At 39.9% G+C, this 249,710-nt stretch overlaps 3 protein-coding genes across 11 annotated transcripts; all 3 read right to left on the bottom strand.

Moving 5' to 3' along the window:
* Positions 1-2,937: 2,937 nt before the first annotated feature.
* On the bottom strand, positions 2,938-63,774 carry EPB41L5 (erythrocyte membrane protein band 4.1 like 5). Of its 3 annotated transcripts, none has more exons than XM_082763629.1 (25): positions 54,998-55,212; positions 54,670-54,774; positions 51,078-51,120; positions 49,846-49,924; positions 47,004-47,048; positions 46,645-46,697; positions 43,814-43,934; positions 43,318-43,405; positions 42,597-42,685; positions 41,692-41,761; positions 40,813-40,982; positions 39,506-39,612; positions 38,791-38,818; positions 36,348-36,390; positions 35,291-35,409; positions 26,009-26,175; positions 25,089-25,183; positions 12,933-13,061; positions 12,214-12,275; positions 11,442-11,552; positions 10,936-11,029; positions 9,866-9,943; positions 8,916-8,957; positions 8,366-8,499; positions 2,938-7,979 (listed from the first exon to the last, which is right to left on the bottom strand). In XM_082763629.1, the coding sequence occupies exons 2-25, from the start codon at positions 54,736-54,738 to the stop codon at positions 7,922-7,924; spliced, it is 2,094 nt and encodes a 697-aa protein (XP_082619755.1). In that variant the 5' UTR covers positions 54,739-54,774; positions 54,998-55,212; the 3' UTR covers positions 2,938-7,921. The 3 variants fall into 3 exon arrangements, with proteins under 3 accessions (XP_082619755.1, XP_082619753.1, XP_082619754.1); XM_082763627.1 differs by lacking the exon at positions 54,998-55,212 and adding an exon at positions 63,313-63,774 and having other exon boundaries at positions 2,939-7,979; XM_082763628.1 differs by lacking the exons at positions 9,866-9,943; positions 54,998-55,212 and adding an exon at positions 63,313-63,774 and having other exon boundaries at positions 2,939-7,979.
* Positions 63,775-64,486: 712 nt separating this feature from the next.
* On the bottom strand, positions 64,487-177,438 carry PTPN4 (protein tyrosine phosphatase non-receptor type 4). 4 transcript variants are annotated; one of them, XM_082763458.1, is made up of 28 exons: positions 177,302-177,438; positions 137,840-137,994; positions 131,198-131,305; positions 126,460-126,502; positions 126,285-126,363; positions 122,684-122,728; positions 122,388-122,440; positions 120,032-120,152; positions 118,893-118,980; positions 117,877-117,918; positions 117,404-117,492; positions 112,821-112,884; positions 106,626-106,798; positions 102,524-102,592; positions 95,011-95,145; positions 93,592-93,750; positions 88,288-88,447; positions 85,227-85,310; positions 85,088-85,144; positions 83,610-83,766; positions 82,025-82,191; positions 80,200-80,290; positions 80,056-80,117; positions 79,482-79,628; positions 77,413-77,541; positions 75,799-75,947; positions 72,948-73,083; positions 64,487-71,269 (listed from the first exon to the last, which is right to left on the bottom strand). In XM_082763458.1, exons 2-28 carry the CDS (start codon positions 137,975-137,977, stop codon positions 71,183-71,185), a joined length of 2,832 nt encoding a protein of 943 aa, XP_082619584.1. In that variant the 5' UTR covers positions 137,978-137,994; positions 177,302-177,438; the 3' UTR covers positions 64,487-71,182. The 4 variants fall into 4 exon arrangements, 3 of the variants coding, with proteins under 3 accessions (XP_082619584.1, XP_082619583.1, XP_082619585.1); XM_082763457.1 differs by lacking the exon at positions 177,302-177,438 and adding an exon at positions 147,455-147,624; XM_082763459.1 differs by lacking the exon at positions 117,877-117,918 and having other exon boundaries at positions 64,488-71,269.
* A 33,797-nt stretch (positions 177,439-211,235) lies between these two features.
* Positions 211,236-215,947, bottom strand: TMEM177 (transmembrane protein 177). Of its 4 annotated transcripts, none has more exons than XM_082763936.1 (4): positions 215,934-215,947; positions 213,385-213,531; positions 212,999-213,049; positions 211,236-212,524 (listed from the first exon to the last, which is right to left on the bottom strand). In XM_082763936.1, exon 4 carries the CDS (start codon positions 212,508-212,510, stop codon positions 211,575-211,577), a length of 936 nt encoding a protein of 311 aa, XP_082620062.1. In that variant the 5' UTR covers positions 212,511-212,524; positions 212,999-213,049; positions 213,385-213,531; positions 215,934-215,947; the 3' UTR covers positions 211,236-211,574. The 4 variants fall into 4 exon arrangements, with proteins under 4 accessions (XP_082620062.1, XP_082620060.1, XP_082620063.1 ...); XM_082763934.1 differs by having other exon boundaries at positions 212,999-213,105; XM_082763937.1 differs by lacking the exon at positions 212,999-213,049.
* Positions 215,948-249,710: the final 33,763 nt, after the last annotated feature.

Here is a 249,710-nt window from a genome sequence, read left to right on the forward strand (position 1 = left end):
CAGGAAAATGCCATCCAGCCTCTGCCATTCCTTTCGTCCTCCCCCCGACTCCCTTCTCTTTGGCAGCCCCACAAAGGGTTTAACATTTACTTGGATCCGATGCAGGCAGGACACGAGCCAGCCCTAAGGCGAAGGCTTGGCACAGGGCGCAAAAAGCAGCTTGCAGAACATGCCCATCTCCCCCGCATCCTCCCCTCGCCGCTGCTGGCGAGCCAAGTCAGGTGGCTGCACCAGCACCTTCGGCTCAGCTCCAGTTCCTTCCAAGAATGGCTGAACCTCTCCAACCACCCCACTGCCCAGCCTGCCAGCCCCCAGCCCCTGTAGGCGCACAGGAGCTCAGGGAGGGGCTGAAGCCACCGGAGGCTCTTTTGTCCCCAAGGGGGCCCATTCCCAGGGCTTTACCAACAAGGGTGAGCTCTGCCCAGAGAGGAAAGGGTCTGAGATGGAGAGCAATTGCATCCCACAGCCACACAGCAGCAGGAGTGTTCTCCCTTTGTGCACACACAACCTGTACTTCAGGTCCTGTCCCAAAAACCTGCAAACAGCATCGGAGACCGACACGAGCAATCCTTGCTCGTAGCACTGTTATTCCCTGGGACTCCTTGTTTCAGAACTCAGTGTTGGCAGCTACACCCCGCGTCCACCCAGCACCTCAAGCGGTTTCACTCCCCGTTTGCTGGTGCCCAGTTCCACTTAGGTCTGGCACCGTCACCTTTTTGCAGTGGAGTCTTTGTGGATGTGCCCGTGCCATTTCTCCACGGCTGCAGCAGTTCAGGAGAATTCATCCCAGACCCGAGCCACTGACTAAACACTGCTGCCAACTGAAAGCCCTGCGGTGGCTTGCAGGGAGTAATGAATGGAATCAGTCCAGCTGACAGCAACTACTGAGAAAGGAAACAGCACACATCACTTTTGGCTGGACACAGAGCGGAGAGGCTGGGGGCTGAAGCTTGCTGTTTTAAAATCTCTCTGAAAAAAGAGAGACACAGGGTCGTTCACTTCCACGCGCAGGCCCTGTGCCACTCTGTGCATTTCCCTTCATGAGTCCGACGCTGCCATCTGCTCGATGGCCATGTCTGGGTCCCACACCGCGTTGGGCGCTATGGTCACGCCTGTGCTCCTTGTGGCTGGCTGGGTGATGGTCCTGCCTTTGCCTCGCGCCGCTGTTGTGACTAGGAGAAGGCCCAGCTCCCCTCTCGCTGCGTGCTTGAGGGGCCGGCCTGTTCCCCGTGTCACTGCGGTGCCGATGGTACCGCTTATGGGTGTCTGCGGGCTGTGAGCTGGAGCTGCCATGGGCACTGCTGTCTGCTGTGCCGCCAGTGCTCTGCTTTCTGCCTTCGCCCATGACGCTTCTTCGCATCATCTGCCTTCCTTCTTGGTGCCTCCTGGGACGGCATCGCTGTCCTCTCGCACCAGACAGGATGATGTCTTAAATGAATTTCAAACATTTTACTATTATATATAGGATACATGAACATGAAGGCAGGTATCATCAGTCTTAAAGACTTATTTTGAAGAATTAATTTACAAAGTCTTAAAGAATTTGATGTACAGAAGTACAAAATATTCTCACCTCCAAAAACGTTAAGAAGGCCAGCTAACTCCTTGCTAGGTAAGGCTAGGGCTAGCTTTGTGGCTCAAGGTCACACAGACTATGTACATTCGGAAGCCCTGTGGCATAATAGGAACGTATCTACAGAGTGAAAAAGTTCATGCAGATGATCCACTGTTCATACTACTTGCATTCTGGAGGATTTTCCTTCCGACAAGGTCAAGTCCCACAGATCCCATGCCCACTAGTGGCTGGAGAAAAACTGATGTAATCTTAAAACGCATCTTTCAGCTCAGATTCATCTCATCTGAGATGTGAGAGGTACTGTTTTATCATAAATCATGTATCACATGAAATCAAATCTATCAGCTCTAAATATCTCAAACTATTCGTCTTTAATTAGTATTTGGTTGCTGAACATCAAAATGCATGAACAGCAGAAGGATTTTCTTTTAATATACAGACATTCATACAGACATTCAATAAAGAGTGTGGGTATAGTTGTTTTTTTTAAAAAAATTTAATTTAATTAAAAAAATAGGCCAATTTTTTTTATTATTATTATTTTTTCTGCGTTATAAATGGGTTTGAAGTACAATTCAGTCACATATTGGTAGGATTGTAGTTTGACCTACAGAAAAAATGATGCCATGGGGAAATAACTTTCTATGAGCTTAGCTATTGAGGTGGAATTATTTCACTTTCTTGTGATACTTTCCTAAGTGTCTTCATCACTGAGAAATGAAGATAACCAGATGGCTTGATTGCCCTTTGCTGCCTTCTTCAGCTTTCCATCAAAGTCAGGCTTTGGAAACAGTTTTCTTTAAACAATCATTAGCACCACTGTACTTCAAAGCATAAAACGTTCCCCTGAACGCTGAAAATAAAAGCAAAGCAAGGTCCCCCAGCTAACTGGCACCCATTTCTGTCCACATGGAGGACACACCTGCTATCATTTTAAAAAATGCTGACCACCTGACAGCCTTCCTGGAAGATCTCAGCTCACCTGAGAATACAGCATGCAAGTCTTTAACGTCTCTAAGTGTAGATGGTGTTTATGTTACTAGTTGACAGCAGGTTAATTTCATGTGGCCTGCAGTTCTGACATCCCAAGTAAGCTGCCAAGTTCCTCTCCGGCCCAGGTGCCCGTCTCTTCCATCAGAAGCCGCCGAGTGCCCACAGGGTGCAGACCGACAAACACATTCCTGCAGAGAGCCACACGCTGCCCCAGCACCCCGCGTGCCCCTGGCTTTGACTTCCCGCTGGCCCCCAATGCCCAGCTCCTGTCCCAGGTCTCATGTCCCCAATGCCCCGGGTCTCACGTCCCACCCGTCCCCCACCAGCATAGCACAGAGCTGCTAAAAGATGACTTTGCAAGACTTTTGCACTGATGTGGTGTATTTCAGACACAACTACAGCATAAACATTTCAAGATTGGGTTCGAGTGGACTACAGATCACAGCTTCTTGTTCCCATGTACAGTTTCAATACAGATCTCAGTGCAGTGCCTAAAACAGTTCATACATCACTATCCTCGTGACACAGAAGCGAGAGGGTGCACTTTGTTTTATAAAAAAAATAAATTATACATTGTGACCTACCACCGAGCTTTACATATAAAAAGGTAAAAATACAGTAGTTAGTGTGGCTTTAACAAAAAAAAAATCTAGCTAAAAAAATACTCTTACAGACTTTAAAAATAGGTTTGTCCAGTTATAGGTAAGGGCGTGTGTGTGTTTAGGAAGCAAAGTGCTCAGGCCAAGCAGGACAAAGGAGGAGAATCTGGAGGATCCCTGCTCCCCACAGGCTGTGCCAACTGCCCAGACCTCCCTCCTCAGTGCCGTACGACAGCAGACTTCACGAAATCACACAAACTCTACGTCCACTGGAGCGCAGTGGAGGGGCCCTGGACTCATTTCTGTGGTGCTAAACTCTGACCAAACACACGCAGATTAGACCTACACCACTGAAAGGCCATTAGCAAGGATTTTTATTTTTTTGGTATAAAAGTTACGATTGTCCAGCTGCATTTGAAAGCTGTGACACTACCACATCTAACAGCTACACAATTTTACTACCGCTTTCTAACTAACAAACTCTCTGTGCCCAGACAGCAGAGCTTTAAATGCTAGCTGGCTGTGAGATAGAGCTGCTAACACTTCACCTGCACAAGACTTGGGCTGTACCAGAACATGTTCACAACGTGAAAAACAAATCCAGTGCTGTCTGTGGCAGACCTTAACAGTACAGCTGTGCTTCAAGAAACAGAGTAAGTGGCAAAGACAGGGTGCAAAAGGACAACAAGCAAGGGCTGGAAAGAGCTTGTGGAAAGAGACCCAAATGTAACTGGACTGGTCACCTGAGCTCCTCATCCAGTGCAGCACATTTTCTTGCCAAGTTGTGGCCAAAAAGCCCAAGACACACCATTTATATGGCTGTCTTTGACAAAGCATACCTGGAATTTCAGTTTAAAATTGAATTCGTTCAAGCTAACCCATTAACCATGGCTGAGTACCAGGTATCGCATTATTTTATACCATGAGACTTCCCTACCACTGAACTAAAGAAAACTAAAGAAGACATCCCCTTAGTTCCAGTGCTAAGAGGGCCTGAAGTCCCACACCTTAATTCCTGTTTCAAAAGCTTGTAGTTACAGGACCATTACCACCTACTCACACATGCAGGCCCTCTGGTCGCTTCCTGTTAGACTAGATGGGTGAGATTGAAATGCGGTTCTGCTGTCCACAGTTCCTTAAGATTAATCACTTTGAAATGTAGTGTTGTGTGTTTTTTCCCCTCTTTTTTTTTTTTTTTTTTAAAACGTTAAAATTTCTGCAAAATCTTTTATGGTGTACAATCATTTTTCATTTTTTTCATGTAAGTTTTCACTCTTTGACTACAGAGTGAAAAAGCATCTATCCCTGATCAGCACTGCATGCACACAGCAAAAGGGTACAAAGACAGTAAGCAGAGGCTGGAATATGCATTAGTAAGTCAGTTGGGGATAACTTTCTTCAGTTAAAAACAAACAAACAAACAAACAAAAAACACACACTTTTTTGTTAAATATATTGTATAAAAAAATCAAGGAGCTGGCTTTTTCTAAATGGCTGCACCACACATGTGGCTGTATCCCTTCATTCTTTCAACTCTCAAAGCCTCTAAGTGGTTGGCAGACCCGCCAACAGCCCAATGTCAGATTAACACAGAAGTTTTGTTTATAAAACTCTTTAAACAAATACCAAAAAATAACCTTTTAGAGCGCGGCTGGACTTATAGCCAATCAATAGAGTAGCAACGTTCAGATATCTTTTTTTCTCAATAGCATGCTGGCATTAATCAATATTTTATAACATCAGCTGCAGGTACTACTGCATCTATTTGTGTTTGATAATATCTAAGTGATGAGTAAAGCTGCATTACCTGGTAGCCAGTCATGGTACCACACAACACCTACAGTTTTAAAGCAAAACAGTGATGCAAAACTACAGGACGCTCAGACTCCAAACTATGTGCCTGTTTAGATCACATCACTGTGGTGTCTAAGTCTCCTCAGGCTCCCTGTATAAACAATTGGAATAGCTAAATAAGCTATGTTGAGTTAAATGGAGTATTTTCCCAGATGTCACTGGGAAGAATCGGGTTTGCAGTCTCAAATCTACTAGAAATTGCAAATCCCCAATGTAACAGTAGAAATTCTTGAATTTTTAAGTATTAGGCCATTGGAAATTGAGGGAAACCTTGCCTCTTTGAAATTTTCCTATGTGTGTTTAAATACAACACCCCCCCTAGACCACCACCACCCCAGCCATGCTGACAGTAAAGAGTTGGCTACTTGGAACCACTTAGATTTTAGGGGGACACATTCACCACATGTGTTATTTACTTGTTATTCGCTGTATGTGATTGCTTGGGAGGAATCTAAGGATGGTATTTAGCACACAACGCTGTGAAACTGTAAACTTCTGTTATTTTACTTTAGGGAGAAATTCAAGCTAACAGTTCACAGAGCTCCTGAACCCAATGGGAAGAGTCAAATATCAAACATGCCTTAAAGAGAATGCTACTGCATTCTGTCTATTTACAAAACCAACACATGTAGCTGGCGAATGCCAGCTCAGCTGCTGAGCAAACAGATCAATAGCAAGTGCCAAGTTTCCCCACACAGTCCTGGCTTTGTGCAGGAAGCAGACTGTTGCAGCCATAGCTTCCCTTTTCCTGCAGGAACTTTTCTGGCAACTCTATTAATCCACACTCAGACATTTGATATTTGAATCAGGAATCTTTTACGTTTTAATACACAATAAGGCTAAGACTTAAAATATAAAAGCTAACACTCAACTGGAAGCAACAATGACAGGTGGACACCGGGGATCAGAAACATGCTGCCCGGTCCCAAACAGCAGCTCTGCTCTGGCTGGCAGCGCTGAGTGCAGAGCATGCCTGGAGCACCTGCCATCAATTTCAGCTCTGGGTTCTCCAGGAAGTGGCTGCAAATCATTGTCTGCAGAGTGTCACTCTGCTGTGTCAGTCCAAATTGCTCCCAATGGTTTCTGTGTTTCTCTATTAAGGCCTCTGGGGCTTTGAGGAGTGGCAGTTGGCCATGTAAATGCTAAGCGGTTTCTTCCTTAACACTCTCAGTCAGCATCTTACAAACAAGTACAAAAACAGCAGTAAGAACTTCCAGGACATACCTTAGTCTGAAAGAAGCAGCCTAGTAGGACACCAGCTTACCTGCACAACCCACAGTGGTTTGGTCCAAATCTCTGTCCACACTGAGAGACGTGCACGCAGCAGGTGCGCAGAAAGGAAGTTGTACGTACAAGTTTCAAACTAACTTTCACATTTAAAATTGTTTCTAAGAACCACATGTATATAAATATTTATAAACAGCAGCACTACGCAGAAAACAACCTCCAACCCCAGTCATACATACAAACCTCTTCCTGAGAAGGAAGGATCCCAGTAGTTTCACCTGTGCTTCCCTGTTTGGAGGTGTGGAATTCGTCATTAGGCTTCTACACTTCTCCTTCCTCTAACTCTGCATTGATATTTTTACAGGATACACTTCCAGTGTCCATGTGCCCTCACCTCTACACCTTCATGTGGGGATCCTGCTGCCTGGGACTCAAATGATCTCTTCAAACTGTGAATATTGTATCCTGTACTTCACCTGAGCACTGAAAGGTCTTCACCAGCACTGTGGAGCATGCTCTTGCAAGAACCCTGCTTTCCTACTAGAGGAAGCAGGTGAACTACTTTTGGGAATGTTTCGACTTTTTCTCCTATTTTCACCTTATTCTTTCTATTCTTTGTTCCACATACAACTGGAACAGGACTCAAGGTGGTAAGAACTGACCTGGTTGTACTGTCAGGCCATAACATGCCTGGTAAGCATCTCACAGCATCTGGAAACAACATCTAGGAACAGTATGAATACAAATAGGAAAAGTCTTTTCCTTCCTAGTCCTGAATGGCAACAGAACTAACCTCAAAGCAGTTTCTGAAGTAAGCTGTACTCATACCTTCACTGCTTCAGCATTTAAAACAAACAAACAACCCCCCATATCTATAGCCTAAATACATGTACTTGGGTCACACAGAAAATAAAGTAACCAGTGTCAAAAACCGTGGGACCTCTGCTGTAATCTGCTAATGCTAGAAGTTGTTTGGCAGGTTAATTTTCCTTTTCCTGCTTGCAATGAGCAGCTCAAATCCAGTCAAAGTAGTTGGTCACTGATGGACTAGATTTTCATTCCTTCCAGGTACTGTAACAAGAGGTGCAAAGATTATTAAGGTCTTTAAGGCCAAAAAGGAGCATATGTGTTGTTAAAACAAAGGAAAACCAGTGGGATTAATCACACAGAAGAAAATTACCTTGGCTGTATCAAATAGTTATCACTACCGTGAACTACCATATAAAGTATGGCCACAAGATGGCCCTACAAGTTCTCCTAATCTTCCCAATAATACTCTACAAAGGTCAGGGATGTGGTGTTCAAACACTATATAGCTAACATCACAGTGATCACTTGCCATTAACACTTCAGAGGCAGCACAGGGTAAGAAAGACTAAATCTAGTGTGAGTGGAACACAAGTAGATTTTGTTCCACATGTTCAGAACTAGCTCCAGTGTGGCATTCACTTCTAAGGAGAACATCAGATTTTCATGTGGTTTTATATTCCGGTTCAAATTATAATTCCAGTTAGATTGCAATAAATGTGGAAGTCTCTTCCTGGATCCTAGCAAACCAGCTGGCTGCTTCTGTCCCATTCAGCAAGAGTTTGATCCCAAGCAAGTTTTTCAAAACGGCTGCTTGTAGAAGACTGGAGTTTTTACAAGATGGGAAGTGCAGAAACTCCTTCTTCTAGAGTTCAGTGGTGAGTAAACATTTCGTCCTTATTGTAGAATCCTCAGTGACGGGGCTAAAAGAGAAAAATGAGGCTCTGTGGATACATTCCTACAAAAATCCCTTCCATAAGGGATTTAAAAAGCAAAAGATATTGCTGGGAGCAAAACTAAGAGATGAGTATAATTCATAAGAGTATTAATACCTGTTCCTTCATAATCTAACAAAACCAATGTATAAACCTTTCCAATGGACAACCAGAAGGGCAAACCAAACCAAGTTCCAGTAGTGCAGTAAGTAGCATCATTGCCATCCACATCCTGCCCACTGAAGCTTTCCCTTTCTTCAGGGATTCACTGAAAGACCTGGTCATCACTGCTAACTACAGCTATTGAAATGGAAGTAGCAAGAGCACATACATTCTCCACATGCATACTTCTGATGTGAATGCTGGGAACTTACCTTCCAAGGACTTCAGGTGTCTGCTGGGATGGTGGTTGTCCAGCTGATGGCAACAGAGCCTCTGTGCTGCCTTCCATTGCTTTCAGAGCTAAGGCAACATCATTTCCTAAAGGCCCATTGGAAATCAGTCCAGTCTGAATTGGGGAGAAAGAAACAGGAAACCATAATAAAAACCTGCTAGCACAAGACATAATAATTATTCAGTATGGTTATTTACAACAGAAAACTAAGATTCATCAAGTTCTAGGGTGGGCATCACTAAATGCAAGTGCTTCAAGAAACTTCACGACATTTACCTGTAATGTAAACAAAGCAAAAGCGGAGTTTAAGTATTAACAGGATATCTGAGTATCAACCTGGATTGGTTTGCTTCAGCTTTGGGCTGCTGCGTTTGATGAAAAAAGAAAGCATGGGCTTTCAAATTAACACAAATTATTGTATTTTATTCAAGGTCCCATTTTTTAATCATGACAAAAACTTTCTCTCTCTTTTTAAATTTGCCACTTAAATGCTTCATATCAAATTGTTAAGGAATGGTTCAATAACTCACTGGCACTATCCACTTCGGTGTTATCGTGGGCTGGGGAGACACCTACAGAAAACAAACAAAAGCTCATTAGAACAGGATGGAAGTAACAGAGAACATTCCTGAAATAATAATGCCCGCCTAAAACAATATCAGATATTTGTAAATCACCAGTCAGAATCTGCTACCCTATAGAAGAGATCTTTGAACCATGCTAGTGATTAGCTATAGGTGAAGTGACTTCATACAAAAAGGTAATTCACATCCACGCAGCATATGGCTAACACCTGCTCACTCACAGAAACTCACTGAAAACAGTTTCAGCATAGAGCTCTCTTCAAAAAGGCAACTGAACCCATTATTATTTTCTGCTTGGAGGACACAGTTAACTGAAAGTACACTTCTGTGAACAGTTTATGGTCCTACTCCTTCCCTTTTTCTTCAGTGCCCACAGTATAGCTCATTTTTCCCCAGTGCATTTTTTTTTTAATTTATTTCAATATAGAAGCATTTATTTGTATTAAAAGCTTTGTATTAAAAAGTTATTTGCATTAAAATATTTGTCAATTTTTTATATATATGCACATCTAAATATATAGTGTGTGTATGTATATAACGTGTGCATATATAGCTGCACAGCCATATACATATAAGGTACTCTATATATCTAGAAGTCTGATAAAGCAGGCTGGCACTTGCATCATACGAAAATAAGACTAAAGGCTGTTGTAACACAGATACAAGGTAACTCTTGAAAACAATTCAGGTTGCTTCACTTCCCTTACGAACTTATACAGCCTTATACCATCCACCCTAAAAGGCAGGTGACACGTGCAGTGACCCAGGTGAACCACCACTTCACTCCACTGCAGCAGGTCCAAGCCTGGTGGACAGATACTAAAGCCAGAACAGAGTTTATGAGTAAAAACCATTTTATGTGGGAGGGAAGAAGTTTGGTTTTGAAATACATTTACCCGAGGTGTGGCTTCTGTAAAGTCAATTAGATTCTCTGTCAGTGATGTTAAGGAAACGTCCTGGTCATCTGGAGTGCTCTATGGAATAAATCAGTTTTGAATTGAATTCCCAATAGTAAATAGATAGGTTTGCTGAATACTCTAGTGGCTTCCTGCATTATGCACTGGTGTCCTTATTGAACACTGCCATTCACCAGGCCTGTTTTCTCCAATCTTGTCGTGTGATTTTTTTTTTTTTTTAAATGATCTTTTATTTCACTTTTCCTCCATAATATGCTGAAAGTAATGTCATTGCCATGTAAGCTGTTAAACTGCCCTTTTTTCCTGTGCAAAGATGAAGTATTGCACCATTTGACCAAAAAGGTCAGTGAGGTCTGCAAGGTGAGTATCTGAACTCAGAAGATGAAGGTGATTAATTATTCAGTGGAATAAATTACATAATACTGGTTTAAAGAGATGACAGATAAAGGGTGTGTTGCTTTAGTTTTCCAGATTAACCCTTCCGCCTGCTGAAATAATAGCCAAGTCCAATTTGGGCTCACCTTTTGTTTTGGAAAGGGACAAACAAAAGTTGATCCCTTAGCGCTGCACAGATTGTTATGTGTGTTTCACAGAGTCCGTTTATAGAAAAAAAAAAAAAGACTACCTTACCCTTAAGGCAACCAAAATACAGCAACTGAACATTTCAATTTAAACCTTTCCCTCCATGTTTTTTTTTTGACAGAAACTGCGTATGTCAGAATTTCATCCCTGCAGTCTCTTCCCCAGAGCACCAAATTATTGGGATATACATGGCTCCCCGAAAGAAAAAATGAGAAGTGAGAAACACGTCCAACCAGCTTAGAAAAACAAGTGCCAGGCAAAGAACCTGACAGGAGTCATACATCCTTCAGAGCAATGTATACAGTGTCTGTCTCTGCTCCAGAAAGCAGTCTTTGGTATTCACCAGTGACTGGTATTCACTGTGTTATGACAGGCATGCAGTAAGGTCTGTTGTGGCTGCCTGAGGGCATCAGTAGCTCAGAACGCAACACACAGAAACCTTCCAGGCTGACAGGTGGTGGTGATACCTTTGAAACAGCAGCCTCCTCATCTGGAGCCAGACTAGCCGGAATCAACAACTCTTCGTGGCTAGAGGCAGCACTATCCTCATTTGATGTGTTACTGGAAGGAGAAAACAATTCTCATCAGTAGATGTAGCCAGTGTCCTATAGACCTGACAGTATCAGTACCTTCAATCTTCAGCAGCTTTTTCAGCGCTTCTTCTAATTTGTCTACACAGGACTGAAGTCTTCCCTGCTATCCTCTTATCTCCCCACTTGGAGCCAGGGGATGTCAGGTATTTCAGTCATTTCAAAAGATGAGAGAGACGAGCTTACTGCTTGATAGCATGCTCACCCTGAGGCCTGGCCTACACTGATTAACTGTTGCAACACTACTTAAAGATGTATCTATAAACCTGTTTAGTTAGATATACCCTAACTGCTCAGCACTTTTCCTCATCTTTTCAAGCCTGTTTCATAATAAATTCTACATGGTACTCATCCCAGCAAGATTTTTCTCATGAATCACTTACAGAATGAAGGTGTTTGAGGCAGGGGTTATTTTCAGGAGCTCTTTTGGTTCTTGAAATATTGGACTGGTTGCTGGGGAGCTACTCGGTGTTTTGCCTGAGGGGAGAATGTTCCTGGTGCAATAAGAAACAAAAACAAACAGAAAGGTACTTTTTCACTGAAAGCTCTTCACTTGCTACAGCACAGTTTTGAAATTGCTAGATGCACATTTTATTCGATATATTGCCTTGTGTTCTTTGAAGTCTGATACATGCTTATGTTCATAAAAGGTCAAGATATTACATAGTTACGATAAGCAACACTTATTTTTTCATTGCCTGAAATTTAGCTAAAATAATGATCATATGAGATTCAGTAATTCACAGGAATCAGCTGTGACAGATTTCTGTACACAGATTTTTATCTCCATTGAAAAACAGCTACCGTAAATAGATACTTCCCCACTCCTCACACTGAAGTTGTTTGTGTCAGAAATAACTGCAGTGGTCAAGGCTGCCGGTGGAACAATGTTTATCAAACTGAAGTATGGGAGAAAAAAGTAAGATTATTTGGTTTACCTTGTACATGTCAAAGCTTTGCAAATGTAGTTTTTGCTGGCTTTCATTTTAGAAACACTTCATGCTTACCAGGTTAAACTACACTATGACAAGGTAAAATGCAATGATCACTGAGTTACTGCAAAATCACATGGAACACTGAGACTCCAGAACTCCAGGTTCTCAGTGCTGTACTTGGATAACTGGATTGCACTTTTCTTCCAAATCTATACAGTACCTGGCAGCAGCATCCTGAATAATGGAATTCTTGGTACCTGCCAGGTTGTCTTCTCTCACAGCCTAAGAGAAAAAAACAACAAAAATACGCATTTCTAATACCTGTTCCCATTTCTTATACCAGTTCAGAGATTCAGAAAAAAGCCAAGAGTCTCCCTCCCAGCATGAAACTGTGATGTTTACTTACTGCTCAAAGACTTAAAACATCAATTCAGTGTGAAAACTTCAGTGTAGATAATTCATTAATGTAACCAAAAAAAAAAAAAAAAGCCATTATTTGCTACAAAATTTACTAGAACATGCTAGAAGCATAGCCTTATTCACTGAATTGTAGAATATTTTTTGATTGGAAGGGATCCTTTGGATGTTATCTGGTTCAATCGCCACTCAAATTGAGGCCAAATGTAAAGGTCGATTAGTTTGTTCAAGGCCTTACCCAGCTACATTTTAAGTGTTAACAGGGACTGCAATTCCTCCCTGGGCAAGCCATTCCAGCACTGGACCACTGTGAAGAAAGGCTCTCTTACTCTGCCACTCTTTGGTCCTCAGCTCCTGGAGCACCCTTATTTGCAAAGCACCTTCTTCAATACCAGGCAATTGCAGAGTCAAACAGTGAAAAAGGGCATCTTCTGAACATTATTAATGGTACCCCCCTCACAACCAGTTCTAAAAAGAAAAAATATTTGAGAACATTGTAGTCCTTATCACTAGAGTATTTACCTTGTGACCTGCTTCTGCCTGGGCCTTCAGGATATTGCTTTTCATATCTGCTGGAAGCCATGCTGCTGCTGCTACTGGGCTCTCAATTGCATTGTTAAGACATTTATCTGTCAGCTTTACCACTTCATCCTGGACATGAAAAAGCCTTTGTTAGAAGCAGTTCCCACATGAAGATCCTGGACTGGAATTTATTAATAACAACAAGGCTCCACGTGAGAGGACAAGCAATGGTTATACTGAAATGAAAAATAATCTCCTCATTTCAAAACTTAGTTGGAAAATCAGAGCAAAACAAAGCAGGAAAAAGCACAATGCTTAAAAGGAGAGATGCCAAAAGCTGTGCTAAAAATACAGTGTGGAAGAACTGAGCAGCAGTGGACCCTCAAAACGTAGCAGCTTACTGATCTGAGATCAATACAGCAGCCATCGTATTATATTGTTATAGCCTAACTGTAAATTGATAATTCATTTTCAAAACCAAGTTGGGAAGATTTTTACCTTAAAATCTGCTTATAAATTAGGACAACGCTTTAATGTGCTATTAGCTCCCTCTCCCATCGCTAATTATATCAGAATAAATTGGCAGGCAGATACTTTAGGAGGACAATTAAAAACGAGATACCTTTTCAATAGAGAATATTGCATTATGTGAATTGCATTTCTTAATTATAAAATGTTAATTAAGCATTCAATCTACTAATTGCTATTTGATTAGTGACAGAAGTTAATTAACTGAGTGGAAACTAAACCTTATGACCTTTCTTCTCAGGGTATGACTCAGCAGGGGGAGACAGAGCCCTGCTCTCCTCACCATATGCCACTCGCTGGCTGAGGCTGCTCCACCAGCAGCTCCTGCAGCATGCACTGCAGCAGGCACCAGCCTGCTACTTGCATGAAATGCAGCGTGTCCAGAAGGAATGAGTCCCATTGCATAGAGTGCAGGGCAGAAGTTAAAAATAGAAGGTGAAGAATACCTGTTCCTCACACAGATCTCTATCCACTTTTCACTTTTTTTTTTTTTTTAATTAAGTGGAAATAGGAAATAGAATGTCTAGATTCCAGTATTTAGGGAGGAGAAAAACATTTCCCCTTCTTGTCTCCCTCTAAACTACCTTTTACTCATTTTACAGAAACTGCTGGAATTGCCAAAAGCCTGGAATAATTAAAATTGAATTATTAGGATCCATACGGTCAAGGTACCCAACTGTGATGAATCCTTACACTGGACAGAATTTCTAAGGCACTGTTCCAGTACCAATGAAATAGTAAATTTGATTGTTTTAACTGAGAACACATCAGCATACGGATGCTTTAAGCACCATTTTGTGGTTCCTCTCACTTTCCTCCATCTGAACAACCAATTTAATTGGGCCATGCTAGTCTATTAGCAATTACATTCCCAACTTTTGAAAAGGTTAGTATTATTAAGAGCTATTTTAATGTATTCAAAAATATAAGTTCCATATCACCACAGCAATATCTCCATCAATAATAAAGATACATTTTTTTCAGTCATTTCAATTTTGTGCTTAAAAAAGGCAATGGTGTTTTGCCATTTTACAGAAAGAGCTTGAAGTTAGAAGGAAAAGCAATTGACACATGATAAGATGGCCTCAAGAGGTCTGATTTACAAGACATTGAGTTATCCACGTAGAACAGTAAAGCTGCTAGAGCTTGTCAATATCCTAGCTCATTATGAATTTCTATTGTTTCCATGTACTAGGCAAACTATATTTGTACTTTAGCTTCATGTTTTGACTGCAGGATAAGTCCACTTCAGAAACTGATGAAAGCAGAGAGCTCAGTGTATTTAAGAACTTTGTGTTCCCTTTTGTCAGATCTGGTCACTGTACTAGGGAAAGCTTGGAAACAACAAAGTTGTATTCTTCCATCCAGCAGATTTTGGCAGAGAGCAGCTGTGAAGAATGAAGCCATTCATTCCACACTTCCCAGTTCTCATTCTAGAAAGATTTCTCCCTCTCTAAAAGGGCACAGATACAGTGTAAATATTTCCTTATCAAATAAATCAGTCAGGAGTGTCTGCATGTATAGAATTATGTAAAGATGATGCTGGCAAGCCATCTTTGACCCCTGACAAAAAAGTTCAAGATTTTTAATGAACAGAGCTGGAGTGAGCAGTTCATTGGCATTTGATTGCGTCACGAAATTCAAGATGCAGCTCTGCTTTCAGAAGCAGAAAACTAATGCTTTCCCTTCGATGCACTTCACCAACCCTTTTGTGCACTGCAACTGTTTCTACATAGGTCGGTATCTTATGCACTGGTAAAACTTAAGGGAGATGAACAATGCTGAAATTTGTAATTATGCACTGCCAGAGAGAACACTTAACACTGCATTCATCTGAAGTAACAGCAAACTCCAGGATCTAAGCACACTGCAAGGTTTTAGTTGGTGCATTCCAGCCAACTGTGATGCATTGTCCCATTTTTTCCAGGCAGAAGATGCCATAAACACCTCTTTTTATGAGTAGGTTAACAGTGGAACTAGGTGCAGGACAGCCAATACACACATTATGTAAAAAATAAAGAAAGAATAATAATAAAAACACAACAAACAAAACCCAACCATGTACAGAAATTAAAAAATACATATATAAATTAAGCAGACTTCAAAGTCAGGGAAATAAGGCATTTTCAATAGTTGTTCTTAGGTCACTCTTTCAGGACACACTTCCAAATCATTAGCCTTTACCTCTAGTCGCAGCTGGGAGATGCTCATTTGGCACTACCATAACCTACTTGCCTTTGCAGTTTGAAGCACACAGAGACAGTCTCTAATCTGCCTACCTTTTTAAACAAACACTCTCGAGTCACCTCTTGATAAATTACATCATAGGGGCTGAAAAGTTGTTAAATCTTTTCTACCTGAAGAAAATCACTTATGATATGCCCTTTTAAATTTTCATAAAACAATTTAAACTTCCTTCCTGAAAGCTGCTAAGTCTTTGTTTTCCAAAGAAAGAATCAAATTGCATTCTGTTCATCCATACACCTCCTATTTCTCACAGTTAAGCAAATGTTCTTGCTCTCTCATCAGGGTCTTATCACCCCAGCATCTGTAACCTTTATTATCCAAAGTTATTCGGCACCTCACATGGCAGCTGGATAACTGTGAATGTGCTGGATTGGCATCTGCTTGTTAGATTAGCTTGTTACAGGAATCTTATCTCGCTTACTATATTGCAGCTATGATTTAAAAAGCACTAATACAATTTTGCTCCATTCTCTCCGTTTAACCTCCTAGATGTTGTTGTTTTTTCTTTTTCTCTCAGTTTGAACTCAAATGGAGCTCAACAGGAGAAAATATTCTGCAATAAGCGGTATTCTTTGCTGTAGTTTATGCAGAGGCAGTGTTTTGGCATAACAGGACCTACGGGCTGCTGACTAATCTTCTTAGAGACTCTGTAATCTTTGTAATGCAGTCACCAAGCAGAAAGGTACACAAGGCACCCCTGACATCAGTCCTTAAAGGGGACTTGAGCACAACAGCCTGCAGCAAAAAGTACACCAAAACACCAGCCTTTTCTCACATCAGGGGGGCAAGCAAGTGCCTAGGAACAGGCTTACCCCAGCACACACTGCTAGAAAACCCTCTCAGAACCTGTTTTATTTTATCATTGCTGGAATAAGTCATACCAACTTCACCAAAAGGCAGATGAATCCTCAGGCCTCCCCCAAACAGTAGGGTATTGCAAACAGACTTAGTATTGCAGATTGCTTTACTCTCTCTGCTTGTTCAAAATGCAATAAAGCATCTAAAGTTTTAATGTAGGAGAAGCAGATTAAGTTGTCCTTTTTTTTTCTTTTTTAACACATGATTTATTCACAGTCAAGCCTGGAGGGAAAACTAAATCCCAGTTTTTTTAAATCCAGAATCTGATCTGTTCAATTTAAGTACTTTTTAATATGCTAGAGTTTTAGAAACCATAGTCGCATGCCCTGGCTATACTGCAAAGCAAAGCATGTCCTGTATGGGTCCAGTTGTCTGACAATCAGCGAATTTATCAAAATTCTCTGCTGCTATAAGGGAGGACCCTGTGTTCTCCGACCCTTCTGGTTAACATTACTCATTTTCATTACAGCTCTTGCATTTCTTTGACACCCCCTCCTTCATGAGTCTATTTCATTCACAACTTTAGAAGAAAAAGTGAGGAGAAGGTACTAACAAAATAGTTCAAAACCAAAAAAATGTTAAAAAATAGTTTATACATTGTCACTTCATAGATTACATTGGTTCATTAAAACATCCAACAATTACTGTAGGCGACATAGGAATGAGGGTAGCCAGGGAAGGAAAATCAAAGAGAAGTAAGGTTAGAAGCCCCTCTCCCTGGGCACCGAGCCATCAGTGGTTCAGATGGTTCAGGGCACTGAACCATCACTCCTCTCTGTGTAAACACACATCACAACCTCCACTAACACCTCCTGAGAGCTGGTAAGAACCAGCTACTTAACAGAAAGGACCGACCAGCAGCCAACTTGCCTCAAAACAAAACATCAAAACAAAGTTCTGGAAAGGTTATGGAATGCAACTGAAAAACATTACAAAAAACGCTCACCCCTTTAAAACAAGAGGATGAATGATACAACATTGTACAGTTAGCAACCTACAAGAAAAGAAAAAAAAAAAAAAAACACAACACAAAACAACAGAGAAACATTTCAAGTGTTCACACTTTTTGCTCACACAGATTTTAAAAAATTCCACCAGGCTGCAGTCTGCATATGTGTGTGTTCAGTTCTGCCTCATCGTCTTTATCTCACTGCCCTATCATGCAGAGTTTTATATACAACAAAATATTGCTTTATTCCCCAATATTACTCACGTTCTTAAAAATCTTGCAAAAAGACCAATTTAAGCACAAGACTTTTCAGAATTATCTGGAAAAAAATAAGTGACCCTGCCACGAAGGGTGCCCAATGTGGGAATAGAAATGTTGTTTTTGCAGAGTTACATTGTTTAGAAGGAGGGAATGTGGTACTGAGATATGCTTACAGTGATAAGAAAGTTTAGCAGGCGACCTTGTAAAATGCAGACAATCAGACTCCTTAGGACAATTAGGTGAAAATCACGGTGTCAAGTCAAGTCAGATAAGTGAAGAAACATTACCACTTCAAGCAGTAAAAATGTCAAAAGAAATTTGAAATTTAACAGGCCGGCAACTGAAGGCCATGCATTGTTTGTGAAGCATCAGATAGATTGTGAATCTGGATTACCCACTCAGTGGGGAAACAGGGGAGGGTCCTGCCATCAAAAGGTATATAAACTGTGTTTTGGAACTAGTAGATGCGCTCTCTCCTGCTTGTGGGGCGCCCGCCATTGCAATCGCGAATAAATTACTACTTCACTGAGATCCTCGCCTGAGCCTAAGTTATTGGCTACGGAGTGTTTCTCACAATTTGGGGGCTCGTCCGGGATCCAGTCACCTACTGGGGAGCCCCACCGCCGCAGCAGCAGGAAGGCATGCCCCGCTGATTTTAGCGGTCCTGTGCATCGACGGTGGCGGTTCTGCGGAAAGCTGACAGAGGGCCTGAGACTGGTTAAAGAGGCAGGATCCGTGAAGTAGTGGGGAAAGGAAGAAGGTAGGCACTCCGGGTTTTTAAGAATCGATCCGGTAACTCTGTGCACAGACCAAGGTAAGAAATATTAAGTATTGCCTTGGGGGTCGGGTGATCTGGTGTATGGTAAGCCCTTGCACGGGGAAGTGCTGGCACTACACCAGGGGAATCTGGTGTACGGTAATCCTTGCACGGGGAAGTGCTTGGAAGTACACCAGGGAATCTGGTAAACTCAGGTGTGCGGTAACGCTGGCACGGGGAAGTGCTTGGCGGTACACCCCCATCTTTCAGTACGTTGGTGTGTGGTACACTGCAGAAGGGAAAATTCTGTAGCACATACTGGCGAGGGTTAGGAAAGATGGGAAGTACGAGTTCCAGGGAATCTGGTAAACTCATAGGTGTGCGGTAACGCTGGCACGGGGAAGTGCTTGGCGGTACACCCCCATTTTTCAGTACGTTGGTGTGTGGTACACTGCAGAAGGGAAATTTCTGTAGCACATACTGGTGAGGGTTAGGAAAAATGGGAAAATATGAGTTCCAGGGGACAGGGAGATATCCCTGGGGGAGTGCCTACTAATAGTTCTTCCTGAAAAATGATAAGAAATTGGAAACATAATCCCAAAATTAGAGGGATTGTAAAAGAAAAGTAATTAAAAAAAAAAAAAAAAAGGTTAAACATTGCGTATCAGTCTGGACAAAAGAATCAATTAAGGAAACAGCAGTATTTTGGCCAAAATATGGGTCTGATGAAAATTCAGGCTTTAAATTTATGTGTAAACAATAAGATTCCTTTTTCAGAGAAGGAGTCAAGTTATGCTCCCTATAATCTTAATATTGAACTGGTGGCAGCAGCAGTCACTCCAGGAAGGGAGACAGGGACTGTAATTAACACTGTCCCTAAAGAAGGATCGTACTCTAGGCTCTGGCAAGAATTAGAACAAGGTAGAAGATATGTTGAGAATTTTGCCTTCCCTGATACTAACAGTACTAACACTAACTGTGTATCCTCTTAGGTGAACTACCCCCTCCTCCTTACCAGCAGAGAGGTTAGGACTTTTAAGAAGGAGAGGAATTCTTTATTCGAGGACCCCAATAGCCTAGTTGAACAATTAGACCAGTTCCTACGACCTTATTTATACTCTTGGGGGAGGGAATTATGTCTATAAGTATGTTGTTTACAGGGAAAGAAATGTGAATGATCAGGAGGAGAGCTGCTATACAAGAATGGGAAAGAGCTCATCCTCCAGGACCAGGGGTAATACCGGCAGGGCAGAAATACCCACTTGCCAATCCTGGCTGGAATAATAATAGTGTGCAACACAGAAATTATATGAGAGACTTAGTGTCAGAATGAGAAAGTACTTGGGGATGAGACCTGAGGACCCAGTATCCCAAGGGCTCTTGAAAGTTCATTGTGTGATTAAAGCCTTGCAAAATACGCAGAAAATGCTTCAGAAGGTGGGGGAATGTAGTGAACAGTCACTGGGGGACCCTCCTGTGGGAGGCCCTGGAGGTGTGTGTCTGGAGGGGAGATATGAAGGGAAAAAAAAAAAAAAAAAAAAAAAAAAAAAAAAGGATCGAAACTAATGGTATTGACAGTGCAGCGGGTAGTGAGGCAGAGGGTTGGAGAAAGATGAAGAAAATCTTCAGGGGGAGTCAGGGCCAGGATGGAAAGGAGAGGAAGAGAGATGAAGGAATGGCAGGCAAAGAAGGCTGCCTGTGTTGTGGCCCGAGTCCTAGCAGAGACAGGCTTTGATAAGATGTTTTAAGCGTGGCCAGGCTGGCCACTTCGAATGGGAATATCTGGAGTGGAAGAAGGAGGAAAGAAGGAATATGGGATGAAATATGCTATATTGATATGTTGTTTCAGTATCTTGGAGGGAAAAGGTATGGAATTAAGTTGGACCCTGACTGAGCCTTTGGTGCTGGTATTAGAAAAGTACAGGCTGGAAAAAGATAAAGGAAGTGTTAAAAGAGTTGCTGAAGGTGTTAAAGGTGTGGCATGTAATATTTAACAGAGCTGTTTGAAGTTGAATGAGCAGGGAAAGAGGATGTAGGCATTATCTAAGTAACAGTCTAGAAGTTATGGTATATTTGCATATTTGCTGTGGTGTTTGGTCAGTTTCCCAAGCATCGGGGAGGGGGGAACAGCCTGCTCCACCAGGGGCCTCTCCAGCGGCCGCAGGGGGGTTTCGGCTCCAGCGCCTGGAGCGCCTGCACTGACTTTGGTGTCTGCGGGGGGGTTTCTCGCTCTCTCAACTGCTGTTGAGCAGCAGGCTTTTGTTTGTTTCTTTGTTTGTTTGTTTTCGTGGATGTGTTCTCACAGAGGCACGGACTGTGTTGCTCATGGCTTGGCTCTGGGCAGCAGTGGGCCCCTTAGGGCCAGATGAAATTGTCCCTTATCTGCTACGGGGAGGCTTCCGGGTTTTTTTTCTCACGGGGGCTGCCACTGCAGTTTCCCACCCCCCTGCTCACAGCCCCCGAACCTTGCCATCAAACCCAATACACTGGGGAACAGCTAGGTCATTACTGACCTGTAAAGTATCAGGGATTAAATTAACTAATGAAACCCTAAAAAGTGGGGCTGGGATAACAGTGCCACTTTGGGGGGGATACCAAGCTGAGACTAGGGGATAAAATGATCACTGGGTAATTATTGTATGTACCCAAGGCAAGGACTAATCTGTTGGGAAGGGATTTGATGATTAAATTGGGCATTCAAATAGTAAATTGTTAGACTGGAATAACAGTGTTATTAATGGAGTGCTCTCTGGCCTGAGAGCAAACATACATGTATATTCACCTCTGACTGGAAAGACCCTTAAATGGGGGTGGAAGCAACAATATAGGTGGACAATTTTACCTCAGGGGTTTACAGGGCCACCTATCTATTTGGGTCAGTTTAAATAACAAAAGATTTTGGAGCAATTACAACCTACCAAGGAGGTATTAATGTTAACAAATATGTGGATCGTTTTCTGTTGTCAGGACAGGAGAAAAGAGTTGTGAAGAAAGCTACTAACAAGCTATTCAACTTTCTGGGAAAGCAGGGCTTGAGAGTATTAAAAAAAAAAAAAAAAAAAAAAAAAAAAAAGTTACAATATGGCGAAAGAGAAGTCAGGTATTTAAGGCATCTAATGTCTGAGGGAAAATGAAGAATAAATCCAGAGAGGATTCAGGGAATTGTTGAAAATTAAGAAAGAACTAAAAAGTTTTAAAAGAATGATTTTTTTAAGGAATCAGGAGCCATGAAGTCTGAAGGAAAACGGATACTCCCTGATGGGAGAGAAATGCTGAATAAAGTGATAATGAGGCAAATATTAACTGTTTTACATCAAAAGAGTCATTGGGAGGTGCAAGCAATGTGTGATATTGTGCTAAGAAAGTATGTCTGTGTAGGAATATAGACTTTAGGGAAGCACATATGTAGAGGATGTACCATATGTCAAAAGGTAAATAAAAAGGTGTTCTGTAACCCATCTAGAGGGGGACGGGAGCCAGGGGTTTGACCTTTCCAAAGTATACAGGTAAACTTTACTGAGTTACTTGTTTGTCCTAATTGACCACGTGACTAGATGGGTGTAAGCTTTACTGCAAGGGTTAAAGCAGGCCTTAGAGATTGAGTGGGATTTTCACAGCCCCTGGCACCCCTCCTCTTCTGGGAAGGTGGAGCGAATGAATCAGACATTAAAGAAGCAATTAACTAAACTAGTGTTAGAAACCCAACTTCCTTGGGTAAAATGCTTACTCCTACAGGTTTAAACAGCACCAAGAAAGGATATAGGAATTTCACCATATGAGATGCTGTTCAGATTGCCCTATCTGGGCAGAAGGGATGAGATACCACAATTCAAAATAAGAGTTTCCTTAAGAACTGTATTCTGGGGTTGTCTTCTTCTTTGTCATCTCTCAGGACCTGTGCGTTGTTGGCTCAAACCCCACCTTTGGAATTCCCCATTCACCACCATCACCCAGGAAACTGGGTCCTGATTCGGACCTGGAAAGAGTCAACTCCGGCCTGAATGGGAAGGACAATTACTGACCACTGAAACAGCCGTAAGAATTGCGGAAAAAGGTTGGACTCACTATACTCGAGTGAAGGCATCCATCGACGCTAAGTACCTGGGAAGCTGTTCCTACAAAAGACTTGTTGGAAGTTGAAATTGAAGAGAAAAATCTCGTAGTGGACTCTGAGCAGGATAAGAGCTTACAATTGTAAACTAACCTTTTATTTTCACAGGTAACTAACGAGTGTGACTTGTGATTGAGAGAAAGGACAGACCTATAGCGAATTGCAGTGCTCCCAAGGGGGGGTTGTTATAGTAGTAGTGTACATCTTATTTTTGTATCGATAATTATTTGGAAACCTAAGGTTTAAAAATAATGACGGGAAAATTGATTATTAATTTTGTTTTTAGTGATTCTAGGCCTCAGAGAAGGCCTCGGTCAATTGGTAACTTGGAAAAGGCATGACCAGATAATAGCAAAAACGGGATACCCCATCAAAATATGGGTGACTGTGACAGAGGGTTATGTACCACAAGCCGTCACGTTTGATGCTTGTGAGGTGTTAGCTTGTGGAGATTTAAATGCCCAATGACAATTGAGCAGAAAGAACAAATAACTGGCAGAGACACAACAGCCAGATTGAGAATAGCTGTATGGAAACAATCCTCTATTGCCAACAGAGAAAGGGAAAAACTCAAGGAGAAAACAGGAGAGTAAACAGGAGGCCCTCTGAAATGTGGCAGTTCAAACATTTGAGATTCAAACAGGGTATGGGGACGTGAATGCCTGGATAGAATGGGTCAAATATACTGTCCAGAGTCTCAATCGTAGCTACTGCTATGCTTGTGCCTCGGGATGACCGATTGCCCAGATAGTGCCCTTCCCATGGGGGTGGACCAAAGACTCCCAAGGGATGCGATGTATGATTGCATTGTACCAAGAAAAGACTGCCTGGGGAAATGAGGCCTGTAAGTCTCTCTTTGCTGTTTCTTGCATGATAACAATATCACAGTTCCCCCTGCATTCTCTACAGCTATAGGTAACCATACAGCTTGCCTCTCACGGCAGGGTGTGAGTGCTACCTGGCATCTGGGAGAATTTGCCTTGTGCTACCAAGGACTTGATGGGAAACTGCTCAAGACTAGAGATCCCCAGGGCAGATCTCTGGTGGTACAGTGGAGGGAAGATCTTACGGTCCACCCTACCATCTAATTGGGAAGGCACTTGTGCACTTGTTCAATCAGCTATACCCTTCACCCTGGCATTTGAAAGAGAAACATCACAAATACCCAGAAGAAGTAAAGGAGGCTTAGGAATATCATTTGATGATAGAGTATACATAGATTCTGTTGGGGTACCTAGAGGAATTCGGGATGAATATAAAGCCAGAAATTAAATTGCTGCAGGGTTTGAGTTACTGTTCTGGTGGGTAACAATCAATAAAAATGTGGATTGGATTAATTATTTCTATTATAATCAGCAGAGATTCATCAATTATACTAAGGATGCGATGAGAGGCATCGCTGAACAACTAGATGCCATCAGCAAAATGGCTTGGGAAAACAGGATAGCATTAGATATGATGCTTGTGGAGAAGGGTGGTGTATGCGTGATGCTGGGCAACCATTGTACTTTTATCCCTAACAATACTGCCCCGGATGGCACAGTAACAAGAGCATTGCAAGGGCTTACCACCCTTGCCAATGAATTGGCAGAAAATTCGGGAGCAGACGCTTCCATCACAGGATGGTTGAAATCTTGGTTTGGTAAATGGAAAGGGATGGTAATGTCCATATTTACATCCTTGATTATAGTAGCAGGAGTTTTGACAGCTATTGGCTGTTGCGTTATCCCCTGTGTAAGGGGACTTGTCCAGCGGTTAATTGAAACCACATTATTGAAACAAATGACCATAGATCCACCACCCTACTCAGATAAAATGATATTAGAGGAAACGGAGAGCAAAGAAAGTGAAGAAGAGGAAGATATTTACCAAATTACACTTAAAATAAATAAATAAATAAAAATAAAAAGAGTTTTTGCAAAAATCAACAGTTTATAAAAAAAAAAGAAAAGGGGGGAATTGTGGGAATAGAAATGTTGTTTTTGCAGAGTTACATTGTTTAGAAGGAGGGAATGTGGTACTGAGATATGCTTACAGTGATAAGAAAGTTTAGCAGGCGACCTTGTAAAATGCAGACAATCAGACTCCTTAGGACAATTAGGTGAAAATCACGGTGTCAAGTCAAGTCAGATAAGTGAAGAAACATTACCACTTCAAGCAGTAAAAATGTCAAAAGAAATTTGAAATTTAACAGGCCGGCAACTGAAGGCCATGCATTGTTTGTGAAGCATCAGATAGATTGTGAATCTGGATTACCCACTCAGTGGGGAAACAGGGGAGGGTCCTGCCATCAAAAGGTATATAAACTGTGTTTTGGAACTAGTAGATGCGCTCTCTCCTGCTTGTGGGGCGCCCGCCATTGCAATCGCGAATAAATTACTACTTCACTGAGATCCTCGCCTGAGCCTAAGTTATTGGCTACGGAGTGTTTCTCACACCAAGTACCTGCAAGTTTATGTTTATGTTGGGCCGGTCAGCTGGCACAGGGCTGCTGCACTCTGCCTCCAGTTGTTTCAGTTTTAGCAATGCATCTTCAAATGCTGAAAAAGACAGAAATGTTAACAACTTACTAATAAGATATCACTTTGTAGTTAAGCTTGCTTCTTGCGTTATTCCTGAATGCTAATCCTAAGGTTTCTGAATTTGGGGTGAAAAAAATAATTAAAAAAAAGCAAACTGCTTGCTCAATCTTCAATTTAATTTTCATTTCTACGGTCTATATGTATTCAACTAGAACACTACTCTCCTGCATGTTCATTTATCCAGCCATCTTTACAGTGAATGAGCAAGCAGCAAGAGGTAATTGCTCAGATGGCAGCACATTACTGTATTTGTGGCTACTCAGACCCCACAGAGAACCGTGACTTTTCCCTTGTACCTCTGTTCTTGGAAATAAGATGCTTCCAACTGAAACAGGCCACAGCTGACTAACTTTGTCATCCCAACCTACGTAACCTAACATTATGTCTTAAAGATGTCTTACGCAATCCTTGAAAAGTTTGTGGCAAAAAAACTGTAATTTAGTAAAATCAAAACAAGGCAGCTCTTGAAAGCAGTGTTAAGGACAGTTCAGCAAATACAATGGCAGCAACATTAGAAAGCTCAGAGGAAAGTCTGATTCTGAAACAGGCTCTCCTTGCAAACAAGTCATTAGCATTTTGTTACAGAACTCCTGCATGCACTGCTTCATACACTAGAGAAGCTGCATTCCACTGGCAAGCAAATTTGTCCCTGTGCATGCATCTAAGGGACCTCTCTAAAACAGTTTTGGATTTTTGTATGGAAACAGCCTCATAACCATACAATCAGGTAACTTTGACCCCACACACCACAATAACAGGAAAAAAATCTGTAAGGTTGCTTACGATCAGAGTCTGTTTTTTCATTTGAAGTTTCCTTCATCCCAGGATGAGGGCTACTAACAAATTCTTCTGACTCTCTTGTTGCCAAGCCAACAACGGGATGGCCTACAGCATCATCAACACAAGTTTCTGGCAGCTCCGTGCTGTCTAGTAAATCAACAAGAGGTACACTGCAAAGGCAGAAAGATGGGCAGATATAGGCAGAATTCTGTTACCATTCTTTCTGTAACATGAAAAAGCTTTAACCACATGCAATCTTTTTTCAAGTTGTTTTCTGGTTACCAGAAACATTCTGGAAAAACTCTTCCAGGAAACTGTTCCAAGCTTTCGGTGAGCTTACAAGAAAAACAAACAAACAAACAAACAAAAAACAACGAACACTTTACATCTCTAGAAGAACTGACCTCACAGCAGAACAGGTGTACTTTGTCTGTTGCTCACATAGCAATGGAAGAAGTGAAGAAAAAGGGAGGGGAGTTTCTGTGGAAACCTCTCCGGGATTTATAAACACAGCAATTAGATTGTGAGAAAGGAAATCTTCAGGCAGTCTTGCTGAGTCCTACAGTGTGTACTTGAGCTCTTTCTGAAGGCAAAGATGCACTGTGGCACGTTATTTCTAATTCTCATACTGCAAGCTGACTCCAATTGTTTCAAGAAACAAGATAGTTATCAGCTAGTAAATGTGCTTTTTGGAACAAATACTTGAAGTGTTTTGTTGTTGTTGTGTGTTTTTTTTTTGTTTTGTTTTTTAGCAGACTCAAGGTACATTTCTGCATTTTTACTTGAGAAAAAAAGGCATGCAGGAGGGAAGCTGATACTCTTCATAAAAAGTTATTAATTTGTGCAGCACTTCGTGCAACCGTTGGACAAAGGATAGAAGGGTCCATGGCAGAGCGCTGCATCGATGCCATGTTATGGTTACACATATCTATAACTAGTTTCAGTTTTGCTAACTTGGGCAGAGATGTGAATGAAAACTTAGCAGTCACAGTATTTTGGGCGAACCAAAGCATGCACTCCATACTCTCTTAGGATCACTTGCCTTCACCTCCTTTGCTTTCTAATGGGAATGTCTCCTTTTGTCTTACCATCTGTATTTACAATAAAAATAGCAAACCCAAACCAAACCAAAAAAAAAAAAAAAAAAGAAAAGAAACAAAAGTTGCATTATGATGCTTTTGTTGTGCAAACAGCCGGGAATCTCATCCATCTCTTGGAAGCTGAGGAAAGCTATGTTAACAGCAAACTATCAAATACAGACACAAGAGCTGCTGCAGAATATAATGGTTAACCAGACAACCTGTGTATACAACCGCAGTTTGATTGCCACCCCTTTCAACCAAGGATCACGTTTACATACAACGTGGTTGAAATACTGACTTAAGAAAAAAATTGCTCTTGTATTGCTTTTGACAGTTCTGTCCCAAAGATGGGAACAATGAAACCAAGCAAGTACCCACCCCAGCAGAACTTACCCTTTATATGGACAGAGACACCTCCTACTTTAGTGTTTAGAGCAGCTTCTCACTAATGGGTTAATGCCCCTTTTCTCCCTCCAGCCCCTGGAATTTGGAAACAGTCCAATGTTGTCACTAGAGGCTCCAGGAAGAAAACCTCCCTTCAGCTCATGCACCCAAAAGAATCCTAGTTAAATCCAATGTTAAATATATACCTTGCAACCACGCGATGCCACTGTTTAAGTGCTAATAATGTGCGAATCGTCTTAAGACAATTAATTGTTGTGAGGTAAACTGAGGTCACTTGCTCAATTCTCTAGGCATTGGAATGAGAAGCTGCTAGCAAAGCAAATAATAGGAAAATTTCAATCTACTGTATAGCCTCTGTGTGCACCGCTAATGGGAAGTAGCAAGCAGCAGCCTTGCAAGGGATACAGAGAATTTCAATTATCAGAATTGAGTAATGGGCAGGAATAGACGCTCTTCCAATTAAGGCAGCAAAGGGAGACGGAATTCTGCATCTTACCATAAGAGAGGGTAACTACTATGCATGGAAGGGAAAATGTTTTCTAACCTTCACAAGGCCAACATTTTTCTTCCCGTTTTCTGACAGATTTCTGTAAATAGTCACCCGAATGTTCAGTATGACAACCATCATCACCAGATGTTCCGAGTTTGCCTGCAGCACACTTGCAGGTACTGAGGCCATGACGTGCTGAAAGAACTATGTACATATAAGCCCCTATAAACTCCATCTAAGGGAGCTGATGTAGCATCAGTATCATTCTTCATACTGTAATCTTCTTGTGCTTTCCTGAGTATTGCAGCACAATGGAGAGAAACTGAGTAAAAAATTAAATTTATCTTCATTAGAAAATAGCTAGAATAATTATACTATCTTTTTTTTTTTTCACCCTAATGACAACTGCAGTAAAATTTACTACAGATATGAGAATTGATTCAAAAACTTGCCTACTAGAGATACAGGCAGTCTTGAAAACTGATGACATATTCAAATGGAAAATTCAGTAAGTTCAGAGCTGCTCCAAAAGTAGAATATTTGTATTTAGGCAACAGAAATTTGTAGAGAAACTTACTGCCATTTGTGCTGTGGGATGGAGGACTGGCTGAGGTAGCAAGGGCAGGACGTGGGAGAGCCACTGCAGCTTCATCGCTGCATCACAGTGAGGCCTCAGGGAAACTGAATGAACTTTAGGCAGACTAGAGAGAAGCCTTCCAAAGCCAAGATTCAGACAGGAGCCAGTCCCGTTTTACCTGCTGAAATAGCTACTCGGCCACCCTGAGATAGGCAATCACAAAAGGCAAGTCATACCATGGACACCCTCAGCCACTGGAATTTGCAGGCACAAAGGACGAGTTCAAAGAGCAATAAACTGTTTGAGGCCCCCCAGATTCTTCATCCTCTTCAGAGGATCAGCAGGAAATGGCAGTCTATGTAAGCACAAGATACTATTTTTATCACTTCACAGAATTTCTGACTTGTCTTACAAAATACTAATAAAACAGTCATGCCAGTTATGAGGGAAATAGTAAAAGGCTTACCACATAAAGTACAACTTCTACAGCAGTAAGTATGCAGTACTCAAGAGTGAAACGGGCAATAGTTTTCAACGTATTCCTATTTACTCACACACTAAAGGATATTTGAACTTTGCATAGTAACAAGTGCCAGGCATGATTGTCTTCAGAATCCATGTCTACCAGGTATTTCAGGAAACACTCAATGGGAAAAACTGATAAAAGATACCAGCAGTTCAAGCCATACAAACAATTATGAACACAGGAATTTTCTTTCCCTAAGCAAAAATGCAGAATATTCGGGGAGGGGGGAAAAATAATTTACTTTTGTAGTGAGGAAAACAGAAGGAAAAATCCCGGGGATGTGTGATTCTGATTTCAGTCAAGCAGGGTTATAAACTCTAAGAGTTTTATGTTCTCCCATTTGTTTGAAGAATGACAAGATCAGGAGTCCTCTTAAATAATAAAAGAACAAGAAGAGCCCTATCTGTTCTTGTATCATTCTGTGGGATTTTGGAATATATAGATATCATAATATATGCAGGCCAACAACTACAGGAAATAGGAAAAAACACCCTTACAAAGACTTGCTGGCTGCAGAAGCCTTATAGGTACTAAGCAGAGATGTCATCACTACACTGTTTAGAAATACACCTGTACACTTCCTGAATGCTATTCCTAGTGCACATGACCTGTCCTTTTAAAAAGGCAGCTAAATATTGTAGGCATCAATATGTGCTAGTTTGGTACAACTTCTCATTTTGCTGCTGAGAGCTGTCACTGTAGCAGAAACCAGGGTAGTTCTTCCAAAGTCAATGAAGTTACCCTAAAACAAGTCCAGCAAAGAGCAAAATTGATTCTCACAGTGTATGGAAGATTCAAAGGCAGATGGGAAAAGCATGCAACTTATATCTATAATAAGTTGGATATGAAGGATATATGCTATCCGTGGTAGCTACACTCTAATTCACCGATTCTTCTCTGATAGCTGAGGAGTCGTCCAGGACCTGCAGTGGCCTCACCATCATGTTCACATTAAGCACATCTGAACACAGAACTCTGCAGTAGAACAGCAACCCGATTTTTTTTGCACATTTGATTATTGCAAATTAAAAGTAGCTAATTCCAGAAGACATATGAAAACACAGTGTTCAATGGTAAAGACAGTCCTTCATGTTATTAAAGGCCTACAAGTGTACTGATGAGCCACCAAGCTGGAGTCTTCACCTTTGACTTAACAATTAACCTCATGAATCATATGGCAGGACTGGTGTGTGTCATGAAATAGTTCTGTTTCATTTTGTCTGGAGCACAGCAGCAAGAATGAAAGAAAAATTTCTGGAGAGCAAATAAGACGTTCCCTAGGAGGGGGACCCTCCTCCAAAATATCACTCTTTGCCTTTTCAGGAGTTCTGATAATTTTATTCTTAAAAAAATTAAAATATTCTATCCCATTCCATTACTAAACAATATTTTTTTAGATAAGGACTTGTTTAAAAAATTATTTTTCAGATCAACCGCCTACCTTAGATATTTTTAAATAATCATGGTACAAAAGGAGGGGCAGTTACATCCTCTATTCTTTTAAGATTTTTGAAACCACATTAAGATTCACTGGTTGCACATGCAGTTTTGTTACCAACGTGACTTCCTGCATGGCTCCCAGAGATAAAAGCAGCTAAAAACCTTACAATCATTCAGAAAAATCTTAGCACAATTAAAAAGTAATATATACTCTATTTAAAGTAATTGTGACGGGTAGCTTGTCTATATGTTATTTTGTCTTTAAAGACTAAATACCAACAGCATAATATGCAGAGCCTTTGTAACACAAGCTTTTTTCCCCCCTAGTCATCTCTGGGTCCGTTGTCCTTATCTTTTGAGACAGCTCAAAATGCAATTTTCCAGCCTCTGCTACAAAGCAGCCTCAAGCTCCCGAGAGGCCCGCGTGTCTCACAGGCTGGTCATGGTGGTTTGGACAGCATAGGTGACAGCACTGCTACGAACTCCTGCATTCTTCACATTGCGCTCATGAACAAAAGCAGAGTACTGTCCGTCTGCAGCGGGGGTCCTCGGCGGGGCCCGTGCCTTCCACAGGCTTCCACCACGTTGGCAGGGGTCGGCAGCATCAAGGGGCCTGGATTATTGGGGAGCGGGAGGGGGCACAATTAGTAATTAGGTGGGGATGAGAGGGTGGGGGAACAGCAAAGCAAAAGTAAAGACAGCATGAGCGGTGGGAGAAGACAAAGAAAAATGACATTGCTGGCAGGTAAATATCTGAGGACAGAGGCATGCGAATATATATGTACAGTAAGGCAGTGTCAAATAAACCCCTTTACTGCTCTGTATCATGCATATTCTTCTGAAATTAGAAGTTAAGCTATCTCACACTTACACTGTCTACACTTACAGAAATGAAAAGCATTCCGTATTGCAAAGCACTTTGCAAAACTGAGCAAGACCCATGCGTTGCAGATGGAAGAAAACCGCGAGGTGGAGGAACAGACCTCCCAGGCATACAGTGCACTGCAGTTTCAGGATGCTGAAAGGGTTTTTATCTAAGTGCACAATTGGAACAAGCATCTATAAGCAACGCTAATTTTTCAAAGTCATTTGAAAACATAGATTTTAATGCAAGTTGTTTGTTTTTTTTAAGAATGAAATAGAAATTGAGAGAAATGAGTGTTACTGTGCAGGAGCAAACAGTGCAGCGTACATAAGTCATTCACCATTTAGTTTGCTAAGGGACTAACTCTTAGGCACTTAGTCAGGGACTAACTAAGGGACTAACGAAGTAGCTGACTGCAGTTATGCTTAACTAACAAACTTAGTTGGAAGACCACCATTTTAGAAAAGGTTACAACACAAAGACCTTGCTTTCTAATTTTGCATGTGGTTCGTAAATGCTACATTTCAAATTCATAAAATCAAAATCCTGTGCTATGCACAGGTACGGTTAAATTCTTCAACAGTTGGAACAAAGCTCTTCAAAAGCTAGAAAAAGGAGCAGGAGAGAACACTCATCACTTTAAATAGTGTTTTGAAAAATATTTATAGCTTCCTATTTAATGGCTCCTTGCACAAAAGGCATTAGGCACAAGTATCTCCAAAGCAGCAGGGATAAACATTTTACTAAAACTGTTGAATTCTAGAAGGCTTAAAAAAAATGGACAAATATTTGCTAAGTGTTGACTGTGTTATCCTAGGATTCTTCACTGTAATGCTTTGAGACAGGCTGCTGCAAGTTACAGTCAGGTATCAAAAAAGTGCTTGAAAAAAGGGTGCTCTCAACCTACTCAGAAATTCCTAAAACAAACGTTTTCCTTCAGTTCAATGTAAAATTCTCTATTCAGTAATCCAGTAATATAAAATTCTCTATTCAGTAATCCAATAATAATTCTCTATTCAGTAATCTGTTGTTCAGAGGGCATCCTGAATAGTTCCTGAGTTCAAATTCCATCTTCCTGTGCTGCAAAAAGCCCAGTTTACCACTCCCAGCCCTGCCAGCCCAGCCAAGCAGGCAGCGCATAAATTGGAAGATCACATGTGCAGAGGCAGGGAAGCAGAAAAGCATGCAGGATTCACAACAGTGTTAAATGATTAATGTTCTGCGATAGTCCTCCTTTAGAAAAGAGAGGGGATTTATGTAAAGCTCACCCATGGGGAAACTCAGAGTTTTGGGTTTTGTGAAACCCTCTGAGGAAATGACCCGTGAATGCTGAAGGCTCCAATCCTCAACAGTTTGTTAAATTATTTTCCAGTTTCTCTAGCTTAAACAGTTAAATGAAAACTATAGCCACTACGAAGCAAAAACAATCCCTTCTGTATTTGCAATAAGCAAACAACTATCAATCATTTGTCTCCTGCCGTATCTTAGCACAGACAGCTTCTCGAGAAAAGGCAATTCTAGAAAGACACCAATTGGGTTTTAGGCTTTCCAGCCTTGCAGTTAATATTCCAGACCATCCAGAGCAGCATCATTTTCCTGTATTAACATTTTATAGGAATGGAGCAAAGAAAGGAAATAAAAACACTAGAACCATTCCTGTCTGGCAAAGTGCTTTCTATGACTTGGCACTGATGCTGTTGGCAGCTGCAGCATTCACATCTTAAATTAAAGGAAACATTGACATTAGGAAGGGATCTGATCTGCAACACAGCCAGTACAGGCATCTGCCAAGAAAAGTACAGAAATGCACAAGGTCGGGACCTTACTTCTAAACCCCTTCAATCTAACCATCAACAAAATCCCCAGTCCAAATATTCTGGTGTTCTTAGCAATCCTTGGCAAGCTCTCTCTAAAAGAAGACTATTTTTCTGACAGGAAGCAAAGATAAATCATGCAGAAACAGGCCAATTAAAGACAGCAGCGGCTGAAAAGAGATCTTGTTAGCAGCACCGAGACCCCAAGGCTCGAAGGCACAACAGCCCAGCTGCAGCCCCCGCGCTAAGTAGGCATGTTCAGGCCCTGCATTAACCTAACCCCTCTCCCCAGCTATGCAACCAGCATGTGGCTCCTCTGCCGACTCAGCTCCAAACTGCTGCCTTCTTCCTGCAGCTGGATTTGTCCATTATCACAGGCAGGACAACTCCCAGCGAACGCATTAAAACCATTCTGCCAGAAGACAACTGTCTTCAGTAATAATTATATGGCTATAAGAGATATAGCATTTACACAGTACCACCACTGCTCTTTTGATTAAAACACATTAATTGCAAGGAAATACATTTTCTTTATGGCATGCTGGTTTGGGTTACACACAGGTATAGGTTATATTTGTTCCCACTCTTCAATAGAAAGGCTACTGACTGCAGCAGCTGGGACCTAAGCTCAGATCCCCTGACAATGTTAAGAAGGACAGGCTCAGGTTCTAAATCCTAAAAAACGAATACCAAGACCAAAATTGAAAGAGATTGGCTACAGAGTCCTCTCTGCTTCTGAACAAAAGCAGTGTGATCTCAAGGAGCAACAGAAGCCTTGGGAATACCAGAACGAATGCCCACCTGAATCAGATACCAAGGAAGAGCTGTTTGGAGCAGGAGTCAAACATTTCGACCAAAAGAAATAATGGCTTTAGCACGCATCTTGCAGTTAGACAAAAATATCAACCCAACATTTCATGAAGGCTGAAGAATAAAGAAACCACCACCTTTCACCCACCACCATGGAAGGAATCGAGCGATCAACAGGATCTCACCACAGACAACCACAGATTTCAGATACTAGACAAATCAAGGGCAAAAGAAAGAAAAAGAGCATTGATCATGTATTCTGATTGAAACTTCAATATAACGCAACAGATAAAGCAGAACTATTCTCCCACTTATAATTCAAAATCAATAGTATCAAAAGTTTTTATAATCAATATTATTTACAGAATTTAAGCACATTCGTCATTATACTGTCAGAAGCAGAGATCATGTATTTTTAAGAGATACTGAAACAAATTAGGTTCATATGCCAGACAATGGGAGAAGGATCTTTTCTCTTGAGGGCTGAAATGGCTTATGATAAGAGCTTTACTGTCCCTCCATTCCACCACAACTGCTCCTCTACAGTCTCACGGAAATCAGAGTTGCCCTTCTAGGATTAGCCATACTGCCACTAAGCGAACAAGAAGCTGAAAAAATGTCAGTAGTGTACACAAGCACTGGGCTGATATATGTCAATTTTGGTTCTGAAATATGTTTGCAATATAAAATTACTTTTAAAAAGATTAATGAGATATAAGTTCATCTTCAGATCAGCCTGATTTTGAGATGCATACAATCCATATAAAGCAAATCTTCTCTATTACATAAAAGCAAAGCTCTTATCTTCAGCTTGTGTTATTTCCCTCAAGCTACCATTCTCTCCAAGACAACAGAAAGATCAGCTTGCCAATTGCAAAAGATTTTTCTAAGATATTCACAAGGATACTGATTTACAAGGTTGTGCATTTTGTTAGGGTTTGAAGTAAGTCCTTGGGCTCCATGATACCAAAGGGCCACAAGGAATATTATGGCAAAACAGAAGGACCCAGCTCTCTCCAAGACTTGAAAATGCTGCTATGGATCTAATGTTGGCATCAATGGAGAAATTTTCCTTTGGTTGACAGTGACTACGCATGTTGTTCTCACCTCCCCAGACTGTATTCACAGCAACAAATCAGCTGCATCACCACTAACTTGTCTTTCAATTTACACTGAAGGTGCGAAGTAGGAAGTTCATTTAAGCATAGGTAAAGAAACAGTCACTTGGATCATGCAAAAGCAAGCAGAATTCATTTCCCAGCAAAGCAGAACATACCACTTCTTGTCTTGCTGGCTGGCTCCTGGGCTCCTTGGGAGGTTTTCTATTTCCACCAGGACTGGGGCAGAAGGAACTGCTGCTGTTAGGACAGGTACATTTGGCTTTGCATTCCAACTCTTTGGAGACAGAAGAGAAACAAGTAAGTTACCATAAACTCTTCAGTTAAGCAATGACCTTATACATAAAATATATCACCACTTTTTCTTACACACAGTGATAAAGCAAGGCTGTTTTCTTCCATTACTTCCACAGCACTGGATACCTATGACCATTTTTTTCCAGTACTATACACAACACCAGGATTGCAATGAATCCAAAGCAGCTCAAACAACTCATTTTGCAGAGAACGCAAAAGGCTGAGCAGAGCACCCATGTCTCTTTGCTTCCAGCTGAGACTGAGTGTTTAATGTTAAAATATAATGTTAAAATAAACTCTATTTCCCATTTCCACCAATCTGTGACCCTTTCTGCAGCTGCAATACTACAGAAAGAAAGACAGGGTCTTTCCAAACACCAAGTCCTATTTTTTGATACTCAGAATGGTATCAAACCATTACCTTACTGTTTTCAGTGAAACGTGGCATTTTGTGCACAAGTACTGAGAAGACTGGTGTCTCAGATTTCCCTCAAGCTCAGAAAACAATGAGTTTTTGCTAACATTTTCTCTAATTTGCAGATGCACACCCCTCTTTCAGAGTACTAGAGAAAAGTACTAGTACTAAAAAGTCTAGAGTACTTTTTTCTCTAGTACTTTTAGAGTATGCCCTTTGGTGTTAATTAGCACATACAATTAACGTACTTTGGATACTACTAACTCGCACACAAAGGTACTTTCTGTACCTATGAAAACCTGCATCTATAAATAGTATAATTTTTATTGCATAGAGGTATGGTGTATCTTCCTCGCTCCAGGTAGTCACTTCTTCGCATGCAATTTAGTTAACTGTGCATAACTTTTCAATACAACTGGCCAGTATGAAGGGAATAATGAAATTCTCAAATCTGTTGAAACATCAAAATTGTCTTTAAAAAGAATGAAAGAGATAGGCCTTACTTGTGATCCATTAGTTTGGGTAATAACAGCGTTGTTTGGAAAACTGAAAGGTAAGAAGAATTTATATCAGAATCAGATCAACCAAATATTTCTGAAGGATGGCAGAATTAAGGATTTAAGTAAGGATTTTCAGAAAGAAACAGAAATCTAATAAAGATGTTTTCAAATTACGTAAACATTCTCAAAAGAAAATTTGAAAACATGTTTTAGGTCAGCTGCCTCATTTTAGGTATGTAAGGGTATCCAGTTATTTTTTATTTTCACACGGTAGTTTATCTATCATTCCTGTTTTTTTTTTTTTCCTTTCCTAAACCAGTTAAAGCTTAGAAAGACTTTCTGATTCAGCTGTAAGGCAGGGTGTTTTATGAGCAAAAACTGTATGACTTTTTAGTTGAATACTCAACAAAATGTGACATTGTCAAAACTTTACTTACATAATATAAATAGTTTGCTCTGTAACTTGAACTCTTCAGATTTGAAGTTTCACATCATGAAATCATGAGTTTCTTCTGTGTAGAAGCTCTAATGGACTGAATTACCGCTTCAGTAATTTCAGTCTTAAAAGCAGCCACTCAAATTTATGTGCACAGCAGTTCAGCATAGCATTAATAATTTTATGAAGATTTTTTATTCTACAAGACACACTTCAAATTTGCTTGTTTTTGAGAGATTTAAAAGTATTAACATCCTGTGCAATAATTATGTATTATAAATCTTACACAAAGTTAGGTATTCAAGAAAAGATTCAAAACAAACATTTTTTTCCAGACTTCTAATCTTTTTAAAAACAGTTCCAGGATCCTACCGTTAATTATTCTTTTGATTTATGGCCTCTGCAATAGCTAACCAACCTGGCAAGCTGACAATTTAAATAGATTTCTGTATCTACTTCAGTCATTCTTTAGAATTATTTTACTTAGATACCATACTACCAAGACCAAACAACTTCTTCCTTGTCTGCTTTCTAACATCACACCTTCTGCATTAAGAGCACGTGGAGGTTACCACAGAACAGCACACATTTAACAGAAACGTTAAAGAATGACTTCTTGGCAGCACATAACCTTGTGCTGAGTTCATACCAAAGAGCAGAACAACATACATCTTTCATGATGCATTTCAATTAGCAATGCTCGAGTGTAGAGTTTCAGAAATGGCATTGATTGCTCTGGAGACTAACAAAACAATGCCACACCTATGTGGAAATCAGAAGACCATCATCTTATCAGAAGGCAAAACTGCACCTTAAGTTTCTCTTCCCACTCTCAGAATGACCTAAGCAGCATGAAACTCAAACAAGGTCATAACAACACAGCATGACGAGAGTACTAATTAAACAGGCAGTCACAGTTTGCATGCAGAGGATCTTCAAGCACTTTAATGACACCCAGTGTTGAAGACAACTTTCTCATTTTATAAAAAGAAAAGCTAGCACTGAAGATACTTGCCCCTAAGGTTGCAAAGACAAAGAGACCTCCTCCACTAACATGTTGAACTGCTGCATTAGCCTCACTTTTCCTAGACTTCTACCCTTATGCAAGAATCAGCCTTGCTTGCTAGTAACAAGATGTATGTCTCTAATAAGCCTGCCGTTTTTAAATGTTATTCTGACATTCCTTACACAACTCCTGACTGCCAGGATGCTTAATATGTAACAGTACCTACAGTTTCTTAAACAAACAAACAAAAAAAACACAGCTTAAAACAAAACAGAAAGGAAAAAAAAAAAACTGGACTGAAAGCAAAACTGAGTGACTTTGTTCCTCTGCTAATAGATACATTCTTTCTAGACTGCTTCCCTTTCTTTCAGGAACAGTGTGAATATAGTATGATACAGTTTCACAGAAGCATTTTACACTACAACTGTAAGCGTGAATCTCCACATCCAGAAAGACTCTAAGTACAGAAATCATAAAGCTTCTCTCAATGTCAGTCATAAGTAATTCATAATTACCAATATATAAAAACAAATACTTTTAATAAAAAATAAATGTAAGTGTAATACAGAATACAAAAACATCGAAATACTTTAAATATTTTACAGTATTTTCCCCTCCTCTGAACTTCACTTAATTATGTACTTCACTTGCATAGCCCAAGTAGGCAGATCTCAGCAACAACCTCATGCTTTTACTTGATCTCCTTACATGGCAGCATAGGGAACTACGGCTCATAATCAGCAAGAATCATAACTAGTCATAAACAAACATCATTGCTTTCCAGTAAGCTCCTCTGGCAAAATCTTCAATGTGACAGCAACACAGCAGCTTTACCTCAAACAGTAGGGTTTATTTAAAGCAAAGAAACACAACAACCACATCAAAACCACAGTTAAGAGGTTAACACTATCTGCATTTAACCAATATTATAACCTCCTGCAGACATGTGCTCAAACATAACTTACAAACATCAAAAGGAAAGGAAGTATTAGAATGCATCTTACCTTGTTTCTTCAAGTTTAGCAACATGTGCTGCAAAAGTATACATAAAGTTTTAATTAAATTTTAATTTTTAATTAGGTTGTCAGTCAAATATTAAAGCATATTAAATAAAAGTAGTAAAGCACTACCTAAAAGTATGCAACTAAAAGACCAAGTGTTGCATGTAACCCCTGTATAACGTGTATAAAATTTAAATTGGAAAAATAAAAATAAAAAATCTCAAGAGCGAACCAACGAGTTGTATTTAATCAAGGATCTGAAAGCGTGCCTGTAGGTCACTTTTGACCTATGAAAGAAGGGAAACAAGAGACAAGGTATCACATGCTGCCAGGCTGTGGTAACGGACAGAATGCAGCTTCTAAGATCAAGAAAATATCCTTGACAAAAATTTCCAACCTGATTCAGAAATTTCAAATATTACCATTATCACGTTTCTGTTTTTTGTACACAAGTTTTACATCTTCATACAGAAACATACTGCACAATATTCATAGGTGTTTTTGCTGCCAGGAAATCTAGAATGACATGCTTTGGACACAAGCTTTTTCTGACAAATATAGATTACCCCCCAGCTAAGTCAAAGGAAACCTAATTTTCAAAATTCAAGAGAAAAGAAAGCAGATATAGGAAAAACTCCTATAAAGAAACTTTAAAGGATGTGATTAATAGATTGTCACAGTGGATTGTACATCTCAAAATGGAAGGTCAATAGCTTACCTTTTGTTTGTAGTGTTCGTCTAGAATATCTTTTGCTGGGCCTCCTTTCAAAGGATGCTGATCTCCTGGCTTTGTTGGTCTTGGTGGTTTGATATTCTGTTTTCCCACTAAGGATGCCAAGTACAAAACCGTAAGATTAATCACTTGCTTTTTATGACAGCACAGACTCTGCTCAGGAAAACATCACATTTCTATTATAAATTCATAGCTTAATAATCTGATCCCATTTCTAGTAAAAACATTTGCCTTTGCATATTTCTTTGTCAAAATACATACAGATTGAGATCACAAATCCTAGGAGAGAATAAAGCTAGTCTGAGAGAAGGGTGAAAAACTTTCCCCAAAGCAGCATCAAAGTTTTCAGTGACAGGAAACATGATGAAATGTTCCCATTTGTCTAGAACTTCCTTCTTTCTGACACTCGTCTTTTTTCCTCACCTTTACTACTTTTCAAGCTCCTTCAACTCAACCGATGAAGAGGATAATAATAACTTGCAAGTTGCCTGCTGGGCCTAACCAACAAATGATGGTTCTGAAAATACAGCACATCTCCTTTTGGGTGGAGTCTGGCTGGGCTCTGCCTCCAAAGCCATAGCAGAGCCATGTTCTGCCACTGGTACTTCTGGTCTGTCTCCTTGGTACCACTGGTCCTTGGTTCTGACACACATACACACACACACACACGATAGTATTGCTAAAGTAACTGGAAATGGAAGCAAGGGCTATATACACTGTATGGGGTCACCCTTCCACCACCTGGTGTATGTTCTTACCAACCCTAGTGGGACTTTTAACAGCATCTAGTAGACCAGTCTGGGACTAGAGGCTACTGGGAAGTCATACTGGGAAGAATATACATAGGTACTGCCTGACGTGATGATTGGCATTATCTTAGGCTGCAGAAGCACTACTATGATTCAAAATCAGGAGTCAAAAGTCACACACTGTCCCCAGCTGTGCAAGTCAACCATACTTCCTCAGCAGTTCATTTAAAAAGGAGTGGCTTTTCAAGATGAAGGGGTCTATAAAGTCAACATACTACACGTGCTATGTAATGAACATGAACCTCAAAACACCTTTGATTTCCTTGCATGTTTTACACACTGATGACAATCAACTAAAGATAAATCAGACAGTGTATGTGTTCAGAAAACATGATTCAACAAAAACAATAATTCAACTCACTCATCTTGCAAATTTCACTCACTCTAGGTGAATGAATAGTAAATTCTCTCCTATTTCCACTCATAATCCAAGAAAAGCAAGAAATGAAAGAGGATATGTGCCAAATAGTAGATGACACTGACCTGTATCGAAACCGGGAACCTAGCCGAATGAAGCCTGATCTACTTGAGCTTTTTTGGACAGGACCTCGGAGCCGGAAGAAGGCGTGATGCTCCACTGCACATTTCCATAAATGTTTGCAGGCTTTGGGATGATCCAGTCTAAAGACAAAAGTGTGCTCCTGCTCCTTTCCCTTAAAGCACACAAAGTGCAATAAAGATTTATAAGAGGCATGAACAAGTCCAAGATACAATTAAGTGAAAGCCAAATAAAATGTTTTTATGAATACCTAAATGTATGATAAAAGAGAAATATTTATGGCAGAAAAATGAATCTTTTCAGAAGCTTTAATGCTTTAGTACTCCAATGTCTGAAGTTAGAAAGGGCTAGCACCTATATATTTAACAAGTCAATTATCTGAATAACTACAAATGAGAGACATTATTATTATAGAAAGGTACTTCTCAATGAGGCTAACTTGGTTTCACTTCCTAATCTGATCTCTTCAAATTTCCAACGCTCACATTTTCATCTCAGCTCTGAGCAATTTCTTCCCACGGGAATAACTCTGGCATCTGTGTAAGGAATTCATTCCACTAAATGTGCTACCTGGTCTTTTTTAAAACTGTCTTGCACAATGCACTGAAATAAGCACGTGGTTTCCAAATTATCTAGCCTACATTAGTTTAATGAGGTATTCCCTTTTTAAAAACAGGGTAGGAAAAAAAGCAATTGAACCTATTTATTTTATATTTAACTCCCTTTATTCCCCACTAGAAATCACAACCAAAAATCTTGGAAGGCAGCCACACCAATTCTCAAAACTTAAAGAAAGATCAGGAGCATGTAAACTAGCACTGTATAATCAAGACTGAGATGTAACTAAACCGATTGTTATCTACCTGTTCATCATCTTCAACAACAACAAGAGTGAGTTTATTCTTCTTGAAGTCAAGTCTTGTTATCTTTGGCCTGCAAGATGAACAGAAAAAGCAGGTTAGGCTTAGCTCTCTCAGTAACACACTGAGAGCTAGGTTAGACGTGCTGGTTCAAGCCTTTCTTTTTTTCCCCCTTTTTTGTGTGTGTTTTTAATTCATGCAGTAGGGCTTGATGATAATGGGGATACCAATGTATCACTTCCAATTTCAACACTTCATTAGAAACTTAAAAGTAAGAAGTCAGCAACTTCCAAACAGTTGAATATATTAGAAATTAGAATAACAACTACTTGAGCAGAAATCAAAGTTCCCCTAAATACCTTTGCTTGCCTAGTCTTCACAAGCACAGAAGACTGAGTTCATAAGGGCATAAAGGCAGGCCAAAATAATTCTGTTTTATTAAAGAAGTGCAAAACCCCTGTACAGTATATCACAGATCAAGTCCTATGATGGCTCTGTTTCAGAAAATTCCAGCCACAGAAAACATTAACATGACGTGACACAGAAATGCAACCACTTTCCTTCCCACCCATCAAAAAAACCCACAACAATTCAGAGTTTACGATGGAGGTACTCCCTATATTCTCGACTTTATAAGACACAAAAAACATTTCTGCCACTACACAAATGTTTCTCTGTGAATTTTATAAAATTGGACTGGACTAAGCCAAAGTAACTACTTATGTCTTCTTATGATGAAAGATTTTTTTGGACACCATGAAGATACTCACAGGCTAAAGAATACTTTTGCAGGTACATAGTGCTCCCAGTGCTCTCACATTTTAAAAATTAAAATTAAAAAATGGGGTAGTGCAAAAGAAACGGAGGAGTAAAAATATAAATTGTATCTTAACATACAGAGAGCTTACCAGAAAAACAAACCAATCTTTGTGTCTCCTTCAAAGACAAGAACTCCGGTAGGGGTTAATCCCAGGCTGTAATCATTGCCATCTCTTGCCTAAGTGCAGCAAAATAAAGATTATGCTTTTTTTTTCAGTGTTTGACCCTCTGTCCAAATTATTCTAGCGATTAATATAGCTTATTTGTCCAGTGTTACAATTCAACACATATATGCTTATTCAGTGCAACAAAGGTGTCCTAAGTGTTTCTGCGTTCAATGACTTATGCAATGGAGTTTCCAGTTTGCAATCCTTCAATAAGACTAAGTGGAAAAATTAAAGTTTCCTCATTTGCCTATGTAATAAGCACCTTGTGCAGTTCACTACACTTCCTTTGCCACAGGAGATCTATTTTTACCTGCAGTTTTTCGTATGATAACTGACTGAACCCCTGCCAATTTTAATTTAATTACTGTAATTTTCACATAGCTCTAGTCTAAATACAAACAGTAGTGCATACTGATGTGCACCAATCACACATTTAATATAGAGCGGATATGTTTGGACTTGTACCTTGTAGAAACATATAAAATAGAGTGGAATATTGATGTAAAGTCACATCACTTGTTACATAGTTTAGATGAGCACAATATTCCTATTTTTTCCCCCTCAAAGCTAAGTCTCCCTTGAAATGCTAGACAAAGCTAACATTACCATTTCCAAAGGTCACCATGCTGTGTTTTAAACATACCTTGACTATGTGCATGTCTACACCATACATTTCCAGCCACTTAGCTTTGTTTAAGTAGTTAGTTTCAGCCTGTGCTGGTGTTTGCCCCCTGAAATAAATTTTTTGCCATTAGGAAGATGCCTGGAAAAGCACAGAAAGGAAAAACTGGCACATGAGAAAGAAGAAAATAAATGCCTAAAAGGATGTGAAAAACCTAAATGCTGTTGACTCTCGTTCACTTAAGTGAACATCAAAGTCACTTTTGTAGGTTTTAACCTGAAACCAATGCAGCAAAAAATTGCTGCATTTTGAGATTTTGCAACCTCATCATTTTACTCAGACTTCTGGAAAGCTTCATTTTCACATTATATCCTCTAACAAAATATGACAGAACCATATTAGAATTATGTTCTTCTAGAAGACCACAGGAGAAGCATCAGCAGTATTTTTTAAATACATTCTCTTTATAGAAAAATCAACACAAGACTTGGTTAGCATGCACTGGAAGATCTAATACCTGCATTCCTTCCACTTCTCAAAAATGGCTAGTTCCATCTCCTCTGTCTGAGTAGGCACAAACCTGAACTCAGACACCAGCTCAGGGACATGTTCAGCGGGATCATAGTCTCCAAGTTCCGCTATAAAAGAACAGCATTGTCAAGCAAATTTCACCATGAAGACAGAAAATATTAACAGGAACTTCTGTGTACTTTTCTAGTTAATCTAAAATACTAAATTTCTTTATTGATCTCCCCCTCCCCTCCTCAGTACTCCCACTAATTGCAGCATCACCTTTTTTGACAAAGGCACCAAAAAAATAATCCTATAGTATACACAAAACTTTTGCATTAATTTTTTTACAACGTGCTGTTGATAAATCAGTTTAAAAACATCTTATGAAGTTATCAATATCATTGAAATTCATTATTTTTCTTGCACAGCTTTCAATATTTTTGTCACTGAAGTCTCTACTGAAACAACAGGTGACTAAAGCTGTAATGGAATTTTACCTTATTAAAATATCTTGAGATTTGTAAAAAACAAAACCAGTTCTGATAGTTTTATATAAAGTAACTGTCCATTCTAACAATCACTTTTTTGGTTTTATAACCATAAAACCCTCCTGCTAAATTTACTCTTGTGTGAGGGTATGATCACACAGCTGTTATTTTTCTCATTCCTTTTCATTTAGGAACATAATAAATGCCCTACTGGGTCAGTCAAATGGTTCATCTAGTCCACGGCTGCATGCTCAACAAGGGCAACAAGAGATGCTATTTAGAGAGCATACTGGAACATGCTAGTCAATGGGTGTGCCACATCAGAAGCGCAACCTTCTTTTTTCCACTGATGCTAATGAGTCCAGCTTTAAAGACCAATGTATGCCTAAAAAGCTGAAACTCAGAAACCTTTACAAAAAAGGTCCTGATTTTCAGAGTCACTAGCATTTGCTCCTCCCACTGATTTCAAGATGTTTCTTGACATTCACCTTGTATCCAAAAAATCAAAAATAACTCAAAACTTGTGTGTCCAATAAATGCCAATAATAATTCTGACTGAAAAAAAATGCAAACTACGTATGTAATATAGGGGGAAAAAAAGTAATGTATTTGAAAAGTTCTTGAAAACTCAAATAAATACACGGAGTATTCCACTTGTACAAAAATTACATCCAAAAAGCTGTTTCTTGGTTCTTGGTTTTTGGAATTCAGTGAATATATTAATAGCCTTTTCACCCCTCTACTTTTTTTTTTTTTTTTTTTTTTTTTTAAATGCTGACAGAGGAAGTCTGTAGTTCTATAATAATTTACTCCCACTAAAACGCCTGCCTCTGTTGAAAGGAATGCTGTCAAAGCCAGCTTAGGTTCCAGCTGATTTAAATAAAAGTACACAGCTGTCAGACAGTAAGATTAAAGCCCTGCTACAGGCCTCATTGTGCAGAGAGGAAAGAAAAGACTACCACAGAAAGCAATGTATATATGGCCTAATTAGATCACTTTGTTTTTGCAAAAAGTTATCCACGTAACATCTTAAGGCTCTAACAATACCAGTATTTCTAACTACAGAATGTATTCTAACTGTTTTTCTTCCATGCCAAAGAGCAGGGGTAAAAAACAGGTTTCCTGAGAGTTTAATGCCAACTCTCCATACCTACACTTGATCAAGGCTATTATTAGCTCCTGCCTTAAGAACAAAATGTGTTTTGGAAAACATCTGTAAGAGGAAGAATTTTGGTGACTTAGTCCTGTTACCTAACTCCTGCTAAGTTAGTGCAACAGTACACTGGTTTGTAAGATGAATGTTGTATAGAAAATTTGTGTACCACAAGCACATGGCACATCTTCAGTTTCCCTCTTCTGTACAACAGCTTTACGGCACAGGTTTTGAGATTTTTTTTGTAGACTTGCAAACTGGTTTGAACGAGGCCACACTGCGACAGACTCCAAAAAGGACCCAAAAGCCTACTCTAGCAGATGCATCTAAAAACTTCAAGCCTCCCTGCTTTCGTGGGTCCCCCTGCTTGAAACTACAAACTTCGCATTTGTTAAGATGACACCCTCATCCAAACAACACAAGGCATTGGCCATGAAGATCAATGATGTACAACTTACACAAGTAACCAAAGGCCACACCACAGCTCTTGGAAAAGCCATGGATTTGGGAGTCTCAGCTGGAATCAGAAGTCAAAGATAATTCATTAAGAGTCTCAGAACATTCAAACATAGTACTATAGAGCTGAGAAAAAAATATACTAGGTCACCTCTCTTGGTTGAAGAAGGATCTGAAATAGCAACAAGTGCAGTTCACCCGTAAATGCTCATGTACAAGCATGAGACATGGGGTGTTAACATGTTTCTACAAACATACAAAAGTCAAAAGCCGGGTAGTTTTTATACATATGAGTTTTCAGTTGAGCTCAGACCCACAAAAAATTGTATCTGATTTGCACAATGAGGAAAACACACAGTAGAAACTGCATCATGGAAAAAAAAAAAAAAAAAAAAAAAAAAAAGTGGCTTGTTTTCCTGTATCACAGCAATTTGGAAAGATAGCAAACCTTGTAGCTTGTGTAAAGGTGGACAGGTTTGCATACACACACATGAAAAAACAAATTTAGGACAAAGCTGTTTATGTTCAGAACCCCCTTGTACTGTTTCCTGAGGACTCAATTTTCTGTACACACTATCAGCAAAATTACAAACACAAAGAGCTGTGTTTGACGTTGGATTACTGACATTTGGACAGAACCTGTTTTCTGGATACCACAAGAACAGACTAAAAGAAGCAGTAATAGTCTACCCAAAGCTGTTCACACAACTTCTTCCTTCCCCACTCACACCTACTCACCTTGCATATTATAAGCTGCCAACTGGACGGCTGTGTCAAAAGGACATTCCAATCTGCCATAAAAGAAACGGCTTGTTAAAACCTCATCTGAAACTAGCAGGCAACTCATATACCTGACAGTGACAAATGGTCCAAACATTTGGGGTAAGGAAGTGAAAAAGGAGTAGCAGATTTTCACCAAAGTAACAAGAAATAAGTAAGCATTCCTCTGCTGCTACTCATGCACACAAAAGTAGTATTTTAGAGAAAAAGTTACATTACTTAGTAAGTCTTACTAGCTGTCCAAATGTAACAGTTTAATAAATCCTATGGTAAATACACTGTAGTTGTCTAGAAGACTATTTAGTGGGAATACTTACTTTCCACTAAGAATATCCAGTTTTAGCTGCAGAACAAATAAATACCTGCAGGGTTAAATGAGAAACAAAAGTCATTGATTAACAGTTCTAATGTATCACTCAGCCAAGAGACAGCAGTTGGAGCCTGAAAAACTAAAGTCACATACTCTTTACATGGGTTTTCATGACTGAAGAAACTACAAAGGCTTTATCAGTTGGGTTAGCATGGCACACGTGTCAAATGAAGTAAACACAAAACTAGAAGTTACCAGAAGCTGAACTACAGTGCTGCATGGAAAAAGAAACAGAATACCTAAATAAGTCTCATTTATAACCCCAGGATCCTACATGGGCAGACCTACAGAAAGAGATCTGGGAGTGCTGGCTCAGCATGAGCCATGGGAGGTTCAGACTGGATACTGGGTAAAATTTGTTCTCTGTCAGGGTGGTCAGACATTGGAACAGGCTTCTGAGTGAGGTGGTTGATGCCCTGGTCTTGTCAGTGTTCAAGAGATGTTTGGGCAATGCCCTCAATGACACGCTTTTACTTTTGGTTAGCCCTGAAGTGCTCAGGCAGTGGAACGAGGTGATCTGTGTAGAACAGTTTAGTTGCTTATTGACCTTAGGTCCCTTCCAAAGAACAACTTGCATCTTCTACATTTTCTTCATTACCCATAGACATTGATCTCATTAGAGAATGAATACTTAAAGTCTCTCAAAAATAAACATTCATGATACAGATTGGCTGGTTAAAAATCCTACCCAGAAAGCTGGCTGCAAAGTGACAAAAAAATAACCAGTAGGCTGCAGCCTTCTCAGACAATTGATTCTTCAGAGCCAGATTTCCATCACTGCCTTGTTTATTTAGAATTCCTCTTCTTGCTTAGAAATTTGCAGGCATTAAACAAAAAGCACGTATCCCCCACTGGTGTGCAGCACCTAGCCTTCTGATCCAGTACCCACAAAGCGCATCCCTCCTGCTCTGTTGTGGCACACAGCTTTCCCTTCACAACAGAGGTCGCCTTATCAGCTATAGGGCTGACTTCAGCCATGGCACCTGATTTGAATTGCACTGCAGATGAAGAGGAGCCTCACACACAGCCAAAGATGGTTCTCTTTCAACTCTGATGCTCACCAAGACCACATGTGCCTATGTCTCTTTGTAGTAACATACACGGGCATGAAATGCATACAGGCATTTTTCCTACAGGTCCCTTGGAAATCCATGAATGCTTTGTCAAAGCATTCATCACCCAAAGCTGGCCTCTAGATGCGGAATGCATTTGTTCAGTACTGACCATGGATATGAAAAGAATGAGCACAGGCTTCCTGTATGGAGTGGGTGCGACCAACCTGTGCTTATCAGCCACACACCACCTGCAAACTGTTCGAGCATACTTCCCATGCTCGGGCTGTGCTGCATGACCTCTGGCTGGTGGCATCTGACGGATGGGAAACTGGCAGAAAACATGAGAGATCTGCACCTGTGGAAGCTGACAAAGGCCTCCAGCTGGGTGTCCTGCCACACAAAGGAAAGGCAGAACCCTTGGAAAACCACTGCGACATCTGTAACCTGTAACAGAGCTCCCTTTCCCACCGCTTCTTTGTAAAATAGTCTCGAGACAGAGGAAAGACTTGCTGCACTCCTAGTCTGGAGGATTAGCTAAGCAGACAGACAGGGTTTAGAAGCCCTCAGGTTTCAATTCTGCCATGCTAAAACCTGCACAGCAAGGTCTGACTGGCAGAGCTCAGTCAAGGTGGATGAAAACGTTTCACGCTGGTAGGCAGACAGAGGTCTGAACTTTTTCTATTACTATGATTTTCAAAGACAGTCAGCTGTTGATTCAGGAACATGTATCATGGGTAAAATATTCTTCCCAGGTTGCCAAGAAAGAATTAAAACAGTTATAGCACTGTTATCACTTGCAAGCATGAAGCTGCTCAGAGTACATATGGCTGCACAGGGTAATGCTACTATAATCCTCCTGGTAGCACTCCTAGGGATTTGGCTAAAGTGCAGATCGAAGATTCACACAGATAAACCTAAAAAAAACAAAAACAAACAAATGCACTTCACACTCTTACAAATGGCTGAGGGTATGAAGTGTCTACATCTGACAAGAAAACATAAATTTGTTTTCTCTCCAAAATGGATCATCAGCAGTGGTGACAACAATGCAAAGAAATGTTGTCTTTTACAACAGATTTATACAGCTGACAGATGGTAAATTGTGTTCTCTTTCAAAGCACCCCAAATATGTCTCAGTCCAACATGACATGCAGCATTATGAACGGTATGCAAAACACTTTTAACAAGAGAAACTGCTGCTTACCTGATAATACAATCCTACGCAAACAGTACTGTCAACCCACATCAAAACATAGTGGTAAAATAGTTTTTCTCTTCGCATAACCCTTAGCAAAATATCACAGATGTAATGAAACTTAACTAAACTTATTTTTTGCCAAAGAAAAGCCCTAAATTGCAATTCAATGCTTTTCTGCTTAGAAAGACAGGATGACTGCATAGAGCTTAAACTAAATACATTGAAAGCAGAATAAAGAAAGAAAAATTATGGCAGTTCAGTAAAAATTCTGTCCATTGTATACATACAGATCAGTTGCCAGAGCTGCATAATGAAAAACAGCGCATCAACTAATACAGTAAATATTTGCATCTTTTTAAAATACATCTCATTTATTTCATAAGAGCTACATTAGATACATGTATAAACAGTCAGGTAAGCAACCAGCTTTAAGGAATTCTCCAAAATGCTTCAAAACTGTTTAAATAAATAGTACAGAAACATTTTCCTGGCCTTATTTGAGCACATGACTGTCTCTATCACAAAATTCCTCTTACCTTGTTAGCTCTTCACGCAGATTGTTGGGCTCTGATGAGTAAAACTTTACACGAAAATGCAGACAATACGGTGGGCCAACTGCAAAGAAGAATTCATTTGAGACAGCAGCAACAGCTACTGGACCAGACTTATTTTATTACACAGAATCACATCACAAACATTGACTGAAATTGGCCCTATCCTACCACAAGGTCTTAGGCAGGAATCAATTTGTAGCAGGAAAATGCATGAAAAACATCAGGATGAACATACACTTAAACAGATGCACAAAATAGTTTTATATTTATTTTACAAGTCAACCCAACAGATGTATCACATGAAGTTGATCTGTCTTGCCAAGAGCACGCAAATCTAGGTTAATCCTCATATTTAAGGACTCCATCCATCACCAAGAGAGCTGTGGATCTTGGCTCTGCAGTCATTCAAATCCCTAGGTACTCTGTTGGTGTCTGTAATGCCTTTCCAGAGCTCTGGGAAAAGCCCACTGTTGCCAACTTTGGCCTGCATATTCCACTGAATTTTAGACATATTTTAGGGGTATATAATAGACCCTTTTGGGCAAGAATCTTTTTTTTTTTTTTTTTTTTTTTCCAGAAACCAGAGAGTTAACCCAGCAAAAGGATGGTTTAACAGTTCTTAAAAATGTGCAGCTCTCTCTGTTGATTCTTGCATTTGACAGGAGGAATTTTCTCTGACTGTGCTTCCAAAATTTTTGTTTTGCTAATAAAGCACCACAAATCCCCGAAGACTTCCCACATCAGATAGCAAGGAAGCTTCTGAGCAAAATCAGTTGATGTCACAGATTACCCAAGCACGGACCACTGAACCAAACAGGCCACAATGAATGCTTGCGTAGCGAGTAATGACTTGAGGGACAAACACAAAAATATCAGGGCATTCTGAACCACTTCAAGGGATGGAGGCTCCACGACAACTTTTCCTATAGGCAGAATAAAGATCTGTGATGCTAAAGCATCTTCAGCTGCCTTGTCTCTATTTAAACTATAATTAATGAGCCTCTAACATGGCTCATTAAGGACATTAGATGAAAGTAATACGAACTGCAGAGGAAAGAGGTCATTAAGCAATCAGCAGCAGCATGCTGGGTTGGGGTTTCAGTGCCTACGTTACCCCTCACAGAGCACACAGTCCCTTCCTCCCCACCACTTCAGCTCTGTGCCTCCTCTATGCTCAATGTGAGATCCAAAGAGAAAATGGAAAAGACACTTACTTTTCACTTGCTTTTTAATGCTTTTTGTGTTGTCCAACCAATGCTGAAAAACAAATTACTCTCATTGAATCATCAATAACAAAATCTCACAAAAACCCCACAACATATTCATTTGTGAAGATGAACTATTTGCTATTGCAACATGCTCAAAACAATATAATCTAATCCAGTCCAGATATTTCACGATTCATAGTTCTTAGGGCTTGTTGAAGATACTGTTTGTAATGTAAAAACTTTGTAATGCAAAAAGTTAGCACCAGAAATATCCTGAAGTACCTTATCTAAAGCCAATCTTCCAGAAAGTATTATCTACTTGGAGGAAAAAAAAATAAAAATAAAAAATAAAAAAATAAGTATTGACAAACTACTCAAATCACTAAAATTGTCACCCTGTCCAAACAAACAAAACTGTTGGCACATTAGTAGTTGGCCAGTGACTGTGTGCCAGAGAGGCATAAATTGTAACTCAGCTTTCTGACTCTGCTGCTTGTGATCACTCCGGTGTGGCGAGGAGAGACAAAATAAATACTGCTGTCTTTCAGTCATTTCTTTAGGTCACTCAAGCATAGTAAATAACAGCAACGCTGTCTGTGTCTGAACATAGGGTCAGCTCCACCCAACTGTCCAAAACCTATTCACAGCTGACATTTATTTAGCAATTGCTGCACGGGAGGACAGAAGTCACTGCCTCACCTACTAATACTAATGATAAGCTATATACTAGATGTGGAGGCTAACTCTCTGAAGACAAAGTAGTGGCTTCACTTACACTGCTTATAACAGCATGTGAAAAATAAGCTAGAGGTGGCAGGTTGAGAGAAACACCTACCTGTAGATGCCATACTTCCTAACATCATATATTCTCACTGCTGAAGTGTTCATACCAGGAAATACAGCTGGGAAACTGACATCCAGCTAGTGGTAGGGACCTGCTTTGCAGTGCTGTGAATACACAAACAGCTCCCTCCTCTGAAGGAGACGACTTGGTTCACAGGGAACACAGCACCCTGTTCAACACCACAGCGCTGGCTGAGCAGCCAGAACAAACCACCTTGCACACCGTGTCCCAGGTGCTTCACACTGCCCAGGTAACACCACCTCATTAGGCCGATCCCAAATGTCACCTTGAAACTAATGCAGATGAATTATACAATTAGCAACACACCTTTCGTTCAACTACGTGCCATGAAGTTTACAGCGGGCCCCAAGTAGGACAGAAAAGCAACAGGGGTATGAGAAAGAACCGGTATTTTCAGGTTGCAATGCCAAGTGCAAACACGTTCCTGTCCTCGGAGCAGCCCTGCCTGCTGCAGGGAGTGCATAAAGCCGACCTGTAACGCAGCCAGGGCACGCAGTGGCTGATACATTAGGTGCAGACCAGAACAACTGAACCATCGAGTGCTGTGGTGCGTGCACCTGGAAATGCTCTTAATAGTTACTGAAACAGAGCTGCTACAGACAGCTATTTGAAATGTTATCTAATGTATTTTTTAAATAAAGCAGGAACCTCAGGAGGAATGAAGCAAATATTTGTCTACTTTGCTTACAATGCCAGTGAAATGGAGTTCAACATTTTTTTGTTTCTTTAAGAAAATGATACCACCTCTCTTCCTACTCCACAAACTCACTTGCTCTCAGAGACAAGTGACTTGCTCCTTCCTCCACCCTAAAAATATATGATCTCTCCACCTGAGACTTGCAGGTGATTTAGACACAGGAACAGCAGAGAGAGCCTTTTGTAGGCTGCAGGACTGCCTGTGCACGCCTGCCTCATCCCTTCTGTTTTCTCTCATCTCCTCCACATTCCAGCGCAAGGCAGCTGAGAGGCCCGAGACAGGCACTGACAGCAATTTACTCTGCTCAGCTCTTTACCAGCACTGCCTACAGGAGCCTGGTTTGGATGGCATGGGTGTGCTGGAAGAAGGGAGACAACTGCTTTCGAATGGAGGGGAAGGAAGGGAAAAAAACAACACGCGCATGGACACACACAGACAACAGGAAACTTAAGATTGATTCCAAGTGATTAAAAAGGAATTCAAGTGGACCTGGCAAAAAGATCCTTTAAGTTTACATTTTGACAAGAGTTTGTTCAACACAGCCTACTCCTGAAATCCAGAGATAAAGTTCACTAAAACAAGAAGCAATACAGACAACACACCGGACAGAGCACTGGAAATCACTACTAAAACAGTTTGCTTCTTCAGAAATTAAAAATAAATAAATAAAAATAAAAAATAAAAAATAAAACGGAAGAGTAAACAAGTTTTTGTTGATGTTGCTTTTAATTACAATAATGAGGCTAAATCTGTGTCTCATGTCAATTAATGGCTGCATACTCAGTGGCAATGCTGTATGACCATTTTCAGTATTAAGCACTGCAGTACACAAAGTAACTGCTAGAGTAACAAAATTATGCTCTACAACTTCAGTAGGAATAGCAAGTATTTGATGCTTGCAATCTGAACTTTTGACTTCGGAATCTGCCACCTGTTAAACAATCCATGTCTCCTTATGAGAAACGTGCAGTATGGCTAAAGGGAAAGCCAAAAGCCCAACAAGTTATCAGCTACCTTCACATTTCCCATCACTGGCCATGCTGTGCTGTTCAATGTCAGTCTGAATCAGAGCCACTCAAATTAACATTTTTTTGTTCCCTTAGCTTAACCAGGATTCAGATCACACCTGGTACACTGTGAACAACCTTGAAAATACCTCCTTCTGCCACCTCTGGCCTCCTAGTGCAGGGAAAAGTAGCTCCTCCTAACCATCAGACTAGCAATGAACATAGAAATCACATGAAAATGACAATTGTTTCCCTTCACAACTTGTTTCAAGAACATGTTTAAAGAACCCAGTATCCAAATCCTAAGAAGTAAAATGTGTTTTCCTCCTCTGTTCTGCAAAAGGTTTAAGACCATTTTCACTACTAGAACTGCAACCCAGCAGCAGCTGAAGTCCTGCTAGTCATGAAGTGTGTGTCAGATTCTGAACAGTTAAATTATTTCCTCAAAAGAGAAACGTGCTCTACAATTACATGCTAAACACTAAACCCATCCCAGAAATTCTGAAAAGAAGCCATGAGGCTTACAAATATGCATAGATACACAAAGACTTTCTAGCATTCCACCTGAACACAAAAGAAGAAAAAAACAGGAAGTAAACATGCAGCTAACCTTCTAGGCAGGACTAAGTGCTCAGCCAGAAGCATCACCCACATGAAACTACAACTGCAAGTGAAAGAACTGTGGATACTCCTGACAAACACTGCCCTGCTGCTGTTTTCAAAAGTGTTTGCTCTCAAAGCAAACTGTCTGGTACTCGCAAACACAACCATATCCCTCTCAAAAACTCCTCATCGCGGAGCTGACTCACAACCAATTTGAGCAAATCAAGTAGGTACCCTGCTCGCTAAGACTATTTCCCAAGCAGACGTGAACAAGATGACTTTTGCTCAAAAGAATGTTGAGTTAAACTTAGGGTCACTTTAATAAAACAGATAGCTTCTGCACAGACCATAAATCAAGAAAAAGAAAGCCTTCTTTTAGCATTTTGTCAATATTAAGATTTAACATTTAGACTGACTGCTACTCACCGCCACTTGTGCGGAATCCATGAACCTTAATCCAAAGTAGTCGCTTTCTATAAGGTCCAGATGATACATGATCTGCTCAAACAGGAGCTGGCCTTTGGCTTTTTTCTGAAAATACAAAAGGATTTAATACTTAGCAGGTGTATCTACTGTAGCATCTACCTTCTTTTCTATTCATTGCAATTCCAGAAGTAAGAGGACTCCAAAATTAAGTTTTTGACAATACAACCTGTAAATGATTTTTTCTTGTATTTCTTGTTTTTGTGAATGACAAATGTACACCCCACAAGGAGCATACAGAATAACCTTTTTTGAAAAACATCCACATTACCTTGCACAAGGCTGAAAGTGTCAGAACATCACTTCATTATTGTCCCTTTTAGGCTTTCCTTATCCACAAAGTTCAACAGGACTGGAATCATAGCTAGCATAATTGACAGTAACTAATACAGTGGAAAATTTTCAGGGTGAATTGCCCCAGAAATGGCTACTGTTTGCTAACTAGGCAATTCACCAGTGCTGAAGTGGGTAGGAAAGCACACAGCATCGGGCTGCAGCATTCCATTAGCAGGTGCTTTTAGCGACTGCCAGGAAACTGTCTGGGGCAAGGAACTTTAACAAACAGCCCTTAGATAAGGCATTTACATAAAGCTCAGCTTGTAGGTGCAAAAAGCCACCGCATTTGTTCATACATAATTTATGAAAAAAACTTAGCTCTGGTCCCAAGCAAACATAATTTTTACAGTGGTGATGTAAAAAATTAATCTGATGTTTTCGAAGAGAAAGCATGTAAATAACACCGAGCAGCTTCTATACAACATACATTTTTCATGCTATGAACTCCTTCACAATAATACACTGAAAGAAAAGCTTAACTCTAACACTTGAAATGCCTGAAAGTAATACAAATACATGAATAAATTAAGGACTCAGAGTACAAGCCCCGGTGCAGAAAATAATTATTTTTACATCTAAAGAAATGCAGAGTAAGCATAAATCCTTTCTGCAAGGAGTTAAACAATTTTTGTATTTCCATAGCATCCTTCAGTCTTTTATCTAATATTTATACATTCACAACTTCAGAAATGGGCTTTCTAAGCATATTCTATAGTATGCCATTAATGGGCAGATTTCATCCACCCCTCAAGATTCTTGGCCATATGGGAAGAACTTCCGAAGTGAACTGAACAGAATGCTTTACCCTAGTGTCTGAACACCAACACAGACAATGCTCCAAGATGCCCATAGTTTACAAAAGGATTTTCAAGAATAAGCCAGAATTCTTATTCTCAGAAATAATCGAGTTCAATCACTGAATTATAATGATGTAAGAAAAGAGGAATACATAATTTGCTTCCTTCCTCTGCTCTGATCTTCACGTGTTTTATATTTAATCTGGTAATCACAGTCACTGCTTTACCCTGTGCTTCACTTAAATCCAGAATGACATTTCATAGCCCTAAGAAAAATTGCAGAAAAGTCTGCAAACCCAATCTGCCTAAACAAGTTCTCTTGCAGTTATTTATTTCCAAGTCTTGGAGAAGGCGGGGGAAGAGGAAAGCAATGAGATCAGCTGCCAACTTCACACGCAGTTTCTTCAAAACACCGTACAACGAGAATGCTGGGATGCAGACCTCACCAGACTCATTCAGGGCAAGTTTTTCTGTTGGCTTCAAGGAAAAAGCACTTTTTAGGCAGCAGCATTTCCATTAGACAGCAGCAAGACTCTCCCAGCAGCAGCCTTAAGGCAAATCACCTACATATAAAATGCATTTCTTCCACTATTTGAGACAGTGACAGATTTCTGCAAAGAGCAAGGCAGTGAGCTGTTGATACTTTCTCTCAGCATGGGATGTTTTCTTCCTGAGCAAATAACATGTAAATAGAAGTGGAATTGATTCAGCATTTGCAAGAGCAAAACTAGGAAAAGGCTTTATTTTGCACCTGATTTAAAGGTAGAAGAAAACCTCCACCTTGTTGCACAAAACATTTTAGATTCTTCCCAATTCTTCAGTAAGTCTTTTCTTAAAACTGTAATTAACCCATTAGCTCAGCTAAATCCCAAGATTTATATATAACCCTCTCAGGGACGAACAATGAAGCAGCTGGGCTCGGACTGGGATTTCTGCACGTGCCATCTCGGGCTGCCAACACCAAAACACGCCCGCGTGCACCCACCCGTGGGTGGCTTCCCCTGCCGGAGGAGATCGCCCTTCTGGCAACCTCAGCAAAGGACTCAGGGGCCACCAAAAGCGGACCCAGGATGACTGATGTAGCACAAAGTCCCTGAAGCACAGCACTGGAGCAGCAGCGGAAAGGTTTCCAGGGCTGCTGGCTGTTCCATGCCGTAAATCAGCGGGGCTGTCAGCACAGAACTCATTACGTGGTGCTTTGCATACGACCTGGAGCCGCGGTTGCTGTATTCGGTGGAAGTCAGCACAAGTTTCACACACTCTTTAACGTTAAGTTCAAGTTCTTAAAGGCACACCGAAGTCCTCCTCCTTTATATTTAAGCAACCAGCAGACAGGAATGGCACTGCTTTGGTCAGCTTTTACGATTGAAGATTAGCCGATTTGCATGTAATAAACCTGCAATCTCCAATGTTTTCAAAGCTACACTCCTACTACATCCTCTGGTGAGAAGTTCCCCTACCTCCCCAGTGGCACCATTCAATTTAAATTACATTTTTATCCTGCTGCTACCCTCCACTCTTTCCTTTCCCCGCTCTTGCAGCAGGGCTCAGGTTACTCTCCCAGGACAAATATTTTCAAGCTGCTCAGTGGTGACAACGAACTATTAACTACTCGCTCACAGGCAGTCCAGCAGCGGCTGGTTCTGCCTCCAGGGGACAAATTAAGCTCCCCATGGGTTTGTAATGCTCTAAGACCTGACTACTTGATTTATACAGTTTGCTGTACTCCATAGGAAGCAACAGCAAACATCGAACAGCAGGAGAATCGACAACCGAGCTGGGAAACTTAAATAAAACATATCACTTCTGGAGGGCAGAGCGTCTAGGGGTTTTGCTATGGAATGAGATCAAAACATCTCCTGAGCACCTTGGGGTAAACCCTGCCCTCCGCCAAATGGGAAGGATGCTCCCAAACATACCCCAGTGACATCTCATGCTGCCCCCTGCCTTCTTCTCGGGTCTGGAAGGTGAAGGTTACCTGATAAAGAAGTGGTCTCAGCGCCAGCCCCAGCCGGTGTAGGCCAGTGTGGATGAAGTGACGCTGACTTCCAGCAGCTGTGGGTCTGCCCCTTGTGCTTGCTTCTCAAGGCTTTTATCAGGTTTTTATCATGGCAAAGCACTTCCAACGTGCAATACTTGGGGAAAAACAAAAAAGAAAGAAGCCCACCTAATGAATTTACTAAAACGTTTAACTGAGAAGGATTTTTCTCCTCTGTTTCTTTCATTAAGGAGACCCCCGTACGGGATGAACTCTGAAAACACGACAAATAAATAGGCTCCATCGCTGGGGGACTTTGCCCTCACGTCTCTGCTGCTGTACTTCCAATCTGTCACAAGATTTCTTGAAATAATTGTGTTAATACTGCTTGTTAACAGCGATTAGGAGAAGCTGTTGCCTTCAGCAGCCACTAAAGAACAAAACCCTTCTTGGCTTTTGCCAACTTATAAAAAGGGTTGCTGTTCATGTTCCTACCAGTTTCCTCTCAAAAACACCGTTTGCCACCCGGAGAGGCTGGGGGCGCCCACTGAGGACTTTCAGTCACTAGGGATCCTGGATGCCACCCATGCACATGTGCAGATCACAGCAGTGTGGGAGCATCAGATGAGCCTCTCCATTTCTTATGAAGCTAAATCCCCTTTCTCCCAAACTACATGCTTCCAAAAATGAGCCAAGAGAAAGCTCTAACAGTAAGCTTTAAGCAAATAAATAAATAAATAAAAATAAAAAATAAAAAAAAATCACTCCAATCATGAAAACAGCCCCAATAGTTAACACCTTTAGCCATCAGGGCTTGCTGGAGAACTGGAGGGTTAAGACCCAAGGGCAGTGTTCGAAGTACAGAGCTGATTTCAACACCCATCATAACTGCAGGGTTATTCGAATACTACACAGAAGGATTTTAATGTACTGTGGCCAGGCTTGCTGAACCTACAGATAAAATGATAAAGATTCAAAACACTCCCACCTGTCAGCTTGTTTTGCCAGAACTCTCTTATTTATCCCCTCCCAGAAACCCATTTACATCCTGTGAGGTGGGGTTTGGGCTCTTCTCCCAAGCACCACGTGATAAGACAAGGGGAAATGGCATCAAGTTGTGCCAGGGGAGGTTTAGGCTGGATATTAGGAGACATTTCCTTACTGAAAGAGGTGTGTGGCACTGGAACAGGCTGCCCAGGGAGGTGGTTGAGGCACCATCCCTGGAGGTCTTCAAGAAATGTGCAGATCTGGAACTTAGTGGCATGGTTTGTGGTGGACTTCAGTACTAGGCTAAAGGTTGGACTGGATGGTCTCAGAGGTCTTTGGAGAATGATTCGATGATTCTGTGATTTCTGGTTACACATTTGATTGCATAGCACTAAGGCTTAGCAATTAAATCCCTGCCCCAACAGACTCTCAAACACCTCAGTTTGGTGTTGCACCGTGTATTTCCAACATTTTTACCATTTCTCGATTTTCTTTTTAACCAGTATCTGTCCTGTAGAAAGCACTCTACATTTTGCATTTACAGTTACAAACATTAAGCAAGCAGCCACATATCACAGGGTACAACTATCACAGCACACCCCTGATCCTGCAGTCAGACCAACGCAGATCGCCTCCCTCCACACAAAAAGCCATCGGCACTCCTAACAGCTTGCTGGCAACTTTCGTTGGCAGTCCAGAGAGATTTCTTAATATTTTTTCAATAATCACCACTAATACACTCCTCTCAGTCTTATTTTGTAAGCATTACTCCAAAATTGTAAACAGCTTAGCTAATTCCTGCTACTCCACAGAGCTCTTCAACTGGTTTATGTAAGACCTTGTTTTAATGACACTTGATTATAACAAGGACAAAACCATCTCATTTTGTAATCTTCATACTAAATTTCATGCATGTATAAGTAAGGCGGATGCTAAGGTGAAAAGCTGCTACGATTCAGACGGCTCCATCCTTGCAATTTGGGTCTTGCACCTTAAAGAGCTTCTGTCAGGTAACTTCTGCCTGAAACTTAGGCTGTGTGTACAGAAACTGGAATATAATTAATATAATTCTATTATCCATGAGAAGATTATGTAAATTATGGGTTATGTGGGGTCAGCTTTGTTGTTTTTATTTTTTTTTTTAACCCAAACCCCTGGTTCCACAAAGTATGGCTTCCCACGCTATCTCTTGCTGTCGTGGGGCTGCCCTGGTTTCTCCCCAGAAATCCATCCACACATTTGTTAGAAGGTGCATGTTTCAAATGTATTCCTTTAATTTCATTTATGAGATTTATTTCACAATTTTATTCCCTTTATCCAGGCTACCTTTTCCCTCTCCCTCCTATTACTTGACTAGCATAACGATCAACTGTTGCTACAATAAATATTCCAAGTTTTAGACCGTTTGATTGAAAAATCCTCCCTGGCTTTTGAGCTTTGGGAGTTCTGGAAGTACGGTGGGGGAAAGACATATTTTAGTATTATTGCATGGCAACAGCACTGCAAGTAAAATAGCGGATGGAGGCAGAACAGAATCCTCACCTCCCTGCAATCACACTGTTAAAACACTACCCATGGGCTTTGAAAACTTAGAAGACAATGCACAACCTGACTTTTTTGCTGTCCAAGTTGAACCCAAGATAACAGAAAAAGGCATGAATGATGAACAGTGTCAAAAGCAACACAGTTAACTGGCACCATATGTATTTTTAAGAATTTTCTGTGGACAAAAATAAGCTTCTCAGTGTTTTGTTACACATGACTGCAAGTCTGGCAAAAATCACTGAATGCGTTTGGACAAACACAGAGCTTCAAAAAAAGTGGTAGTAGACAAGGAAATCTACCAGGACAGAACACAACGTTAGAATCTGAAATGACAGCGGGGGAAAAAAACCTTTTTGATCTGCCCCAAAGGAACACTGATAACTCGCATGAAGTTCATGCTTCCCATTTTGAACATACCAAAGTGACAGTAAATAGCGCACATAACGCTGATATTCTTTAATCGTTGACATGGCTGAGAAATAAGTAGATTCTCAGAAAGAATTCAGCCTATGTACTGCATAGGACTGTAGCTTTGATGAATGGTTCAAGTTAGGCAATTTTTGTAATTAAAAAGAACATAAGAAATAGAAACTCAGACAGATTAAGTGGCCTGACAGACACCATAGATAAGATCAGTGGACAAAAAGCAGGGTTACTGCTCGAGCCCTGGCTCTGTGTTTAATACATTCATCGCAACTGCATCATTTACAACATCCCTTCTGTTTCATTGTCAATATTTGCAAAAACTTCAGCCTTAGCTCCTTTAAAAGGCTCTGAAACATGCTTAGTTTACACGGTTTAAAAAAGGCCACAATAGGGATCAAAGGGAACGTTATTTAAGCAGAACTTCAGCAATCCCAAGCCCAGTCAATCACAGGAACGACCACAATTCCGGAATACTCTCAGTAACAAATTCACTCTAAGGCTTTAGCTCCACAAGCCCTGAACACCAGCATAAATCTTACGCTGCCTCTGAGTGCTTCTGCCCCACGCTCAGGGAGGCACATGGGGAGCCAGATTGGAGAATCACTCCAGCTGGAAACCAACAGAACAAACTTACACTGATTATTTTCAGCCCAGATTTTCCTTGACTTTACTTACTGCCTGGCTGCCAAAAAACGTTTTTCTTGCCAAGGGGGATGAGAAAACAAGGAGAAACGCAGTAAGAAAAGCAACATCTTTTTTCCCCCATAGGAGCAACAAGTTAATGCCAGTGTAAAGTATTGACACAGCCGTGTACTAGGTAAGGTAAGGTGCTCGCTCCTGTCCTCTCCCTTGTGCCAAGGCAGCTCTTTTGCTGGCTGGAAATTAACCTGTTTGCTGAATGATTCAGTCTTAGGAAACACTTTCTGCTATTTACTTTTTTTTTTTTTTTTTTTTTTTTTTGGTTAGATGGTTTCAGAGAGCTTAGGTAGACAATAGCACCATACAGCACTGTGTCGGCAGACCTGAGGGAGCCTCTCTGGGAACACAAGAGTTCATTTAAACCAGACCTGCATAGATGCCAGCGTAACAGGACCAGTCCCAGAAAACATCTTAGCTCAAAGGGGCCGATTATTCTCAAGGACAGATTTTGTAAAAGAAAAAAAAATAAATCTCTATGTGCAGACAGGTATATTTTTAATTCAGCTTTACATTTTAGAAATTAATGTTTTTCCAAGATTTTGTACCTTTCGTTTCATCTTCCTTCCACTCCGACACTTTTTTGTGTGTCCCAAATATGATTAATGTCAGACACGCGAACAAACATGCCAGAGTTTGAAATGAAACATTTCATTTACTTTTAATTTATTGTATTTTAATCACCAAAGGAACTAGTCCATGTCAGCCCCTGACAACATGCTGTAATTATTGCACTCAACCATGTATATTTAGCTTATTTGTTTGCTGTTACTCATAACTTAGATGTTCATGGACAAGGCTTTCTGCTGGCTTATAAAGAAAAAAGAAGAGTGCAAAAAAGTGACTGTTTCCTGCAGAAATAAAATAGTCTCTGCTACGCCCTGATCCAAGTTTTATAGTCCAGATGGGAGGTCACGACACCTCTTCAGGTTCAATTTATGCTCCTCAAAGCCTCAGAAATGTTGTTACAGGCGCCAGGAATTTGCCTACAGAGCCAACTCCAGCTCCAGCGATTGCTCCTCTGGTTATGTGGAGACACCAATTTACACTCGAGTACCTTTTTGAGTGTAACGCTTGCTACGAAGTGTTTGCGGGCATTCCTGGCCTCAAATCAAACATCCCAGGCACTAAGCAGCACTGGACGCGTTCATTACATTGTTTCGGAGACGTACAAATTAGTCTTACTGCCCTCCATAAATGCCTGTTTGGAGGAGAGAGATGCCAAACCGTTCCCTAAAGCCCAGGTCCGTTGGGTTTCTGGATGTTGCAGGCACTACACCCCGCTCATGGTGCGAACAAGGCTGCTCAGCACACCGCCGAGCCGGGCTTTCCTTGGGAAGACACTGAAGAACGGTGTGTAAAGTATCAAAGAGGAAAGAAAAAAATCATTTAAGGAGCTGCAATTAAAGCCAAAACCCCACAGAAGTGGCCAGGGGACCTCGCAGCGCCACAGCCTCCTGACCGAGCTCCCAACAAGCGCCAGGCGCCTCCGACGCGTGCAGGCAGAAAGGCAAGGCAGGAGGCTCCCGTCGCTACTGTTTGTCCTGCTGCCTGCACACAGGTGTGTAATTAAGCGCAGGCATATAATTAACCACCGACACGTGCATATTAAGGCAGTTTTGGAAACGCAAAGCAGCGGCTCACACCTCGCTCCCAACAAAGCCCCCGTCCCCAAGCACCACGTCCTTATCCCCACGCCTCCCCGGGCAGCCCATCCGAGCAGCTCTGTTCCCAGCACCTTTTTTTGCCTTTTTATGATTATTTTTGGCGGCAGCCCGGCTCGCAGGTGCCTCCTTTCCCCCCCCCCGTGTCGGGACCCACCGGCAGCTCCACGCTGACGTCGGTGCCGTCGAGCAGCGCCACCCTGCAGGTGAGCACGGCCCTGGCCTCGCCGGCGGCGGGGATGTGTGTGGCTGCGCGCTGCGCCTCCCGCAGCCGCTCCCGCTCGGCGTGCCGGCGGGCCGAGCGCCGGCCCAGGGTCCGCCGGAAGAAGCTCAGCATCGCTGCGGGAGCCTTCACTCCATGGGAAGGAAAAACAAAAAAAAAAATGGGGGAAAATGGGAGCGAGACGCGCCGCCCGGCCGGCGGAGCAGCGCCCCGCGTCCCCCCTGAGCCGGCCCCCGGGGGAGTCGGGGCGGGCCTGAGAAAATGGCGGAGCGCCGCGGGAGGGGCTGGAAGGAGCGAGGAGCCCGCCCCGCTCCGCCGCACGGCCGCGCTCACGGCTCGGCTCGGCCCGGCTCGGGGGTCCCGGAGCTGCCGGAGGAGGCAGGAAGGGAAACAGGGGAGCTGCTGCCGGGAGGGGAAGGGAGGAGAAAGGGGAGGCGCACGCCCCTTTAAGGAGGCGGAGGCGGAGACGGGAGGGTCCCCCCCGCCCCCAAGCCAGGTGGTTGCGCCCGGCGGCGGGCGGCGGGGCGCGGCGCGGCCCATGTGGGGCCGGGCGGGGGGCGGCCAAAGGGGGCCGGGGGAAGGGGAGGCGGGGGCGGCCCCCAGGCCTCGGTGCCCACAGCCCACAAGGAAGGGTGTGGGGGAGCTCCCTGAGGAAACCTGCCTCACCCTGGTCTAATTAGTGAGGAAAACGTGCGGTTAGCACGGAGGGTGTCAGATAGGTGTCCTCGCTCTGAAAGATGACCACCCCACCCCAATGAAGGACAGGGCGGTGTCTCTCTTCTCCTGAACTCATCCCTCATGAGATGTTTGCCTTGCCCCCTAAATCCTCTCATCTTCTTTTTCTACTTCTGCTTTGAACATTCCCGCACTTTTTTGGCAGCAAATGTTCATCACAATCTTCCATCTGGCATTTTTGTTCACACCGCTAGCCCCCACTTTTGGCACCAGGCTCTAAACCCTACTGAGCACTGCCTGAAATCCTCCCTTAAAAGTTACATACATGGCCCTGCAAAAGATGACGAGAGTTACTCTTCCATTACAGCAAAAATTACAGTATATATTTTCAGGTAAAAACCATGGACTGACACTGTCATGCATTTTCTATGATCAAGCAATTTCACTTCTGTTAATTTCACATCCTCCACTAGTGCTCAGTGCATACATACAAATCCTCTCTAAAGGAAAGCAAGACTGCATTTATGGAATACAATGACAAAAAAATAAAATAAGATGAACGTTATCTGGTATCAGAACTGTATAAAAGCAGCAGAGTAAAACCATGTGTACAGCAGCAAGAAAATCGAAAAAAAATAATTAAACTTTAAATTACTAAAGCACATCTTTATTTTGCAATTAAACAATTAAGATCCACAAGTAAACTATATATATATTTTCAAGTCTGTACCTAGACAACTATTTGTCAACTGAAATTAAATATATCCACAAAATATGCATAACAGCATTTTTTCACATAATAGAATGAAATTTTACTTAAGACTAAAACAAGACTTGTTAAATGTTAATTAGCATATTTATTCTGGGAACTGCTGGTTTTCGGTAGAATGTTAGTGTATCGTTTTAATGGCAAGAAATTTCATTTTATCAAAATGAGGACAAATACATAAGGCCCTTTAAAGCATACAGTAGCTGCAGTGACAAAAGCTGAATTCATTTTCACATTGTCCAGTGTTGACCAATTTCAAGTTTCCATCGTTTTCAATCAGCTACCCTGGCGATTTAAGCCAAGATGTTGTGTTTTAAAGTGTCCCCCCACCCCGCCATGTGCTTTTAAACAAATTTATAGGCAAAAGTCTGCTTATGGGAAGAAGCTTCCCACCCTCCCAACATTAATAAAGATACACAAGAGTTAGTCTAAACAACAAAAGCTATTCAACTCTGAGATGATTTACTTCACACTTGTCAATCATTGAGCAGTACGAAATGGAGATGAAATTTGACAACTGAAAGCCACAGCTGGAAATGCAAATTAATTACCAGAAGTAACTAGCAAAAAATATTGCCACCTCCTGATTGTTAATAATGATCTAGATAATATTCTTCCCTTTGTATTTACAGATAGTATAGCACCTGTTACAGAAAATAAAACCCCAAACCTTACACAAACAGCCCTGCCAAATTGACTGGTTAAAATGGGATCACTGGTAAACGAACCAAACCAAATAGAATAAAATCTGAGTAAATAGGGTAAAACAAAAACCTTAGTTTTCTTACCTTAATTTTCCTGTAATATTATTATGGGTTGTTACTGTGGTGCCCCAATGTACTGAGATAATTGCACTGGGTAGTTTATAGCCTAGTCTTTGTGGATACATCCTAGTTAAAGAAAACAACAGCTTAATGTAAACTGTTTACCCCTTTCACTCATGTCTTAGGCCCCTGGCCTAGGAGTAAAAGCATGACAACTTCTTTAAGCTCTGTTGTGCATTATCTTTAGTTATCAAAATTCAAATAAGTTAAGTAAAAAAAAAAAAAAATACTGATTTCCAAGTAATTGATCTAATGTTAAAAATAATGCTTAGCAGAACCACTTACAGTAAACTTAGCTAATCTGCAGCTAGCTGAGAGAGATCACAGAGATAAATTTATGAGTACCCTGTAGTTTCCATTCGCTTTTTTTTTTTTTTTTAAATACAAGCTCTATATTGTTATGACAGGAAAATTGAGGTGACATATTATTAATATCTGTTTTACGAAAGTCCCTCAAATACATGAGCAATAAACCAGAAATGGTTGGAACAACAGAAATCATTCGTACCAGGGTGTAATCCAAATCATCTCTGTACAGAAACCCATTAAGCATCTCTCTCCAAACCCAATTTATTTTGTCCAATAGTTCAGTCAGTAGTAAGCATGAGATAAAGTGCTACCATTCAAACATCAAAACACTTTGTAAAAAATCACCCTTTAAAACACGTAAGCTTGCTAAATATGAAATAACACAACCAGCAAACTGTCAGCCAGTCTGCGAAACCAAAGTTCATCCTACAGCATACTAGAACAACCCAAAAACTACATACTTTTTACCAAAAATGCCATTTTTTTAAAAAAGTAATTTCTCCCAAAGTTTTGCCAAATGAGCTCTCAATGAGCAAAACATGCCAAAGTAAGCAGCTGGAGCTTGCAGCATGCGCACTAGTTAAACTTGCAGCTGGAGAAGCCCAATGAACTGTGAAGATGCACAACTGTGCTAGCAACTAGGACAGAGGTAAAGTCCAGTGATGACAAACCAGCCTCCTTTGCAGATTGCTAAACTAAAAAAAAAAAAAAAAAATCTATTTTTTTTTGTCTTATAACTGCTGTGAGTTAAATGAGATTGGACAAAATGGTTGTATTAAATCAAATCAATCCTTTTCCCCCTGTTACAGCTTCCCAATCACCACTAACCAATCTCCGCAATTTCATGCAAGATCCACATTTAATCAATGACTATATAAATATTTACCAGATTTTTGTATTTGATCCCAGCACTAGAAGTGGCAATGGAAAAGAGTTTTTCCAGTCTCAAGACAAAAGATGGGTATTTAAGAAAATACTCCCAACCACCTGGGGACATATGTGCTATAAAAAGACTTACATAAGTGACATTAGAGGGCACCATTCCAGTACTTTGTGCTAATCCAAATATGCAGAATTTGAATATGGACCATATTGCAATTCCTCCCTTTCCCCTCAGGGCTGAGGGTCTTTCAGATTGCCTGAGTATTGGCTCTACAGTCACAACTACACAACTACACAACTAAGCGTGTGTATTGGACAACCTGGTTTCGCTTGGAGATTTGCGGATGGTGGATCTGTAGTTTTTCATGCTCATGCTAATTCCCTGAGCCATCAATCACCCACACACCTACACAAGCATAAAAATATCACGTAATTCAGCTCCACAACACACCTGGAGCTCCAGCCTCCCTATGCATGACCTCCTCTTCTTCCCATCTCTCTGGGCAGTGCAACTGCAGCAGCAATGCTGCACGCTGGCCCTTCCACAGGTACCACAAAGCTTTTGGGAAGCTCTCTATGGAAAGTTGCCGGGTTCCATATCAAACACCTCATGTTCCTTAGTCTCCCAACTGCCTTCTCACCTTCTCTCTCATAGATGGTATGCCAGAGTGTAATCAGCTATACTAGATGAAGCGCTGTTGTTTTATCTGTAAGCTTCCAAATTGAACAGAAAAAATGCAGAAATAAACTTCAGTTAGCATTACACGTAGTCTGATACAATCAAGCTCTTTTTCATAACTAGGAGAGAATATATAAAAATTAAATGCATAAAAGCAATGGGTTACTGCTTAAGACAAGCACATTATTTAAAATACCAAATGCTTCTAAGTTTAGGACAAATTAAGTCTGCAGCTCTCAGTTGTCTGTTACACCTAATGCAGTACTTCTCAGAATGGATTGGCTGACAATCTGCAGGTGATTTATAAAACGATACCTGCATCTTATTTCATATTTAGCAAAAATAAAAAATGCCCCCAAAACCACACAAAGCCTTCTCTAGAGCCCCATGTTTTTATACTAAAAAAAAAAAAAAAAAACCTTCAAATCCACTTTAAACGAGATGGTAGTGGACGTTTTCAATTTAAACCCAAAAGGAAAACAAAAACCTTGACATTATACATTGGCAGAAAACTGTCATAATATTGCTCTTATTTACAATGAAAACTTCATTTCTTTTTAAAACTGGATTTGTATCATGGAAGTGTTACAAACATACTCTTTCTCCCACCCACCCAGCATTTTTCCTAATCAAATGGTATGAAAATAATTATTCATAAAATCCAACAGTCATAACACCAATCACGTATAGGTCATTTGTCTGAAAGATACATTCATGTTTTGTACAGCATGAAACATACAAAAACTTCTTTAAAAAGTTTGAAGGATGATACAGATCTTCATAACCCAAAGTAAAATCTTTAGCAGTTTAGATTTTTTTTTTTTGGCCATATAAAAATATTTGAAAGGCCATTTATACCACAACCAGTAGAAACATTTGAATGAATGATGTATGGTGCAGGAAGGCTTCAGTGCAACTTCTCTTTCCAAATAGGTTTTTGGTTACCACTCTGCTTTCCAGAAGCCCAAACGCCCCTGATCAGCTGATGAGCAGTTATCAAAGAAGAGTTGCTTTGCTCCAACTTCTTTCCCAGTGCAACCAGTTAATGCACACCAACCCATCAGCTTAAGTCAATGCAGAGGAAGATTCTGAAGAGACCTGTTATACTTGCCTGTATTTGTAATCAAAACAATAATGACAGACGACCAATAAATATCCCACACAATTGTGGTATAAATGGGTCTTTTGAACTCAAACTGCTTTGGCAACTTCACATTTTAAATATGTGACATCTCAACACTATGCAATGTTGCTATAAACTTAATTTCTTGTTCCCCTCAGAGAAAAAAGGGCAAATGCTATTTTCATTTACAATTTGACTACGAAGGAAATTTACTTCAGTATATGAATGAATTATTTTAATTTGTAGACATTAAGTGCTGAGTTCAAAATAACCTTCCAGCTAGCTGGCATCTCAGCTAATATCATTGTATGCAAGTTAAAGCTTAAACTTTACTAAAGAAGACTTTTGTTGTTGTTGTTGCAAATGGCTTAAAATAAAACTGAGATTAAAGCTACTTTATCACTCTTTTTCAATTTGTCAGATCCAGAGATTCTTGTAAGATTCATTTTTCACTGAGGAATAATATTGATTTAGGCATCAAATCTAGAAATATAAGTAACAAGGCCACAGGCCATCTAATATTATATTGTTTTCTAAAAATATTTAAAACTATATTTTCCATTTGGCATTGTGGTTCATGTTTATTACTAAGTCGTAAGCCAGGATTTCACTTTGCCTGAATCCCTTTTCACTTAATATTTCATAGCTGATCTCTTTCAATGTCCATAGAACACGGTATATTATATAATATAATTCTTCAATAGTTAAAAACTTATTTAGTGTAGAACTTTCCATTTTAATTCTATGCTCTATATAGCTTATAACAAAATTTACTGGATAAACATTTTCAGGAAACCAATACAATAAATTATTATTTTTTTTTTAAATAGAGGGCACAAAGTTATGTTGTTGCAGGGCAGTCAAAGAAGTGACTGATTATTTTTTTTTTTTCTTACAGTATATTACAACGGACACCTTGCTTCTGACTTGGTTTCTCCTATACTGGAAAAACATATATATATATAAAATGTCCCAATTTTTAATATCCTTAGAGTGAGCTCAGATACTGTATCAGACAGATATTCATTACAAATCTTCTACCTACTTAAATAAGAAGCAACCCATATCAACTGGAACAACTTTGCACAAGCGTAACAGAGGGCGACTGGGGTCATTATGGAATTAAAGTTTTGGGACAGCATTATAGTGTTCTCTTTCCTCACCCCCCACCCCCCAAACAATTAGAAAAATAAAAGGCAGACCTGTACGAACATGGCTTGAAATCAACTATGAGGACTTAAAGTATAACTGGTTAGCAGATAATGGAATTAAATCACATCTGATCGTAAGTTCAACTTAATTATCAGTGCTATTAAAGAGTTATGTTCTAATTGAGCAAGACAGCTATTCTCAATAAAAGGATAAAACAAAGTATCAGCTTCTAATGACCTACTAGCATTTCATAGTAAGCTGCTAGTAAGTTACTAGTTGAAAGGAATGTGTCAGATTTTTCACATAATTACAACACAGCAGCAAACGATGCTCATTCATTAAGTTGGCAGAGGTGCTTTTGCTACTGAGTGTAGCACACAGGTACATGTATAAGGAAAGAGGGAACGGTATTTCCATGACCCCTTGCAGTAACATATTCCAAGCACCAAGGGCTGTTTTTAAAATCTGAACCCATTAAGATAAATATGACAGGACAAGACCACCCCCCACAGAATCATGAGTGCCTTTCACTGGATGTACGCTGTAAGTCTCAAGGCACTTAAGGGGTTAAGACAATGCATGCACTAGTTCCCATCACGTAATCTTAAGTCACATGAATCAGAATACACCAGTGTATGACACACAAGCTGTGTCAAAGAAATGCTGTTTATTTTTTTTTTTAATTTTTATTATTATTGTTTTTTTTTCTGTTTTCTTTTTTTTTTCCTTTTTTTTTTTTTTTTTTTTTTTTTTTTTTACAAGATGCTGGTAAGTGGGCATTATGCAGCTACTGCTGGGTTAACACAGATGCCAGCTTTCCTCTAACAACCAGCTGGTCTCTAATTAGGGTGTAGGACAGTGTGCTGCATCAGTAGGCAGTGTGTATCTATCTAGTATCGGCAATATTGCTAATGTTGTAAAAAAAAACAAAACAGTGAGAGTCTGTACATAGTAAATAAACCTAGCACTGGAGAAAGACCATGGCTTAGTGTATTTTTTCATTTGTTTTCCATTTTTAAGAGACATGGGTGTAAAACAAAGTGAAATAATTCCAAGCCTTGTTTGTAGCAATTCAACCAGAAGCGCAGTATATGGCACTACAATGAAATATCGTAGATTACCCTGAACACAATTAGTTCTTTCAGTTTGTGGTTTGTTCGGAGCAAAGCACGAAAATAAAGTCTTCAAACAGATGAAGGTTAGAAGAGTTTCAGAGACTGATTTTGTTTCAACATAAAGTGCAACAGTGCTGAAGTTTTCAAAGTCCTTTGTCAATTCTTTGCCGTACTTCACTATCATTTCCTGCAAGCAGTATTATGGCACAAAGAATGCTGCCAGTTCATTATATAGAGGACAGGATTCCTCAATTGATATCCTAGGGTTTTTGCTCTTTATTTATGTGGTGATGCTTGTAAAGGTTTAATAAATCCTTCTTCGTACACCTTCAAAATAGCTTCACATACAAATCTGTATTGACTCTGAAAAGGAAAGCAGATTCAATTAATTGAAAAGAAACAGACTTGAGACATGTCCTTTGGAAGCAGGAAAGGCCTCTAGTATTTCCAACCTTATTTCCTTGATGGTCTGAGAACTGTGCTTCAAAGTTAGTTTAGAAAACACAAAACAATAGAGACAGTGTATTAGAACTTGAGAAACTTCTTTCTCGACAGAAGAGTGAAATGAATAGCACTTTGAAATATGTAACTGAAGTCACACCCACAACACCAGTCCTGTTCTTATAACACCACTTCTTCAGTAATTTTCTGCCCTTCATTTCATTACTGAAGTTTCACTGACCTAGCCTTTCCGTGCACTTAGCATTTAGAAGCCATAGCAGCATCTGTAGCTAGCACTATCAACTACTAAAGCATTTCTTCATACTTACATTAATTCTGCCATGTTACTGGCATCTCTCAGAATTTGATTAAAAAAGTGTTTCATGTTGAAAAAAACAAAACCCAATTTCTTAATATTATGTAATGTCTAACTCCACACACATTCAAGTTGAGCACCAGCATACGCAGAGGCCACTGATACCTTGTTTTAAACATATAAATAATACAAATAATAGTTTAAAAAAAACAACAGCAACCAAATTCAAATAGGATAAAAATAAAAGAAAATAAAAATCACTGTTTTGTAAAGCACCACAACTAGTGGTCAACAAGTAATTGTTGACATCTAGTCTTAAATGGGCACAGTAACAGATTTAGTAATAGAATTACTATATTTTATTGTTGCATATGTATTAATATATTTGAATTCATACTTATTTGTGGAGCATATGCATTCTGCCTCCAGTGCTCCCTAAAGGAGCCTTTCCAAATTCTCTTCCTATAGTAAGCATACAGGGGATTCATGCATGGGGCCATCTTGCGGACATTAAGTGAATCTTTCAGGATATACAAAATCGGGAAGAGACATCAAAAGGAGAAATTATGATAGATATTGTTTATTATACCCCCCCCCCCCATTCTGATGTAGTGTAACACACTGCAGATAGAACATGCTCTTTTTTTTTGAGTAGAAAAACAAAACAAAAAGATATTTAGCACCTTCGGGGGTGGAGGGAGGGGGGGAATTGTAGTTAGAACCCTGTACCTCCCCCCTTTACTAATAAAAGTCTTTTCCTCTCTATGTATGCTATAGAGATGTACAAACTCATTAATTTTTTTTATTATTATTTCCCCCTTACTCAAGTCATTACTGGATGGTGTGAAGTTTTGTTTTCATTATTACTAGGGTAATAAAATCACCAAATTGCACCAATGAAGGTTTTTTCTTGCATGTCTTAGGTCTTTCTGCGTTAGACTTTTATATTATTTCCACTTCTAACTTTCAGAATTATGCTCCTGCTTTCTCTATGGAACAATTTGAAAACTACTGAAAATTGGCCCTTTTTGACATTAACTGACAGATAACCCTGAAAAAGCCACTGCTTTTTCCCAAGTTGTTTTTGTAGAAATTTTAAGACTTGCTCTTTTCCAATAACTAGAGCAATTTATTTCCAGATAAGCCACAGCTGCAGCTACACTGGGTAAAGACGCCTTCTTTGAGAAATGATAAACAACAAGTATATTAAAATATGTTTAATGATACAACTAAATAATATGAAATTATTCTTCTACAACACAGAAAAACAAGTATGATACTCACAGGTGTTTGGATCATCATGGCCCTTTGATCTCTCATAGTTCTTACAATATCTAATGGATAAACAGGCTGATTGCACTCAATGAGACACATTGCTGTCTCCATAGTGATGAGAACTCCTGTCCGTCCAATCCCAGCACTGTAAAAACAACAAAAAATAAACTATTGGAAAGACGGTTCACATTTAAAGGCCACGTTTTCCTAATTGTTGTATAAACTACCCCACTGAACTTAAGACCTTCCTTCTCAAGGATTCTCATGACTGAGCTTTACAATAACAGGGGTTAGACAGACTGGGTGTCACTGGAAGCTTCCATCCTGCCTGAAAAGAACAAAAGGCAGTGCAGAACTGTCAATCCTCTTCAGAGAATTAACAGTTCTTAACCTAGCCTTTAACTAACAGAATCTACAAATTTATTTATTCATTCAAAATATTGTTTTGCAGTTTTAAAATAGAAACCTAATGTTCCTGCATACTTGAATATAAAACCAAATCTGTTTTTTCAGACATCACCATTATCTCAAGTCATACAATTATTATTTGTCAGTAAATGAAAGTTTGCTTCTAAATTAATTAGTTAATATAAACATTGTATTTGAAACTTAATTGTTCCAATTTTGAAGCATAATTTCAGATTAAATCCAGCCAAACTACTACTTTAAGTTTTTGTCCAGAAGGTGGCATCAAAGCTACTGCATATTTCAGTGATGTCATGAAAATTTCACGACAAGATGTAAATGTACTGGTTATATAAAATTACTCCACAACATTTTACACTTCTAGAATTTACACATACAGAATTTGTATGCAGAATACACCATGAAATGCAAGCAGGAACGGTATTTGTCAAAGAATCTTTAACAATTCATTTTGCAATGTCAAAAGATCCAGATAAGGGCAAGAATAAGGATGGAAAGTATGATACAGTTTCCATATGATAAATATCAGGTAAGCTAAGACTCTTCAGCTTAGGAAAAGAAACCAATGCTTGATGGAGTGGAACACTGAAATTTAACAGAAGACAAGAAAATCATGAATGGCAGGAACAGGGTGGGTGGCCCACCATCTCTTACAGAACAAGAATTAGAAACTGTTCAGCTAAACTGTTAGAAGCCTTGTTAAAGTAAAAACAAAACAAAAATAAAAGCTTAGATGCAACTTTGCAGAACTTGCCAAAGGACAGGAATGCAGGAATTCAAGAGCTCAGAAACAAGAACACAAATGTCTTTGGAAAAGAAAGGCACTGGAGCTGCTATGCAGACAAACGTAACAGGTTCAGTAACTTCTTTAACTTGAAACGTGCTGGAATCTGGGCAAGTTACATGGCACAAGCACCATAAAACCTTGTTAGGTTCTTAATTTTCCTGAAGCATCTATTTATGATCAGTGATCCAAACAGAACGGAGTACATTCAGCCTTAGTTTGAACAACGTTTCTTTCTTGAAGTACATTCTGTGCTACACTTTTTTTCCCTTTAAAGTCTACTGAGAAAGGTGCCATAGAAACATATTTTTGTTTAAAATATAATGCTTACAGTTAAGATTCACTCACTTCCAAAGTTTCTCATCTCAGTACTCTTCTACAATGGCAAATCTCAAAAAAAAAAAACACCCCACTAATTTAGAAGGAAGTCACCAATTTGTACAGGGAATAAGGATTGTTACACCAGAGCATCCTTTCATCAGCACTGTGTTCAGGCTATATGGATTATAAATTGTTTAACCACTCTCAGTTCAGTCAGAAAACTTGTTAGTAGAACCGAGAACTCAATGTAATCAGAGAAGCAATAGCGATGAACACAACTTGAAAACGAGTGTTTTAAAGTATCTCAACGTAAAAAAACCTTCCCTATTCTTCAGATTTTTGTTGCTTTACAATCTTTTTTTTTTTTTTTCTTCACTCCATTTTAAACTACTCTTGTATGATAGAGGAGTCTTCTCTATTAGGTACTTGGATTCCCCATACTAAAACTGATGCCTCAGGTCTAAAACCAAACTTGACCATTTTGGTGCTGTAATGTCTAGTCCCCTTATACTGAGCAGCACAAGCTAGTAAAAATAGAATGCAAACACCATGCGGAAGAAAAAAACCCTGGGCTCCTTCAGCTTGACCTTACTAGTGAAATTCAGTTATATTTCCCAAGAGCCATCAAGTTAGGTCAATTAAGTAAATTATGCCAAACTGTGGTATTCTCTCCTTTGTTTCCTGAGAGACATGAAATTGTTTTAAATGTTGGTACTGAAATTATCAGAGTGGAGCCAAGTTTATACCTCACTGAGAGGAATGAAATTGTTCCTAAACTCCAGTGTCTCTGTAGACTTGCACACTTCGTACCGTGTTAATGAAACTATTTGTTCAGAACCATATCAACCAAAATACAGCAATAATGAAATTGAAGAAAAATATCATTTTGAGACACTGGAATTCTAGCAGTGCCGATCGGTTTTCCCTAACTCAGAAGATTTACCCTGACAAACACAAAGCAGAAAAGATAGCCAAACCAATTAAATACAATTTCTGATAGACAAAGTCATAAAAAAGTAGTCATCTTAAGCAAGCTTCATAGGTATCTTTCACCATCTCCTTGAATTACATAAACCACTAGCACAATAATTTAACTTAAACAAATCAATCCCCACCTAGATTCATGGATGTAGATACCCGAAATTCTGCTTATTGAAAGTGATTACAACTTTAAGAAAAAGGAACTGTTTAATTCAAAGGTTGAGTCCTCCTGTAATCTGTGGATACAGTTAAATGTTTATTTGAACAACAAAGCACAGAAATACTCTTTGATAACAAATAAGGTCAGTTTTGTGATTTAGCAAAATTGGAGGGGAAAAAAAGGGATACCTGCAATGAACAACAACAGGTTCTTCTCTGCCAGCCCGCTTCTTTCGCACAAGACACACAAAATCTAGGAAATCACTGGAGTCATCAGGAACCCCATGATCAGGCCATGCTATGTACTGAATTTGGGTCAGTTGGCGGCTTTCCTCTTTCTAATCAGAAACATAAGATTTATTGAAGGGTAACTCAAGTTCCATGGCGCGGAAAACAAACAAATAAATAAAAAGCAATGATACATTTACATCAACTTGTGCCTATAATAGATGTAGCTTCTGGAAACTTTCAGTTAATTTTTGCTCATTGTTGATATTACAATTACATTTTTTTGTTAAAAACAAAAAAAGCAGGTTAGATACAAACAGTCTATCTAAACACCAGATGTTCGTGTTTAAAAAAAGGTAGCCAAATCTTTAACAAAAGAAATTTAGCAGACAGAGGTACCGTCTTGCTAGATCAAATGGCAGCACAGGAGTAGAGAGAGGACTGGACAGGACTTCCAGGCATGAAAGCCTTCCTTCGGATTTTGTGTGAACACCAGTATTGTGTTGGACTTATCTGCACCTCTAATTTTATCCAGCTTACTTCACGAGATGCAGAATGACTTGGTTTTCCACTCCCACCCCCTCGCTCAAATGTCACAAACGTATCACATGCCTCTGGTGAGCAGAGGGGGCAGGCCGTACAATCAGAGTAAAAGCAGCATTTCAAAGAACAGAAGAAGTTACAGTACGTTAAATAACCCTTTGGCATGGAATCGTTTACAGAGCTTCCACTACTGATAATAAATGAGCAATTGTCTCAACAGCACACAGGAAAGGAATTTTAACTGCAAATTGACTAAAAGGAAGTTCTATAAAACTGGCATCTCATCTGGAAATCCATGCAGTGAGAGACAAGTACATGAACTGAACTCCAGATAACCATTTCCAAACATTTCTGAAACTGAAATGCTGACTGGCAAAGCTCCAGAAACTACACATTCCCTCAAACTCCATGCTACGCATGTTCAGTCTGGAAGGTCCTGGTTTACATCTCATTGCTGATCCCAATTCATGCTTCTCTCAGCAGGATTTATCTTCCATCTACTTGCACACTATCTCCAAGATGGAATTATTAAGAACCGTTTGCCACCAAAAAGGAGGTTTTTCAGTAGCAATACTCAAACACTGCTTCTGTTTGATGTTTCATTAAAAGCATTAAGGGAAGAACAAGTTTCTCAACTTTTTAATTACTCTTTTCCAGGACTTGAAAGACACCAATAAAAGTCTTTAAGACAAATAATATATCTTTTATATGATTCTAAACCAATTAATATTATTATTGAAACCAAATCCTTGTGATTTGGTTACTTTGCTTACAAATGGTTATCATACTAACAGCAGAATTTATAAAAAGTAAAAACATTGCAGTAAGACTGGTTTTCTAAAGGTTTCTAGAAACAAGCAGTTCTATTCACACGGATATGTCATCAAGATTTAAAAAAGACTGATTAGGTAGTTTCAGCTAGTCTGTGAGGATCCCACAGATTAATACTTTATATGCATATGTATATGTGTGTGTGTGTGTGTGTGTGTGTATATATATATGTAAAAAATGATATATAAAAAATGATTTTACCTCCAGATTAGTCAATGTCATTTCTCGAAACACATAGGCAGGATTTCCTTCTTCTGAATGGCAGGTGATCTGGAAATTTCCATATGATGAGCTTCCTGATGGCTCCGGCCAGTATTGATGGCATTTAACCTGAAGTCAACACATTTTTGAAGACGTTTGTGTTTCAATTCAGAATATTATTTTTTTTATATTATTATCTCTCTAGTTGCTTATTCCTTTGTTCAGTAAAGAATATTTTGATCACTTTGTAATTACTATTAGTTTACTTACCAAATAGACTGTGCTACTTAATCAACTGCATATCATATAATGTACCACAGAGCACCAACTCAGTGTTAGCGTAAATTGAGGATGGATGCCTTTATCTTTCGCTACAATTTGTTTTAAAATTGTATTTATAAAATATTTCATCTTTACACTTGAGTGACAAAAAATGCTGCTTTATAAATGTTTCTGACCTCTAAAAACTTAATGTAATCTTCTTAAAGCACATGTATATGGGAAAAGAACATATGAAAAAGAGAAAGGAGATAAGCAACAAAAAGGCTGCTGAACCAATTCAGAAATTAGAGGAATGCAGATGGTGGGCTTCAAAGACTCTTGATAAATGAAAACTCTAAAAACTAAGATTTTTAGATATATTGCTTAACGGCCTAATCATAGAGGTCATTTCAGCTCAAGTGTACTTTTGTTTTTCCAACCCACCTGGCGATTCTTTAAGAGCAGCCAGATTTGCAGACTTCCTGCTCCACTGAGACATCCCGGCATGCAGTGGGATAGTGATGTCAGTAGCCTCATGATCAGCTTTAGAGCAGGGAGTCTGCCTATGGGTATAAGACAGATAAGTCCTTTTACTTAATTATTTAGCAGCTCTCCAAAGAGCTCCACAAATATCATTATTGAGCAGGGTGGGGGAACCTCAGAACTGCTATTGCAAGTCTGTTTGTAGCAGATTTGTAAAGAAAATTCAAATTAAAAGGGCACTTGTACTGAAATTCCCTCTAATCATATTTATTTGGGAGCAGGCAGCATCATGCTAATGTTGAGTCACTGAAAAAAGGTTTAAAACACCGCAACTCCCCTTCAATTATTTTAATTACATTTAGAGGCCTGACCTCCCAACAAATACATGGTTATTACTAGGTTACAATAGATAGAGACAGCTGAAATATAGTCTGAGTTGATCAGAACACCCACAATGTTCCATAAATCCGTCTTCAAAAGAAATCCTGAATTATGAGAAATTCCACTGAACTATTATTCTACTATGTCATTTCGGTCCACACACTTGATCATCCGGTGCTACTGTGAATGCTCCAGACCTGATAACACTGGAATTAAACCATTCATATGACTAGATTTTATTGTTTTGCTTGTTTCAAAAGGACAACAAATGAAGCTAATAAACTATTGCTTTTTTTTTTTTTGAAAAAAAAAAAAAAAAAAAAAAAGCCTTTGATAGCACCATGAGCAGTTATTTTCAGCAATTCGTAAGTCTCTACTTCTGCAGGTTTTTGTACCAAAAAGGCTGAAAAACAACAATGATTTTTTCACAAATGTTCATAGCCTCAGAAGAACATTTTATGAAGAATTTTAGACTTCAAGTTTATCAATGATTCTCTTAAAGACAGCCACCCAGGCACGTTATCTCAACACTACAAAGCTACTTTAGGCTGCCTTAAAAATTCATCTCTACATATCAAAGAGCTAATTACAAAAACTGATTCCATTTTTTTTTGGAGTTTCTTCATTTGAAGATTAGAGAAAAGGAGTCTCATGAAAGTAAATTCTAGTTTGACAAGAGTCAAACCAGTAAGCCAAAATATTTTAAGAAAAACGTGAGGACTTAAAAGTATTTCAGCACTGAACCAAGTTTTAATATTAGCTACACTAAGAACATCAAAAGGTTTAAAATTTAGTACTGTTGTAGTGATGAATCTTAAGAATGCACTGCCCTTATGAAAACAGTTGCACTACCTGTCATAACAGTATCTTCCTCGGATCTTTTAAATGGCAATCATCAACAGATTTTTTTAAGTAAGTGATATTTAAGAGAATCTTGTACTTACTCTACCCCGTTCAACTTGAGTTGTTAACATTACAACCATAGATGAGCCTTGTTCCCAAGTCATCTGCCAAAAATCAGGACAAGTGTTTGGCAATGGACCTTGACAAGCAATGTACTGGTTTATTATAGAGGAAGAAGGGATTTCCATCTAAGAAAAGATAAAAATCATTATTTTAATTCTTGCATTCACCATGAGAATGAATTTCTGTAAGTTACACATCAGACAATGTTTAATGACTAACAGATTAAAAAGCATCATTACATGAATCCTATTTACTGTAACTTAGTCACTACTGCCACATTAGTAATCCAAGAAGAATAATGTGTTCCTTTGGTAAAGGGCTACCTTCTCCTTTTTATTTAAAAAATAAATAAATAAATAAAAATACCTGCCACAAACTATTAGCAATTAAGCAAACCTACGGTAAATTTCAAACCATCTGATTACAGGCTTACCCAGACATTCTAGCCTCGACTAAGTTCACATGAATTTATTTTTTTTTTCACTTGAGTTCTCTGTTGCAAAACTGCAAAAGTACTTAATGTCAGAAAGTATTTTTAAAAACAGTACTCACATTTATGTAATTTGCATTGATGTAATCTTCATTACTTTTTAAAATAACCCGTGTAGCATCATCTGAAAAAAATTTAGAAAGCTGTTACTTATTTACTAACCAGGGTAAAATACTTCTAGAACACAAACACACACACATACTTACAAGGCGAAATGTCTCTGTATCTATTTTTGGAAATGTTTTGAGGTAATCTGGCACAAGACATTGTCATTCCAGGTTTTTTCCTATACAATTGCTAAAGACAAAAAAGATGGTCAAGATATAAAATACCTGTTAGTATATGCATAGAGGTACTTTTTATAACATAAATTACTGAACAAAGATAGTTTCAACAAATATGGAAATACTTTTCATAAGAAAACCCTGTGAAATATTCTATGGGATCATTTAAAATAATTGAGACATCATCACAATTTGGTTGAAGACAAACTGACTGTTAAATTTCAGACTTCCATAAGAACACTAATGCAGTGAAGTCAGTATTATATAATGTTAAGGGAATTGGCAGATACTGACATTCCACATGGTGGTTTGGGGCAAGCAGATGGTGTTGTGTACAGCTCTCTACCTACAATGAAGTTATTTCAGAGCTTTTGTTTTGTTTTGTTTTGTCAGATATCTTCCTGCATTTCATTAGGTATACAGTGAATCCTGTGCTTTTCTTGCACAGTATCTCCTTTGAGAGGTCTCTGTCCTGTCATGCCTTAGTCATTCACCGCCGTAACTATTATGCTGCAAACAGTACCAGTGATATCATCCAGGTTCAATAAAAAGCACTTTAAAAACTTCAAATCTGAATCATTTAAATACTTTGTTTTAAATTGAACTCCTAAGTGAATTGACAGAAAAGAGGCCCTAAACCTGAGCAAGAGATGTGGCAAGTAGAGCTTTGAAATCACTTTTCAACCAGAGAACACAACCTTTCACTTTCCCTTCCAGCATAAAACATGGTGACTACACACATTCCATGCACAAGTTTGACATCCTGTGGTAATGGAACAGCTAAATGAAGACCTGGGAGTTGTGTGTCAGTACACCCACACATTTCTTGACCCAAACACACACACCAAAGCCATTTATGTAACATTAGGTGTTACAAAACAGTAACTTTCCCTGGAAGAGCTCCCAGTGTAAACCTGTGCAGTTTAACATACAAGGTACATATGCTGCAAAATGTGGGTACTATTCTATGTATAAAATAAGTACATTTTACCAGAAGTCTCAAATAGCATGTTTTATAAAAATACATTGTGATACATAACCTTAGGTCTCTGGTGAGGAATTCACTTTGCCGTGTTTTACAAATTACTGCTTCTTGCTTTAAGTCACTTGACCTCATGCATTAATGAAGATGGAGTATCACCAGAGCACAGGTTAGCGCTAAAGAAAGACTATAGCTATCAGCAGCTATGGATACCAAAAGAAATGCACTGTTCTTTTCAAATATGCCAAAAAATTAACTATTTATAAAGTAATTTGTTACACATTCTTAATAGGGCTGTATTTTCCATTGCTAATTTTATATTCCCTCATTGAAATTGTCCATAAAATGTCAACAGTTTAGCTGTCATTCAGCTCCTACATTAACTTTGATTAGTAATAAAGGTCTGAGTACAGAACACAAATCTTTGGTATGGATTTTTGTCATCACCACTATAAAAGTTTATTAAAATAGGCCCCTGATAACCATAAAAAGTTGCAAGCAATCAATAAGGCCATTTAAAACTGAAACAACATTTAGAAGTAGTATTTGGATTGGTTATTCTATGCCATAACTTTGGACATGTATTGTTTCTCTACAGGACCTTTTTATTTTTTAAAAAAAAAATCTTTCTTTTGAGTGTTGAGTCAATTGTTTTACTCAAAATTGCTGATGGTACTGAAATTTAAGTGAAGTTTTCTCTGTTTAAAATTATTACTATCCCAAAAGACTTGAAACTTGCACACAAATGCAGGTGACAGTACTCACATCAAACTGAGCCAGAACAGTTCCAGTGATAAGCCCCTCTGCTAGCTGAATCATGGATTCCCTCAGAGCATTATCATCTTGATGGACACCATCAAGTGGAGATTTCTCAGGGATGTACTGGAAGTCAGGCTCACTCTCCAGCTTCTCTTCCACAACATCATAGACAGCTACAGAAAAAATATGAGTATGAAGGCTCTAACCAGACATGCTGTTTGGCAAGTAAAGTTAACTTTAAGTCACTTATTTAAGTCAACTAAAAAGGCACTTCTCTCCTGTAGAAAAACCCACATTTATTAAAAACATTGATTTTAATCTCCATCATCAAGGAGAAGTAGCCTTTACTGATTACTAGCACCCATGACAAAGCTATTTTTGGCTTTAATAGTCATTTTAAGCAAAAGCACATCATTGACTGTTCACATTTTGATCAAACCTCATGTTAGACCCTACCTTGTCTGGTGTACTCCCTAATCTCAAATTCCCACATCATGCCTCTGAAGATACTACAGGTACATTTACACTTTTACTTTTATTTCATTTTGTATTGATTTGTTCTTTCAGGCTTTGGTGATTAGGGCAAGACATACAGCCCACCAGAGAATTTAGCACTAATATATGCCATTATTACACTATCAATGCTGTATGTGTGCCCTGCCTATAAACAAACTGAAAAATAATATGCATCATCTACTGTACATAACAAACATGCTGTTAGAAATCCTCTCTTTAGTTGAAATTGCATGATCATGAAGGAGGAAACTGGCAGCTCCTCACTTCTACAGCTCAAATGTTTTTATCCAGAACACAAAGATAATCAACACATAAGGGGACACCAATTTAGTAACTTATAAACAGTTTTATATGAAAAAGAAAGTAAACATAAAAACTGCAAGAAAGCTTGCACACAGACCGTGAGCACAAGCAGGAAGCATGAATACAGGAAATATTGTTTATGAGGTGTTAGACATTCTCCTGAAGTAATTTCAATTGTTCTGATTGAACATGATTTTTCGTTTTCCTTTCCTGTGCAACTGTATTATAATTGGGATGTAGAGCAGAATTAACTCCAGTGACCATCTGCTGGCAATACTTCAACAGTTTACGTCATGAGTATATAGAAAACACTGTTATTTCAACTGCATTTTTAGCACTTTCTGCATCAAGTAGAAATGTTACCAGTCATTCTGAATTGTTTTTAAAACATATAGGAGGATTTTGCATATATGGAACTCCAAAGGCTTCCAAACACTGGGTTCTTGTTTTGTGTTTTTCTTTTTCTTCAAGGGAATTACAGTAACCTCAGTTTACTTCTCTCTGTTAGAAATCTCTCTGTTAGAAATACGTGATCTCTGGCTTCGCTATTCATTCGTAATACCTAGAGTTCTGAACAGTTCCTGAGAGTATGGGATCAGTTAAGATTTATACAATAGGCTGTATTGGTGCAAGTCCTTTTCAAGGAAGGGAGTTACTTCTTAAAAGATAAGCATTCCATCAGAATACAAAAAATTAAGATTAGAAAATAAATCCAAGGTGTTTTTTGATTTATTTATATATATATTTTTTTCATTATGTACATATCACTCACCATTGGGTCGAACTAGGAGCACAAGTTCCCCTGAGTGTCTCTCACAGCTAGCTTTAATAAACATAACAACTTGATCATGGGTATGTTCTGCTATATCCCTGCCGTTGATCAGTACAACCTGGTCTCCTTCATTCAGACGAGGGACACAAAGATCAGCCTGCAACACACAAAAATAAAATCTGTAAAATGAGCCATTTCCAACTTGTCACCTTAAAATAGCAACTGAAAGTAACTACACTCTGGGACTTGAATCCTAACAGCCAAGTTGCTATGGTTGCTGCATTGTATTCAAATGATAAATCTGAGTGTTGCTCAATATATGAGACAGTGCCATTCATATGTACAGATCAATTTGTCACTGGGAGGTGACTGTCATTGTCATGTCTTTCAGTAGCTGTTACTCCACTCCTCTGGTTGAAGTAGAAAGCTTGGCTGAGCTTCTCTTTTTCAATCACATTTTACACAGGCAAGAAGAATGTTATCTTTGAAGAGATGGGAGTAATTGTCTAAATCAATTTCAGAGGCTTAAATACTTCAGGTATGAAACATTACAATTGTAACGACAAGAGTAAGACAATTACCAAAGACAATGCACAAGTCTAAGTAATCCCAAAAAGAAGAATAAAAATAATTATTATACCACAGTTCAACTATGGTTGCAAAAAAGGAAAGAGCACATTCCACCACCAATTATCTTTTCCTTGGAGACTGGCTATTTAAAGCTTTTACCCAAAATCATTTATATTATTAAATATTTTAGAGATAATAATTTACATGGGTAAGAACATTGTTCTTAGCACAGATTTCAACAGGAAAAAAAAATGGGGAAAAAATGTTGTATTTCTTAACTAACTGTTAGCAAATAAATGGTTCACTCTACTGTAAAAGGTGTAAACAGAGCTGACTTCAGTCAGCTGAATACCAGGTCAGTATTTCTGGCAATCAAGTGACAAAATATTGTGCCTGGTTTGAAGACACTATTGATAGTCACTACACACCATTAACAACAGACAATCAGACCTAATGAATGATTCATGATGTCTGATTTTAACCTAAGTCTTGGCTTTATTCAGCTACATCTGTCACTAAAGTAAGAGGTGTTTGCCGTTTTAGCTGTTTTTAAGAGAATAGAAGATGCCATATAAATTAGATTAAATTGTATGAATTCCTATATTAAAAAATAATCAAGTAAATGCATTGTTAAGATGATAGCTCAAGAAACAGTGCATACTGAACATCCACAGATCTGTAATTTTCAGGAACTAAATCTTGTTTCATTAGAAAAATATTTTTGAGGATTGAACTTTTCTTCCCCAGTGTTATATAGCCCCACAAAATCCGTTCTGCAAATCATTTGCTTTCTTAGGATAATGTCAGCACAGGCTTGTTTCATAGGCAGCTAAGAAATAGTTACTAGTTTTGAGCACATACTTAAAGCTACACAGATATTTCAAACAGTTTGATTTTTGATAACTTACAGGTGTTCCTGGAGCTACCCTGGACACTATTACGGGCATCTTCTGATCATATCCACCCTTTAAAAATAAATTACAGAAGTCATAAACCATAAACATCAGAAAAACAACTTAACAGACACAAAGGGAATAGTTTCTGTACCTTGACATTGAAGCCAAACCTTCCATTTTCATCTGGTTTCATTCTGATCATAACAAGATTGTCATGGGGGATACCACCATTGGGCTAGTAAAAAGAAAAAATAATATATTACTTGTTACTATAGCATTTGTGGATATTGTATGCAATAATTTTGAATTTTCCTCATTAAGAAACTGATACTGGACACTCATGAAAACATCAGTAAGGCAAATGTCTTATCTCATGAGTTTTACATAGAAGGAAAAACAATTATACACTTAAAGTCTTGGATGTAATTAAGTTAAAAGTGTGTTCTGTCAAAGGAAGCTCAGAGTAAGAAATGGCACTAATGGCTTCAAGCAGTCTTAAGAGAAACAAATTACCAAACTGAAATATTTTAAATTATTTTAGTTTAGACTGCAGCAAAGAGCCCACAGTAAGAATGTAACATGATAATAAATGAGGTAAATTAATACACACTTTTTCTCCCCTATTAACTGCAGTATGGTAGCAGTAAGCTGAGACAAGTTTGGCAACCAAACCTTGATTCCATATTCCATCCCATTTTGTGCTTAATGTAGTATGAGTTCTGTCAAGCTCTGACAATTCAAACATTTTATTTATTTATTATTATTCTGATCAGAACAACATTGTCACAGGAACCACCAACAAACTGGGGAATACTAGATACTTTTGTAATCTGGCAAAATCCACTTATTGCCACGGAAATGAATTTTAGTTTATTCTACATTAATGTCACAGGCTGAATATCACCTAGTACATACATGGTGACGATGTGAAGTACTATTAAAGAGATTTATTTCAACAATGTTTTTATTGTTACCAAATACAACCCAAAGCATAAGAGTCATATTCAGAAAAGAAGAAAAAAATCCACGTATTAAAGGAAATCAAATGTTCCTATTAGGTATGAAAGTTCAAAACCTGCAGGTTCAATTAGGTAAAAAGGTTGCTAAACTTGGCTCATAAGAACTGGAAAAAAAAATATTAAAAAGACAACTCAGTGTCACGTGTTTTAAGCTCCTGATTAAAGCCAAACCACCCCCACCCCATCCCAACCGCATTCATCGTAGTGAAAAGACGAAAACTTCGGGGAAGGAGAGAAGAGTAAACATAAGAGTAAGCATAAGAGATATTGATGAGAAGGAAGGGAGCATATAATTTTTTGCCAACGTTCACTGGCACAGGAGACCAGGCGAATGTTTCTGGGCAGGATGAACAATAAGCAATGGCTCACATGCAGAGTTTGGCAAGTTCTGTGCAATTCCTTTCCCCAGATAAAAAAAGAGGGGTAATTATTTCCTACTCTAACAAGCAATTTTGAATTGCCTGTTTATAATGAAAAACACGAAGAGAGCACTGTAGATCATCATTAACTTGTCCTGACTGCAAAAACTCCTGGCCACACCTGTTTTCAAATACTTCTGGACATTCTGACTGGATGCTTAAGGAAGGCTGCCATAAAAAGCTCTCATTTCCATACCTGTCCTACTACCATTCTAAATGAACTCTTCATACGTAAATAGACAAAGGAAATTTGACAGCTTAATGAAGGCAAAATGATCAGAGTTTTTCCTGGAAAAACTCTGCTCCTTGAGATGGAGCAACAGAAGAGACTTTAACAGTACAGAAACCTGAAGTGCATTATGATCAGAAAAGCAATCTTGAAAAATTACTTTCAAAATCCTAAATTTCTAATTTCACAAAATGTAGGAGTCATCCTGTGTTTCTTTTCTAGTACCCCAAATAAAAAGCAATCAGCAGACCAAATTACATCTTCAATTACAACAGTGTGCTGCCGTAAGTAGGGCTGAGTAAATGTAATTCATTGGACCAGAGCAAACAATCACACTGACAATGCACACAGGAAAAAGAATCTTATTCTGCAAAAAACAACACAGCTGTGTGAGAACTAAAAGGAGTTTTAAAAAAACAACTGAAAGTTATTTTTGTCAATTCGGTACAGATAACTGAATGCAGAAAGACTTGATGAGTTGGGTTATTTTTCAGAACAGAACTTCACTATGGCTTGAGTAAGCACCAGCAGAAGACCGAGTTGTTAAAAATACTGTTTCATGATTTAATTAAGGCAAACTTTTTCTGACATTCCCAAAATGCTCATAAATTTAAAAAGTTTCAATTTTGTGTTTTATTAAAACCCCAGCTATGAAATTAAATATGGGCTTTATGGGAATCTTAACTTTATAACAAGGCCTGAGAGAACACCCTAGGCTTAGGGTTCAGAAGGAAAATAAAAATAAACCATAGGCATTTCTAAAATATCAATTTTGGGAGCTGACTCATAATTTTGAATGTCTGAGGTTGGTGAAACTGTTTATACAGTATTTGTTACATCTGGATGTTAAGGAGTTTTCCCATTCTGAAAAACATTTCTTGTCCCACATCAGTATAAAACCAAAAACCATTTGAAAACTTTTCTAAGAACAAAAATCACAAAAATGGTCAGTGACTTCTCACCTCAGACAGAAAATAATCAACTGATTATATTACTCATCTAGCACATGCTCAAGAAAGCAAAAACTGGCTTGGATGTTTACGTTCCTTGTCACAAGTCTCTGGGTAGTGGCTCTTTCTTGGAAATTCTAATCAGAAATGTTACCACAGATTCAAAAATCCACTCCTGACAAAACTACTCCAGATGCTAGTAGGAATTTTTAGGTTCAGCTTTTTGACAAAAGCTAGGTTAAACACAATTTTTCATACCAGCAGTAGTTACCTACAATGTTGTCTTTTAAACCGACAGTGACTTCTGAAGAGGTTAAAAGTTTCTGCAAGTGATGAAAAGCTGAGTATTATAAAAAAGATCTAACATGTTTTGCATAGTTATTATATAGTGTAGTCATTTGGTGACAGCAGACAAAGGAGTACTCCAGCGGGTAGAAAAAGTAGTAGTAGTGAGGAAAGAGAAGGTATGTATAATGGAAATGCTGCAATGTAACATACAAGCGTGGCAATTCCCTGAAATGTATCAGAATTTAGCTAAACAAAAGTAGATCTTTCGGAAAAAAGCAAAATAATTGAACTAGACCTAAAAACTTACTGTGGACTTTTCAGGTGATGCAGGAACATCAAATGTTTCATTAATATGGTTATCCAGTTCCTGCTGTGAGTGTGAATGATGAATTTGGTTCCAACTGTTCTTTTTAAATTGTTTGGGTGGTAATGCAGGAGGCTGCCCATCTATAGGAGTTTCTTGAGATCTAAGTACCAAAAAAAAAAAGTAAAATCATTAGATATTGACAATACTTTAACAATTTCAGGTAAACTAAATAAACTGCTTGAAGAAACTCAGGGTTTAAGACCTGAACATATGCATATATTTTGAGAATCTCAAAGATTTACTGTGGTGGAATACATTGGAAGTATATGCTTAGCCATGTTACGGCCTTATTCTTGAAAAGCAATAGCACATAGAACAAGTGAGTTCAAGTTTTATACATTACTTTTTCCTTTTTTTTCCCCCAAAGGTTATAGCACTCTTAACCCATTCTGTGTTTACAAACTATAAAATTCACTGTATTTACACAGTTGTACTTCAGATATTCATTTTTAGCAAAAGTAATGTCACTTAAAATGTTTCCTGCAATAAGAAAACTAATTAGATCACAAGTCAATGCCTGAAATTAATCTTAAAAAAAAAAATATCTTAAAAACAGACAAAAGCATTCTAATGAAGTGCTCCCACGCTATTTTTTGCCTTTTGATCTAGAAATAGGAGTGCAAACTCAAGTCAATTCAGCTGTCCACCCACATTTATTTGAAAAGCTCAGTGGAGGTGATAGAGTTAAAATTTTCAATTTAAAAGTATATATATACACACACACACAAAGGCATATTTCAAAAGAACTTTGGTTTTATTCCCCTTTGAAATATGTGCAGCATTGAAACATTTGTAAAAATGGCATTCATAGCATGCATTTTTGAGTTGAGTTTTAACATCATTACAGAAGATAGAATAGCAGAAACTTCTCTTTCTGTTTTAGATCTTCAAGCACTGTACTGTAGATTAATAAAAATGCTCTCTGTGTTTATGTGCAATATAGATCATTTCCTTTATTAGTCCTTTTGGAATAAAAGCTTAACCATATAGCTTGTATTATATAGATGATTCATCTTTCATTATATGGCTTTATACTTAAGAATTAAGGAGAACATTTTTAGAGGCTCGAAAGGGCAGTTAGCATTAGTTCCTATTAGCTTAGTTTGAATGTCAGTTTCTAAATACCAGCAAGGATACATGCCTTCCTCCTCACAAACCACATTAAAAGGTATTATTAAGTAATTTAACTACTTATGGCAACAGCCCACTGATACTAGCAGCAAATCCCAAACCCGTGAAGAATGAAGTTACAGGTTACAGCTAAACCTGAAGAGAACACCACCACCAAAACCGGGTGCTGCCATTCTCTCACTCACACCCATGCCCCTGTCCTTGAATGACACCAGTGCTCCTCCCTTGGCCAGCCCAGCTTACCAAACCAGCGAAATACAGCGACTTTTGCACAAGCCTGGGTAGCTCTCTGCTGCTTCAACAAGATGAATCGTCTCATCCCTAGGTCGAGCACTGTGAGGGGAGGGAAGTACACTCCCAGAAGCCAGAAATAGGACAATGTCCCTTTCGTTATCAGCAAGCTGTAGCACTGACTCATACTATAACATCCCTCTAAAAAACACAGGTACTCGCGTGGCTAGCTGCAGTAAACTGTTAGCTGGGTAAGACTCTCGTTATGAGACAGAACAGCATTTCAGGTTGCTGCAAGTCTGAAAACCTAAAGGCAGCTGTACATCAAATTCCATCCCGCAGAATTTGGTTCTGTGTAACTAAAGGGGAACAGGGCCCAGGTGCACATTTTCAAAAAAAAAACAAAAATGAAAAAATAAGATCCGTATTGCCGGTGATCCGGTGATTTAAAACCAGGGATGAACATCTTTCAAAAAGTGAGATAATGGAGTAGAAAATGGAACATTTCACTAAAAAAAGTGCACATTTTCCACTTCAGTTTTTAAAAATGTAGCCATTTTTCTAGAACACAAATATTATTATTTTTTTTTTTTTGGTCAATTTAGGGAAACAGCACATTTGAAAAGATCGTAACAGTATTTTGAGAGATACTTTTGCTTAATGTCAACTTTTAGAAAATAATAGAAATAATATCTTGTGACACTTTTCAGTGCAACTAAAAGTAAAAAGCCTTTTTATTATTATTGATAAGTACCTTTTCAGAATAAAGTTTTGTGGAGAGGGAAAAATATGATGGTTGCCAACATTTGCTGAATGAATTTTCAAGGCAACTCTAAATTATTTAGACATTGACTTACGAAGGTCACACAGAGCTTTTTATGTACCTGTGTATTTATACATTCAGCTCTGACCAGCACAGGTTATTCATCCTTTCAAGTGAAGGGCAACACGGTTATATATTTTCCTGCAAACAATTACTCCTGAGAATTTTAAACTGAATAAAAAAGGAATGGGAAACCTTCATAAAGACACAAAAGGATTCCGATAGAAGTAAATGTTGGAACTTAGGTTTGACTAGATGTTGGTCCATACATGTCTACAAACACAAATTCCTACAGAACATACAAACGTATAGAAAAGATTGGAAAAGTTACTTAAATGAGCATTTTAGTCACAGCAAGGCAAGCACTGTAATACATTAGCATAACGAATTGTGAGAACTAACAATCAAGCCTTGGGCAAAAACTTTATTGCTTTATATTTGCCCAGTCAGCTTTGAATTTCCTTATGAATGCTTAGACAATGGCAGTGAAAGCAGCCTGTTTTGCAGGCAAAGCAGCTCTCTGTTTCTGCTTTCAGCAATTTACATCATAATAAAATAACACACAAAACCTCACACTGACTACCTTTGTGTATTTTTGTTACAGATATCCGGTCTGACCTTTCATAATATATTAAGCAAACATTTCATACACATACCCATAAGTTCATTAAACTAAATATATATCATGTGCTTTTGGAATTTAAGGTTATAATTACCTCCATAAACTACAAGCTGTTCTGAATAGCACATGCGGATGAAGACAAAAAAAAGCAGATTGAAAGACTGTGCTACCTAACCTATAATGCCCTTCTAAACTGCGCTGAAATTCTAATTTATTTTGCTATATTGACTCCAAACTTCAAGAGAGCACTATACAGACTGTCAGGTTAGCCCCTCTTACTGTCTTGCACACACAAATTTGATCCGTAACTAGGAATTTTCAATAAATTAGCAGATGGACTACTCTAATCTCCCAACTTGGAATAATCTAAATATTTAACATATAGCTTGGGGTTGTCTTGTTTTGTTTTGGTTTTTTTTTGAGTGTAAAACAGTACACTTTTTAATTATACGGTCAATGTAAACTTTGTGACTCTACTACTTTCATTCATAAATATCAAAGCTTGAATCAATAACATCACCTGAGCCTTTCAGAAGACTCTGAAACCCTCACGGTTCACATTTTTGACAGTAATATCCTTATCTTCACTCTTAAAAGTACCTTATACTAAGTGTCTATAGAGGGAGATTAAATTCCACTTCTGAACTTCCAACAAAGGAAAAAAAAAATAGTGATGGAAGAGCAATATTTTTCCTATTAGGGCATGAAAAGTGCAAAATCATGAAGAACACCCATAGTTGCATAAGTAACTTGCACAACCACTTCCTCTCTACTTTTAAGGTTCATTTCTATGGTAACTTACACAAATCAGATATTAAATAAACAAATCCAAAGAACCTTCAGGAACATATTTTACAACTTAAATTTAGACTAGAGGCATATGAATAAAAGAGCTTTTTAGAATTTTGCTTACTCCACTGTATCACTCTACCATTCAAGATGAGTTTCTCATAACTGACTTCATTTATCTTGGAACTGAAGGAACCCGAGTGCCCACAGTACAGTAAAACTTAAGTATGAAAAACAGATTCACAAGTGTTCCAGTTTTGAGATTCCCTTGCCACACAAATAGATTAAAAAGACCATCAAAAAAAGGGAACTTTCTATTATTAGGCTAAAGCACTGCTTTTTCATTTCTGAAATCTAAACAATTGACTGTAAAATTATAGCTAATAAAGTAACTTGTGTTATTTTACAAAAACCTTAACAGTTTTCTATTCTATTTCCCTCCCCAAAGTTATGCAAAGTTAGTGAAATACAGTCCAAGCGATGTTTTAAAACCTTAAATACATTCCCAGTGTATTTTTTTCCTGAGACATACCAGCTGTTTATAAAAATGTAATTATGCACATGTTGTTTTATAGTTCTCAAATGGTTTTGAAACCATTTGCATAATTTCCTTGCTTATAGAGATTACACAAAACTATGAGGGTAAATTTAGAATTATATGTGTATCTACATATAAAAAGATACAGCAGCAGTGTTAATATCATTTATATTGTGCACCATTTTTCCCCCAATTCATCCGTAGTCTGGCCTCCAGTTTATTCCAAGCATTTCAGATCTTTCAATAACTCAGGTTTTTTGTTTGTTTGAAAATAAATACTTTTCCCATAGAATTCCTTCAATTCACGTATAGAATCTTTACAAAGAAAAGCTTTAGTTTGCAACCTGCTATAATAATTTTGATTACAAATGAATATATAATCTTTTAGATGACAACTATGTCAAGCAAGAAAATCCTTGCATGAAAAAGGAGGATCTTTATAATTCATATCTACAAAGGCTATGTCATCCTTTTGAACTTAATATACAATACTACATTTTCATCACCATTGCATAGTACTCTTACAGCATCAATAATATTCAGATTGCTAGGAAAAACAAAACAGTGCAGTCTTAAACAAAATAAAAATATACTCTACAACAATGTACAAAGTATACTAAGAACCTCGGAATGCTGGGGTACTAACAAGGTATTTTGGCTGAGTAATTTGTATGTCTCACACTTCTGTGTTTTGACAAAAAGCAAAATTTCCAAAGTCATGGGATTTTAAAACTTAAAACAAACTTTACTTTTAAAACTTTAAAAGAAATCAATACACTCCAGTTCTACCAAAACCAACTTTTACATTCACATCCAGACACTGATGGTCACAATACAACAAACCCACATTTACATTGGGCAAGGGGAAAGGCATGGCAATCCTGTACTAGGAACACCTCAGATATACATGTAGGTCTTCACTCCTGTATAACTTAATTTTTACTAAGTCTTACACTAATAGCCCCTGAGCAATGGCTACCTTTTTATTAGATTTTCTAGCTCTCCCCAACCCAAACATTTAAAACTATATTCTCTGTGGCACAGATTTCTGACTTGTTATCCTCAGTAGCCCTGTATGCTACCACACAGTAACAAATCAACAAAACTTACGGTGATGATTCCAGTATTATGCTGTTAGCCTGGGTGGAAGATGGAGATCGGTGGTTCACAAATACTTCACTTGGCGAAGTGTGAACCACATGGTCCACTAAATGTCCAACTGATGAGGGTCGTAACCGGGCTCCTTCTTGAGTGAAGGCAGAGTTTCGACTAAAAGGGAAAGCATAGCAATGCAATGTGAAAAGAATTTCATTATTAACCTACGTTTCTTACACCACTACGAAAGAATGCTAGAAAAACACTTTTTCCTCTCAGTGAAAGCATATGTTCACATACATAGTTCTATGAAATAATTTCAGGTTTCAAAAAATCACTGAAACAATTGTCAGATAGACGTGCTATGTTTCATAACTTTCTTTACGAAAATATTTTTTGCACACTTCCAAAAACACTAAATGGCTATTTTTTGTATTTTTAGAGAAGCCTGAAAGATAATGCTTTCAATGAAAAGGCTACTAAACTGACAGTCCACTCAATGAGAAGTAAAATGAATCCCTGAGAATAAAAATCCTGTTTGTTCATGGAAGAACCTTAACGTCCATTAAGATGAACATTTTATCCCCAACATCTTCTCCTAGAAGAATCATAAGCATTATACTGAGAGTCATTTCCTTTATGTGACCCAACATTTTCCCATCTGAAAACTAGAATTGTGACATATGCATGTATTCTTAAAATGCCTTGAACCATGAATGATTAAGGTATGTTATACTATAAGCATCTTTATTATATAATTTTAAAAGTAATTTTAAAATTGCTGCAGATATTTGTAACAACCTTCTTTTGAATAATCTACTGCAATGCCAATGAATCTTAAAATCTTGCTTAAGTAATACAAAATTGGATAATGCAGATTCTTAAGCCAGTTTCAGCACACTGAAAGAGAAAGGTGGTTATTTTCCAAAAGAAATCAGAAATTGTTTTCCCCTAACTAGTATAACTAACATAAAACACAGCTCTAACACGTGAAAAGCAAGCTTTGAAGGGAATAAATGCAGAAACACTGAGGGAAATAAATCTGCAAGGATTTCTGATCAAGTAATTTTCCTCAAAGTTTTAATAAGCAAAAGTATCCAGAACTAATTATTTCTGAAATATCACACAGATATCATTATTTTTTCTTAGCCAATTGAATAATTTAATTTTAACCGTGTTTGAGAGAAATCAAGCTCAAATTTAGGGTAGCATGCTACATCTTTGAGTTGAAAAGAGGTTGAGTGAAAAGTATCTATAATTCACCCCTGAACAGGTTCTCATGTGGAGTTAAATGTTCCAGAGACCTAATCAGCACATAATTTTGTCAAGTTATTTGTATAATTTGTATATATAAACCACTAGTCCTTTTATTACACAAGTAGGTCCCTGTCATTAGAAGCAGTCACTTATAGGGAGAGATTCAATGCTACTTACTGATTTGGGGTTCCAGGTGGAGACCTTGATGGTAGGCTCTGGGTTTCTAACCTATCATCAGACAGTGAGTTCCTACTCACTACTTCCCAGTCCATCCCACTCATCAATTTCCGTGCTAAGGGTTTACTGGGGGATCTAGAAGAAGAAAGTAAAATAATTGACCAGAAAGTATAAGAGGTCAGAACAATATTACATAAAATTAACTACAACAAAACTCTAGATATTCTATCAAAGGAAACCAAATCATATGGAAACAGAAATGTAATAATGCAAAACTGTAGTGACGTGCTGTGTTGCATCTTCTCAATATACTGTACTCCATTTTCTGTACTTTGTATGAGAACATCAGTGAAATACAGTCGTGAAATACTGTTGGCTGGTACAAAGGCAGACACGGTAGAAAAAGAACCTATTAAAAACTTCACCAGGCATTTCTAATGCCTCAGAGAGAATCTGACTAAAACAGAATATTCAAGAGGTACAAACTAAAAAAAAAAAAAGAAAAAAACGCTAAGTAACAGAACTGTTCAGCCGTCTCAGGAAAATAAAACTGTGGGAACATCTGTCCAAAAAAACTCCCAAAGACTTTGAAGAACTGAAAGCAGGGCAATAAGGAACACGGCAACCAAACTGCTGGGCTTTGTCTGCTCATGAGGGTTTTTCCTTCAAGGTGACACACGCTTTCTTTCAGAACTTGTCTTGACACCAATAAACGAGATGCAATCATCTTATTTAATCTTCGTAGTGGGCTACTTTTGGGTTCCATTCAGTTTTGTGCCAGAAACATCCTTCAGGTTGAGGTCATTATCCCCATCGTTTCTTGTAAGAAAGGAATCACTTCTTATTTGTTGCCATTTCTTGATATTGAGGAAATTTTTTCTTTTCATCCTCCAGTCATACCAGGATACATACTCAACTCTTCTGCTGTTTCTTTCTCATATTTCTCAAGCACAGATGAAACCATCCTTTAAATATCTAATGAACTACTATTTTTCCCTCTAATAATGGACAGTGTCAAATGAATCATCCAAGGCTTGTGGTTGCCTTTCTCTAAGTGGCATCACATGGGCTTGTTCATCCATCCTGCACCTAAACATATCCAGACTTCAGCTTTTTATTGTTTTTAACCGAAGATTTTTCAGCCAACAACAAAAATTCTTTCTAATCACCCTTAAATACATGTCCTTGTATTTTGTGTTAATGAGTTTTTACTTCACCTCTACTACTCTGATGATGCTACATAGTTCAATTTCTCCCCTATTATTAGCCAACTCCAGTGATATTGGTGTCCCCCATGATACCTCAATTTCAGTCACAATCATTTAGTTCCCATTTGACATTATATTTTATCACTACACTCTTCTTTATTCTCCAACTTTGGAGAAAAAGGTGACAACATATTACTGTACCAGCATAATGCTCTCCTCCATTTCCTTCCCCAGCTCCATACAACCACATCACAAAACTTCTGCCTTTGCTGTGCCCTAAACACCTGGTAACTGTTCTTTATTTTCATCTTATCATTATCACCTTACAGATTTACTGAAAGTGCAAACCCAGAAAGAAGGAACTTTGAGAAAATAAGGAACTACTGACACACAAATTACATCCTTCTGAAAACGAGAACTTCAGCTACAAATACATTTTTGCTTCTCACAGAAATTCAATTAAATACAAGCCACCACCTTAAGTAGACCATCCTCAGTATTAGTTTTATTAGAAAACAAAAAGCAAACGTCATGTTGAGTAATCTATCTGCACATACAGGAACATGCATGTCTTATTGCTTGGTACTAAAGCAGTGGTGATCTGGGTGTGAGGGGTTTTTAACTTTTTTTGTTGTATTTATTCCCTCCCTATGTCCTGATGAAGTTCTGAACATGCGTTGCATGCTGTTTTGCTGTTCTAAAGATTTACTAAATAGCAGCTGAAAAAATTCAGAGAGTTGAGCAAGATGGGCTGTTCTAAATCCTATTCCTTCAGGTCTTAATCCACCTGAAAAAAATCTAGCAGTGTATCGATAACTGAAAGCAGACAATATAGCAGCTGTTTATTTCCTGAGAAATAAGACATCCAGCTTCTTTGAATGGATCACTGTATTTAAGTAGTATTAATTTGATTCAGAAATAATTAGCTTGATATCAAGTCAATTAAACCACTATTCTCATTTACATAATTTGCTTCAAATATGAGCAACTCAGACCTCTTTAGAGATTTTTATTCACGTAGCAAATTCAAACAGTTCTGAACGGGTACAATAAAAAGAAACCAGCAGAACTGAAATACATATCTAATGTTACCAGCTCATTATTCTTTTATTAACCAAAGGCAATCATTAGCTAGACTTTGCTGACACTAAGTTTGCAGCCAGCAGATCAGCACCAGAAGCCAGCTCTGCCATGAGGTAAATTCTACTGACTAGAAAACTAGCTGGGGGGGAAATGCAGATGAACACAGTATAACCAGGGGTAAATTAGGTGAACACGGGAGTGACGATACAGTACTGACAGACATGTAAAGACACCTACTGAACTATCTTCACCTTCAGTGAAAAATAATTAAATAAATCAACAGGTGGATACAGGAATATTTGTTTTGTTTTAAATGCACAGTAGCAGCAAAAGGGGAATTTTCTTGCCTGTATAAACAGAAAATAAATTATGAAGAGAGAGACAAAAATATGGGCACAGGGAAAAAAACATTTTTTTTTCTTCAAAAAATATCATTTATGAGTGCTTCAAAACCAACTCACCCCATCATATCTTGAATCAGTTTAACTACATTTTGAGAAACTTCCTCAAACTATGCAACAAATTAGTACAACCTTAAAAATAAGAAAAGCAGCACCTCCTTCCTTATTTAAATAATCCAATGTTAGGAAAACTCACCTTTTACTGTGGATATGGTCTGATCTTTCAGAAATTATACCACTACCATGATAAACAACTGCAGAGTTTATCAGCAAAGGTTCGTTTCAATTATTTTATTAACAGCTCTAACCTCAGAGTCCCACCCACTCATGTTTGTTGCCTCCATTTCCTGTCTTTGCAGAAATTTCAAAGAAAAAATAACCACACGCAGCGCTGAACTTCTCAGTGCTGTGGGTTTTTGATACTGGTTCTCTTTCCAACACATAGAAATCTAACAATAAGTTTTGATGTTTAATTAAAATTTAAGATGCATCGTGAAATATTCCTGCACACTTATTCTCTGCTATTAATTTCTTACAATACTCTTAACTTTCACGTGACGTATTTCAGATGGGAGGAGGAGAGTAAGCACAAAAAAAATTTGAAATGCTTTGGTAAACTTTGAAATTCTGAATTCTGCATTTGTCTGCTTGTTCTGGATACTTCTACTGCACCCCACCACACGGCACTGCTGAGTAAACTGTTTTCAAATTTAATGTTATTTTTGGCTTATCTGCAGAAACATTCCTAAAAAAAATTGGAAGAAATCACATCTGAGTAGGCCCAGAGACCAAAAACTTTACATGCTCCGAAAAAACAAGAACAGTCTTAGCAGCTGTGACGCCATACCAAATATAAAAAACTAGAAGCAGGGATAAAATTATATAACAACCAAAAAAAGCGTAACACCAGTGGTATTGACTCAGCTATAGTACATAAAAGGTTTCAAAGAATTTGTTTTGAGGTCCCACAGCTAAAATGCTAAATCCTCACAAGTTGGCAGAGACAAAATTGTTTGGGGATACAGGAGGAAATCTTTTAAATCGTTTCTGTCCCCAAAAGAAATATAACCTGAAGCCACAGCCTTACTTTGTATGTTGACAAGGAGCAAAGGGAATGAATTTAGCAAAACTGGTGACTACTGATTCAAACAAAGAAACTGAAATTATACACGAGTCTGCAGATATACCACAAAATGGCACGTACAGTTTAGAGCAGAAGAATTTAAATGACCTGAGTAAATGTATGGTTGAAACAAATAGACTGGATTTCTGGAAACAGAGATTGTAACCTCATGATAGACAGCTTAGAAATACAAATGACTGAAATAACCACACACTATCATATGATATGTATAAACAACCTTCTCTCAGATCCAGTATATACCATCAGAACTGAACAGAATTAGAATATTTTGCAAGAGAAAGCAATGTTCTTTAAGAAATCTCACAATTCATGACTTGAAAGATAATAGAAGTGAAAAAGTTCAGTCCCTTATTATGCTCCAGGGAATTCTCACAGATTTTTATGGTTTGTAAATATCCTGCAACAAATGAGGCCAAGAGAATAGCTATAATGAAGATGAAAAAAAATCTAAACAACCGCAACAACAGTCTTCTAAATGCTGCAGTTAGTGCTGCATGAAATTACAAAGCAGCATCCACAAAAGGTATTCATCAAATTTATTAGACTACTTCCTTTACAGTAATAGGCCCATTTTTAAAATTAATTTTAAAACATTTTTATGATTTAAAAAAAAAAGTCATGAATACAACTTCAGCTAATTTTATATTAAAATCCTGAGGACAAAGAGCTAGGCCTGACAACTGTGGGTTTAAGCCACCTGCTTTATTAAAATGGATGTTATTTTATTATGTTATGTTATCGTAATTTTTTCCATGCCTTGTGCTCTGTATCTATGTTCTATTTGACATGTGAAAGCTGGGTGAACATCACTTGTGGCAGTATCCATTTCCCATATCAGAATAAATTGATAATTCAAATAAGATCTCAATTTAACTAAAAGTATCATTTTCTTACGATGAAAGGATTTAAAAGTTTCCTTATTAGCTCAGTATTAGCTCAATTAGAGCAACTTCTATTTAAATGTGAATAGAAAAATAAAGGGTAAATCTGTACAGCTTTAAAAAAAATCCTATTTTTTTTTCTTTTAAAACCGTCACTGAAAATAAGTAGTTTTCCTGCAGATCATAACTGATCTTGAATAAATCTTCTGATACGGTACTAATAAAAGCAACAGTAAATATTCAATTTTTTAAGAGACCACTTCCATCCTGAAAGTCCTGAGTGCAAAGTTAGCATACTTGTACTTTCATAACAAAAAGCAAATGACACCTATAACAACTTTCAAAAGATGAGCCAACTGAAACAAGACTGTCGCTTGAAAGGTTAAAAAGCTGTTCAAGGACATAATTACTTTGTCTGAGAAAAACACACTCAGAAAGAGAAAGGAAGGTTCCAGGAACAAAACCCACGCCATACTTGGAAAACCTTAAAAAGCAAAATTTAGCTTCTGTATGAATACAAGAAGGGCTAATATCTGTTCAGTATTTCATCTTGAAATGCAGATGTTTAATAGACAAGGGATTAAAGACAATGTTTTTAGATTAAGCTCCTTGAAGCACGCGTTGTTTGACAAATGACATCCATTTCATGTTTTTTTCACCCTTTAAAATACAACAAATCTTTAAAATTGCAAATGCATTAATCACACACTGTGCTGGAGAGGACAAGAGGAGAAGCAGATGATCTATTAAAAGCTTTTCAAGGTGTATTTGTTACAATACACCATTAAATTCAGTCTACTCTGTGACATATGTATGTGTGAATCAGATGTTTATCAGTCATCAACATTACTAAATAACTTGAAAGGTAATTGAAGATGAATGCTGTATTGCTCTGTCTAACAGAAACAGAGGAAAATGCAATTACAGAGGACAGAAGAGTCAAGTATTTTATTAACTAAAAAAAGCAGAAAAGACTTAAGGAAACATCAAAGCAATTCTAGCCACAGGTTTCAATTTTATCCAGAGTATATATTACAAAAGACAAATGACCCCAGCAACGCTTGCTCTGGTTAGACTCAAAGGGAAGAGTGCCATCTACTGAAATAGAGTTTCTAAAATGAAGCATATGTTCCTCAAAACCAAGTACCGGCCCTCCTCCCTCTCACTTATTTGTGGGAAATTGCCAAGTTCCGAGTGAAACGTGAAATACATAGCTTTTAGCTGATTCATAACCATCTTTTAAATAAATATGAGAAAGCTTAACTGATACCATGTTGTGTCTTCTGAGTAATAAAGTCACCCCAATCAAAAGTCTAACCAGACCCCCTGAGTAAATTAGATTTTAAAAAAAGTCTAGAGCACACAGAACAAATTGGTCTTAGAAAATTGACCTGTTGAATGACCATGTCACAGTACTTCTGCACAAAAATCCTTCTAATATGGAGCTGGGCATCTGTATTGTGTCCAGCTAAAAACCCAGGTTATATTGCAAAGGGAGAAAGGAGTGAGGGAGGGGATGGAGGAAGGAAGAGAGAAGGAGGAAAACAGAAAAAAAAAAAAGAAGTAGATTTAAGAAATACCACAAAAAAGTGGAAAATAAAAAATGCTGGGGGCAGGGCATCAGCAAAAGTATATTCAAGCAAGCTAAAGATTCAATTTTAGTTATCTAATAACTACTTAATCATTTCCAAGAACAACCACAAGAAAATAAATTTTACTGATGTTGTTTCACAATTCCACTATCATCATGCGGAGAACATTTGAAATAGGGCAGAAATGGTCCCTCAAATGGGGGGGGGGGGGGAGGAATTCTGATAGAGGAGGGTGATTTGTTGCTTCTTTGGGAGGGACGGGGTGGAGGGTTGAGGCAGAATCTATCAATGCTCTGAAAAACAGTATTTGCAAATACTTCAGAAAGACTGCTGAGCTTGATACTTAAAGTCTGTGAGCATAAACTTGAGTTCCTTAGAGGGTAACTATGTTAAAAGACATTCCCCCGCTCGGTAAAAGCGTAAGCAGATAAAAAGCACACACAGAGGATGCTCCCTGCTCATAAGGATTCTTTATATTAATGATCAGAGTCTATTGCCAAACAGATGCAGCAACACTTCTGTCTTTGAACACTGCATCCTAATTTTTGAATGAATAACTAAATCTATGTCTCAACTGCTTTCTCCTAATCACTAATCCCCTCTGGAACCTGAAACACACAAACAACAGCTTCTGTGGTTAGCCAGCTACTCTGTGACAGCTTCAGAAGCAGTGCACTCAGTCTAAATTTTCATCCTAAAGTACCTTATTGGGACTACAGTGATAAAACTGTTCTCATCGAGACAGACATCCACCACAACTTCTTCTAAAGGAAGTATGCAAGTACTGTGTTAGAGGTTGAAATACCAGGGATGAAACATACCCACTAACTCAATGTTTTAATAGAACAGTTAAAATCATTCTTTGCAATAAAGACAGTATAAAAAGGGCTAATAGACATAACTACAAACTACTCAGATGGAAGGCCATTCTCATTTTCTCTGAAAATACATAAAATTAGGAAATATTAAAGAATACTCTTACTGATTGTCTTGACACGAGATTCCCTTCCACTTGTCTGTCCCAAAGACATCCTCCCACATCAACGTTAACCTCTTTGATCGTTAAGTCTTGCCACCAGCAACAGTGAATAAAGGTTACTCTATTTTACGTGTTTTAAACCAGCAAACAATGACACCATAACATCTTAGAAGGTATAAACAGAAGATTTACTGATCCAGTACTGATCCAATGTTAATTGCTTACCTTGCGAATACTCTGTCTTTGTTTGCTCTTTCTTTACCATACTGTACAGACTGGACCTCTGTTCTCCCACTAGAAAACAAAACAAGAAATATTACATGCCACCAAGTTAGGATAACATTTTCCTGCTTAAAACTGAACCATCTCAACAAAAAGTCCTAAATTCTACTTCCAGTCATGCTCAAGCAATCACACTAACATCAATACAGTCCCAGTTTAGACAACAGTTGGGTAAGTATAAGTCTTCTTTCACATTAGAGTGTAGCTGTAACAAAGACCAATTAACATTAGGCATAACAAAGCCTTCTCTTTTCATCCTTCTTCTATCCAAAGCAACAAGCAAGTTCTGCTTATATCTTTTGGATAACACTCCAGACTATAATCTTTCCTGTCATAGCCACAATGAAAAGTAATGGCATCTCCTCTGTACTTCTCCTAAACTCTTCCCTGAATTGTCAAAAACTTAGTTGCTACTTAGTTTAGCAAAATATCATTAAGAAATTAGATAAGCACATCAGGATTCTATTCTGCTACACAATTTATCAAATACAAACTAAGAACTTGGAACTTGCTGACTCTTCATTTAAGACCAGATGTTCTGTGTCAAATCCCTCATATTTCGTAATTTGTTCTGGAAAACAATGCAGTGTTAGCGTCTATCAGAAGTTAAGCATTGGTGTCTAGGGTCCAGCAAAAACTCTCCTTGTAACCACTTTCTCCTTTATTACTTCATATCATGACACAGCCAGAGAATGCATATACACAACCTAAAAGGATAGCAAAATTACATCGCTGCTCTTCTCTGTCCGTTAAAGGGACATTTACATTGATATGACATCAAAGAATAATTAGTCTTTTTCATATCCACATTACAGACCCAATACAGCATTAAATACAATATAATTAGGAAATCAGATGGTAAGCACTTTAGGTTTGAATCTTGTACACCAGATATAAAAGCCAGAATTAGAAACCGGAGCTAGGTAGAAATATCCCTCTACCCAAGGCAATGCCCAGTAGCAGCTGTTTTTAGGGAAAGAGTGTAAAGAACGAGTCAAACAAAAGATTTCTCTCCCCATATATACTCCAGCTTCATATATCTCTCCATATATACTCCAGTCCAGACAGGGGACCTTCCAAGTCTGATACTGGTTGGTCTGTGTTGTGATTGGGAGCAAGACCTTCCATCTGTTTTCTATGTGCTTTTTGGAATTCATTTAGTTTTCTAGGCTCCACAACATACTTTGGAAAGAATTTCAGAATCCACCTAATGAACGTGTAAAGGATGGAGAAATGGGCCAACAGGAACCTCATGAAATTCAGTAGAGAGAAATGCAATGACCTGCACCTGGCAAGGAACGACCCCTGCAACAGACCAGGGGCCAACTGGCTGGAAAGCGGGTTTACTCCACACTGGTGAGACCACATCTGGAGAGATGTGTCCGCTTCTGGGCTCCCCGGGACAAGAGACACACAGACATACTGGAGTGAGTCAAGCAATGGGGTCACGAAGGCATTTAAAGGTCTGGAGCATCTGATGCATGGTGAGGCTAAGAGAACAGGCTGTTCAACCTCAAGAAGAGAAGGCTCAGAAGAATCAAATCAACTTGTGTAAATAAACGAGTACTGGGGGAGTAAAGACAACAAACACACTCTTTTCAGGACAAGAGGTAGTGGGAACAACTGAAGCATGGGAAATTCTACTTAAACAGAATTACAAAACAAAATACAACAGTAACAAAACACAAACCTTTTTTGCTGTAGCTTTTTTTTTCCTTTCCAAGAAATCTAACACTGTATTTGCACTGCCTCCTACTAATAATTCATTCAATGTTTTCAGAGAACTACACACAAAGCTTCAAGACAGAAATAGCTTATTTATATAATTGACGTTCCTCCTCTCTCTCCCTATATACGTTATTTTGCATTTTTTGGACGTTCAACTTTAGCTGCCGTTTTATTGCCTACTCATTCTTCACTGTGACATACCAAAGAATCTTTCTCTAGTCATCTTAGCTTTTTACTACAAAACCACGTATGACTGGGAACTTCCCTTCGTTATGAAAATTGGAACTAATTGTTGTTTCCCACCTCGTTAAATCAGTTGCTAATATACAAGAAAGCTCCATGCTCTGTTTGGCAGCTTAACTTCATCAACTAGGTGTTGGTAAGGAACACACTGAGTGCCACTTTGACAATACAAGGACAGTGTACAGAAGTCAGATTTTCTCATCAGTAGTCTTTTTGATCCCTCCTGGAAGTCTGTTGGGTTTTTGTTGTTTTTTAAAACTTGCTTTAAAATTTGCTGCATTAGAACCTTTTAGTCCGATAACTAATTACATAAAATATTTAATACTTCATCAATTTCATACCCCTGATTTCTTTCAAAAGTGGAGATAACTCTGTCTAGCCCTGGCAGTTCAGAATTTTATTAGTTCATTTTAATTACAGAAATGCTGGCTAGGAGGCTCTAGTCTAACCTCCTGCTAACACTAAATCTTGTCTGGCCATGGGTTTTGTCTAGCCAAGTTTTGAAAGTTTCCAAAAACAGAGATTCCACAACCTCTCTGGGTAACTTGTTCCAGTAATGAACTACTCAACCAGCAAAAATAAAAAATAAAAAAAATAAAACAAATAAATGCGTCCAATTTGAATCTTCAAGGCAAATGTGTAACGTCCTTGTTGTATCACCAGCACAAGTTTGGTTCCATCATTTCTGAAACTGACCTTGAATTAGCTCTAGGCTTATTACTAAAGCCTCCCTTAGCTTCCTCTTCAACAGATTAAACAAGCCCCGTGCCCTTAACCTCTCCTTGTGTGCAATGTTACTACTATTATGCCGTCTCTAAACAAGCTCTCAAACTACGTGCAGAAATTCTAGCCTTTTGGCTGCTTCATTAACTTTAATGACCTTCCTCATTTTTATACAGTTTCCCTTTTCATCTTACATTAACATAAGTTGAATGTCATCATCAAAGAGCTATTCTGCTGCAGCAACCATGATGATTCAAATTCAGAATCTTTACAGAAATGAAAAAGCTCCCCCAGATTCATGACAGTAACACTGAAACAAGTCTCAAATACAGTTCAGGATCGCAGAATGCTGTTTCTCAAATGGATGCTGTGAACGCTGGTCAAAGAAACAGATGGTATAAAATTTAGCCTCTCAATTACTTTCCTTTTTATACATTTATGCAATTCACAAGTGTAACAGAAATAGCCCATTATTGTGCTTCCTAGCTTTTCATCATCTCCCTTTGTACGTCACAGACACTGTTGCCATTCTAGACAGCTGATTAGTAGTAGCTCCATTATTCCCTAGTTTAGGCACAATTTAAACCATAGGCATTCTGCCTTACTTGCAGAGACAGTTAACCCAGTTACTTTACTTAGCTTGTTTTTTTTCTTTTAAAATATAAAACATTTTGAAAAACCATACCATTCACTGGCATTACAATACAAATCATATTTGGGAATTATAGTTATGCCTCTGTCATTCTTCGTACCTCCATGCTTTTTGCCTATTATATCAATTTCATCCTTAAAAATTACGGATTTCATTCCACCCTTATTTTCTAAACTTCTGCTTTTGGTGCAGAGCATACATGTCTTTTGTCTTCATCTAGTTGCTTATTTGTATGCATCTTGCTTAAGTGGGCTTTACTTGTACAAGCTTCACTTCACTGATTTTTATTTGATCTTTATTTAGGTCTGTTTTGTTGCTGTTGCTGCATGCAGGATCTGAGATCCATCAGCTTTCAAAAACACCAGGCCAAACACTTTGAAGTTCTGAAACAACGTTTTTTTAGAAAGAAAAAAAAAAAGATAAACATAACCCAGCAGGTAGGCAGGCAAAGAAATGCAGCCTGTGAGACAGCTACAAAGTATTAGCTTGATAACAACTGCTAATATAATTATTGTATTTTCAAATTATTTCAGAAAATTACTGACTCATGCCAAGAAGTGAGAGGAACAGTTGCAGGATTCAAAAGCCATTTGAATGATGACACTGTTTAACCTAAATTCTAGGTAATTCCCTATGTTTATTTATGAGTCACCTGTTCTTTTATGTTTTCCCATATATTTCAAACAAACCAGCACTTACCAGTACCGGAACTTTGAACCCAAAGTGAAATAATGTGCAAAAAAGTTCTTCTGAGGGGGGAGCGGTCTGTCCAAACGGAAGAACGTGTGATGTTCAACACAAGCTTTCCATAAATTCTTACACGCTCGGTAGTTCACCATATTGAAACCCAGTAATGTTTCTCTAGATTCATGCTAGAAGTGGGAAAAAAAAAAAGGGTTTCAGATAATTATTCACAGTTACATTTGAAATAAACACAATTTGCATTTAAAAATATATTATTTTTGAAGAGGTTCTCTAATTTTACATTAACTTTATATATTATAAGCTCTTTTTTTAAAAAAAGGAGGGGGGGAAGGCTCTTAAGAGTTTTCTTTAAAGGCATTTTTAAGTCTGTAGCCATTTTATTTTCTTTTTTTTTTTTAAATGAGCCTGTCCGAAGATTAACATACTGTTTAGTATTGAAACAAGTCTAGATGGGATGAAACAGTTTCAAAAGGCAGGACCCAAACTGCATCAATAAATTCCTGTGACCAGAGAACTCAAAGGCAACACTTCAAGATTTCTACAGTTGAGATTAAGAATTTAATTCTCAAGAACAATTAATAAATTAGTAAATTGGGTTCCTACTAAAGAAAAGACAAGCAAAGTTGCAAAGCAAGCTCAGCCATTCTGCCTGTTGAGGGAGCTTGATTACAAACTTTATAGGCCAAAAAACATCAGCACACTGCTTTCTTTTCACATTACTAAATCTTCTGCAATATTTAGCACACTTTCATTGCTTTTAGTTTGCAGTAAACCCCTTTACTAACTTTAATTTTTGCTGGACTGCTCACTTTCAGATTTGCTGAGATACTGGGGCACAGACCCAGCACTGTTCAAGCAGTGTTGTATCTGGGAAGTCAGTAGGACTAATGGCTAAGAAAGACACTGTGCTTTCTGTCACACAATGAATTTAGAGTAAAGAATAAACCGGATTTTAAAAGTAAACAGCAAATTCTAAATATCTACTGATGAAATTCAATAAATTATAGGCAATAAACTAAAAACTGATCATGTACATCAGTTCACAAGAATTATCTACAGTTCTTCCTAATTTCCACATATCACCATCCCCCGTATTTTCTAGGCATGCTAACAGAAGTATTTCAAAATTAAGTCATGAACAAAATAGCAGAGATTAAGTCCATGATCTGTACAGTTAAAAAAGGCTTTCCCCAAAATCAAAATATATACCAACATTATAAGCAAAATACATTTCTATCCTACAAGACAGTATCTTTATATAAATTATGGCTTGCATTGTCAAGATCCAAAGGATGAACCAGCTAAGATTTCAGATCCCAACAGAAAGTTCTCATGACATAGCAAATTCTAGTGCTCTGTCAGCTTTTTACATTCTTGGAAAAGAGAGTTTGACAAGTTATGTGAACTGATGACCGTGCATTTTTCATGTCACTCTTAAAGCACTATAATTATGGGTTGGGGAAAAAAAATCCTGCTGTTCTCCCTAGTTTATATTCCAGAGAATGAGCTGATCTAGTTCTCATGTCACCATCTGATCACCACATCAGACATGAAGCATGAAGGAGGAACTGGTAAGCATGATGAGAAGGAGCTGCAGCTAGATCAGCTTAATTGTAATGCGAAACAGCACTTTCACAGGAACTTGGCGTGTTAGAGCTTTAAAGGTACCTTAACAATAGTTCTATTCATAGCTTCTAAAGCTTTCATTGCAGCGCAGAGAGAAAGGATTCTGAGACCCTGCCCTTTATTTCAGCTACAGCCAGGAATCAATCTTTAGGGTACAGAAGAATATAAGATACGGGTCTCTAAGCGCACCAATGCTGTTCCTCTCTGCCCTTGCAGGTTCTCTGTAAGTTGGGCACTTGAAACTTATCTTTGCTGATGCTGCTAGGGTGCAGGCCCCAGTTCTTCTGCTGACTGGTAGCAGGGCTTAGAGCAAATTACCCTGGTTTTCCCTGAAGAACAATAGGCCTGGATCAATTTGGGCTCAGAACAAGGTCCCAGGACCACGTTTGTTAATGTTGGTAATTCAGCCAAAAGCATTAAAATAACACAAGGGTTATAAAAACATTCTTAGGGGCTGCATTATAGTGCGAGGCTCAGGGAAGATGCCGACTGCTCTGTGAGATGTCAGAGATATTTCAGGGTTGTAGGTCTGTTGAGACAGTGTTAGAAGACTACCTCAGGGAGTCACAGTTGGATTCTCATCTGAAATAACTACCTCACTAATTGTGCCCGTGGTTCCTATTAGAGAGAGGAAACCAGTTACCTTGCTCAGGGGGGGAACAGGGAAGCAGTTGGGATGCAATACAGGTGATCAGAGGCTCAGGGCCTGCAGATGAAACCATAGGGGAGGCAAATACCATGTAAATTAATTTAAATCATAACCTTTAAAATGCACACTGTGTGTCAGGTTACCTATACTATCTAAGAAGAAACACTGGAAAGAAAAGCACAAAGTGAAGTCTAAACCATGTTTGTGAGGCCTTTTATTAGAAGACAAAAAAATAAATAAATAAATAAAAGCAGCATGGATGTTGCTGTCCCTCTTGCATACAGCAGCTTAGTCCCTGAACATTTGCTTTGGGTAGCAACATTCATTCAAACCCACCTTTGCTTGATTTGAGGTATGGACTTAAAAGCAGATCTCTTACTGCTCAGGAGAGAAAGTGAATTAGAAAAAAAAAATATTCTCCAGTGGGTCTCCTTCCCTTTTCCTAAACAAAGAAATACCCCAGGACAAAGCAGTAACTCCCCACCCCCATCTCCGAGAGAACAAAGACTAGCACTTTATAAGCAGATGCCCCAGAGAGTTGAGATATTCCTTCCTCCACAAAGAGTAGACAAAAGTCCTGTGAAAGCTTAAAATGTAACACAGATTGTGCCAGTAGTATCAGCTATTCATTCAACCCAATGGCAAAAACTTAGATAGGATTAGGAAACAATCGGCTCGGCATCTAACAAAAGCCGGTGTTACTTCAGTTCAAATATGTCTTTTGGCAGATAAACCCATATATCGCTTTGTGAATCTCGCCCAAGTTCTTTCTAAAAGTCAGGTGGGGCACAAATTTCACAAACATGATGTATAATAAGGAAATTTTTGTTCATACACTGAAGCCAGGTCTCTGTCAGGGACAAAACCCATGATGCTGTTTTGTTACAGACTCAAGTAATTTATCAGTGGATATTTGGGCTCTAAAAGAACAAAGGAACACGCTGAACAGCTTATTTGGCTGTCAAGAATAAAGTCTACTAAAGTATGCTGGACAGCATCAGAAATTTGATGCTGACTGTTGCCATTACTGCAGCTAAAGGTGCAATCACCTAACACTGAAGAAACTTCAGGAAACATCTAAAGAAATTAATATATACTGAATAATTCTTGAACAGCTTCAAAGTGTGCAAGAGAAGCAGCGTAAGGAACAGGCTGAATAAGCAAAAATATAGTGATGCAAAGCCCAGGGTAGAAAACAGCAACTGCAGTTACGGCTTAGAGGGCTTCCACTGCTGGGTGAAGAAATTGTACGTGTAACACTTCCCACCCCCACCCCATCCTGCCCCAATCCTAAACAAAATGGAAAAGAAAATCTACTCCAGTGTGTGCGTGCTTCAGTTATATACTTGACAGACTACACAACCACCTTTCATTCAAGAATGTATTATACTACCACTGGAAAATCACTTTGACATCAAACTGCTTCATCTCACTTCCTGTAAATGATTTATTTAGAACACAGATATAATCTACTAAGAAGTAGTCAAATAATTCTTTACTTATGTCGATGCCTGTAAGCAATGCCAAGTCAGGGAATAAACGTAATAAGTGATTAAAAGATAAGGCACTTGCACTTTCAAGGACAATTGCAATTAAAAGCTCTGAACACTCATTAGCAGTATTTGAAAAATACCTATTTTAGACTACTCAAAAACCATACAGTCCAGAAAAAACACTGGAATTTTTTTCTCCCAAGTTCAGCATTTTAATATCCTATATAGCATCTCAGCTTTTCATTAGAATAAATATGGTTTAGATGTAAAATCTTATATTTACACACAACTTTGAAATATACCATCAACATGACACAAATGTGTTTTCACTGCCATACTGTAAACCCGTGCTTTTAAATAAACACTAAGTACTAGACCAGAAATATCTTACTTACAAAATGTGTAATCGGACTTATTTCACCTTGTTTCTGCTACCAGAAAGGAGCCATTTAGGCTCCCTTTATTGTTAAAAACGAAGGGAAAGGGAAAACAACTATACACCACCAGAGAACAACTTAACCCATCCTAAAACATGCTTCCAATTCATGCAACAAGTTTCACCCTTTGCCTGTATCTTGGTTACTACAGAGGAAGTTTAATGATTAGTTTTGGTAGGCTAAATATTATGAAAGTATGTTCCTTTTAACCTAACTGAAGCTGAATGTAGGTGAGATGAATCTTATCCTAAGAGTCTACTCAGGGAAACTAACTCTGGAAATAACAATTTTAATATTAGATGTGATTAAAAAGTTTAAGTATGCCTTCTTTGGAAGCCAAATTTGAGCTTTGATCTTAAGATATTCATGACTTGGAATGAATGAAAATGAAGTTCTTGCCATCAATTTTCATCTGATACATAAAGAAGAACAGTATGAGACTTTTTAATTTGTTGCCTTAGATAAGATATCTCAGAAGAGAAATGACATTAGTTGCATATACCAACCCCATTCTGGTGCAAGTAGCAATATGCAGGGTATTAAAAAGCAACAGAAAGTACAAGATATGGAAGTTATCTTTATATTGCTTCCAATTATATGCAGAATTTTTTACATATTAAAGTTATATATCAAAACATGATTTGATCATTGGGCTGCCAGAAATCAGTTTGCCTTTGGGAACTTGCCTGTAGCTCCTCTCTGGTATTAAAAAAATCCTGTGTCACCATGATGAAATACTCCCCTTCCCCTTTCTGCATCATTACCATTTTTCTGCCTATATCAAGAGATACTTCCATTTATTTAATGTAATAGCCAAAGTTCACTTCTTTCCACACAATTTCTCCAAAACGCTTGTTTAATTCCCTCTAACTCCTGTTCCCATACTTCTGGGCTGATAGCTACTCCTGCTGCTCCAAGCACAAGTGTCAAACTTTTCCTGGCAGCTAATGTACGGCGTGTCTGTATTTAGGCAGTTCCATCTGTGAAGAACTTCAAACTCCCAGGACTCCTTCTAAAGGATCTCCTTTTACTCAGTTCAACTCCTGGTTTCAATGCTCTTGCTGGTCACAAGCCATTGGCCTGTTCTGATGTAACAGCTGTTTCCTCCTTCCCTTTTCGTTGTTTAACCATATTGCCTCTGAATCTGGAACAGTCCTATAACATTGAGGGATGCATTTCTCCCTAGAACCTCTTTTTTTATCCAGTTAGCAACTCTGCACTTTAGGTCTTCAAATCTTTTCAGCTGTAAGTAAGAACTGTACAAAACCTTCTAACTAATCTGATGAGTTAATCACATAGCCATATTTTTAATTAATTTTTCCCCCAGTGATATGTCTGTAAGGCTTTAGATTCTTATCTCTTGGAGGCATGCACCAATCCATTTCTTGCCAAATTAAATGCTCAATGGTCCTGTGGTGCTTCATATGGTAGCAAACAAACTCCACAAGTAGAAAAACATACATATTTTTCATATAAAGCTTCAATTTTCTTCTAACAAATAGAGAATTATGCAGAAAACAATTACCATATGTAATTTTAAACTGCAAAGACATTCGTCTCTTGCATTTAAATATAAGTAATAAAGCCGACTTGTATTACTGAATCAGAATAATACAAATCAGCATGTTTTAATCAAACACTTACAAGCAGATATACAAGTGAAGCAGCATTAAGTATTGCCTTTAATTCTAACTCGCTTTCTTCTGAAATTTAAATATAGTATTGATTTACTTTCAACCTTTGCATTATATAAGCAATCATTATTCCCTGCATACAAATGTAAAACTAAGTATTTGGGCAAACCAAATGAAACAAGTCTTATAAAACATCGTAATGGCCCATTTGACAACTAAAATAACCAGGAATTGGATGAAAATGGAGTTCTAATTGTAGTTAAAGCCAAGAACCAACACAGTATCAAATACAGACAGTATTGAGAAATTTCATTGCTCATTTTCGAGACCAAATTTAAAACAGTACTCACCAATTCCTTCCTAAGTTGAATAAAAAACTGCTTGCACTTGAAAGAAATTTTTACAATCTTCAACCTAAATGAAAAATAAAACCAGAATGTTTAAACACTTAATGTACTGCATCATGGTTAAAGGCTTAAAAATACCTACTGAAAATATACTTTCTAGAGGACAGATTTCATTTCATTACCATGAAATTTCTATAGACAGAAATAAGAGATTAAAGATTATATAAAATAACTTGTATTATTTGAAATTAGTAAGCCATATATCTGAATTACCTATCAAATTTACTTATTTCTATCCTAAATGTAAGGCAGTTGCCCAATTTTGTATTTTCCCAGCTCCTAAACCCAAAGAGCTATTCTATCCTCAAGTCATCCCAATCTGAAATCCTCTTTTTTGAGACCTCTTTTGTTATACTTTAGAATTAAAAACAAAAATCATACACACAACCTATCAACTCCATCTGATTCCTGAAAGACATTATTTCTCTATGTTCTTCCTCATCTCAAGATATAACCAGAAATTGTTAAACAGTAAAATATCTGGGACAAGATATAAGCATGAAGATAAGGAAAAAAGGCAAACAAAAAGGGAAACAAAAACAGCAAAAAAGCCCACCACACCGTAAACAGGAAAAGCCATTTAAAATATTGCATCACAGGAAAAATCAGCCTACAGATATTTTCATCTTGTAGATCGTCTATAAACATGTGAGATGCTGACAATAATTCCAGACAATTTTGGATGGTCAGTATAGAGCTAATTATGCTAAATGGTAAAAGGCAAGTCATATTTCCACCATAACCTAATTATATACTTTAAAAAAAAACAATACGTGGATTGTGCAGATATATTGCACATTATATATATATAAAAAATATAAATTTTCTTAACATAGCCAAATGGAGACATTTTTCTCCAGCACGTTATTCACAGCAGGAACCAAATGTGGATGTCCTAATCTGTAGAGAGAAACTCTCTCAACAATAATATAAAGGAGGTATATGGTTATTCGCCTTTAAATTATGCTTGCATCTGTTTTTTTCTTTCCTAATTGTGCTATTAGGAAAAAAAGTTATAACTTTGTCCTGTGATTTTTTTTTTCTTGGCAGAGTGGTTGTTGCTGTTTTTTAATTATTAATAGAACATTGCTATTGGAACTTGTCATGATCTGTAAAAGGGGCTACCACTTATCTATTGAAATCAAACAATTTCATTGGCAATGCAGCAATTTTCTTAGCAACTATGACAAACAAGATCCTAAATTTGGTACAGGTCCTAAATTTGCTGAATGGGATAGCCACTAGTCATAGCATTCCAACTGTGAAAATACATAAAGACGTTAACTACTACCTAAATAGTCTAATATAACCAAAAGCATGTTACGATCAATTTTCTAAAATTTTGGGGTACGATACAATTTCAGGAACATTTTAATACACATCTTTTTCAAAAACTGAACTGTGCATGCTTTACAGCAGATCAGATTTGCTTAGCATGCTAACAGACTGAAAAGAAATGCAAATTATTCTACCATCATTTACTCTTTTTTCCTCTTCTGCTAAGAAAATGACTTCCTCTGATCACTCACAGAAAATGAAAAGGTGAAAGCTACACTCCTCCCCCTCTTCCCCCCCCCCCTTTTTTTTTTTTTTTTTTACCCTACTCCATAATTCAAACAGAGTGAGCTCAGCTGGCTGTTAAGCCTGAAACCACTAGGAAGAGACTCAGAATTGTAACATTTACCAATAAGGTCTAACTCAATCCCTAAGAGACACCTGAACTCAGAACTCCAGTAGGCAAAATCCCTTGGAGGTTGTCTTGCAGTGAATGGGAACTGAGGAAGGAGGTCACCCTTCACGGACAATCTCGATGCAGAACAACTCTGATGTGCTAGAGTACAAGCAGGCACGGGAGGAGGCCAGCTTGGCTGGATGAGGAACTTCAAACACAAAAGGGAAGTATACAGAAGGTGGCAGCAGGTTCAGACTACCAAGGAAGAACACAGAAGTGTTCCCTAGGCATTCAGGGATATAACAAGGAAGGCCAAAGCTCAACTGGAGTTGAAAGTGGCAATGTTCAAAAGGGAAAGCTTTCCAGGGAAGCATTCAGTAAGAGAGAGACAAAGGGAAGTGCATCTCCACTGTACAGCAGGTATCTAGTAACAAATGACAGGCTAAGGCAGGTACTGAACACTTTCCTCCTTTGGTCTTCAAGGAGATCTGCTCCCTGGATTCCCAGCTCTCTGTACCTGGTAGCATGGTTTGGGAAAAAGAGGAACTACCCACAATACAAGAAAATCAACTTAGGATAGACTAGATAAAAGGCAGTCTCCTTGATTTTGTCTTATACTTGCCTAGTCTCCCTCCTCTCTTCTCCCCACAATCCCTGCTTATAAAGATTGTATTATGTAATTTAGACACAGTATTAAATTGAGTGGACCTTTGGAAAGGTAAGAGGCATATTACTGAGCCATACTGTAAGAACTGACATTGCAGACCTTTACTCATAGCAAAAGAAAGCCTATGGTAGGATGAAACCGTGTATGTGCACACAAGTGGGGGGCAGGGTGTATTTTTTTTCCCCAATTTATTTTTCTTTTGTAAAGACCAATTATGTTGGTACTACAGCCTTCCCAGGAAGAAATTAATAACCCTGATGTCAGCTGATATGGCTGAATACAAAGAAGAACTGTTTAGGTAATTACACACACACAAACCACACTAAGAATTTAGATCAGCATCCCCAGCATGCAAACGATATGAAACAGTTCACAGAAACCTCTAGCTTCCAGTAGGGACTTGCAGCTTAATTATGATTTACATTGTACATACTCAGTAATTTACTAGCATGCTGTATAGAACCTATTTCTACTGTTACTGTTTCCCTCCCCAAAAAACAGCAGTAAAAGCAGCCTGGATTAAAAACATCCTGATTATTACAACACTGCATTTATAAAGCAGCCTTAACCCAGAAATACCCCTAACACTTCAGAGCTCTTGGAAATGAAGGGTTTCTTTCTTAGAACAAGTTGCTATTATAAAGGTAGGTCTGACTATCACAGTAGTTCCAGACTTAACATTGCAAGATCCAGTTTTCATTTACCAGACTAACCATGGAGACTGAAAATGTAAACGCTGTGTTTGCCTCAGGCTTACTTTTCTTTAAATGCTTAGAGGCAACATGTTTACTGTGTTCAATTATATCTGTCTGTGGAGAATACTTTTGTCCATAGCTCATTGTGTTTATCTGCTAAAATTTGATCATTCACACTGCTTCTGAACACAGTAAACCCCAAATTAAATAACATCCTACAACAAAACTTGAGATTAAGCTTAACACTGAAAACCCAAGTGTCTCAGAAGTTCAGTGGGTTGAAGAAAAGATGTCATTATCATTTTGAATGTCTGCAAGAAAGCTTACTAAGTGAAAATAACACTGACTGCAGGTAATGGATCTTACCATACACTAAGAGGAAACAACAATCAAACAAGAATTTCAGGTGCCCATATCAGCTGGAATTCAGAGAAAAGCTTTTCCAGTTTCAGCTGGGGTAATCAATTTAATCTGTTTATATGAAGATGAACTTCAGAAAATTCCAATGCTATATTGCCTAAGAACACAGATCACCAGCAAATGAAAATGTGAAATGTTTTCTAATACGAAAAGCACTTGTGCCTGGTAAACTCATGTCTATTACAATGATTTTATATGGCTGACAGCCCACTCAGATCTTGATTATAGTATATACAGGGAAGTATGTAGTGAGAAGGACTGTAAGAGCAAATTAAAGCAGGCAAAGGAAGCTAAGGGGAAGTTACTTCTTAGGGATGCAAAAAAAGGCTTTGGGGAAGCTGACAAACTTGGGTGAAGCACTAGTGTGATGTAACAAAATAGGATTTCGCTTCGATCTTTCCCCTTCTGAGATGAATAAGTAAAAACAAGATCCCAATTCAAGAGACTGATGATCTCACCATGTTAACTTGTTTACTGAGGGTAATTCCATGCTTACATAACAGAACAGCTTTACAATCTATTTTACTTCAGAGAAGTGACAGCCTTTTCTTCAATAAATGCACTTTTTTGAACTTTATTGTGAAAATGGCTATCTGTGGATGAAGGGAAAACAGTATCTCTGAATGCTACTCTTCAGTTATCCTCAAATAATATATCTAAGCTAAATTTAATACATGAAGCATAATTAAATTATATGTGATGAAACAGATCACAGCAATCACTTTTCAGGTTAAGATTTGTAAATTTAGTGTTCCCTTGAAAGAATAACCTAGAATAAAGTTGACATTACCATAACACTGGCTATACAGTTGATTAAACAAAGTATGCTTACAAACTCATAAACAAGTATTAAAATTAATTATATTTAGCACCACAATCACTTAACAGCACAGCATGCAGAACAGGACAAAAACCCATCATAAATTACCCATTGCACAGCATGAGGTAAATCATTTCACCTTGAGATATTATAATTAAGTTTCAGTCTTCTTTAGAGCATGTGACACTGACAGTGGTAAAAATATGTTTTGAAATACCAAACAAAAGCACTAGTTTAAACAGTTATCCTTACCATGGAAAGGTGTTAATTCGTACTCTGTTCTTAAAAATTAGTATTCCACCTGACATCACTCCAATCATTATTTCATTGTTGCTCTGATCCTTCAAAAGAGAAAAGAGACAATGGTTTGAAAAACAATATAAACATCTTTGAAATCTCATATATATTCATTCTCATCTCTCTCCCTCTAAACACAAAAAACACAATAGCAAAATAGAACTTGATTTACATGGAAGGAAACGTGTTTTAGTAAGATGAGTAGGAATTACATTATTCCCTCCTAATTCGAACAAGCCCGTTTGTTTGCTCTAAGCCCTTTATAAACTACCACAGAATTTTAATTTTCTAAGTTAGATCTTCCATCTTCCTCCAACGTTGAAGAAACAACAATATAGAGTATTTTAGCAGCTTATTATGAATAAGAGCGCTAATAGACTGGCTTGGCGTTTGCTATACTAAAAGCAACCAGCGACTTAAATTCCTACCTGAAAGGAAATTGCAATCTCAGAACACAGAGAGGAGAGATTCTAAAACAAATAATATTGTAAGCATATTTAAACAGCACATTTTCCCTCAAATATTTATGCACTCTAATCAAATGCCTGCTACAGGTCTCTCAACACAGGTGCAAAAATAGGAAGATAGAGACAGTAGTGAAGTGCAGTACTTATCACATTCTGCTGCATACTTCTCTAACATTAGAGAGAGTGAGACAAGAATATTTAAAAAAGAGCTGTCTTATTTACTAAAAACGATTACATTCAGTCTTTGGAGAAATGGTAGCACTGTAATGGCAGGTTCTTTCAAGACCTCAAGCTACCTGCTTTACCAGATAAAACTATTTCACTGTACTTATTACGAAGAAGTAAGCTACTAGGTTTCCACATACACTCAATTATTCTTCATGACCAGACTTTTCATTTAAAAGCCTTGGTTTCAAATGTATATCCTTCATAATTTTAACCTCTATTTCATTTTTGAATTTACAGCGGAAGGATAGGTAGCGATTTGTTTTCGCATTACACTTCACATTATATACGTTACGCACTACATATCACATCAAATTATAGTACATTCACCTTACGTAATAGATCACATTATATACAGATAATGATCCGTAGCTCAGTTCTAATCTGAACCAAATAAAATATACTTAAAAGATGACAGATCCTTAAATATCAAAAGCACGTTTCAACAAGTACATTTTTCTTTTTCACCAGTAACCAACCAAACTGGCATTCAGGTTGAACCTCAATAACACACACAAACTAAGCCCAAATTAAAGCAAACAAGTAATCACTGAATAGTTTAGGTTGGAAAACACTTTTAAGATCATAGTGGCTGCTGAAATTGCTAAATTGCATTTAAGCAGATTATAATATAATTTCATTTTTTTCTCCTGAAAACAGAAGCCAGGAAGACTCACTAAAATACACATATTTCCACATAAATATCCAAGGAATCCACTTTTACATTACAACACTAGCTGATCCAAACTTACCCTTGCATAGTGCAATTCAACTCCATAAAGTTCTAAGGTACGTGCTGTATTGAGATAATTGAACTCTGCTTCTGCAGGAGACAGCCCTCTGAAAGAAAGAAGCTAAATAAGAAACATTCAAATATACCCCCCACATCAGGCTCTTTATTGAGCTCAAATACAAAATATGCATCAGCTTTACTAGTTCTTCCCCCACCCTGAATTCTCAATTTCCTTTCTCACCATAAGCAGACTGCAATCCAAGAATTTTAACTGGTGCTTCCAGTGTCTTGAAAAGAGACTGCAACACACTGTCTGCAAATGCACTTTTTTTTTTTTTAATTTTATTTTATTTCTAATGCGTTGTATTGTTTAAATGTCTGTGAAGCTCTGGAATCTGGAAATTACTTTTGCAGTTCCGTATTTTGCATTGATAATAGCAATCTCTCTGTAACACTCACCTTCAAACTTTAAATTATCATCAACCCACTTGAATTTTATTTACTCTACTTAACTGGATTTGCTAAGCCATTAACTGAAATGTAAAACAACATTCAGTAGTTTTTAAACTATAGCTTATCTTTTGTTAAATTTTACTGTAAGAACAAAGTGTCTCAGTTCTAAAATGCCAAGGAGCTATCAATGAAAGAAATACTGTTGAACATTACACATTGAGAAAAATGTATTTTCCATTGCTTCATTGCCTTTTCCTCTTTAGGAAAAAGTCAAGGAATTGCGAACAGGAAAGACCAGACATTGGAGAAAAGGACTTGTTTTTTACTTCTGAAGTGACTCTAATGTACTGGTAAGAGCACCATGAAAACAAGGCCTTTATGCATTCTCAAGAACTGAACAACACTTTTAAAGTAACTGTATCCTGCTAAGTTAATATCTTATGTAATACACACACAATTTTCAGTGCACCTTTACCATGTTCATTTACTCACTAATATTCCCTCTTATTCTAACAGATGCGTTCCATCTCTGCAGAGCATCAATGGTACTTATTATACAGACATTCTACAAAAAATATCACATTCACATAGAGAATTTTTTAACAGAAACCTTTAAGACAAAATACTCAGTTTTTATGTAATAGCACAGCACCAGCAGTCAGGATTTGACCAAGTCAGTCAATATCTTCTGCTGTAAATCCTTACATGTGCTGCTGATGTAATTTTGCTATTTCTTTTTCAAAGTCTTGAGGCTGGCTAGGGATGAAAGAATAGTCTGAGAGGTAGCCTGGCAAGTTTTCTGAATGGTTGTAGTCTCCCAGCTCGGCTAAAATATTAAAAAGAGAGGTTATTGTTTATCAGTGATGTACTTGGCATTGTGCAATGCCCCCAAATTCACACAAGTCTGCTCCCACATACTTTATGTTCTACAGCAAATTAAAATATATTAGACATTTTAGCTCCCCTTTTCCCTTTGAATAGAGTCACATTCTCATTGAGTGCTGTGGAAATCATTCAAAAAGAGCTCTGAGTGGGTGTTTACGCAGGAAGTTTATGCAGTGTTTAATTTCTAATGCACAAATTAAATTCATAAATGCTCTCATAACGATGAGTATCAAATAATACACTTCAAGGTATCGCAGGTACTAGCTTTTTTTTTTTTTTTTTTTTTTTTTCCTTTTTTTAACCTTTGCTTATTTTGATAAGATTGTGTTTTGTTTTGTTTTTTAAACATTGCAACTGCAATTTCTTCACTTTGGAAGCTCTGCTAAAACAACTACACCAAGATATATTCAGAAGCATTAGAAAAAAATTTTTTGTACAATTGTATGTGTACAGAAAAAGTATGCATACATACACCTACAGTGTTTATTGGAAACTACTAAAAAGTGTATTTACATAATTTCTAACACTTCCTTAAAAGCATAAGTAAATCAAAATCACATTTACTGTCAGAATAAATTAAAAAAAAAAAAACAACACACAACTTGCTAAAACTACAGACTTCGAGGTTTGTTTGTTTGTTTGTTTGTTTGTTTTTTTAACTGTAATCCAAAAATAAATCCAGCTGTAAGTGTCTGCAATCCATCTAACAGATTTACAGTAATAAGTAACATAACATGTGAAAACTGGAAAGTTCACAGCAACCTAGCATGGTGTGGGGTCCTGGGAAGGCCTACTGATGATTTGTGGGGTATGGAAAAACTGACGATGGGAGGGATGAAGGAGATGAGCGAGAGGATAAGCAAGGGAAGCAAAGGCAGGAAAGTAGTCTGGGGCATTTGCATTACCAGAGACTGATCCTATTAAAAATGATTTCAAAACTGGAAAATGTGACCAGGCTTTGTAACCAAGTGCAATTCTTACTAAAATACACTACAAGTGTATTTTATATAATAATATATATTTTGCAAGGGCGGCTAAGGTCTATGGCTGCTGTTTACAAATAAAGAATTCTAAGACCTAAACCCAAAGAGAGTTTAGTAACAGACATGCACAGAAAACCATTAGACAGAGATCTGAACACTGCAAAACTTAAGGACAGCAAGATCTTGCCATGTAAATGTTAACTACAATGCATACCCGCTACTACTACATTATTTTAAAAAGAAACATTTTTTTCTTAGAAGATTAAAACATTATAAACTTTTCATAGTGTCTGCTTCATTATCAAAATCTTTTCTAAGGCAAAATGCTAAGGTGTGACTTCTGTTTTTCTGATAGCATTTACACTACTTATTTTTTCTAGCAGCTGCAGTTTGGTGTTTCGTGAAAGAGAAATTGCTCTGCTGATTGATCTGGAAAAAGGCAAGCAACTTTTCACCACTTATCAAAACTACGCATAATATTTTACATTAACATTACCATGTATTTTTTTCCCTGAAAAGATCACCATGGACTATTTCTCTGATATGTAAGAAGTACAAAATGTAAATATAACACAGGAATACACATGGATATATGAGGCCTGCATATAAAACAGATTCTGACAATCACAATTTCCAAGAACTAAGGGTTGAATATCTTAGATTCCTTCCGTTGAACAGTTTAGGTTTTATGGAAGGAAAACGACAATCTCAGTCTTCTAGACATAATTACCCACTGATGGGTAGTTAAAACTGGTAACACAGGTGTTGAACTATTTGGCCAGATATAAGCAGAACTTACTTCAACCTCATTTGGAGGTTCACTTTACAGCATAAAACGTGCAAGTGTCTAAATACTGCTTTAGTATGACTCAAAAACATATACATGTATATCAAATCACACTTCAGAATGCAGACAAATGCAAAGGATTTGTTTTTTGTTTGTTTGTTTGTTTTAACTGCATGGGTTTAAAGAAGGAAAACAGAGAGCTATTAGTATTTCTCTCTAATGCAGCAGAATCTTCTGGGGGAGAAAAATCAACCAGATAGATTTCTTTAATAATGAGAAACATTATGTTATGTCCACAAATATGATGATATACAAACTACATTCTTTAGAAACTAAACTATCCAGTGCTACATTTTTTTTACATATCTCAGTACTTACATATATATGAATACTTCATTATACTTACATTGAACAGCATAGGAAGCCAGAAGAGCAGCAGTATTATATGGACAGGGCAATCTGTTTTGTTTTTAGAAGAAAACCAAATGAAATTACGTACTTCATATGAAACAGTTATTTTGAAAAGCCTAATCTTTCATAATCTATCAATGCACAAGCTGGACAGGTAACTATCATAAATGCTTCTATTTGCATAAATGTTATTTTTAAACATTTTTTATTTTTGCCTATATAATTTATGATTAACTTAACAATGTTTTGTCAAAGTTTCATGCTATATTTAACATAACAAAAATGTCTTACCTTCCAGTAAGAATGTCCTGTTTAATTTGCAAAAAATACTGGTACCTTATTAAAAAACAGAACAGAAATTAAAAATCATTTAGTTTTTCATTAGTTTAGTGCATTTTGTTTCCAGTTACCACAAAGCTAAACCTTTACACTTTGCAGGCTATTTCTTAAACTCTTACAGGAAAGAAATTAAACTGTGATTAGTAATATACTACAACTTTGTAAATTAAACTCTTTACAGGCTAGTAGTTACTGTATAATGATATTACGTGTATTTCACCAGTATATTGACAAATTCACGTTTTACCCATTTTATTTGATGGTACCTCGGTTCAGTTTAAAATAAAAAAAAGAAAAAAGAGCCTTCATGATGACTAAGTGTAACAATAGAACAATTCAGCACGCAAGCCAAAAGTCAAAGATGGCATCTATATACACTGCTAACTTAATAAGAATGATTTATACTCCAGGTAGATAAAAAGAGTTAGCTTATTCTCATCAAATATTTGACATTACTTGGTTTTCATTTAGACTAAACTAATTAGTCTCAGTATTTTGGCATCACATTCTTAAATAACAGTTGTGGATTTTATTATGTTAAAAGCCTTCTAAAAGTCTTTTGACTTCCCTTGAACTTCTGTTCTGAAGGTTTTTTTTGTTTTTTAATTATGATGTGAGAAAAGCTCGTTTTAGAAGTTGTTCTACTCTTCACATGCACACTCTTTCAAGTAAGGAAGGAGATGGGAACAGCAAAAGGAGCAGACTAACACTTTAAACTAAGGACTACTTTCAACCAAATGTTAGCAGCAGAAACTCTGTAACATAAAAACAAAACAAAAAAATAAGAAACCTGAACCTTCCCAGTGAGTGGAAAATTTTAACATCGTTCCTGTCTTCTTATAAATTTGTTAAGTTTTGGAACATCCTACATCATTATTACATAAACTAGCCATTTTCCTTTTGTAGTTCTGCTTTGGAAGTACTGTCAGCCACACTTGTTCATCATAAACATTCAACAATTATGTATCAAAAATACTCGCTTTAAGTCTGACTAAAACCAAACATTAAATATTTTCCAATATTAACTTGCACTAAGAAGTTCAAAACAATATATATAACTATTATATATCATATGATTTCTCATAATTGTTTAGACTAAGATTCAGCGTAGTCTTCAGAAACTGGTTACCACTTCGAAAACTTTCACAAACATTTACAAATACATACAGAAATCAAGTCATTTACAAGCTAAATTTAGTGAAAGGTAAAACATTTCACATTTGAAATAGTATCAGGAAAATACTTGCAAACTGATAAGCAAAGATGTTAGCTCCTGTATGCTCAACTCCTACAAAACCTTCTAGAGGATCCTGGACCTCAAGGAATGGCAACAAGCTTTGTTTCTGGTATTAATCCTAAGAAGTTAAAACTGAGACACTAAATAGGCTTTAGAGAACTCAAAATACTTTCTCACTTTGCATCTTAGAATGCACATTGATTAAAAAAAAAAAAAAAAAAGAAACAGATGAAGCAAATTTATTCACCTATTAAAGAAATGTAAATCAATACTTCCCACTGTTAACATTCATGGCTGTAAAAACATGGAAAAATTCTGCACGTGCAGATGTATTTTTTATTCTTTACTTTTTGTAAAAGGCATTATTAGAAATATGCCATGGTACTTAATGGACCTGATGATTAACGAATACTAATCAGAGTTCATTTTCCATCCACTGTTTTCAGTGAACAGTGAAATTAATTGCTTGTTAGCTAACCACCCCAGTTCAAACACTGGTGTCTTGCATAGTATTAAGCAAAATGGGAAATCAATAGAAGCTGTATTAATGTAGATCTGAAAATCTGTACAACAAATTCAGCTAAACCAATTAAGAAGGCTTTGATTGCATTACAATGTTTTCATCTTCCTTAAATATAGGGAAAAGGATAAGACAGAATTATTGTTAACTGGAGTCATTGTTAATAAAGAGGCTGTCCTGTGATGAGCAGAACTAACGAAGCTTCATCTCCTACCAATGTAAGTTCTTAAAGCTAAACCCTCCAACACAAGCTGAGCTCCCACTGACCCTTTTCTGACCTGAGGCATTCATAACCTGCCTCCCCCTCACAAATTCTCAGAGGTCTAATTTAAAGATATGAGCCTGCACTGAACCTTTCCAATCTATTTGTATTGCCTCACGTTAGCTCATTCTTCTTCTTATTTTTTTCCATGAAATTTATAAAAACTGAGTACTTTTTGAAAAGTCTCATCGTGAATGGAAACTCAAAAGCACACACTTTGTTTCTTTCCTTTTCTGGTGGCTTTTTTTCATTTGTTTTGTTTTTGTTGGTTGGTTTTGTTTTAAGAGGGGAAATGCTGATTACATGAAAGGACCACATGTCAGTGACAAGGCATCCTAATTTCACTACAAAAACCCCACGGATAATGGCATTCTCTTTATAATAATTCCAAATATAAATGAGTTTTCTCAGGGGCAATTAGGCCTATTAGCTAAAAAGGCAGAGCTGACCCAGATACGGCAATCCTACATTACTTCTTACCTAAATGGCTGCTGTATTTATAGCAGCACTGTATTTACAGCATAACATTTATGTAAACAGTTGTGTTTTTTCTTTACTGTTTGCTTGATATAGATAAGCATTTGCTGTTTTTTCATTTCCTTAGTAATATTTTATATTGCCCTTCAATCCAAATTACATATTTTTCATTACTCTAATATAGTACATTGCAAAATTCTCTGAGTAAATATTTCAGTAAAACAAAGACTAATCTGGGGCTCATTTTTGTAAATTCTGACTACATAGATGTGTACAAATTTTTGTTAAAAATTTGACAAATCCAACGTTATAAACAAATATGGAGCCAAATTTTCACAGTTTCAGTGCTTAGGTTTCTAAAGCTATCTTTAATAATTTAGATATTGAACAGGGCTGACCTGTTTTCAGAATGGCTGACATCCAAAAATTGCAATCTGTCAAATCACACCACTTATGTAGAAGAGTAGAACTAATACTGAAAACATGAGGCATTTCTTCAGGAGCTATCTGCAACTCAAAAACCTCCTAACTGGATTCACACTGAGCATTTTCTTCAGCAAACTTCAACACATTGCTAGCAAAATGAGCTCACATCATTCAAGCTAAGACTACAAATATATGAACACAGATGAACTTATTAGTGCCAGGCAGAAAACTGGAAAAAAAAATGCAGAAAGCTCAGGATTTTTTTAATCATAAAGGAGAACATAATTAAGGATAAAATTAAATTTTGCTCACTGATAAATTGCAGGATTAAGTTTTTCCCTTCTTTTATTTTCTCTTTCCTGTTCCTACTTTATAGTATTTTCTTTATGCAGTTACTTAATTTTGCATATATATTTGTAAATTTATTCATAGAGGTTTTTTGTTATGTTGATTTGGTGCAACTGCATAGTTCCTGCCTGTAATTATCAGGCAAAAAATAGAAGCCTGCATATACTACACACAAAAAATGCTACAAGAAAATTTACGTGTTATACCTTTAAAAAAAAAAAGTTTTCCCCTTAGACATAAACCTTCTAGAAAAATATGTCATTGATGAATTAACTAGACCTACCTTGTATATTCTTCTTGGAGCTTGTTTGGATCACTTACAAAAAACTTAACTCTCAAGTTCAAACTGTGAGGAGATCCTCCTATGGTCAAGGAAAGTATTTCTAATTAATCAAGGCACCTTGGAAAAACATCATTATAATGATGTATGAATTGTCCAAATACATATACGTACTCACTTTTTAATTGTTTCCTGATAGGTTTGTTTGGATCCAACCACCTCTGGAAAGAGATAAATTATAACACTAATTTTAGAGAAACAAAAAAGCACGAATTATAGCCGTATACATGTATATCAAGAACCATTGTAATTTTGTTACTTTTTATTTGATCCTTTACCAAAACATCCTATTGGCATACAAAGTATTACCATAGACTCTGGAAGGACACCAACATTATCACGAGCAGTTGCTGGTCTTCTCTACCTGAGATTGATCTCTGCTGTCCAGGTATCTGTCTGTTATAGTATTAGGACAACTACAACATGGTTATTGTCACCTGTACCTGACAGAGGTTAGAACTCAGGGTGTGTTTAACCATCTTTAGCAATTCTTTAAACTGATTATCTCAGGTAAACTAACTGTGGCAGTGAAAAGCAAAGGCTAATTTACTGTCCTCGGAAGTTAATTTGCTTAAACCAGTTCAGGTTCCTTCTAACTCTGCAGTTCGCAGGTCTGACACATCCAGAGTGATCCCACTGGCTCACAGATTCTCCTCCAATTGTCAGTCAACTCTGCTACATCCCTAATTATGATCTTGTAAATCAAAGACTCAGCCTACTGGACTACTGGATTAAGGACTACAGAACATTTTTACCAACCTTGATCGTCTCTATGGGAGCATATTGCTTTGGTATATTCACCCATAGTATATGCAGATCTTTATAAAATCAACGCTGCAACTTTCAGAAAGAAGTGTGGTTCTTAGGAAAGCCCTACAAGATATTTAAACAGCTCCCTCTACCACCCCAGCAGACCCTGTACCAACGTACTTTAGCTAACTTACACCTTCACTTCTGATAAATACCATTTCGTTCTTCATCCTGCCTTGGAATGCAAACCCACAAGCCCCAGGAACCAGCTGCATGGCCACAGATCCCTCATGTGAACCATAGAGTCCAAGTCATGTATGGCACACAACTACCTCAAACTTACCACCCCCCTTTGGAGGAAGCAAACAGACTTGAAATATTTGATACACACTACAGATCTGAAGTTAGTTCAGTCATTTCATTTGTTGGGAATACAAAATAATGCTGACCAGATCCAAATGTGGTATCCTTCTAGCAGATGGCTTGAGAAGAACATGATTAAAAACACTTGAGTATCTTTAAACAGGGGTTTTGATTCAATATACATAGATAAATACATAGATCTGACTGATAATCCTCTGACTTTTTTTTTTCTCCAAGAAATACTGCTTGAGATTATAGTTAATCCAGAAAACCTGGAATTTAAATGCTTAGCAGAAAAGCTTGCGTTCACTTCCTTCTGGTTGCAAAAATCAATTTGGAATGTACTAATATAGCTTAAACCACAGAAGAGTAACTTTTTTTTTTTTTTTTTTTAAACTGTATTTAACAAGCAATATCCATGCTTCACGTGATATAACTGGATCCAAACATAAAACGTGAGAGACTGCAGAGCATTAAATCGCTTAACAGGATAAGAAGCTGAAGCTGACATGGTTCAGGCAAAACTAACAGAAGTTTATGGGTCAAGGTGCTGGTAGCAAGAAGCGTTATCCGATGTGGTTCAGACTTGCTAGCACGTCTGAGGGGTAGGAATATCTGGGATTCCCTCTTCCCCAGGCTGCTCCAGGCCCCCACAACCAGTCACAGCACTCCACTGTAGGAAGCATCAATGCTTCCTGTGTTGATTTGTGCTAGGACATGAGCTTTATACAAATACATAAAGCTTGGGCAGTTTATGCAATTCGCATTTAGACACAGTGATAGAGGTTTCACACTTAATTGGCAGAATTCTCTTTTTTCCCCGTCAGTTTTGCGTCCTGCAGCATTTCAGTATCCTAGTAATATTCCAGTGTGTTATTACACATGTAACCGCAGTATTTGACAATCCAATCTGTTTCCTTTGCACAAATGAGCAAAGTGTAAAAGTAAGCTGATATCAAAACCCAGAATTAATCAAACCCATAAATCTTCAGCTTAGACTACTAGTAGTTGTAAAAATTTTATTTAGCTCTGACATATTTTGATGGTAAGTAGATAGTTGCTGAAAAGCCAAATATTTTAGAAGGAATATTAAGTTGTTAAAGCATGTGCTTGTATCAACTATCTGTGAAGTCACTCTTCTTTTGGAATAACTATTAGTATCTATTAGTGTTGTGTTCAATTACTTCCAGACAGATAAACTAAAACAAAAGGTTTAGAGTTCTAAGCCTTGTAATGCCAGGTAAGTGTGAATAAGAAACACTAAGTTTCTAAATGTTGAATAAAATATTCAATGGTGTTAAATTAAAGGTATTTTAATCAAAGCTGAAAAATAATTTAGGTTTTTCTACAGCGTGACTTTGGCTTTTCAGCCTTGGAACAAAGTTTAGATTTATAAAATTAGATTATGGCCATCCTGCCAATGTCATAATAGAACCATATATGAAGTTACAAAAGAAAACTCCATTAAATATCTGCAGCGTGTTATGTTGCTGATTTTTAAAGTTTCAATGCTATGGAATTTCCTTTCAATTAAAGCACATCAACTACTAACAAAACTTAGTTTCAGAAGAGTCCCTTTCTTTATCTCTTATGGTGATGAGCCAACAGCTGCTTTTACATCGTGAACAACACGAAATGTGACTTAAAGCCCTGCAAGTGCCTTGGCTAGAAAAGAAATCACCTTACAAGATAATGAAAACACACCCAAAATGTTACTTGTTATCCCAGCTGATGATGATCATGCCACCCAATAACTAGATAAAACAAAACAGACAATGTCCCTTTAACGTATGATTTCATGAGCACAAGTCTCATCATTTCACTTGTAACTACAAGGCGATACTGACTCTTTACAGTGCCCTAGATCACAGTGATGCTCATCTAAACTCCATCACTTCTGGAGTCCCCTATTTCCACTTCAAGAGAGAACATTCATTAGAACCCCCCGTTTGGGGGGAGGGAATACAATGCTACTGATACCTGGGATCAGTTGTATTTATTTATTTAAGTTTTGCAGCCACGCATAATACTGGTTATAGGGCATGGAAATGTAATAGCCAATTCAAATTTAACTGAAATAATGCGAGCTGAAGCAGAGCTGTACTTCAAGAGCTACATTTCCATTTCAATCATGCAATCACTTTGATCAAAGTAAACTCCTCAAATCCTATTTAATACCTTACTAAATCTACACAAGCAATACATCATAAGCTACAGAAATGCCTCTTGAATTCAGAATAACAGGTATGTCTACATAGTACAAAGAAAGGATTCTAACAGCAGAAGACTGATGTTTAAAACAGAAGACCCTGTGGTTTGGATGAGTGCAGGGGGCTGAATGCAAATCTCTGGAAGGTTTAACCACTTAAAAACAGACTTAATTCCAAATATTCCTTTCTCACAAATAAATCTAAGTAGTACACTTTGTACTTCTACTTGTTTAAAAACAGCTAGTAACTCTTCATGGAGCGCTGCTCAAAAGGTCTACAAGCAGCATTTCCCATGGATGCATAGGTTAATTTTTTTTTTTTTCTCACGGCAGAGATTGAAACAGACCAGTTTAAAAAACAAAAACATCTCCCACTGTAGCAATGACAAAAATTCACGGTTGAGTTAGACTCAGGTAACTTCATCTAACCCTGCAAAAAGATGCAATACTCGAAGAGCACTACCAAATGCATTACTTTTGCTTAAACACTGATTAAGCTCTCCATTTCTCACGACCCAAACATCACCCATCTGTCTTCCCGTTTCAACCTTCATCTACTTTAACATGCTGCCTGAATGCTGATTATTACCATATAATTAACTTGGATAGTTTTCTCAACTGCCATTTAATTAATTCACTTGATCTGATTTGTTCATTATGCCAGCCTCCAGTGTTTCTACCACACATATATTACTATTTCCCTACTTCTGTCATTGTTCTCCCCTACCAGTGTTTCTCCCTAATTCTGTTTCTTAATTCTGCTCCACCTTCTAGTAGAAATGCTATTCTAATTCTATGCCTCTCATCTACCAAATTGATCAATGAAAATACCATTCTCAAGTACATCAAATAACCATGTATTCAAATTGGTGCATTAAAAAAAATGGCTTAAGGAGCAAATAAAATATTCATGTGTTCTTTATTCATGAAATCACTCTTTTGAGAACATTCTGAAAACAAGCCCAACCAACAAGATTGAAGAGCATCTCCCATGTGAGAAGACAGCACACTTCATGGTATCATTTGTGTTCTTGTACAGGTAAATTCAGCAATAGAAAAAAAGTAAAACTATTAAAATGTTATATTATTTAAATAAATATTAATGTTAAATATTTTGCTATCATTATTGCAATGTTGTAAAAGAAGAACTTCAATTCCTGGTTCAAGCAGGTGAGAAATAATATATAATCCTTTCTCCACTCTCAAGATTTTAATTTTGTTCCACATATTAGAATACAGTTGTCCAGGTGAGCAAATCAAAACTGTATTTCAAAAAGCTAAGAAACATTTTTTTTTTCCCTGGAGAAAAATAGAAAGAAAAGACATGTAGTACTTTTCAATGCACTGCAATGTGCATTAAATCTATCAAATCAAAAACCTACAGCATTCCTGTAGAAAATCTGATCTACCAAAAGAAACAAATTAAAATTTTAACAATTAAGTATCCTCTAAACAATAAAACATGACCCTTATATATATATATATATATATTAAATGAATTAAAACTATGATTTATAAAACAGATCCAACTTACAGGGTTATCAGTGGATTCATCAGCCAACTGTAAACCAAAGTAATCTCTCTCTGTCAAATCGAGATGCTTGAAGACTATATCCAATAGAACTTGTCCCTGATCATGTTTCTGCAGAGAACAAATACACGTATACACTGTTTAATGAACAAATATATAATTGGACACATAAAGTTCATGCAGGTAAAGCACATACTTTCAGATGTGATCTAGCAGTCTAAATTATAAACGTCACAAAGACCATCCCAGCAGCACTATTTTTAAACAAGCTCTATCTCTCTTCTGAAACATATGTAAGGAATTATTTTTCCTCTGTCATGTTCTGACAGTAAGAACTTCTCACTTCTCAGCTAGCTACATGATTATTTCTGAAAGCTGTTCATTAACCAAATTTGATATTTAAAAGGATTACTGGAAAGCAAAAAGAAAGGAGAAAAGAGGGCTAGGATTTGACAAAGGACTTTCTAGTGTCATTTGGGTCACTGAATATAGAAAGTTTTTCAGGCCTGCACAGGATATTCTTACTTCTTGATCTGAAAATCTTCTCCTGAATCTAAATGAACCAGCATATTGAAAATGCTTCCACAGTTAAATGGCACAGACAGCTGAAGCAGACAAATACACAGCTGAGAAGCAGTGTCATTTAAGTATGTTCTCTTAAAGATACTTTAACTAATTCAAATAAACTGAACAGTAACATTTCTTTCCATAGACAAGTGGACAAACTTGATTTTTACTGCAGAGGCAACTCTTACCCACAACACGATATAAAAAGAATCTGTGTGGTTGCAGGTACCTAGCAATTTTTTGCCTAACCTGAAAACATTGCCAACACATAATTTAAAGGCAAAGTGTGACATTCTGACTAGACTCCATAAATACATTTGGTGAAATCTGAAGGATTTTCCCAAAGAAGTTATGAAGTATCAGTAGCTTCTTGAAGCACAAAAGATGACGAAAAATTCTGCAAGCAAAGCTGTCAAACGAGAAACATGCTGAAAGATATAATTAATACATTTTCCACACAGATTTTCTACTTCTTTGGCACCAAGCAAGCTTCTAATGATGTTCTAGGTGCCAAGTATTATTGATGCTGCAGTGGATTTCAGATACATCTTGCCTTGTTTACTGTAGGCGATATTTTGAAAGAATAACAGAAATAGAAGACTCCTGCTCGCAAATGACCTTGCTCCTCATAAGATATTATAAAATAGGTTACTTTCACAGCAGCTATATCTGAAATATATAGCTAAAAGGTCAGAAGGTTTTACTTAATATCTATAAACAAGAGAAACTCTACAAATCATATTCTGACAATTTGTTTACATCAAACAGAATACTATCAATTATTTTTTGTTGTTGTTCAGCTGAAGTTATGCTGAAGCTGAGTAAAATCAGTCTAAATCTTTTATTTGGGGGCTAAAAGTTCCAAGAAATCTGATAATTTATTTCAGAATAATTATAAAAAAAAACAGAGAATAGTTATCGACCAATTATGTCTGAAATTTTGCCAGCAGGATAATCGTAACTGTAGCTCTGCCTATTTAAGTTGCAGTTACATAAGATATGTATTCACATATATTCACGTATAAGACACATATATTCATTTATCTGGCTAAGTAAAAGTGACCTGTGAGTTGCTATATTTACTATGAGAAATGATCTTATTTTAAAACACAATCAGGGAAAAGAGATTTCTTAATGTTTAAGAAAATCTAACAGTGAGTAGGTTTCAACGTTATTAAAAGGTTCACTACTAAAGAAAATTCATCTCCAATAAACAAGAACAAGCGAAAACCCACAGATGTTAACATAATAAGTACATGACAGCGTAAGTGTATAAGGCATTTTTAATGTACAATTCCAAAAATAGTTACTTCCATTTTACTAAATTAGGAGTTTCTGATATATTTTGAAATAAACCAGTAATCAGTATAATTTTTTCAACAAATTAAACTAATTTTAAAATTACATAGCAACACTAATTGCTTCTTGGCATTTTTCCCTATGTAGATTTAAATCAGAACTCAAACTAAGTTATGAGAGTAATGATCAAAACAAGGGAGAGGTTTGGAACCCCAGTTCAGACTTACATTTAGTACAGCTAGCATGCAGGTTATCAGTTCTGTACTTTTTTTTAATTTAACATTTAAAACCAAGAATTTATAGTTTCTTAAATATATAAATAAATGAATGTACAAAAAATACTGTAAGCTTAGAACGTGCTGATCAACTTTAATTTACAAGTATGAAATGTCATTTCATGACAGCAAGGAAGCTGGACCATTACTAGAGGTCCTGCTAGAAGGCAGAATGAATGAAAGGTATTTCTCCTGAAACAGAGCAGCAAGTTTGGTAAGAGGAGACGAGTTTCAACATGAAGCATTTGTTTTGATCACAATGTTTTACTCTCAGTGCAAAATAAAGATAAGCATCTAGTAAAACCAGACCTCAGTTTAACCCATCTTCGATATTTATATAATGATGTTGCAGCCTGCCAGAGCAGGTGAAGGTCACAATCCTGTTTGTTGTGTAAGGTCCAAAATATTTGTAATACTACCACAGTCACTGAATAGCTGCTATAAATTAAAAAAAAAGGCATGACAAGTATCTATTTTTGTCTTTTTTTAATAAAAAAAAAATCAAAACCAATGTATGTGATCTAGCATAAAAAGAAATGTGGTTTATTCCTAAAGGTAAACATTATTATTTTTTCTTAAAAGAGAGAATAATGGAAAAATAAGCAGACAATAAAAACCATCTAATATAAAACTACCCACTGCAATTAGCTATTTCTCAACTGAGTGGTGAAGTCAGCTAGAAAGAACTTCATTACTTCGTAGATGGATACAAAACATAGCAACATTTTTGCTAAGAATATTAGAATTTTATGCATACACATTATTAATAATCATATTAATAATCATTAAAGTCAAACGTCTTGTATTTTGGCATTTCAGAAAAAATCAACACTAGACATCAGTGTATAAACTGCAATTTACCACCCAGTGGCTAACATCCAGTACACGATACCGACATGACAATTTTGATCACAAAAGGATTGTTACCTGGTTACAAACACCCTTCTTTGAAAAATTATCGAAACATCTACACTTACCTAGCTTTAATGCCTCCTTACCAATTATAATCACCACCTTCCCAATTTATGTAACCGACATTCTGGTTTTGTAGCTGGCCAACACACCAGGATGCATTTACAACAAACGCCAGGAGATACTATCACTGCAATGCCAGATTTGGATTTCTCGTGGCACAGGCTTGAATGGCAGGTACTTGGCCTTCCCAGGACTGCAGCAGAACCATGAGGGGGTCAGACAAGTCCTGCTGCACACAGATTGAGAGTGCTCGTTCTCTTACTTTGCTAAGGACAGCACTGAAACCCTTCCTCTCAGCGCACTGGTGTAATTCTGTTCCAACAAGCAAACCCATTCGACGAAGAGCCAGAACTGCACTGCTGCCTCCTTTTATTCTATAGCTTAAATGAACTTTTAAAGCATTTTAAAAAAATAAATGTTTCCCAGTGGGAGATTTACTTTTTCCTTTTTCTTTCTTTCAAAAGAAGACAATTGCAAATATTAACTTATTAGAGTATGTCACCTCTCCAATAGGTTATTGGAGTTTTTACTTGCATGAAAAGGACTCTGAGACGAAGCAAAGCATTTGTTGGTGACAGCTAACCCACTAGCCTTGCTCACAGAACAACTCATCCCATCTATATTGCCTTAGTTTTCTAAGGTGATCTCTTTGTACTGGCTTTCAGGAAATACTGCAAAGTCAGCTTGCACAGAAAAGAGACAACAAGGTATTTAAACAATTACATAAGTCAAAATAATTTGATCTTGAAGCAGGTTTATGCAAATCATTAACTCAAGTTATTCTCAATTCTTCCTGCTCTGCCTTTTACACGACATGCTTTCCAATGTGGAAGCAGGACTTCTGCATTTGGTAAGCAGAGCATTTTACACAGAAAATTTCTGCTCCTCAGACATATGTACAGGTTAGTTCCAACTGATTATTTTGCCTGCAACCAAAATAACCTATGGCTAGCTACAGGCCGCAGGGATTATTTTATTTGATTTGTTATGCTCTATACAACATAATGTTGAACACAAAGAAATTTTGCAGATCAGTGGAAGAGGCTGGTTGAAACGTGAACATAAAACATGTCGTATAAATTATCAGGAGACATTGCCTGTGATCAGTATTTTGCTGTTGGAGGAGAAATATCATTTGAATACATTTTTATTAATACAACACTGCTCACTTCAGATGATTAAGCTTTACAACCATTAGCATACAGAATACCTATGGCAATCCCCAGGAGAAAGAAACCTTGCTAATTTACTTGATGTTATCTTTGTTCTTCCTATTCTGAAAATAATTCCATTAATATTTATTGCCAAGTATTGTGTCAACCACAATAAAGTAAAACACAGCTATAAACCCTGAAAACCTGTATACCATGTTGGTTTGCATACATTTCCTATGATAGGTTACTTAAGAATTGTCATAACTCCACATATTTGAAAAACAGGGGGAAAAAAAAAAAAAAAAAATAATAATAATAATAATAAAAAAAAAAAAAAAAACAGATTAAGGCTAAAACATTGGGTCAAAAGGTTGAGCACCAAGGAACTTTTTATTCCCTAATCTCAGTTTTAATAGACAAAACTTTCAGGCTGTTCTGTATAAGCAATAAATAGTGATCTGGGCAACTAAAATATTTAGTACACTAGGGTGGTAGGAAGAATATATTACACACTTCTCAGCAGAGCCAGAATAGATATTTGGGGATTCATGACTGCTTGTTCTCCTCTACAAAGGCACTAGCATTCTCTTAAGAGACAAAGTTTTTGTATATCTGCATTAAAATGAATCATCGCTGCCCATAACTGTTGTACAATAATTATTCCTTATTTTAACAAACTTCTATTTAAAAAAAAAAAAAAAAAAAAAAAAAAAAAAAAAAAAACTTCCATTCAGACACTAATCTTGCAAAAGACACCCGAAAAAACACCCGAAAGCAAAGAACATATTTACAATTTCTCATGCACCTTTATTGCTTTCTCTTCAACCACATCCTGAGCATGCTATTTTTCAGCAGGCAGTATAGACCAGGAAACCACTAGCAAGAATGAGAAGGTGAGAGATACAGAAGAGCAATGAAATATTGTAGGAAAAAAGGATATAGGAGAGGTTACCCCAGAAAGGAGATGAGGCTTGAGAATGATACATTAAAACCTTCATCAGTCATACCTCTGCCTACCCCATCATGTAAGATTCCCACCTTTAACTTTTCAGGAGTTCAGAATAATGAAATAGCTCTTCTGAAAATGAAATGAAATGAAGTAACTCTTCTGAAATAGCTCCCAAATCAACTATAAAAATATCTTAAGAGAACATCCCAAAACCTTTTATTCCGATTGAACAATTTACTATTATAGTTGGAAGGATCCTCTACACTACTATGCAAAATAACCACCAAGTCTACATTCTAAATCTTAATCCACTAGGCACTGGATCCTTGGGCATTTCTGCTAGGTAACAGATTCTGTTACTCAGAGACCTGGAGGCTGCACAAGCTCAAATAACCTGATTACAAAGGAATGCAATCACTCTCACAAATCTTCCCCAAAACATGCAAATTTATCATCCTACCTGAAGAGTGGACATCAAAATTCAATAGAATTATTGAGCATTGGAACTTTTTCAGATGGTCCAAATTAAACTTGCTCACATAGATTTGAAAACTGCTTCAGTTTCTCCCTCACCTTGTTGATGAAGTCCCACAGCCTTATCTGTATCATGCTACTCCGTCACTTCATTCACTGAATCATGCCACCTGTAACTTTTACCACAGTGTTGTTTACCATTTTTCTCCACAGAAGTTATCAGTTCTACAGCTATAAAGTAAAAGCTGGGTTGTGCTTTTACCCCCAGGAGACCCCACTGCTTCTTTCCTGTTGAGTTCTGATTCTGCTCAGAAAATGATCATTTTAAATGCTCTAATGCTTTCCTGTGAAATTCCAGGCTCATTTATAGAAGTAACTTTTCCTAGTAACAGCCCTCAACATGAATTTCCCTATTTTCCTTCCTGCCATTACGAGGTAGTGTGTTTAAGCAAGGGAAATCACAGAACAAGAGAGAACACAATGCCAGAAAAGCAAAAAGCAAAGGGATACTTTAACATGGTAACTGTAACCCAATAATAACCATCCACATGATTGAACATATTTAGTTACATAGTCAAAACAAGAGTTACTTTTATACTCATGCCCAAAATGAAAAAACAGAACTGGCTAAAAGGAAAGCTTGCTTCTCATTCAACTGATTGGCAAAGTTGCCCTCCATTTTCACTACACAGCACTCGGTCCGTGAAGAAAATTACTAGAAATAAACTATTCTTTATATATTGAATTTTGAAATTAAGATGTTAGTACCACAGAGGATGCCAGAATGACTAAGTCCACAGTGACTCAGTATGTACAAGTACAAGCATGCCCACCTGAACATAGCTTCCACTTCTATTCCACGCTTAACGCTGCTTTGGAAGTCAAACTCTAGCAACACAAGTGGAGCAAAGGGAAGCCAGCTCAGTGACATTGCAATAATCAAATTACTTACATTAACTCTGAAAGCTTGTACAGTGTTATCCAGGAGAAGAATGTTGCAGACCACCTCCGTATGCTGCCTGTCTCGTGCCAGCTCAGATGCTCGTACATTGTAGGTTCTGCCAGCAGGCAATCGGAAACGTGCGGTCATTACTGTCCACACAGAGTCTTTAGGAAAAACAAAAAAAAACACACACACACAATTAAAAAAAAAAAAATCAAAAAAATCAAAGGCAAGAACAGTACTCTGAAGAAAGTCAACGCACAATGAATCCATTGTTAACATTTCCGTTACATAGAAAAAAAAGGCACTAAATTCATGGAATCCAATACTGCCTTACAAATTACAACACCACCTTATCCCAAGAAAGTCAGTCCTTTACTTATTGTCCATTGTCCACTCCCTAAGTTGTCTCCTTTTTATTGTTTTTCTCTTTTTAAAAGAGACTCAGAACAGCATTTTCACTTCAAGAAGTATTATAATTGATGTGCATCATAGCTACTACACTCCCAATATCAGAGGTAATTACGTAATTAATTTCAGTGCAAAACAGCAAAAAAAAACTTACTCCAAAAATGTAGACAAACACAAAAACAGCAAACACACAAAGACTTTGAAGCATTATTCTGCAAGGCATGTGTGTTCAGTGTGTAAGTATTAGACAAGAGAATACAGTGATAAAAATACTAGCATTGCTTTGTATTACAGTACGAATAGGTAAAGGTTTGTCGAAATACTGAACCTTCCATCTAGGTCCATTTAATTGTATTTATGTATTTAGTTTGAAGAGACAAACAGTTCTTATTTTCCAAGTAAAGAATTGGGATCAACACAAGTCTGTATCTTGGACTAAGTACTGATAAACAAAATGCGTGAGTTGAGATGCTACTGTCACTTTTCAAAACCGAGATTCTCATTGCTGCCCTGCAACTGTTGTCCAGCAAAGAGCTTATGTGCGTGCTTTCAGTATGCTGTTAGTCCTCTCCAACAGTAGCAGTTATATTCTTAAAACTTTGCAGAATCACTGCCTGCAATTCACTTAATTACACACTCAGACAACTATTTCTACATCCTTTGATAAAGGTGTAAGCAAAGTTTCATAACTGAAGTAGAAAATATAAAGAAACAATAAATTATAATACCTTAAAAGTTAGTAAAATATTCTCAAAACTGATTACTAAAATAACTTCAAAAATGTTCACGGGTTTGCTTCCTAATTTTGGTGACACATGTAGGTGTTTACCAATGAATAAAGGAGAATTTAGGAGAGGACAATTATCCCATCTGCAAATAGAGTAGAGAACTTGCCTGGGTCACAACAGAATCTGTGGCCCTGTATACACAAATGAAAAGGTGTCACAAATAAATGATAAATCCCTTCCTAAAGTTAACAGCTTAGTTACTTAGGCTCTTGTGGGGAAGTGGAAGACCAAGATTCAAGCCAGTGAATTGGGAAGGGCTGGGAATTTGTCGTTCAGCCTTCTTCCCACTGCCTGCAGTCAACAATCCTGAGTGACTGCCCCGAAACTTACTGGGATATTTTGCTTTTCTAGAGTAGGTCTATATCTCTTTCAAAAAGGCCACATATCTCAGACAAAAATATATTTTATTTTTTTTTGATGAAATCCGTCCTTGCAAAAAGTATCCATTTTGACTTAATTCCAGTTACTATGACTTCACAACTGCAACAATGTCATTTTCATGCTTAATTACAGCAAACTTCTCTTAGTTTTGATAAACCAATTCAACAAACCAAGGATGGATAGAGACACTAGGTAAACACACCAGCTACAAGCTGAACTCATGACTTGCAATGATAAAATCATGAAAAATGGTGTTGCAAGCATTCGAACTCCAAAGCAAAAAGCCCAGCAAGAACATACACGTCTGACAACTCATGAAGAAGCTGCTTCCACTCTACCATCTAACTTCTCATATCTAAAAGGCAGAAGAAACCCTGAACAGATGCAACCAGGTAGCTGAGCCTCCGTATCAGTGATCTGAACCAACAACATAATATTTCATGAATAATATGTTATGCCCTGTTGACACCATCTAAAAGTCCATCACCTTAGTAGCTGCAACAATGTGAAAATCAGCATCTAAGAAATCTTTAACAGTGCAGCTACAAAACCAGTAACTCCAGCTGAGACTTTACAGTGGTTATTCACTTGTGAGCTGAATTATTTTTTTTATACAGTTTATCTACACCACAGAAATAACACTTTGACACACTTACTTTTACCAGGATTTCAACAAACCATAAATCAAACAAGACACAGTGAAGGTTAGCAGACTCCTTTCCTAAGGATACCAACAGCAGTGCACAAAATAAGACTGTTCAGCTTACAAATATGTATTCCAGTCCACAAGAAATGATTTAATAGTGTGTTAGGAGACTCTGAACTCAACAACCCACAGTTTAGCACCAGAAACCACCACGATTTACAGGAATAAAGAGCTGTTCCTATGAAGCCTGCTAGTCTCTCCCTCTTTTTGTTCTCTTTGCTGATCAACATCAACAGTTTCTTCCTTCCTCATTACTGCCTTAAACCAGCCAGAAAGCAGCAATTCACCACAGCGAACAAGCAGAAAATCTGCCCTCAAAACCCTTTAAGACCAAGCAAACATTGTGTCCTTCAATGGACACAACCCACCGACCCAGCACGGATGTTGCTGTAACACTGATGATTTTCACTCCAACCAACCAAAACCATCGACCAGTTGCAGACGGTGACTCAAGCCTTCCTCCAATGTACAGAAATGAAATGGTTGAAGAACTCCATTGAGTTCTCTAGGGAAACAGAAACTGGATCAGGAAAGTTCACCTGGCTTGAAGACCTAGATGGCAGGGCCTCCTCATTCTCTCTAAGGAAGGAAGAAAAGTACAGGACACACGTATTGCTCCTCAACAGCCTGGAGTTTAACATCTTCCTGGTGTGGAGCTCATGCTCACACCATAGCGGACACCAGTTATTTGCAAACATTTTCATCTTGGTATTGAGCTTTCAAAGTTAAGCAGTGAAGCAAGTCCAACGCACAACACATAGCAGCCTAAAGAGCCACCCATCTTGCATTACAGATTTCTGCCATCAAACTCAGAGGCTTCTACAGCTACAGGACACAGTTTTAAGGCTAAGTATAAGAACAGAAATCCTGAAATACTTCGACAAAAGGGAAATATAACAGCCATGAAAGTAATAGAGAGGAAGGTGACAAAATACAGACTATTTTCTGCAAATGACATTCAAATGTACTCTTTCTCCACATGTCAGCAAAGAAACTATGCAAATGTGCAGGAATTACTTTAAAATGCCTTCGCTATCACATGCACTTGGAAATATTCTTCCTTCTAATTTCTGTCAGGGCTATCACGCAACTGCTTTGTGGCCCATCACGTGAACACAAACCTTGTTTAAACCTCTGCCAGCATATGTACATACAAAAATGATGCAGCTGCTAAGCACAGGCAGACCTTGCACCTACCAGTCTTACTGTGACACTTGTTTTACAACATAGCTTGCTCCTAACCTTTTCCATATCATCTTTACTTCTCTTTTCTTCCAGAAATATACACCAGAAACACTAATATTTTTCCTGAGCATCATTCTTGCTACACATTTTGAAAGCACACTAGAAAAACAGTAAGATGACTGGCAATTACTCAATCACTTATGAGGCTAGACATCATAACTATCTGATTTCCCAGCAAAAAATGATATATAAAATGAGAAAACTGGTTAAAAGCTCAACTGCACTGGTTGCAGCCTTCTGAAGCAAAGATACATTACAGCCGAAGTTAGCATGCAACAGGTAAAGAAGCTGCAAAGTGAAATCCACAGACCTAAGAGAAGAGTTCAGGCAAAAGGTCAGAGTCAACCCGGAACAGTCTCAGAATATCTGGTTTACACAGCAGCCTAACCTGAGCAAGGTACTACTGCGTATGCACGTGCACGTCATGGTCACTATCATGGCCTCTCACACTAAGTAAAATCTTTTTTATATATATGCAAGTGGATTCATTAAATTGGATTTCAATTGGGTTAATCTTTGCATATGAAAAAGGTTTCTGGTTAGAGTTTCTCAGCCTTCTGCTAAGCACGTAGCATTTAGACACTTGAATTAATAATCCAAAGCATGTGCTGCTACAGCAACTGGAGAAGGACAGAACTTGTGCAATGAAACTCCTCTTACCTCTCAGGTCTATGGAGGGAGTAAGTTGCACATTTCCTGCCTGAGCTCAGGTTTCAAGCGATGAAGCAATTCTAGGGAGTGTTCCCTATCAAAGGGCAGAACATTCCTGCGATACTTGCTTGGTTAGGGCATTAAAGAACATACAGAAGCTTCAAAAGTGAATTTTCAGCATCCTCTATTCTTTTATATAAAATATATAATAATGTAAAATGACTATTTGCTTGGGCTTACAATAAACTAACCAATTCTAAGCAGCTTAACAATTAAACAGTTGGTTAAGATGATAATTAACTGAAATTCAGTTTACCCAAAAGTACAACTATTTGCTGACTCAAAGTAAAAAGTTATTTTAATGAGACTTAACATCATGTACTGTACACAAAGAGCTACCCTAGTCAGGTACAGTAGGCATGTGAGCTTGCAAGGACATGAGAAATTTTCATGGCTAATCTAAAGAACCTATTACATTGACAGATTAAGAACACAGCTTTTGGAATGTTTTCCAGATTGTTTAGAAGCCGGTATTTTAGCAACCTAGAAGACACCTATTCCCACTCTATAGCCCACCTGTTGATTTGGGTCCAACACATTACATGAATCGGCTACAATAGTTGGAAGACTAGGCCCATATCTTCATAATATGATGTAGTTCGATTGTATTAAATAGACTGCAGACCCTGTGGCTACTAGCATCACCCAGATAATCCAATTAACAGAAAAAAAATATTAAAAGCACAAAGAAAATCTTGAAGGTTTCTAAAACGTATTATCACACGTGGCATTTCAAACACCAGGCTGTATCTGTAACTCTTTTGTACTCCCTTTCATATACATTTACCAAGAATATGGTTAGTGAACTATATTAAAATGTTTTAGACAAAAATGGTTTGAAAACACAAAACATTAGTTGATAGACCATTATTTTGAAGAAAGTCCACATTAGCCCAAGGAGTAAAAGTTCAAATTTATCTTTCAAAAATTCACTTTGAAAGCTATCAACAATTCTGATGTAGCATACAGCTACAGGGCAGTCCTTGTAAGCAAAATTGGAGCAGAAATGCATTTTCAATTCAAATGAACCAAGCCATATACTACAGTCCTGAACTCCTCCTAACTTTTTAATATTTTATTCATTTATTCCTGCATTCTGCTGACCAAACAATGGAAAGTATTCCAGATTTTGAAAGCTGATACTTAATCTTTGGGTTATTTCACTTTGGTGTCACGAGGTCCAATCTAGACTTCTGGTCAGTCACCAGCATCAATAATGATTCTGAGCTCTATAAAAATCTTCTGTTTATTTTGTAAATTAATTAATTATCTGTAAAACAGATACATCAATCAAATCCATTCTGCTTAAGGATAATGGTAGCTTTACATGAGTATATCATATGGCCACTGATAAAAAAAACTTCCTAAAACATACACTGGAAAAGAGAGAGGTCATTTTCCAATGAACTCTGACAGTTGCAGTGACTAGGTAAATGAAGCCCAAGCATGCTTCACTCAGTGTTTCAACATTCCCAAAGAGCTGCAAGTCTTCCACTCTTGAGAGCAATAAAGAACAACTGACCTACATGGCCCCAAAATGTCCATAGCCCCACCTGCATCTCAACAAGAAAGCTCCTCTTATATTTACCTCTTCCACATCCTTGAGCCTCACACACACACAGCCAGATCTAACACAGAAAGCATTAATCCTTAAAATTCATCTAACAGTTTCTGACAGCTTTGGGCCCAAAGTTTAACACCCGAGAGAAAACTGAATTTCGCTGCTCTCCTCCACCATCAGCTTCCAAGAGAGCTCATTCTCCTATACGTGAGCTAACAGACAATTAGTATTTTACCACCCATTTATTCAGGTAAGTTTCTAAAATTGTTAGTTCACCTTTTTATGAGCATGTGGATAATGATTTAGTCTCCTTTGGACAGAGGTTTCAAATCTTGAGCAACTGCTGTGAGATATCAAGCAGCATTTTCACAGTTGTAATCACATAATTACTAATACTGACAAAAGATTAAATGCACAGCATCTTGCTCCATTACTACACAAACTGTATTCCTTCCAATATATATACTTATTTAGGTATTTATACATATATGTCAATTTTATATAAACTAGTATTTGGTCATCCTATACAGTCAATCTGTTAGATAAAGCTGGAGGACACTTACCAGAACACAAATCAATTCAGTAGTACTGCAGCCATCTACTATTTCATCTGAAAAATAAACCATTTCTACAATCTGACCATTCCCTTCCTTTCTCCTCCCTTCCCCGAAGAACAAGAGCGCAGCTAACAGAAAAGCCTATTATAAATGATGCTTCTGACTAATTAAATGTCAATACTCATTATGCTGGAACTGCTGTATGCCCAATGAAAAAGTCCTCTCAAGTTCAATTGCTCACTTTCTCTGCTTTGGGTCTGAAATACGACAGTAGGGGAAGTCTGGAAGCTGCTTTATCTTCACTCCTACAAGTAACATTTCAGGAAACACAAAGACAGGAAGATAAACTTCATTAAGCTGAGCTTACAATACTTATTGGCACAGTGTATAAGTAATACTAATAAAACAGTACTTCTTAGAAACTGTGCCATCAACCCCATCAATTATTTTGGAACTAAAACATTATGTCCTCACATTCTATGCCATTTATTCACATGAAGAAAGCAACTCTTCCACCCTTGCTATCCAGGACTCAAGATCAGTCTTGGCCTTAGGAGACATTAGAAGTCTGTGTAGAAAAAAATACAAATAGATGTACAAATAGAATACTATTTGTAAGTAAATAGAATACTATTACTTACAATGAATAGCTCAACATGGTTCATTTTAAACCCATTTTTACTTTTAAATTTATTTTGTACACACCATATTACAACTGACAACCTGCTAAACACAATATACCCATAGGTACCCTAACAAACCAGAAAAGACCACTTTTCCCTGTATTAAGGCATTTTGCATTCACAGCTTTCTGTAAACAACCAGCACCTATAATTATCTCCGGGAGTCACTTGGATCACAGTGCAACAGCTTTACAGAACAGTTTTAGAAAGACATAACATGGTGAGAGGGAAGAGAGCACGCTGCTGAAGCTAGAACCACCTTTAAGCATATTGGTGTAGTTTAAAGCCTGTAATATGAAAACAGCTGCTGTGAATTTGCAGGAAGTCAGGGGAGGGAAGACAAAAGGTCAGAATAAGTAACAGATCATTACCAGATGTTATTGGATGGGCCCCCTGTGGACATTAGAGACATCAGGGAGGCCAGAATACTAAAATGACCATATTTCACAGCTGACAGAAGCCAATTTCAGAGCAGGGAGAGGCCCTGCCCACCCCACCTTCCCATACAATGTTCCTGCTGTAAGCTCACGGCAAGCACCAGCTACAGCTATGCCCAGCCTGGGAGCCAGCTGGAGCCACACGGAGGGGGCAGCGCTTGGCTACGGTCACTGCACAGCTCCACGGCCACTTAAACTAACAAAGAAGCACACGTGGAGTGAGCAGCAGCCCACACTTCTGCTGGAAAAAGCAATTTAGGATGGAAAACGGCAAATCTAGTAGGGAAAAATAAATGAAACTACCTATGTAAAAAAACAAAACAAGAAACCCCATAGCAGACCAAACCTTGTGTAAGGGCAGAAGAGGATAAAGCTGCCTGCACAGAGAACTAGGAAGAGGAGTATTGTATTTAACTACCCCTCTGTTGTAAAAATATTACAAAATAAATACTTTAATGCATTGATCGTTGATTGGAACTTGTTTCCTACTATGCATCTGTCAGCTCATGATACTTGAAGGCTTTTATCATTTGCATAATTTTATCAGGAATGAACAGAAGAACTTTCAAAAGTGACTTCCCTCTCCAATGATTTAAAGTAGATTAGATCAGAACCTGCCCTTATTTGAAAATAGCCTTAAAAATGGAAATCCATGATCCTAACACAGATGATTACTAATGCAACTCTTCCCATTCCTGGAGCTGGACCTCTTATTTTGGTTTCATGACTCAATCCTATAATAAGATTTAATACATGGAGATTATAACGAAACGTTACCAAAATACCTTCGATAGAAACTTCTCAAAATAAACTTGCAGTAATTTTTTAAATGTGTTCCCTAAACTAGGTTAAATAGTTTTAAATAGTTTTTGTCATTAAAAAGAAGTTTTGGTTCCCATGCAACTCTAAAATCAGGAAGCCTAAACTCTTTACTAACCAAAAGAGAGAGGGCTGAAATCAGTGGAAGTTCAGATAGACTAAAACAAGAAGCTGCATTTTTAACATTAAGAAGCCAAGAGAAATAAAATAAAAACTGCTCGTTTTCAACAGCAGAATACAGCTAAGTAGATAAAACAGAGGAAAAACACCAAATGCAGTACGGTTGCATGTTATAATTTGTATGTGTTATGCATGTGACCGTAAAGCAACACAAATCACACATTCCATATACCCTACAAGCCTCACCCACAATTATTTGAAGGTAACATTAACAGAAAACAAACGAATGGGAAAAAACTGTGGGCTGGTTATTAACCATCCATGGATCAATACTGCTGCATGCAGTAGGATCTGCAAGTCCGGAACAGCTCTAGTTCTAGCCATGGCATGTGTCTTGTGAAGTCTTTGAAGCCTAAGGCAGTCTGAATTGAAAACAAACTGGCAAAATTCAGAAAAAGCTTTTATTCTACTCATAGCCAACTTCAAGTTGAATTTTGGCTGGCACTGGAACTGAAGTATTAGACAGAGGGAGGAAAGTTGTCTGTGTATATTCTGTTCGGAGTAACTAAACCTAAGCCAAATTATCTTCAATAGACTTAAACATAGCAGATGCTAATTCTAAGGCTGAATATAACTAATTGGACACTCTCCATCAAAATTAGTTTTTAATCAGAAATGCCGCTTCCACAAAATAGAAATTTTCACATGGAAAATTTCAGTTTTGCCAAAAAACACCGATTTTCCGCTGGGAACATTAAAATAATGGCTGTCTGGCTACCTGCCTGGAAAACTCTTGTCAACTTCACTTCTTCCTCCAACAAGCAACACGCCAAGGAAAGTCTTCGAGCAGCGCTGCCCAGAGAAGTGACCTCACTCCATCCGTGCCCCTGGCTCTCAGCTCCGTCTCGCGCTCCTGCCCGGAGCACCGGACACTCAGCCGCTCCCCAGCTGTGGGCCCCGGGGTGCAAGACTGCAGCAGTTCCCCCTTTGGCTGCTCTTGGCAGAGCCCGAGCTCTGAACCAGAGCTAAAAAGCTCCCTGCCCAGGGGGACAGCAGGTTTGCTGACAGACCTGCCCAGTAGCAAAAGAATCATACTATTCATAGCATCCCAAATCTGAAGTTTTCCTTTTACTCCCTCCCGCCCCTTTCACATTTTTGCTACTTCAACTTCAACCCAGTCTTAGATAAGTATTTTTCTGACTCACCTCTGCCTCCTCTCAAAGATTTTCTTTATAGGAAACAATTTCCATTTTCAAGCCAGCTCAAAAGGACTACAAGTTCACAATGATTTGAGTGAATCTGGCAATGAAAATATCACTCAAGTTCAAGTGACTAAGCAGCTAAATCTGAAAAATCATTCACCTGAAATGAAATGGGGAAAAAAAAAAATCACAATTTGGGGTGGCTTTGTTTCATAAGCAAAGTATCTCAAAGAGGTCTACGCTCCCCAAATTTGTAAGGATTACAAGCCTACTCTGTAAAAGGATAATTTTATAGATCTCATCCAGAAAAAAGCACAATTGCATCTGTATTTCTTACGAAGTATAACCAACAGTTGCAGTTATGAAGTACAAACCAACAATGTCCCAAAGCTGTGGCATACAGACCTCAGCCACAGCGTGCTGCCAGGGATTATGACATTATTAAAAGCTAGACTCAGACTGTGGGCTCCATATATTCTTCCTCATACATTTGAAGTTTCATACATTATTTATGTACAAAATTGATTGTGATTTAATGAGCATGAAGAAAAACTACACTCACAAGCATTTCTAACAGTTATCTAAAAATGCTTTTACATTAACTTCAAAAGATGGAAATCCACCCCAAACAGACAAATTTACAGAAGCATGAAAAGCTTCTGTTAGGAAAAAAAAAAAAAAAAAAAAAAAAAAAAAAAAGGGTACTAGAAGAAAAGATAACACAAGAGGATGGCAAAGACCCAAATTTATGTAAAACTTAAATAATTCTTGCTAGGCTTTATCAAAGTAGGCTTCTGGAAAAAAATCAAGTTGGTTTTGTTTGTTTGTTTCTGAATATCACTGTTTTGTACCTTATAACTTCGTTCTTTATAGAATTGCATAGTATTAGTTTGAAGTTTCCGCAAAATTAACAAAAACTACTGTAGTTACTAATGGAGTGGAAAGCAACAGCACACTGTCAAGGCTAACTCTGAAGCCACTGAAAACAACAAAACAAAAACAAAACAAAACCAAAAAAAAAAAAAAAAAAAAAAAAAAAAAAAAAAAAAAAAAACAACACTAGAATCCCACATCCTAAAAGTAAAGGCCAAAGTTGCATGCATACAACAAACAGCCACAAAACCTAGAAAGAATTTTTAATACAAACCCACCAAATGAAGTCACGCCATGTTACCCAAGTGAAAATAAAATTCAGTGATAAAATCTGTACTTACATACTATTCATCTCAGCCCAGACAATTAAATCTCAGACATTAATAAAAAGTATCTGACCTCCAACTAAATATAACAGTGAATTAGTTCCCAGATGAGGGGCACATGTTTTCTATGTAGAAATATTTATTACCATTGCATTTCATAAAACATCTGATTGAGAAAAATTATCTAAACATTCTGCTTGGAACGGAAAAGTTCTAAAATCGGCACAAAACCAGCGAGCAAGATACTGTTGGTTTGAGATGAAATAATTCAGCTATTCTATGATTTACAGAATTTCCAGTAGGAAAACAGCTGCTCCTCAGAAGCGCTCACATTCAGCAACACAACAGACTTTAATGCTTGTCACATTGGCTCTGTTCAGTATGAAGTTTCATGCCCGCTGAAAAGAAGCAGGAACAGAACAAAGTTACAAGCCAGTTAACCTTAAAATTAAGCAATAAAAGAAACTGATCACAGCTCCAACTGGAATAAAACAGTCGAGAAGGGCAAGTGAACACACATGCAGAGTGAGCATGTGATGAAGCTAAAAAGCAATAGGCTATTAAAAGGAGAAAGTTCTACAAAATTATAAAAGGCTATTATAAGCCTTATGCCCCACTACTATTTATCACACCACTATTTATGGTTTCTCTCATGTATTTACCGCTTTTAAGCAAGAACACCACCCTGAATGCAGTTTAATCGCCTGCATAACACAGGGTCTTCAATTTCATTTACTTACTTCTACACTGCGCCTGGGAAGTTTCATCTGGCCAAATCGATTTCCTGATAAAAGGTAGCAGACACCTCCTGCAACAAACCAGCAAGGGAAGAGCTCATCACCTCTGATGATACCTTGACTGTAATTAAATTACCTCTTAATCTTCTTCATAAAACAGCCAGCAGTCTGCAACTCTCCTGCTAAAACCTATCCTCTGCCTCTAAAACCATACCCGAGTCCCTTCGCCGTGCTGCTCAGCCCTGAGGCAGGGGCGAGGTTTTCTGTCATTTCCCTGGCCAGCACCAGCAATGCCAGCCAGATCATGGCCACAGCCCAGGAGGTAAGCCCACACATCAAGACAGCAAACTTGTTCAAATTCGTGGTAGGAAAGAACAGACCAAATTTTTGTTGTTGTTTTTATTTTTTAAACAAAGCCTAACTCTAAGAAAACCACGTTGTCAGAGGTAGTTAGATACCTAGTCACTACATTTCCATTAAGTGAAACACAGATAATAAAATAACCTAACCATAAGTTTACCTCAGAAGAAGTCTTAAGTGATTAATTTAGCTTTATGTGCCGCAGTGAAGTTCACCCTACTCACATCCAAAAATTTGCTGTTAAAGAATGAATATATGCTATTTTAATGTTCAACTGAGAATATGACATCGTAGCCTTTCCTTATTTTTTTTCCACTGTTTTAAAGAATAAGGATATAGCATTGCATTCCTCTTTGAAGCCAAAGGACTGAAGCAGCAGCCTGGTTTAGGAGCCTTCAGTCCCAACTAATTCGCCTTCCAACATACAGAAGCCTCACAAAATGCTCAGCAATAAAACCATTTGGACGGCCCCTTCCAGTGCACCAAAGCCAACAGATGCTGTGCAGTGCCCGGGCTGCTGGAGAACAGGCACTTGGAGGGCTGCTGCAGCTCTGCTGTGGCCAGATCTCCTCCACAAAGCACAGCCCTACCCTTAGCCAGGCTCCCCAAATGCCTACCTGTGTTCCAAGCCCATAGCAGAAGTGCCAAGCACGTGAAGCGCGTGGCAGGCTATGAAAAACTGAGAGCAGAGCCCCAGCACCAGCCTCAGTGAGCACGTTTACAGCAAGGTGGCTGTGCTACTAATGCCAGAAAGGGAATTCATAGTCAAAATTAAAAGGGTAACACAGATCTGCAAGGGAATAAATAAATCAATACTTATTCATAACACAAACTATTTCCAAATACTTATAATGAACTCACTTTTCACCCTGCTAAACTGTAACATGGCCTGTGTAAAACCTCCCTGCCACTGGACTCACTGCTCATGCGCAAGTGGAGAAATTCCACCTCCGAAGCCATCTGATGAGCTTCTCCACAGGACAACAAATATGATCCCAAACCTTTAATATATGGAAATTCAGTACAAACCAGTACGTAGAGAGCTGACATTTAGCTAAAGCCCCAATCAAAGGCAAGGAGATAACTGCACCACACAAATGAAGGAAGAAAATGATGCTGCTGTGTTTACACTCAGGAGATAAATACACCCTCAGGCACACCTGTGGTCCTTGCCAAACCAGTAAAGGACAGCAGGCTTTCTGACTGGCAGTTCAGATTATTTTAGAGAGGAGAACAGTTAACTTTTAAGTTGCACAAGTACTTGCATTGGTACAACAATTGACAAACATTTTTAAATAAAAAAAATCCTCCTCAGCACCCTGGACAAACATAATGCTCTCTTTTCAGAGTAGGATGCCAGTGTTAGTAGGACTACAGTAAATGTTTTAGGTGTTGATGACTAAATTTACTAAATGACCATACTTTCAGCATGCATTGGTACAGGGAGATGTGAATCTCTGACAAACTGAAATTTCTCCAACAGTGTGGAGCAAAATAATTTGAGTCTTTGACAGAAACAATAAATGCAAGTGTCCCTAATGAAGAAAAATGGGCAGAATGAACCCAAGTTTCTCGGCATCTTGTCCCTTTTGTAAAGGTGAGAATGAAAGTCTTCGCTATTTTCTACAGAAGTAGTAGAAGGGAAGCTGCCAGCAAGTGAAGTCATCACTTCCTTAAATACCTTTCCTTTGAGGCTACCAGCAAGTATTTTCTTTCTGCTCAAGGGCCAAACAGTCAACATTTTGGGACAGATTCATTTCCTTTTTCTAAAAGGGAACAGAAGCTACCGTGAAAAAACAAACTCTCAAAACACAGAGCACAAATTAGAGTTCGTGCCTCTGAATAATGCCATGTGCAATAGACTGTTGATGGTAGGGGAACGGTGCATCCAGAACTTGTCCTGGTGTTGGCCATCCCAAAATCACAGGCAGTCCTTAGAGAAAAATTCACCGCCAGATCAGGTGTGATTCAATTAGATCCAGCAGTATTAACTTACACAGCAATTACACAGAAAAAAAACACATTAAGTTGCACTTTCTCAGTAATTAATCCCTTCTCTAATGTGTGGGGTGTTCTAAGAAATTCTCTGAGCACGCTGATAGTCACTGGCAGAAGTCCTCCTCCCGTATGAAGTTTCCATAGCATGACATGGAGGTGACCAACTGTGTCAACCAAAAACTACAGTACATAAAAAGATTAACAAAATAAACAAACAAGGAAGTCAATCAACTACTACAACAGGTAAAAGACCAATAGAAGAAAGCGTTGACACAAGTAACACCCTAACGAACAACAAACTCTACCTGTGAGATCAACTCAATAAGCAAAACTCAAAAGCAATGAAAATGAAGCAAATTTTGTTAAGAACCTTGTTTAGTTTTCCAAATGCCTAGAGTAAGCTCTTTTAGATATTTTGTTTTATTTAAAGGAAAACACAGTTCTAAAATTTCACACTAAAATTCTTACTTCTGTTTTATAAAGTCACCAGAAAAAGGCTATGGCTCTTATAGTCAAACATATCAGAACAGGCTTGCAGAGAACGAAGATAAATTACAACAACAAATACTTAAATTACTTTATGAATGCTATTGCAGATGACAAAAATCCTGTCAGGTTGATAATATAATGAATAATTTCTTGATATACCTCTCATTCTATAAGTACAGATATGGTGTCTCCTGAGAGTACCGTTCTGTGAATATTTGACAGCAAGCGCAAAATTTTTATCTGGACAAATGCATGTTATCATATGAGAGAAATAATAACCAACAGTGGACCGCACACGTAAGTTTATATATTCTGGTTTTCAGATATTTAAATGTGGCTACTAATCACACTTTAAAAGTTGTTATGGCATCATTAGGCAATTTAAATAATATACTAAATAAGTGATCCTAAAGTACCCTGTCTATTGCTCAGTGTTGTTTACCCAGAAAGGCAGGTACAAATACAGGTCCTATAGGTTACAGATTCACAAGCTGATGCAGCAGTCATGCTAGAACGACAAGGATAATTATTATTGAAACCATCAGCTCTGTACCATTTCTTTTCTTCCTTCAAGTATTCCAGATCTTCTCCATGTCCTTCCTTTACTTCTCAAGGCTGTAATGAACCCCTTTTAGATTGTTATATTCCCTTCACAACTCAAATCCTTCTCTACCTCATACCCATTTCTCCAATCACCTCTCAACTTTTCTTCTCTGGCCTACTCCATCTTTGTCTTTACCACTCCCTACTCCTTTGGGGTGGGCACGGAAGATGGAATAGCCACAGAAATTATCAGAACATCCCCCAGGACCACAGAAAAACAAGCATACCACCTGGAGGCAAGAAGGGAAACTGTAGCCAGACAAAAACCATGCCCAAATCTGCTCCAAACATCCAAGGGTACTGCCACATTCACCTAGATTTAGAGTAACACTGCCTGATGGACACTACTGAAATGCTTTCCACGTGATCACAAATGGTAAGGATAGATACAACACCTTTGCCTACACAGCATTATAAAATCTTTAAATGCCTTTTGTTTCACAGAATTTAAAGCTGAGGTACGGAGAGATTCCAGTAGCTTTCTAGCAGCTACAATTTTCTGATACCTAAAAAAAAGAAACTTACAGCCTGTACCAGCATCAAGAACATACTAGTACAATATCAACTCAGAAGATAAAAGATTACATTCGTTTTTATTTTAAAGTGGGCCTACTGCACAAAGCACATTGAGAAGGACCAGCGTAACCACATACAGATGCATCTAGGAATATGGCACTGAGAGGACACGAGCTCTGAGCCGGCACTCTGCCACCACTCCGGTCGGGCACTACGTTTAAAAATGCTCTTCATTCATGTGCCTCTACAGTCAGGTCCAATTTGTCTTACACCCCCTTCTCTGGGCACTCTTATAATTAAACTAACAATCCTCTCAGCTTCCCCAATCTATTTGCCACCTTCTGCATTACGTGACAGAAAGTGAAACTTCTGCTTCTTACAGAGAACCACTATTTTTTGCACTTAAAGGCAAAGACACAACATGAAAAAAAAAAAAAAAAAAGCTATTATGTGACTTTTTATTTTAACGCATCAGTAATCATCTCAGGCTGCTTATTACAAAGTTTTTTTCATTATCTGGAATTCATATCCTTAAAAAAATAAAATAAAATAAAAGCTTTTTCACTAATAGCTAAGCTGTATTATCTCAGAAGCACAGTTTGTTTATACTGCCTATGGAAAATATTATTTCTCCCAGCTGCTGTAAAAATAGGTTCTCAGGCTTTAAATAAAACTGAATTTTTCTTATCTAATACCGCCATAGGGTATAAAACCAAAATGTCTTATTGATTTTGGTCAATTTTAATTAAATTTTCCATGCTGAATTAATACCAACATTAACCCAAAATATATTTCTGAATTTTGAACATAGGAGTTATTTGAATTCCTTAAGTTGCGCCTTCCTATGTACATCCTGTACCAGTACCTCAGCTCTACAAATTTGGTCTTTGCTATAATTGAGTATTACAATATGCATGCAGTCTAACACTGCTGAAGCACTCTTGAAGGCATCAACTCTATCATCCCAGAATTAAAAGGCTAAAAAAGGGCCATATGGCAGGATATGGAATGCGCATATTGAGAAAGGAATCAAGTAACTGGGTTCTTCTGCTCCCCCGTCTCTATTCACATGCACATTGTGCTGCAGATGTTCAGAAGCAGCATTTTCTCAGAACAGAGACACAAGCATCACACAAGCAATGACCAGCTTTGCTGACAAGATGCAATTACTCTCCTTCTAAATAGCAAGAGTATCACCGATCAGACTCAGCTCTACTGGGGCATCAATTCTCTAACTACAAGAAGTGCTTTAAGTGCTTTATTTTTACCCTTAAAAATGTTGGCATTTCCAAAAATATGCTGGTAACCTGAGTTAGCAGCAAGTTCCACCTTACCAAAGATGTAGGAGGCAGCCCAAAATTCAAGTCACAAAGATTCAAAGAGAGCTAAGCCAAAACCAAACCACTAGCCCTCAGTTCTGTTAGCCCAGTGAAGTCCTTCCTGACACAATTAGAGGATCCCTGGTAGGGATGAACGAGCTTAGTGTATCACAGAGGCAAATAGCTTCAACCCACGAGCTAGGGAGGGTCATTTTCCCATTACAGAGGAGTAAACCTGCCAGCAGATATAGAAATAGGATTAATAGCACACAAAGGAGAGCTGAATACAAACTGTGTGTGCTAAGACTCTGGGGAGCACTCGAGCTGACGATGTCCAGATTGTCCCTTGTGAAACGCAGCACTGTCCTGGCACCAGCCGCACTGTCCATGGGGCAAGTACACTCTGGCAAGTCTCTCTGGTTGTGTTGTGCTAAACACTGACTAGTCATCTAGACAAGACTACTCAGAAAGGTGGTTGGAATGGGCTGCCAACATCACAGAGCTCTCCCACAGCCTCCGAACTGTCAAGAAACTGAGTAAATACTGATAATGTCCTGGCCCGCTGTGAAATTGTTGATGTTTTCTGTGGAAATGTGTGACAACAGCATGTAGATTCCCTGTACCACAACAGGGAAGGCATCCCATTACTAGAAGGGGTTTTGTGGCTCCAGAAACAACGAGAAGAGCAAAACCACACAGATCTGTGGGTCCTCTCACAGCCCAGGAAACATTTGAGAAGTCCCAATTTGTCCAGGGCCAGAAAGGATCCTCTGCAGGTCCATAAACTGGAGTCTGGGAAGGCAGAGAACAGAAGAGATGTGACTCCAGAGATCTCTCAGCCTCTGAGCACAGTGAAGGGGCTGCTGTGGGCACTATCCACCCACCCCAAGTGAAACACGGTCAGGCAGTGCCGCTCCTTTGATAGCAGTGGGGCAGCCCAGAAGGGAGGAGAGGAATCTTTGAGTGTTCTTCAATTTTGGTAACTGAGAGGAAAGAAATGAAAAAGCTTGTCCTTTCCAAATTCAGTCGATGATGTCAGGAAGCTCTGGCAATTTCTTAATAACAAGCATGTTGTTAAGTGTCTCAGTCAGAGACAACGGTAATGGTAAGAAGTTTAACACCACCACCGCCTTATTCCTTTGAAAAGTAGCTCCCACTCTTCAAGGGCCAGCACAGGACATTTATCTACCAGAAGCTCAGAGAAAGAATTTCTCACCAGCCAGGAGTATGAGGAATTGGCAATACCCAACCAAAAATGCACTGTTCTCAAACTCTGGAAGCTGGAACCCAGAGAGCAAAAATCCCTGTTATTTAGTGCAAGACCAGCAAGAAGCTCGTGTCTGCTAGTGACAGGCAGGCAGACTGCTAGAAGCTATTCTGGTTCTTTAAGAAGAAAGTAACATTAACATTATTAAATAACAGACATGTCCATCTGTCCTATGAGAGTATATAAAGAGAAGCACAAATTAGAATTTCTTCACAGTGTTAGATCATCTGCCTTTCCCTAAGAAAATCTGCTGAAAAAACAGAGAGAAATGAAGAGGTGCCAACTAGACTGAACAAGTGCTGACAGAGCTCATGGAAGTGCAGAAAAATCTCATCTAGCTCTCAAGAAACCCAAAATAAGTAACTGAAGAGCACAGACATCCAAGCCCACAGTTTACACATTCTTTGTGGTAGGCTTTGTTTTTTAACAAATATGTAGGTTATGCTCCACGCGCATCTCTGGCACACGGTGGTCACTCCAGCAAAGTAACTGGCATCTGTGAACAGCCAGAAATGATTTTGCCACTTTACACCACATAAGCCATTTTGTGAGCTTGCTGTAACTCTCCTCTGAAACATGGTATGGGAAGATGGAGTAGGAGTAGCCATGCCATCCTTACATTGCAAGTTTCAATAATATCACAAATCTGTGTTTTACATCTCATCTTGAAATTCCACAGCATGTTGAATTTTTAATCGGAGCCACAAGTGATGAGAAAGGTCTTAAAATTATACTTGTTCGAACATTTATCTGAAATTCACTTTTGTACTCCGTTTTTTTTCATTTTTTTTGGCTTCTCTAAGAAGTTCCTTTCAGTTTGCTATTGAATATGGTCAGGAAATTTAAGAGAATACAAAAATGCTCTCCGATATACCTATATCAGGTTTAGGGATCGGATTTAAGGGGGATAGAGAGCCTTTACTTAAATGCCAATTTTCAGAATAGCTGCAGATAAAAATGTGACATCTGTGGAAAGTACACAAAATCTAGACAGGGCAGGAAGGAAGAACCATACAACTATTTGACAGTAATGTTTACGTGAAGAAAACACAATGACCATCTCTAGTCAAGAAAAATATTACCTCAGGAACCAGCAGAGAGCAGCTCCTGAATGAAGACCATGGCTTCTTTTCAGCAGGGGAAAGACAACAGTGTTCAGGGGCTCATGGAAAAGATCTCACAGTAGGATCCACATTATTGGGAGGTACCAGCAGCACAGCAGAAGGTGTAAAGAAGGTGTGGAGAAATCTTTTGGGAGAAGGTGTAGAGACGATAGGACATAAAGCCACAAAAAAGTCATCTTTATTTATATTTTACCTCCCACAGAAGAGTTTTCCATTTCTGTTTTGGGGATATACTTAAAGAGATCAGTACAAAGCAATTCATTTTCATCAAGGCAGTGCATCAAATGCTGGTATTAAAGTTTGGAAAATTACCTATTTACTGAAAAAAAAATAATACTGAAGCCTATGGTCTGAGTGAGCATTCTGTGTTAAGCTTAGATTTCTGTTTTACTTCAGCGTTTGATCTTTGAAAGAAGCAGATTGATGCTTCTGTCCTAGAACAAAAGGAAATTCTGAAGGTCAATAAACAGGATTATGATTGCCAGAAAGAAGGCAAGGACACCATGATAAACTGTAGCTCATATGATTGACCAGAGGGTAATTAATATCATCTCTTCCTGAAAGAGTGTACACAGCTGAATACCAAAGCCAAGCTGCAGAAATTCTGTATTACTGGAGCATATCGCACTGTTGAAGAACACTGACTTTCCTGGTTTGTTTTGCCAGGTTAAAAGTAAATAAAGACACAGAAGAAATGCAATTTATGAATTTTGAAGAACAAAAGATATTTTTATTTTAGCTGAAACATTTTAATACTTAAACACATGCAGATGCACTATTACATGTGGTCTTAGATCCAGCCAGAACATTTACCTGACACTGCCCGTGCAGAGCTAGACTTAGATGTAATTTCATGTTGTTTGTGTGCCTCGACCTAGGCTCAGATTTGAAAATGTCCAGCTTTGTTAATTAATTTAAATTCAAATGTGTATTTCAACATTTCAGAATCATTTTTTGTAGAGCACACCCCAACCCCACAAAAAGAAACACTTTTATGCTGCTATGAATAACTTAGTTATTAATAACTGTAGACGAATGTAAAAGCAACTCTGCAGACCAAGGAAAGGGGTGGAATTTTAGTGTACTTGTTTACAGACATCTTGTGATTTCAGGGACATGAAAAACAAAATTATTGCTTGGGAAGGTACCTGGTCCCTGCTGGAAAGACACTGAAAGCAGATGAGGTTATAGGATATCTTTTGTTGCCAATCAAAATGGCTTAGGTCTTTAAAATTTCATACTAAATGAGCATCACACTGTGCTGCTTTGGAAAACTACTGATTTAAATATTCTTTTGCAACTTAACTTTATCCATTCCCAACAGCTTATCAGTCTAAACCTTATCTTAATTATTTAACACGTATTTCCAAATGATGGTACAGGTTTGACTTACAATGCGCACCCAAAAGGTTTAACCGTGTTTGTTTCAACCCTGCCCTGAGGATGCTCCACCTGTGCATGCTGAGAAATACAGGCTTCTGCTGATGTCCTTATTGATCACTTTTAATGAGAAGAGATGAACAAGCAACTGTGGAAAATACACTAAATGTGAGGAAGAGGGAAGAAGGTTAGGGAAATAGGCAACAGAGATTAGGATTTCAAGAAGACGTGATCATGACAGCAACTGTTAGGCTTTACTCTGATGAACTCGTTATTTTGCCATAGCCCAGCACTGCTAAAGCAGCATTCCTGACCTACTCCTGTGTCTGGCCTCTTGTTTCCAGCCTTGCATCATCCTCTCCCCGCTGCTGACATAGCCATTTGTACAGCCATATGGTAAACCAGAGTGGAGAATTAAGTAACAACAACATTTTGGCAAAATTATTCCTCGCTCACACCACTTTGCAACATGGTTCTCTCTGGGGCTGCATAAGCACCATGGCAGCAACAGGAAGGCAGGAGGAGGCCACGAAGGGAGGGTGGAGCTGCTTCGGGCAGAGCCACAGTCAGAAAAGTAAAACAGAGCAAAGAACGTATTGCACACAGCCGAGTCCTTTTGGTAAAAGCAATTTCAAAAGAAAAATAAAAGAGCAGACAACGGTGACAAGCTGCGGAAAAATGTAAAAGGACAAAAATCTACAATAGAAATTTTAGATTGTGCATTAACTGAATTTGGGACAGAACACAGCTGGATAAAATAGGGTTATAACCAGAGTAATCGATGGGATTATCTCTATTTATTTATTTTTAATTATGAAGTAAGAGAAATGCTTCTTGCAAAGGAAGTCTAAGAACGTCAGCAAATTTAAATGGGATGAAGAATGATGATAAATGGAATTGGAGGAGATAAAGATGCAGAAACAGAGGGGCAATCATCTACAGAGAGAGAGAACAGCATATTCTTCCCTGCAGCACCAGAGACCAGACATTTCATGTATCCTCCACCACTTCCACAGCTATTTATGGACTATCACAAAATAAGTCTGAATTCATTAAAAGCCAAACCATACATCAAAGCCAAAATTAACATCCGCTTGTCAGTGCTGAAATAACGGTGTTCTTTTTATGCTTAACTAAACCTTCTTCTGTATATACCTGAAACGGTTGCATCATTTCTTTACTCATCTGCTACCAACCCCCTTAAAAGCCCCTGCATCATTTAGGTCCCTTTCACCACAGAATACACAAGGACATGCATACAATACAGCAAACAATGACAATGAAGAATAGTTGGGAAGAAACAAGTGGCATGTGATTTGCTTTGTGGTGTCTGAATCATTAATTTGTATTTTGTTTCAGGAGGTGCCAGGGGAAAGATTAAGACTATAGTGCTAATGTAGATCATTCTGGAAAGGTCAAGTTTCCCAAAATATCATCTAAATTTAGTGATAAAACACAGCCAAAGACAACATGAAAGAGATGATGGAGACTGTCAGAAAACTTCTCTAATTTAATTCCCTGCACCATTTCATCTGAAGGTGGCACAGTGCCTGGCATATCAAAGAAAACTGGACAGTAGATACCAATGCACACATCACAAGTTTTAGTGAAGCTGTTCTGAGCTATGCAGATAATAAAAAGGCTTGAGCAGAACACCGACTCGAGTAATAAGCTGGACCTAAACACCTCTTTGCTTGTGCTCTACACCAAGATTTCTTAAGCATGAGGTGCTTTAGTACAATCCATTACAATCAACAAGACTCCACTGTTTTGTGTCTGTATTGGTAAGAGACTTCTTGCACAGAACCTGGTATTTGCTGCACTTTCTCACTTCAAATTTATATCCTCAGTAGGCGTACAAAAAGAAAATCTTTTATCCAAGGATCTCAAAGAGTTTTACTGGGAAACAATATTTCTCATTTATAAAGGAGGAGAATGAGATGCTGAAAACTGAGTAATTTGCCTGTCATTACACAGTGAGTCAGTGGCAGCAGCCCACACTGGTCATACATCTCGCTGTTCTTATCAGGTACTGCCATTAGAATAAGGGCTTTTAGAATAGTTACATGCCATATGTATTAACAACAGAATCCTCACACAATTTCAAATTTATGCTCGTTCTTACTTTTGCTGTGATAATGACTGCTGGAGTTTATACAACGCGCTATTTAACATACTGGCTGCCTCCTTTTTCAGTCCAGCACATCACTGTTTCAAAGACAGAGATAATGCATCAGGTTTCCCATGAATGTTGAGAAACAACTGTGTACTATACAAAATAAAAGTTATGGGCAACAGTAGCTACAATGTCAAAACCAAACAAAACCAGGAAACTGATTTATAACTGGTTATTATGTAGCTACATCAGGGAAGGCTCACATCATCCAGGGCCTGCTTCTTAATACTTTCCGTGCTGTTAACCACTGTCAGCATCACTGAGCTCTGAACCTTTAACCTGATCCAACACGACACTGGACTTCTTTATCTGCAGGGCATGTTGTGCCAGTCGCTCTGATGCAGAATTTTTTTTCTCCATGGTATGAAAACGGACTAGTACATGAGAGGAAAAAGAAAAAAACGATGATGACAGTACAAATGAACAAGGAACAGTAATATATAAACAAAAGATAAATTGTTAGAAGAAAGGTTAATTTATGCAACTCAAAAAAAATTTCCTTTAGTTAACAAGCACTCCTTAAATCCCACAGAACTTGGCATAATGATCCCTTTAGCATATCATCTTTGGCACACAATCACACAACACACCCTGGGAAAGACTGGATTTTATCTTCATCAATGACTTTGGCAGACCTTCCCACAAAGACCTTCCTGCTGTAACCGGAGCCTGTAAGTGTGCCTGCAGTTAGCCTCTAGCAGAAACCTTCTCATCGCTTTCTTACAGCATGTTCAGCTTTACTATTTGTGAGAGTATTTCTGAAGTCCACAAGTACTCTTCTTATCCTCCAGATGCCCAAGCCCTAATAAATCAATGCGTATTGGAAATGATCAACAGCACTTTTGCCAAGAAAAGACAAAACATGGCATTCTGCTGTATGATGATACAGGAAAGATGAAAGATGTTCCACTGAGAAGTTTCACATCAGCGCATGGAATATGATTGCAACAAAACTTTCAACTCAAGCAGCAGCGGGCTGAGGTAGGCAAGGCCACGCTGCTCCATCAAGCAGATACAGAAACATCTTCACCTACCTGAAAATCCCACATGGGCGAAGAGAGATGGACTCTAAAGACCTGCACCAAAGCCCAGTTGCAAGAGAAAAGAGGAAACAGCAGAAGGAAGCGGGATCTGCTCCTTCCCCTCCAAACTCCTGTTATACAAGGAGCAGCTGCTGCTTACAACTACCTGAACGTAACATCCCAGATCTCGACCCCTCCACGCAGCCCCTTCTCTTGCACCACACTACTCAGCAAGTTGCTGCCCGACACCAACACTGCCCGCCCACCGCGAGATCACTGCGGTGCAGAGATGGGGGCCCTGCAATCGGAAGGGGAAAGGCAATTCAAGGGCATGAAAACCTGCTTCTAGAAACTATGGCAGGCTCTGTGCAGGTTTGGGGAGCTGCATCAGCCATAAGCATCTCAACAGTAAGGGGCAGACTTTTGTAAGTGAAAGCCTTCACATGTTGATATTCTTGTTGAGAAAAGAGTTCTGCTAATCCATCAGAACCTACAATGCCCACAAATCTATACGCTCCTCTGGAAAGGCAGCATGTTAATACAGTTTAGACCAATTCCTTTATAATTTATGTTTAGAAATCTGTATAACCACAGAGAAATGTGCTACAGAGGGTTTACTGTGCTCAAGGGAGGGATGTATTACTGCTACGCTCAAGGCAAGTGTGGAGGGGACAGAGGCTTAATTCCCTCTGGCTGTTAAAACATTTGGGAAAACGTCTACACAAGGCATCGGTATAGGTACTGGAACAATAAATGCTACAGCACAAAAACGTGTACGTCACAGCCAGTGTGTAACTGGGGATACTATTAAGACAAGTATTTTTTAGATTCATCCTAAATCTATGTAATCTCTGAATTCAAAGATTCAAGTAATGTTTTGGGGCTTACTTTCCCGAGCTGCTGTAAGTGCTTCGGAGCTCATCAAGAAAAAATTTTGAACAATCGCATGAAATATGAACTTCATGTCCATTCTAATTTAATGGTCAAAATATATTTTGATCATTAAGATGTTTAAGATCCAGGAAACATTCCACAAAACCTTTTTCCTGGGGGAATGACAAATAAAAGGAGCCTTCCCCAAAAGCTCAAGCTTCAGATGCTCAGATTTCAGTCCAGTTCACTGAAAATCCAGCACATCTTTCTCTTTTTTTTTTTTTCTCTCTCCCTTTGTATCTCTCCCTAACATAACCCATTTATTGAACAGTAAGGCTGCCTTTATTACTCTACAGGAAAGGATTCAACCAAAGGTCAATTGGACACTCAATACTGAATAAGAAAGCCCATGAGTAAAATAAGTTTGAAATAATGATTTTGCTTGTTAGCAGAATTTTGTTTTACAACTATTTTCTATGTAGACAAATCCTGTACTGTTTATTCTTAGCTTTTTTTTTTTTTTTTGACCCAAGTAAGCTCTGATGAGATGAAAAACAAGCAGGAACAGAGATTGTACAGAAAAGACAGTTCAGCATTGAACTAAAACGTGCAGTATCTGTGAGAGATCCTGTTGGTGTACACAACATTCATAAGACATACAAAGCATGAAAAGCATTCGGCACTTCCTTAGGGTTTGAAACACATGGCCAGCCCACCTTGCCGCACTGTCAGCACTGAAAAAAGTGTTTCAGAACAGCCAGACCAGTCCACAAAGTAGATGCATTAAGTCTTTAAAGGACATAGCTTGTCTCACAATCACTAAAATCACATCAATTGCTCAAAAGTAAGTAAAATTTTCCTTTTTTTAAACAAACATTGAAAAAAAAAAAAAAAACTATCAGTCTGATAATGCTATTGCAAGCACTGCAAACGTGAATTAGGACATAAAGGTTAAGAGCAAGCTGCAATTAGCTGTGTTACTACACTGGGCCATTTGACAGCGAGATCCAGATGTTCCCGCTGATCAGCCTTTTGTCTGGCCCGCTGCGGCGCTGACTGGCAGCATTCTTTCTGCGAGAAACGGGGACAGAACCAGAATTTCTCTTATGACCTCAGCTGATTTCAGCACAAATCTCCTGAAGTAAGAGGCCATTATTTCAGTTCGTTGGCATAATCTCAGTAAACCAGTCGATCTGCTTATAGTGCATGCATTGCTGCTAATGGAAGTTTCTAATATTCATATTTAACTTGTAAACGTGTCTAATGAATTGGAATCCCATTTATATAATTCCTCTTAAAAACTAGTATTTCAGAACTCCCAAAGAATGATATTTGTTTCCAGGTGTGTTCTCATACAAAACTAAAGAAAGTCTGGAAAACAACCATTCAAGAGAACCTCTCTAAACTTTTAAAAAAGAAATAGTGCATTTTTTAGAAGATAATTTTCTGAGTGCATTAAAAAAATACCCTAATTCTATCTTCTGCAAGTGCTAACGAATTCCACCCTAACTTATCTTGACAAGTTTGAAAAACAACACGTACAAATTCTATGTTGAAATGGTCCCCAACATACTTGCAGTTATCCCAACTCGGTGCTGCTGGTGAAACTTTGGATGCGTGTCCCCAGTTCTCTTCTGTCACCAAGTCACCACCAAAACTACTGGGCAGCCCTGGCAGGGCAGAGAAGTAACAGGCACACTCTGCCCTCACATCGAGCCACTGATACCTGGTGCTAGATTAGCCTTGCTCGTTCTTCATATTGAGAACGGTTACTGAAATTGCTACCAGTGCTTTTCCTAAAAGCAAAGAAAAGCTCTGATGCCTTAAAGACTTGATTTTGTATTATTAAATCATATTAGTTTTTTAGTGCTCAGATCTATGAGTTCCTTATTTTCCTTACAGAATAATCCCGTTGTCTGAAATACTCTATTTTCTGAAGTTTGTTATCTACAGCTTTTAATAAGAAGAGACATAATTCTTATACCAAGGTTATTAACAAATGTAATGAGACAGAATTAATTTCAAGACTGATTTTTGAAGAGCATGACTAATAATCTCCCTCCATCCTGTTAGCTGCTCTTACAGTATAGCCATTTGCAGTCACCTATATGGTCAGCTGCTGATCCGATTTGTTTTCTCTACTAATCCCAATAGCTTGCACTTTTAAATAACCCCTCATAGGCACTTAATTCAGTGATTTACTGAAATTTAGACTAAGTTCGGACAACATCTGTACTTTGCCAAGCAGGCATAACCAACTACAAAAACACCGACCAGCACACAAACTGGTCAGACACCATTTCTGCTGAGGAGGATTGTAGAAGGTAAGTGGGAAGGAAAGAAAATATTTTTAGCAGACCATAAGATGCAAACAAGCCAGCTATGTCATGCTGTTGTAAGAGGGAATTCCTCATAAGAAGATGCTTAGTCGGGCATAGATGAAGGTCCCCTCTGATGCTGCTCAGTATTGCAAAAGCTCACGTGGATTAGCTATTAGAGCCTCAAAAAATACACAGATGTGTTCCAGCACCAAGCAGTACCAAAATGAAAAAAGCCCAATAATGATGAAATACAGAAAAAAAAAAAAAAAACAGACTGCTTTATCTGACATTGTAAAATTGGGAGTGAAGCTGTAACAGTTTGTAATTATTTTGAAACATGATTTATTTTTTTCTCCACATTTAGCTGGTGGAATGCCTATTAAGAAGCTCAAAACATAACACCAATTTTTATAAACGATACAGGGGACAGCAGCACTCAGACAAACTGCACAGGCAGAAGAAAGCACTTCTGGAATAGGAATGGTAAGTACAAAATAGAGTAAATGAAGTGGTCAGGGAAGAATTTAGTCTAAATTTAGGACTATATTTTTGTCTCTGAAGTAAATTTCTAACCACCTGTTCTATAAACAGGCTGGTTAAGGAACCTCAGTCAGTTTGAAACGATGTTCAATAAAATGGATTACATGATAGAGTGGAGCTATGGAGCAGTGTCTGGCATCAAGCAACAAAGTCTTTGTTGCTTCATACAAATAAGAACATTTTAATAACTCCGCTTCAGGTTTTCTGGGAATTACCTACAAGGGCTGGGAATACTGTTTCTTTCCCAGTGTTCCCCATGTTTTATCTGTTTCTTTTTCTCTTCCATTTCTCTTGCATTCAAAACAAATTCCAGCTGTTTTTTTGCCTTTCCTCCATACATTTGGGACTAGCTAGAGAAGAGAAGCAATGCAAGAGGGGATGGGTAACACTCAGAATTGCTTCAAGAACAGCATGAATTGCATGGTTTGTGTCTCGCTTACTGTCATAAAATTGGGTTTCACAAAAAAGCAGATCCACACAAACATTAAAAAAAAAGGAATGCTTGATTTCAGATAAATCTAAAGAGCCTCTTTTGCCCCTTAATAGAACCAAGCGCCCCTAAATATATAAATATCATTATTTTTTTTGTTATATTTTTAGTATCCCATTTTTATTTTCTCTACCCCAGCTCAGATACCAGTTAAACACCACCTATCTATGAGAACCCAGGAATGGTCAGAGAATGTTTCAGGAAGTAAACCCTGCTTAGCGGATCTCAGACATTAAGCTAACGACTTAGTGAACAAATTAGGCCAGTGACATTCTAGTATCTTGTTTCTGTAAATGCTGAATGGCCAGGTAAATTAAAAGAAGCTTTGTGTTCCAGTGACAGAAGTGAGGCAGGTTTTCATGTACCTGTCAGTCAGCAGAAACGCAGACATTAGCATATACTAACTTCGCGGATGCCTAAGGGACCTAAGTGTCAAGCTGAAAGCAGCTGACTCAAATACAACCAGAATTAGACAGAAGTGGTCAAAGGAAATGGGGAAGAACTTTGAAGAACCAAAAGAAGGTCTGACTTCACTTCCTTTGTTATTTAAGATAACACCATGACAACACTTAATCTTAACACTTAATCTTAAATTCACGTAACTCCAAGGGATAGCGGAACCACTGAACATTAATGTAGCTGCAATTACCACACTGTCTTAGGAGTCTTGCTCTTCATCATGCTCCACTCTTGCTTCTCTTCCCCCTGATCACAATCAAAACCTTTCTCAAGGTGCAGTAGAAGTTTCACCTGTGTATCCTTTCCACTCCAACAACTGTTAGGAGAGAGGACTAGAGACAGGCTTTGCTTCTTCTCCTCTCCGCCCCGCTGACAGAAATGCTCCCAAGCACCAAGAGAGGCATGCAGCACTGCAGCACCTGCTCACGCAGCGAGGTGCAGGAGGATGGCACGGCTGGTCTGCATCTGGAGGGAACTGGGTGGCCATGCAGGGAAGTCTCAGCACCAGGTCTCTCCCAGAATGAAATGCCAGGAGGCAGTTCCTCAGAGCAGCAGCATCAGACTGCCTAGTGAGCAGGAATTAGGAGGCTGGGGGAAGGCTATTGTCACCTAGAAGCCCCTGCCAGTAACTTGCAGATAGTTTGGAAAATAAATTGAACTGTGAAAAGCAAAACATAAACACAAAAAAATGGACAAGTGTTTAAACGCTCTCCTGTCAAACCTCTGTTTCCTCCTGGGTGTGCTTTCCACCCTACGTGGTAAGACTACACTAAAAGCTACCCGAAAGTGCACACAAGAGCTGCCCCAAAGCCTCCAGCAGCCCATTACTAAGGCAGTCAGGGTGCTGGATTTCAGGTCATACCATCCTGTTATCAAGTTCTGGTTCTTTCTACCAAAAAAAAGCACCGACTTGCCAAGGCTCGTAGAGTGCTGAAGCTACTTCCTTGGAGACCAGCTCCCTCACTCCAGCCCAGCCAAGAGCTTAGGGACCAGGATTCCTAGTGGAGATGCGGCCAGGGGGCAGTGAGACCACTGCACGCTGCAGGGACATGCAGGACAGCCCTGGGCTATAGCAGCTCACCTCTGCAGCCAGAAGGACACCTCAGAAACATTTCCTAGGGACGGGAGATGCTTCACTTTGAGTTTTGTATATATGAAAATTAATCCAATAACCCTACACATCAAAAGATTTTTTATATTTTCATTACAATACGGGAACGAGAGACTGGGCTTAGCATTCGGTTGACCTTTGAGGAAAAATTTCCGAGTGAGTATTTCACCGAACCTTTGCCCAGCGCTGAACATGCAAATTGCCATGGATGTGGTTTCACAGAATTGATAAAAATTAAACTGTTGTGGAACACAGGATGTAAATACATCATTTTCAAATGAAACTGTCAAACATCTTGTTGTGGTGGTAAAAACCAAATCACTATGCAAAATGATAATACAAGAAAAGTCAATTGTATATTTCTAATAATAAATGCTCTTGTGGCTTTTGAAGTCACAAAAAACTCTTGGCTGAATTGGAGCATTGATTTCTGTAGTTATTTATGTGCGGTTCCTATTAGAATTCTATTGAATTCCTTGAATGGTGAATGGAAGTGCTTTTGAAAACACACACAAAAAACTGTTAAACAAGGGACAAAATAAATGGAGAGCCTAACATTGCCAAAAAAAGTTTCAAAAAGTCAACAGAACATTTGAACTTTTTTTTTTTTGAAGTGCATGTAAGACGCTTTGGTGGAAATGATTAAGTCTAACACAAAAACAATATATGAAATATATTTCCGTCACTCCTGAAGGGGAAGCACGAATGTCAGGATTTGCTTCTCAACTATTATTTCAAAAATTCTCGGCATACTCTTGAAATATATTCTGCAGTAAAACGTGTATTTGTTATTAAGGAATTTTCAAGCGTTATCACTCCAGCCTGCTGTCCGCTATGCACCAACATGAAGGTATTTTATTTAGCACGTGTACAGATGTATCTGAAGTATGCAATATACATTAGTTAGATCATAGACCCTGGAACCAATACACTTCTTAACTATAACCCCCTACTGATTTTAGGACACATTAGTTAATGTTTTATAATATGTGTTCATAACAATGATATTATCTGCAAGTACTGGAAATGCACCAAAGGCTTGGGCCTGGCATCCCTAATGCCTTCATTCATAAGCACTCATTACTTCTATGTCATTCTTAAGACACCTTGAAGCATTTTCAGGGCAGCTGGGTATGCCGGCAACTGGAAGGACATGGGTTATTTGAAAAGAAACCCCATCTACAGAAACGTTAGGCCTTCAAAGCATAATTTGTTTTCTATTAATTGTACACAGCAAAGTGGGCTTCAAACCCACTTCCATACTTTGGGAGCTACAATAAAAATAAAGCTGATTCGTTTCAGGAATAGTTAGTCAACACTTTTTTCATTTTAACTTAGACACACAATCATTATTAATAGAATAAACAGCCATGCTCTTCCTTTTTAACATTCCGCATTAAAGTCTGACAATGGATTATGTGTTTTATGTTAAATGTTATAAAAATGAATATATTTATGCATTGCCAAAAGAAAAAGGTTGACTGTTGCTTCTTTGGAACACTAATTATAGTCATTTAAGTTTGGAAAGCAGATTTTTAGAACGTGGCTTTCTGTTTCCAACTGAAAAATACAATAGCGCTAAGAAGGTCATCGTCAGAAACTTCTGTACTAATCTATCATTATTTTCACCGCAGATCACATCTGTTTGCTCATGAACTGCCAGCAGAAAGTAGTAAGGACTTCTGAAGAAATCTCATCACAGAACACTCTAACAACTTATACAGCCAGGAACTTAATTTGGAGCAACTTAGTATAATAGCACTACTTGGCATACAAGAGATGGAGTTTTTCTGTCTTTCCCATTTTCCTTGTGGCATCGTAACTCTGCTGAACTATGGCAACTACTTCAATTTTCCAGAATCCATTGGCAACTTGCAGTTAGGCATTTTCTCCCTCCCATGACGATGCGATTTGCTGTCACACAGTGCCCTCAGACGAGGGATGGATCTGTGGTGATACAGCACAGCCCCGACCTGCAGTTTGTTACAGACAACTGCTGGAGCACACGCAGTTGTCAGGGCACGCCAGGTGCAGCAGAATGCAGAATGTATTCTGAGCGAATACGAAAGGCTGAAGTGGAAAATGACTTCTGCAGATACTAGGGGAACTACAATCAGAACAGTTAGAAATAATCAGTTTGTCTGGAAGACATAGGAAAAAATATTGTAAAGAGGTGAACTGAAAGATGCTTGAATTGTTATAATTTAGAAATGGAAGAAACCAGAGGTTTGAGAAAGCAGGAGCAGTTTTATTGGCAGTGGAAGTGCTACCAAGAGGTGGCTAAATGTTAACATCTGAAACTTCAGCTAATCAAGTTTCTCTTTCAAGCTAGTCTCACATACATTTCATTAGTATAATTCCTACAAAGCACTTTTATTTCTGTTTTCTCAAGGCCGCGTGTGTGTTCTCAAAGCCAAAGAAGTTATTATCTAGATCACCTTTTTTTTTCCTACATCATGTTTTGTGTTTTTTCTTAATGAAAATCCTTCTGCGGAAAATGTCTAGCATTAATGAGCTGCACATATAGCTTTCCTGTAAAAGGCAGAACATATGCAATGGGGGGACAGCGACACAACACCAGGATCATAAAAAGGAGCAATGCCTCTGCTGGTAACTAAAACTGAGTATTTTAATTGCTTGCTTCGGTTTTATTAAATAGCTTACAGCCATCTAGAGAATTTCTAATCTTTCATTTAATTAATCTCAAGAATGAAGTTCTCCTGTAGGAATTTCCTCTTAGAGGGTTTTTTGTCAGATGTTAATTTTCAGCCTATTTTTTTTAGTCTTCTCCAGAGGAACCCTGTTCCAAGTGTAACTGTATATACCGCAGTGGTTACCCAGGCCTCGTTTTCTTATTGTATCTATTTTAGCCTTTAGTGTGGCATGGTTTTGAAAAGCAGAGATATTTTAATTAATGTATTTAATGCATCTATTATTCAATCCAGTAAGTTTTACATAGCTGTTGAGAAATTAGAAGAGAATCCAGCCCGTGCAAGCACAGGGACTGCAAGAAGCCAGAAACTGTTTGAAAAACGACCACAGTGAGCATCCGCAGCCTCCTGCCTCTCACACAGTCACCAAACGTGCTCCCCCCAGCTGATCTAAGAGCTGGCGAACAAACGACTCAAATCCATAGTAGGTGCCGGGGGAACAGATGACAGTATCACCAGTGCCTTACATCTCTAAGGTAAGAGTAGATCTGTTAAGGGAAAATGCCAGAAACATTGTAAGCAGGTCAGGACATGCAGAAAAGCACAGCAAAAGCCAGGTAAGTTTTTCTGAGAAAATCACCAATATTAAATTATTTCTTGATAGGAAGACAGGAAGTTTAAAAAGTTCAAGCTACTTCCTAAGTGGATGGTTTGTATAGCTAGTACGGTATATTTCAATTCATATAATGAAAAATAGGAGTAAAAGATTAATAGTGAAAGGTTATTTTTACTCTTACCACCATTAATGCTCTATCCCTCCTTACCCAGTTGCATATTGCGAACTTGAGAAGAAACTCTAGCAGCACAACCAGAAGTCATTGTATTTGCCGTACACAGAAACACCCAAATCACTGACGTCTAACCAAGATCACAGGAACAAAAGAAGCAACAAAATGCTCAAAAAAATTTTGGAAGTAGGAGCCAATCGTGCAGCAGATTGATCTGTTCCACTGTAATACCACTTCTGGGTTTCAGTTTCCACCTCCTGTGGTTGTGCAAACCGCAGTTACTTCAGCAGAAGCCTCCCATGAGGTAATGAGATTTGTTGATATTAAACAAAAAATATATTCCCTTTTCCTTTTTAATTGTGTTTTCCTAAACCTTATAGCTTCCATAAGCGCTGCAGGAAAGCCGTCCTTCCCAGTTTCTCCTCTCCCCTGTTCTTCATCCAGGCTCAGACAAGGTGATACCTCTCTTCAGCTTTAAGGACGTAGCCACAGTTTCAGCTTCCAAGCAGCTCTTCTTAACACACATTACATCTGGAAGGTCCTTCGAAACATTAGATTAGAAGAGATGCACTCCACCTAAAGCACATGCATCCAGACGAGCTAGCAGGATGCCTGCAATATCTTCCTGCAGAGCCAACCCACAAACCTAAATCGTACTAAGTGGGGAATTATTTGCAGATTAGGATTCCCGAGACTAACCTACACTCTCATTTGCACACAAGTAGTAAAACAGACTGCGGCATCAATCATAACAGCAACCTGCCTCCCCCAAAAACCTGAAAACCTCTTCCAAGGAAAGCTTTAATAGAAGCTCACAGCTTGGAAGTTACAGGCCACAGTGATTTGAAATTCATATGCCAAGTGTTAAAACTTAATTTTTGAGAAGTCAAACTAAATAATAAACTTCCCTTTTCCTGAAGAACATCTTCTCTAAATAAGAGCACCACACAAACTCAGTAACACATATTAAGAACAGCACTGAGGCTGCACGCAGCTTACAGACACGACACAGAAGTGGCCAATGCACAACCTGCATGGTAGAAAATGACCTCGAAGGCAAGGCTGTGGGCCACCAGCAGCACCGGTCATCTGCCCCCACTCCTGCTTTGGAAGATGAAAAATGTCATGGTACTGTTTCAGATGGCACTAAGAGCTTGTTGCAAGCATCACCGCAGACAAGCACAAAGTGACAGATGTTCACTTTAACTCTCTTCAAAGCCAAGCTGTCAAGGAAAAACTGCAGGTCCCCCTCTACCTACCCCTCAACCCTCCCCACCCACAAAAAAAAAATTATGAATTCACTACAAGGTTAGTGAAAAAATCAGTTTTGCTATGGGGATTTTCCTCAGAAGTGACATCATTCTGTTTCTTAAAGCAAAAGCATCAAGTCACTGGTGTGAGATCTGGGAAGCATCTTTCCAGTGCATCAAATCCTGACTATTGACTTTGCTTAACTGTTTTGCAAATACCACCTTCTGCTGCAAAAAGAAAACAGAGGAATCTTGCTTGTTAACCTTCTTCTAAGACCAAGTATGTTAGCACATCTCTCCCAGAAAAAGAAGCCCCAGCAGGCCCTTATCTTTTACCAGCTGCTGCTTTGGTTTACATGGAGAGCTATCTGCTGCAGATACAGTTTCAATTTCTGGTTTTAATGACTGATGCCATTTTAAAAATAATAACAGCAACACAACCACAAACTGAAAAAAAAAAAAAAAAAAAAAAAGATACGACTTATCTGAGAATATTTTTCTGATCTGAGAAAAAAATTGTAACTTTCATTACTCAGTTTCAGGGCTGCACTGACAGAGGCCTTTTTCCACGCCTGTCCTTTGCAAGAGAAACACAACATTGTTTGGGGGATTAGTTACTGTTTTGCTTGTAGGGCAGGGAGATGGTGGTATGCAAGTGCAATGAAATGGCCAAAGCACTCAAAGTGCTTAAATGTCATTCAGCTTCCTTAGATGTTAATATTCCTTTAGAGCCAAGTAAGTAAGGAACGTATGTTTAACCCATACACAGTTAATGGACAAAAACCCGAATCAATTGACATTGTTACTCCTAATAAATTTTTCTCCACAAAAGTAATGCTAAGAGCTTACTTTTAAATGAATTTTAAAATAGCTTATGAAAACTACCACAAAATAGCAAAATTACATGTAAGTAAGGCCTCCAGACTGGAGCAACATCCCAAAAGCAGCACATTAGAAGAAAGATTTCCGCATTAAAATCAAAATCACTAAGTATTTGGTATCCAAAAAAATAAAAAATAAAAAAGTTGAGAAGATACTGCAGATACTGGAATATCCTCCTTCATTCTAATAAACACAATTCTAAATTTCAAAACTATATGTATGAAAACATGAATCCCTGGTAGCAACACATTTTGTTTTCATGTGAAGGTCTGGGCTTTGGTCACGCAGAGTAATTCAGTCGTTCTCTCGGGCAGTTAACCCCAGGGAAGTTAAGGGAAGCCTGAAAGGAAACGTGAGAACACACATGCTCTAAGGGTGTTATCAATTTTATTTATCTCTTATCTCTCACGGATGGCCTGAGAACTCTTAACCAGCAACTGCATTTCAATCTCCAATTGGTGAAAATATTTCCTAAAGCACTCTTCATTAAAGAGCGTAAGTACTTATAATTAAGTGACAGTTTATTTATAAATGGATATTAGCTATTTCTCCCTTCCTCGTGGAACTACAGAGATGGCTGTATCTCATAAGCCACTCACAGAGACTTGCATTTATCTTTCAACAGTTGCCTTTAACTTGTCCAAAAAGTAATTGCAGTGCAAGACAAAGGAGCGTGCAAACAGAGGTCTAATTGCATCACCTATTTCTTCTTCCAAGGTGCAAAAGCTGAGGAAAGTAAAAGCTGGTTGAACTCCCACATTTCAAACAAAAATCCATTTAGTTATGCCTGTCTGATTTACCTGAGTAACTATTTGCCTACAAGCTGTAATGCTCTGTAGGACACGCTGGGCCACAGCACACACAATCAGCACAGACTTGAGCTGAGTAACGCAGACCACTGCAAAACGGCCACGTTCCTGTGAGCTGCATCTGGGCATCTCAGCCTTGTATGGCGACACGTCAGTGAGACTTCTGTGAGTACAGTAACTACCATGTGCCTGAAGAAATCATGGTATAAGTGATAAGCAGCAAGAGTTTCCTAATAATTGTGAAATTCTCCAAACTGGGAAAGGAGATTCTGCTATGTAATTCTGTGACAAAACATAGCAGAGATTACTTCCAGAAAATTTTAAAATCTTGGAAATTAAAAAGGCTTTCAGAAGCCTACACAGAACTATTTTGTGCTATTTCAATGGATTACAAGTCCTCGAGGAAAAACAGCTTCTGTTCCCAAATGAGCATATATGAACAGCTGGCCCAGACAGCAAGAGCTGCTGTTACGTTACCACGCCGCTCTCCTCCTGGGTCTGCCTTCTGCCCAAACCATCCTCCCCTTCCCTTTTTCTCCTACCTTCACAGTTCCTTCTTCCCACTACAAACAGGCCCGCAGTATACATGCACGCAAACCATGTTTACAGTTGTTTAGGCTGGATCACAATGAAACTCGGGAGAATTTTGCCTGGCCATTTTATGGAAAGTGACAGCACCAGAGTGAAAGCGAGGTATTAAAAAAAAAAAAAAAAAAAAAAAAAAAGGACGCACAGTCAACCATCTGCTGAAAGATTCTCTTGTTTGACCATTTTTATAATTGGTGAGAATGGAAGTGAGGTGACACAAAAACAGGATGTGAAGGCATGGGATTCATGTGATCTCGTACCAAATTTAAACCCAGACTGGCCGGGGGGCGGGGGAGCAGAGGAGGGACAAGGCAGAATCCCGATGTACCAGAGGATCTAGCTAATGGCAGCATGAAGACCTAGGAAAACAGGCCACAGAAACTCACTGTTTAGCAGTTTCAAAAAAATAATCTAATGGTGACTTCAGTGCCAAACGAAACGTGGCATGTGACTATTTGTTTTGATTGCTTAGATAAACTAAAGAGTTAGCACAGAATTTTTAGTCCATCATAATTGTCAAAAGACCCTTAACGCAATCCCTTTACCTCATCCAACCGTCTGAAATGCCACCAGCAAGCCATTCTAGCTTTCTTTCCTAGGCACAGGTTAGCTTTCAGGACCAAGCACACCATCCTGGTATCCTTCCTTCCACTATTTTCAAAGTTGCAACCTCCACTCAGTTTTCCAGAACATGCTTGTACAACAAACCGTCCACTTTTTACACATAAGCACAAAACGATGCACAAAATTTCCACGTACATTCAGCAAAACTTTCATAAAACAACCCGCCAAGGATAACAAGGCCCCAGAGGGACACAGCCCCCAAATACTGATCAGGATCTTCCTGATCAGATAAAACAGGCAAGCAAGTTCAAGGAAAATATTTCATTTTCACAAAATAACCCTGCCACGCACTCACATTCAGCTGTTATTCGGGGTGCCAACCATGTAGCTCTTTGCAAGCACTGAAGCCTGTACGACGTGCCACACAAACACGGAGGTTAACAACAAAACACACAAAACATTCACACGCAGCAAATGTTCTCGATAAACATCGGCCTCGTGCCTCCAGAGCCACTGGTTAAGCTTCAGTTCCTGCCGCGAGCTGGGGGTAGGTGGATCCTTCTGCCCAAACAGGGGGCACTGCAGGAACAGAGCCAAAACGATGTGCCCTGGGTATTGGCTTACCATATATTCAAAATATGCTAATGGCACTGACATGTAAATAGCACTTAATGAACTCTGTCCGCTAATAGAGAGTTCGGCCACTCAACGGAGCAACTAGCATTACTCCTAAGATCACAGGATTTTGCTTTTATTCGGGGCTTTGACAAACGTAGCTGCTAATAATCAGCCTCTCGTTCTGCTCACAGAAAAACAGGGCAGACTTAACTTTCCTGCGACGACACTGTAAGCACACCCAACCCCGACAGTATTTTTAGCAAGGGTGTTCAATCAATACTGCTATGTACAACCTCAACAGGGCTTCAGCAGGACAACAGAATTATAAAGCATGGCAGCAAATAAGACATTTCATGGAAAACTGTAATTAACAAGAAAAAAAAACACCACCAAACTAAACCCTAAGGAGGTGAATCTGATTTCAAACAAACTTAACAGCAGACAAAAAGAAAACGCACTAAAAGGTAAAATATTACAACATTTCTGCTTTTGATGGAAACATGTTCATATTTCAATGTTTGCTTTAGTTTAAAAAAAAAGGAACAAAAATCTAAAAATACATAGACGCTGTAATGACAACAAAGTTATCTTCAAAAAATCAGACCCACAGTTACATTTCTGAGCTTATAAAGCAAAAACGTGCCTGGGAAATGTGTAGAAACACACGTAGGTATTTGTAAGCTTATCACTCAGAATAATATTTTATCAACGTGGTGCAAACCTGAGTTATATGCCAATATGTAAAAATAACTTTTTAGGTCAGCGAAGCAAGAAATCCATTGTCAAGAAAATGGCATCCATAAGATTACGATACTGAATATTTTATATTTAGGCAACGAACTGGAAAGCTCTCCCTCGATATAGCCGTCTATTAAGATGACGTTTTTACCGGTTTTAATCTCCCCGGTGTGCTCCTGCAGCCCATATTTATAACGTAACGAGCTCATAAATGCCTGCATGTGTGCGAGCACACCCGGGGGGCTCCCAGCGATGCCGGCAGCAGCCGGGCGGCCACAAGCCCCCGGTGCCATCCAGCCGAGTTGAGCTCAGGGGCGAGCGATACCCGCAGCTGGGAAAATGCATGTGCAGGCTACCGGCTAACAAACGACGGTTCAGCTGCGAGCCATTAGCACTTCTGTAATACACCAGCGACACGAATATTTTCCGTGTCACGGTTTAAATAAAGTAAATAAATAAATAAATCGCACGCTGGAATCGGGGAGGCTCAGCACAAAGTTCACCCGCATGTGCTCTCCCCATCCGATCCGCACGCTCTCGGCGCCGGTGGGCGCGCTTCACCCACGCCGGCAGAGCGAGCTGAGCTGAGCTGAGCTCCGGGAGGGTTTTTCTTTTTTTGGGAAGGGGCCGGCTCTCCCTCCCCAAACCTCGCACGGCAGCAGCCGAGGCGAGGCACCAGCCCCAGGTGCGCGGTGGCCGGGGAGCCCCAGGCGGTTACACAAGCGGGCAGGAGAGCACCGAGAGCCCCCCGGGGGGGCACCCGCCGCCTGCCCAGCGCCGCTCCAGCCCCTTCTCCCCGGCCACAGCCAGGGCAACGTGCGGGTACCTGGGGACAAGCGCACGGCCGCCAACTTTCCCCTCCGACCTGCCGCAAACCAACCCTACGCCCCCCCGGGACCCCCCCCACAGCCGGGTTTCGCCCCAAAACCCCCCTCCGAGGGGGATCACGGCCCCCCCAACCCCTCCCCGCCCCCTTACCTTCATATAACAGCCACGTCCTTGCCGATGGAGCGGGGGAAGACGCGGTGGGGGGGCGGGGGGGGGGGCGGCCGCGGGAGCGCGGAGGGGAGAGGCGCGGGGGCTGCGCTCGCCGCTGCCGCCCCGCGACCCCCCGCGCGCGCGCGCGCCCGTGCCCGTGCCCGCGCGCGCAGCAGGCGGGGGCGCGCCCGGGGCCGCGCTCGGGGCCGGCCCCGCCCCTCCTCGCCTCGCCTCGCCTCTCCTCTCCTCTCCTCGCCGCGCCCGCCCCCCCCCCCCCTTTTTTTTCCCCCTCGACACCGCCCCTCAGTCCCCCCGCAGCGCCCGGCCCGGCCGCGGCCTCGGCGGCAGCGGGGCCCGCATCGTACTGCGGCGGCTGGGCCGAGGGGAAAAGGGCTGGAAGAGGAGGAGGAGGAGGAGGGGGGAGGAAGGCGGCGGAGCCCCCTCCGGCTCCTCTCCCGCCCCTCCCTCCCCGTTCTCCTCACAGCTGAGCAGCCGGCGGGGCCGCGGCTGCCCCCTCGCAGCCCTCACACGGGGCACGGCGCCGCCTGACGCCCGGCGGCCCGGGGGGGAGCAGGGGGAGGAACGGCGCCGCCTCCCCGCCTGCGCCCGCCTCACGCGGGCGGCAGCAGCAGCCTAGCAACCAACATGGCGGCCGCGCCGGCACCCGGCGGCGGGCTGGAGGGGGGGGAGCGCGGAAAACGTCGCGAGAGGGACGCTTGGCACCGCCCCCCCGTTGAGGTGGGAGGCAGGGCGGAGTGCGGCTCGTAGCCTGATTGGGTGGATATGCTGTCAATCAAAAGATGGGTGCGGTGGATTGGCTGTCTGAGGTGTCAGTCACGCCGAGCGGAGCGGGTCGGGCCGCAGCGCTCAGCGGGCTCGGGGCGGCTGTGGCAGGGGCTGTGAGGGGAGGGTTGGCTGCGCGGCGGCGGGTGACAGCCGCTGCCCTTACATAATCCCGAGTTATTATTCGGAATCCCGAATTATTAAAGTACAGCCGTTCATAATCAGCCCTCGACACGCAGAATAACGCGGCTGGGAAGGAGTTCTGGGCTCTCACAACCCCCCACGCAGCAGATGCAGGATGACGCTGAGGCAGCTCGCACAGCTCCTTACTCGGAGGCTTTCTGAAGTGTCACTCCGCTGATGTTTGGAAACCTGCTTCCAGCCTAAATTTGTTCACGGCCATATGACAGCCATTTGTGCCAGCCTTGCTCCTCTGCTTAAATAGCCTCTGGGTGGTGGTTACCCCCGGTTTGCTTTCACAGGCCATACAGCTTCGTTCTGCTAGGCTGAATAACCCACCCAGCCTCTTGGCCTCCTCCATCTGTGTGAGTGTCGGGGCACACAGCATCACCTCACAGCATCGCCTCGCTGAGCTCCTCTCTCAGGACCACGTTGAATGAATCAGGGTGGAAGAGAGTTTGGGAAAGGCAGTCAAGCAGGAATGCTAGACAATGCACAATCTGCGAAGTACATTTAACTGACAGACTTTTCAAAGACTGTTACTGGAAAACACTTAGAAATTGCTCTTGTTTAAACTTTGTTAATGAAAGTCCATAAATAAAATTACCAAGTTTGAAGTGTAAACAGTTGTCCTGGACTGAACGAATTCCCAGGCGGACGTCATAAAGGCCGTGGAATGACACACACAGCATCAGTAATGCCATTCCTTATTGTGTCTTGCTCCAGCTCCGCTTGAACATTTCCGTAGTTATATTGACAAACTCATTGTGCTTGTATCCAGAGACATCCAATAACTGAGTTCTGCATTTCTGAAATGCTGCCAGCCTCTCCAGCAGTGGATGAAATACGTTCTTCTGTGCATTACAGAGAGCCGTAGCTGCAGAGTTGCCTTGGTTTCCTGATAATTCACTTTCAGATCATGATGAATTTATTCACAAGTTGCATAGATACATTTTAATCCGTTTGCACATAAGCTTCAAAGTGTGCCTCTCACGTTTTCGCATAATTTTCTTTACTTGTGCCTGGATTATGTCAAACATACTGTTACCTTCAGTTTGAAAATAACAACAATTAATATTTTATACAGTGTAATAAAGAAACAATCCAAACCACTCAATGTGACTGTAGAACCTCACAACGTTTATTTAGCAACTGTAACCGTAAGCTGTTATGAAAGGATATGTTTTCCTAATCTGACACAAAATTGGTGAGACATACAGATATTAAAGGCTAGACACTTCAAAGCTGTTTCCTCACAATACCTTATTAGCCCCATAACTCATTGTTTACAGAAGGCTTGATTCAAAGCCCTAAATACCACACAGTGGAAGATTCCCACTGTGTGCTCAGGTCAGGCCTACATTGCAAGAGTTCTGAATGCTTTAAAAATAGATATTGAGACAAAGTTCTCCAGCTCGTGATCTTACAACACAAATGGAGCAAAATTGCACTGCAGGATACTTGTGTACAGACATTGCTCTGGCCTTATAACGTGGACTTCAGCATAAGCAGCAGAGAACTTAACTTTGCAGAGCTGTGATTTGTTGTAGGTTAAACACAGAGCGACCACCTCTCAGAATTATGAATGAAAGAGAGAAAGCAAACTGAAATGTGACTCTGTCATTATTTACCAGAAAGGGAACACGTTCCTTTCATATGTAAAAACTGCATTCAGCTCACTTCTCTTTCAGTAGCAGCTCTTTTATGTAAGAGCAAGTTTTCGGCTACAGTCTGCCTGCCTGCAGAAGCCATGAAAGCTGCCTTTTGCATAGCTAGGTCACATAGCATGAGCTTAATATTCACACTTGTGCATGGGGATTTATCTCTATTGTCGCTGATACCTTTCGGAGGGGATATGTTATCTTCATGAGTAGTAATGTACTGCTAGGAAAACACAAGTATCTGTGTTTTAAACTAGTATCTAAACTGTTTTGTAGAAGTTAAATCTCACAGCTCTGGTATAAGTGTAGGAACAAACAAAAGATTCTGTTTTCCTAATAGATCTGTGATATGTGTTTGTGCCAACAACCTTATTACTCATGCAGGACCTGCCAACCAAGCTGGGATAATTTATGTGAGAGAAACATATATTAAAAATGTGAATGGGATTTTAAACCTCTCACTGAAATACCGTGCAAACTGCTTTGTTGCCAAGCTGACATACTTAAACACTGCATTAAAGCAATTCAAGATGAATGGCTCTCACCACAGGTGGAGGTTAGCGGGGAAAGGGGCAGGACACAAGGCACTTAACACTAAGAGCAAGCATAATGTATGTTTAATAGCAGATACATTTTCTACAAGGAGGGATCCTGATTCAGCAAAACACTTAGGTGCCTTGCTTACTGGAACTTAAGGGGCGCGGGCACAGCCCTAAATCCAGATTGGCCAAATCGCACGTGGAGCGTGCCATTGACGTGTGAACAGCAGGCAAGCTGGTGCTTGAACATGGCCTTGGGATCACTCTTAAAATGTGGTAGGGTCATAAATACTGAGAGTGCTTGTTCAGCAATGTGCTATGTAAGCTGTGGGGACAGAACCCGTTCGTTGTTTGGGGCAGGGACCAACTTTCACTTCACATTTGTGCAATACCTGGCGCAATACGGCTCCACAACGTGAGCTGCTACAATACTGTGTAATAATAATTTGTGCTAATAAGCTTGCTACAGCTGTTGTGCAGTTTGGGAGCTGTCTGAATTTCTCCTTAAAATATATTTAAAAGATAACCCTCTAGGAATACGCAGACTGAGAATGAAAGCTGGAGGAAATGTAAATAGATACAGTCCCTGGGCCACATTTTGCCAAGTCCTTTTTCCTCTTTCCAGCCCTCACCAAACTCCCCTGCCTTCACCATGCATTGAAGTACCCCAAGACTGCATTTTTAGATACCCACTGCAAATACCTGAGCCTTTTGTGAATGTCGTCTGTGCACTCGCTTGTGGAATACTGTTTTCTGTATTTCTGCTTCTGTCCAAAAGACGAATAGCATACACTCTGGCGAGTTAAATATAAAACCATAATAAAGCAGGCCAAAAAATATTTTGAAGCATAAAAACTTTTCCAAATACATCAAGAACAGGAGAACTGCCAGGGAACATGAGGAACCAGCAAGCATCAGGTATAACAGGAGCATTCAAGAAACCCACAGGATAAAATCAAAGTAGGATTTTTCTGCCATTGTTCGTTATGGTGGAGTCTGAGGTAATTACTACAACAAAACTTTTGAAAGGGTGAAGTCAGAAAAAAAGTTCCCAAACTCTGGTATCCTCGTAAGAGATTTCAGAGCCACCCCCAGCACACTGTATTATTAGTTGTGTTTTGTAATTGGCAGTTCAGAGTGAAGTCTGTGCTGGAGGAAAGGAGCACTGACATACCCATACCAGCTTTTGGGAAAGGCTTTAGGGAAAAGCTAGAAACGACAGACCAGTCAGGCTAACACATGGTTCATTACCATATAATGGGAAGAGCTGGAAACTGCGGCTTTGTTAGAGTGCTTTGAAAACGTCAGCAAACTTTGATAAAGGGGGCTGGTTTATACAGGCTTTGTATAAACATTGGGACCTCGGAGTCCTTCTCAGCCACAGTCCAGCTCCCGGTTGGAAGAGGACCAAGTACATATCATCCTCTGTCATCTCCTGCCTCCGCTCCTTCTCTTCCCAGATTGCCTTTGCCCTCAGTCTGATTTCCACAGAAAGGAAATCCAAATGTATGGGACAGAGGGGAGGCACAGTGTGTTCCAGGGATCTTCCCTGCCCAAGCAATAAGGGGACTCTACACATGACATGAAGAACATTTAACATGCAGCCCAGATTAAGCAATAATGTATATAGGTTGCCCAAAGCATTTTTGTAAAGCGTAAGAGAGGAACTCCTTTTGTGATTAATAACTGCGTTGAAAGAGAAGGGTAAATGATCACAAAGGGGAGCAACCAGTGTGATTCCCAGGGGACCCATGCTTTAAAACATGTTCACAAAGGGTAAATGTAATAGGATTGAACAGTGAGATAACATTTTCTGGTGATTCACGATTATTCAGGATAACTAAAACCAAGACTGCAACACGGCAGTCACTAAATTAGTTTGCATCAGTTAGCAAGGTATTTTGGAGTCACTGTGGTTAGTTTTCTGAAAATGTTATCTCAGTGGTGGTCAAAGAGGCAGTTCAGACTGATAGAGAAAGAAGAGAATTAAAAAGCAAACATAAAACATAATGCTACTCCATAAACCCTCAGGAAGTACATTCTTCCCTTACATACTACTCAAAGTTCTGCACCTCAACATGCAGAAGCCTCTTAAGCATTAGAAAAACATAAGAAAAGACAGATAAAAGAGTGACTGGGTTATCAGAAAGACTGAGCACCTCCTGAGTAAGGCAGATCAGGTACCACAGGATTACCTAGAAAATAGATGACAACTGGGAGATATAACACAGATATCGGAAATCGTGACTGACACAGGAGAGGTGAACAGGGAACAATTACTCTTTTCTTACAAGAATTCAGATTAATCTCATAATACTTTTTTTCAGATGGAGGTGTAAAACAAACAGAACGAAGTACTATTTAAACAACATCTGCTTAATTTTGCTAATGCATTGCAATGAGATATTTAAGGTGCCAAAAATATTAAGGGCTGCGAGAAGTAACTAGACAAATTAATGGGAGAAAAGGCTGCTTTGCAGAGAGGTGGACTTAGCCTTCAATACTGTTCTTAGATCACCAGAAATTGAGATGATAAATAGGAAGAAAAATGAAGCTGTAACTGCTGTGTCCTTATATTTCTGCTGCAAGGTGTATGCTCGTGCTCTTTACCAAATACAGGGTGCCAGGTCATCTGGTTCTTTGAAGTGACTCAGTTCAGCCTTTCTCGTATTACGGCTGGGACAGAACGACATCTGTCTCAGACCTTTTGCTTCCTAGCATATCCCTGAATGTGGGTATTGAACATGAGAAAGCCTGATAAAACATTGTAGTGAAAGAAACGTCTAATGAACACTTTTAGAACCTTCAAAGGCATTTGATCAAAGTTTTGAGATGAGATCCATAACAATCTTATTTTAGGCAAACTACTTTAACAGAGTTAAAGCCAAAAATGACCATTTTGTTAGACCACCAGTTTGATTTAGCCCAAAGAACCTCACCCAGTAATTTCAGCAGCAAGCCTATAACTTTGGTTTGAGCTATGCTGTGTTTTAAAATAGCTTTTGCCTTTTCTAGGTCCATCAGTAAACCATCTAGCTGCAGATTGCCACCAAAGCCTCCCGGCTTTGCAACTTGTCAGAAAATTTCTGGAATATTGGAGAGGAGAGAAAGAAACATTCAGAAAGCAAAGGATTATGGGCTCAATTTGTAAGGAATTAGCTCAATTCTGCTATTGATTTCTTTGCATAGTGACCAAAAAAAAAAAAAAAAAAAAAAAAAGAGTATTCTGAAATGAGCAACTCAGACATGCTGATTCCAGGTCCACAGGTTTTAGTTTTTTCCTTTTTCTTTCTCTGAGTTCTTTATTGAGAAATTCCAGACCTGGATCTGGCTGAACTCTAGGTAACTTTCAGGAATTTGAGATGGTTTTCTTTCAGAACTAAACATTACAGGGCAGCGACTCCTGTAAGGATGGCGTGCAAGCCCAGGGTGCTGCACTGGGTGCTCAATGCTATTTGCATTTCTGTCGCTAAGATTTCCACTTCCGAGCAAAGGCCACAGGATTTTACCCTGTAAGTTGATGCAGCCCGGGTAGATAAGGAATACACATTGTACCTTTGTAAAGAAGCTGCTTTTGTTGGTTTTATGTCCTTACTCTGAAAGGAAAGCACTGGAATGAGCTCAGGCTTCCAGATGGGCAGTTTTCACATTTCAGCTCAGTCGCAAGTAAGACATCAGGAAATCTCTTGAAAAACAGAAATACATCTAAAAGAGGGGCAGGGAAAATGGCTTCTGGGTCATCCCTTCACGTTTTATTGTTAGAAAAAACACTGCAGTGTTCGGTTCCTTTGGCCTTTTGCAGGCGCCTTTACGAAAGTTTGCACAGAAGTACTCACTCATCTGAAGCACAGAGGAGACCATATGTCACCTCTCGCTGCTCGGCAGTTTCACAGTTGAGGTTTTGAGGTCTACATTGTCTGCCAACAGCGAGCACCAGTGAAAGGCTGATGGTAAACCATAGCCAGAAATGCAACTCTAGTCCTAAAAGCGTTTTTCTTTGCTGCAGTGTAACGTGACATATTTCAAAAGTAAATGTTTTCTACAAGTTAATGTCTCTAAAGAGAAAAATAAAAGACTGTTTATTGACGGTTGTGGTTTGCTTTTACCTTGCATTAATGATCTACTTCCATGTACAGTACAGAAAACAGCCAAATTTGACCTTTCCTAAGACACAAAAGACAGCACAGCAGCAATTCAGCTAAACAAAGCGTATGTGCAAACTGCTTCCTGGTACACCCACATTCTGGCCCCACTACAAAGTAATTAAAATTGTCAAGAGAGATTTTGACCGGTTAAGTTCTTCCAGGAACTGTACAGCTCGTTCTGAATTCTCGATTCATAGAACGTTCACTTTCTGGCTTACTGAAGTAGTCCCAAAGTTCACATTATAAATAGCAAAAATTATTAGAAGGCTTGGACTGATGGTATAGGAATTAGCCAGGCTAATTATAATAAAAAGCATCATCACTTACACAAAATTCAGCTCTCTGCATTTTCTAATTGAGTGAAAAAAATTATTTTCAGATCAAGACTGCAAAAAGGTTGTGTGTGTTCCTTTTGATTTAAAAATACATGTAAACTAAAAATAGCACAGATGACATCGCCCCTCAGAAACAGCCAGCAAACATGATGGGACCAGAGAGCCGATGGAAATTTTCAAACAATTTGACTGCTGTTAACTGGGTAAAGCCACGAAAAGATGCTTCAGCACAGGCACAGTGACGGCTTCTGGGTTAGTTGGGAAGCAGAGGCATGGAGGAGCCAGCAGTGACATGTCAGCCCTGTTGACTATAGCCAAATTAAAAATGATAACAGCACTGCAGCGCATTTACACTGCTATTCTACCTGCACCTATCTCGCTCAACCACAAAGGGACCACACACTGAGGACACGGTGGCTCGTTCCTTCATCTCTCCAGTGACACCAGCATTGAGGCTTCCAATTAGTTCCAATTTTAATGTGGCTTTTATCTGATCTGAACTCTCCATTCTTACAGCAGCTCTCTAATGTTGCCCACAGCTCATGAAATTTGCTTATTATCTACGAATCTTAGCTTTCATGTGTTATTGTTTTGAGCAGTCATAGTAGAGATGATAAGAATAATTATGACGTTTCTAGTCATAATAGTAGTGAGGACTTGGAAATAAGAAAGTTGAAAAACTCAGAAAAAAAAAACAGAATGCAGATTAAAATGCAAATATATTTTGTACTTGAAAATTTGGGAACAAACTCCTCTTTGAATGCTTGGCTTTGGCTGGTCCTCCCAAGCCGCCTTTAGGATAGCTGAAAGCACACAAGAAATTTGTCTCCATACACAAAGTAAAAATCTGGGGCTTGTTTCTCCATATCCAGCCACCATCACTGGCTGGACTGTGGATAAATTTTGCATGGTGGTGTCTGCTGCTCTTTCCTATGCTCTCAGAAAACAGGAACAGGGATACCATAGCAGTTCAGAGAAAGCAGAAAATATCAAGTAAATAGGGGCTGATCTGTGACTGGGATCGAGCTGAAAGGCACTTTGAGAGATGAGCCTGGCTCAAGCAAGGGCAGCAGCCGCAGCCACACTCCTTGCACCAAGACAGGTCAATGAGAGTCCTCCCATCATCTTCACCATCTTGCGTAGAAGATTTAGCAAGGGAAATACAGAATGGGTAACCCTCAAACCTCCTGCTACATATAGGTGGTGCCACCAGGCTGGTACAGATGCTTCTGTGACTCAGTGGCAGCATACCGAGTCCTGGTGAACTGCAAGGAAATTGCATCTCTGATCATTTTGGAATAATCACAGCATACTCTGGAGCTACCCTTAATGAGGCACATATTTACCATCCACTTTGTATTTCTGCCCAAGGCAGCATATTTCCATGCCATATCGTAAGGAACTGGCTCCGCAACCCCGTCATTAATTTCAGAGCCGTATCCCTTCTGCAGCAGTGGTGCTTCTGGAGGACTCTCCACCATCAGCTGTGCCTAGAGGCAGATCCTGGTGTATGGATTTGTGCTCCCTTTGTTCACCTCCCCATGCAACAGCACAGACATTATGCACATGAAAAAGTCCCAATAAAATCTGAAGAAAATAATTAAAAACAAACCTCCTCTTATTTACTCTAAGTTCCCAGCTATTGAAAATGAATCTTTCTTCTTTTCTTTGCCACAAACCTTCTACTCTTAATTTGTTTGTAAACAGGATACAATCATGATATTCATAATAATAATAATAATAATAATAATAATAAAGTAAAATGTTAGAAGAATATCTCTGAGCTATAAACTTTGTGTGAATAATTACATGTAGGACCCCAATTTTCAGCACCTGATGAGATTTGGTATGTCTCAAAAGCCTATTGGGAAAAAAATCCAATCCTCTGGAAAGGCAGCGAGACCAAGCAAGCCCTGCTTCATTCACACACAGAGACCCTCTTGTGCTGAATCCCCGCCAGGGTACCATCCTGCTCCGCTGGAGTACAAGCCCCTCATTTTACCCCATGAACTGCAGCCACTTCAGAGTAACCCTTGAGGTGTTTTTCTGGGTGATTTCGGGCAGTGACTGTTTGCTCCTTGCTCAGCAGTGGTTCACATTTTCCTCCCTGCACTGTGCAAGGGTTAACAGCATGTGTCTGCTTTCGTTTTTTCTGTTATTTACCCTTTCTCCACTAGATGCTACACTGAGACCATCAAACATTTATTGAGTCAAATAACATAAATTTGACGACTCGGCACAGAATAAAGTGTTTAAAACAAAGCAGTGATAGCATTGCTCTGTGTATCTGCATGGTGTGAAGATGAGACTAATGTGTCTCCCACTGGAGTAACTGCACTGGCTTCATCCAGCATCTTACTTGGAGCTGCGTGGCAGAGGGATAAGGCAAGTCTGCTCCAACTGCTGTTATTACTCATGTGCACCTGTACCAGGGAATTACCTAAGGTATGAAATGGTATACCAAGAGCATGCCACAAAATCTCAAATTTAGTGAACAATGTATGCCAGTGCAATTAGATAGTCTTTTTTTTTCACCCCTTTATGCTTTATCTTAGGAATCAAAAACTGTATACTTAACTGGAAAAAAATCACAGTAGATGATATTTTTAATGACATTTACAGTTCAAATAATATCGCAGATAAATATTGTTTCTCCTGACGTTATGCAAGTCTTTGACCCAGCCAGCTGGGGAAGTACTGAGCAGCGTGGCTCCCACAGAGCCTGCCAGCCTGTTTCCTAACCCGTGTTGTGAGTTGTGCAATACCTGCTAGTAAACAAACTGCCATCCTCTTACCTTTCAGTGCAGGCGGGACAGACCAGGCACTTCTGCACAGCCCTGCTTGTGTGACAAGTTTATCGGACAAATGCGTTAGGGCCTGTCTTGGAGGAGTTACTTAGACGAAGCAAACTGAGGTTCAGACACTGCTTTAGTGAAATAAGGTATCAGGGCTGTGTTTCTATCAGGTCCTGGTTTGCCCCACATTCCTCAAGGTCTGCTTACTATGTAAGACTTACCTTGCCATGAGCTGCAGTTTTTGGAAACACAATGTGTGCTACAGCACAATTACTAGCATTATTATTATTTTAGGAAGAGTAAAATCTGGAGAAACTTCAATGTGATCTGGTTAAGGTACAACATCAGTGCTATGCTTCCTTTCCAAAAACAAGCAAACAAACAGCAAAATATGGCTTCAAAACACTGCTCTGTCTGCCTGTCTTGCTGTAACATGTTTAAATTTGCCTCTCTGGGCTTACTCTGGGACAAGAGCTGGAACAGAAAATGATGCTTTGTTAACACTACACAGGGCCTTATTGAAGTAAATATTTACTGTTTGGGAACCCAACCTGCTGCTGCTGTGATGAGCTTCAAAATATATGTGATATACATCAGCTGGGGATCTAGACCAGATGCTCAGCAGACTGTCACTGAGCCCTGGCCTTCTTATTGATCTGAAGCTCATCTTCAGATTAGTACAGAGAAAGGTGGATTAAGGAGGCAGGGGAGAGGATCTCTCTTTTTTTTTTTTTGTTTCTCTTTTCTTCCTGGTAGATATGGTAAAGCTTAAATCAGTTTAGCCAGTGAGAAGACACAATGTTATTCTAAGCAATGGACTTTTTCCTGTGTTTCAGGCCAGAGATTTAATTCTGGCAGCAGTTCACTTAAAACTTTACAGTGAAATATAGACACTTCATCAGGATCGGGAGAAAAAGATGAAGATTCAGAATTAATAACAGTTAAACTTGTAAAAAAAAAGAACCCTAAATATTTTATGGTTGGTTAAGCTGGGAGGCTAGCATGAAAAGTAAACATTTGTCCTCTGGTACTCACTTAGCTTACTTACTGGTTTCTCCATCCAAGGAGCTAAAAGCAAACAAAAAGCCCAGTCATGAAGTAGGTCACAATTCTCCGAGCAATCAAACAAGGGGTTGCGACCTGCATGAAATGGAGCTTGCTTCATACCGATCCTCGGAAATCAGGGATCTGTCACTGGTAGGGATCCTGCACACCAAAGGGAACCGCACACAGGAGCTCTGCCGAGCTCCTCATCTCTGCGCGACTGCTCCTCATCTCCAGTGCAGCTCGGTATTGACTGAAAACTGCTCTTGTGTGACTGGAGCTGGGGATCGAGTCACATTCCCAGACAACAAGCAGCTGCATCTCATGAAAACACCATTACACCTCAAATTAATTTTTGCCGGCAGACTTCCAACAGAGAGGTCAGGCCAAGAAGTAACCGTAAGGACCAGGACACATCCAGGCCAAGCCGGGGGTTTACTGTGGGCACAGAAAACAGGGAAAGGAGAACGTGGCAGCACGGCAGGTGGTTTGCAGTACTGCTTTTCAAAATACACATGCTCTGTGGTCAGACAGAGAGCTTCAGCCCTCTGGATGCTGGTGGAGCAGTGACGTTTGCAAGTATGGAAACTGCTCTGGGGTCTCCCTGTGAGACATGAGTCCCAGCAAGCGGGCAGCTCCAGCAGAGCTCTCCACAGTGAGAGGTGGCCAGCAGCAGGCCTGTGCTGCTGAAACTTTTTTGTGGCACGCTCCTACCAGTGGTGGAGGTGGGAGGAGTAAGGGTTGGATGGAGTACTGCAAACGTTAAAAGAAGCTTGAGGGTGCAGAAAAGTACTGCTCTTTGTCTGCATGTACAGGGAAACAAAACAATATTTCCATGTTACCTTTCCTCTACAGACAACTTCCTTCTTTGGACAGCATCTGAGCATTTGTGGGTGGAGAAATTTTGCTCGCTAAGGAAAAGCAGGGAGGAAGCAGTTAGCTTTCCCAGGTCTCTGGGTTGGAGCTCATTCCTGTCACTTGTCAGGAGAAATGCCAAACGTTATCACCACTTAACCAGCAGGTAGAAGTGCTAAACAAGAAACTGCAACAAAAACGTGTCACATTTTCCAGTGAAGCACATTAAAAAATTACACCTCACATTAAAAAATGTGCTTCACTGGAAAAAATATCAGTAGGAATTACTGAAAGCAAGGAAATCATCTTTTGGGGGCTAATCCCTTTAGCACGTTCTAGAATCCTATGAAATCAGTCACCGTTCCTGCAGGACATTCTTGCAGGCGATGGGTCGTGCTGCCCCCGGTCACACAGCAGTATCCTGCTGACACTGAAGAAATCTCACTAACCCTCAAATCCCAACCGCAGAATGCCTGCCTGTCATCTTAGAGTAAAACTAATCCCAGAGAAGTCTGGATAAGGGATATCACTTTCAGGTAACGAGCAAAGGGAAAATGCATGCTCTCATAAAGCCTGACCCCATGATACAAAAACTCAACAGGCTTTCACTATCTTTCCTTTACTATATAGCACATTAAAGAAACACTGCACTGCCTTTGTTACAACTTACCTCGTTATCTTCTCTAGCTCCCCCAATCCTTCTTGGGAGCAGGATGTGCTCTCCCCGCTCTGGGCCGAGCTCTACCACGGCAGCCCAGGGTCTGCCCTGGCAGACAAAGTTTTGGCCAAATGTCTCAAAAAATCTATTAACTAATTAGACAACTGAAGGTCAGTCTGGATAACACTTAAAATGCACTATGCTGTATCTGTTAAAAGTAATGAAGTCTTGGCTAACATATCATTCAATACTGTTTTTGCTGAAACTGCCAGGCTCTTTTTGTTTTTAACAGCCTGAACATTGTGGGTTTGCTTTAGTGAAAGAAAGAATTAGATCCTGCTAGAATAAAGTTTAAACATATTTTCTGAAGATGAAAAAGGGCACTAAGTTAGGTCTTTCCAGCACTAACTGATCCAGGTAATTTTTGCATGAATATCACCTCAAAAGAAAATATAAATGGAATATATATATATAAAATACAACCACTCAGACATTCGGCAAAATAGATGCATTTGTGGATTTACATCGTGCAACCTACAGCTGCTACATCTGAAGTTACTAACTTCTGACTAAGCCAACTAAACCATCACTTACTGAAGTGTTAATTGTAAAACCACATGCAGAAACGTGACCTGGCCCAGGTAACCCCACAATCCCACGTCAGAGTTCAACCTGCTCAGACCCACAGCGTGAGCTACCACAAACCTTGGCCTAAAGGCACTCTGTCTCCCTGCCTCCACACGAAAGCTGCAGCTATTTATTCGTGAGAGCTGCCAATTGCACCTCATTTTTTCCTAGAGTGAGAGGAAAGGCAAAGCGCTGCCGTTCCTGAGAGGAAGCCATGTACTGCTGAAGTAAAGCTTTCCAGAATGAAGTGTGTTGAGGAAAGGGAGGCAGCACAGGGAGCCAAAACACATTAGCCTGAGGCCACATAGCAAGGATATCAAAGAAAACAGGAAAGCGGAGAGGATTCTGTCTGCTTGAAACTCTTGGCCCTTAAGTGAGATGCTAGGATTTGATACAGCAACAATCAACGGCTTTCCAAAAATGCAGAGCGCTTGTGGACAACACCAGGCATAACACAGGAAAAGAACAACCTGAGAAGTCCTCTCTTCGTGAGTGTATTGGGAGAAGAAAAAAAAAAAAAAAAAAGGAAAGCAGGTCAAATCTGGAAAAGCAGTAGGAAAGTTTGAAAAGGAAAGAGTAATGCCTCTAGCAGAGAGGTGTGAATGAGAGATTAAGAATGAAGTTATGTTGGTTGAAATTTCTGTCCCTGAGGAAGAGGAGGTGGAGGAGAGCACATTTATCGTAATCTCCAGAGCTCTGCATGACCCCAGGCGTGGCTGGCTGCCTGAGACCCCCTGGATGTCATATGTCATCTGTATATGGTGCGTGAGGACGCCACTCACATTCCTTCCTACTCAAACTTTCAAATCCAAAAGCTGCCATACCAGCCCTGTACCAAATGCCTGCGCTAAGGAATCTTTTCACGGGTCCTGTTTTTCAGAATTATCTGCATATAAAAAAAAAATACCTGTGCCCAAAGTCTATTCTTACAGTATATCCACTAAGTGTCATTTGTGGCTGATGATTGACATTTACCACTGTTTTCTGTAGGGATGCTGTTTAACAAACTCGCAGGATCATACAGCTAATTCAGCTTTGTCACTTACAGCATACAGCCTCTTTTTGTGTGCCAGGAACATCTTTGATTTACATAATGTATGTTGCCAATCTGTTCAGGTGTGACCATGTTATAAAACCTACATGATTCTAGTACAGCTCTGTGTAAACATAATTTATTTATTTGCTCTACCAGCCTACGTCAGCACAAAACAATAGCAGACCTATATGGCAAATCAGTTTTCTTTAACTTCAAGATCATAATCTTCTTTCTGCAAAGACAGTATAGGCTCTAAGCCCATATTTTCTATCTAAACAGATCTGCTACTTGAATTTTTTTCCAGATATACAATGCCAGATCATGCTAGAATTGAACACACAGAATGGCATCATATGGCATGATGAAGGTCCACAAGCTTTGTATAAGAGTTAAATAATAGTGTTTTAAGAAACGCAGCAGTTAGTGTTGATGTTTCTTTTACAAGAAAACCAGAAGTCCTTTTCTTCATGTTGCATCCAAATTGCAACCAAAGCCTCAAACCAAGTACAAGCTATACAGGATAGAGCAAATACAATGATGACATAGTATTTATATTATGTATCAATACAGGATATCAGAGTGATCAATTCACGTACCCAATTCTGAAATAAGGTTCCTGTGCAACTAGTCGGTTTTGTTGCAATCTTGCGTACAATCTAAAGGTGTCTCCACCTGTGCTGCCAGTTGGCTATTGCAGGTGGTTACACAACACATGTCCCAGTTAGGCCCTAAAACTGGTTCTACCCAGCTCTCAAGACTGCATTTCTCCTCTGATCAGTAATTTACTACTTGTGATTTGTGCTTGAGGCTTCCAATAATGTCCTTTGCCTGTCCCTTCAAGGCCTCTGCTGTCATCTTCTGCTTGTACTCTTGGTGCCTGTGCTACATCCCCTGCTTTTCTTCAGCAGACTTCAGGATGTGGTTAACATTTTATTGGCACAATCTAGCCATGCATACATCCCTGTCCTAGGGCCATTGGCCAGTTTGCTGTACAGAAATAATGGTCTAGTAGGATGTATACACAGATAAAACAGAGACAGAGGGAGTGATATAAATAGATATAATGCTTTGGTAATACCTGTTATTAATATCTGTTGTTTATGGCAATATTACTGCTGTGTTATCAAAATTGCTTTACAACATATGCGAAGTTTTAAGCAGACATATGGGCTGATACAGTCTAGAGAGCTTTTTGAAGTCAAAGGGTGAATAATTGAACCAGCTTAGCTTTAAATCCTCTCAGAAACCACACATTTTATGGTATCAAACAGCTCCAGTTTGCTTTAGAATGACGAGCTTTTTGGATCAGTGCAAAAAGTTAAATCTAAAGAAAATGTTATTACTGGTTCATACTCTGTTTTTCTCTCTTCCTCTTGCACACGCCTCATACACATCTCTGTGGCTTGGAGCATGGTTTTTTTCAATGCCTGTCCAGAGCTTAACAACGGGATGCCAGATTCATAGCTATTTACATTAGTTGACTCCCACTGCCTGCCTAAATGTCAATTATAATGAGACAGAAGTAGAAACATGGCAGAGAGATCTTTATGCAGTGAGCTTTCTAGATTGCCATGTCTTGTTTTTTTCCATGGGTTTGTCATCTTTCATCACAGTGTCCTGCAATCAGTCTTAATCCATCTTTTGCTATTTCCATCAGCAATCTGTTCTGTTTCTAATCAGCTTCTAAACACTTGGTTGTATCCATTTTAAATATGTATTTTGTATGGAGGAAGAAAGAGTTTTTAGGGTGAATTTTGTACCCACAGACCTAAAGAATATGCTCCAAGTTCAGCTCACTACCTTATCCCTTCATGCCAGCTCCAAATAGGCTCCCTGTTACCAGCACTTCTGTGGCCTGATTTCCAGACACACTTAGTCTCTGCAACTCATTACCATATTTAAACTTCTGGGTGGCTCAGCTCCTCTGAAAAATTGTACCTGGTAGCATTCTACACAGAAAAGGATTTAAGTATGTATTAACCTGTAGCAATTTACCATAACATCTATAAAGATACGTATAATGTGCGCAGTCATGCCCATGATACTAATGCGGACTGAATTATTCATTGCAAAGCTGGGAAATATTTTTTTATTAAACACTTATTACAGATAAATATTCTCCTTATGCAGTACCTCAAAAGCTTTTTGAGTAATACTCTGAAAATAATATTTCATGCAAATATTGCACTGAAATGTTGGTACTTTCCTCCACTGAATAATTATTTCCACATCAATTTCTCTAGGATAAGCCATTGGTGTTTATTTACTGAGCTAGATTCTGTCTAGGCTAATAAAAAGATACAGTGTTAGCTCCCAGATTTCCATAATCTTAGCTTCAGACATGTAAGCTCCTGCATGCAAGTGGATTTCTATGCTACCACAGTACTTCTGGGATTAAAATGGAGACAACATAGGAAAAAGGAATAAAAAAAATAGTCAAGAATAACAAATATGAAATAGCGTTATATATTAGCTAGTATGCCCTTATTCCATTGACTGCCATTCTTTACATGGTTTTTGATCTTTCTGTGCCCTTTTCTTCTTTTAATTCCTGAAAGCATTCACCCTCATTATTTTCCCAGTCTATTTGTTAAACATTGAATAACTTATATTTGCTTGCAATTAGTCTTCAATTTCTGAACAAATGTTATGCTTGCAGGACTCTAAATGCACAAGTAAATCTACAGCCATGCAAATATTCTTCAAGACCCAAACTTAAAGGCTGCACGTGTTGCTTTTGTCTTACTTCCTTTAATTTTCAAGTATCAACACACAGCCACTCTGAACAAAATTCACCTTTATCACCCACAGTCCAAACAAGACCATCACGGTATTTTGTGGTGCCTGACCTTATGGATAGCTTACAATTTATAAATTTCAAAGAAAGTATATCCTCTTCCAAATTACAGAATAGGTGCATATGTTGTGAAATAAAATGTAGCCAGAAAGTGCTTCCCAGCTCTTGGAGGCACAGGCTGGCTTCTGCTCCTAATGATCGGGCTAGCTCCTTGTTAGACAGGTCTACACTGCATGATGACTTCTGTTGTGGTGAGATACTATTATATATAATGGTAATAATAACAACATATTAAGAACCTTTTTTTGTTTGTTTGTTTGTTTGTTTTTTTGTTTTTTTTTTTTTTGCTTTTCCAATTAATTGTGTGAAATGACAGGATGGCTGTGCTGCAGCTCCCCAGAGCAGCTTTACACCATGAATTCGCTGCTGGGCTGGCGCGTGGTGTGTGGGTACGTGGGGACTCTGTGGGTGGCATGGGACAAGCAGGTAACAGGAGCCAAACCTGCCTCTCACAGCACATCCTTCAGGAAAGCAGCCGGTGTGGTCGGAGACCTCACTGCAATGCATCCTAAAATGGGGGAAGGTGGCAGAGTTGGGAGAATCATTCCAAAAGTGCACTCGTAAACCGAACCAAACCAAAATGCTGGTGCAGAGGCACCCTCAGCATTACTCTCCTGCAGCATATCCAGCTCCCTCCTGCTAGAATGAAATGCTGTTTGTAAAAGTGATTCTAGCTGAAAACTGGCATTATAGCTCGATCCAAGTGATGAGGCTTCAGCAAACCCTTTACTAATGTTACAACATACCTGTCTCTGCAGATTTTCAATTCGCTTTGCACTTGTGTTTGCTGGTTACTGATGCTGAAGTAAGACAAAATAAACACATCAAACACATGCACACATTGCTTAAAAAATAATGCAGATTATAACCCATTGCATACCTCTCCTTTGTCCTGAAAGTAAAAAATAACAAGAAACCAAAGTCATAAAACAGGATCTGTCTACTCTGCCAGCTACATAAAGTGTCTCTGTCTTGGTCTCTGATCAGATACAAAGTCAGATATTTATGACTTTGCCATTTTTGTACATATAAAAATCTAATTTGTAACTACTTTTAAGAGAAAATTTTAGTACATTGAGAAGGAAAAGATAATGACAGCAGAGCTCCTGGCCTGGTCTGTTCCCCATGGCTGTTGTCACAGAGAGAGTGGATTCAGGATGATACTGTGGCCCAGTGACGCCCAAGGCAGATGGTGCTCATCCACTTCTAGTTTGAGCAATTTTGCATTCACCTACTTGCCTTCTAGCCTAGGGTAATAACCATAAGAATTCGCTCACGTTTTTATTTACTGCCATTCTTCTGCTATTTGCCTTACTCATGTGAAGACTGCAACAGTTATCATCATGCAGTGGGACTGCATGGCTTCATAATCAGAAACAAATTTTCTAAGCCCTGGCTTTATTATTTTAATTCTTATCTTGATAATGAAATACCAAATGAGAACAGAATTGAGCCTACGAGATAAGATGTCAGAATAATTTTATGTCTTGTCACTAGGTAATGAGTCAAACGGTATCTCTTACTTAGCCGCCTTCATTAATGACTTGATGGTGAGCATGTTTCAGCAATCGTGGACATGTGGAACATTCTGTGTTCTGGGGAAAGAGATTAGCTTAATGAGGAGAAAGCCAATTTCTTGAAGAAGTGTCTTACATAGTTCCTGCTTTTAAAGGAAGGACTGTGACATGGACAATTTGTCATTACAAGGTATAAAAAACATTTAACTTCACAGTTTGCTGCGTTTATAGCTCTCCTGCAGAGGAAAGAGAGACTAATAGATTTTTCTCACCTAGTAAAATAGAAGGGGAAATCTGTCCCTCCGAGTCCTTTCGCTCAACAGAGAAGTGCTCATTACTGTGAAATTGTGTTCAAGGAGCAGCCTATCATGTAGCTTCTCGGACACTGCACAAATTTCACTAGGTGTTCATTACACCCTTAGATACCTCTGAAAATCTGGCCAACAGGCACTAAAACCCTGTGACAGAGCTTTGATAGCCACTGAATCATGCCTTGTATCCTTCAAATACAACATACATGGTTATGGGCATATATACTGAGCTTTAGTAATCAAGTAAGAGCAACGACAGGATTTTAGTAAGTCAAAACTAGAGTGCCACAATGCTGCAATCTTTGGTAGAACCAGCAAAGCTGTAGAAAGGAACAACTAGCTGCATTAGGTCATCTAGACCATCTTGCCAACAAAGGATGTTTCTCTACAGCCTTGGCAAGCGAACCTGGTAATCAGGCTTGCCAAAATAAAAACTGGCAGTGGCCTCGATACCTGATGTGCAAAGAAAAGAACAGAGCACAGCCCTGATATTTACTTTGTCTACATCTTTTTCAGAATTTCAGCAAAAAGGCTAGAATGTCCTTGAATGTTCATCCACGGGAAAAACCTGCACTGCATTAGCTGTGTGTTGGCACTTCACACTTTATGCCATCTTGGATTTTTCCAGCAAATTTAAGTACCATACTGGAAAAATTCTACAGGGAAGATTTAATTTTTTATTTTTTTTCCTATTTACTAACATAAGATGCACTATTTACCAGCCTACATCAGCAAGTTATGACAACCTTACCATAATATAAAAAGACTGTGCATTTAGGGAACAGAGATTTAGCACATTAAAAGATTATAGTTTTAGACAGTCTCAAGCTCTCTCACTGTTCTGCAGCAAAAACCTTCTGTAAGTGAGCTCTCGAGCTAACCCTTTCCCGGCACAACCATTCTGCTTCTTTTTAAAGTGACTCAGAAAAAAAGACTTACATAAAGAAAGTGGACTATGTCCATCTACAAAACTACACCTTGTTAATAGCCCTCTGTGAAATTATAAAGATGAAAGAAGCTGGGTGGCCATTAGAGACGCATTCCCACACAGAAGACATCCTCATCCTCATGCAGAAGTGAAGTTATACATTGAAACTGGTGGCAGCCTGCTTGGTGATGAACACTTCTCTTAACTAGGCAAAATGCTTTTCCTGTAAGATTTATTTTTGTTAACACAAATCACCAAACAAAACGGATCAAATGTGCTATCTTTAGGCTGATGATAAACAAAAACTACGGTGCCCTGAGGTCAGGGGCAATACTGGTGACTGTCATTCTGCCCATCCCATGCGAGGCAGCCATGTACAGCACTCCGAAATTCCTCAGGCAGCAGCCAAGATCAGGATGCGGTAACTGCTCCCTGTGCTATCCTGCAGTGACAGCCACCGCCTCTGTTCTGCTGCTCTGGAAAGAAAAAAAGGACATCTACTGGAAGTGTTATTGTATTGAATATAAACCTGCCAGCCACCTTGTGTAATGACTTGAACATGCCCAAGAAACAGTGATATACGTATAAAATATTCATTATTTGTTCCTTGTCAGCTTGTAGACCATTCTGTTTAGATTACTTTTGATTTCAGGACAGTCAAACTGACTACCACTTTGTGATCTGTTAAAATACACATGTCCAAAACTTGGGATGGTATAAATTCATTTAACTTTGCTGATTTCACAGATATCAATAGAGTTTCTAGTCCATGTTTAAAATCCATGACTTGTTTCTAACACACACAAAAGCAGAAACATGGTTGTAATTTCTGTATTTTAATAGAAAATAAAAGTTACAGATAATCCTATATCCCAATAAATGTGTAAAACATAAAATAAAAGGATGAATATTGTGTTCTTCTCAAATAAATATTTTTTCTCCTCATGCCTGTGTTTACATGAGTTGTGTTACCACATATTGTGACTTTTCTTCATTCCTATCACTTTTACTTAAGAAATCTCAAAGTTCTCAAATATTGAATAATTAATTGGCTGTGGGAAGCCATGAGCACAACATTTTATTTTCCCAGTGCAAAGATGGTGTTCTCAGAACATCAATAAGAAACAGAACATGTTAGAACAAGAAAAACTTTCAGAAAAAGTACATGCATCTTTTCTTTAAGTGGCACAAAACAGGACAAGAATTAGGTACTTGATCCACTTGTCCTTTCTGATGCCCGTCTCACCTCTTAGATTCCTTTTACCCATTTATGGTCATTGCCAATAAAAAATCAGATTCTCACTGGACACAAGTCAGCATTATCCCACCAAAAATAGGGCAGTTATGTTAGTTTTCGTTACGTAAAGATATGAAAAAGATTAAGTTTATGGCTGGGATTACATGACAAGAAGACGATGTTTGCATACTCTTCCATGATTCCTTGAGTTGCAACAACAAAACAGTGAACAGAAAATGAACAACATGATTGTAATGGAAATTGATATTCTCCTGGCAAAAGCTGCTTTTGAGATGTAAGTGGTCAGGGAATACCAATCAATGAGAAGCTGGCTCAGAGACAGAAAACAACAAATAGAAATATTTTCGGTCATTTTTCAACTTCACCTGATGTTGATTGTGTAACACCCCTATATATCATACTGAGACCAATCTGCTTTGCTAAATTAATTCATGAATGAGTAATCAGAGAGAAGTGAAAGGCAAAGTTCTGTAGCTGGGACGGCCAGTGTAACAGAAAAAACACCTTAGAGGAGTTCAACAAAACTAGAGGGCAGGTCTGCTGATGAGAATCGCCATAAAGAAATATATGAAAATACACTGCAGAATTGAAAGGTGGAATTCATCCACGATAATAGATTTAGAAATTACTATAGGATTGCTTTTATGTCATCCAATTTTGATTATGAACAGTATCATTTGACAATTATTCTTGGTCTGACATAATTGTCCTAAGTGGGATCCAACCCCGAATCCTTAACTGGATCCAGTTCCTGCTGGACCCTTCCAAGTTCTCATCATCCCTCTTGACAGAGAGGTCCCAAATCACATGCATGTTTTTGGGTATTCTCTGTTGATGGACAACCTCCCAAAACGCATGGGCAGCTGTCATGTAACTACCTCCGATCTCCATCCAACAGCAGAAAGAAAGTGAAAAATTACAGAACTTTACATCAATGAATAATGACAGATTTTAAACTTCATCCCTCTGAGTATTAGGATGGGCTGAGGGAGGAAATACCCAACACATGGAAAAAAAAATCATCCTAAATATAATGAGGATTCTCTGGTAAACACACGGCTCAAAAGGAGTTCTGGCAAAATATATGTCATCTCTTGTGTAACTTCAGTAGCAGTTACACTTGACAAAACCAGTCAGTCTGGTCCCCTTCGTTTGCTAACCTCTCATTATTCTATCAGTGACAAGGACAGGAGCCTACGCCCTGCAAAGGACAGAAGTCACTTTGTTATCCTTAAAAATGAGATACCTCTATAGCAACATCAGGCAATTCCTAATGGCCACTTCATAACAGGCGAGCCCAAGAAGTGACAAATAGCATCTCCAGCTGAGAATACCAGGAGAGACCATGCCTATTTAGATTAAAAAGAGGAGTCCAGACAAGAATCACCCAAAGTGATGCTGAAAGGGCAAAGAAGTTACAAACACTTTTAACTTCTGCAGACAACACCTTCAGCAATGACATAACAGATCTGTTTCAACAGTAGTTGAAAACTTTTCAGATCATGCCTTATTTTCTCTAATGATTTAAGCCTCTTCCTGGCACCTCTAACAAAATATAAAAAGCTATCACAGAGCTTTTATTAAGCACTGAAATCAGTGAGCCATGTTGTGCCTGCGAGGTCCCAGGGCCACATCCATGCAAGTTACAATCATGGCGTTTATTCTGTCCCTGTATATAGAAGGCTGAAGGGGAATAAGGAAGACCTGAAGTGAAGGAGACTCTGGAGTTTGAGGGACTGAATTTTATATTGTAGCATTGAGTCAGCCCCCTGAGCCAAGCAGGGCCCTGTGCTGGGGAAGCCAGTGGGGCAGGCACCAGCCCAGGCCGCAGTCCTGCTCTCCGGGGCCTGCAGTCGCACCCACGGCCTGGCCCACGGGGCTGGGTTAGCCCAAAAATGACCACGCTGGCTGGGATGTCAGGTTGCTCCCGTGCTCCCGTCTGTTCCTTACATCATTCTCATCAAAGCCATAAGCCACTGAAATTTCCTGTGTTACATGGAGGTCATTCCTATGACAAGTGATAAAACCGTATTTTTCCAAAATGATACAGAGTAAGCGCAAACTCAGAGCTACCTGACAATAATACAATCATCAAGCCTACAATACCATTGTTTGGCCAAGAGATACCGCAAAGCAACAGCAATACGAGGCTGATCGGTTATTTTCATTATCGACCAAATACAAATTTTAGACTCGGTTCAAAGGGTACTTCTCATCCCAGCCTCTTCTTTATAAACTCCTGCTGTACCAACAGGATCCTAGCCCTATGTCTCCAATGGTGCAAAGCTGTCGGAGCTGGCTCCTTGTACCCTGGTCGGCCTCAGCCATGCAGTTGGAGCCATGCAGAAGGATGAAGGGATGCTGTGAAGAAACTGTACTTAGATCAGAGAGGATTCTCTAGGAATGGATGCCATGTGGCACAAATCACAGCATTTTTCATGATTTTTGTCTCAGCCAGGGACAGACCATGGTAGAAACCTTGGATCTATGGTCAGCTCTCTGCCACTATTTCCTTGAGTGGCAAACTTGGCACAAATAAAAATCTTGCTTACCACCAAAGTGTCGTTCAATTCTTTCCAGAATTGAAATGCTGCTCAAGGGCCAAAGCTCACTGGGCAAAAGAAAACATCTCAGTTGGTAAGACACCTGCTGCATATGCCTTACACCAGGCTGTAAGCAAAGCCAGGTCTCTGATCTGGCCAAATCCCATTGACTCAAATGGTATGCTGTCCATCTGTGGTAACTAAATAATTCATAGTTGCCGCAGCGTGGAGACTCATTCTGGTCTTATTAAGAGCTGACAGCAATCTTGGGCCAGTCTCCCCTTTCCTCAGTTGGTTAGGCTCCCATTAATCAAGCCCTTCGGCTAGCCACTGGTTTTCCTTCCAGCACGGTCTTGGCACTCAAAAAGCCAGAAAGGATTACGAACAGCGATGTAACATCAGCTGAACCAAAGAATCTCAGACTGCAACTCAACACAGCCCACTAATTCCACAAAAAGCAATCATGCCATCCAAATCTATGTGCTTTGCTGAATTCCTGAAAAAAAAAAAGTTATCTTTCAGAGATAATGTCAAGTGGTATCCCCACTGGGCAGGAGTTTCTCAAGCACATATGCTCACTGACTCGCTGCCAAAGCTCATGTGAGTGACTGCCTGCCAAGAGGCACACCAAGTTCACATCTGACGCTCACTCTTATCTAGGATGTTCTCTGCCTGACAGATCGCTGCTCTTTGGCCCGTAAAATCATTTATTAGCAGCAGAAAAGGGGCAAGGAGAAACCTCAGCATGTGTGATTTTCCTTAAATTACTTACAGGGACATTGAACAGAACAGGCTGGGTTTTAAACTGGGGAATCTCCACTTTATAGCCGACAGCCTGTGAACCCATTCACCAGCTGCAGGAAAGGAGACCTTTTAACAGCTGAGTTAGAAAACTCAGATGAGTTTATGATGGCATGATGGATGCACACATTAAATGACAGCAGATAAAACAGCTACAACACAATCTTTATTTTACACATGAGTTTTCAAGAAACCTACTTTTGCAGTAGGAAATTTGTATTGCATGCTCTTTGGTAGCCTGGATAGAGCCTAACTTAAAGGAAGTTACAAAGTGCTAATAAATCAACTTGTAAAGATGGAAAATTGTAAAAGACAGATGAGGTGATAATACGTCTTTGCTATAGTTCTTGGAAAGTTTTTTTTGGATCGTAATGAAAGGTGCAGCAGTCTCTTTGCTCTCCTTAACCTCTTGTAGTGTTAAACTCTTCCAAGAATAAAAGTGTCTTTTTTTCTTTTCTAGGAAACCAATATTAAAATAATAATAACAATCAAAGATGAAATAAGACTTGAGAAGTAGGCAGAGGGGGCAATTCCACACTGAGAAAACAATCCATCCAAAGAGAAGGCAGTTACTGCTTTGTGGTTGTCGTCTACTTTGGGGGATTACTTGGTTTCAGTCTCTTACTTCTCAAGGACTTAAACATTTTCCACATTAGATATAATGAGAATATGATATAAATGTTCCTTGGATTGTGTAACATAGCCAGCTGAGGCTCCCTCCTGTTTAGTAATTCACTGGTATACTCCTTGCACCTTCCCCTTCTGGCCCCACGATTCCTGCATTTCCTTTGACACCATGACACAACTCCGCAGATGTGGGGATTCCCCTCATGCATCCTTGCCTACAACACCATCCTTACACTAATCTCAAAGAGATTGTGGCTTAAACCTACAAATCATAAACCTGAAGAGATCATTTAACATAGGTCTTCAGCCTCCTCAACACACAAGCACGTTATGCAGCACAGTGAGCACGGTGTGGCCTCCTCCAGCCGTGTGTTAGAAGGACATCACAGCTGCCCTGTGGGGTGCCTTTGATTCTAGCTGTGCAGCTTTGGGCTGCTCAGAGCAGACCAACCGACCGATCCCCTCCTGGGATCCATCAGCAGGGTCACAGCCACCCAGACCCTTGCTGAGGTCTGACCAGCAGGTAACAGAGGTGCTCGGGTTTGGGTGATGCGTACTGATTTGTAGTTACAAATTTGTGTTACTACATAGTTACGCTTGCTGCCGGTTTTAGGCAAGCACCTTTGTTGGATTTGGCCATCAATATCAGCTCTATTTATGCCATCTGAGGCAAAGCTCTTCAAGATCAGAACCAGAGAGACACCATGAAACAAAACCAGAGTGCTGTAGGTCTGGTTTTTCCTCAGAGGCTTTTCACTCCCCTAGTTTTAACTGAAGCCAACCTACATCTGATACCCATGATGAAAGGCCAGGTAAGAGCCAATTCTTTCATACCAAATGTCAGCTTTGAAAAATCAGGATGAAAACGCTGAGTGAAAGGGGAAAGAACTTTGACACATCTATTCCCGCAACACACACACGCACAGAGCATCCTGCAGAGTTCAAAACTGCATTGGCCCCGTTTCCAGTCTCAGAATAAAAGAGACTTCAGAGACAGCCATGATGTAACTTGGGAAATTCACGCTTCAGGAAAACTTAGGTCTGTGTTCACCATGTACCACTTCTACAGCACAAGCACTTTTGTATCTGGGTCAAGAAAGCAGTAAGTACGCGTGCCACTGAAGTGCTTTTCCAAATGTGGCACCACATTTGTGCTTTTGTTTCCCACTCACTGCATAAGCAGAAAAAAAGCCCTGATCATCCCATGACTCTAGAAGAAAATTTTGCCTTTCCTGATCCATGTCTTCTGAAGTTTTAGCCCAGATTTTTTCCTTTAATACTCACTTAAAGAAATCCCAGATCCACAGAAAATCCCATAAAATATTACTCTCATTTTTATTGAGTTCTATTCTTGTACTGAAGTTCTTGCGTTTTTATGGCTCTACATATCCAGTTCAGCTGCTGGAAATTTAGGAAAAAATCTATAACAATGTTTTTATACTTCAACTTGCTATTTTGAAAGCATGACTTTAATTTGCAACACAAATGATGTTCTGTACAGGAAGGCAAGAAAAAAAAAAAAAAAACTTTTACCTTTTCACCTGCTTCAAAGGTTTAAAGTCCACATGCAAACACTGTGTGTTCAACTGTGTGTGCAACTATGCCACAGCCATCTTCACATATGATGCAAGTGTGTTCACTATTAGGATCAACAAATTGATATTGCAAAAAATTATCTGGATTTATAGCCTCCATAAAATGATGGCTTCAGCATTTCCTAGTATAAGGTGTTGGCATGCTCACTGAAAACTTTATTGATAAAAAGTTTTTCTCATTCCTTATTTGATTTTTTTCAACATTTGCTACTGTATCTTTAAATTAAGTGGAAAAATGTGGAACCGGAGGGTAAAGAAGTGTTAGGGGATTTAGCAGTTTTCCAAATTGCTAAAAAGAATATATATATATATATATATATATATATAAACTTTGGGGAGCACTGGCTTTTATTTTCCTATGGTGACTTCTAACCATCACAGGCATATAATGAATGTCTGAACATTAAGAATTTATGTGTGCTGCCTTAGATGAGCATAATTCTCAACTATTATTAATGAGGAACTATAAAACACACTTCAAGATTTATGCCTAAATTACATGAAGTTTCCTAAAACCACAAATACATCTGCCTATTGGTATCTACAGAGAATTATATAACATGTTTTTATAACACAGTCACTGAGGCAGTGGAACTCACCCCATCTGAGAAAAGATCTTACAAGGATAACTTTCTGCAGAGTAACTCTTCCCCTGCTCTGTTTTCTAAAATATTTATATGTGCCTCTGGTCTAGTCAGAAAACGGAAGAGAAAAAAAAAGTTTCAAAACTGGCATCAGTATTTACAACAAAGCTTGATCTTAATTTTCAATATTCCCTGAAAAACAAAACCAGTGTTTCATTGTAATTTATTTGTTATTTAAGAATGAATACAGCTTTACAATAGTAAAATGGATCATAGCTTTATCTTTAGTTCCATATTCATTAAATTTCTTTAGAAGTGGAGTCATTTACTAGTTTTCACTTCTGGGAACATCATCCAGTTCTAGTTTTTATATCAAAAATTATGGCTTCAGTCTCAGATGATATACAGTGTGATACTGAAAATTTTATTTGTGGCAAAAGAACCTGGCAAAACTCCATTTTTCTCAGGCTGAAGTACGTAGCAGCATGGGTTTTTAGATCGGCAGACCTAGTAAAGACAGCATGGTATTGAACTGTCACATGTTGTTTAGTGGAAGTCTAGTGGAAGAGGGAACCATCAGGTTGAATTCTTCATTCCTCTAAATCAGAGGCTCCTCCACAGCTGCCTCTGGTGGCTATGCAACATCTGCCTCCAGCCTGACAGAGCTTGGACAAGGGGTCAGTGAGGGCAGGAGAACTAAAGCTGGAGGTGCATGCCTATTACCTAGAGCACCCAAAAAGCTGCTGCACGCACAGAACTGGGAAATGATAGAAAAGGTGGGCTACCTGAGGGTGTACTGAGCAGAGGGAGTGTTACTGTATTTGATGGTCATGAAGAAACTGCTCAGGAGCAGCTAAGTATCTGTGCTTGCTGCCAAGGCTGCAAAGACAACTTAATAAAGGGAAATCAGGCAACAGAAGTCTACTGCAATTCTTACCAGGAAATTTAAGGAACATGGGATTATTTTCCTTGTTTTTGCCTAGGCATATCGTCTGCATTCTAAACTCCTTGCCACTGCAAGTGTCATTCAAAGTCACTTTTTATTTATTTATTTATTTTGTCAAAAGCAAGTAAGCATTCTTTTTCTTTAGACCAAAATCAACAGATCCCTCTGCTTCTGCTCAGTGGCAGGTAATTAAAACATTTGTAAACTCAACGCCTGCACTCAAGTGCAACACTAACACACCTGAGCAAGGTCAACATCAGTACGAGCACATAATGGTACAACACTAGTTATTATTTCTCAAGTCACAATACATCACCCAACCACAAAAGGTACATGAAGTTCCCTGCAGTTCTTGGGAACAGGAAGCATTTTCTAAGGGCTCTGAGGGGACAGCAGCAACTTAAAATTTGCAGAGGCAAATGGCATTAAGATCAAAAGCATAGTAGGTGCCAGAAACTGCAAGTAAGAAATGCATATTTCAAAAAGTAATGCTAAATGGAAAATTCAAAAGCAATGTATCTTTTTTCATGGCTAAAACATGTTTTCTAATCACGGTGCTTATTTTTCAGTTAGTTGAAGGCTTTTTTCATTGCAAAAACCATGTAGTTTAAACCCAATAAAACAAAAGATAAGTTCAAGCTGCTGTGGTCTTCAGCTAGTAAGCACTGTAGGAGCAAGTAGGTAGCACACTTCAAAATGCAAGTAACAAGTGAGCTTAAAATGTTCCCAAATTTCCTTTGAATGAGCTTCAGCAGCTTTCAAGATGAGTCAGCAGGCAGAAGTAATTAGAGTAGCAGAGCAAGGGGAAATGCAAAAGAACGGGGAATAAAAAAACAACATTCCCACCGGAAAATTATTTCAGCAAATGACAGAAGCAAACCTACCAGAAGACAGCCGGTCTGCCCCATGCCACCAGACAGTTACTAGGGAGAAGCTGATTGCCTGCTGCAGGGCCTCTTCTATTGCTCCCTCTGTAACACCTGCTGCAGCTGTGAACCTGGGACTGCGCTCCTGCAGGGCCACCCCGAGCAGGGTGCCCAGCACCACGGCCAGGCACCTTCTGGAGCTCTCCAAGGAGGAGACTCCACCACCTCTCTGGGCAGCCTGTGCCAGTGCTCAGCCACCCACACAGCACAGAAGTGCCTCCTGGTGTTCAGATGGAGCCTCCTGTGTGCCAGTTTGTACCCCTTGCCTCTTGTCCTGGCACTGGGCACCACTGAAAAGAGCCTGGCTCCATCCTCTGTGCACCCTCCCTTCAGGTGTTTGGAGACACTGACCAGATCGCTCTGAGTCTCCCCTTTTCCATGCTGAAAATCCCGGCTCTCTCAGCCTCTCCTCACAGGAGAGGTGCTCTCCTTGGTCAACTCGGTGGCCCTTTGTTGGACTCTGGTGTGCCCATGTCCCTCTTGCACTGGACACAGCACTCCAGGTGTGGCCTTACCAAGGCTGAGCTGAGGGGAAGGATCACATCCCTTGTCCTGCTGGTGAGACTTGGCCTATAGCAGCCAAGAACAGAACTAGCTGATACCTGAGGTTATGCAGAACACCTACCCAGCTGAAGCAGCTTGGCCACACATGGGGGAGGACACGATTTCACCTGATTACATTCAAAGACGTTGTTAACACCTTGACACTGTGAGAGCAGTGATGTTCCTGAAGGCCAAAGCGGCCGGTGACTGAGCAACCAGGTCTGGCCTGGAGAGGGGCCCAGCTTCCAGAAGATGCAATGGCCTTGTTCACTAGAAGCATGATTTGGGGAATGATTCTCTTTTCAAAACTTATGTCCCCCCGTGTATTTATTGTGGTATGTAGAAAACACGTGGCTATTCTGTTAGGCCTTAGAAGGGGCAAGTCCTGCACCAGCACATGGCATCATAAACGCATCATAAACAGTTCCTGCAGGAAGAAGCATGCAGACTAAAGCAGAGGGAAATAAAGATACAGCTGAGATGGTTGTTTTTTAAAGAGCATTTTTGGACACAAAATGAGTTTTAAAGAGCGTTCTTTCTCCCAGTATTGGAGATCAGGATACATCACAGCAAACTATCTGACTAGGGGAATTGAGAGCACCCAGCTGCAGGGATGGTTAAAGTGTTGGACTATTTCGATTTCTGGCTATGAAACTTAGATTCTACCTTGTCCAAAAAAATCGTGGTTTTTTTTTTTTTTTTTCATGTTTTTTTTTTTTTTTTTTTTTCTTCCCAGATGGGAAACAGAGACTAATTTCTAGCCAAACTTTAATCATTTTCCAATTTTCAGATCTGGCAGACTGAGCAGCTTGAATATATTCACTTTAGCTAAACAAACTGATATATTCTCAATGAAAAAGAAGTCCAGCAAAACATCCATAAACATCCATTTTTCATGTCCTTCAGATTTAATTTGTCTAACACGTCAGTTCCTAGAGAATTAGTGCATTGTTTTTCTGTTCTTAAATATAGTTTTGATTACAACCAAATTCAGCTTCTCCCTCTCCCTGTGTTATCTTTATTCTGAAAGCTTAATTATGTCTTCCTACATTAGCGTTCCTCTACTTTCCAGTGCATTCTGCCTTTCTCAGATACATTTCCAGCTGAGATGAATGAAATCAAGGAGGAGCTGGTGCATGCAGGGATGGCAGGTTGTCTGCAATCATTTTTATATTAATGCAATCACACCTGCTACATGAAGCTTTTAACGAACAAGAGCAGAAAACAGTTGCAGGATACGGCCTACATACTTGTCTCAGTGTCTGCTGCTTGCTAGGAATTGCATTTCCACATAGTAGAGATGCCTGCAGTTGTTTTCATGATGCCTACAACTGGTGTGTGCAGCAGTACTCACTCCGGGATGGACTCTCTGCATTTGTTCCTTTACTGAAAGCTGCCTGTGATTCAGCCAGAAGGTGATGATTTGATTCATAATTCACTCCCACCCAAGCCACACTGTGCCACAGTGAATGTTTCACAACTGCTATGGCCAAGGGCAAAAGAAAAGCAGCCTCAGTTCCCAGCACCACTTTCCCAACACCACCAGCTTACCCTGTAGGGCGGCAGGCTCCACAGCTTAGCAGTCAGCTCTCCTATCTGTCAGGTTCAGGAAACCACTTTAATGTGAAAAGGGGGTGATAATAGCACTCTGCTGCGATAAAAGGTGCTGTTTTCTAAATTGGCATTGCACTTCAACATTGTGGCTACACAATGGAGGACATTCTTTATTCGCATGCAACCTATGTGGAGATTTCTCTCATGGAAGTCACTTCTGAAGCGGCTTCTTCCTGTAAGCTACCAGAGGAGGTGAGATACCACAGCAGCTGATTCAGAAATGACTTTAAATCAGATGATTTCTACAATTTGTCTGTCCTTCAGAAAACCAGATAGATCTCAGTCTTGCCCTACTTTCGACAGCTTTACATTCTTGAACATTAAATGAGCTGAAGGCATCTCCGTGACAGGGAACCACAATTCTAAGGACATTTCTTGCATGCCAGTGGGAATTCTGAGCAAAGGTGGCTCTTGTCTCTTGCAGCATTATCCACTAAAGCTTTCTGTAGCAGCAAGCATTACATTTATATAAAAATTAAGTTACAAGAATTCTTTTCTCTTCAGTTATCTAGAAATTCAGGATAATATCCTAAATAAATCAGCCAAGGAAATCTTTCTTTAATGAAGATTGTGTATAAATTTAAACTAGAAACTCAATTGGGTCATTTTCTCCTCATACTTCATCCTTTATTCAATTAAGAGGCACACAGATTTTTTAAATTGAATTTTGTTGAAACTGCTACTGCTGTAAATCTCAAAGAACTCTATTTCCTGCACTCTTTATGTACTAGCAGCTCCTTAAACCATATAAAACAAGTGGGCCAAGCTCTCTCCCATAGTATTTGATGAAGTTCCCACGTGTCTGAAGGAGTAGCATGAGGATGAATCAAACTCACAGACTATATAAAGCAGGAATTATATTCCAGCCTTGACCCACTATATCACTAAACCAGCAAACCTCTGCCTTGACCTTTTATATTGGATTTACCTAGAAGAGAAGACAAATAAAATTTAGACTGAAGCTTTGAAAGCCTGCAGCCTAAAAGTAGAGTCTTTTTATTCCACAGACCAGATTTTGCCAAACTCTTTCACAAAGGTCACAAGAACATTAAACTTATGTCCCATAGCCAGAAAGCATCTAAAAGGCATCTCATGACTTGATGTTTCAAGGGCAAATGCAAGTGATTGGTGGTGGTGCAGAAAAATACCCATCACACGGATTACTGCAGCAGAAACCCAAACAACTTAAATATATGGCTTCAGCAATGCAAAGCAACGCCAGTGCCTTGGCAGCCAGTATATCTACTTTATGTCAATACGTGATTCAAAGGGAAAACAGAACCCAGTGATGCTTTGGGTAAACACTGACATGACAGTTACTGTTGTGACAGATAAAGAAGGGACTAGATCAGAGCAGAGAGGATGCTCAGTACATCTGTGACAGGGAAGATATAAAACAATAAAAGTTTCCTGTAGGAATGACAGTGGAGATCAGAAAAGAAAACTTGTGAAGTCAGCAGGGAGGGCTGCTGGAATGGCTCTTACAGAAAAGCAGAAAAGGGGGAACTACAAAGCTTGAGAGCTATTACCTTGGAGCTCATGTAAAAGATCCAAGGTGAGGCTGTAGAGAAACCTATGCTACCCATGCATCAAAGACCTCTCCAGAAGATTTGTAACCTTGGGCAAAGATCATCTCTGTCAGACAAAACCGACTTGGGACTAGTCTGGAACAGGAGACTGATTTCCTTTGGCAACTCCTGATCACAGACCTCACCAGTTCCTGCACCGCATGCCAGACTTACTTGACATAAGAGCTGATATACATCAACCTGTATTTTTAAATGAAGCAAAACCCATTCCAAAGCGAACAGAAAACCCTCTCCTGAAGATGCTTATCCCACTTGTGAGAAAACAACCAACCAACCCATGACTGATCTTGGTCGTTACATACTGCCACTGCTGGGAACACTGAAGATATACCCACTGCAATCACAGTGACGTGTAGAAAACAGAACTAGATTTAACCAAAATCACTCAGGTTCTGGTAATAAACTAGCTGTATTATTATAAATGGCAGCATAACTAGTTTTCCCTATGAAAGAATGGTGATTGCAGCATATGCAGCATAAGAACTTACGCTGAACAAAAGCACTGAGTTTTGGTATTTACTTAACGGTACGATATAGACTGACCCATCTTCTAAACATCTTTGGGTTGTACCACAGGAAGAATGGCAAAAATGCATTGAAAAAAAACTCTTTAAATGGTAACGCTCCCCAAACTCTCTGTTGGACTTTACCCTTTCCATTTTCCAGCCTGGAACTGACAGGAAGGCAGAGCAGAGCAGAGCAGCAGAACTTCCAGATCAGCATCTGAGAAGTTCCCTTTCTCAGTGGTCTTGTGATTTAAGATGCACACAGAACAGAGCACTTTTGAAGCAAGTCTTTAATATTTTAAGAGAGAATTCTTTATTCACAGAATGTGCAATAACTCTTTCCGAACTATATGCAAAAATAAACCCCAAAATTCTAATGAAGACACAGAAGAAAAAAAAAAAAAAAGGCAGCACAGCAGTGTTCCAAGAGAATACATAATTCACAAGTTTAAAATTCAAGCACTCCCTTCCTATGCCTGAAGCTCTCTTAAAATATTAACAATCAAATCTCTTCGGTAAGTGTATGGGGTATACTTTATTCTGAACCAGTACCTTGGGAAAAGGTTACCACTTGGGGCATACATTTTCATCCCTTCTTTGCCCATCAGAGCACGAAGAATTCTGTTGCGGGACAAGATTTTATCATAAAATTCCACCCCTCCTCTGGCATAGTCTTTGGAAACAGTAGCTGCATTTCTGTCAGCCTTGCAGTCTAGGTAGTAGGTCACAGCATCGTAACAAACGTAGTAGAAGATCAGTCCAGCGGCGGCAACTGTGAGGTTACAGATGCCGCGAAATATCGTGGGGCCAGTAGATAAACCCAGAGCTATCTTTATACCTACCCCACAAAGACATGTACCAGCTAAACAAACTGGAGCCACAACTGCCCTTGCTAAAGGGCTGCCGTTCTGCAAATATACAACTTCTCTGGCAATTGCAAACTTCTGTGCTTCAGGTGAAAATGTCAGAGCTTCCTTCAAAGCAACACCTTCACTGCTCTCCCAGTCTACCTCTTTGCCACTGATCACAACAACGTGGTTGACTATTCCTTTTTTGTCCTCAACTGTGCTATCAAAATTAGGAGGTATGCCCACCAAAGAACCTGCAGGCAGCCAGGGGATTCCAGCACTGACTGGGTGGAAGCCAGAAGCTGCAAAAGCTCGATAGGAGTCAGTGGACTTCACAGCAGTATCTTGAAGGACATCCCGAAAGACACCACTGAGCCTCTGTGAAAGCTCAGCTGGCTGCCCATCTGACCAGCACTCATGCAACAGTTTGAACGTCTGCTCAGGAAACACATGATAGGAAAGGTTAGCACCAAGCAGTCCCACGCAAGAAGTAGCCAACAAAGTGATCTTGCGCTTCTTTACCCACACCGATGCCTTCCGCAGGAATTGCACTCCCATAGTCAACTCCTAACCTGTTTGTAACACAAAATCAGGAATTAAAGCATGCATAAGTGTGTTTCTCATCTATGCAGCATTTTAAAAACAAAACGAGAAACAGCAGAGTACAATAACCAATGGAATATTAGTTTACATTAACAAAACACAAAATACTTCTACAGAGAAAGTGATACTCACTAATTCTGAGGCCTCTGAACAACACAGGATAATTGATACAAAGAATTAACTTCTCCCTCTCCTCCAGTAAATCAATTTATTGCCGTAAAACCAATAATAAAGCCACCATTTGAACTCCTCCCCCCAGCAATCAATGCACATTCTCTATTTACTTGACACACATATCTACTCCTTGCCATCACTGTCCTCTCACTGCAGTCCACTACAGCAACAGACTGTAGATATTAAGGCCAGAAAGAGCCAATAATGAAATTAACCTCTAACCTCCTCGATAGTACATCGTAATTTTACTTAGTTGCCTCAACACTAACCTTGGTAACTTGAGCTTGGCTACAACATCCACAATGGGATCATTTCTTCATCTGAAAATTTTGGGAGACAGAATATGTCTTTGGAGTTCTTTCTAACGGATAATCCACTTTAATGTGAAAAGAAAAATAAAGAACACTATGAGTTTCCTCTATTTATTTTTCAGATTTCAACTACCTGGCTATGGTTCTAGCTTACTCAGCAAACAGCTATTTCAAAAAAAAAAAAAAAACATGCTTTTAATGGCAATGTTTTTTTTTCTCTAAAATAATTTGTCTGACAAATAATTCATGCAATCCAGAGCATAAACTAGAACAGAAACTGTTTCAGGGTGGATGACTATGCTATAACTCTTTAAATAAGCAGATAAATACAAAAACTTTCAAACCTGCTAAATCCTTCAGTTCAAGAGTCCTGCTTCCCTTGGTGAGTATCAGTTCCTTTCATGGACCGAGCCATATGATGTGTTCTGCCCAGGAAAGCTCCAATCTCTTAAAAAATCCCAGAGGCTACAGAATTCTCTCCTAAAATGATGCTATGATAAAGATATAAAAGCTAATTAGGCACCTAAGTCCCATAGACATCAGTGATAATTGGGTGCCCTTGCTTCCATTTGCATCTCACAATGCCTCTTCTTTCAGAGCTTTACCACGTGAGCTGCGGAGAATCCTGCTGCAGCTGTTTAAGACATGACTATTTCCAGCTGTCCTTACAGGAAGCCAAGGTGGCAGAAGAAAACTGTGCTTTGATACAACCACCAAGGTCTTAGCGTAGAGCACCATCAAAGGTGAGCTTCAGCTATGCTGCTGGGCTTTGTACTGCAGCAGCTGAAACACAGGCATTTGCTCTTTTCTTCCACTCGGGCTGAACAATAACATCCCACAGAGGGTGGGGTGGACAACTGGGGGCTGTAACATCATAAACCAGCACTGTGTGATATGCCAGGATATACCAGCCAGGATCAACAGCAAATGAATATCAACCACAGGGAAACAAAAAGGAATTAAATTAAAGGTGGTGTTTTAATGATATGTTATTACTACTCCTTCCTATGAAGCTCTTTCAAACTGTTAAGTTCACTGGGGAAGAATAACCTTGTTTAATGTTTATACTGCAGTGAACACATACCGAGTGCTTACTAAAAACAATGGTTCATGTAAGTATACAATAATTTAATTTGTATTTCTTAGTATAATAACTAGTGGTATTCCAACACTGCTGAAGACAGGTGGCGGTGATTTGTTTGACAAAGTTATTTAAGAAAAACATGCTAAAGCAACAAAAGCTTGGGTGAAATACTATTTCAGGAGTTAACATCCTTGATAGTGGAGCTATAAAACAGAAAATGTTAATATTAAACCCAAACAACCTCTTGGGAGTTAATGACCTCTTGGCAAATCTAGACTGGTAGTCTAGATCTGATTGAAAAGGTCATGCCATTTACAACAAGGGGGGCAGCACTTCAAAGGATGTGATTATATGAAGACTCGTACTTGACCCACATATGAAGCTGAGCCAAGAACTTCCCAAGTTTCTCCCACTCACATGAGACAGCAAGCTCTCTTTCAGGCTGCCTAACAGACCTTCGTAAGATCAGAAACAGAGCAAGGAAAAAATGACTCCCTCAGCTCATGTACAGTGCAGGGAAGGCCAGACCCCACTGAAAAATAGCGGTGTCCATTCTTGCATGATTAAATGGTGCTTGCCGAGCACAAGGCCTGCTCAGTACCACACAGTAACTGACTCACATGCCCCGAGGAACACCTGGACAGCTGGGTGAATCACAGGAAAGCGGGCCAGGAAGCACTGTATTTATCTGCACACTTCTCCTGAACAGCCGCAACAAGGGGATGGATGCACCTCCACGGCACAAGGCATGAACACCTGCTTCCCTGAACAACTAGGTTTCTTCCTGCTTTGACTGGAAAAATTCTAACAGTTGTTAAGCCCTTTTTAATTACATTTTGTGCAGGTATGGTTTCACATTTTTGTGAACGTCCCCCTCGCAGCCCATGCTGTAATTTTGACTGGATTAAATCCTATGGTCCTGCCAGCAACCAAAAGCAGGAATAATCTGGAAATGCCACCAGCCTATTAATTTCTCGTGATGGCCAATATCTCGTGAAAATAAAAGAAAAAATGTCCTCAAAACCTGTCAACACTTGTGCTTTCAAATCTTCCCCTAGGTTCATTGCAGAGTTTTCTGTTCATGCAAATAAAACACACTGCAGCCCCAGCTGCGGATGGCATTTTTACCCATAAACTTTGCACAACTTACTTGTAAGGAAGGCAACCAGACATGACAAGGCAATTTATATGGCCCATAGCCTTTAAATTCCTATTCATTTAATTAGCTCTGGTAAAGTCACATCAGAATTTGTATGCTGGCCTCCCCCAAGGGCTCAAACACTATGTAGCATGCTGTGGTTTTACGGGCACTCATTCAAGCCAATTCACTGGAGTCTGTGAGACTTTTAGTTGCTAAAGTTCAAAACGTGGGCTAGCCACGCAGCTTTTGTCCTGGCGTTTGAATGGAGCTATTATTATTTATTTATTTATTTATTTATTTACTGTAGTTTTTTGGAGAAGCGGGGTAAGCCCAACTTAAAACGTGGTCTGGAAACGGAGCGAAACCTCGACCTGCCTTGAGGGCTCAGGATTTCCAGGCTCCCTTACTGAAAATAATTTTTAAAAAGGGGGGAGGGTGCTAAATAAAAAAAGGCTTTACGAAATAGCATTGAGGGGGGGCCGATGCCTTGCATCCCAGCCCAAAGCCGGGCCCCGACCTGCCCCCAGTCCCGGGCCATGGCGTCCCTGGGGCCGTGGTTGGGACCGGGGCCGTCCTGCGACCCGCAGAGCCCCGGGGAGAGCCCCCCACCCCAAAAGGGGCAGCGAGGGGGCGGCCTCGCCTCCCCCCGCCCGCCGCCCAGCACCTACCGGGGCTCCGCGCCTTGGCCGAGGCGGAGCTCCCCGGGCAGCGGCCGCCCCGTTACCGTCAAGAGGGCGGAAGGGGAAGGGAAGGGGCGGGCCGCGCCGCCATGGTGGCTGGGGATCCTTTCATGGGCTCGGGTGGCGAGTTTCGTGCTTTTGGCGCAGCTTTTTTGGGGAGATCTGGCCGGCCACCGCTCCCTGCCTGCCGCATGGAGGCAAAGAGCAAGGGCTCAGGCACCCCAGGCACCTGGTGCCCTGGGCACGCAGCCTGCTGGCCCCACCAGCCCTGTAGGCACACAGGACCCTGTGCTGCTGTCCCCTGGGGCCCAGAAACCCGCAGCAGCTGCTGAAGCGGCCGGTGGTGCCAGCTGGAAGAGCCACGGGTCTGGCACGCTGGGGACAGCTGTGCAAACCCCGTCCAGCACAGCAGCAAGCAGCAATCATGCGACCCCCCCAGCCTTGTGTTAGCACAGAGCGATCCCCATGGTGTCACATAAGGGAAATTTGTGTTTTTCCTGCTTAAACATCTTTTTTTATATATGTTATCAATAGATCCCTTCCACTGTAGAGGAAACAAAGGGCAACAAAGATGGTGAAGGGGCTAGAGGGAAGATATATATGAGGGTCAGCTGAGGCCCCTTGGTCTGTTCAGCCCAGAGCAGAGCAGGCTGAGGGGAGGCCTCATGGCGGCCTGCAGCTCCCTCAGGAGGGGAGCGGAGGGGCAGACGCTGAGCTCTGCCCTCTGGGGACAGCGACAGGACCCGAGGGAACGGCATGGAGCTGGGACAGGGGAGGGTCAGGCTGGGTGTCAAGAAAAGGTTCTTCACTGAAAGGGTAGTTGGGTGCCGGGACAGGTCCCCCAGGGCAGTGGTCACAGCACCGAGCCTGCCAGAGTTCAAGAAGCATTTGGACAACGCTCTGATACATGGTCTGAATTTTAGTTAGATCTGTGTGGAGCCAGGGGTTGGACTCTATGATCCTTGTGTGTCCTTTCCCACTCAGGATATTCTGTGATTCAGTGGTAGTACAGGAACACATAGTAAGAACACAGTCAGTGGCATAACTAACATCTGCCACATAAGATTTTTTTTCCTGTCATCCCTAAGAGGAACACATGCAGTGTTTTTTTATTTGTTGCATGATTTATGATTTGCTCAAAGCAGATGGCAGCCAGTAGTTTCTCAATACTCCTTCGTGAGTTCATTCTACAACCTGGAACCTCTAAGAAAGCCCAGAGCAGGTCTGCCTTTTCCTTGAAAACCCAGTTTTGCTGGTGTGTTAAGGGATGGTGGGTCACAGAGTAGCACATTAAGGCCAGTTAAGATCTGGCTTCTGAGCACATGGCTCCATTAAGGCCAGCCTTGCCCTTGACTTATATCGTCCTTGTGAAACAAGAACACAGAGGATGGCTTTCAGCCACTGTAGAATTTCATTGTTGTGGTGTATACTGGAAAAGTGGTTTTGCCTCATCTACAAGAAAGGTATTGGTGCTTTATAGTAGTTTAAAAATGTCCCTTTACCTAGTTGACTGCTCAGTGTGATCAGTTTTAACAAATCAAGTGGACGTAATGCTTTTCAGTGAGTTGAGACACAGCAGAATAAAAATAAAAGCAACCCACTGTTACCTACTTGGATTAATTTTGAGAGTTCTTTGTAGCAGCACCTGATAAAGGCATCTCTTATCAGAAAAGATTCAGCTCTCTGAACTTCTGGCCTGAGATTTGCTTTCACATAAAGAGATTAATATCATGAACTAAATACCTAGGAGTTTTCATTCAAATTGAGATCTTCTGCCACAACTTCAATGAAAGTATCTTAATAAAGATGTCAGTTTGATCTTTTCTCTACTTGATGATTTGCGTGTCCCCAGCACTACAGAAACGCTAGTGCTAAATAGACACGGCCAGGCCTAGCCAGCATCTCTCCCTGCTGTGAACAGAGGCTGTTAGGCACAACCTTGGTTTTAACTTCCAATGAACAAGTTGCTAATTGCTAAGAAAACACATTCCTTTGTGAGAGGACATATTTCTAGCCTTAGGTTATGGTTTTATGCAGTATGGCAGATTAACAATTTGCTGCCACCCAAAGGGAGAAGTCAGGGAAAAGATCTTACCTTCCCCACCTCTCTGTCTCCCTTTGAACCACTTATGTTTCCTAGATCTGGCATTCATTAGACCCTCTTATGAGCTACTTTTAACTCATTATCAGCAGAAAACATCCTAATAGGAGAACAAACAAAAGCAAACAAAACAAAACAAAACAAACAAACAACAAAAAAAAAAACACTAAACACAAAAAACACATAAACACACACCTACAATCATTTTCTTTTAGGTTATTGAGTTGAATGGGATCATAGAAAAGTCTGAAGAGTGCCAGGGCTGTAACAAGGCGGGAGGCAGCCAGAAAAAAACAGGGAAGGAGATCTTCATCTCCCCCTTCATCAAGGGAGAACTTTAATAGCCATGGGTATGCAGCCTCAGTGTGTAGCTTCATCATCTGCCAAAATTTACCATTTTTAAATAGGTATTGACATTCATCCTCCATACAGAAGCACAAAGAAATTATGCATGCAGATGAGGGACTTCTTGAGACTAGAATATATACTAACCAAAACACATGGAGAGATGATGGATTTTGAAAGCCTGAGAGTTGCTAAGACTTACCCTAGGGGTGAATTTGGATCAAGTTTTGATAAGCTCATTCTTTCTGAAAGGTGCTTCTGCCTTCTGTACCAGCTAGAGATGTCTGTAGACCAATAGTTTCTTATGCAAAACTCTAGAGGCTTGCTTGGTATTAAGTTCAAGCCATAATTTCTCTTAAATGCTTTATAATAATTACGACTGTGAAAAATAAAGACCCCAATTTCACTAAGCAGCACGTTGGCATGATTCTGGTTTCAAGCAGGAGCTGCTACAAAATGGAGAAGGAAGGCTGGAGTGCACCCTATTTTTGTTGTATAAGCACATCATTACTCAGGAAACAAGGGATACAGACCACTTTTAAATTAGCCTGCTAGGTGGTGCTGTAGGACATGCTCTAAGTTACTCATCCAAAATTACAGTTCTGTCTGATGATTTACTAGAAGAAAGATAGACGCCTACCATTACCTGGCTCTCTAGTTTACAATTTTGTGTGTAAAACCTTGTTGCTACATTAGGTAAAATGTTGATTTTTAAGTACAGAACCGAGTCTCATTGACTTCTTAATGCTTGTATGTTCACATTCTGTTCTGTGAATGTGATTTCTAAAGTAAATACAGTCGGTTAACAAATATCCACCAGTCTGAGAGCAACATTTCTTCAGTGCATAACAAAGAGTAGTGTTTTGTAAGATTAACACCACCAAAAAAAAAAAACAAAAAAACACCATTTTGCAGAAACTATTAACAATTTTAATAAAATTATAGTGATGAGGTAATCTTTGCATGCATACTGTCCAGCTGTGTGGGATACAGCTGCACTCCCATACTCTAGGATTTCACTATGGGCTCAGACAGCACAGATTAGAATCCACCTTTTCCCTTTCATTAAGGTTTGGCTGGAATACCAGAAGCCCTGCCAGTCTTATGCTGATAATCAAAGACATATGTAAAAAGTAGTAGGATGAAAAGTTCCTGTCTCCTTGTCAAGTGCTTCATGTAGAAAAGGATGATCTGTGCCCAACTCTTTATCTTATTCCTGGGATGTACGTATGTTCTTCAAGATAAATACGTAGGTTGTACTGCCTCTCGGGATGGGTGATATATAGCAAATACTGCGCATTCAGAAACCAACTGTGGGAATAGAATGGGGAATTACACTTCTGGTCTCAGATGAAACCTTCAAACCCTGGTATTCAAGAATGAAAAGATTGTGCCATTGGAGTTGGCAGGTATATCGATCAAGGTAATTAAAGTACTACAAAGAGGCTACAGAGAGCCTGGGAAGAGATTCTCTTCCCCACGTACAACAGTTTGGAATCAGTCAGGGATCAAAAGCTAGCAGTGTTTTAAAAGGTAGCAAAGAGGCTGTGAGGCATTTTGCCAGCAACAAAACTGTGGGACTGACTTTGTTTCCACTCAAACACCCTTGGCATTATACTTTACGGTACTCCTCTGCTGGACTGGATCTACCTAAAACTCAGGAGGGTTCTTTGTGAGAAAGGGAAAACATGCAAATGATCATGTTTTTATTGCTTAGCTTTTACATTTTCAGATGCTGGGACCAATTGTACAAACTCCTTTAGCTCTAACCAGATATACTAGAAGTTGGAAGGTTCATGATATTCTCTGTAATCAGACATTTTAACTGTATTCGTTAAAAAAAATCCTGATCTGAACATACACTGCAATTTCTCCTGAAGCTAACAGACATGTAACATGGATGCTGGTGGAAAGTTTGAATACTGGAAGCAGAGAGCTGAAAGAGAAAACCACCTACAGATTCTGGGCAAATCAATTTATGCTGAACTCCGTGGTCTTTCAAGTAGCCTGCTGCTATTTAAAACTGATTCGGGTCTATCCACGTTGTGCAGACAGAAGCTATACCAGACTGCATTTTAAGTGGTATTAGATTCTAGTCACGTTACAGACATCACTGTGATACCATTTGGCAAAATCAGAACAAAACTCACAAACAAAAGCTGATCATCTAGCCTGGGATTTCCAGCCAGTCCATACAAGCCAAACTTGCTGTACCCAGGACAGTTGCACATTGTCTATAGCAGATATAGGATCTGTCTTTAAGAGTTTTGGTCCTGCAATCAGCTAGCTATAGTAAAAGGAAGGTAGCTATAGCAAATTAAGTGTCACGTATCTTCATAATACAGCTAATTAGCACTATTTCCCTTCAGAATTAGAAGCAGCCTGTCTTGGAAAGGAAAGGATGTCATTTCTTAGAGGCAACGCTATAATAATTAACATATTTAATCATAATTACCTAGCCTCCATAATACTTACCTTTCCTGATAGTCTTACTCCAAAATTAATGATATTTGACAGGAAACAGAAACTGGGGTTCTTTCAATAAGACGATCAGCCTAGTTCCTCACCAAGCACTGCTCCATGGTGAAAAGATTTTGCCAACACTATGACCATCCATGTCTGAAAATCAGGTGGTCATCTTCTTGATTTGCTGAATTTTTCATGCACTCAGACTCATTTCTCAATAATTTTGGCAGATTTCAGCAAAAACTCCAAGAAGGAGAGCATTGTTATCTTCTAAGGCCACATTTCACAAACAAACCACTGTTATTAAACTTAGAAATTGTTAGTACCTACAGGGTAAAGCAGAAAGTAAAGTCCCTGAAAGAAGTTGTCTTCATAGCCTCAGTAAAGCACACATGCAAGTGTGGAGTCTTTTAGCAATGCATACTGCGTAAATGTGCAAGGAGGTGTCTCTTACTTCCAGTATTTAAACTCTAAAGATCAGATTATACCAGGAGAGGTTGGATGAAGGAATCAGGTCAGAGATGCCATAGCTTCAGTGAAAATTCTTGATTTCAAACGTTTGAAGCCTACAAAGGGCTCTGTGTACTCCTGGCACAAGCACAGCCCATGTACTCCACCCTGAATCAAGTCAGCTGAAAAGACATCCCAAATCTGGGGCAAGCTTATCAATAGAAACATGTGGATTAAACGCAGAGGAAATGCAAACTTGTATGTTGAAGTGAGAACTCCTTAGAACAGGAATACTTTTCTGTTTCCACTGAAAATCCAACATTCTCTTTTTGTTTCCCTACAGATGGCCAGCTTGCTCAGTACTACCTGGAAAGCTGGACACCCCCAGTCCCAACCTGTGGAATCTGTAATTTAAAAATAAGTTGTATCTTGGTACGTATTTCCACCCATCTCCTCCCCCCCCCCCCCCCCAAAGTTGCATCTACTTTTCTATTTTTTTCCTTAGTCAGAAAATCTTAGCTAAAACGCTTTAAGAAGTCATTGTGAGAAGATGGGATTGTTCATAGCTGTGACCCACATTTTTTCTTGGAGAACACATTTAACTGAAGAAAAGGGACAGCTTCTGTGTGGGAGCAGATTCAAGTCTGATACAGGGTGTATAAAGCAGAGAGCAGCCACAGTACGCCAAGGCTGTTCTCTATAAACCAATTGCTCTGCCTAACCAGGTGCAATCTGTCTGCTTTGACAACATGGTATGTGTCTGTGTGTAGGAGGGGAGGGGTCTGGTCCCACACTGACTCTGTTCTTGGGGAATAGCAGGGCATTTGGCCACCAAGCAGTCTGTGTTTCTATCACATCAGTCACTTCAGGATCCAACAGTACTTTAATAACCATGTCTGAGCTGTTTATCGGACTACATGGATCCTTAAGACTAGATGTCCTGTAGCTCTAAATGCAACTGGATCAACTCCCATGTTCTGCATTCCTGAATTAAGCTTTGTAGGGATCCTCTCTCGAAGTCTAAATAAAGTGATTCAATCCAAAATTGCTCATGCCCACTTAAGCAATAAGTTTGATCAGAAATAAGCAGGTTTGTTTACATTTTTAAATCAGCATTTAAATGCTAGATTATTACTTCATTTAAATACTAGCTTCCCAGATAAATTGCTTTCTCAGGATAATTTTAGGCCAAAATGAGATCTGGATACCACAATATCAGGTTCATTTTCACATCTTCTCCTACTCAATCACATGATGCTGGTGATGTCTGATGAAGTTTATGCTATGCACTGTTCTCTAGAGCTAGTTCAAAGCATAAGCACTCATCAACAAACAGAAGCTCAAAATAAAAAGGCAGTGGGCACATTTCAAAATAAACGCTGAAGACCTGCACAGCTGATCCAGTATCTAAGAACCCGATTGCCATCTATGGTCACTCAGGAACAAATTCATGTGCCATCCTCTAAGGGCTGCCTAAAACCGCAGTCATGTTCCAGGTCTGAATACCACAAAGCTGGAAATACCACAGGTTCAGCATTACTGGAAGTGATAAAGCGTGATCATAGTATAAACAATAACTTTTGGATTCTTTGATATCCACCAAATAGTGCTGCCTGAGAAGAAACTTTTCTGAAATCTGTGAGGCAAGCTTCAAGCCAGACTACAGGCTCTGAAGGGGAATGTACATTGGTTTGCAGGAAACAGTTTTGTTTTAGAGAGGCTATTGTTTATACCACATTCTCCTCAAGAGGGTGTTACACCCTCTTCAAATGTCCTGAGATATTAATCAAGCCCCAGATAGATTGTTTATCCCCCAATTAATGATACTCTCCAAGGAAGGAATAAAAACAAGGGCCTGAGAAGGTCCATGGAGTGAGGTCAGGCTCACACACTATGTGCAGATGCACGGGTGCGCAATACTGTGACAAATAATATGCAAGGCAGGAACCTTGCTATTGTCAGAGCATGCCTGCAAAAGCCTGTTATCACAGTAGTTAGCGTTTGTATATCACAAATGACACTTCAGAAAATTGTGAAATGTGTAGTCTGCACTCTGAAATAGAAAACATTAAATACCAGGAATGGTTTGCATTCATCAGAAATAATCTCCTTACTAATCTGGGGTTGACAACAGCGACTGATCTCACCTGTCATATAAGAATCACACGGGAGCTAACAAGCTGGAGAGTCAGTCAAAAAGCTAGAACCTGCATTTGGAGGAGCAGCCCATGTTATCCACAAAAAAAAAAAAAAAAAAGGATAAGTTATCATGTGTTAGATAACTACCTTTTTTGCTAGCTTGCCATTGATAGTTTAGTGCTAAAAGCAAGGCTGAGAGCAGCCACGTCAAGCAGAACCAGTATCTAAGTTGTTTTCAGAGAATGGCTTCACAGACGTGTGATGACATCTAAAAGTCAGGTGAGAATGACTCACGGTGTCCTTAGCCCAAAAATGGAACAAAGGTTTAATAAATATATCTACTTCTGTCACATGGCTTCTTCATATAAAGTTAACAGAGGAACGATTTAAGCTAATCAGCCAGAACAGATACGCTTCTTCATTCAAGATAACTTGCATGGTCACATATACACATGACGCTACTGCTGTGAAGCTGTCAATGGGCAAACACCAAGATTATTTGGATAACAATTTCTGTGTCCTAAAGAATAACTGAAGTGACTGATAAAGCCCTTTGTCTCCAGGATTGGCCATAAAAGAAAGCAGTATAACCTCCAAAAACATTTGCTGTCATGCATATGATGTTTTAGCTTGGGATGATGCTGATGGATTTGGGGAGGTGGTACATAGAGCAGGAGCCACACCATGAGCCAGGGGTTGCTGTTTAGTCATCCTTGGCCTACAACCAGGCAGCCATCAGTTAAGATTAAATAGGTAGCAGGCTTTGCTGGCCCCACAACAGGCAGAGCACTGTTTAGTCTGTGTGCCTTCATGAGGTATGGCAGCCCCAGAAGGTTTACAGGGAACAGAAAGCCAGAGCTCTAAGCAACCTTCAAAGCAGCAAAGTTATCAACAGACCTTTTCCAAGCTCACATGAACATAGCAGTTTTTATAATCTCTATTACTAAACAAGCTGATGTAATATAAACACACTTAGGTGAAGAGCATTGTAACCAGTAAGAGCTGATGTTAGTTTACAAGCCACTTGGATATCCCAGTTTGCTGCACTTACGTATCAGTATTTCACCCACCGAAGAGTTAAAGGGCACAGTCAGGATGACTATTACTAAATACATTTGCCAACCTTACACTCTTATTTTTGCTTCATGCAAAGGAGCAGCTAGAATGAACAGCTTGTATAGGAACATACAGACAGAAGCTGTAGCCAAGAAAAAAAATAAAAAAATACCCTACCTCTTTGTGTTCTAGCCCTATCCATCGTAATGGAGTAAGCCAATAACAGTGAGAAAATCTTCATTTGCAGAAAAAACAGCAAAAGAGGAGAAAACAAAACATGTAATTTCTCATTTGCATTTTTCCCTTTCTTTTAAAACAAACACTCAGCTTACCAGTAACCCCCCTCTCTCTCTTAAATCTCCCCCCAAAAGTAATTATATGAGTTCCCTCAAGATCCAGGTCACCTGAGTGTTGTTTCCTTTCAATATGCATACTTGATAAGCATTAAGACCCAGTTCTAAGGATTTGGTCAGTGGCTAATTAGTCATTTTGCACAAGAATCAAAGGTTCACTTGTATGCTTAATATTGTTTGTATAGGGGGAAAATGTCTAATAAAAACTCTGAACCTGAAAACCCTGATAACAGCAACCACAGGGACAAAGGAGTCCTGACCTACCTCCTGCTCTCCCAAAAGGCCAATGCCCAAAATGTTCATCCTAATCCTTCTGCCTTTTCTTTGTCTCTACTATTAGCTGCTATATTTCTTTTTTTTTTTTTTTCTTTTCTACAAAGCTGTCTGTGGTGCAAAGTGTAGGCAATGTGCAATCTGAAATAAAGCCGCTTATTGCACAGAGGATGCCAAAATTAATAGCTCTGAATTTTAATGAAGAGAGTCTTGATTTCTGTTCCAGTGGGATTGCAGGGAGTAAGTTAATATACATTAAAATAGAGGAAAAATAATAGAACAACCAACTTCGTAGAGTTCATCTGTTTAAATGGCTGTAAAAAACGGTTTAAAAAAAAAAAAAACAAAAAAAAACTTCCTAATTTTCAGAGACTACATGCCTCTGCTCCAACAACCTGTATTCCCAGGTTATTGCAGGTCCAGGCAAGGAATATCAGAATGGGTTTATTAGGGGAAAGTTTGCTGGTTTTGGGTTATTTTAGAATCAATCTGTCCAAGCAAATCATGCCTGACCAGTACGACCAGCTAAGCAGTCATGCCACTGTCTTTACCCTGCCAGTGGACCTCAGGAGTGACCTAGAGAGCCTTTCTCTAGCATGAAAGTCTGCGCTGAGCCCCTGCTGCCCACAAATACTATTTAGCATCCACATGCAAGGCTTGTTTTGATTACATTATGCTAGCAGTCAGGCTGTTATTGGCAAAGGTATTGAACCAAAGCCTAAAAGAATTGGAAACTTTTTTTTGGAATCTAGTGGGATTTCAATCGAGTATAAGAAGAATATAAGCTCTGAAATAATAAGGAAAAAATTCAGGCAAAAATTTTCAAGGCAAAATCCGATTAATTGCAGTTAAAGACTTTAGCGTGGTCCATTAATCAGTTTCCACCTGATAGTTCTTAAGAGAAAGGCTTCAGCTCTGGTACGAGAGGATTCCCCTGTGGGCAAGACAGTGGGCAGTGCTCTGTCCCTGGCCATTTTCACCCCAGGGCTGAGTCTGGTCAGGCTCCCTGTGAAGAGCTGTGGGACAGACTCTTCTTCACTCATTTCCACTTGCCCTTTCCCCAGTGCCCATTCTACTTCTAAGGATGACAAGGAAATCTTTGCTTCAGCAGCTGTGTTCAGAATGTATTACTTTTCCAACCTTTAATTTCTCTCTATTCAAATAAATTGCCTTTCATTTGAATTTATCTTTACACTTAGCTATATGACTGGAAAGAGCTTCTTTGCAGTGCACAATAAGCAGTGTATCTTACACCTCCTTTGTTCATTAATATCTGCGTAACAGCAAGACCTGGAAAGCAGAAACTGAACTGTTTTGGTCCAGGAATATCACTTGCTTCTCTAAGAGCAGACTTTGCTGTCACATACAAAGTGACCCCATTCTTGAATGCACAGGTCACACGACGTTATCTCATTTAATTTGCAGGCCCAGCTGCTCGGTCATGCTACGTCCCACAAGCTCAAAACTCAACTCATAGTCCTGACAAAGGAGCAGAAGCACACACAGCATTTCTTTACCAGCCTGTCTCTAGTTCCAAACGAATCCTACCTGGACATCCCAACAGCTAATCGAGTTTAACAACTCAGCTTTAACAAAACCTCAGGTAGATGAGGCATTGAAGATCCACTTCATTAATCCTCTGCATGATCCACCAGTGCACAGCCCTCATAAATGAGAAAGGGCAGGCACACTCCGAAGACATTCAGCTACAAGTTGCTTGCAGACAGATTTTATCACTTGGTCTGTTCAGCCCAGAGCAGAGCAGGCCGAGGGGAGGCCTCATGGCGGCCTGCAGATCCCTCAGGAGGGGAGCGGAGGGGCAGGCGCTGAGCTCTGCTCTCTGGGGACAGCGACAGGACCCGAGGGGACGGCATGGAGCTGGGACAGGGGAGGGTCAGGCTGGGGGTTAGGGAAAGGTTCTGCACCCAGAAGGTGGTCGGGCACTGGGACAGGCCCCCCAGGACAGTGGTCAAAGCACAAAGTTCAAGCAGCCGAGTTTAGACAACCCTCTCAGACATATGGTCTGATTTTTAGGTGGTCCTGCACAGAACCATGAGTCGGACTCAGTGATCCTTGTGAGGGCCTTCCAACTCAGGATATTCTGTGATTCTGTGGTTTTATGATCAGGAGAGGGAAACAAGATCTCTCCCCCACCAGCAGCTCCTGGGGTTAGGTCCCAGTATTGGGCAGGAGTGGTTTAGGGCAACAGGTAACAGCTGGTACCCTTTGGTCTGTGACTCCAGACTGAAGGGTGCAGTACTGATTTATTACAGCATTAGCCAAGTCTTGATTAGAAAATACTTTCTGCAACACATTGCTTATAGCTCAGCTACAACTCAGGAAGGTTTTTGACTGTAACTCTTGGGCTTTACACGTCAATCTGCATCCTTCCAGTCCCAGAGTTTCAGAGGAGATGTCCTATGAAGATGTTGCCATGAAATGAGATCACCTCCCCTCATCGCATCTCCACTGAAATATTCAAGCTTGTGAACCTCAACCAGTTTAACTCACCAGGAACTTTCTGAATGCTGAGTCTGGAGAAATGTTTGCTTAAGCTTAAATGAAAAAAAGATATAACCCTATGCCAAGGAAACTGAGAAGAAAACAAACAACTAGAACATACAGGGCTTGACTTTTTCCCTACAGTGAAACAACACAGACATTTTAATAATTAAGCAGTTTCATAATGTTTGTAGAGGGAAATGAAAGTTTATTGCTTCTGCTGTTTCTATAAAGCACAAGGCAAAACATGGGGGCTTGCAGAGTGCAAGACTTAGCGAAGGGAAGGAAGGAGAAAGGTGATGGTGCTATAGGGGCAAAAGAACAAATCCTTAACTCCCTGGATAATATTTACAGTACTGCAGTGGAAGTTTGGTTAAGGAAGGAATGAGTCAGGGCTTGAGGCCTCATCTTGTAAACCAATATTTTTGCACACAGGGAGCTTGGGTGAGTATGTACTGGACTGTGGTTAAAGAAAGACTCTTCAAGCTTGCCCCAGTGGAAGCTGGATTGTGCAATTCTGACTCATATTTTAGGATCACTCGTGCTCCAATTTAAATGAATGGGAATTTTTTACTGACATGAATGGGAACAAGATTAAGCCTTTGCTCCATTGTGATTCCCTTGGAGAATGTGAGACTGGAGTAAAGTTAGCTGGTGCTTATTAAAAGGATCAAAATTTGGCCTCCAAAAGCAAGCAGTCACATCTTTCCCCTCCCTTACAAGTATGCAAATATGAAGCAACATATTTATTTAATTTCTTTAGACAGATGCACACTGGAATTAAACTCCCTCAAAGTAAGGATGATTATTCTGCATTTGTATCTACACAAAAGAAAGGCAAATTTGATTGAAGACATCCAGAGCGAAGAGATTTCAACTCTGCCAGTTCCTACAAAGTGTTGAAATTGATACAATATGTCTGGAATTGATTTTTCCTTGGATGCTGCAGACAGATCTGAGAGATGTGTTGGTGCCTGCTTTGTAAATGAAGGAGTGACTGTAAGGTTACAGAAAACTGGTTTATACTTGCAGCATTTAGGAACAAAGAGGGAAAAAGAAATCCAAAGCATGAGCTGCAGATAATATGACAGGCAAGTAAACCACAGAGCCAATACTGACAGCTTTGCAGCAAATGTAAGAGCCTGGTCCCACCCCTTTCTTCGTGGGAGTACCACACTGCTCAATATTCAATGGACTGAAATAAGACATTGTGTGGGTGGGAAAGGGAAAGGACTTAAAATTAGCCAGATCCCAAGAAATACTGATAATGGAGGAAATTTAAAATTTCTCGCTTTGATTTTCTGATACCATAATTTCAAGGGTTTTTGTTTGTTTGTTTGTTTTTGTTTATTTGATAGTCTGATAGATCAGCTATTGCCAAAGTACAAAAGTGTAACTATTTAATTTGCACTAAAAGTGAAGGCAGATCCCAACAAGTCTGAAGTGTAACTTTTACAGTCTGAAGTGTAACTTTTACAAGCTGCCTCCTTCTCCCACTGAATTTATGGTCTTGTCCTGCTGCGAAGGGCTTGCCTGCCTGGGGGCATTGGGCAGGATTAGCTCCTGGGCAGGGTTGGTGGTGCTTGCGCAGGGGACAAAGCCAGACATCAGCTGCCTCTCATGGCTTAGTGCCTCAACTAACAGGGCACAGTGAGAAGGGTTGAGCTAGGTCCTTGTTAGATCCTCCCCTGTTCCTCTCTGCTTGGCAAATCTGAGCTTGGCAGAGTGAACTCCTGTGTAGGCATTCTGGTCTGGAAAGAAAGACACTTTGTTATACAGTAAGAAGCATTGGAATGAGCCCTAATTTAGCCAGAAGCTGGATCAGCCCCTCTTCTATCCATGTGTTTTTGTTTTGTTTTGTTTTGTTTTTGTAATTATGCTTAAAGCCCAGATTCCACTCCATCCATTAATATTTCATAGCATTCAGTAAAAGGTACATCTACATGTTTGGCAAGAGCAGTTGGATCTGTGTGACATGCTACAGCAAATCCAGAAGTTTGGGGTCGTAACAACAGAAATAGTGAAGTTAGTGCACCTGAAAGGGCTGAAGCATCCCTTGGTGGGGGCCTGAGCTCAGGCAAACCTCTTCCACTGGCTTTTCTGCTGGAGAAATCCCAACACGCAACTATACCCTCAGCAGCAGAAGAGCCCTGCCACAGGGGGTACCGTGAACTTTCTGCTGTGAAACAGGATGAGGTGACAAAGCTGTAAGGAAACACAGATTTGCTTGCCTTGCAGCCTCAGTAAGTGAGATTCTGGTTTGATTGTACTGCCAGATGTCAAAGCAATGGTGAATTACCAACCAGAAATAAGTAATGCATGGGAGGGGGGCAGGGAGGAAGTGTGAAGTGCTGACATGTATATGCATTACATAAAATGCACTTGCTCGGTAAAGGATAGGTCCCAAAAGGCCCATAGCATATGCACGTACCTGCTTGGAGGACTTGGTCTGTGCAGGTACATTCATACTACTCCAGGCACTGTTAGACAATTTGCCTCTTAAAATGAGGCTTCTGTTGAAAGAGTATTTGGACACTTCTGCTCTAAATGTGTTCAGGATCGAAGGCGAGAAAGGTGGTGGATGAAGACTGCTCACCATGTTCACTGTGTTTTTGCTCTCAGCACTTGTGAGGTAGGAAAGGAGGAAAGGGCTGTCACCACTGCTGTCAAAGGGGAGGAAAGCTGGGGAACAGAGACCCAGAGAAAGGGACTCACTTGGACATGGTCCCATTGGTGACCTGCAGAAAAACTGGAGATTATGGCCCACATACAAGGATGCCTCCTCAACAACTGAAGCTAAGCAGGATGGAAAGAAAGTCTTGCCCAGAGATGTTGATGTGTCACTTGTTATCACATCATTCACATCAACAAGTGACACTCACATCAACGTAAAGCTTAAGTGATAAAACCACAGACATGGGTTCATGTCTCCAGGCAGAGCTCCAGCATGGGCTCAGCCAGGCTTAGGAAGGGTCACCTCCACCCTTGCCTCCACCCTCCGCAGCAGCCCGAGGTCCTTAATAGCTCCTTCTCACTCATTTCATAAAATCTATGGACACTTCATACATTTCAGGTCTCTAATTCCTTCCTCCGGTCAACGGGTTGAAGTTTGGGTGATGGGTCTGACAGTGATGGGACTGGGAGGAGGAGGGGATAGTTGACAGACGGTGCTGTTGCATAAGCCTGCTTTCAAAAGGAAGTGTCGCTAAAAATTGAGCAGTCTGTTTCCTCCACACACGCTTTTTTTTTCAATCAGAAAAATGCTAATTATCAGAAGACATCATCAAACCTCTGACGATAAGTACCACAAAAACATGTTGAAGCAGACCATGTTTTTATCAGCACTAATATCGGCATGTAACAAAGCACCAAATCTGAGAGTGACTTTAGGCTGTTTTATTTGGGTACCAACAAAGCTTTTATGTAGAGAGGGATCTTGGCTGTAGTTATTGAGCAGGATCACCTTTGTGGAGTGAGAAAAATATTGGAGAGACATTTTGAAGCCTCATGACCATGCTATTTTTCATGCCCTAATTACCTGGCCAAAATCTGACTCTCCACTGAGTCAGTCTTTGCTGAGATTAGTGGAAGTGCTCTTGATTTACAGTGAGACGAATTTGCCAGAATGTACCCCCTGAGGACAGAGAAAGAATGCTATTTAATATCATTAGAAAATGAGAAAGAGAAGCTAAAGTAGCTTTTCTCTGTAGCGTAATGCTGTTCCCAGGGAATTGTGACATCTCTGGATATCCCAGGCTTAGAAAGGAGTAACGTTTTGATATTTGCTCCTTAAAATAAGAATTAAAAAAAAAGAAACCCACACCTACAACAAAACCAAACTAAACACCATCTCTACTAACACACTAACATCCTTTTCTCTGGGCTATAATAGCTCCAAACTGCTTGAGACCTACTGGAAGGCAAACCACTCCATACAGACCTGGAGTCTTTAAAGCACCTCCTTCATCTCAGGTGAGATGAATGTCCTGGCACTGCAGGAGTTATCAGGAAGCCAGGGCTGCTTTAGGGACAGTGCTGGGGAGGTCAGCACGGGGGGATCTGAGTAGAAGGGATTTACTGTGAGCTTTAGCATGTATCCAGCATAATTATGCCCTGGAAATGAAAGGAGAGGAATGAGTAGGAACAGTGAAAATGAAGGGCATGGAGGAGAGGTTGAAAATAGCATCAGGGTGGACACGATATGGGATGCTTGCCACAAAGCAGCGATACCAGCCCTAATTCACAGCAGCCACACATTCGCTGCTGCAGCAGGCCCAGATGTTGCATACACGAGCGAGTTCCCAGCTACACTGTCCTGTGCCCTCTGCAGCCACGTGCTCCAGCAAAGCATGAATTCCTGGAGGAGCCCATGGCCACTAGGGCTGGCCTGGTACAGGGAATACACACACACCAGGGAGTGCAAGTGCTACCTATAGAGGAAGCAGACCTATCTCTGGCTGGTGCTTCTGGCCCCCGTGGTAGTTTTATTACCTCAGTTCACCTCCACTCTCTGACCTCCATTTTATGTGACAGGCCGGGGCAAGGCAGGAAGGCCCCAGTTCCACGGCATGTCCTGCATGCCGCAGAGCACAGGCTGTGTTTCTTACATGTGGGTTCATAAAAGCTGCTGGTGATGCTGGTGACACCTCTTTGAGTCCCTGTCACCTTTCTGTGTCACACCTGAGGCATCCGACAGCAGCACCGGAGCTCAGGTGGTCACACAGCAAGCACAGAAATGGGGCCGTCCCCATTTCCTGTGCTGGCTGCTGGGGTACACCGCCACGTTTCCAGCAGGCAGTGAACAAAGAAATAAGAAACCCAAATAATGTGGCTGAAAGGGAAACAGCAGTTCTGAGGAAAATTCCCAAGGCTTTCCTGCTTTGTATTTACTTGGATCTGCTCCCCTCACAAAATGGGCAACGGCTCAACACTCAGGGAAGGGAAAGGAAACTTAGATTACACAGAAGTCTGCATCGAGGGCTCTGACTTGAGACCTTGGTGCCTGAACCCAACCCTTCTCTATGCCTCATTTGCTCCCCCTTTTCCCTCAAGAACATTGCCATACCCATGCAGCTGTACCAGGGGGCTCACAGCGGGTTGGGAGGCTCTTGTTTTCTCCTCTTTTGGAAACATTTCAGGCCAGCCATCTGCCAGTTCCCAGCAGCAGGAGCTGCTCTGACAGCGCCTACACCCAGCACTTCCCCGCTCAGCACCCGCGCTGTGACAGGAGGGGACGAGGACGGGGTGACACACGCAAAATCGCTCATTTTCTGCAGTCAGCCAAAGGAAAAGATTTTGTTTCTTGCTTTCTGTGAAGGAGGGAAGGCTGCACAACAGCCGCCTGTCCAGATTTTGTGAGATGCCCAGGGTTAAGAGCAAAGTTGGTTGGAGAGCCTCCAAAGAGAGCAGCAGGCTGTAGGAAAGGGGCTGCCAGTGGCTGACACAGTGGGGAACTGACCAGAGATGAGAATCACAGCCTAGTAATTTTGTGCAGCTGGGCTATTTCTAGGTGAGAGTTTACCATAGCAATGGATAAACAACATAACACAATAGAAATCGATACTGAAACCAATAAGCACCAAAATGATGTGAGTTTCTGCTCTGTGTACAGTTCATGTGAACAGGGACTCTGTTTTGCAGGAACAAATGCCTCTGTTGCACATGAAATGTCAGAAATCCAATCTTATTCAAATACAAGTAATACAAACACATACGTATTTGTTCTGGAGAAGCTGGTGCAGTTATTCACTCAAGAAATGGAAAACCACCTTACATTTTCTGACCATTCAATACAACATGAAACTGCCTTTGAAGGGCTTGCAGCTCATATTCTGATGTAACATAATACTTGCTAATAGCTAGCTACCAATTTACCACACTGTACAACGGCTTTACCTGACATTAGGCTGGCCATCAGAAAATCTCATACTGTTCTACATTTCACAGTTCCCTCCTCACCCACAAAGCTTTAGCCAAACTCCAGACCCCAGTGGCTCCACCGTACCTTCTTGCACTTTTCCCTGCTTCCTGGCAGGTGATCCTCATTTCTCCCCTTTACCTGTTATGTCTTTTTACTGCTGCAACAAAGCTGTGTGAACAAATCAGGCTACAGCTGACTGTGCAACGTAGTCTAAGACCTGCATTCAGAGTTACAAAACCATCCTAATGCATCCAATGCACAGAGTTTTCCTGTAGAAACTGATACAGCCACCAGGCAGCCACTCATTGCTGGTGCTTTGGGTCTGGTGCTAGCACACACAGGTGGAGCCAGAGCAGGTATTGCAGAACTTGAGTGCTATACATGCCAAAACTACAGCACAGCTAGCTTTAGCTCCAATAGGTGCTGAGAACATTTGTGCTTTGAACGTGGCAATACGGTCAGAGGCTCTAGGTAAATGCAATTTTCAAATCATTTTCTTTTTAATGAAACTTTAATGCTGTTGAAATCCATGGAGGAAATAGAAGAAAAGATCTTACTAGGCACGAGAAAAGCTCATTCCTGTTTGATCTGTCTCTGGTACCCTTTGGAAGCAGATATATTTATTTACAGCACAATCTCAGCTCCACTGAAGTCAGTGGGAAGTCTGCCACCAGCTTCACAGGCAGCAGGCTGATGCCTCGGAGGGGTGTCCTCTGAGCATGCTCTCTCCCTTTGCTGCAGAACGAACCGCTAATGCGTGCCCTTTGGCTGCTTGCTGTGCTAAACCCGTTTATCTGAACCATGACAGCATAAGAAGCAGTTTTCACGATTAACCCACTTTTGCTGCCATAAAACTAATCAAGCTGCTCTCCTCTACCAGAGGAGCCTGTGTTAACTTTCCAGATGCTCACTTGTAGGGGGTGGGAGGGGGGGAAAGAGTGAGTTTTACACACTTGAAATGGAGAATTGTATTCATTTAAGGAGCAGGAGGTAAAGAGTGAGGAATCCTTTCTCTGGCTGAAGTCTGACAGCCTGGCAGACTCCGAAACAAAAATATCTTTGTTTGCTCCACCACGGCCGTGGTGCCCCAGCTGCCAGGTCCCTCACTCCCCAGCTGGCCGGCTCCGATAGCGGGAGGAACCACCATATCCAGGGCACCAGGGGAGAGCTGAACAGATTCACCAAAGCAGGGTGCAGGAGCCAAGCCAGTGGGTCCCAGGCAGCTGACATCTGAAGGTCGGGTGACCCTGGAGGTCCTGCAGGGTTTAGATATGCAGCATATCTATAAGGCTGTGGCACTAGTCATCAGGGAAAGCAGCAGCATCAGAAAGCTATCAGATGGTATGGAGGAGGGTGGTTGGAAGGTACAGCTTCTGTTGGAAGCGAGCTAGCAGTGTTAAATGTGCTCTTTGAAGATCAGTTATAATCTGAAACTGTAATGCATCCCAACTCCAACCGGCTTTTCCTGGCTGGGGGTGTGAACACCACCCCCTGCCAGCAAACCATATGGGGACAGATGGGTGGAGAGGGCAGTGGGTGAGGAAGTCCTGAAGCAGACCATTTCCGATGAGTGCCAATGGGAGCACAGGTGATGCCCACCAGTGGAGTTAAAGGTTAAAGAAAGAGACCTCCAGAGGTTCCTTCCATCCTCAGCCATTCTGTGATTCTGCAAACACAGCCCTCAGCTGCTGTTATTCATGGTAGCTGGTCTCCCCCTTCCACAGGGCCAGGCTTCCAAATCCACAGGACACATCTGCTACCTCCTCTAGCTCTTAGGAGCCATGAGAAGTGGTTACTATAAATATTTCCTCACCAAAGAGCAACCCCACTTCAATTGCTGGCCATTTCACTATGCTGCTTGCACCAGCCCTGATAAGCGTACCCTGTATTCAGCTGGGTAAAATGAGTAAAATTCAATGATGAAATGTTGTCTTGAAAGCATTACGGCTATTTGGACCTTCCAGGGACACTGCAGCAAGCAAACTGAGGCTGACTGTTATGTTGGGCAAGGACTGTGACAAGCAACAGCTCAGGCAGTAAGGCAAGCCTCAGCCACATGACTGGCCCTCAGTAAACACCTGGTAGTACTTGCAAATAAGAGAAAATAAAAGGAGATGATAATCTGAGTGGAACAACGGAGCAGTTAATAGCCCTCCTAGATTTGAAACTCTGGAAATAAGGAAGACAACTGGTTTAAACTCTGTTTTATTCTGTTCCTGTTAGCAGCAAGTGCCAGCAAAACTAATTAAGAAGACAGTCAGAAAGCAGCTTTACTTGTAACAGTAACTGGTTCTGAATTGCTTGACGATTTTAATAGCTTTCAGCTGACTCAGGCAAAGGGGCTAGCTATGAACTACACCATGGAAATGCTGAAATGAGGTACAAGAATGTGAAAAAGAGTCAAATGCATCATAAACCTTCTAAATGCAAAAGAAAAAAAAAAGTCATTTTTTTTTCCCCAGTTTTTCTGAAAAAATCTGGGTGCTCCCAGCAGGCAGGAGGTGACAGAAGCAGCTGGGGTGTTCCCAGCTTTTGGGCTTTCAACCAAGGTGCAAAGGCTGATGAGGAGTGGTGCACCATCCCAGGCAGCAGGAAGGAAACAGGTGCCACCTGGCATTTTGTGGCAGTCAGCTAATTGTCAGAAAAGGGTATAGAAAATGAGAAGCTCAACGTAGCCTCTAAGCTAGCTTCCCAGGTTCCTCCCTCATCTTTTTTTTTGCCTTTTGGCAGTCCAAAAGCCAGCCTGGTACAAGTGCTAGCCGACTGCCAGCTGCCACTGAGCAGAAGGGGTAGCCCTTGTTCTTCCCTCACTAGCAGCATTAAAATTTTTCTCTTCTCTCCAGTCATGGATTTTTGCATTGAGCTTATGGAAACTTTTTTTTTTCTCTTGGAGGCCTCTATCCATCTGCCTCATGTGTTTCTATGGCCAAGAAATTCAAATTACCACAGGCAGGCAGAGAGACTGCGCAGATGCAGTTGTCTTAGGGACCTGTGTTACAGAGCTGGAATACCACATTTATGTATACCCGAAAAAAAACAAACAAAAAAACAAACAAAAAAACACCTGTAATTTTATTTATTTATTTATTTATTTTACTAGCCTCAAAAGAAAGATTTCTGGGGAGAGATGACAGCTAGAAAATAGTTTTATATGCATCATCAGATGTCTGGCAGGTGCCCTTAAAGAAACAATGTACATATTTCCACAAACTCCATTCACCCTTTGGGAGACACTTCTTCCTCAGGCTGACATTTCAGTTATGCTCATTCCCTGAGGCGTTTTGGAGGAAAACACAGCACCATGTTTGATTGCTTAGGAGGTACTGAACTTTACATAGATGACATTTGGAAACACAGAGAGATCACGCCTGGGAGCTCCATACTGCTCTGAAAAAGGCAAAGCTGCTGGACTCAATTATATAGAAATGTAAATTTGCTGTTGCAGAAATACCATAACAGGAAGAGAAGTTAGCACTGTCAGGCTGCTCTAACCTCAGCTGTAAAGCGTGCTGGAAGTTTGCAGTAAAGTTACATAAAAGGAAGGGGTGAGAAGAGCTTTTTCAGTGAAAGCCCTTCCAGGGAGTGCCCCATCACTAGCTGCCTAAACCAGCAGTCTGGGTGTGTCACGTCTTAATGGACACCAAATGTAAGGGTATCAGGAAGTTCAGGATGTTCCAAAGGTCCTCCAAACATGGAGGGAGATGAGCCTGTCCTGAGGACTATGCACCCTCCAAAGCCCATAGGAGACAACAGCTGACTTGGCCATCTTTGTCCAGCAGATGGACCATAACTCAGATAGTGGTGGTGCTGGAGCATCCAGCTCCCAGCCCTGCACTTGCTTAAATGAACACTTGGTTTTTGGACTACCCCAGCAGGAGAAGATGGCATGCAAAGCTACAGCCAGATCTCCTGACCAACATGAAAGGTTTTATTTGCATCTAGTGTGCTCCAGCAACCAGCCAAAGCTCTATCTATTGTATCTATCAGCTGCATTTACCCGTCAAGCCTAGGAGCAAAAGGGAAGGCACAACCCAGTGCTATGGCTGTAAGGGAACCGGGGCCAGATGAGAGAGGCTCAAGTGTAAAGTCAAGATATGACAAGTGTGTGTAAAACATCAGTTTCTCACTTGCACACACGGTCCCTCTCGTTTCTGAGTATATCTTGAAATATAACTGCCTCCCTTGGAAAATCTTGACTCCTTTCTTCTTCCCAGCCAGAGAGTGCAAATGGGTTTGTGAATCTTGGTACATCATTTACAGCAGCTGTAAATCTGGAGCAGTGCACACTATCAGATGTGCAGGTCTCATTTATAAAGCAGGATTTATGATTTCACCCCTTAGATCTGCAGATGGGTCTTATTGTGATTTATGCCTGTGTCGTGAAGGACCATATATAAGAATTACCTGATGTTATCGAGGGACCTATTCTTTTTGGCCCTTATCTTTCTTCTGAAAGCAGACTACTTAATCACTGTTAGCTATATACTGAGTGTAGCATCCCCTGTGATTTACCCATCTCCCTGCTCTCAGTATTATTAGCTTGTGATGTTAGGACTAACCCTATAAAATACTCACAACACATGTTGGATTGCAACTATATATACAAGTTATGAATGGCTCTTTGGTGACTGTGTTGGTAAATATAATTACAATCTTTTTAAAGGAACTATTACATTAGTATTAACTGAATGACAGCATCAAACTGAGGTATAAAATAGGCTGTTTGGGTACTCTGGATGAAATATTTAGGCTTCTGGTATTATTGGTGGAGGCTAAACCTCAGTAGCATGAGTTGCAGGGAAAAAATCCCATTTCTTAGGAAGGTAGAGATCAAATTTCTGAAAGCATTCAGCCATCTAAATGCCACTGAGGCATCAACACTTCAGATGATCTTGCCTGGGGAAGCAGAAGGGCACCTCGTAGAGCTTCACAATATCCTGTGCATCAGGCTAACACATTTTTCACTAGATTCAGGTTCCTAAGAGTTTTTCACAATACCATTACTTTGCCTGGCATCTCTTTCGGTGCTGATGTGCCCTCAGAAATCACATGGATAGCTTGTTTGTCCTTGAAAGGTACTGATCTGTAGGCTCTTGGAGTTGTTTCAGTATCTTATGGTCACTGGAATCACCTTTGAGGACTTGGGTCTAACAGCTTAAGGAAAGACAACCTCTAACTGCTGGTGAGCTGGAGACACCTGCAGCCATTTGCTAGGAGGTGTCGCAGTAACTGATCAGACCTATGGACTCCTGGCTACACTATCAGCCAGGTGAAGGCCCAAAACATGAAACTCCAGTATTGCATCCTCTTCTGCAAGTGCATGTAGGCCTGGCAGTCCTTTTCTCCACTTTTAGTCTCTGAGAGATGGGGAATTCCTCCACTCAACAGCTCACACATGCCTGTGTGAGGCACTGTCTCCACAGGGAGAGCTCTTTCAATTCCTTTCAGCCAAAAAGCAATTTAACACTTGGCTTCCTGCTTCTTGCTGATCCCAGCATGAGGGAGCTCTACGAGACGTGGCATTGCTGTGTCCCTTCCAGCAGCTGTGACGGCCGGCTGCCAGAGAAGAGCCCAGCCCTGTTCATGGCCCTGTCTGTACAAACAGGCCTCCACAGCGACCTGGCCTGGTCTCAAGCACTGCAGGCCTAACCTGACATCTAGTCCCACATTCACCTAGAAATGATCATTGTAACATCAGTCCTCTTCCCCTTGGCAGTCAGAAGTGCTCCCTGGGGAAAGGCCAGGGCAGGCAGCGTACTTTTAAGATACCAAGCCCACAGAAAGCATAGGGCATACAGTGGTGTGGCAGAACCTCCTCCTGACAGGGGGGATGATGTGCTGACTGCCACCCCTTCCCTGCTGCCAGCCCAGAGCAGGGAAGCTTTGCAAAAAAAAAACAAACAGCATTACATTGCAGGGAAATTCTGCAGCTTTCTGGCCAGTTGCAGGTAGGGAGGTAAAGGGCTTTCAAGCAACATTTTCCTCTCAGTGTCCCTCAGGACATTTTTGTGAACAATGACATAGCAATTGTGGAGCCTTAATGCAGTGCCCATAAAGCTTTGTGTCTTGCAGGAAAGGAGTTCACCAGGCACACATCCCCACTCTGGCCTTGCCTGCCGTGATGATAACTTCTTGTATGGAGAAAAAACAGCAGATTTCTGGAAACAAAATTGGCAATTTGGGTCATCTAAAAAGATTACATATAGTATGTCAGGGCTTGGTGGAGTGGTTTGTTTAAAAGCATTTGGCTTCAGGAAATGACTCTTCTGATTTGAGTCCAGGCTATTTTTCACATCCACATGAAAGCATGGGATGCGCCAAGACTTTGATCCCAAGCACTGAGGGCAAGACATCAGGCACTGGGCTTAACTTTCAGTGAACCACGTGTGGATGCAAACTGGTAGGAGCCCTCTTAGGAGCTTGAGAGTGTCCTGATTTGTCTGCATAGGCACAGCCACTTTGTCTGGGGTATTCTTAGTGCATGCCTACCAGGCTGAGCCACTATGGGGATTTATGGAAAGGAATGCTAACTTTCTGGATCCTAAAGAACTGTGGATGCCTGTTACATGCTGAGGATGGGAGCAAGAAGTTACAATGATGGTGAACATTTGGGAAACAGAGAGGTCTCTTTAGGTTTCACACATCCTGAGAGTCTGCTAAAAGCTGAAGCAAGGCTTTTCAGCATCATAGTATTGGATTTAGACACCTCTATCCTGCACTAGGTTTTTAAGTCCTTAAGTAGGTCTTGTTCATACTATTCTAACTCCAAGAATCTTCTTATTCTACATCCAGATTTCACTGAATGTTCTACGTGCTTTCAGCTTGACAGCTGAAAGTAACCCAATGTTAAATGTTAATATATATTTTTCATCAAAGTATGTAGAAAACTTAAAAAAGGTATACGTTCTTACCAAAATTTTAGTTTCCAGCAGATCTTGTTACATCCATTTTAAAAGGTAGACAGAGGTGGTGTTTTTTTTTTGCTTTGTTTTTTAAGCAGCATTGAAATTAATTTCTTCTTCAGGTTCCTATAATTCAAACAGCTATTTAAAGAATACAAAGACCCATCCCCAGTGCTTTCTATTACATCTTCCCATTTTCTCTCATGCAGAAATTTGAGAACAAACCTCTCAGCCCCAGAGGAGCATCCAAGATTGCACAAGTGTGTGAAAATGAGAGCTGTGAGGCTCAGTGTTTTGTAGCTTTCTAAGTGAAACATTTACAGCCTTAGCTAATCACATTACATTTGCTTAATTAATGGGAAGAGCCTACGTTCTCAAGCTGACAGGCTTTGATAGATGAGTACAGCTGCCCTGGCTTCCAGCAGCATGTGTAAGTGCTTAATGTAAGTGGGGTGGGGGCTACAGGGGATGCAAAACAGTGAAATAAATGTCTTATATGTGTAATAAATGTTCTATATGTGAACTGAGCTCCTATTTGTGCTTTCTCTGCACCTGAGATGGAAAGGTAGCTCCAAGACACCCTGGATTTTGTTGTGCCTGCAGCTGAACAGGGCCATGGCCCATCATTGCTGGTCCATCGCTGTGCCTGGGGTCACCAGCCCATGGGGTGCTCTCACCCTCTTAACATTGCTTACTGTAACAAAGCATTAGGTGTAAAATGAGAGATGCAGGAAAGGGAGAGCAGCAGTGATTTCCTAGGCAGAGTAAGAGAAAACCTTCATCAAAAATCACATTTCACAGAGCTTCTTCTGTACCTAAATCAGAAAATCAGTCTTGTCTCTTGAATTATCTGCTCCGTTCCTGTCCAAACAACTTCTCATGTGCTTGTGTTACAGCGCACAAGCCTGAAACACATGATAGAAGCAGCTGCCAAGCCAACTGGTCTGATGATAATGGAGCCAGCCGTACATACTTTCATACATCTCATACCTCGCCACATCCGACTCTTACTCACCCTGCTACCAACTGCTTAGTGTCTGTTTCCTCCAGGAAATGGACTTTATCATTGCAATTTGCAAGAAAGCCTCCCGATTCCAGCTGTGGAAGCCCTGAACCCCCTGCCTGCCCCACCGCGCTCCTCGAGGCAGTCAGTGCTGAGGCCGGGTCAATTAGGAATTCAAACCAGGTAGAAAGGCAATGTACAGTAGCAATGAGAGCCAGTGGCATGATTGATGATGCTTATACAAAGCCGCTGGCTTGAAAAGCAGCATCTGGGTAGATTCCAGAAGCTGTGTCTAATTTCAAAAGGATCTTCTTAAGAAACCACAGGGTTAGCAACGCATGCTACAGAAAGCAACTTCCACAGATTATTCCATCCCCAAAATATCAACCAATTACTAACAGCAAAGCGTGAGAGAACTAACAAGAGCTTTTACTCATCCTGGTTCTCTGTCATGTTTTCTGAGATAGGGGATAGGGACAAGATGGATTTTTTTGTTTGTTTTCTTCTGTGAACTTCCCAACAGTCAGAGTTGCATTGGTTCTAAGTACATTTTTACCCTTAGGTTGCTACATATATTAACAATAATGTATTAAAATTATGAAAAACTGAGAAGCTATTAACCACAGTAGAAAAGCAAACATCGAGTCTCCCACTGACTCAAATGGATCTGTGCAGTATATTGAGGATATATTCATACATGTGTATCAGGCTCTGATTTTTACTGAAATTTGCCTGCTCATGCTCTGTGTGTCTGTGCACTAGTGCACAGATTCTACATAGTTAAACCAAAACCTGCCATTCCCTGTCTGTCCTTCCTCACCACTCAATGGCCCTTCAGTGCTGTCTTGGCACATCCCCTTCTGCCAGCAAAGACAGGAAAGGAAGAGAAATACTGCGGAAAGACGCTGACCCAGATCTACCCTGGCTGCCAGCAAGCCCAGAAGCAACAGGAGACAGGCATGGGGCTGGCAGCAAGGAATTGTGCTGGGCTGCCAGCTCTGAGCTCACGGACGGCTGAGTATCGGCCAGCCTGGGCTGCTGGGCACCCGGAGCCCTGTGCGAGGGGACGCTGGTCAGCCTCACGGGCATATACCCAACAGGAACTGCTTCCCCTGGGTTGTATGGCACAACTGCTGCTCCTGGCCTCACACCAGCTCCTGCCAGCAGCGTGAGCCATGATTTCCCTTTGTCCAGGTGTCTGAATAATCCTGGGGTCAGGGTGGCACCTGCTGCTCTCAGCCCGCTTCCTGGGCTGTGGTGCAACTGGTGCATGGCTCAGGGCGTGGGGCAGCCACCAAAGTCCCACTTCTTTGAAAGCTATTGCACCTTTGGTGACTACAATATCATTGCCTTTAAAGCTGGGGGTACCTTTAGTACCAGCAGATCAGCAGAGCTCTTCAAGCAGCTTTGCATTGCACGGTGCTGGCCCTGATTTTATTTCACAAATACCTCGCAGCGAGCCACAGTCAGATGGGTACATGGCTAATCACTGATGCTTCAGTTAAGGCATTGCTACATGTGGCAATTCATTAAAAAGCCCCAGGGAACGAGAATGAGGGTTTTATTTTAAAAGCTATAATCTCTAGGACACACACAATGTTCTCTGGCAGCCCAAATTTGTCACAGCCGGCTGCTATAAAGCGCCATTCTCCACTGCAAGCCATCCTCAGTGCATTGTCATTATAATCGACAACAGATTTTTTCAAGTGACACTAGAGAAGGATTGGAGGATGACAGCACATGACTGAGTAAAATTATAGTTAGGGAAACATAGGAAGAGCCGACTCTTCACAGAGAGCTTGTGGCTGTCAGGCAGTGTTTTCTTTCTTGTGTCAGAGATGGGATTAAGCCAAAAGGCTCATGGATTTATTGCCATTTGTGCTTTGCTCCTTTATAACAAGAAGAAAACCATCCCCTATTGTGAACGCTCCGGCTGCAGCTCTGCCTTCGAGTTCTGCAGGCTGCAGGTCCGCGGCTGGGAGCTGCCTGCACCAGGGTCCTGACTGAGCCCCGTGGGGCTGAGATGGAAGCCCAGTGATGGAGGAGCGAAGGCTAAAAGGACAAGGGGCAGAAAAGAAGAAAAATGTGAAAGGAAACATGATCTGGGCACACATTCGTGCAGTGCTGGTTTACTCGTGTGCTGCAAAGTACAAGCACTCTGCTCGGCAGTATCCTGCACCAGCACTGCAAAGCAATTTTATCCGTAATGCATGCATTTGGTGAGCACTCGGGATTATATTGTAATGGCTTACCATAAGTCTCTTCAGCATAAGTGAGAGTACATTTAACTGCAATGATTTTATGAGGTCAGGTGGACGGCAGGCCCTCTGCAAGGCAAGCAGCTCACTGTACTGGCTTAGCAGACATCACTCACACTAGTTCTTAGACATTTGTATGGCAAAAATGCAAAAAACACTTATTAATCAGATATCTCTGCACGCCACCACTGCCACCACTGCATGTCACTGTCACTGTTGGGTGGCCTTTTATTGCTGACCCCAGTGAACACAAAATCCTCAACTGAGCAGGGCAGAGCCAGCAGAAGGACAATTCCCAAAGCACAAGCACAGTGGGGCTGGGAGTGCAGGTGAAAAGAAATAACGCGCCCGCGTGAACTGGCATGTGATCAGTTTACCTGCATAAACATCGTTCTGCCTTGTAGAGGTGTTACCAAGGCAGGGAGGAACAAATTACATAGCAGAATTGAATGTTTTCAAGTGAGGTCATCTCCTAATTGAAATTGTGCTGTGAATTAAGGCGTCATTGCAGGGCTGCATGCCTTTTGTATGAATAAAGAAGCAGATCACAGCTTTTCTGCCGAAGCAATTCCCGAGTTGAGGATCATCAGCAAAACTGGCACTCCATGGCACGTACCTCCTTTCCCAGAAGCACACTCCCGTCCTGCTGCTGGAAGCATTGCAGCCGCTTTTCCCTCACGGTTTCTAACTGAATAAGATACGATTTATATTCTGGCTTTTTTGATGAAAAATCAACAGTTGTCTGCATTTCCCTCATTTCCTTCATTTCCCTCCCCTTTCCACTGACTTGAGAAGCAAGAAGCAGGGAAACAAAGCAAGCGCAGAGCGCAGCCTGCCAGCACCTCTGGGTGGACGTGTGGTTCAGCAGCGGCTGAGGGCTCTCATGAAACCAACAGTAAAAGCATCTTGCTGTCGAGGAGCGCAAGGCTCACAGGGACACGAGGCTTTAATGACACCATTATCTTGCAGGCAATTAGGATGTGCTGGCACAATCCTGCCTTGCTGGAGCCGTGCAGCATACGCTGAAGCGTACGGACATTATATGGAGCTTTTAATCTTTTAAACCACAGGCACGGATAAAAATGTACTAATGCAGGCATAAGCAGAATTTTCTCTTTTAAAAGCATATGCCAGGAACAGAGGGCTCCCTTCTGCCTGCCCTCTTCCCCCATGCCCAAGCTATGCAGAGCTTACTCTCCTAACACGCTTGCAGAAACGGGTTTGAGCCTGCCAGCTGTGCCTTTGTTGTGCATCGTGGATTATATTTTAATGACACAGACTAAGCCTCGTCCATGCAAATGAAAGCACGTTTAACTGTTTGTATGGCAGAGGGTCAGACCGCTGGCTCGCCGAGAATGGCCAGGAAGAGCTCAAAAGCCGCCTGTTACGCCTGGAAAGCCATCCTGCCTTGGCCAGGGCCCTGCTGCTGCTGCGGGGTGCTGCCTGCACGGGGCCCCAGGCTGGCCTGGTGCCACAGGGCATCGCTCAGCCCCCGGCACGGCGCCCAGCGCCCTCCTGCCACAGCCAGGGACACATTTCGTGAAGCTGCTTTGAAGCGAAGGGAGGTTATATAGGTCACTGCTTCATCCCCGGTCTGCCTCGCAAGAAGAATTCATTACGAAATTTCACTTTAATTAATGCAATGCACCGGCTCTTAATAGTATTTCATCAGGACATCTGGTAAAAGCGCATTAGCTACAGTTTTATGTTAGGGCGTAATTGAACGGAGCTCCTGTTGGAGCTCGGTTCTGCTATGAGCTTTGCTCCTGCACCTCCTGCAAGCTGCTGATGAAAAGAGCTGGGGACTGCCCGCTCAGGTGATGGAGCCCAACCCAAAGCTTAAACTCAACAGAAAGGCTCCAGTTACCAGCCACAGGGGCCTCTGAGGGATAAAACAAATGCTTGCCCTATATTTACATACCAGGTACCACCAGCACAGCTGCCAATCTGTAATCCTGAATATAAAGTAACCCTGGTGTTCTGTTCTAATTTTGTTTGAAAGGCCATTGTCAAATGGTCTCTCTAAACCATTTTCTTTTGGCTTAACTTAGAGCTTTTTCTGTGCTAATTTTATCTTTGCATAATTGTGTGCTTTAATACTTATTTGATTATCTGCCCAAATTAATGCCAGAGCAGCAGCTTTCCAAACAGCCGTATTAAAGATTCACATCCAAATGGGATTTTTCAGCCCTTTGTTTTACAGTGATCTCCTGGAGAATAAAATGTGAACTCTCAAAAGGTTTTAGTTACTCAGTAAGCACTGTGTCATGATGGTTTAAGTCTAACTAACAGGCTTTGGAAGATCAATACATTTTGAAAAAGTCTGTGAGCTGCTTGAAGTCGTCTGGTTTGAAGCTGTCTTCTCTGCTTTTTCTTTCCTTTTTTTTTTTTTTTTTTTTTGGGGGGGGGCGTGGGGGGGGGGGAGGGGTAAGTGTTTGACTAGCCAACAGTAATAGTAAAAAGCATCTTCCAAAAATGCAAGTGGAGATTGCTTGGGTTGTCTTTTATATTCTCCCCCTTCAACAACTTTTTCAGCAGCATTTGTAGGGCAGTTTTACTCCCAACCTTCACAGAGAATGGACTAATGCATTAGGGAAGCTTTTTCTGCTGTTTGGCTCTCCAGGGATTTTTCAATGCTACAAGCCCCATACTGGTCACGGTAAAAGGAAACCCAACTGAGACTTTTGCTAGGGCTGAATAAGCCTGCAAGTTGGCATTAGTTGGCAATAAAATATAGGAAACATACAGACAGCCTTCCTCCCTGTAGCACTGGTCAGTCTGATAAACAGGAGGCACTTTATCCAGCGCAGGCACTAATGACATTACTTATACGGCCAGCTCTGAAAGTCTGGATGCTGAGAGGAGCAATGGGTAGCAGCACTTGTTTGTCAGTGCCTTAGGACAACACTGCCAAAGGACCTGCCCCATTAAAAGCAAGAATTAGCCTCTGCCCCTTGGAAAGGAAACCTCAGCTCAGCTGTGGGCTCCTGGCTTGTGCTGCAGCTTGGTGCTCGCTTGTCCTGCAGCACTGCTGCAGTCACAGGTACTGGGGGCTGTGTGGGACAAGCAGGATGCAAGCTTTTGTTCTATAACAAAAACCAAAGCAGTCATGTAAATAAACCCAAAGGTGCTTTACAAAGAGTAAACATTGTTTTTCCTATATGAAATAGAACTTGTGACCTTTTCCGTTCTTGTTTTACCTCCGCAATGTGATCATCTGAATTCCAAATTAGGAAGGAGACATTGTTTAGGAAAGAGAAATCAATTACAATACTGGCAAATACAGCATTTTTAGAAGTATTTATCTAGTAGGTATTTACCATTTGTGTCAGGGACTGAATCTCTCAGGATAGATGGACTTAGACCCCTTCTTTCAGCATTCAGTATTTATCTTCAGCTAAGTCTATACTAGTTGCAGTTTCTCAGTTTGAGGTGAACCGAGCATGAGTCCCAGTAGTGTGCAGTGCTCCGGCACCTCACCAGCTGCACCTTTCTCCTTCTCCATACTTCAGATCTCTGTACTCCCATTTCTGCAACCTATGGAACAAGATCTGCTGCCTCCGAGTCTCCCAGCTGCAAAGTGGTCTGGACTGATTCACGAATGGCTGAAAAACGCTTTGAGGTCCTGAATTGCAAAATCACTAGTGCCAATTTCTCTGTTCAGACAGCAGCAGTTATCGGGTGAATATTCCTACAATAATTGTTCCATTCTAGAGTAAAACTGCCCAAGCCCTAGCAGAGCATCATTCACACTGCCTAAACACCAGCAGAGCATCAATCATGAATACTTGCTATCCCCACCACCTGCTGCATGTCTCCTCCATGAAACACCTCCTGCCAAGGCTGTCCCCTGCCAGAGACCTCACCCTTCTGGCCAGAGGGTGCCAGAGGAGACCTCAAGAACGTGGGAAGAAAGCCCTGTGACCAGCTCTGTGGGAAATTCAATGCCAGAAAACAGCTTAAGCTCTTGGAAAGTTTGGGAAAGCAGGATGAGGGAAAGGCAGGAAGCTCCCGCGGGAGGGCTGGCCAGCACCCTGTCCCCAGCTCACACCATTGTGCTTTGTTCGGCCGCCACAATTGTGTGAGCAGAGCTGGGCGCATCAGCCTTCACTTCAAATTTCCTGCTTTTTGTCGCTTCGCGTCCCAGGGCCTGCTGCTGAAAGCACAGCTCTCATTGCCGAGCTCCTGCTGAATGCCCTGCCCGGCCGGCATGTGCCCAGGCCGCTCAGCAGGTTCCCAGTGCCAAGGCTCCCACTCTAAGGGGACAGGGGGGCTATTGAGATGCAAAGAGGCATGCCGAATCCTGCCTTGGCCCCAGGGGGCTGGTTAGGCATGACTATTGCAGGCAGAGATGCTGCTGTCTGAGGAGCTGCCCCATAATCTCCTCAGCCTGTGGCAGGCCAAGGGCCGGCTTGTAACGCGTTCAGCCAGGCTGATTTCTGGGCAGAGCTTGTCCTGACCATGGCACGGTGTCTCCTACCCAGACCCACAGAGGCTTTGGCTCTGTAGGACGGAGCCCCAGTTCCCCAAGTGCCTTCCTCCTCCTCCTGCTCTCTCATTAAGCAAATCCAGGACAGTGTCCAGGTCCTTCCTCGTTGGCTCCAGCACCTGATCAGGAGCCCAGGCCGAGGCTGGCACTGCTCTGTGCAGGCCCTGGGCTGCAGGACAGCCCCAGCAGGAGGGCTGGAAATCAGAGCAAGATGAGGGGATTTTGTCTGTCCCTACCAGTTCTGGACATGCACAGCACTCTCACAAATGCTAGCCCCTGCGCTCAGTGACCAAATGGGCCTCACACACCGATGGTGAGCCTCTCTGGTGCATCTGAAAGTCATGGGCAAATGCCTTGGATGCCCTGAGGCACCTCAAATGGCGTTAAGCATACACAGACATAGAACGGAGCCTGTGTGACTGCTGGCCCCAGCACACCTCCTATCCGTGCTCAGGGAGCTACATCCCAGTACTGCAACACTCCCCGTGTTCATCTCCTTTTTTCTGCAGTGTTGGATGTGTAGATGTGCTGCAGCACTTCACACATGGCTGAAGGTCTGCCTATCTGCCCAGCCTACAGTAGACTTGTCCATTCAACCCCAGCTAAAAGGTCTTGGGTTTGCAGACAGATCTCTTCTGTCCAATCCCAGGCACACCAGTTGACGTGACATTTGTCACAGGGGTTGAGGGGGTCCTACAATGCCAAACTTCTTTCTATCCCTCTTTCAGCACCATGAATAAATACATTTCTGAACTCTGGTAGCCAGCATAGCCCACAGATTATGCCTCTTTAAAAATACATTTATATTTTTATTTATACAATATAGTCTGTATTCTGCTCGTATAGCTCTGGGGCATTTGCCTCGTTCCCAAGCACTTCAGCAGCAGAAGTCTGAGCCAGTATTTCAGTGCTGACTTCTCCATGCCTAACAATGCCGTCTGCTCATTTCCTCTCGAGACTAGACACATAATGTATGTCTAAAACCCTCAGCCTAGCCCAATTTACAAATTCTACTACAGCTGTAAGTTTAAAGAGCCAGCCAAAATTAATTATGACAGATTAAGGAACAGAGCAACATACTGCAATAGCCTCTTCTTAAACTGAACCATCTGATCCAAACCCAGCAAGCTCAGCCTCCCAGTAAGCTCTTGCTGTTCTCTTGTTCTCCATCTCTGCTGCTCTCCTGCACAGCACCATCATCCGACCATGGGTTGTTCAGATGTACCCAGGCTGTCATTCAGCAGCTTTGCCTTGCCTGAGATGGCCAAGAGAGGTCTGTGACAGCTAAGAGAAGTTCATTGTTAGCTGACCACCTGTAGGCTTTTTATTTTTATTTTTTGTGACACTGGGTCATTTGAACCACCAGACCTTCACAAAATAGCCCCCAAACATACCCTTACAGGATCCTTTTCCCGACTGTCTCTGATCCCAGCCAAGTCCCTTTCTAGTGGCCGTGCCATACAAAAAATAAACTACCCACCAGCAGGGTGGGTGCCTTCTGTGGTGGA

This window comes from Aythya marila (genome assembly GCF_965140915.1).
Source record: "Aythya marila genome assembly, chromosome: 6".
Taxonomy (NCBI): Eukaryota; Metazoa; Chordata; class Aves; order Anseriformes; family Anatidae; genus Aythya; species Aythya marila.

Bases quoted from the DNA above. Each gene is read 5' to 3' on its own strand.
- EPB41L5 (XM_082763627.1), bottom strand. From the start codon at position 63,492: ATGCTGAGCTTCTTCCGGCGGACCCTGGGCCGGCGCTCGGCCCGCCGG. The intron at 46,698-47,003 runs GTAAGTATTCCC...CTTTTATGGCAG, and splicing joins CTGGATATTCTTAGTGGAAA to ATTGGAATGTCCTTTTGACA. The intron at 12,276-12,932 runs GTAAATACTCTA...TTTTTCTCTTAG, and splicing joins AGGCAGAAGCAGGTCACAAG to GCTGTGAGAGAAGACAACCT.
- PTPN4 (XM_082763458.1), bottom strand. From the start codon at position 137,977: ATGACCGCACGTTTCCGATTGCCTGCTGGCAGAACCTACAATGTACGA. The intron at 112,885-117,403 runs GTAAGGATAACT...TTTTTCATTTAG, and splicing joins CGAATTAACACCTTTCCATG to GTTGAAGATTGTAAAAATTT. The intron at 88,448-93,591 runs GTAAGTTTTGTT...TTTGGTACTTAG, and splicing joins ATAATACTGGAATCATCACC to ATCTCAAGAAACTCCTATAG.
- TMEM177 (XM_082763937.1), bottom strand. From the start codon at position 212,510: ATGGGAGTGCAATTCCTGCGGAAGGCATCGGTGTGGGTAAAGAAGCGC.